The sequence below is a fragment of the Melospiza georgiana genome, chromosome 6 (genome assembly GCF_028018845.1).
Source record: "Melospiza georgiana isolate bMelGeo1 chromosome 6, bMelGeo1.pri, whole genome shotgun sequence".
Lineage (NCBI taxonomy): Eukaryota > Metazoa > Chordata > Aves > Passeriformes > Passerellidae > Melospiza > Melospiza georgiana.
The window spans coordinates 8141991-8401949 of NC_080435.1; the positions used below are offsets into that span (position 1 = coordinate 8141991).

General features: G+C 41.2%; 3 protein-coding genes across 9 annotated transcripts; 1 reads left to right on the forward strand and 2 right to left on the reverse strand.

The window, feature by feature from the left end:
- Positions 1 to 143005: 143005 nt before the first annotated feature.
- Positions 143006 to 152982, reverse strand: LOC131084348 (astacin-like metalloendopeptidase). Its single transcript, XM_058025733.1, has 13 exons — positions 152914 to 152982; positions 152686 to 152710; positions 150435 to 150451; positions 150033 to 150057; positions 149111 to 149182; positions 148185 to 148319; positions 147442 to 147559; positions 146523 to 146701; positions 146311 to 146395; positions 145793 to 145920; positions 144703 to 144818; positions 144061 to 144286; positions 143006 to 143040 (listed from the first exon to the last, which is right to left on the reverse strand). The coding sequence occupies exons 1-13, from the start codon at positions 152980 to 152982 to the stop codon at positions 143006 to 143008; spliced, it is 1230 nt and encodes a 409-aa protein (XP_057881716.1).
- A 17526-nt stretch (positions 152983 to 170508) lies between these two features.
- Positions 170509 to 186698, forward strand: SYT13 (synaptotagmin 13). 2 transcript variants are annotated; one of them, XM_058026594.1, is made up of 6 exons: positions 170509 to 171045; positions 176043 to 176265; positions 178181 to 178321; positions 179850 to 180163; positions 184373 to 184502; positions 185227 to 186698. In XM_058026594.1, exons 1-6 carry the CDS (start codon positions 170863 to 170865, stop codon positions 185529 to 185531), a joined length of 1296 nt encoding a protein of 431 aa, XP_057882577.1. In that variant the 5' UTR covers positions 170509 to 170862; the 3' UTR covers positions 185532 to 186698. The 2 variants fall into 2 exon arrangements, with proteins under 2 accessions (XP_057882577.1, XP_057882578.1); XM_058026595.1 differs by having other exon boundaries at positions 178187 to 178321.
- An 8397-nt stretch (positions 186699 to 195095) lies between these two features.
- Positions 195096 to 243429, reverse strand: PRDM11 (PR/SET domain 11). 6 transcript variants are annotated; one of them, XM_058025486.1, is made up of 9 exons: positions 243354 to 243429; positions 225988 to 226106; positions 225510 to 225613; positions 224373 to 224635; positions 223508 to 223575; positions 212910 to 213029; positions 208908 to 209095; positions 205160 to 205810; positions 195096 to 204323 (listed from the first exon to the last, which is right to left on the reverse strand). In XM_058025486.1, exons 2-9 carry the CDS (start codon positions 226101 to 226103, stop codon positions 202159 to 202161), a joined length of 3675 nt encoding a protein of 1224 aa, XP_057881469.1. In that variant the 5' UTR covers positions 226104 to 226106; positions 243354 to 243429; the 3' UTR covers positions 195096 to 202158. The 6 variants fall into 6 exon arrangements, with proteins under 6 accessions (XP_057881469.1, XP_057881470.1, XP_057881471.1 ...); XM_058025487.1 differs by lacking the exon at positions 212910 to 213029; XM_058025488.1 differs by lacking the exon at positions 205160 to 205810.
- Between the last annotated feature and the right edge of the window lie 16530 nt (positions 243430 to 259959).

The following is a 259959-nucleotide window of genomic DNA, read 5'->3' on the forward strand; positions in this document are numbered from 1 at the left end:
GAACTCTGTTCTCCATCATTTAAATTCCATTGAGGTGGGCAGTTAAATTAGTATAAAATTATTGAAAAGAAGAAGGGAGTTTAGCTCATGCTATACATGAATTACCTCATCCACCATGGTGAATTTATAAGGCTACCTGCAGTTGAATAGTGAAGAGGAAAACAACTACACAGTTTATAAAGAGGGAATTAGAGGAACCAGAACAGTTGCCTAAGCTGAAATTTAGCTGCAAACACTACAAATAAATTTTCCCTTGCTCTTGGGAAAACAACATTATAGTCTTCTGTTCAGGACATTGGCACTGTCAAGGTAGCTCAGTCAATTCTATTGGATGACATTTTCTTTATAATATTAATAAAAGAAAAAGTTATATATAAATAATTTCACCCAAATTTCATCTAGGAATAACTTTTTTTTTTTTTTTTTTTTTTTTTTTTTAAAAAAAGCTTTCCTTGTTGCTTAAAAAACAGTGATAAAAGTGCAAGAGGAGGAGAGAAAAGTAAAAAGACTTCTAGGGACAAAAAGAATAATGTAACCTTTGAAAATTTGCTAAAGCTTAAGATTTGTCTGCTCAGACACTGCTTCCTACCTCCATGTAATTAGATTTTAATTTTCTTTTTACATCCTTTCCCTCCACAGGTTCTGAGAAGTAATTATTTCAATATCAATTGATTTGAAGGAACAGTCCCAAGTCTGAATTAAGCAGCTTATGGAAGTTTGTCTTGTTCCTGGTTAAACATTCCTGCTATGCAGCTGGGTAAGCTGCTTGCAGTAATAAAATCCAGATGAAATAATGGAATTGTGCTTGTGAGCCCAGGCTTGGTCTGGCTAGGGGGAACTTCTCAAATGTCTGTTATCAATGTCAGGGATTTAGAGAAAGCCTTCCCAAACAATCAAGCAGAGACAGAAACAAGGTATAAACTCAATTTCTTCCCTCCAGTGGGCCTTTCATCAAAACAATATCAAATTTTAGACATTTACAAACAGTATGTAATATAAACAGTTCACCCGCCTATATTGTAATAGACAGTTAACTTCACAAACACGAGGTCTTCACCTTCCACATACAAATGCCAGTCTAAAGAGACCTTCAAATTGGCAGGTTTTTCTGTCAGCTATAAGTTCAGGGACCTTAGCAAAACAGAAATAAAAATACTTTAAAATAATTTTTAAAAAAATCAAAAATTCACACCAAAGATACCCATAGGACAAAACAGTGAATATTTTTGAAGTGTTTGTTACAAACTTACCTTTTGCTTTGACTTTTCTTCTATTTTACCTTTTTACATACAGCCAGGAAAGTAGGCTAGGGAAAAAAAGAATAAGTGCATAAATTTTGATAACATTAGTTATCAAAGTAAGTATAAGTAGGGGCTGGTCAAGAGCAGAAAAAAAAAAAAAAACCCAAACACAGAAAAAAACCGCCTACCACACGTGTGAATTCCTATGTTCTCCTTTTGTGATTCCTGCAAGTCAGTTTGCACCAGCCCCACAGCAGCAGGTTCCTATCAGCCTCTCCTTTCTAGCAAGTGGAAATGGCTGCTCAGATTGGGAAATGCACAGCACATGGGGCAGCACCCCTGCTCTGAGCAACCTGCTCCAGTGTCTCACTAGCCCCACAGGGAAGAGCTTCTCCTCTGCTGAAAGATGGAGAGGGACTTTTTACAAGGGCATTTAATGATGGGACATGAAATATACATAATGTGCACTCATGGAGACAGGATATTTTATTATTGAGGAGGGGAATAAAATCTTTGCTCCATGGAGAGCAAAATTAGAAAACAGCATTGCACCAACAAAACCCAGAAGCATTTTCTCTATGGCCCTGGTGGACACTCCACTAAGATGCTCACCAGACTTCAGCAAGAATCTTCATTCTCTGGATAGTCCATGCCCTTAAATTGAAACAGCTATTGAGATTCCAAGGGTATTTCACAAACTCAGCTCTTCTAATCAGGCTTTTTGGGATTCAGATATTCTCACTTTTGCTCTTTCCTGAAAATTAGCCCTCTACAGTCTGACAACTCATGTCCACTTAACAGTGTAATTCTTCCAGAGCTTTTTCATAAGAAAATGAACAATTCTTAAAATTCTGGACTTGGGGGCTTAGCTTCTCATTGGTTAAAAATGATGCAACAGCTAAGGAAGGTCTTGGACAGTACTCTCAGTGGGGCTTCTGAAATAATCATGCTTCACATTTGAACACCACACAAAATATAATTAGTTGTGGAAAGACACAGTTAAATGGAAGTGTCTTTCAAATCTTTGCCCCTTTCAGTCAGTCTGTTCATTCCTGCAGGTCCTCCCTCATTTTCCTGTGCAAGCCTCCTCATTCCTCATTAATGCCTATTATTAAAGTTACTGTTATGTGAAGTTTCAGCCCATTTAGTTACCTTTTCTCCTACCCCTAGCACAAGCCACTTGATGCCTTTGGTTGGTTGCAGCCCACCCAAAATCCTAACTACTCCACACAGGCTGCAGCTAACTTGCTAGCCAAGGACAGGGAAGCAGACTCTGCATTTCCAGCCAGCACCATGCCACTCAGCAGGGAGAAATCAGACAGAATCCAGGATACAGTGTCATTTGTAAATCAAATCAACATTCACAAATGGAGTTTGCAGGCTGATAATATGGCCATCCAGTGTTTCAGCCTAATTTCTTAACCAGCCATCTGAGACGTACAAACTGACCATTAAACAAGTCCAAAAATAGGAGAGGATAAATCCCATATCTGTCACATTAAAGCACTGTGCAATGAAAGCCATTTATGAAACACAAGAGGCTATTTTCCTGATCTTTTTAAAACCTCACCTATTCCCCACACTTTATACTTTCTTCTGGGATGATTTGAAAATTGACAGTTCTAAGCACAAACACTGATTATTTAAACACTGTTCCTACTGTTGCTGTACTTGACTTTCCTCAGGGAAGGGCCTGGGAAGGTGCCAAAATATCTGCCAGGAAAGTCACAATCACACTACAAAAGGACTTTCAGACAGATTCTTCCTGAGCCAAATTTCTCTTCAATTTCAGCCGTACCTTCACCTTCCTCTGGAATTGTAGACTTCTGCCACTAACTTGGAAAAAACTTCTGCTCAAAAGACCTTGAATAATCAGGTCATCACAACTGCTCACTGAGGACTTTACGTATTTTTAAATTATCATGTATTTGGGTTAGATAGCAACAGCTAGATGAAAAATCCCAGTATCCCTAAATGGTTTGGGTTGGGAGGGACCTTTAAAAGGTCATCTAGTCCAAACCTTCTGCTAAAGGCAGGAACACCGTAGGTAAAGCTTGAGATGATCACACTACAACATTCACAGTGTCCCATGGGTGAGCTCTGAGGCTGACACACCTGCAGTTTGTCCCCAAGATTCAGCAATTCTCACTGTCAGTGAGGTGGAGGGGTGCACACAGCGTTTGTAGCCACACACGTGCTAGCATACAAAAGTTACACCCTGGGTGTTTGAGGTAAAGATAGGCTTGAAGTTACGTATTTTTTCTAGAACAGCAGGAGTCAAACTTAAGATTAGATATCTTAAACTATACAAGAACTGGAAACTATCTTAGAAATTAACCATGAAGCATCACATTTCTGTGTCTTGCTCCTAGCTTGAACCAAAACCTTTCTAGGTCAGTACAAGGTAAGAACAGGGGTCACGCTGATAACTCCTCTGCACGTGCTGTCATTGACCCTGCTTTGGGTGCTCACTGAAAACAGGACAAGAACAGCCTTAACAGAACAGGTGATGAAATATGATGATGATGATGATGATGATGATGATGATGATAAACACAAAGTGAAGAACTTGACTCTGAGTGCCGTGTCCTCTGACACCAGCCAAACAGCAAGGCATTTAAACACCAGCACAGGAATTTTACTCTGTTATCTCTCAACTTCTGAAGATCCCCACATATTTTTGACTCTGCACTCTGGATTTTTGTTGGTTCCCCATAAATTGGGAGTCCTGTAAATACTGGGCTCCAACTGGCTTTCATGTTCTGGATCTGCAGGCCCTGGAAGGTTCTTGCAGCACTTTTAGACTTCACATGTCAGATCTGTACTTGGAGTTGCAGTGCCTACAGCTTGTGTGCAACAGGATCTCAGCAGCCGGATGGGAGTCAAGGTGTATTTCCACACCACAGACATCACTCAAAATGTTCTACTTGAAACATTTTATATCCAATAAAGATTCCAACAAAGTGCTGCTGAAGATTTGTCAGTCAGTTGTACTCATGAACTCCCCTTCCAGGCTGTTAAAATAAAAAGCAAAAAACACAACAGTCTGCCTACCTCTTGATTCTCATGCTGCCACATAAATCATAAAAATGTTTAAGTATTGCATCTTCTGAGCACTTCTCTATGGCACAAAATGTCCCATTCTGTGGATAAAGTAGTTCAGATACAGAATAAATAACTTATCCAAAGTGGTGCCATTTCTTCAGAAAATCAAGAAAAAAAATCATACACAGCTATGGTTTGTGGTCTATTCTGCTATCAGAGATGAAAAAAATATTGGGGTTGAAAATTTATCTGTATCTTTAAAAATAAAATGGACTAACAAGGCTAGAATTAGCTGGTAGTTCTATTTCAGAATCTACAGTAATGTCTAATGAACATAAAAAGATCATTAAGCAGTAAAAGTGCCTTAACTGATATGTTCCTAGATTTATCCATCCAAACTAGAAAAAAGCAGTGGCGGATTAATGCTTTTAGTGTGCACCTATCATCTGTAGGATTCGACTTACAGATGGAGGCATCCAGAATGAGGAATCTGCACTACAGTCTTCAGAGATGATGTACCAGAAGGAAATGTAACCAAAAAGATGAAACTTGATTTACTGTACTCAGGTATTTTAACAAATTCCTTTCAGACCTAAAATCCTTGATTAAAACACTGAAATTACATCTCAGAGCTCCCTCTGGTAACCCTGAAGACGTATCAAAGGAGTGTGCTATTAGTTAGCACTGCATTACCTGAAGTAAAGGTAGACTTGTAATATATACAAATAAAGGTAAGCTTAAAACATATACTGTCTGACGACTTGAAGTAGCCTTGTGAAATATATTGAGACTTTTTATTGTTTTATCAAGATACAAGTGTAGTTGATTGCCAAAATCAACAATAAAATTGAATAAAAAAATAATGCATTTGTTTATACTTCACAGATTCAACACTTCCGTGCATTTGTCTTTTTTAAAGTCTTTTTTAAAAGTAACAATACTTCATTTTAAACCATAGTGGCAGGTTTCATGAGTGGCAAATATTTTAGTGTCTTGCAACCATTTTAAGAAGTTCCCTTCTTCATCCATGTAACTTCATGTATGGCAATTAATTAACATTTGTAAAAGTGAGTGGGAGGACCCTCTATGGAGAAGGCAAGAAGTGGCTTTGGGGAGGAGGAGAGCAGATGATGAATGTGCAGGGTTGATGCAATAGTTAACTGAACAGAAATTTTCTCTGTTGGGGCAGTATCTTGCTAAGAGACTCTCTTCTATTTGTTTCCACTTCCTTACCAAAATTTCCACCCCCTTACTTGTGATGGATTCCAATCTTACCCTTATAAGGCTGGTTTTTATAAGGAGAATAACTACATGTATATTTGTGTGTCTCTTCTGGTTTCACATCTCCATCAATGGCTCACCAGCCAAGACAAAATAATTTTTAAAAAGCACTTCTAAATTAAAGGGACCATGAGTCAGAATGTACCAACATAAACATATTTTTTCTTTAACTTTCTTAATTTTTGATGCTGAGAAATAAATATCAATTCTGTAGGTTTCCAGGAATGTAGATACTGGCACATATCCTATGTTACATGTCCACACCACAGTGTAGATCCATTTCTCTCAGAAACATTCCCAGGTGAATTTAGAGTTAATTGAATGGGATAGAACAAAAAAAGCTGAGAAAACACTCTCAGCTTTTTGGTCAAACTAATGAATCCAGGACTGTGAGCTCAAATTTATGCAAATTTTCAAGATGAACTTAATGCTGAGAAACATCAATTCAGCTGAACATGTAAGCAAATGAACTGTTTGAATCATGTGAATGTTCCCACTGGGATCAATAAGCTGCCCTGTGTTACTGCCACAAAGCACACTAGAATAAATGCCCCTGCTGAAAAATGAAAGGTGATGCTGCAAGAAGCCCCATATAACTAATGAAATTCAGAATTAAGGTACAGAAATGAAAAATAAGAAAGAGGAAAAAAAAGAAAACAATAAACAATCTTCAATATTTTACAGACATTCAAACAGTGCTTCTGAATGATGCAAGAAGAGGAACATATGACGATTTTTGTCAGGGCAGACATGATTGTTCTACTCGGTTTTTGGAGGTAAATTCAGAACAGGCTACTGCCAAAATCAGCACCCAGGTCTTAGCTGCCCAAACTAATTTCCAGCTCTAATTGAGGATCAGGGTCATAATTTTGATCAAAATACCTTGCCAGTCCTTTTTAAAATGTCCGATTCTCAATCTGGTTTTTCTTTCATATCCTGAAGTACTCCTAAGTAAAATTGCCTCTATTCTAATTTTCAGAGCATCAGTCTCTCTGGGAACAGAGATCTTCTTTCTTTTGATCTCTACATGTATTGCTAAAGAAGGTACTTTTGTTCCTGGCACTTTCTTGGAGAAGGTTTAAAAACTCTGTCTCTCTCCATAGTTTCACTGCATTGTCCTCTAGTGATCCCAGCAGCTACACATGCTTTTGGTGGGATAAATGCTGCCACACCACCGGCTTTTCCATGAGAAATACGGCTGCAGGTTTGGCTCCTGACCACCCCGGACGGTGGAACACATGTGGGAACTGACAATGCCATCTTATGGTGGACACGCAAACTGCAAAGGCGCTCTGTAAAAGAGACATAGAAATGGCTGTAGCCCCGGCTAGGTAAAAGCATGTGGAATGCATAAGGATGCAGCTTAAAGTGTGGAGATGAATAATTGTTAATCACTAGAATTCTTTAAAGGCTTAAACTCAGCAGGATTAATTTAAATGCCAAAGCTGAAGACTTGGCTTGTGATGGCAAGTGGCTATAGGAAAAGAAAAAGAAAAGTGGCAGAGAAATGATCTCACATCCTCTTCTCATTGACTTTAAGTTTTTCTTCTCACCTGTTATGGTCCCTTAGCACAAAACCAGCACTCACTCAACGTGGATGACATGCCCAAAGCGTTTCGATGCACAACAATAGCAGCACTTTGCCCTGGAAGTTGGGATACCCAGAAGTTAGGACTGCGTCTGTGAGATGTCCAGAGGTCCAGAAGACGACAGAGAGTGGGGCACAAAGGCCACAAAGGGCACCAAAGATGTGTGTCCCTACTGGAGAGGAACTGTGAGTATGCTCTGCAAGTTTCTATAGGAACCACCCAGGTTTTTACCCCAGGACTGTCATCACATTGAAACTCTGACTTTAGTAACTGCTTCTTGGAAGAGGAGGAATACTGAGGCAAAAAAAAAAAAAAAAAAAAAAAAAAAGGATATAATTGCTAGTTAAAATTAACAGAAAAATGTTGGTTTTCAAACAGCAATATGCAGAGCGCAGTTGAGGTTCCCCGGCTCAGTGGGAAGGCAGCTCAGGGACGTGTGTGGAGAAGAGGAGATGGGGTTAACCCTGGTGCAGATGAGGTTTCTGTGCCATGCCATCTTCATCACTTCTGTGCTTGGAGATGAGAAGCTGGATTCCAGCAAGTCCAGATTATTTGTGACAGCTGCCAACAGGGAACCAGCCTTACACGTGGTAGGCTGTGGTTTCACTGTTGGGGTATTCCTAGTGTTCCTTCTGCTCCTTTATATCTGGTTTTTTTTCCTTAAAATGCAGTAAAAGTTCCTACAGTAAAACAGCATCATTAACATTTCAGACAAAGCTTGTCTTGTGACAGCAAAAGTAGTGTGAATTAACCTCTGTGAATAATTCTTCAGTGACTACTCTGAAGCCTTCATCTGGGAAAGTGTGTGAATATACATTTTGGAACAATTTATATAATTTTTACCCTTTTTTGTTTGTTTGTTTGGTTTTTTTTTTTTTTGTTTTACTTTTGCTTTTTACTTTTCTGTTGAGAAATTTAACTCAGGCCAGTGCCCTGAAAGGGAAAGAAAAGTTGCCTGGGAGGAACTGCACACATACTGAATATTTATGTAGAATGACAATGACATTTGACTTCAGGTTTTCTTTAACAAAAACAGTTCCATTCAGCTGTCACCCATATCTCTGTGTCCTGACAAGCTGAAGAAAACATAAAATATTGGACCAAAATTGAATGAGGCTTGTATTTGTCATTTTATTCCCAAAAAATACTGACTTAAATTTGATACATCTTAGTGGATTAACATGTTTTAGAGTGAATTTTAAAATTTTATAACTGTTTTTCTTGCTTCTGTTTTTCCATAGCACAGTTTTTGTCAAGTGCTGTTCAAACACATCCATAAATTTAATTTTTTTTCCAAAAACCTTGTTTTTTAAGGAGCATGACAATAAACTAACAAATAGACAGGATAAGAAGGGTGTGATATAGAGGAAAAGTGGCTGGCATGATTGCCCACTTTTTGGTAAGACTATATGTAATAATAGCGCCTTCCTCTAGTAAAATTTGTCCTACTTTACTAAAATATTCTAGCATATCTCTGAATCCTGCAGCTCTGCCAGAGTCACAGTCCATTAGGATCCGGCTGGATCGTTTATGTGATTCAGAGAGCACTGCCAGGAAACTGGGGTAAATATGGAAAATAATATTGATGTCTTGACACATCAGGATCTGCAGCATCAAAACTTAATGAGTCCCTCTTGAGGCTGCACCCAAAATAACCTCTTCAGAATTAAATGGAAAGCCATGGTTCTGAACACATGAAAAAGTCCACTCTGATCAGCAAGCCTGGGAATATTAAGTGTTGCTTAGTTCCACTATAAAGCCCTTTAGTTTTCTCTGTGAGTTCATAGCCTGATTCCTTCATGTAACTATTTAAATATCACATGATGACAATATTGATGTGGAGTACTGAGGCACTCAAGAAGCCACAGGTGTCAAAATTAAAGTGGCATGTTCAACTTTCACTCACCACTTCATGCATAACTATTGCTTTCAAGTCATAGCACACTAAATCTTGTATTAAAATAGAGTACTTGGAGCAGAAACATTTAAATACAATCATTTTCCTACAACAGTAAACATAAAAGCCACAATTTATTTGTATAAGATAAAATCACATAAATCATTTTATGATAAATCTGCATTAAATGTCTGAGCAAGAATGTCTTTCAGCATCCTGCTCACAGAAGAGTTTCTGGTTTTCATATCAAAGAGTTATTTGCTTAAAAATCCAAATCAAAACCTCACCCCAACTCGGGAATTTGAATCCAGGCTTGCCTTGCTCCTGATTAATACATTCTACCCTCTATGCTGCACAGCTGTACTACATTTTTCTTGCTCTCCCTTTGGTGATGAATCTGAGCAGTCTGTGTGTTAGCTGCAAAGTCACAAGGGTCACATAAATATCTGCAAGATAGGCAGACAATGATGCTTCTGGAATTTTTGAAAAACAAGGGGAAATAACAGAAAATAAAACAACCCATCTGGAATCTAAATCAAGGGTTGTTTACCTTCTAGCACACACAAACAAATCTTCCAAGGAGAACATTCTATTGTTCTTGCTCTTTGCGTAATACCTCTGGGCCCTTTTATAACATGTAACTATCAGATGCCAAAAATCCCAACTCACACAGATTATTATTGCAATGCTTGGAAAGTTATTCCAATGAATCAGGCACACACAAAAAAAAAAGGAAAAAAAAAAGAGAGCTATCTCTGTTCATTCAAAGGCTGTCCCACAGTTGCTTAAGGTTATAGTCTGATTCACTTGGTTTCTCTAGGTTTTTCACAGCTAGCAGAGACCTTGGATGCTCTGAGACTCCTGTATGCCAATCAAAACAAATTCTTAATAAACAAAGAAATCTTGCCTTTGAAATCCAGAGAGAATCATGCTGGCGAGGAGCAGCTATGCAATATTTTCCTTTCTGTCAAAGCAGCAGTAACCTTCTTAAAAGAATTCAGGAAATGCCAAAAAATATCCTTTTCTCATGCTCCAAACCGGATTTTATCCCCTATTGTCTTCACAGGATGAGCTGTTGGAGAATACCAGTGTTATTTGATTTTAGCAATGAGGAGTCAAGCAACTTTATGCATCATGACTATTTCGGCATCTGCCTCAGCAGAAGTTGTAGCATGGCTTCAGAGAGAATTTGCTCCAGTTTTCACTCCTTTTGAGGTCTGAGGACACTCCACTTCTTCTCATAGCAGAGCTTTAGACATCTTGAGTAATGAAGATGCTGAGCTAAGGGCAAGAATAGGTTTAGTTTTCCTTTGGAGAATTTAGTTTTACTACTCAAGCTCAACTTTTGAAACACTCACAGAAGTTAAACTGGAGATTTAGGCCCCTGGAGCGTGAGGGTACTCAAAGTGTTTTAAAAAATTACTGATGGTGAACCCTGCAAGCCCAAATACAGCAGGTTTGGAGGAGTGAGATGGATGATTAGTTTATCTCACCTTCTATTTCCCTATGCTTGCCTATTGCAGCAATGTGTGAGATTGCTGTCAGTGCTTTCCACTTCAGTCCTTAGCAGATTTATATAAAATACACTGATTTCAAATTTCCAATTACCCAAGCCATAAGTCTGTGTTACCCAAACAGCTATTGTGATTCTCTGGGTTGTAGGGATAGAGATGGCTCAGCTAAGAAAGGCAGCATGCTCAATTTACATCTGTCCTTTGGCTGAGATCAATACCAAAGCCTGAGAGGTCTTATTGTGTGTTGATTACAAGGGGTTCCATGTGTCCTGAAAAAAGATGTCAACAGCATCAAGAAACTGATGTTTATGGAAAAGCACAGAGAGAAGGAGAGAGAGAATAGCATTATTCTTGGAGTCCAAGATGATGAGCATCCTTTGAATGGGAATGATAAAATCATGTTAAAGGACAACTGTAGACTGTAAAAAAGGTGCCTGTAGAATGAAATGCATCTGCAGGAAAGGCTTGAAAAGTCAAGAGGCTCAGACAGAGTACAAACATCTTTTCTCCCTCTCATCTCTCTTTTTTCTCTCATAAAATGTGACCTCTCTCCAAGGATATTTCTAGAAAGCAATTATAAGGATTGGAGGGTAAGATAGGAGGGAGGTACAGGGAGCACAGAGCTAACTCCTCCACATGTTGGCCATGAATTTGTAAATAACTGTTTTGATAGTGGAGAAAGGAATCATCTCTTGTCCACACACCCACAGCACCTTGCTCTAAAGGGGATTTGTTCTGATTCATCAATTGACTCCTCTGAAACAACTGGCCTAAAAATGTCCCTCATCCTTTGCTTTTATCTTGTCTGTTTAATCATTGTTTTAAAGAATAAATAATAATAAAAAATCCCAAACAAAAACAAAACAAAACCCAAGAAGGTAAAAAGGAACTTTCATCTTATTTCTGCAGAGCATTTTGGATTCCACAAATGACTACTAAGGCATTTCCGAAGCAGGAATGAACACATGTCAATTTTTCTAGTTACTTCTTTCCCTAGCTTTGCCCACTGCTTAGTTTTTCCATCAGTACTGCCTGGGGGTTACCAGCAAACTCCAAAGGGATCTGTGAGGACTCTGCTGAGTTGTTAAACCTCCACTACAGCTGCTGAGGAAAACACTGCTTGGATTTGGTGTGATGCTGGCCAGAAAACTGAAAGTAAAGGTTTTTTGTCCACATAAGCAAATTAACAATTAATACACTAGAACCTCTCACTAAGGAAAATACAGACAAATTTATACAATGCTGTTCTGTGAAGTAACTAGTAGAGTTTTTCCTGAAAATGTTGATTCTACTTGATAGCACATGCTAACACATTGGCACAGCCTCAAACACCTCTCCCATCTCTGTCCATGCTGCTCAGAGAGTAATGGGGAGCCACAGAAGGGAATGCAGATGTGCTGACTCAGCAAGCACACACCAGGAATCCTTCCATTGCAAAAAGGTATTCCAGGATTTGACAATGATCAGCTGTGGTTAAATTGGAGCCCTGCATTCACTCTGCTGCTATTGCTGAGCCCTGGGGCCAGGATCCAAGGGTGCTGCCATATGATTATTTTATTGCTGAGAATAAAGAAATATGCATTTAACTTCTGGCACCTGCAACATGCCTGCAGGTAGTTCTTGTTCAGTAACAGAACCAACTAAATCCTTATGTGTGACTTCTCTGTGGCTCGTTTATTTCACTTAACTTCTGCCTTAGCATGAAATACAAAGTATAAACAACCACATTTCAGCATATAGATATATAAATGCTCAGCCCACTAGATTCACATGCACAGAATTGTGAATTGTGCTCATCTATAGCACTGAAACAGATGAACATACACACTTGACCCTTAGCTGTCTCTTGTAAATTTGTAATATAGGCACTGGAGTCAAAACAAGTCATTAATTTCTTCCACAGTTCCTCTCTTCCTCATGTGAAATTTCCATTTAAATGGCTGGTCATCTGTGCTGTCTCCAGCATACCTACTGATTTAAATCACCTTGGGCCACTTTTCCATAGCCTTGTTTTGGAGCCAAAGGGCTCCAAATGTACATGGGTGAAACCTGTCTGCAAAGTGTAAATAAGCAGATCTAAGAGTTTGACCATCCATAATTGCAATTTCTCCTTTGAGCAAGCAATCAGTGGAGTCCTCCAAAGTGCTGTTGTCCTTTGTTGTCAGCACATGTTTAACCTCATATCCCTATTCAAGGACAAAAATGGACATGATCTGACAGTGAGACTCATACTTTTCAAATCTAGAAAGTGGCCATAGGGGAGATGAATAATATTGGTGCTGTAGCCCCGAATCCTGCCTTTTTGGTAGACAAAATTTAGTACCCACTGTATGTGCATGCATGGGAACACCCTTAGGTTCAGTTTCATAAGAAAAACCTAACTTAGAGTTTTTATGCATAACCTCCAGTGTGCCAACTCACTGCTCTTCTCTGTATGCTACAGAAAAAGGGAGGACAGGGCCCAGGGGGAGACAGCCCAAATGAGGGCAAGGGAAGTGAAAAACAGCATGAGAATAGATGAATTTGGACAGCAATCAAGCCAGCCTTGTGACCACTCCTTCCCCCCTCTGTATTTTAATTGCATGGTTCCAAATAATCTCTTCAACTTTGGGAGGAAATCTGCTTGTCTGTGAGTATTTGATCTGGCATTAAGTCTGTCAGTATCTGCAACCCCGCTACCATGGGGAGATCCTGGGGTTCTTTAGGAAGAGAAGAGGAGATGAGATGGGATGTAACACACTGGAGCCTGGCAAAAATACTGACTAGAATTGGCCAATAGCCAAATGCTTTCATTCCTAGCAGAAAGGCATTAAATGAGACTGCCTGCATTTAATTGAGCATCTTTCTGATTAAATAAATGCGTAAAGAAACCTCTGTGTAAGTACATTTGCATTATATATTTACACATAAATTTTGCCATTCTTAAATACTTTCCTCATTTCCAGCCTATTGTAAATTGCTTTAATGATTACAGCAAGGTTGGGAACACACAAAGAATGAAAGAGGAGAATGTTCATGTCAGGATTATGTTTCTTTGCTTATTCTGTGCCATACAGGGCCGAATCCAACACCTCTATGCACAGTAGGAATGAACTTGACCCGTGCATTTTTCGGGTGACAGGTAAAAACTCCAATTAAAAAAACAGAAAAAAAATTTCAGTGTGCAGAAAGGTCTTAATCTTCTTCTGTGGATATTTTGCAGCCATTCCTTCATTCATTGATCATTCTTCTAGATGACTCTCATAAATTAAACTTTAGTAAATAAGGTGATAGAAATAGAACCTCAGTGCTGTCATGTGTAAAGGTTGTCTGACATTCTCTACTGTAACCCTCCTTCTTCAGCTGCCTGGAACGAAGGACATGTCACCTATGTGGCCTTGTGGTTTCTGTGTTTTATCTCTTTCCAAGCTGATTTATGCATGCATCAAAAGATGGCTCTGTGGCAGCTCACTTGCCTCAGACAGGTCTGCTGAGGAATCGAGCAGTAACTTATTACTGAAACTGTTCTTTAGGAAAGCCAAAGAAAAACTTTTGGTGTTTCAATGGCAAACTCCTCTCAAAGGCACAGAATATCTGAACATCAATATTGTTCTGCCACTTTAGAATGAGGTTTCAACTTTGGCTACCATGTATTCCTTTGCTGAAAATGCTGATCATCCAGGGACATGTTATCATTTTCTGAGTAACATGATAACCTTTGAAATCATAAACAGTTACAAAAAAGTTGTTGAAAAGGTTTGATCTCTAATGTATGTCCCTTTCTCTAGAATTCTAAGATCCACATGTATTTTACAGAAGTATCACTAGATGTTTTTTGCTGCAGATCTTGCAGTCCAGTTATCTCTTAGTTTTGAGGTTTGTTGTTTTGTTTTTTGATACTCTTTTTTGGGGAGTGGGTTGTATTTTGGGGGTTTTTTGTTTTTTTTTTGGTTTGGTTTTTTTGGTTGTTTTTATTTTATTTGGTTTTGGTTTTGTGTGCTTTTCTAATTTGGTGCAATCTGTGTACTTTTTACTACCACCATTTTCTAGGTATTTAATTTGGGATTCTTTGTCTGTATTCTCTGGTGACACAATACCTGTGGACTCATTTCCAGCTCTGCAAAATTCATGTAAAGAGGGCATAAAAGGCTGTCAAATTAGAATTATGGCATTCACATCGATTTTTCCACTTAGTTAGAAGTGACAGCCTAAGCTGCAGAACAGTGAATAATCAAATCCTAGGATTCTCAAGTCAGTGTGTTCAGTGTGACCCATGACTGCACTGCGCTTCCTAGTGCTTCCACTGTTTTTTGGCATTAGAGTCATGTCTGCAAAACTCCTAATACCCTAATCTCACAGTATTCTCCAGGGCTGGTTTAACCCCCATTGACTACAGGAGACACGCATCAATACTGATCTGCAGAGAAATTTATCATATGTAAGTTCATCAGATGTTACCAATTCAGGCTGTGTACTGTGTGGGTATGTGATTTAAGTTTAAATCCTACTTGCTTCACTAGGAAGGTTAGTATTTAGGAAAATGGTAGTATTTTAGTTTTATCCAATGCTATAAAAAGCTTGAGTTTAAAACCAGCAGGTTTCTAGAGATAAAATAATGCTAATAGAGGAAGTTTGCTAAGATCAGAAGTGAATTATCTGACTGCACCTAACTGGGCACAGTGTCTGGCTTCAGAGAGCTGAGTGAAATGGAGATCATGAGGCATGAGACTGATGGAAAGTAGTGGCTTAGTTCTGTGGGACAAACTGATTTCAGAACAACTAAAATTCTATCCTAGCATTTTTTATTCTCTTATCAAAGACTTGAGAGTTAGGGTACTTTTAGATGATTCATGGTGAGGTGTAACAGTTTTCATTCCCTGATTATTCATATGTCTGTAAATTAGTTTCTGTCTTGGATTTACTCTCAGAAGAGGTAAATATTCCCTGAATTGGGAACTTTTATCTTGGGTAGGAGATATTTCCTACTTAGCATATCTGGCACTTGGGAATCAAACTTCTCAGTTATGGCTTGCCAATATTTGCTGAGGAAGCAAAGGGCAGCATCCCTTTGGGGACAGACCTGCCTTTCCACGGAGTACAGTTTGTTTGGGAGGTATATCTATGCTCCTAAAGGCTATCCTGTAGCAGACCAATCTGCAGGATGTGTTATTTCATGAAGTGCCGTTCTGTAGTGTGATCTGTCACCTGTGTCACTAACAGCAGCTGTAGTCACATCAAGCAAGTTAGGCATTGTGCAGGAGAGCAATGAGCATGTCTGGGACCTTACAGAGACCCACTGGAGCAGGTAATGCCCATGTGTGAGGTGGGCAGCCCACAGAAGTGTGTGTTATTGGGGTGCAAAGCGTTACTGATGGCACTGCTGCTGTGGTGTGCTCGTGCTGGTGCATAACATGGATGCACCCTTCCCATCCTGACAGGTCAGGAGACTCCAACAGCAGGGACACAGACCTAGACCCTGGCTGGGATACTCACTGACATTTATTCTTTCTTGCTTATTTTTTCATTTTCCAATAGCTCCAGTGGAGTAAAATATACTCCTATATATGGAATGGGAGCTTACCAAGAGAAACATTATCAGAGCAATAAAAGGAAGCAACAGTTACAACTTCACCAATGTCCATTCCCAGTGTGAGACATTTCTTTTGAAGCACACTTTTTTTTTTTACATTATATTTTACCTAGACTGTTTCCAAAAGGGTTTCATTTTCTCATAAAATAACCCTTTCCCATTCTCCATTGCTGAATTACATGCTGTTATTATGAAAGATAATCTTTAGGCTTTTCTTTTGTAAATCCTATGCATCTGAGCAGACTTACATTTGTAGATGGTAGGTTATCCTACCTTCCTCTTGGTATAAGGGATTGGAAATGCTTGCCTTTGCATTTGTAATACCACTAGCATTCCCACAAAACTTGGAAATTTGTTTTGGTCAGGTTTGACTACAAGAGTGAGCTGGTGTTTAAAATATTTAGAATACAGGTACTTCCATCTTAGCCAGGTTCACTCATTTCATTTTGTACTTTTCCTGAAATGCCTGCACAAAACCTTTCATCTCTAGCTTTCCAATGAATATTTAAAGATGATCATATCCTTTATGGCAAGGAATTGATCCTGAATTACTCTAGCCATGCAGCAAATAAGTATTGATCTTCTCAACAGAAACAGAGTGAAATTACAGAGTTATTAAATACTTTTGGGTTTATTTATGCGCTTTCTGTTCTACTTAATACAAACACTAGATTATGTCAGGTGTTACAAGATTATAATCCTACCAATTATAAACCTTTTGGGCTTTGAAACTGTAAAACTACAACTAAAAAAGATAAATATTGTATAGACTAAAATTGACAAGTTTCATCTGACAAAAAATTTAAGAAATAATAAAAAAGCCATGGGTAGTAAAATAGCCCAGAACAGTCTTCATTTTCCATTTTTGATGCAAAGTGGCATCCTGAAATGACTATAGAACCTAGAAGTGGATAAATAACAGCAGAGGGAGAGGCACAGGCACAGAACACAGGGAAAAAAATTGTTTGAGCCAGTGTGCTCACAAAGCCACAATAAGAGACTCAAGAAAACCAACTACAGCACTACTGAATTTTTCTTACATTGTTAAATCCATCCATGGTCCTCAGATTATTTTTCAGAATATGAGGCAGCTCTTGCCAAATTCCACTAACCAGAGTACCTGCATTTAGCATAGGTGGCATTTTTAATTGTATTAAATGAATTTCTTAGGGTGTGGAGTATTGTTCTCCACAGTGCTTCACATTCTGTAGCCATTAAGAAAGATGATTTGACTGTTAAAATTGTTTAGCCATAATGAACAAAGAAGGGCTATTCTACAGGTAACAGAGGAAAGCTTTAGAAGTTTCCAGTTTCTCTAACTATGTAGAATGTCACCAAGACTTTTTAAACTCCAGCACCAGTAATTGCCTGTGCCCTTTTCAAACAGAACTGCTTACTTTTGATTTCAGCATTTGCTGTGCCTCTCTCACATAGCTGTGCACCATGCTAATACTGTTGCTTTATCAGCTTCTCTCCAGCCTGTTCACCTCACCAGAGAAGCATTGTTCTTTGCAGAATATCCCCTGATGCTTTGCCAAAGCCTAAATTTGAACAGCTTGAGTGAAGAGATTTCTAATGCTTCCCCTAAGAGGTTGATAACACTGTAATTAGTCTTTCTGTTTAGCAAATAATTCTAGCTTTTCCCCTTTCTTTGTTTCATAGATACTTTCTTTCCTATATTCACAAGCAATACTTTTGATTTCTTTAATATTGTCCCTTCAGTATTTTCAGGCAGATTTCCTACTTCTGCCTCCTCAGTTTGTACTTATTTTATGCATACTTAATTCTTTTAACCTTTTCCTTATGAGCTTCCTTAGCTTTTGGTATGCCTTTAGGGTAGCTGAAAACATTAGCTTTTCAGACAGGGTGCACGTGCAACACTGATCATGGTGACTTTATTAAGATTACATAAAGGGCATTACACGGAGGACATATTTTGCTAAATAATTAAATGTTACTGGAAAAGCAGCTCCTTTCAAGAAAATCTTCTGCAACATCACCAGGCAATTCATTGTATCCTTAGAATTCTCCAAGGATACTCACAAGAGGAAAACTGCATTGAATTAGGGATTAAAAGCCCTATAGTGTCCTCATGAATCTAGTAGAAAACAAAAAAAAAAAAGCAGTAATATGCCATTTTTGACCCATATGGTATTTATGTAGACATTTCTTGAAGTATACAAGTGTTGAGTTACATGGATGAAGGAATAAACCACAGTTTTTGATTTAAAAAGTTAATATATGAGACTGGGGCCAGGGAGGGGGGAACCAGTTAAGCCACTTTGGGGCACCTACTATTACAAGACTTAAAATGGTTTTAGTTATAGAAATTTTTCATTTAAAATACTACCTGGATAGTTCAAATGTCTACAGGAGAATCATTGTGCCTATTTCAAGATCTAATTAATTTTTAGTCAATTTTCTGAAAATATTAAACAGAATTATTTTAATCTTGTGGAAATCTCAGTACAGCCTTAACCATAAAGTTATTGCTCACATTTTCATCCTTAAAAATCTCCAAAGTTTTCATATTATTTAATTAGATAGGTGAAGTATTTAGATTTATTTTTTCCTTGGAGCAGTTGTGCATATGTATGCTGACTGTGTGAGTTCCTAAATAACAAAGGTGCAGTCAGAACTTTGCTTTGTTAAACCTGTACAAGAAATCCTAACTTATTTTATCAGTCACCAGTACCCAAAGATTAAAAGTACCCAAAACAAAAGGAGACAGTTTTAAACACCAAACAGACACAAAGGGACACTTCTCAAACCAGCATCTGCTCCTGGCTAATGATTGTCCATGACTTGCTACAAAAGTGGTCCCTTTGTCCCCCTTACCTCAACTCAAAATTATGTTTTGTGTCCTAAGAATAAATTCCAGCCACTTAAAAAACACGTGGCTGCAGATGATGGCATTGAACAACAGTGTCCAAACTCCATTTATTTATGAGTCTGTGCTTCATGATTCCAAGTTTTAGGAGATGGGTGGAAGTGCTGCAAGGGACCCTGTTTTTCCTGAAGAGGGTGAGGGTGAAATAAGGAGATCATTCTACCATGCCCATAGACAGAGAAGGGTTCAGACAGAGCATGCTTTTGTAGTGTGCCATCACCCTTGCCCTGCATAAGGGCCTGGAATAAAACTCCATATCTGCTACAGGAGGAGCTGGAGGCTCAAGGAAGCAGTGAGTGGTGCTGCTTTCAGACACAGCCCAGGCACCAGCAAATGGAGAGGCACCTCATCAGCTCCTGTCCACACACTGCAGATGCTTTGCTTTGCAACACGTTGTTCCTCCTTGCAAAGCTTCCTATTGTCAAGTCCCAGCTTCCTAGGAATAGACAAAACAACAAACATTCTCTCATACCATACTTTTTTTTCATTTTCAAAGAAATTAGGTGGGAAAAATCTTGCAACTCAATGAACATCAGCATCCTGATCACAGAGTCATGGATCAATTTCCAATCTTGTCTTTCTGACAATTTCCATGCTTTAAGAAGCTCTGTTTCTCTTTTGCTGCTAAGAATTAGACTCACAGCTATTTCTCCTCCTTGCCATCTTACTTTTATCTCTCCTCCTGACCCAGCATATCAAATAACCTCCTTATTCTGTGATAGGAAGATACCCTGGCCAAGTTGCTTCACTTTTGGCCACACGTGACTCTTGCTGAAGCTGTTAGTATTTATACTTGTCTCCCTCTAAAAGGAAGTGTAATTGCTTTTAATGAAACTAAGGCACTTAAAATCCATTAGCTTTTCACAGATCTAAGACAGCCTGTGGATCAAAGCTTGCCCCAATGGCAGCATGAGAAGTTGAATGTGCTCTGTGACATCTCCAGCCAGGCACGGCTAAACCAGCTCAGTTTCTGAGCAGTGACAGCATGTTGACAGTGAACAGCCAAATAAACAAGGCAATAAAATATAAAATTAAAATTTGCCCCTAAAGGAGGCATAGCTGTAGAAGCTGAAGATTCTAAATGCTATTTCACATGGATGGTTACTCTTCTAATGAATCATTCCAGTGGATTTCCTATGTTGGCTACTTTCTGTTGAAAATAAATACAACATACAAGAAGAAAAAAATAACCCTATTAACACTGCTTTTGAGACCTTTCTGTATTTTCTTATTTTTTCATTATCACTGTATAAAAGTAATAACACACATTATTATCAGCTTTTTTTACTTGACTGAACAAAATCTATTACTTCAGTCAAAGCGAGCTTCTATAAAACAGCAGAAGTCTTACTTTGGAAAAGTCCAGTCTTTGGCAGTGTTTTACAATGGCAATATAAATTCTTCATCAAGAGATGAATCACCTCTAACAAAGCACTGGGACATTTATTCCTTTCTGCCATTATTCATATAGGACCTCTAAGCCAAGAGGTAAATGACATGCTATATCATTTGAAATATCACTTCCTTTATTCCTAATTCATCTTTCCCCCTTTTTGACAAAATGCCAGTGATAATTGGAATTGTCTCCTTAAATACTATAAATACTGTTTGTTCTTACAAGAGTGTTGGATTTTTGTGTCAGAAAAAGAGAAATTCATATCTTTATGCCCAAAATGATGATTGCCTGGAAATATAATGTGGCATTTTCAATAAATATATCATTTGCATAAAAATAATAAACAAAAGGAAAGCCCTGAGCAGACTCAGGTGCTTTCCTTCTACTGAATTAACTGGTGTGTTTTCAGAACCTTTATTGATGCAAAAACATTCTCTCCGAATATCTAAAAATTATTCTGGGGCAAATATGAGTAAATACAATGAGTCGTAAATTCTTTGGCTCAGGGCTGTCAGCACTTTTGGGGCTGAAAGGGAAGAAAAGTAAGTATTCTTACCAAACTCAGAAACCAGGCTCACCAGTGGGCTGGTTTGGGCTGGAATAGAGTTGTTTTTCCTCACAGTGGCTAGTACAGGGCTATGGTTTGGATTTGTGCTGGAAACAGTGTTGATTATAAAGGAATGTTTTAGCAGATGCTGAGCAGTGCTTGCACAGATTGAAGGCCTTTTGTGCTTCTCACACAGCCCTGCTGCACGGGGCCTGGCTGGGCCTTGATCGGGTGGTGGGGAGTGATTGTTTATATTTGCATTGCTTGTCTTTCCTGGCTTTTATTATCTCTGCTGGGGTTGTTTTTTACCTTTACTTACAATATTATTGTTGTTGTTGATGCTGCTGCTGCTAATGCTAATAATAATAATAATGATACACTGGTTTTGTCTCAACCCATGCATTTCCTCACTCTTACACTTTCATTTCTCCCCCCCATGCTCCCTGAGTGAGCAGCTGAGCTGCTACTAATTCACAACAACCATAAAGGGCAAAAAGGCTTTGTTTGATATTTTTTGTCTTCCATTGGGCAGCTCAGAAGTGAGAACTGGGCTGGAGCACATCCCAGAGCAACACGAATGTGCAGGGCCAACACTGGAAAGAGAGTGTGCAGTGATTCTCGCCAGGTGGATTGCACAGCCAGCCCGTCCTGGGGCCAGGGGAGGATTCTTGCTGCCTGTGCTCCCCACCAAGGACAACACCTCCTGCTCAGGGGCAGTGCACTCAGCTCCTTCTGGCTGCAGCAGCCAGTCCCTCAGGGTCCTGCAGCTCTAGCATTAGCACAGCTAACCTGAGCTATGGGCCAAAGTAATTTTTCTGGTGGGTCATGAATCGGACATTACCGTTCTACGTGCCTAATTCATACTGATTATATAGCAGAGTCTCTATGCATAGATGGTATTGGAATTTTCATTAAAGCCTGAAAAAATAGGCTTTTCCCTTGCAGTCATTGCAGACTTCACCAGACCATTTTGCCAGTGTCAAAGCAAGTTTGGAAAATGGAGAATGATTGTGCTGTGTGGGTGTAAGAGTGGGAGAAAGATAGGAGAAAGAGGAAGGGAAATAAACCTTGAGAAAAAAAGATCAAAATAAACCCCAACAAAAAATAATTTCACCCAAAACTCCACACCAAAGCAAAAACACTCTTAAACTGCCTATTTTATTGAAAGTAAAAATATGTACTTGAACTTCTATGTACTTCTAGCATTCTTCTTCAATATGTCCCACCATAGGGTTACACAATCATTGATGACAAATTTGATCTCCGATGGCCAGTTTCTGATTAACTCAATGGATATCCAACCCACAAAATGATTAAATCTGGAAACAATCTCATGCCCAGGTGTGCGCTGTTGTGGTGGAGCACATTAAGTCACTAACAGCTTGTTATTGCACCTGTTTTGGAAAAAACAGTTCACATCAACCTTGCAAGAACCCTCAGCTTGAAGAGACAGAGCCCTTCTACAAGTAATCTTGCTTTGACTTAGCTTTTAATAACAATTCATGTACTATTAACATTAATTAGTTCATCTGTTAATCATTCAGCTCAACATATAACATAAACTAAATTAGTAGTGTATGAAATTAAGACCAAATACCTAATCTAATAAGTATTTAATGTAAAAAGGCTGTGCTTTTCCAAACTGCCAGTCATATCTGGATTTTGTATTCTCCAAACAACCATTAAAGGGCTAGAATTTAAAAATATTTTGAATTGTTCTTGTAAATCAGGAGCCTAAGTTCTACTTGCTAACTTGAAGCCTTTTAGTTTCCCATGGTATTTTGGAATCTAAGTGTCCAGGTCTCATTTTAAAATGGGATTTGGGTACTTTTGGATATTTAATTTCTTGTCTAATAGTCTATGACATTTTTGGTACTGTCAAGTTTGCAAGTCTTCTAATCCTACTATATCACAGAATCATAGAACCCTTAGAGTTGGAAGGGATCCCTGGAGGTATTCGGTCCAACCCCCCTGCCAAAGCAGGGCCATCCAAAGCAGGTAAGACAGAACCTGGTCCAGGTGGGTGATTATTGCCTCCAGAGAGGGACACTCCATCCCTTCCCTGGGCAGCCTGTTCCAATTCTCTGCCACCCTCAGTGTAAAGAAGTTCTTCCTCATGTTTAGTGTTGTAGATTTCTTCTTCTCCAGCCTCTCTTTCATATCACAAGCTTTGAGGGATGCCTGGAAATATTTTTCATCTTCCTTTAGGTCTTCTCAAAACTCTTGAAGTGGAAGGGATTCAGAATGCATTTTTATGAATATTTAAATTTTCCTTGTATGCCAGGTAGCAAATGTGTAAAACAAAGAACTGCTATCAATAAGCAGATACATTATATGCTGAGCCCATGTCATGAATCAGAGTTTTAAGACAAATAATCAGCCACATGACAAAGCCAGAATCAACTGACTCCAGTGGTTCCTGATATACTACCAGCCAGAAGCCAGAGGGCATTATATTTCTTTGTTAGACAACATTTCACTTCCAGTAAATATTCATTGACTGTTAATTTCCTGAGTAGCTGGGGTACTATTATAAATTTTGCCAGTTCACGTAAGTCAGCAAAAAGCAATGAAAGCCAGCGCTTAATATCACACATGGACAGCCTAAGTCAGCACTAGAGTTACAGGAAACCAAAGACACAGAATAAGCTTTGCTAAAGTCTTAAGGAAAATTAGGAACAAGAAAGAAAGGAAATAAAACTTTCCCTACACATGTTTGTCCTATTATTTTATTATGCCTTCTTCTCTGGGCCCTACAGCTCTTCTCCATCTGGCCTGCAGGCATAAAACTCTGATTTAAATAGAAGAAAGACACTAACTACTTTTGAGAATTTAGCCTGAAATATTTTCGATTAGGCACAGTCATTTAAATTGTAAAAACTCCAAACACAATTTTTAATGTCTAGACCATCTAGATGACTGAGTCCTCTAGATAGTAACATAATTTTAAATTCTAAATAAGCTGTTATAGTTAATGACAAGAAGACACAAATCAAGACAAAAGTAGCAGAATTTTTAAAATGAATAATTTTGTGCAGATGCTGATGATATAACTGCTTTAGAAGTCCTCCACTTCGTTGTGCATGCCCTCTCTAATTTGTCATTTCCCTCATCTGCTTTAGGCACTTATTTCTAACAAGGCATACTGCAGAATACATTATGAGCAGGGTATTAAGAATCATGAGTATCATGTTTTAATAAGACTTCTCCCTCTGACTTCCTGAGTGAAAAGTGTAAATCACTTCACTCTGTATACTCAGGTTGCCCGTTTATATAATGGATTGTAGCTCTACCTGGACCAGAATGTCATCACCTGCAAGCACCACTTTGGGAGCTTGGTACCCCTTTAACAAACACTTGAGTGCTGCAGCTGTGATTCTGATCTAATCTTCATGGCAGAAATTTTCTTCTACATCTTATTACTTCTAAAAATCTTGAGGAGGGTGAAATATGTGGACCATAAATTTAATATTGATGACAGAGAAAACCATAATAAGACAATGTTCTAGGAATTATTTGGTTTATAGTTGGGCATTTTGCTGTTTAAGAAGTCCAAAGAGCAACGTGCCAAAGCACATTGATCAGGGCATTTGGCAGTCACCAGCTGTTGCAATTTGGTGTGCTCTGCAATTTATTGTTTGGGATCATTTGGTGTCCCTGTGGACACCATGACCCAGGTCAGAGCATGATAGATCCAACTGGAGCAATGATCAATTCAAGTCTACTCTTCCACTTTCTATTCAGCATAATATTACACTTTCAGAATTTTCCATTCAGTGACCTCAGTAATTGGAAGGCACTAATTAAGTAATTTCTCACAAGGGTACAATATTACTGTCACAACTTTTTAAAGAAGATAAAACTCATACTGACAGTCACTGAAGTTCAGCCATAGGGCAAGGTGAAACTTTTAGACCAAATATTTTTTATATCCAACAAAAGGAGATTTGGGTCAATGGACATGTTTAATTAATTAATGTCGACTTTGTGAAGTGGTTTAAAATTAGTGGAATGGAGACAAATTTTTTTAAAAGTGAAATAATTGAAATTCCAGGCAATTTAAAAATTATTTTAAAATTGTTTTTTTATTTTGAAATTAATTTCAATTAATTTTTTTAAAGTATATAAACATATATTTAAAGTTGAATTAAATTCAATTGTGATTTTTTAAACAAAATTTGTACTAACATTATTTGTAATGTTGCTGTAATGAACTGAGACCAAGGACGTCAAGTTTTCTAGCTTGGACACTTTCTTGTGCCAATAACACAGGAAATAACATGGAGCTGACAAAGACTGGAATGCCAATGCCAATGCCAATAACAACAACAACAACAACAATAATAATAATATTTGAAAATGCAAAAGATAACTAAATGCCCACAAAAATGTTATGCTTCTTTCATAAGTGGAAAAATGTAGGAACCAAGTATTTAAACAAGGTCTTTGAATTTTAATTAGAAGATCAATTGGAAGGTGATAGCCTTCAGGTATCAACATTGAACTTTCTGGAGAGAAAATTCTGCAGGTTTCAGGCTGTATCTGGTGAGCAAAGGTCTGACCTTCTCCCATCTGCTTTTTGATTCATGATTATCTTGGAAATCAGACTTATTACCAGAGCCTCCATTGGTTAACATAAGAGAGTATCATCCTAAGGAACCATCCTCCAATATAACCTTAATAATAAACAAAAATAATCCAGTGACACTTCTAGTGAAAAAATGAAGCACTCTAAACCTGTGGAATACTAAATTCTCAATGAACTTTTATAACTAGGAGATTCGCTGTCATTTCACAGAATGAGTCACTGCTGACCATCAAGTGAGAAGGATAATGGAGGATCAGATTGTATCAACTCTAAAATTTACATCACTTGTTAGTACTCAGGGAGAATGGCAGACATGGGCTGTAGCAGAATGGAACAGAATTTTTAAATTTTTTTTTATTTTTTTGGTGGTATGGAGCTCCTGCTTTAGGACTCATTTACTTGATCTAGGATTTATAGATTATAAGAATTACTAAGACCCCTCAAAAATATTTTCTGTTCCATTCGGAGGAGCACATACAATTACAATTTTTTTTAAAATCATAGATTTAGGCCAACCTTTTAGATAGTTATAGGAACCTTAAAGCTAGGTTGCAATGAAACCTGTAGCCTAGGAAACAATCAAACACTGTCTTGGAAGGAAATCTCAGGGATGACCAAAGCTTTAATGTCCACACTGCCATGAGACTATCACATGAGATTTTACTGGCAAAAAGAATAAATTTAAATTTAAAACAGAAAGAACACAAAGTTGACTTTTAAAAGGTTTGGGATGATTGTATTAATTCCTAATCTGAGAGAGGCTCTTTGCTTTGTGGAAGGGAACATCCCCTTTCTGAAATAGGTACCTTTCTTACATGAGGATTCCTACCGCAGTGTCGTTTGTGTCTAACTTCTCTCCATTGTGAAGTCAAGAAAATAAATAACAGTTGTTGTATAATAGAAACCAAATTAAATGATTTGCCACGTGGTGTCTGATAATTAACTAAATAAGATTCCCTCAAACAAGCAAATCTCACTTGTTTTTATGGATACATTAAAATGTGAATCTTAGGCAAAACAAGAACATAAATCTCACTAGAAGATGTTATAATAAAATCAAACAGGGTTCTGAGTAGAGTGAAGGCTTTATTGAAAGCCATAAAACTTCTTCAGATGCCAGTGGAAAAAATTATGATAATAAAAGCAGCTCCAGTTTAATGGCTTGGTAAATGAAGAGAACATTAAATGGAGTCCTGCAGGGTGCTTACAGTCCACCCCATTATTATCACCCCCCTACAATCAGAATGCTTCCTCTGAACACCTCACTATGAGTTGTTTACCTTGGGGGCCGCGTCTCTCCCCACAGACAGATGTTTTGCTGGGCAGGGCCTCCCCTCAGAGCAGGGAAGCTCTGGAGAGCCAGTCCCTGGTGCAGTCAAACGCTGCAGCCCTCACCCAGGAGAGCTGCCATCACTCCAGGGAGAGCACACACAGCAGGCTCAGTCTGTCAGCAAAATGCACTGTAGGATGGTCCTTTGCATATGTGAAAAAGGCCCATTAACAGCAATAATATCCTAACCCAGAATTAAATTCTGTGCTCTAGAGTGCCGTTGTTTCCCTTAGAGGGAAAGGAAAAAATCAGCATATAACCATCTGCAGATCTCTTAGCATGAAGAGAGGGAAAACCCCTGATTAAAAATAAAAAAACACCAAAAACAATATGGTGTCTTTTCTGATATACAGTCTGTTATGGTGCCCCAACTTCTAGTCTTATAGTTCTGAGCTTTATTTTGGGGAGAAAGTCCAGCAAGGAAGATTTCAGTCAGGATGCAAATGCACCCTACGATTATGCAGTTTGTAAATTAGTAATTCAGAGTACCTAAAATCAATGCAGTTACAGAAGAGCACACTGAAACCAGTCCCAGATTTCCTCTTGCTTTATTTTATGGAAATCTCAGCCCTACATGTTCCTTGTTTACAAACACCTTCCATTGGAGATATTGTAAAATATAAGGGAGTCACTAGAACCTGGAATGAGTTTTATCCTTTCTGGAAAGGGCTTTTCCAATCTCAATTCCAACTGTCCATTTAATATTCCCAATTAAACAGCAGCTTTCAGCTCTCATGGAATTTTTTTTCACATATAACTATGTGTTTCCCATATGCAGTGAAATTCAGCAAGACAGATGCTTGAAAAAGACCTTTACAGAATGAGAGAATGGTGCATGAAAAGGAGGTGAAAATTTCTAAGCCTAGACCTAGCTGTTCAGGACACAAAAAGAGAACAAAATTAGAACATACCATAAGATTATGATTACTGAATCAAAGAATGGTTTGGTTTGGAAGGGACCTTCAAAGATCTTTTAGTCCACCCCACCTGCCGTGGGCAGGGACACCTTCCACTCGAGCAGGTTGCACTACGGCCCACCCAACCTGGCCTTGTGGGATGGGGCATCTATCACCTCTCTGGGCAACCTGTTCCAGTGTCTCACCACCCTCAGTAAAGAATTTCTTCAAAATATCTGATCTAAAGCTGTCCACCTTCAGTTTAAAATCATTACTCTTTTTTCTGTCACTACAGGCCCTTGTAGGGAGTTTTCCCTTCCTGTTATTTATGGGATCTGCAAGGAATTGAAAACCAATTTGAACATCACTGTCCTCAGTTTATCTGTGAGCCTGTATTAGTAGACTAGGAAACTGGAGGTTTCCTATAGCTCTCCCTCATTTAAATGAGTTGATAGGAGATGTGAAACACATAGGCACAACTACATTGCTAAAAAAAAAATCACAGAGGAATATAGCCTAAAATGAACTAGATAGAGCAAGTCAACCCTTTAAAAAATCTTAAACATCCTTGTGTGGGCAAAGCTGTGGGTCATGTTCATTGGAGGCACTGATGCATTAAATGAAGTGTTGCCCTTATGTGCTGTCAGCACCATCCCTCTATATTGTGTGAATTCCACATGAAGCTGGCAAATAGCTTTATGCCCACTATTTTCTCATCTCTTTGCTTACACTATTTTCTCACTGAGAAATTAATGATGTTGTTGTTTGTTCAGCAGCACAGGATGAGAGCTAATCTGACAGCTTGTGTCACAACTGCAGTTTGTAATGGAATTATTAAAGAGAGGGACAGGTCTAAAGGCTAAGCTTCAAATATTGTGGGTTGGGGGAGAGAGAGAGGGAAGAACACAGATCACTATGCACTGCAACAATGTGAGAAGCGGGGAGCTAAAAAATTCCTTGAAACAAGAGGAAAGAGCAGAATCAGGTTCTGATTTTGCAAAGGTTTATGTGAAGTACTGGGAAATGGTCATTCTGGCTATCTCACACTTTCTCACCACACACTTGCCCATGCCAAACCCTATGCTGCTCTGCACACATATTGTATTGATTATATTATGATACAATTCTATTATATTATTATATATTTTGCATTTTCCAGGATTTGTTGCTAGCTATTCAGCCTTGGCAGCCCCACAGGGCTGGAAGTAGGGTTAGATATGTCTGAATGAGGAGTCAGCTGGGGTGACTGGAAAGAGATATGGGTTGCCTGAGTAGCCTGTAGGGCGAGCTTGCAGTGCCATGGATTGCTGGCAGGTTGCACAGGCTCAGCCTGGCTGACTAAAAATGAGCGTGTTACTGATGCCTGTATTACTTTGTGTATGTGGGTGGGGATGTAGTGGTGGTTGTGTGTGTGTGTCTGTCCCCTGCCTCCTCTCACTTTTCTTCTCTAATTGGAAAAAAACAAATTAGAACCAGAATTTTTGATGCAGCATCAAGCGTGTTTAGACAGCACTGCCAACAACATCATCCAGAGTCCTTTGAACCTGCAGTTTCTGAATTGCAGCAGCAGAAAAATGGAAGACAATCTTTATATTTCATTTTAGAGAAGGCAACATCTCAGGCTGACGGGGAAGCACCTACAGAAGTAAAATTTAAGTTTGGTTTTACTTTAAGTGTTCACAAAGTTTGAATAAATCCTAATTAAACAATAACCTGTAAATCAGTCAATTTCCACAATGGAATGGAATTATGCCAGTAGGAGATCTGGAGATGGGCAGCACCATATGACATTTGAAACAAATTTAAGGTATGTTACTAAAAGACAAACAGTTTTCAATTTCCTCCAATTTATTAAAAAAGCCATAATTCATCACAAAGATTGAACAAAATGAAAATCAGAGTATCTCATGGATATAGCTGTCATTCCTACTATAAATCAGAAAGAGGACATTTGAACTCAGATTTTCTGTGTCTTAAGGTGAACTAAGGCATCATTGTGATTTATGCAAGTTTTCTGGTTGATTTATTCTTTCCTGCGGTAGTGGGTGAATAGAGCAAACAAGAACTTAAAAGCAGTGATTTCAATAGCATATAGCTACCAAATAGCCTTTGTTTCCCTCTTAATCAAAATGAAAAACTTAAAAAACAGTTTTGGAAGCATTCAAATATTTTGTTTTGAATTTTCTGGAATTTGGGATTTGTTTTTTGGATGCCTTTTCCCCCTTTCTGCCTAAACTGTTTATTTTATATGACCTTTTCCTAGGGGTATGTCAAATTTTATGCTCTGGAAAAATTCCAGGCTTGTTAGTTAGCATGTCTGAATGAATAACTGGTTTACACAATATTACTTCATTTTGGCTTCTTGTCCCATAATGAGTCTTTCATAAAAAGTAAAGTGGAGTCTACTTAAAACTAAGAACAGCAAATTATAGTGCAGTGTAATTTCAGCCTGTAGCACTGTCTTCCACTTAGGAAAATGTATTTAAATACCTGACTGAGACAATGTTACATTTCTATTTCTTAAATAGAAATGAATCCAGAATTTGTGTTCCACAAAACAGATGTGAAAGTCTCAGAGAGCACTGGCAGTTCAGAATAACTATAAAGAAAAACTCAGTGCAGGAGAGGCAGGGAAGGGAGGGCACTTGTTAAACCCTGGGAAATCCTAGAAAGTGTTTTCTATCTAATTTATTATATTGCATATATATTTACATATTATGGAAGAAGAATTAAATCCATGGAAGAGAATAGACAAGAGTGACACACTATGAACATGCAAAGTTTATTTGCTGTTCAATGTACTGATAATAAACTGATTACCACAGAAGCTGAAAAGATCCAAATTCATCCCAAGCAGTCTTTCTTCCATGCACAACCCTGCAAATTAAGCAAGGATATTTTCAGTGGGAACTGGCTGTCTGACACACCAGGAATTGGCCACTGCTAGAGTCAGGAATTGAAGTAAGATTGAACTGTGGCTCAATCTGATGTGACTGCACAAAATCAGCAGTGAGAACACTCATCAGGTAACTGTTGGCAGCACTGATAAGCAGGATGGTGTGAAAATCCTTGGCAAGGTATGGGCAGGAAGGAGACTTCCATGGAGGGAGTCTTTAGACCATAGAAATTGAGAAGGAATGAACTGAGGAAAGAGAGGTTTTCAAATTGTCAAACCCTTCTCCAAATATATAATCAACAATACTGCCCTTCCAGGGAACTGTTTCTGATTTATATGGGAACCAGTATACAGTTGTGACTGGAAACACAGAAATTGTTGGCCAGAGTATATTTAATGAAGTATTTGCTTCACATTGTTTCATTTTTAACATCTCTCTTGTTCTACCATCACTATGGACATATCAGATAATGACATTTTATTCCAACTTTTAGTCATCTTTAAAGTTAAACAGACATGAAAATGTAGATCCTTTGTAGCTGCCAGGAGAGAACATAATAGAAAGTATGAAAGTTGGCTTTACTGAAAAACCCTTGCCTGAAAATGTTAATGAATTAAAATAAACATTTCAATGCTTCACGAGTTTTAACGACATCTTCAATAAAAGCCTTTCAACTTGAGGTTGGGATTTGGAGTCTGAGAGACAGAGAGATCCAGCACAATTCTCAGAATTATTTCTTACATAATTCAGAATTTTCACATCACTAGAGACTGGTCTAATCAATCCATCCTGGGCTGTCATGGAAAATGCCATTTCTGCTTATGATTAATTCAAGATATGATTAAATCAACCTAATTTTTTTGAGTGAAAGTACAGTGTGAAAAGCTCAAGATTTCTATTTCACATGAAGAGGGACAAACTTTTCACAGATCTTGTCTATCAATACTTTAGCTAAGTAGAAAATCTGAGGGCCCCAGGATAAGGGCAGGGAGGACACTGAGACAGAGGCCAGTGCCTCTTTATGAGGGGGCTGGATTATGTTTTACTCCAGGATAATCCCCAAAAAAAGAAGTTCCTTTGGCAACTAAGTCCTAGAGGACTTTATGTACAATCCTCCTGAATTTAAGCTATGGTTATGCTTATATTTCTGTCATTGTTTCATAAAATATGGGACCTGTAGACTATCACCAAACTTTTTTTCTCTGTCTGTCATGTTTCCAGAAGAAACACATGCCATGGGAAAACACTGCTTCCAAAGAAGGGTCACAGTCCAGTGAGAGCTGACTCAAACAAAAACATACTAAGGCAATAGAATCAACTTTCTTTCATGTTTCCAAACTTTAAAACATGCTGTTCCATACACAAATATTGAATAATACTCAGTACTATAGTCTGGCTAGAAACACATTTTGTGCCAAAAATCTGATTTTTGTGCCAAAAATCTGGCAGACCATTCCTTCATATTGGAAGAGTATGAAATTATACAACAAGGGGAGAAAATAACCCTTTACATATTGGCACCAAAATCTGATATCCAGGACTTTTTCTGGCAAAATTACACAACATGATTCTAGTTTGAAAAAAAAAATTAGAACATTTTATCTGGATAATTTAGAATACTATATTTTTATCATTTTAATATAATAATTTCAAGAGTGAATTTTGATAAATATGCTCTTTTACAAGAAGTTTTTCTGTAAAATGTTTACCATCAGGTTTTCTGTATGGCAATCAGTATAGCTACAAATTACCCTGCATGCTCTACAAGTGTCTTGGACTTCAGAGCTTTTCTGGGCAGATTTCATGACTAAGGTCAGCACATGTGAAAACACAGTTGGAGGAATGTTTTCCAGTTCCCTTTCTTTTCTGAAGAGCAGGATTCACTTTCTGTTGCTAGAAGAGAAAAGAGATCTTGAAATAAAGGGTCCACTTATTTCTTGATTTTTGCCAATATATTTGGAATGGGAAAGTCTTGCAGCTAATGCCAATTTTGATGGATACTGATGAGCTTGTATTAATATCTCATAAAAACAGGTACTTGAAGGGATGAAAATTTAAGTGTAACCTCTAATTAGATTTTATTCTTTTTTTTTTATATTGAACAAGCAGGGTTCTGGTATTACGCACTTAGAGGATAGAGGATGCTGACACAATTAGTAAATTTTTTTATGTCCACAAGGATCCCTGAAGAGGATGATGAAGAATTCAGTGACTGACATATGTTTGACACTTAAGGATTATTCAACACTTGCATTTTATGTTGAATTTTTTCCATTTAGTAGTTAATACAAAAACACTGATTCCTGAAAATTCATTGGAATGCTACCTGTTTTCTGAAAGCTACCTAGCAGACTTGCTAAAAATTATAAAAATGAAATGGACTCTTTTCAGAGGTACCAAGAGTCCAGTGAAAATAGTCAGGCTCCTTTTTGCTTATGTTACTTCAGTATGTGTGGTACTGTCTTATTGAGTTCTACATGAAGCCTCAAGACACCCAATACAAGTGACCAGTGACATATTGAACTCAGAATATTCTTCAGTGGATATTTTAAGATAATTTTCTCGTCCAGGTAATTATTAATTCTATTATAAAAGAAGGAGCTATTAAGAAAACCTCAGGACTGACACAAAAGTCAGGATTGTGGAAATACAACAGTATTCATATTCCTCACTTTCCTTAAAAAGAGTGATTTGAAGACAGAAAACAGTGAATGGTGAATTTATTTATGGGGAATGACTTATGGAGTTCAGACTTATCATTATAAGAAACAAAAAGGTGATCCAGAGTAGATGAATAAGAAATTTGTCCAATAATTAGAACTCATTGTAAAATTCTTCATCACACAGAGAAATACTTCATGGCTAAAATTCAGGCACTGGCAATGAAACTCAAATAAAGATTGGCTGGAAATAAAGTCTCACTCTGTCAGTGCACAATTTTAATGGCAACTGTGCACTGACACGGTTCAGTTCAGGTTGTGTCCATTTCCTGTACCTCAATTTGATTGTATTTCCCAGAGAAATTCACTAGCTCCAAGCAGAAGTTTCAGATTTTTAATTCAGGAAATAAACAGCAGGATTTTATGGCTGAAAGTCAGGCTATTTATATAATGGTGCTATCTCACTTCAAAAATCTGACTCATTTCCTGAGAAGTTGGATGGATATTGGTTGTATCCCATTCCACAGGTAAAGTTTCATTAACTTGATTAAAGAAAAACTAAACTAATGTTTGAAAAATCTTTGCTTAGTGCCCACAGTGCAGCACAAAGCAAATTTAGAATCATGATAGTTTTCACTTTTTTTTTTTCCCGCTAAACCCACATTCCCTGTACTCCATTATCCCTGACACAAATCTCAAAACCTTGTCTAATCATAATCTTCATCACTGCTTTCAGTAAAAGCTAAGTTAGGTTTTGAAATTTTGCTTTTAAGCTGGGAAGGAAACAACTCCAGATGTTTTTAAGATGATAAGTTGTTTAGTCTTTGGAGTAAGTTTGGTTAAGCATCCAATAAAACAGTTAAAGACACACAGATGATCAGTTTATCAAGTAGAGAAAGGATAATAAACTGAAATGAATCTCATTTGCTATTTCAATATGCTTCAAATTACATGAAGATATCTGACTTTGTTTCCTCAGACCTAAAGTTATTTTAAGATGAAAAGTACCTGAAGTGGTTAGAGAGACTCCTTATCTTCTGTTTGCAAATTTTTAGTGAACCTGGGCCATGCTTTTGCATAAATCTGAAGCTGACTCTTGCTGAATTTATGAATTTGAATGAAAACTGTTTGAAACCCATTGGAGTCTAATGGCTTAAACTGCAAACCAGAAAATGCATATCAGTAGAGACCAATTTCCTTCAAAATTCACTGAGATTGAAATACCACTCCTTGTACTCAATTCCTTCCTCAGATTCCTGCTATGATAATATTTATTGACTGCTACCTACTTTACCATGCCTGTTTTCTTGAATGTGAATTGAAATCTGCAAAACAAGAAGTGGGAAGTGATTCTCTTGCCAGTGGTAGCTCCTTCCCATGAGAGAACCTGCTGCAACAGCACCACCGGGCTTGCAGGTGCCAGGCCATGAGAAAAGGAGGATGCGAGCAAGAGAACAGAGCAATAAAGGACAAATATTCCCACAGAGGCCTTGGGAAACTGAGCCTCTTTTGGAAAAAAAATTGCTGCTACAGCAGCCTGAGTGAAAGGTTACAGAGCTGCAAATAGTATAACTAATGCCAAGAAACCAGGGTAAATAAGGTGCTTGTGGAATGCAAGGTAACTACATAGTCAGTGGAAGAATGGAGTTTTGAGGTGTATACCAGCAATATGGTTTCTTGGGCAGTCTTGCTTCCCTCATGGAGGCGTACTGACTCTTGGACTGACATGGCACATAAACACCCCATCACAGATCCAAATCTCAAATGCTTAAACAGACTTTTCATCTCAGGACACTTCTCCCTGTGTCACCACTGTTGGTTAATGACAGCAAGTAGAATGTAGTCATACAAAACTTAGAAAATAAGCTGAAATAGGGGTGTTGAAATGCCTTTCATTGTATTACTCTAGGTGCAGAGTTTGTGTGTATGCAAGGTGTTTTTCCTGCCAGTTTTAACAAATATGATCGTTACACACAGAAGCAGATATGATTTTGTTCTGCAGAGAATCTAATAGCTCTTATGTCCATGGAAGACAAGATGAAGGCTTTGCATACAGTTAGGAGGAAAGGATTAAAACTGGAAGATCTGGGGAGGAGGGAATAGTTTTTGCTCAAAGTGACCTTGAAGCTGGGAATGGTAAGATTGTTGGTATGGGAAAATTCCCTTTATTATACCTAGTGTTGCTCATCCTCTGCCTACTTTGAGAAGTAAAATTCCTGTATAGAGACTACCAACTATCACAGACACTCTTGAGCCTCTTACTGAGAGGGAGAGAGAGATCATAAAAGCACAGCCTTGTGAAAACCTGCGCATGTGTGAAGCCCTTGGGTGTATTGAGGCAGGCAGCGAGCTTCTCTGTGCTCACTAGGATGAACTAAGCCTCGTGTGTCCCTGCCACCCAGCATTCTTAGTGAGGGAATGAAATGAATCTGCTCTTTGCTTTTCAGCTGTGGTTTGGTTGTTGGTTACCTGTATGTACCGATTCACAAGTCCCCCCCACCTGTCAAGTATATAAAACCGAGTATTTCAGTCCAGGAGAAAGGCAATTTTTTGTGCAAATCACCATCAACTACATCCAAAAGATCGCACATTATAGTGATGGAGTAAAGAGATTCACAGTGCCTGTGCAAAAAGTGTTAAGAGTACAATGATAGAATTCTGCAGAAACAAATAGTTCAGATTTTCCTCAGTCTGTGAAAACATCCCTGAGGCAAGAATACTGTTTGTATTTTTTTTATGACTCAAGGCAGCTGCCTCTTCTGCTTCTGTTATCTTTGCTTACGCTATACACCTTCAAGCTGCTTTTGGAATGAATGTGCTCTGCTCAGGTCTTTTTATTTTATTACCCCTGGGACACTTGTGAAGCACAGAGTGCGAACAGACTCTCTTACTTGTAATTTAGTCACTCATTTGCATTTCCATTAATTAGTGAGAAGGAAGGAAGTTCACAGAAAGGGACCCGCTCTAAACCAGTTAATTGTGTTTGTGCCAACATGCAGTGCATCAAAACAGGGAGCTACAAACCTGTGCTACAGTTTTCTCCTAAATGTCTAAATCTTGTGGAAGCCAAAGGGCACCAGTGAATCAGATCCACTGTACCTGAGACACACTGTCTGAACACATGAATGTCCTGTGCAAGGACATTCTGGTTACAGGACAAAAGATCATTGTCATCCATGGTCTATGAACAAACAATAGCTTAGGCAAAGAAAAAGCAAGAGTTCTGAATAGATCATTCATCTACAGAAAATCTGCCTTTTCCAGAAAGCCTAAATCTTGCTTGCACTGTAGCTGCCTGTGCAATATAGTTATTTCTGCATTTTCTGTCTTCTCAATTTGTCTGTGGTGGAAAATATAGAAACTATAGCCAGCTCTTGCTTTCTCATCTCTATTTACATCTGAGCTGAGTAGCAGCTATTTGCCCAAAAGACAGCAGGGACTGCAATTCTTGCTGGTCATTGCACAAACAAGTACAAGGGGGGTGTGACAACTCCTTTGCCTTGCCAGCTTTATACACCTGGGTATGGCCAGGCATGAGATCCAGGAACCAACAGCTGCCTTCAGCTGGAAAGCCCTGAGGAGGACCTTGGATTTGCTAGCTTGCCCTGAGGTTACTGCAACAAGAATTCATTTCCACGTGTTAAAAACCATCACAGATGATCAAAGAGAATGGCATGAGTTTTCCCAAAGCTGCTTGTGGCAGGTTGTCTGTCCGTTTCACACACCCTGTGTGTGCCCAGTCAGGTAAAACAGCGTCACAAAGAACAAATGACTGATGCTCCCAGATCACCCATTTTACTGTACCTATTGTTTATTCAGTAGGTATCTGCCACATGCACCAGTACTGCAACTTCACCCTCGGGTTTGCTGAAGTGTGTGTACACTGCAGATTTTAATGCACATATTAATAGTAATTAACAATTAATAATATTAATAGTAATACATTTGTATTGAATCACAGCGCAAAAGCAGAAACTGATAGGAAAGTTTTTACTTTTTATAGAGTTTTGGCTAGTTAGTGTTAGATCCTGCCACATATGATAGAGAAAACACTGGACCAAAAAAAAGCCACAGAGGCTAGATTGTGGCTAAATTGATTTAGAGGCTAAATTGAGGGCCAAGGACTCTGTGTATTTCACTACATTCAGATCTTACTCTTAAGGAGTAGTGAAGACTCCTCAGTACATACTACCATGCTAATATAAATTAATTAACTAATTAATTAATTTTTAAAAGGTTGCCTGAAACCCCACTTGCATTTCCAAGTCAGTTATCTTGGTAGCTGTGGGTACCTCAAACACAACTTCTGCCCAGAAAAATAAGCCTGAACTTATATTTTGTATGCAAGTCATGGGATGGCTGTGGGCAGTGCTGCCATGCCTAAATAATTTATGCCATCCTCATTTTCAAAGAACTTGTACACTAGAAGCACACCATCCAGACAAGAGCTCCTGCAGGGAAACCAGTCTGGAGAGGTCTTGCAGCCACACTTCCATTCTCCTTAGTCCATACCCTTATCTCTTCATCAGCAGCTTGTGGGGACCTGTAACCTCTGACCCAGGGAGCCTTTACTGGTGCTCGGGCTTTAACATCTGGAGAATTCCAGCAGTGAAATCACCATCTGTGTGTGCAACCCTGCAAGATCTGTAGGGCTCTAGTGCTGCTTTTCCTCCCACAGCACAGCCATGCCAAAGCTCTGCAGAATGTCCACAAGTGCCTTCAGACACTGCTGCTTTCTTCACTCACAGCACCGGGCTGTTTATTTGCAGATTTCTGCTATTTACAAAGTAGGAACTTCATTGTTTTTATTGCTGGCTTTGATGGGATGATAGATGAATGGATACCTCTGACAATTGTGCAATGTAATATTTTTTGTTCGGCCCGCCTTCCTAAGAAAGTGTACTTCACATGCTTGTGCTTTCTGCACAACTGGCCAAACTGCATTTTCCACAGTTCACTAATTTAGCCCAAATTTGCCTCAGCGTAACTGAATACAGGAGAAAGACTCAAACTGTGTCCTGTAGTGGGCAATAGATGCTGCCACTCTCTCAGACAAAGAGGTAGGGGATGTTGGAAGGAACACAAAAGGAATTGAGCACATTTTTATGTTGTCTTTAAGGATTGCTACTCTGCACTTTACACTGTCTTGACCTTACAGGTGAAAGTCTAACCTACTTTTTTCCTCACCTGGCCCCAGAGGGTGACTTTTCACCCAGAACTCTCTCTCTAAACTCTGTAATTTAGTTAGACACTGTTCCCTGCACCTTACCCTTTTGGAAGTGTTAAGAGAATAGAGCAGATGCATTCACCACTTTTCCAATATTTGTTGACATAGGGTATTAATGACTGGCTTGAAAGAGCTGATGGCCTGAGGCACAGCTCCAGTAATCAATAATCCTTGGAACATCCTGAGCCAAGGTTATTTCTGCCCAGAAAAAGGAAATAAGAGACAGGGAGGTAACTTATTTAGCTCATTCATAAAAAATTTTGATTCTAAGCACAAAACAATAACAAGTAAGCTTGTGATGTTAAAAGCAAAGATAACAAGTTGGAATATCTAAATATGAAAATAAGTGCAAATCTTGCCAAAAATATAGCCCCTTGCTGTCAGCTAATGAACTACAAATAATGAATGCATAGTGCAACCAAGAGCAGATAAACACAGAGTGTAAGAGCCCTAACAATTATGAGTAAAATTTGTCTGTTCCTGAAGCAACTTGCTGTATACTCTGAAATGAGCCAGCAACAGACAGTTATGAAGTCCATTTTGGAGGTAATTTCACACCTGAAGGTTTGCAGCTGAGGAAGATGCTTGTCAAGCAAAGTAGATGAGTATCAGGTATCCTAAGGTAACCTTCAAAACCACAGCAGATCCAACTTGGCCTAATCCAAAGCAGGGCAGGTACTCAATTCAAAATAATTAAATCCTATGAGCTACTCATTCAACCCTTTTTGCTTCTTATGGTGTAGCAGAATGTGTGGAGAGATGAAGCTACTTCAGTGTCATGCTAATGCATCCTTCCTGGTGCTGTGCATTTCTGAAGGAAAGTGAATTGCAGCATAATGTAACTGGAAGCTATTTTCTGTCCACCTAAAAGTTCAGAAAATTTCACACATTATGTATATAGGAGATAAGCTAAAGTCTGATGTCAGCACTGGCCACTGCAGACATCTACAATAGCACAGCCAGATTCTTGCTCACTCTGTTTGATCTTTCAGTTTCTCCTGGACTTTCAAAGGCATCTCTGCAGGGTGGGCGTAGGAGGCTGGAAGCCTTAGACATTATGCATCCATGCTCAGTTCTATGCATGTGCAGATAACTATAGAGCTGTGGCAACTGTAAGAAACCTGGCTGAATTGTTAGGATTTAGATCTGCTGTGTTTTGGCTATAGGGCCCTGTTCAAACAGAGTCTGGAGCCTGGAACTGCAGTCCTCATTAAAAAGCACCCACACATGCTTTCTGTTTGCCCTACTGACTATGAGGAAGGACATGGTTTCACCAGAGCTGGCCAGCAAGCAGGATGTGGTATTGCAGGAATTTATTTGAGGTTCAGAGACTAAAGTATTTTCACCTCTTTTGGGTGAATTCAGAAAATGCATCCCACAACAGCTCTGTCTCCCTGCATAAACGATGCCCCTCTCGGAAACTGTTCGTTTTGCTGATCATCTTGATCATGAACTCCCTGTGCATTCCTTCATGGTTTGGAGGGTTCAGTGGAAGAGCTACAGGAATTAATCCGAGCTCCTATGATTCCAGCAGTATCTTACCAGTGTACCCTTTTCAAAAACAGACGCACTCTGCAGGTCCCAGGCCCTCTATCACCACTGCTCTCCAATGGCCCAAAGGACAACTTGTGCTTTCCAGCTCCAGCTGGCACAAGAGCAGCACTGCAGAAAGAGCCATCCTAGGTCAAAAGGGTGTAGCAGTAATTAAATTGCAGTTCTGTGCTGAAAAGTGACAGTATAAAAAATGCTGCTGTAGGCATCTCTGTTTATTGTGCTTCCTTGACTCCAAATGTACCCAGTGTGCAGCTGAGAAGATCTTCTTTCTTAACCTGCTTCTTTTCCAAAGAGAATGTGAATCAGAGTTAGATCAAAGTCCTTTTTCATTCCCTGCATTACTACTAACAGCAAAGGGCAAAACTGGCCAAAATAGGCCAGTAGAAAGACAGGTATCATCCTATTACACCAGAATTAGCTCTTAGGTCTGTCTGCCCAGCCTGGACCCAGTGGTTCCAGCACTGTTTACTGCAGAAGGTTCTACTAACTCTCACAGGTGATGGCTCTGCAGGTATAATATAAAGTAACATATACTTACAGCTAACATCAACACAGGAAACTGATAGAGGAAGGAAGCAGTTTTGCTAGCAAGAAGAGACCATTTCAACACAGCCATTTTTTCTGCCTGGAATGGCACTTTTTGTGAGCTCAGGCCCGAGGGCAAATCACTTCATGATGATGGTAAATGAGCTGAAAGCCAATCTCAGTCAGCAATAAAATGACAGGATAGGATTAAGAAAGAAGTAAGTGGTGATCTATCAAAAATATGGAGTATTTTTGACAAAAGATGTGATGAGGAAGCCAGAGGCTAGAGAGAAGGAAGTAATGAGGATGAAAAACTGGAAAGCCACAAGATGGACAGAGAAAGATGAGGGAATCTAAAAGGGTTCGGTGAAGGACAGCAAAAATAAGGAAATCATCTGCAGAAAAAAAAGAATAGGAAGTTACCCATATAAATGGAAGACAGACATTAGAAATTAAAAGAATGAACGAGTTAATTGTGTTAAGAATCAGAGTAGAAGAAGAGAGGGGAAAAAACACTGAACAGGAACGAATTTTAGGGGAAACAGATTAGAAATAGGAGAGTTTTGCATCCCTCAAACATGGAAGCATCCCTCAATATTAATGAAATCTATCCCCGATTATGTAAGAAAAAAGAAAAGAGATGAAAAAATAGGCTACTTCTTTATTTAAAGGGTGGGGTGTTTATGTGTGTATTTTTCTTTAAGTTGCTGCTTCAAAAGCAGGAATAGCTTCATTTTAGGGCATCCTCAGAGCTTTTGTACTGCACCATTTAACAATGGTTATCCCACTGGCTGTTCTCCGGGGCACTTGATAGTTAAGGTTTCTGCAAAGCAGAGTCATGTGAAGGCATTGCTATTTTGAGTATGTTCTTTTCCTAGAAGAGTTTTCTGGGGCAGTATGTCATTTCTTTTTGACTGCCTACCATGCTTATTTCACTGACCCCTCTCTCTAAGAAAGACTGTCTGATAATGTTTATTTTGTGCTGTGAAAAGTCACTTCATCGCTTCAGTTCTTTCCCTTTATATTAATCATCTTCTGCTTTTAAAATAGTATCTATACAAATGAAGAGCTGGTATACATTAGTCTTTGACACTAATCTTTTCATCCCAAATAATAATTTTCTTATTCTATTTCATGCTCACAATCCATCTTTCTATTCATCTAAGATCAGCCCTCTCTCACTTTACACTTCAGTCATCTCATCTGAAAGAATTAAAACAAGATCTGACCTTATATATAATCTCCCAAAGGTGTATTTGCATTGCCAGGAAAGATGTAACTGTCTGGCTGCTGCTGTCACTACTGTATTTATATCATGGTGATAACTTCCTAAAGATCAGATGCAGAATTTTTCTGCCTGGGTTTACAAAAAAAAAAAAAAAAAATTACAAGTAGAGTTCCACTCTATCTGGAAACAGTTTTAATCTAAATGCATCTAAAGCTCCTCTATGGTTGATGGATAATAATCTAAATTACTGGGAGAGGGAAGTAAAGCCATAGGGAATGTAATACTGGGGTGGGAGTGAGTGAGTGAGGTAATCAATCAAAGTAAAAGCTCTAAACTCAATGGTTCTCAAACACTAGCACCCAGATCTGCTACTGGCTGTGGTTTACTGTGTCTGCCTTGTGACCCTGAATAAGAAAGATGTTTTTCGTAATTGATCATATTTTATCATTCTTTAAAAACTCAATTTCCTGCTAATTCTCAGACTTTGGGCAAACTTCCCGTGCAGTACTAATTTTTAATATTACATAAATCATGCATCCTGGACATAAAAATTAACACAATAGCCTAAATTATTCACCATAGTAGAATTTATGGTCCTTTAAAGAGGACACAAATGACCACTACAAAATAATTTTATTACAGGTTTAAGTACAGTTTCATCTCCTTTTACCATCCCCTTTACATAACATTATAAGCTGTTACACCAAAGGACGCTCAGAAATTCTATTCAACTAAGTAATGTTCTTGTATCTTTGCAAAAGAGATTCAACTATCAGTAAATTTAATGTTATGTGCAAAATTACTCAATTTTCTCCACATCCTTGTACTTTTTCTAAAAGATACTGTAGATAATGATTTGCAGATAAGGAGCTGGATTTCCTTTGTAGAATACAACAGAATAGAAAAACAGTGTGGCTCATGTATATGCTCTTGAAAAGCTCAAGCTGAAAACATACTGTGCGTAATAGATGCTCTAACTTTAGATACAATTTCAGATGCATGTGAAGCAGAAAAAAAAGAATCAACCTTACACTACTAAATGAAAATCCCTGTAATAAATCTACAAAGATCATGAAGGACCCAAAAAATCCTTCTTTTTGGATCTGAGATAGCTGGAAAACTCTGTTGATGGTGGAAATATACAACAAGTTGGTGTATGTAAACTGAGTCCATAGAAATATATCCACCCCTTTAACAAATGCAAGAATTATGGGTGTGAGGTGAATAAAAGAAAATATTTGTACTGTAAAGGAGGTTGCTAGGATATCCTTCTGAGAACTTATGTATCATAAAATAATGGGTTTGGATAAACTGCTAGGCCACATTCTGATATTTATATTTATATTTATATTTATATTTATATTTATATTTATATTTATATTTATATTTATATTTATATTTATATTTATATTTATATGGCTATTTAAACCCAGCAATTTTTGTACACAATCTCTTATTCCAAGAGAAGACAAAAGGACATCATTCTTTATCAGTATAGCTGCAACACGATACAAAACAGGCCATGGTTTCTGAATTCTTAGTCCCAGCCCAACCATGACCAAAAAGGTCAGAGAGAGGGTAAATAAAATCACTGGAGTTTCTCCAGCTTGTAAAAGAAAAAACATGCTTCTTTTGCTAAGGAAAAATGTTGTTTGGATTAGAGGTAAGAAAAGAAGAAATTTCCTTCTACTACTGCCATTCTCCACAATTAGGAGAATGATCATATTTTAGAAATCTACCTGTCTTTCACTGTAGTCAGGATCTAATGTCTGCGCAACATGTTAAGACAATTCTACTACTGATTTGTTCAATAGGAGCTGAGCTGGAAAAAAGGAGACTGGAACACTTTTCATTACAGTTACAGGTTAGGGAAAAGCACCTGCTATTCCCTATTCTCTTCCCCAATTAAGCATGCTCCTCTCCATCAGTATTTCTTAGGTTCTGCTGCAGTTCTGTTGAATTGTATTTCTATCTATCTGACTCCCTTTTCTTTTGTTTCCATTGTACTGCAGGGCTGTGGCATCCTTTTTGCAGTTTTCACACACTATCTTATATAATCTCATCAGAATTTCATTGGTGACACGAATGTCTCCCCAGAACACTCCTCAGGCTTGCAGATCCTTTGCCAGGAAAGGCCATAAGATCACCCTGAAGCAGTGTTTCAAGTCCCAAGTGGAAAAAAAAAAATCACATGCTACTGGAGAGGGAAAAAACAACAAGAGAAAGTCAACACACATTAAAGGAGGAAACAGAGAGGGGTAAGAAAAGAAACTGAAAGAAGAGTGAGTGTGTGAGACTGATACAAAATTTTGATTTCAGAAGTTAAATATTTTAAAGCCTTATCTGTCTGAACAGCAGTCTACAGAAGTACAGTTATGCTCCTAGATATCCTGGAATGTGCAAGACTGAGGCTTTAGTCCCCCTTCTCTCCCAAAGGTTTCTAGTAGATGTAGTGCTAATGAAATCAGTCGTTACTCCTCTCCAGACATTATGCATTTCCAAAGTAAAAAAGCTAAACTAAGTGAGAACATTGTGAAGTCTTTGAGGCAGTTTTAGGCAGCTTATACAAGGGTAAATATATCAGATTTTTAATATACACTGCCCTTTTTACAGTACCTCATCACAATGAATTTGGTATGGTTTATGAAGAGTCATTACCACAAATGTCATAATCTCAGAAAATCAAATAAGAAGTAGATAATGACTATCTCCATTACACAGGTGGCTAAGAAAAAAAATAATAACCTGGTGGAGACTTTACAGTGAGTTAGAGAGATCAAGAAACATAACTTGGCAGACTGACTTTCTTCCCCTTGGCACCAGGGAACCAGTAAACAGAGATGAAGAACTGTTCAGCATTCAAATTAAAAAATGTCATACAAGACTTATTACATTCCTAGTGTTCTGCTGATATTCCATGCTTAGGGGTAATGAGGAAGGTTTCAAAACTTTCATGTGTTTGTCTTAATTTTATAGTAATGCCCTTTGCTGAGAGTACAACAGTGGCAGTACATGTAAACTCATAATTTACCTTTAGGCTTTCTAATATTTTGTTGGAAATATTTTGGAATCTTTAAAATGTCTTATTTTCACTGGGCTATTCACTCAGAAGGCTGCTTTGGAAAATCCTTCTATTTACATTATTTTACAGTTTAGGATTTCTTGCAACATGTAGATAAACATGCCAAATTCACTTACAGTGAGATGTTCAGGGAACTTTAAGCGTGACAAGTCAGCTCCAAGACAGAGATGGCAAACATCTTTTTAGTGACAGAATGATCAGGAATAAAGTCCTAGCCCAGAAAATAACTAGCCAAGAAAATACCTATGTGCTAACGAAGCCTTTCAATTCCTATATTCCCGATTTAAATTTGACTTAATTTTAATTGCTGCACAATTTAAACTTATTTAATAATGAATGGTAACTCATAGAAAATATGCAAAAATTAAATATAAACCTTTAGTAAATATGAGCATTTATTATTTAATATATTTTGGGTTTTAAAATGCAAGGAAAAGGTATTTTTTGTTACTCAGTCCTGTCCCTAAATCAGGAAAAAATAATGCAAGAAAAGTGGCACATTTAATACTTAAAGAAATATCCATTCAGACTTGCTTTTGGAGAGCAAGACATCAAAGCCCTTGATTTTCTACATTTTAGAAAATAGGCTGGCCACAGTGAAGGTGCTTAATCACTTGCAGTAATAATGCCCATTTAGAACTTATGACAGTGGGTAAGGAGTTTCTGTCCTTTGGCCATCTTAAGTGATCTTTCACTAGGACATGACCTCCCAAACCTGGATAAAATAACCCAGAAGCCAGGAACTGAGCAGCCTTTAACATGTCCTTCCTCCTCCTCAGGACCAGATGTGACCTCCTCTGAACAAAACTGAGGCGTACTGGCACGGGCTGAAACTGTCAAGCTGTCAAGCCAAGTAATTCCCGTTCAGGAGATAAACACAGAGCTTTTCTATCCAAGCCTGGCAGGGTACCACCAGATTTATTTTCAAATACAAGATTAGGAACAATAAAAAATAAACCCTCGTCGCAGAAATGTTTTGAGTGTAAAGTTCAGGATTCCCCACTGCTTGCACTTCGAGACAAACTGAATTTCACCTCATTTCAAGGTATACACATGGGACAGCTAATATCTGTTGCTTCAGCTGATACATGGATGAACTCAGATCTCATTAAAGAGGTTTCAGAAATAGCACAGACATAAAAGTCATTCTAGAACTGATTATTTCTAATTGACAAATTATCTTGCTACCTCTGTAGAGTAGTCAATCTATTTCCTGTAATACTGTAATTTTAAATAAGGGAACCAGGAAACATCTTGCTTAGGTGTAAGATCAATAATTCTGAGCAAGGAAAAGACAGTGACAAACAAGAGGACAACTTCTTTTATGCATCACTTCCTGTTTTAATTAAGACCAACTGGCCACTACCATTCCACAAATATGTTGGAGGTGTGGAAAATCACAAAACAGATCTGTTTGGCAGGAGTCATCTGGAGCGTGGTCAAAGACACCAACTACACCATACACTGCTGGGTGTAGTTGTGCCCCTCTCTTGGCTTCCTCTAAAGCCTACCACTTGGTAATTCCCAGTCATAACCTCTTGGTGTGAACTTTTATTTAGAACTGACCTAAGACTCAGTTATTTGCTGTGTATTGATTGAGACAGCTGCCTGCACCTTCACTTTGCCATCTGCCCTTAATCCCATGACAAGTATGAGAAGACAAGATGGTTCACCTCTGTATGCCCCAAGGACAGATGAAATTATTGTGCACATGGAAGTGAGCTCTCCTGAGTTTTCTGCAGTTCAAATGTTTGTACAAATCACTAGAATGTCTCATCACAATATAAAAAGCATATAAATAGAAAGCAACAACAACAGATTCAACAACTCATCAACACACATAGGGAATCTCTTGCTGTGTACATTGAAACTACCAACTGGTATCTATGTTTCTGATTGCTCTACCTTCAAAACTCACAGTAGCTGGAGGTTCTGCCTAGTTTAATGGCAGCATAGTGTGGGAAGCAGAAGGCATTGTTACTGTCTCATCACACTGCACCATAACACACTTTAGGATAAGGTCAGGAAGCCTTATTTTGCCCAAGTTTGGAAACTGACTCTTTAGAGGTGTCTTCTCCACAGTTTCTAAGGAGTCACTCCAGTCCCTTGTACCCTGCATAGACAGCTCTGTCCTCCTCTTCTAGATGAGCATTGTTATGTTTGCCCAATTAACTCATCACAAAAAAACCCAAAAAATATTAAAAGTAGTAGCAATTTTAATTGAATAGTGAAAATAAAAAATATAAAACTGGATACAATATAATTTGATTAAAATAAGGGATAATTTGGTTCCAATAATAGCGCATAAGCAAAAGATAACAGCGGGGTACGGAGTGCAGGGTTCTTGACCCTTGCCACTTCATGTACAAGCTTGCCAAGTGAAAATCACCCCTTTTATGCCATGTGTCAATACCATCTCCTCCCATTTTTGGTTCGTCATATCTCTATCTCCGCCTTCATTTCCACCTTTACCACGCACGCACCACCACTCGGTTTGGTGGTCACACAAGTCTTTGGGGGTCGTCACTGATGAAGGCCCTGTAGTCTTCTTTGTCCTTTAATTCACCTTTGGGTTACACATGCACATCAAGCCAGCACAATGTAAGCCAAGACTAACATATCACTATATCTACATATCAAGGCAATAAATCCCTTATAATTAGCATTTTCTGGGACCCTACCCGGTTTTTGCTCATTTTTAGCAACTGCATCTTCAGCTTCTTTCCTGTGGTCCTTGAGAACATCTGCTGGGAAGGATGAAGGGGGGGGAGTGGAGCCCCTCCTCTCCCTTTCTTCTTTGACATTACAACTTTTAACTATTTTATTATTCCCAAATATTGATTACTGTATCAATATTGATTACTCTTTCAATTTTTATCAGCACGAATCATACCTATTTATCACATCATGGACAGAAGAATATAACACTGACATTCAGTCCCACCTCACAGCCACCAACCTAAAGGCCAAGTTAGAGAATCTTTAAAGAACACTCTAGGCCCATACTCTGGCCCTGAACTGGAGAAGAGTGCCTTGGCTCAGTCCAGCTGCACATGACTAGGTTCCCCTGTGCTCCAAAACCAGGTTGCATTATCCAACTGCTGATAGGAAATGTTCCCTGGCTGCTTTAGCTCTGGTCCTATATCTAAACCTTATTTGGGTAGTGTGGGACAGTAATCCCAAAGTCTTAATACTAACCTGAGAGCAGTTTGAGTTCTCAGATGTAACGAGGCAGTGCCTGGAGAGCCTGTGTGGTAACACAAGCGTAACACAGGTATCAAAGCTGGGTCTTTCTGATCTGACCTAAGTGAGCATTGCCTGCTGGTTGGGCTGTATGGGACTTCAGTTGTTCAAGGAGCAGTGAATAAAATGTTTGCCATGTTATTGGGTTGCTGTATTCCCTCTTTTTCCCCAAATGATTTTAACTCAGAGGGTCATAACAAGGCTGTAAAGGCACAGAAACAAACCTGTTTAATTGGTCTGGGGAAAGAAAAACAATTTCATTTTGAAATGGGAGGATTTTTTTTATCCCGTGACTAGAACTAAAGACTGCTTGACTGTAAAATTCATCACACCATTATTGTATTAATGATGAAGGAATGACAATTACATAACACCATTAATCTAAGGTCCCAAAGTAAAGGGCAAAAAATTAGCAATGTGCCCTGGGGATGCTTCCAGTGGAATACCGCAAAGAGCAGGAAAGATCAATGAAAATTGCTTCTGGCTGTTAACTTACAGCTGCTCCATCCCTACTGTTCAGGCAAGAGCCAAAGCAATAAAAGGCTGAGGATGGGACCTGAAATGTAAGCCAAAAGAAGGGTTCTCTGGGAAGTCTGTGTTATGGTCAGCCTAAGGAATATTTTATAGTCCTGTATGGTATCCTTTGAGTAAAACCTGCTTTGTAGCTCTGACAAGACAGCTATCCCCACAGTCATTAAGCGCAGTCCTTTAATATCATCCAGAAAATTTAATGTTTGTTTAGCTTAGAGATATGGGTGAGAACAGGTTGTCTGGAGAGGGTGCTGCCTCCCTACCCTTCCCCAGCGTGCAACAAGCTATGCTTGCCTAGTTGTCCATCTGCTTATCTCTTTGGCTTCTGACTATAGCTTAAAGCCTGAGCATGTTTTCGTGCCTTGGCTTAAAATTTGTCACTTATGCATCAGGTAGTGATAAATAGTTGGGCAGGGTAGTTCTTTTTAAGCTTTTTGTCAAAAGTACCACATCCAGTACCAGGAAACTGGAGTAAGATAAATTCTTTCAATGAGATACAATTTTTTAGCAATGAGAGTAATTAAAAGCTGAAGTAATTTATCTGAGAATGGGGTTGCAAACACAACTGCACAAAATGCACAAGATTCAATACACTTCTAAAATCTGGTTTAATTCCCAGTTTTGGAAACGTTTTATGGCTTATCCTGAAAATCTAGCCAGAAAAAAATGCCCATGGCCTTCTAGCCTTAGAATCTACATGTTTATATGGACTTCCGGACAGCTAAAAGTGGAACTTTTAGTTGTGATCATCTGAGCCAACTTCCTTTTATGCCTTGGCACTGATTCTCAGTGTGCCTGCCTCAACTTCCCCACCCTCCTGTCCATCCATGGGGCCTTATCTTGGCAAAATGTGGCTATCATATTCTACTCCTTACTCCATGGTGAAGGCTGTTGTTAGAGCTGTGAGCTTGTTGAAGTGTGTTTTAAATGTCAAAGGCTTGTTAACTGACACTTGAGAAGTTTGTGGATTGGGAGTTTGGGGAAGTGTGTTGTAAAAGTTAAGGGCTTGTTATCCAACACTTCTGAGAGTAAATGGTGGGCTAGTTGCTGGAGTTAAGGTGATTATACAATAGAAGTATGAGCTCCCTGACATGTGGACTGGTGTCTTTGTTCAGCCTGAACGGCATTTGTAGCAAATGTTCTGCCCGGTACCCAGAGGGTCATGACAACACATTGAAAACTTCTGACAAAAAAAATTGAATTAGATATCTAGTAAGATGAATCTTCAGCAAGGCTGTCCATGATTTTAGGAATGGATATTTTGGTATTCTAGAATGCAATAACATGTTTACATTAAGAAGGCAAGAAGTTGTTTGCCTTAGTCAATATTCTTAGTCAATAGTCAGATAAAAGTATTTCTGTGTAAGAAGACCCTTTATTTCAATGGAATACTCCTGTAGCAGAGGTATGGTGATAAAAAGTCAGGAGCTGATAAAAGAAGGGTGACAGGGATGATCAAAATATTTTAAATATTTCCCTACTACAGAGATGACAAGCCTCAAGTGGCTACAGTTTAGCCTGTCAAATTTCTCTCTGACATGAAAGATATTTGGTGAATCTACTTTGAAATCTCCTGCATCCAGGAGATGGTGCATCCTCTAAGAAATCTATTCTCAGAGATAAGAAGCCAAGTGCACATCAGAGGTGATTAACGGGAAATGTATAATCTCTTCTAGTGATGCAGGGGACAGGTGGTGGACAGTGCAGCAAAAGTGCATGGAAAAATAGTCGTGGCATCTCTGTGCATGGTATCCAGAACACACCAGTGCCACAGCCTGTGCTGTTGCAATGCCTGTCATTGCTAACATCCTCCATGAAATTGCCATCATCATGCATCCATCAGTCCAGATCTCCCAGTGTGGTACCAGTCCAACCAGCACATCTTGACTTTGAAACCTCCTCCAAAGCTTCCATGTTTCACAGCATCCTTGTGCAATCTTTTTTAGAGCACACACAAACACTATCTCTGTTCTAACTGCAATCACAAGTGATTTTCCTTTACTTCTAAATTCTAAACTATTAACAGGAACACTTCCAGGATCATCCTGGCACACAGCGTTGCCATTAATACCACTTTCCTTCATATCCACCAACACTCACAGAATTTAGAGCTGCATTGCTCATTCCATAGATATTTTGCTTTCTGTGATCTATTACTTTCAATTGTAATTCTTTTTCCTGCATTTGCAGTTAGACTGCAGTCTAACCACATGAGACAGTGTTATGCATTGGTTGATTTACTGAGTTCTGATGCACTGCACAGTTTGGTACCAATATCTAGGGTAGCTCATTAAAGACAGATTTGGGTATCTCTGTACTATAGTGCAGTGTGCAATATGGACAGCTTAAATAAAAATTAAATCAAACACTGCAAAATGACAGAAACACACAACTACTGAATTTCCTGCAGCCCTACTAAAAATTATAGTATTAAGCCACCAAAAAAACAAAATTCCTAACTATGAAGTTTTATGTCTTTACTTGGAATTTAAAAATTAAATCATTCCTATCAGTGTCAAGGTATTATTTTCTCTGATTCTAGAAAGTAAATTCCACAGGCATATATGACTTACCAAGCAGTATATACACTTGAGAGCATGTTCTGTTAGCCAGCCATCAAATGGCATTGAAAAAGCTGAAGCGTAAAAGAAAATCAACATTTTCCTTAGCAGTGTTAAACTTCCAGATAATTAACAAGTTCTTTTTTGGTATACAAGCTGATAGCAAAATGAAACTTCATTTTCTGAAGGCTGCTGTGGAAAGGAGTAAAACCAATCCCCCAAGAATTCATACCAGTCAACCTACATTCACCTAAGACAACTTGGATTATTACTTCCTAGGTTTGTATTACTTTTTATGTTCTCCAAAAGCATAGTCTGAGAAGTTATCAAAGACTGTATAAAAATGGTTTGGAGTTGTTTTGGCTTTTTCCTGTAGGGAAATCTATTTTTAACTAGTAGACATTTTTTATATTAAAAACAGATTATTGTTTTCAAAACATTTTTTCTTCCAAAGCTAAGAATCAAATTGAAAAATAAAATCAAGAAGTTTTGCCAGAAAAAGTATGAGTACCTTAATTTATTTCCCTTGGGTTATAAGAAGGAAGCAACAAAAAACCAAAACCAGCAGCAACTCTTTCAAGTTAATACTTTTATGAAAAGATGTGCTTTAGGTATGGAATTGCTTTCACATTAGAAATTATGTTGAAAATTTCCAGTAATCAATAACGTATTCACACAATCTGTATAATCCTCCACTTCTCTTTTCTTTATTTCTGCTCCATTGTTCTGTTACAAAATAGAAAAGTTCTACAAAATAGAAAAGTTCTACAATAAATTATTTAGCAGCAAGACCAAGCCTCAACTGTCTGCAAGCTTACACATGTAACATCACTTATCTTTCATTAAAAACAACAGCTTGGAAGTCATAATTTTCTGTACACCATTTTCCTATGAAACATCCTTTTGTTCTTCATTTTCCTAATAAATTCTTTCCACTGAAGTGCCCAAAGTGTAGGCATACTACTGTTTTCTGCTGGACAGGACATTAGTTACTAATTTAGTATAGACCATAAACCCTTAATCCTACAGTGGCTTTCTTCCCAATACAGCAAAAATTAATCAATTAAGATTTTCTGCGAGCTGAACTCCTCTTGTTAGGAGATCAGTTTACTGTGACATTTTCAAATGTGCAATTGTTTTCATTCTAGAAATGCATATTTGTATCAGGAGGCTGCCTCCTGCAGTGTCAGCTTGCAGAGGCATTGCAGAAACACCTTCCATGGAAAGCCTTACATTCCACAACATCTGCCACTACCCTGTGTCAGACTTTGGGCATGCGAGGGTGAAGCCAGATCAGAGATGCAGCAGAAGGGTTTTACTGACTTGTGAAGGAAAAAAAAGAACAAAATCAATAACCCACGTAAGTCATAGAAAGTTTTCACAGTTTCTTTTCCTGCCTTGCCATCCAAACTTTGAAAGAGAGCACAACCCCTTTCTGTCCCAAGCTCTCCAATCCCAAGCAAAATGTTTCTGCCAATTACTGCTTTCAAACTAGACTGCACAAGGTGGTTGGCTTCTCATCACCTTGACCAACCTGAAAATTCCCTGCTCATTCTAATACTTTATTTAAAGCTTGAGGAATCACTTGGAATTCCCTTTTTTGATTAAACAAAACATGCTTTTAATGTTAAAGTTGCAAAACCTAGACATCATCAATTATCTCCTTCCCTGAAAGAAGCTTGATTACAAAGCTGGAGCCTCTAGTTTGTTAGGAAGTATAATAACATCATGCTGTTTGGTGAATTTTATGTATCAGGTAACAAATGTTTCATTGACAAATTGACTGCAGCTCTAAGTAAACGGGGGATTGCCTGTAATCTACAGCCAAGGCTCATCTATTGACAGTACATTAATTTCTCAAAGTTTCCTCTTCTGCAGGCAATGAGGGAAGTCCTAGATGCTTGCTGTCATTGCAAAATTTCTTCCAAGTCTGAAGAAGGAAAAACCTGCAATATGCATATCTTGACACAGCCAGTTGCACAGATTGCCAGAGAGCTTTCCTTCACCACCCTATTTCATATCTTTTTTTAAGGAGGTAAACCCACGAATAAATCCTGGAAGACTATTTCATAATTCCACAGTTGAAGTATTTCTCACTACAATTTTTGGGCTCAAAACCGTATCCAAAGTTAAAGCAGACAGCTGCTAATTTTCTAATATTATATCTATTCCCAGTATTGCCATTGATTTCTCTGGGACACTGAGTAGGTCACTTTACTTTGCCTCTTTTCCCTTATTTCTAAATGTAATTATAAAGATAAATGAAAAACTCCTTTTGACGTCAATATCAGAGGTATTGACCTTGATATACTGACCTGTTGGTAAAAAACCCACCAAATACAGTTCTCATTTCCAGGACTCCCAATGGGGGAAACTGTCACAGGGCTTTTCTTGAGCTACTGAACTCCAAACATCTTTGGAAGGAATCTGTTCTGCAAACAGCTTGTCTGACACCACAGCACTGTTTCTTTCCTGCTTTTAATTGTCTAACTATGTTTTTTGAAGGACACCCACAGATGCTGTTGAACTGGAGGAACAATTCCACAGAGTAGCATTTCAACTGTTACACTCCAAGTGATAAGCCTTCCAACTCTTTATTTTTTAATTCTTATAACATTCCTATTTTCATGCTCCCCCCTCTAACTTCTGCATTGCCATCAAGGCCAGAATTGCTCTAATAATTCACACTGACATTACAGATACTATTAAGTCTACATACTTCAATGAAATTGCCTCTTTGCTGTCTCCTTTATGGCTTATAAAGATTCCTCATGGCTCACAAAATCCTATTTTGTTGTGGAATCTGTTGCATTGTCCTCCACAAACCATATCCAAGGCTAAAGATATTTTTTCCATGAATCTTCATGTTGATACTAGATAAGTATTACACAGGACAATGAATGGTTTTTATTTCCTAAATGGTGGCCTCTCTTGTAATTCAGTCCTGGATGTCACTGTAATTCGGTAGTGAGCATAAACACAAGTAAACAGTAATCGTGCAATGTAGCCATATGGAATATTCATGAAAACTGATTCTGGAAGAACAAACATTCATGACCATCTGTATGAATTCTTTGTAATGCAGAGGCACTCTCCATGGAAAATACAGCCTCTTCAGTGTTCATCATGATAATGCAGGTTTTTTTCTTCATTCTTTATCCACTCCTGCAGGATCTGGATGACCTTGTAAAGTATTCACCCAAAATGAGCACTAATCAGTCGGACGTAGTGCAGGTCTCCATAGCCACTAGTGCAAAACAGATGAGAGTGAAGGTACAGGAGATGCCCTTTCCTGAATGCAGCACAAAGTGGCTGCATATTGTGACTCATGAAAGGTATTTCCTACTCTGCTGCTAAATAATAGAGGTCACTTCAGAAACACTGGGTAGAGGGAATGCAGAACCATAATTCCTAGAGAACTGGAGCTGGGTCTGCCCTGAGTACCTCAGAACCTAGACATTATAATACTAACATGAATTTGGGAGTGTGATGTAACCAATATACATCAAAAAATTAATGCATTAAGGATATTTCTCCTTTGTATAATCAAAATTGTTGGGGAAACATCACTACCATACATTTTGATAAGGTGAATATTCTACTGACTGCTTAAAATTTGTTTCTTTTACCCTTTTATCAAGGCTAGATACAGTAAATAATTATTTTTCACATATCCTGTAAGGAAGCTTATTTTACTTGGGCCTCTCCCTCTCCCTCTCCTCCCCTCGCCTCCCTGCTCTACTGTTCCAGAAATAACTTGAAGTATTCCATTCTTATATCACTTAATGGGTTGATTTTCCATTTTCCATTCATAGGGCAGAGACCTGAAAAGATGGCTGTTTAAATCAGCTTGTACACCAAGTTTATAACAAAACCTATATTTGGAGGCATGCTCACTATAGGTTCCAATGCTCACTTGAAGTTCAATCATTAAATGCTTTAAAGCATCATAGAAGAAATTTTTTCTTTTAAATTTAGAAAGTTCAAATTTAAATAGCTATTAAAAACCTATTTACATAGTCTCCTGTTCCCAAAATGAAATCGAGGAGAACACTGTTATCTGAAAAGCAGAGAGCGAAAGGATAAATTAGATTTCTGAGAGACCTTGCATTTTAATAGTCCTGTATGTTTTTAGTAACACAGGTATATATTTTTTACGATGTCATTTTTATCCTAACAATTCTTCTTTAATCTTTTCAGTTCTGTCTCTCCAGCCTTGGCCTTTTTCCTCCCACTCTGAGGTTTCATAATGCTTTTTCAGCCATTATCTTTTCACCTAAATAATCCCTCATTTTCTGATTCTCAGTAGCAATGTCTCAGCTGAAAGCCTAATCCTGGCTACTGCCTATAATGGCTCCCCAGGATAAGTAATCATCTGAGCTATTTGACATCCACTTATGTTGGCCTTACTAGGACAGTAGAAGGATAGCATTTTGTGCTTCCTAACTTTACCAGCAGCGCCTTCCTACACAAAATCCTGCAGGCTTGTATGGCATAAGCAGCTCCCAGATCAGTCTTTAAAGAGTCTTTAGGTTCATAAACCAAAAATGTCATTAAACAGGAAAGAATAATTCATCTCTCTCTTCCCACTCAGGACACGTGAACTGGACATTTTATTAATCAATGTGTGTTGTCTTCCACTAGTGTGTGATCAGGCATGGTACCTACTTCAGCCTCCTCTCAAAGCAGCATCCATACAGGTTGGCATACAGAACAGGTTGGCAAAGATCCAGTATCCTTTTATCCTTTAATGCTGAACTCCACATGAGTGGTTCAGTAACGACAATAACTTTTACAAATTAAATTTATCCTTCTCCAAAATCCTTCTACAATTTTTTTCTCCACTGTCCTTTATGGATACCTTCATGAATATGATTTTTTCCCTGTGTTTTCCATGCAGATATCCAAGAATTCCAGCACTTCATCTATAGCCTCTGCAGTATGTGCTTTCTATACCCTGACAGCCATCCTATGATTACTTGTTGCCACAATACCAGCTCTATGATTTCTATGTACTCCAAAATATCTCTGCTCAGAATCACAGAGAGGGAACAAAACCAGTCTGTGTGGGGTTCTACCTGCAACATGTCAGAGCACAGCTATGTTTTCTTATGCTACAAAATGTGAGGGTAGAAAAATTTTATTAATATGATTCTTTGGTGAATGTCTGTTTGCAGAAGAGGGAAGGAACTACCAACTTAGAAATATGGGGATTCTTTATATCTGTAACTCATTTTAATCCTCTTCCTTTTCCTGGTTAAGAAGGTTCAGCTTTTCAACAAGGCCTTTTTTCTTAGAAAAGAAACACCATTCTAGTTTATTTAAGTGATGTGTTGTATGCCATTGGCAGCTGAAACAAGTACCCTGAAGATATTTGTTGGATGCAGAGACTGTGTAGATTTCTGAACACGCAAATTTGAAAACTAAAATATTCCAGCAAAATCAGACGGAACTAATGAGCAGCCATGACTGAGAGAAACATGTTATTAAATGTAAAGTATCAAGTAGTTTCAAGTCTTACTACATGTTTTGAAATATATTGTAGAAGGAAATCTACATGAATCTATATATCAAACCATCACCTATATATCAGAAATATTCTGCTTAGCTGAAGATTTGAAACTGTTCATTAGTATTTACTAACATACTTTAGATAGTCAAAGCAGCAGTTAAAATCTGGGCTTTTTAATCTCAGTTGATTTTATATGCCTGATAAGAAGCCTGGAAAGCTTTTTCAAGGGGCAGCTTTGACACTAAAACTTAGATATGCTTAGATTATTTCCTAGGACCTGACACCAGCCAGTTGCAGAAAAAGCAGAAATAAAAATGGTAAAAAGAAAGGGAAACCAGCTGTCTCTGCATCCAAGGGACAAGACTTGCTTATAGAAAGTGCTACAGGAGATATGGCCCTGACACTTGCCAAATTCTCTGCATCACCCGGACAAGAGCAGGGGCGCTCTGACAGGATTGCTGCATCCTTGTCCCAAAAATGCTGAGAGCCAAGTGTGTCCAGTGGGGAGTTTGTCTCCAGAATGCCGTGATTACTGGGCAGATTTAAGTGTAGGTCCATGCACTACTCTGTAATGTTGTATACTCAACCCTGCTCATGGCAGGTTGCTTAGGCAGTTAGACTGTGCCTGGGAAATGCTCACAGCTGGAGCCAAACTCACAGCTTGAGAGCCACAACTGGAGGATGCAGAGATTGCTGATGCTGTCAGCTGTCAGAAAAGGTTTGTATGGGAGCAAGGGATCACGAGGGCACTGCAGGAGAGCTCTTCTGTTCCTACTGTAGAACATTCAAGTCTTCTTTCCTCTGCTAAAGATAGCAGAGATGCCAGTTTAATTCTCTTTTCCCTCTTTTGATTTATTCCATTTAGTAAATAGATGGGCTGTTCTCTTTTCTCAGTGAAGATTATGTCAGCTTTGACATATTATGTATTTTATGAGATAGTATCTATCTTTAATGGGTACAATGAATTTGATTCTGGCTTGGTCTGATTTACCCAGGTGACTTACGTCGTTATGATACAATATCTAATTGATGGATCTGGCAGGAAATCTATCCCATTGGGATAAACATGGGCCAACTGATAGACACAGGTGAAAATCTATGTTAGGACCAGGTGAACTTTGAGGCAGTAAAGCCCCCAAAACTCTCTGATCTATTAGTATTCCCTTAGCTCAACACCAGTATATTTACTGTAAAGCACTGAGCAGAATGGATGTTTTTCACAATCTTATCCATAATAAAACTGAAAGGCAAGACCAATAAAGGGAGTTAATTCCTAACAAATTAATATAACCCAACTTTACAAAATAAGGCTTGAAATCTCATCTAAATAACCTTCCCAAGTACTTTCAGTCATACAGTCTACTCAAAGTTACCATTAAACAATAATTATTCCTCAGCTTTTTCAACTCTCCACAGTTTGATGCTACCAAGAAATAATGAAAAGAATTTCGGCTGATAGTGATACTGGTTTCAGCAAAGACAAAATAATTTTTACAACACCTTTACAGCTTCCTTATTACTACAATCTTCCAAACTCGAAATGCAAAATTCAGGTTTTTGATTATGAAGTTCTATGCATAGGGGATGGGTTTTAAAACTCTTACTTTTAAGACAATTTTTAAGCAGGGTTGCTCATGTTTTTAAACATAAGTGTCTTTTCATCTAAAACTCTCTTTTCTGGTCTGCTTTCTCTTAAGGTTTGCTGAACTATTTGAAGCTATTTATCTCACCCCTATGTTCAGAAAATTAAAGAGCTTGCAACCAGGTTTTAGATTTCAAAATTCATTCAGTGGGGAAAAGGCTGCATTCTACAAAGAACAGAGAAGTTATACATGATCCATTTTCTCCTGTTGGCCATGATATCTGCATCAGCAGCACTCCACTTTCCATCTTTACATGACACTGTGTAGTTTTATTCTGTCACAAATAGCTTTCAGGTTACTAGTTTCTAGTGATTTGTGGAAAATACAATGTCCTGGTCTAGAAAATAACATGGGATTTGCTGAGAATATAAATTTTTTTGTTATTTCCATTTCACTACATACATTTTATTGCTGAAGGTAGGCTAATGACCAATAATTACTGAATACTGTCTCGTGTCCTCCAATTCAGTTTGGAGAAAGTTTCTGGAGGCCATCTGGTACTAACAGTACTTCTCTGCATAACCTGTTCTGTGTCTCATCACCCTCATGAAAAAAAATTCTTCCTTGTGTCCAATCTAAATCTATCTCTATCAGCTTTAAATTGTTGCCTTTTGTCCTCCTACTACAAGGCTTGAGAAAAAGTGTCTGTCTTCCTTATAACCCATTTTATGTTTTGAAAAGCCACAAAGTCACCTCTGAGCCTTCTGCTCTTCAGGTTGAATGCAATTATATAGCACAATTTTCAAGACAACTGGAAGCAGTAGGATCCAAATAGAAGAGGAAATTCCAGTTAAATTTCAGGTATACAGTTTTGAAATAATGCTTTACAGGGCAAATTTTGAGTATGGATACACTTTAAACAAGACTGGATAACAATGCTTTCTAAAGACATTAAGAGGGTGTAACCACCAGTAACCTTCACCACAGTCCAAATTGTGTAAATTAGCAAAGAATGCATTATTTAAGGAAAAGGAAATTTTTCTCAAGCAACTGAACTAAAATTAAAAAAAATATAGCTTCTCATTCAAAGAAACCAAAAAACTTTTCAAAACAAGCTTTAAAATAACTTTTAAAATAAACCCTTAAGCAAAGCGATGATCCAAAACAGAGTGGGAACATTATTTCTGACTATAGAGAACAGAAAAATCAGTCTAGAATCTAAATTACAGGTCAATGAGGAACTGCCATGCCCAATATCATCCCAGTTTCTTTAAGTGAATTTTAACAACATGCCTGCATAGACAGAGAGGCTGGCTGTTGCCAGTTCATTATGCTTTAATATGATAGGAGAGAAGAAGAAAAAACCTGGAGTGCATCAGTATTCACATGAACACTCTAGTAGAGAGAGATAAGGGTCTCCCACACTCCCAGCATATTTGGAGAACTGACCCTAGAGAAAAGCATTACTTCTTCTCAACTGGCCAATAGGGACTGATACACCAGATAGAGAATACTGAAACTCAATGAAAGCAACTGAGTAAATTGAAATCCTTACGTCTCCATCAAGATCTTTTTAAAATCAGTTTTGCTTTATCTTCACACACCTTAGCTACTAGAAGGTATTATTAAAATACTGAGAAATTAGAGATTTCCCACTGGAGGAAAAATTGATGAATAAATACAGAACCTATATTTCCCTATTTTTTTTTTCCAAAATGTCCATAGGTGACTGAGGAATATAAAGAATTACTTTTCTAATTAAAGAAAAGCAATAGTACATTCAGTAGAATTGAAACGCAGCAAGTGCCAAATAAAACAAACAATAATATATTGTAATTTTTATCACACTCTACAGTTAAGCTATGGTTATAAGTACCACCAGAAATCACTGATGCCAACAGCTTAGGACTCTAAGGTGGATTTCATGTTTATATGAAAATTTACAACAATTATAATAGGTAGGAAAGAAAAAACAAACCAACTATAATATTGTATAAGCCTTCATGCATCAGTAAACAAGCAAATCTTTAACTGCTGAGAATTAGGAAGAAGCCTTCCATGTGGACTAGTTATTCTGTAATTGCCCACCTTGGGGTTTCTTGCACTGCTCTCTGAAGCATCTGGTGCTGGCTTAAAGAAAATGCATGGATGACAGGCCTGACTCATAATGGCCATTCTTACTCTAGAACGTGGTGTAACTCTTTTTGAAGACATCACAAACTTACAACACTGTGGAATGCCCCTGCTCCAAAGAGACAGGAATTTGATTTTACCCTTCTTGTGTTGCTAATAACTCCTCCCTTGACCCGAACACTAACTCAGCCCCTGTGATATCCTATAAAAACCCCATGGCCCTGCCTTTGCCCGATCTTTAGTCCCCATCCTGCCCCTCTTCCCCAGGGGTAATAAATGGATCCTTGAGCTTTCTGGAACAAGGACCTGTCTTGTTTGTTCCCATGCCCGGCGCCGGCAGCTGCACCCTCCCTGGACAGCATGAACCCAGCTGCAATGCACTGCAACACAGCACAGAAATCTCTACCACAGATGTTTTACCTGTGAAAGTTAAGGGCTGTTGGTTAATCTCAGCACTTCAGGGCAGCAATTAGTTGTGTGTAGATGAGCTCTACCTTTGGTCAGGTTGAATTACCTTACCAGTACCACCCAGTACCGACAATCTCAGCAACCTAATGTTGCTTTGTAGCCCAGCACTGTGACATTGCCACAGCTAACAGGCCTTTTTTTGAAAGACCACAGGTTTTAAAAGTTTGGAAGCCTTGAGGGTTACGTCTTGTTGGGCTGGCTTTGAGCTCTTCCTGTCCTTCCTGTGCTTTGCCTAACTTGATTTTGCTGTAGCAGCAACAGGCTTGGCACTGGAGACCACATGGCTGTAAACAACTCACCAATACTTAAAGAAGTTAAAGAATGCAGATCTAGAAGCTGAAAAAACTGGTGCTAGGGCTTACAGAGAGAAGAAATTTTATGTACATCATATAAAGTATCATATATAGTAAATTCAGGTATATTGTGAAGCTGCAAAACAATGAGGAGCAAGAAAAAAAGTGTGTCAACAAACAAAAATGACCCCTAACAGATCCTGAGCAGTGTAAGAAGAAGACATGAACATCAGCTGTCTCCAGTAAAGGGCACCACATAATGCTGACTCACCACAGCCTTGCCCACCACAAATCAGAATGAAACCACTGAGGCTGGAACTCAAATGAGAAGGAGAAGGGTGAGCACAACAGAGGAAAAAGGAGCAGAAAATAAGCGTGTATAACAACTATAACTGTGTTCTTCCTCCTGGGTTTCTCTTTCTGTAGGAATGAACTATGACTCTCTGATTAGATGGTCAAGATTTCTTTAAATAAGTAAGAAGTTTTATATATAAAACATTAACAATTTATTATACATTTATGTGAGGAAATAACAGGAAACATTTACAGATTTTTACTCTAGCTGTTCTCTGGAGGCATAAAAATAAACCTCCCTTGTGGCATTTCCTGGATGTTTATGAGTTGAACTGACAAGACATTGGCATAATTGACAACTCTCACTGTAGGTATCTGTCTCACCTAATGGTATTTCCTTTTACTTTAGAATTCAAAAACTGGGATTATTAGCAATGCTTTCCACTTAGTTGCATTTATAATTTCTTGCAGCTTTTTCCCCCAAAAGTATTACTTCTATACTTTTCTTAGTCTTAAAAATGTCAGCCTCTTGCCCTACCTCAACATTAAGGAATCTTAGCAATAATTCACTTATTTACTCACAGTCTCAAAAATAGTGAAAGTAACATTTTACTAAATGTGATGAATCCTGAAAAGAAGGCTCTTTGCTTAAATATAGGAATGTTTAATGGAAAAGGAAAGTATTGGAAGGAAAAACATGGAAAGCATAAAGTTCAATTAAAAAAAGTGGTTGCAGGAGGAGAAAGAGCAGTTTCTAATTTAAGCCAAGCAAATACTTTTCTATGAAACCAGAATCTTCCCCTCTTTGATCCAGAATATTTGGGCACAATCAGGCAAGTCACTCAAATCAAGCATCTACTACATCCTCTTTCCCTCAGTTCTTGAATGCCTGCCTTACTTCTCCAGGACTGCTCAGGACAACACTTGAGCATTTCCAGTTGGAACTGAATTGTGCTTTGAACACATAATAGGCAATACAATGCAGAGAGCTCTTAAAAACGATGCCACAGACACATGATGGTGAACAACCACAAGCACATGATGCTCTTCAGCTCAACCTCTGTGAATAAGCTCTCCCTCAGTCAACTGGAAGTAATAATGAAAACTCTTCGCATTATGATACTAAATGCATTACCATTTATAATGCATTTAGATATGTTTGCAATGCTTACAAAGAGAGGGGTAAAAGTCTCAATTCATCATAGCTTGGGGTTGCTTATAAGCCCTGTGGCGCATGCTGAAGAGCAGAATGAAAATCAGGTATTGAGTATTTTTCCAGCAAGTGATCATGATTCATGCTAAAATATATGGAGATCTTATGGCAGGGATGAGGTAACCAAGTTGCAGCAGCAATGTTTCATTAGTGGAAAATTAGGTTTTAATTATAAACTACATAAACTTCTTTAACTCTGGATTATCTTTAATATCTTGCATTTTTAAAGTAAGTTGAAAACTAGAAAATGCTGTTTGTAAAGTGAGCTGACATCTCTGGGGTTGGACTTTTCAGTCACCACACATACCTCAAGCATTTCAGCTTGTGGATAAAGCAGTGTCAGCATCTTCCTGTCCTCTTTGCAGGCCTGCTAATTGCTTCTGCTCAAGTGCTTTACATGTATTTCACAGGTGTCTCTCTGCTGCTTTTATTCTGGTTTGTTTGGTTTTTAATAAACCAGAACAACAACCACAAACCACCGAACATCTCTTTAGACACGTGGCCAATGTCCCATTAGAATCAGACTTTGTATTCCTCTCACAGCTCTTTTTTAACTTCTGTCAGATGGTTTCTTACCAAACATGAGCTCCTATTTTGTCCCCTCATCCTACCAGTTTGTTCATGGTAGTCCATTTAGGTTTTTGTCCTGATTTTCCTTGCCCTGTCATCACTAATTGAATGACGAGACCTTCCATTTCTTTCCTATGGCAATAGGGACATGGCATCATTTTTTCCCGGACAGCCACTTTTCACTTGCCACTTTTCTCTCAAGGATGTTAAGCGACAGCATCCCCCCTTCCAGCCAGGCACAGCCTCCCTCCTGTACATACCTATTTCAGCTGTCAGCTTCTAATATTTTCACTCTCCTTCCTCTAGTCTAACAAATCCTTTTCTGCACAAAGATAAAAATCCTTGCAGACTTTTTTCTAGTTTTCAGTGCTTCACTGTACTTCACTCTAAGTAGAAGGTGACTGTGTAGCTCTGCATGCACACTCCACCACTGTAACAGAGATGTCAGGGAATAAGTCATACACATTCAGGGAATAAGTCACATTCCTTCTGTTCAGCAATGAGAAGAAAGCTCATGTCTTTACAAACAATTTGATGGATGAAGGTGTGGGTGTTAACATCTCTGAAATGGGTCCCAGTGTCTCTGCTAACTTTAGGCAGCAGGTTTGTTGCGGAGCCCGGGCAGCTTGGCTCCTGAAACAGACAAGGGTGTGTACAAACCTGAGTTTCTGAACTTCGCTGTAGAATGGTAGGTTCAAGGGAGGGATATATGGAAGGCAGTTCAGGAAGGCTGTACCTTCCAGGTACCTCAGCCAGTGGGGAAAGGAAGAGGGCAACATGCAGCCAGTTTGGGATAAAAGGAGGCTGTGCCCTCCAAAACCCTCAGTGGACTCTCTCCCTTTACTGGAATAGAGTTGCAGGACTCTGTCCCCTTTCTGGACATAAACCTTTAGCGTTTGTGGATTTTCCTGACCATAGGAACTATAAAAGGATTAAGCATGCTGTAGATCATAGCTTTTAAACTCTTAGAAGTTTATATTCTGCAATTTGACCAAGTTTGGACTCTTTTTAATATGAATTTCACAGCAGATACACCCTGCTGTAAAGGCTTCCCTACTTCCAAATTGTATATCTTTACCCCAAGCATGGATCCAGAAGAGGCTCTGAAAGAAATGGGCTTTTGAATTACTGAATTTTCCACAATAGGTTATTTATGCAAAACTTTCTTCTAGAAATTGACAAAGCTTTCTGATGATAAATCCAACCTCTGGGTCCAGAATTGCCTTATGAGTATTGCATCTTGTCACAGTATTTAATACTGCAACTATGGTTCTGAGACAAAATTAGTAAAAGTAACAGAAACTAGTTTACCAGATATCTTAGGTTCTAAGCCTTAAATTCATATTCTGCAATCTCTACTCATTAAAGGAGTATTTCTGCACACAAGGAAAGCAATTGCACAAGTATTTTATAATATGACCGGGTGACAATGTGACACTCTTGTAGAGGGTTAAAAATACCAATATGCACAGATTCATCCTTAATGGTAAGAAAGAGCTTTTCAGTTGACATTTACATAATTTTGCTGCCAGAGTTAGAGGGATATATTTACATATATAGTTTTCATTTCATATATATCATATACCTATGCCATCGTAGAGACACACGATAAGCCACAGTTATCTAAATTGATGTGAAGCAAAACTGACACAATGCCAACCAAATTCCCAGAATGACAATTCAGTCTGTCATTGCATCACCCCTCAGGCAAGGCCTGAGTAAGAGAGATATTGCTGTGTCCCTTGAAGGTCAATAAGCACAGGTTCAGCTAGAGCTTGGAAAGAAAAGAAAACACAAGGAGTATTTTTCAGTAACTGTTGAGCTCTGGGGCTGTGCATGTAAATTTTGACTTGAACTTGAGACTGAATCCTTGATCTAATGTGTAACTGTTCAAGCCTTAAAGTTTTGTTTGAAAGTTTCCTCTTTTCAGTATTTTTTCAGACATATTGATGAGTATGTTAGAATAATTATTGAAACATCCTTTCATAAATTTACAAGCATCTTATCTTATAATGGGAAAAAATGTGGTTAAACTTAAAAAGAATGTTTAACTCACTCATCATCATCATCATCTTTGCCTCATCTGTGTACTACATCTGACATCTCCTCAACCTGAAGAGAGATCCTTATGGAGAGCATTCTACAAGAGGATCAGTTACCTGGTATCTAAGACTTATATTCCTGGTTACCAAGAAAGTGGGTTTAGATGGCCATCATATTGTCATATATGTAAGAGCTAGGACATAGCTGGAAAGAACAGAGTGAGAGCATCTCATTCCTACTGTAAGCTGAACATCCAACATGCACTAAGCACTATCTGCATCCTTATATGATGTATCTCAGTCTCTGGTTGCCTCTGAAGTCACTCAGTTCTGTGCAGGTGTATTACTGGGTGTATTGTGGCATGGGGTAGCACAAGCCTGACAATTAGCATGAAGAGACACACCAGTGGTACTAACTGCTGAAATACAAGCAGAAAGAGAAGGAAAATATGGTCCCACTTTTAAGCGGGAAAGGTGAACTAGTCACCAGCACTCAAAAAGGCAGACTTTCCCTACACTTTCTTTGCCTCTGTCTTTACCAGCATTGTTGGGTCTCAAGACTTGTGAACAAAAATCCAGCTTGGTGAAAACACAGATCCATCATCAGTGAAGGGAGAGTTGATTTGTGAACTATTACAGGATTTTGACCCCTACAAATCCATGACCCCTGACAATATCCACCTATAGGTGTTAGACAGCTGGCTGAAATAATTGTGAGGCCAGGTAGATCCCACATCCCAATCTGGGCTGCCATCACACAAGAGACTGAGGTACAAGACAGTGACCAAAAGAGTAGGTCACACTAACTCTGAGGGTGAAGGACTGCCTGAGTTCCCTGCACGCTCTACATTCCCTTTACCCCAACTGTTTACATAAATACTGGTTATTACCTTTGTCTTTGTTCTTTTATTTTTTAACTGTGAGAAAAATTATTTAGGATTTGACAAAAATTTGTAATTCTGAAGAGGAGGAGATATGAAAGATGCTATTATGCTTGGAATTGCTTATGGCCACAGTCAACCAGTACTCCAGCCTGCTGACAACTGTAGATCTGATAAATAGGGACGGCTTTCCTGAGTGGAAATCTGATGGACTTTATACCATCTTTTCAATTTCTCTGATTTTCACCAGAAACAGTTCGCTAAAAAGCAAAGATAAAGTCTTCACAGGCAGACTAGAAAAGCAATCACTCAGATGATCATGAGATGCCATAGACTACCAGAAGCTGAAATCTCAAGTACCTATTGAGAATAATAATTTGGAGGAAGACACATGCTGGCTGCCAGAAAAAAATTGTTTGATCTTTGCTACTGGAAGCCTGGTTCAAATCCAGTCTTGGTTCACATGAGTGTAATGATGTGCAAATAGCTGGAAAAAAATCTGGTTTGGTTTTTTTAAGTTTTAATATTTTCTTAAAAAGGATATGAAGACAGCCACAGAAGAGAGCAGTAAGAGACAAACTGGTCCAGGTGAGGAGTTATTAATTACTTGGAGATGGTGGCTTCCAGCACCAGGTATGACAAAGGAAATGAGCTATACAGAATAGAGTACACAAGAGAACCAGTTATAAAATAAGGAATTTACAGTGGGAGATGAAACCATAGATCACTGCAGTACTGCTCCACTTTTGCCTAAAACCTCACAGCTCCGTGACAGTGGGCAGTCAGAACAGATGAAGATTTCTTCCAAGAGAAAACTGTCTACTTAAAGAGATATAGTAATAATATAAATCTTAAAACACATTTACTTTGTTCTGCAAAAATGAAAGACAGTATGTTTTTACAAATTGGCTGTAAGACATAGAGTGTAATCAATTAATAATACATTGTATTAGAGCTCTAAATAAAATAGTTACTGTAAAAGCATTCAGAGAGTTAAAAGAAATAAAACATAATTGAATTTAAATTATGGAAATTGGTGATATAAAAACATCAGCAAATCCCATAAAGATATCCATTCATGAAGCTCATTAACACCAAAGAGAAAGAAATAAAACTCTGTTTGGATATTAAAATTTGAAATAAGGGAGTCCAAGTGGAAGGCTGTGAAAAGTGGGATGGAATATTCTGTGATACACAGCTGGAAAACACCTGGATTAGAGAAGTATGAACCATCAGAGAAAAGGCAAGCATCAGAAGGGGACAAAGAGAGAAAAATTCTGTGAAATCATCTACAGCAATTCTATAAAGACTCATTCTGAATTAAATCTTGACATAAGTGATAAACTAGCAAAGTACTTAGGGAAGTAGTAGTGAGATTAAGTCTTCTGGTGTCTGTTAAAAGACTCTGAAGTTTAAAATGTTAGAAATCGGCGAAATCTTGAGTGTTCACGGAATGATGTTATAGATGACAGACAGAATTTAAGTAGACTACTGTAAAGAAGAAATCTAACATGGTTCATTGTTCTCTTGAGCAGATTGCATGACAAATTCATATGAGCAAAGACCACTGACATCCACTATTTAAGACAACACTGGTAGCAGGAAAAATATCAGACAAATAATTTGAAATGCAAGTTAGAAAGAGAAATCTGAGACTTCTAAGTGACAAGAAATGACAGAAAGTCATATTAGAGAGTGTACAGAAAAGAATATGAAAGCCTATATAAAGGCACAGTGTAAGAATTGTGAAAATTAAAATGAGAGTATGAGTTTCAACCTGATGAACTCAGTCTTGTAGTATGACAGTTGAGTACCTCATGTAAAGTGCTGAATATATCGTGTAAATATACTGGGTATATCATTGTGTGATTTTTTGCCACATAACTTTCTTTTCATGAATATATTTAGTCTAATTACTTCATCTTAATTTAAACACAAAATTGTATTTCATTGTACTGACATCACTGTGATAAATAATCAAATTTTTCTCTGTACTTGTGAAGAAACACCAAACTTTACCAGCAGGTCCCAGGGTTTACCATCCATTGTACTAGATAATCCATCCTGGATTAGATAACTCCAGGCAGCCTGGAGTTATCTAACTGTTTTACCTAATTTTTTAAGCCTTTATGAACAGGAGCACAGCCTCTTCATAGCCATAGCATGCTCCCCTGATTCTGGGGACATTCACAGACATTCCCCCAGAGAATCAGATGTGAAGTCCATACCAAATCAGCACCATTTGTTAAGTTTGTTAAGAAAAGCACTAACTGATGTCTCAATGTTGTCAATTTGTCTTCTGAGAGAAGATTCTTTTATTAAATCTTCTTGAAGGTGGACTGGCATTTTAAGGGGTTTGGGCTTTGAGCGTTATTTAGTTTGATTTGTGTTTGTTTTTGGTTTAGGGGTGAGGGATGCTAGGTAATGAAGATGGGAACAATGAAGAATTTTTGGGAAGCACAGCCTGCCTTTTAACTGAATAAGTATTACAGATTCTCTTTTACCAGTTTCTGAACCACTTCACATGGGCCACATCAAAGATAAGACCCCAGACCCTGTGGACTCCTGATATGTTAATTCTGCCATAAATATCTCTAACACAAGTGCCCCCCCCCATTTATCAGAAGCACTGAACTGTTAAACTTTTGTCAGGCAAATCTGATGAGGGAGTTTGGTTCTATTTTAAGAGTTCCAAGAACTTCCCACTGACTACTTGCTAGGACACCTTGAACCTTATTTTAACCCAATCAGCTGTAGATAGAAGAGCAGCCACATTAACTGCACAAATCATGCATCTGCTTCTTTTCTAATCTATTGACTGATATACCAGAACTGCAGGTGAAGTATGGCAAAAAAATACCATAGATTTTGATAAATCTCAATTTTGCTATACAAAAAACATTTGCCAAGCAATTTTCCTCCTGCAGTTTAATCACCAACATCTGGCCTTGTAACAAGTTTTTCTCCATTGTATGTTACCTAAAAAAGAGTTCTGTATCTGCAAGAGAAGGGGATTTTCTCTTCAATCCCAGTTCCCAGCAAGGAGTCCTTCAATTTAGCCTGAGGCGGTTACTACAGTCAAGAAGCCAGACAGTGAAATTGCATTTATACTCCATGCTGGAACAGGAAATTGCCTTTTTTTTTTGTCTTTTTTTTTTCTTTCACATGGGCTTGTTCTCCAACTGTTCCATGATTATTGAGAAGACAATAAGGGCAGTGGGATACCTGTAATAAGGGCGGAAAGGGTTTTAAAAATTTTTGATATGCTGAAAACATGGTCCAAATTCCTACCAAAAGTATATCCACCTTGCATTTTCACAGGGCTAATGTGATTTGGGCATTACATATAATAAAAACTATTCTGTGTACCTGAATTCTCACAAACTCTTTGCTCTGGGGATGAACTTCAAAGACTCTATTCCTTCTCCTCATTCTTGGATGAATACATGTATTATCAGGTAGAATAATATTATTCATCCCTTTTCCTACATGCAGAAGATAAATCAAGAGAGGCAGTAGATCTGCAGTCCTTCACAGAAGATACATGGAAGAATTGTGTTTCTCAGACAGTCAAAGCTGGTAAGCAAATATAAGGAAATATAGACTTTAGTTAAGACAAGTGACAGCTGTAAAAAAATCAGAATTCAGAGAAGTGTTTAAAAACAAAGACACATTTCTGTAGGTTTTAAAATTAAAGAATTGTGAGGTAAGGTGAAATAAGCAGAAAGAAAAATGACAACAAATGAATGAGATGCAGGGGGTCACAGTGCAAGACTGAAGAAGGGCTGGAAGGGGTCAATGCAGAGGATTTTTCTAGGCGGCAAAAATACTGTTCTTTGTAAAGAAATAACTTCACTTAAAAATTCTGAAAAGGAGCAGGAGAAGATGATATCTCCTCCCACTCTCCTTACTTCTCCAGCAAAATTCTTCCTTCCAGCAAATGTTGCCCTTTATTTCACTTAAAAAATTAATAATTTTTCCAACAGAATGGCTGGATATGTCAGTTATTACTCACCATGTTACCATTCATGTTCCTGTCTTGGCAGTAATAAAATTGCTGTTTTCCCTCATGTTTAAGAAACTTGATGTGAAGAGTAGCTAAATGAATAAGATATTAAACTCAAAATAAAAATCAGTGACTATGGAAAAATACCTGATGGCCACAGTGCAGATCCCATCCGATAGGCTACATCAAGTGCAGTCATTATCTAATGTTTTTACTTTTACATTATCTAATGTTTTTAACATTATCTAATGTTTTTACTTGATTTCCAGTCCCAAGTCAGGCACTGAACAGGGCTGACACCATGTATGAAACTGCTCACTGTAAGTACACAGTACTCTTCTAGGGCAGGGTCTCTTGCTCCTTTTAAAGAGAGTCAGACCTCATTAGCATGACCCACTTTCTTAAACAAGGGAAGTCTATTTAGGTTAATCTGTAATTGAGTTACCCAGAAATTATTGAGTTACCCAGAAATGTTCCTTAAAGCATAACTGACACAGAAAACAGAATAGGAAATGTCAAAACTCACTTCGATATGATAGGTTGTATATGACAGTGGTGGGACCACCATTACCAGCAACACCAAGAAGTAGAAATAATGGGAAGAAAAAAGAATGCTTTAAGCCTAACAATGTAATAATGAGCATTTTTTCACATTAAAATACTAAGTGTTCACGTGCTGAGGGTTAACAGAGTGAGACAATTGCCAGGTTAAGAAGGATAGATAGGAATTCTCCAAATAACCTCCAAATAAGAATGACCATCTACACTTTTATTTAATCCCTCTTGTTAATTAATATTGATCATTGCTTCAGTGGAAGATTTTAACCTTAGCCTGAAACATACAGTATTTTCATAAGAAAATTAGAAGACAACATTTTCTATCAGAAGCAAGGAAATTTCCATGTGTAGCTACTTTTTGCCTTTAACAAAGGAACTATGATGACAAACTCTTAGAAAAACTTCCCTAGTGTACTTCAATTTTGTCTAGAACAGAGTGTAAAATCTACTGGGTTTATCTCTTGGCTTCAGGAAAACGAACAATTCTAAGTCACACCTGCACTGCTCTGCTGACTTGTTTTTAAGCGTGACCACATTGAGATCACTCTCCAGAAGCAGGTGCTGGCGACATGCACCGAGTATGAAGAGTGCTCAGCCAGGACATTCCTGGGTTTATTTTTGACATGCTGACACTCCACCTGCATATGACTCTTAAGTGAAGACTCTAAGTTCTGCAAGCACACCAGGGGATGAGGAAAGAGAGCCTTCACAGATTCTGAGGGGACCAGGGCAGGATAGGGTGGAGTTATATCACAGCATGCTCCAACAGAACAGTGGGAGTCCTGCAGGCATTTAAACACAAACAAGTTTTAAACTAAATTCTTCAAATCTCAATCTTGATTTTATAGAAGAACTGTCCCAAGTTAAGTGAAATGGTACAATGGGTTTTGAATAAATAACATCATTAGCACTTGCTGTATATTCTGTCCGTAAACAGACTTCTGAGCTGTCAAGAACAGAATTTCAAAAAGACCTTCAGTGAGAACCATAGACTAATAAACATTGGTAAATTATTCTAGAGGTCGTCTACTCTATCCTACCCTTCAAAGCAGGGCTTACTAGAGCAGGCTGCTCAAAACATTTGTGTAGCAGAGTTTGGAATTTCTGCAAAGATGGAAATAGGGAAGTTCATACCAGAAATAATGGGAATACTTCAAGCTCATAATTAAAATGAGAAATGAGTAAACTGATTTAAGTAAAAGCATTTCTCTCTAATATTCACTGAAAGCATAAAATAAAATAATGAATTCTCTGCAGTTCTTCAGAATGTGTGAAGCTTTGAAAATAAATTCACAATGGTGTACTCTTTCCAGGCAGCCTCAAAGGCCAAAAATTCCCAGAGGATATAAGAACATCTGATATCCCAGTGCTAGTGCCAACTAAATGTTCAAACTTGCCCTGTAATTCTCACACTGAATAGTTATACTGTGGTCAGAAGGCATTTAAAAATTAAAAGAAGAAATACTGGAAAAAAGAACTCTTTACAGAAGTTTCTACACAGATTTCTGATTGGGTTATAAATGGTTGAATGCTGAAAAGCATGCCAAAATTTAAAGAGGTATTCAACCTTCCTCTCCCGTGTCTCTACACCCAACACCCAACAGAATATGCATTAAAAATGGTAAGTTCTAGCAGAGAACAATTTGGAAGATTACTGTGTTTTACATAAGAATGTTCCATTTTTTCAGCTCTTTGCCTCCAGTTCTATTCAAAACCTGAAGGTATATAAACAGCTGCAAAAAAATAATGAAAACAGGCTTAATTAAAAAAATACTCAAAGAACATTTGGGCCCTATATTTTTGTCTTCGTTAATTTGATTTTAACTTGATTGCCTGGATTAAAATGAGGACACATTGTAGTTTTTAATTCAAATTAATTCCATAGGGTATTTCCTGTTTTTTGAATTGTTTAGGGGATTTTTTTCAGAGATGAGAGAAGAGGGAGTAAGCCTAGGTCTTCTTAAATCCGCTCTTCTCTATGTTCCTATCTATTAATAAGTAGACTGTAGAAATTTCATAGCTTTGATGCTACAAAATAGCAAATTGTTCTGCACAAATATCTATTTAATGCACACAAAATATTTTACGGGTAAGCCAGTGAGAGTGTTAGCCATACTGTTTGGCTAACATGAACTCTGTGTATTACTGCCAGAGGATTCCACTGTGACGTTGTAATTGCTTGCTTCTTAAAGGGACGATTAAGGCAGTGACTGAAAGGGGACATAATTATAATTTCCTAAACTCTAATCAATTTGGATTTAGGCAGGAAAAGCACAAACTTCAAGGGATTTCTTTAGTTCCTCAACCAATTATATGAAGTAACATTTCTCCATTATACAACACTCATATACATAAACAAGATAATCCTGCGCAGAAATAAGCCTGCATGTAATTTGTTTAGCCTCTTCAGCTCAGCAGGAGAGTTCTGTAGATGGACTGTACATGTATAGGACATGATAGGATTGAGGATCTGAACACTTGTTTTTACCGAGAACATGAAAGCCAATGACAAGAGGTCATTGCTCAGTGTCATTGCTTTCTTGAACAGAACTGCTGAGGTACAACAGACACTTGTCATCAGAGTTCCAGGTGAATATTACAGACAGTCAAAAACTATGCCAGTCACAAGGTTTCATAATCCAACTCTGTCTAATGACCAAACCAAAATTTTTCACTCCCACTAAAATGTGACTATTTTGATCAGGCTAAATTTAAATGCTTTCCACAATGACATTCCCATTATTTTCCTTAAGGGATTCTTTTATTATATGATGGGGAAGCCACAAGTTCTAGATTCTTTTTCCTGGGAAAGGCAAAGTTCCTGGAGCCACAGAACTTACTGATGATTACTGAAATAGAGAGAAGCCTGGATTAAGGATTATGTGTCTTGTGACTTCTTTCCTTTCTGAGAAACAGGAGGGTGTGTGGATGGACAAAGAAAAGGGGGAAACAGCTGTTTTGATCTAGACATGATGAAAAGTGTTCCTATATTTCTGTGTATTTCTGGTTCCTTATCATGTTTCTGATGAATCAGAAGCTTTGTTTTCATTTAAAAAAAAAAGAAACATTTACAAATAAATAAATAGATTATTAAAAGCTTTACAAAACAAAGTAAATATAACTATCCTCTCTACAGAAACTAAGCAGAAAAGAGTGATTCGGATCAGTCAGACAATGACCTATGAAACAAGACCTAAGTTTTTACTCCTAATTGTGTGCCCTCCTTCATTCCTTTCCTGCTACTCTGCCTTTATTTCTGTTTGGTTTTTTTTCCTCTTCTGCACTTGGAGCATCTCTCTATTGCTAGTACTTTTCCCCTGGAACAGCTGCTCCTTGTGTATAAACAAATAACACCCATGGCTGCTATCCCACCATTATGAATTTTCTTTCTGATGATACTCAGGAAAACAAAATTAAATGATTGGTTCAGGAAAGCACTAATAAAACTGTTGGGAATCTCTGAGGCAAGACAGAATTTTAAGGATCTTCTTTTGATCAGAACTGGAGAGCTGACATCTGCTGCCTATTTGTGGAATTTATTGCAACATATTCGCCGGGAGAGGCTCCGTGTAACAGCTCCCCCTTGTGCAGACGTTTCACACAGTAACAGGTAATTAGGCTGCCTTGCTTACACAAAGTTTTAAGAAAACGCTAGTGAAATTAAGTAAGAGAACAGTGGCTGGAAAAGAGAAAAGCACATTAAAACGCATGTTTGCTTTCATTTTCAAGGTTGTGGTGCTTTTCATTGGATATATCCCCTTGAGTCAAATCACCCTAACAAAAAACTAACTGGCGAATGTCCTTCGTTCAGTTGAAAACTGTGTTCAATTTTTACTTGAGGAGGAGCAAGAGAAATGTGTCTATTTGAAGCCAAAACCACAGGTGTGTAAGACAATCTAAGTAGCACCTGATTCAATGTCACAGCACCTTAACATGGAAACTCCTGAAAGGCAAAATTTAAACAAAGACAGACTAAGACAAGCAAATATCATTTTAAGATGCAAATGAAATGCAATCAGTAGGAATTCAGCTTTAGTGCATAGCCCTGAAGTCAGAGGTCCCTGCAATGTCCAGGTACAACCACTTAGTCTGCTGCAGTGTTCATCAGCTGGAGAGTGAACATTGTTTCTCTGCTTTCAGATTTTTAGAATTGGTACTGCAACGCAACATTCTTCTCGTCTTCATTTGTGAGCTACAAATGCAGTACCCAGTTATTTCCCTTCCATTGGAACGGAGTTAAGTAATTAGCCACATCTTTGCTTCACTTTTAAAAAGCTGTGAAACCCATCATATGCTTAAATTGCAATACTTAACTCACTGATTTCAGGTGCTTATGTTCAAAAATCCACTGGGGAAAACTTCCAATCAGCTGTCACTTCAGTCTGGAGACACCTAAACTCCCTAAGGCTTCTCAGATGTGTGTGGGTGGCTGCTACTTAACCTAGTTCTGGCAAAGCAAATGGGCCCGTGGTAAACCTTTACTATGGGAAGTGTATAAATTAATCAGAGTTATTTTCACAGAACTAGGCTGAGAAGAAAATAGGTCATTGGCAACTAAGTTGAGTAAATAATTGTCATGAGCAAGAGGAGTGGATGGTGATGAGCACAGTTAATAGCACAGTCTTTGTCTGGCTCAGCTTTAGCCTTGCTGGTATTTTGCACACAGAAATTATCAGCTTGCTGTCTATGACAGAACTATGGCCAATTAGGAAAAAGGAAACTAGGTGTTTCTCTGCCTAATTAGAGTAAATGTTCCCAGTACAGCTGTTGTACATTGATAAGATCAGACTCATGGCAACTACATTCTGTAACCATGGCTTGCTCTCTTCTAAAATCTGTCAAATGAAGGAGATGGCAGCTGCACTTCATGTAATAGCCTGGCACTCAGCAGGACCTGGCAGGTGCAGATTTTTTTTTCTTTTGAGGAGGTTAATATCCACATGTCCTATCTCCTAAGGCAATAATTGATCATCAGACTCATAGCTGCTCGTGGTGGTGGTGCGTGCTGCGCTCCTTTGGGAAGCTGTCACAAAGTATAAGAGAATTCAAGCTTGCTAGATCAGGAATTCATCACATTGGATACCAGTAGCTGGGATACATTCCAGGAAAGCAAATGTTCAGATTCACCGCTCAAGCACTATTTACACATTTATGCACTGACTGGCTAATAATAAAATACATAAATAAATTTGGTGGTGAGAACCCTGCAGTCCTACCCATCTAGGTGAGTGAGCCTGCTACAGACTAGGCTGGGTACACACCCTCTGATTCTCTCTTCTGCTGCCCATAATCTTAAAATGAGCCTGTGCACCAAGTCATGACTTGAGGAGGAGGAGAGCAGCTTGCCTTCAGCCCCACAAATAGCTTTTAATACACCAGGCAGGGCACTTTCTGAAGCCCTAAGTTTTAGACTACCTGAGGCCAAGGGAGTAAATCACCCCTATTTTGTTGGGTCCACTGCATATACATTCCTTCTTTGCCTCATTTTTTGGCTCTCAGCAGAACTCACAGAAAAATAGGTGCTCAGGCTATGGACAATCTTCATATGCACAAAAGCACAGCTGCAAATCTTAATGAGAAGGCTCCTAAAGGACTGTAGGTTTCACAGGGTTAGGCAACAACTAAAGTGGAACTTCTGGATTAAAAACAAATAGACTTAGGAGCAGTTCCAAAAATTATTGAAATAAGCTTCAAGTATTTATTATTCACCCTTTAAATTATTCTCTACATATTGATTTGCCTATCAAATACAGTAATGCTGATCCACTTGTAGGCTGGGCTATAATTAGGACCTGCCACCTGAAACAGATTGACATACACTGGTGAATCCTTTAAAGGTTTCATGTGCTATTTCCCCACTCTAGTAGCAGACAGTGTTACTAAATTATTTTTAATTGACCTTATCGAATGGAGTAATTACTTCGATAGTGGTAATTAAAGCAAACACTTATCTCTTACCCAGAATATATATGGGAGGAAATGTGGTGAGATCTGCTTTAATTATTATTTTTTAAAATCTATTTGTTCTTAGACTAATATTTCACCTTTTCTCTCTTGGGAAAGACTGAAGTGAAACTTAAAAGCATCCAAATTCTGTTAGAACAAGCAAGTAATTCCTCACACTCCTACTTTCAATAACTTCTTTTTGATTTTCAGTGATCAGAATATTGCTTTTATGCTTTTTTGTATGAATCAGCAGCAGAAAATATTCCCTGTTGATTATGATTACACAATAAGCTTATTACTAACTCAACTCTTGTTTCAGGAAAAAGATAAATTTGCTGGCTTTACAATGCAGGTATTTAGGGTAGAAATATCATATTCTGCTAGAAAATGATACTGATTCTTACTAGAACCACAACAGAACACTGGAGTTCTGGGAGAGACCCTTTTTTGAACAATTCCACTGAGGGTCAGATTTAGTAGACTGTTATCTTCTATAAACCAACCATGCAAAATGGACAGCAAAACAGTGCATAAATAGGCAGTCCTGGAGAGAGCACAGAAAGCCACACTAATTTAAGCAACTCTTTCAGAAAACCTTTCCCTCATTTAAACTGGATTCTCTCAACAAGTCTTGCTTTTTAAAATCAATTGCAATGTTCCCCACTCAAACTTTATAAAACACACATCAGTATGAGATAAAGACTAACATAAAATCTTTCCATCTGAGCCACAGTGATAATTAATTTAAATTTCACGTTCTGGTGGAAAGTGTTCAACAACGCTAACCCTGGTGATACAACCATAACATCGGATAACAAATATTGGTACCTTGTCTCTGAGACAAACCTGTATTCATCCCAACAGCAAATTGGCACCAGTGAAATACAGCATAGAGGCACAGACAGGGGAAATAGAACTTCAGGATGACTAAATGCATGCACTCAGTAACCCATCTGGAATGAGTGCTGTCCTCTTCATGTTCTCACAGTACATACTTTGTGTGAGAATTCAGTGTACCTATTTTTCCCTTTGGCCTTTGATGTCCTACTGCTCCTGCTGCAAATTTTTAAATCAGATAGCCCAATCTCTTTTCTTTGGCAGGTACTGCAATTCCTAGCTGCCTGTCCTCTGCAGAGTATAAAAGTAGGAATTGTGTACTCTTCACTGTTAATATATTATTTTAAGGTTTTGTAATAAATTATAACAAAAGGCTCATTTGTCATGCCCAAACATAATTTAATTCCTGAAATCTGTGAGACAGGCAGACTTATTCCCTTTATAGCTTTACTCTTGGATATGTATCAGTCCCAGAACTCCAGAATCTCAGATTTGGCCAAACCTCTAATTACAGGGCTGAATAATCCACCTTCAGAAGTGCCATACACAGTAGAGTTCCTGTGAAGCCTTGCCCCACAAGACACACACCTCCCATGTCACTGTGCAAACCACAAATCATGAGACAACCAGATCACCATGCCAGCAGAACTCCAGCACCCATGCTCTCCCTGGAGCTTGGTGGCTTGCATCTGATGCCATTTTTTCCTCAGGCTGTCTGCACATTTGGCTTCCCTTTTTCACCAGCTGGGAAAGGTTACCAGCCAGCTGCATGCTTCAGAACAGACAGCAGAAGATCTGCACAGACATACAGGCAGAAGAAAATACAAACAGGAGCCAGCGTTTGGCTGGGAATCATTGCTTTTGACACATGGCTGTTCCTCCATAGTGCTCAATCCCATCCATCCTCCGCCCATCTGCTTCCCCCTCTGTGCTCTCACCCCGTGACATTCGCAAGGTCGACGTCTTGCTGAGTGGCAAGATGGAGCACAGATTCGTATAGAGGAAATTTTATGTTCAGGATGGAGTCTGGTACATGCACAAATACAAATCAAAACAGATTGAATCACCCGAGGATGACATGGAAATATTTCAGAAGGAAAACCTGGCTGGGCTCCTACCTGTGATTCAATTAGTCATATACTCCAGTCTTCCACAGCAAAAGATGGCTTGTTAGACTAGGACCCAAAGTATATCTAGAAAACTGGACGTGTCAGAAATAGGTGGAAATACCTTGGAAACAGACCTCTATCCATATCTTATTCTGACTGAGATGCTTGCATCTCTGAGAGCATCCACAACTTCATTTTCTGACCAGTCTGGAAGAACATAGAGATAATTATTTTCTTTTTCTTTTTTTTTTTCCATCATGTAGAGTTTTCTGACCAAATGCTATTGGCACATTTCTAGTGTTAAACCAGGGTTCTTTAAAGGGTTGTAACTGGATATTTTATATTTCTTCCTTTGTATAGAGCCCTGCTAGTGAATGACTGCATCCCCTCCAAATGTGTTGGCTTGGAGTATATTCATGAAGGAAAAAAATCACACAATGAATTCCCTTTCCTTGTGTCCTGTGCAGCCAAGGAAGTGTTCTCTGGAAACTGTAAGGATCTGTTCAGTGCCCATGGACTGTAGGAATCTGAGCCTGAGGAAAGATGATTTTACAACAGCATCAAATGCGAGCTCTTTCCTTGATCAAATTTTATAATATATTTTGTTTCTCAGCTAAATGTATGTCCAGAAGGACAAGAGCAGTAATTGTCACCCTGTACTCAGCCCTTGTGTGACCAGATCTCAAATCCTGTGTTCAGTTCTCAGCCCCTCACTGCAAGAAATGACATTGAGGAACTGGAGTGTATCCAGAGAAAGGCAGTGGAGCTGGGGAAGAATCTGGAGCACAAGTCCTTTGAGAAGTTGAGAGAGCTGCAGGTGTTTAGCCTCAAAGAGAGGAGGCTCAGAGGAGACCTTATTTGTCTCTACAACTCCCTGAAAGGAGGATGTAGCCATCTGGCTGTGAATCTCTTCTCCCAGCTAAGAAGTGGCAGAATCAGAGGTAGTGTCCTCAGGTTCTGCTAGGGGAGGTTTAGGTTGGATATTAGCAAAAATTCCTTCACCTAAAGGGTTGTCAAGCATTGAAGCACGCTGCACAGGGAAAGCAGTTGAATAATATCACCATCCCTGGGGATATTTTAAAAATGTGTAGATGTGGCACTTAGGGACAGTTTTAGTGGTGAGCACAGCAATGCTAATTGTTGGGCTGGATAACCCTGAAGGTCTTTTCCAAACCAAATTATTCTATTATTTTAAACTCTGTTTCACCTACAGGCAGACACAAGACCCTAACCAGTGGCCTGTGCCATGCCTTGATGTGCCGTGATCTCTGAAAGGAAATAGCATCTGGGTGTCATGGCAAAAAGCACGTCCATAGAGCCAGGCCTTTGCATGTGAAAAGCCCTCCTGCATGATGAAGGCATCCAAGCAGGCCAAAGTCTGTCAGGATGGATACTGGCAAGAGATCCTTGTGGGATTCAGGCCCAGACAGAGCCTGAGGGAGCAGCACAGAAGGCTGCCCTGGTGCAGTCCTCAGTAACAGTGTTCTGATGTCGCAGAACACACGCAGTAATTGAGACAATACAGCTGGTAATGGGATAAAGCAGCACCTGCTGATTGCTTTGCAAACAAGACTGGTCCAAGAGAAAAAGAAATTCAAGCAATTTTACAGACACAATGTGAGTTGGGGTGAAATCACTGGAAATAATGTGAGAAGGCATCATGAAAAAGTATTAAACAGGGACTTGAAGAATTTGTATAGGAACAGAGCTAATATAAAATTGTCTCGTCTAATAGATGCTATGGAAGAAAAAAATAGAACATTAAGAATGGAGGAGAGAAGCTATGGAGGCACAGAAAGAAAAAAAATGCTACCATGGGAGAATATGTAGGTGGAAATATGATCAGTGTTGTACACAGGAGCAGAGAAATGTTTAAATAAAACATGTCCAGCTGGTTTGTTCTGCTACTGTTCTTAAGTGAAGTGAAACCATTGAGACAGAAGCCCTGTTCTGTGGATTTAATAATTTTTCAGAGAGTGGGATATTAGAAGCTTTGGGAAAATACATCAGAAAAAGATGCAAAAAAGACTCAAGGAAACAGCATGGGACTGAAGCACATTTAAAACATTTTTCAGGGCAATAGGAGGCTGAATATATGGAGTGTGCTGTTGTGTTCAGAAATGGATGTCTCTTTAGTATGCTGTTACTCAGCTGCATCTTTCAAGCTTGATTAATGCTTAATGCGATTGTCTTTAAAATCTGTCAGCATTTGGCATAGATCAGATAAGTGGCTGTGACAGAAGTGCAAATATTTGTACTGCAGTTTGTACCCTGATGTGGTTATGATTAATAAGTTTTGCTTATGCACCTCTAGAGATTGTTTTGTAAATTATCCTGCTTGGATATATTAAATTTATATTAAATTAAAGTGCTCAAATATATTTTCCTATGGGTTTACTATTTTAAATAAATAGGCAGCAACATTGCTTAGAGCACCTAGCTGGCACATTTTAAAAATCATGCCAAAGTTGAACAGATTAAATTGATCAGAAAGAGATCGAATCGCAGGATATGGTCCTGGATATAGGCAGGAAATGGGACTAAAACAATACTTTAAAAAATAGTTTTCAGGAAAACAGAAGAAGAGACAGCTTAGTTTTTTCAATAAAGATATCAAAATATTCCAGATGCTGTAAAATGTAAAATTCACAGAAATCCAGCAGTAAAAGTAAGTTAATATTTTTAGGTAGAGCACAAAGAGAGAAAGAGTTGTTGGCTAAAGGATCAATGACACATTAGAGAAGTTTTTTGCTATCCTCTCTTTATCTGAAGGACATGAAACAATGCGGTCTTCCAAAATGATATGCTGTGCAAAGAGAGAAGAAAGCAAAGCTTTTGTTTTGTCTGGTGTTCAAGCAACCTCCTGTTACCATGGGTGTGTAATGGGTCTTGGTGACCTCAATAAAGACATAGTCACCAACTACACTGTGCTAGGAGAAGCTAGGAGTTTCTCAAATTCATACAAAAATTGAGTAAATGTGATTGAGGAGAGTAGCTGGGGAGGAAGGCTGGTGAAAATACTCATTGATATTATTGATATTTACCAGGTTATAGATTCTAATTAGACGCTAGATTATTAGGGCAGCCAAAGGGTCAGAGAAAGGAAAAATACCCATTGCCTTTGACAGTGTGATTTTTTGGGATTCATTCTCCATAAGGAAATAATTACCACTTCTTGACCAGAAATTACATTTGATCCCATGGAAGTCTGAACTTAGGCAAAGGAGACAGGGCAGGTAATGCTGCTGTCCTTACTTAAGTTTCAGTCCAACTGTCACAATTCCAACACTGATTGCGACCTGTTCCCTATTCCTCTCCTACACAGGGTTTCACAATTTTCTCTCCTCTTCACTTTGATCCACCAAAAGACCGATTTCTTGTAAGGATCCTGTCTACGAATTTATATCCTACTCTTTAGAACTTAGTTTCCTACTCATGTTTTCCTTCCATAAGCTCTCCTAGCAAGTTGGGTTTTTTTGCTTTTTTTTTCCATATGCAATTCAAATTTAGCAAAAGGTTCAGGAACAGTGTGAGAGAATGAAAATGACAAAATGAGATGAGACACTTGGCAATGATAAGGAAGGTTGAAATAAACTGTATTCTAAATCTGAAAATAAGGTCCTTATTAAAACAAAGATTAATAAATTATTCCTAAGTTGCTATTTTTTTTTTTTTTTTTTTTGCTTTGAAGTGCAACCAGCCCAGAAACTTCCCAACTCCCACATCTGGCTTGACATCAACTGTAAATAGACTAACAGTTTTACATAAATATTTTTAACAGAATTCCTGTCTACATCTAATTTTCTCCTGTAAGTCTGGAAAATTTCTCCAAGTAAGACATTCAGATGTTGACATCCTCAAAATAAACATGTATGTTATTGCAGAACTCTTCAAAGGGCAACTTTTCTTTATCAAACAAGTAACAATTTTGATAGATATGATTGTGTGGCAATTCTGATTCTTTTGGACCCTGAAAACAAGTTCTCTTGTTTCTTCAAGATGAGAACCACAAATACTTGCATACAAATACAGCTTTGGGACATAGCTACGTTCTGTTGTATATGCTGATTGCAAAGAGTGTGATGCTTGAAACTGTATTTCAAAAGTTCTGAATTCATAAGCTGCAAACAGACTGTCACTAGTGATTATTTCTCCCCAGACAACAGAATGACAGCAAAGTTATTGCCTACATTTTAGTGATCTGAACACTAATGGATTAATTGAGAAGCAAAATATCTATAGAACCCAGATAGCCCCATTCTGTCCTTCTAAATCTTCGGGCAACACATTATGGGCTGTGAATGATCAAATCTTTGTCTTCTTTTGGTGACTGAATCCTTAGAAGTGCAGCGTTCAGTTTCTGAATCGGCTGCTGTTTGTGTAGGTTTCAGCACATGTTCTATTAAGAAGTGTCAAAGTAATGCCCCCCTGTGAGGGACCCCTCCTCCCAAAGGGAAATTCATCAGGACATGTTCTCAATTGCAAATTTAATAGAGGATCTCTGAGCCACTGCTTTTGTTGTTGTTGTTGTTGTTGTTGGTTTTAAAATTAAAACTACTTGAAAGAAACATTTAGTGGTTGTAAACTTGGAAACCAACAAGTTCTCAGCCATTTAAGCTGTTAGGTATGGTCTGTGGATTCAGGATCTTGAACTTAGATGTCTAAATCTCATCCAAATTCTATTTTGAGTTGAACACTTTCATGTATCATGTTTAATTTAAGAAGTGACTTAAGGCATATCTTGTCTGCTGATCTTACTTTCAACCATTCCTGGATTTCAGCCCAAGCCATCCCAATATTCAGGTTTGAAAGTACTTCAGTCTCTAGATGGCTTGTCAGATATGCAGGAGGATTAGAAAGTGGGTCTTTGTTGTGTTTATTTTTAACTTTAGCTGTTATCTATCTGCTCTGGAATAAAAGAACATGCAAAATACCCTTGAAATTCTGATAGACATTCAATGTCTTTCTGAGTCTTTTCCCTACTGAAAAACCAGCTCACAACAGCTGAACAAAAAAAAAGTACTCAAAGAATCTCAGATAACTATGGAATATGCACTCAGGAAATAACAATAAGGACAGAAGGAGTAATTGGAATGCCTTGTCCTTAAATGCTGATCAGTCAAGCATATTTTGGCTGCTCTGGCAGAGGCAGTAAGCAGTCACAGTAAAGAGATAATCTTAAAACATAAAATTTACCTTTGTTCACAGTGCCTGAGATGTCTCAGCTTTTAAAATGGTAAAGGTCACTTATCTGCAGTTCTGTATTTTGCCTCTCACTTACAGCTTTGAAGCCTTTCACTTCAGCTGCTGGGGCAGTGTTTTCCCAGAGATGCTTTGGCTGTGTTCCCTGTCATTCTCATCCTGCTATTCTCAGGGCCTGGCACCTGCAAACCCAATAAGGCTTTCCTGCTGAAGTCCCACTGGTACTAGATTTCACCCCCTTCCTACCTCATGGCTGCAGTATTTGGTTTCTGTTAGGGGACCTGGTATTATGCACACACAAAGTTTTAACAATGAGTTTTAACCAGCGCCTGGTCAATTTGAAGTTTGTCACCCTGAAATGAGCACGTGAAAAGGGCAAAGGAAAGAGGCAGAAATTGGTCCTTGGCAAGAGGGTACTCACTGCTTTTTCTCACTGCCAAGAGTAAAGAGGTTGCTTAGGGTGAGTGGTTTTTGTTGGGTTTTTTGTTTTGCTTTTGAGGAAGATGATACCCTTCCATTCCCTGCCAGTTAATGTCTCTCCATCCATCCTGACTCCTTCTCCTTATACAATCAGCAGGAAGCCTGTCATTGCTTGACAGAGGCCTCCACAAAGTACACAGCTGTGCAATGCCTACTTTTCTGCCCTTTTGACCTGTGTTCTTCTATCCAGCTCTGTACTCAGGCTTATTAGCCAGTATTTTGCACAAGCACAGTGACACACACTGGCAGTTGATCAGCGTATGGCAACAACCGCCTATCACTGAAACACACCTCAGAATGTTTCCAAAAGCCAATCATTTGTGAAAGCAATTATGGACCACAAATCAGCAACAAGTCATGGATAAATCATCCTTGATTGCCACCACAAATTAATTGCTGTTTGTTATTTGTTATTAATTACTGACACCAATTGTTCGCAAATCACTAGAAGTCATGAACCAGTATATAGCACCAAAAACCATTTGCTTTGCCACTCTATTTAATTGCAAAAGCTATGAGCTATTTTTTATATAGAAAAGTTCAACAAGTTTAGCTTATTGTACCTGTTGCTTATTCCCAGCACATAGGGACAGAATACTGCTGTAACCAAAGGATGCCCAAGGCATTCTATGCTTTTCCACTCAATCCAGAATTCCAGGTGCTTAGGTTTCTTCAGAAACATGCATGTTTGGTGTCCATTTCCAAGTTTCAGAACAAGGCTCTTTAAGCCTTTATTTATTTATAATCTTGTAAATCATTGGTGTGCAAGGTAGTAACCAAAGGCTTTGGAAATAGTCAACATACATAAGACCATTCTAAACATTAATGAGAATTCTCTGTAAACACTGGAGAAATTTATCAGGACAAATTACAAAAAATATTGGTACAGAAAAAGAGATGACAGTTATAAATATTGCATGGGATTTTTGAGCTCTAGGAGAATGTTGCCTTCTAATTAACAGTAAATCAGATTCTTTAGAGCACTTGAAATATACCTGAACTCTTGGATGGATAGGCATAAGAATTTTTCACCTAAATATTTTTGCAATATCCTTCGCCCTCCCAAATAAAGAAAATCTAACAAAAAATTAAATACCCTAACCTGTTATATCTGACATTTATGGATGTAATCAGATATCATTCTTCTCTACATGGGGACACCATTGCCCTTAATTAGATAGACAAAATTAGTCCTCATTTTGCAATGCAGATTCTATTCCTGTTTTGTGTCACTTGACATAATCTTTTATGATGACTGACATACATTATGTGCATGTGTATTAGAGCACAACTCCTTGCTAATTACATATATTTATTACAGATATAATGAAAAAAATCAAGATACTGGCAACCATCAATATTTTGTCTCCATGGAGATATCACCCTGAAGCTTAACAAAATAAAAAAATCAAAAAATGGTCATGAGGATGCAACAGACACTTCCCCCTTCCTATTCTTCTCTTCAAATCATTGGAAAAATTTCTCTCATCTCTATTTGGAGTCTGTCAACATATGGAGCTAGAAAGTGGTCTGCAAGTGTATTTCATAAGAAGGAGAAAACATACTCATGCCAACTGACCCTCACAGGGAACGCATCACCCAAGAGAGGGAATCTGGTAACTCCAAATCAACACTAATTTCTTGCCTGTAGAAATTCTCAAAAACTGCTTTTATGTGGTAAGGAGTGAAGAACCAAAATCACAGATACAAGTCCAGCAGTACGGCAGGATTCAATTAAGATCAGCAACTGAAAAGTGAATTGCTATGCTTTTAATCCTATACTCTAATACATCTCAGGCTTAGACAATTCAGTTTAGGTTTCTCAAAATATCAGAACTATTGGCAGCACCATAAAGATGATAAGATGAAGTCAGGGTTCCTGAGTCACTGGGAACACATAATCTCCAAAGTCCAAAGAACAATAAGCAAGAATTTTTGACTCCACAAACTTCTACCTAGTACATAAGATTGTAATATATTGTAACTAAAACTGGAGCATAAGCCTGCAGAAAAATTGAGAAGCACTGATCAGAAATCTTCTTTTAAATAAAGTGCTAGAAAGTAATAAAAACATCACCTTCATTTTTGGTTTTTAACACATCACCAAAATTTGCTGTCCCATTCTTTGGTTTGGAAAAATACATAGTAAAATACCACAACAGTGCTTTCAACTGACTGCAGCAGAAACACTCATGCTTCATGGTACAGGGCTCTGAAGTGGCTCTGCAGACATGGCACACAGTTAACTTCATCTGCTTCAAATTAAAAATATGCTTTTTTTAAATGCCAGATTCCCAGTTGGTAAATCAGACATTTCAAGATCTGTGCAAACATTTATGTGAGGCACTGCTGGAATGATGTTCTTTATACCAAATGCTAAAAAATGTGTGGCATCCATCTCAGCGATGACTGAAACAGAAGCTCAGCAGCTGGGCAGAGTGTGATGGAGCTGCAGAGACAAAATAAAACACACCAAATAACAGCAGTGAAGCTACCAGTTTCCAATTCCTCCTCTTCCCTTTCCTCCCAAGAGAGCACAGTTAGACCCTTTGTAAGCTTTACCTTGAATATATTTGACTAATTAAGCCATTTCAGCCATGTGCTGCCTCTGTAGTGCAAACAGAACTTTGGAAGGCAAATGTGGTTGGCAGCACCACAAGGACTCAGTAATACGTGCAAAGAGGAAAATATGATAAACTGTTGATTCATTCTCAGTAAAATTCATGTACTTCCCACAATTTACCACTGAGCACTGTATTACCTATGCACAAGTAAAGACACAAATGGTGGATGAAACTGAAAACAAACAAGCAGTCTCCTTAAAGGTTACCCCAATTAGCAAATGATGGAATCAAGCTGCTAGTGTAAGTTGCTTTTCTCCAGATTAGAAGTGTTTGCAAAAATGACTTCATTAGGTAGAGAAAAACTGAGATTAAATATCCAAAGAATACTTCCTGACAATGAAATCTTTTGGATGTGAAGCAATCTCCCTAGAGAAAAGACATCAGCTAACCACTAGAATTATTTAGAAAAAGTACTGGACGATACATTAAACAATATAAGTAATTTAAAGAATAATTTTCCCATTTTTTTATTTCATTTATATTCTAATTACTAGACAGCATAAGCAAGTAGGATTTGCTTTTATAATGCTGCTAATGATTTCCTAGGGTTTTTTCAGGTTCAATACTACAACAGATTATTGCTAATTGGTGGTGTGTTTAGCTAAGTTCATGCAGTGAAAAATAATTTAACTCTCTTCTGTATCATAAGTATTTCAAGTAAATTTTGAAGTTTTTAAAAAAATTTTTAGGACTTTTTCAGGGTCCTAAAAAAAAGTGCTACTAGGTCTTTAGTAAATGTTTCTTTGATGTAAAATATTTGCTAGAAATATTAAAAGAACTTGCTTTCAAGAACAACCAACTAAACAGCAAACCCCAAAAACTTCAACTACACAGTGACATACAAATATTCCCTTTAAAACTTCTGTTCTCATGATGCCAAACAAGCTGGATATCAGGAAAAGGTTCTTCACCCAGAGGGTGGTTGGGCACTGGAACAGGCTCCCAGGTGAGCAGGCACAGCACCAGCCTGACAGAGCTCACGAGGTGTTTGTTCACCACCCTCAGACACACGGTGTCCTGTACAGGGCCAAACTCCATTATCTTAATGTGCCCTTTCCGACTCAGCAGGTTCTGTGATTCCATGAAACATTTGAAAGGGTGGAGTGCTTGGGAAGTAGATTGGTTGTGAATAAAACACTGACAAAGAAATTAAGCAGGCTGTACACAGTAATATAGTATCATGGAAAGTTTAATACACTTTTGCCATTGCTTAAGCAAAATGGGAGATTCCAGCCTGCTCACAGAAGCAAAATTTTTCTGGCCCTAAATTATGGCAGTCTGTAACTATCTACAATCTCAGGTGTTTACACCTGTAATGACTATTTCATAATCTGGCTATATGGAACAAACAGCCAGAGTGAAAACTCAACAGATAACATACTTTGGAAAACCTAGGAGAGGGAGTCCTTCCCATCAGAGCACACAGAGGATCAACCAATGTAAACATAAGTTTCAAACACAACCCTGTGCCCCAAACCAAAACAGTATTTCCCCACACTTCACAGCAACTACTGAAATGTTTCACAGAAGAGCTGAACTTGAGGGCTGCTGCTACCTGATGACCCCTGCTCTGTGAGCATAAGAACACAGACCCAGACCCTCTATTACTGCCACTGCTATTTCCTGAACCTTCCTCAGTCCCACCCTATAATCTCTTACCCATTACAACTGGCTACTACAAGTGGGAAGTGAAATATAAAGAGAAAGGAAACTGGAAATCTGGATAGTGGGAGATCTTCTAGTCTTCAGACAGAGAATGAGTAGTGTCTCCACGATTAATTTGATATGAAGTATATTGACTGAAGAACAAAATTACGGAGAAATTCAAAGTAAAGAGTTCAACTTGTAGTGTGGTTAGGGTTTAATTGCATTTTCGTCTTTCTAATTTTACTTTTATCAGGAAAGCTGTAATAATTGAAGGACAGTCAGCCTTGGGGCTCTTTCTTTTCTGCTGCTTCTTATTAGTTTATGCAGGTTAATGAGGTGTGCCTCTCCTAACCTTGATTGCAAAAGCATTAGGGAATGAACTAACTTACCAGATACACACCTAGAACTCCTTAGCAGAATCTGGTGATGTTTTAGGAACATACTAATAATTTATTTTTGCCTGCCTAAAAAACCCTGATCAACAGGGTTTTTCAATACTAAAATGTGTCTTGTTAAGATAAGTTTTCTTATGTGCCCATGAACACACAACTCCAAAGGTTTTTAATTCTGAAGGACTCTTCAGCTTCAACTGGATAGAGCAGTTTTGTCTGTTTGTCTACCTGTCCTAGTTAGCTTTCAGATCCTACTCCAGAGAAAGTTGTCTTTTAGTTTGTTGAAGTACTTAATGAATGTAAAAGACTTTTTGACCCTAGGGAAAGAAAACAACTTGCAAAATTCAGTGTATTTTATGTTGCACTACATTAAAAAAGGTGTATGAATAAACATGCTGTACACTAGCTCTGTAGTGATCCTATTACAGCTGATTGTGGCCTTCTTCATGCCCGGCTCTGCTGTTTCAGTTTGCAGAGAAAATCAGCACATTTTGAATGTCTAGCCAATCTGTCACTTCATCTTTGGTTTCTGCACACGAAAGAGAACAAAAACTGACATATATTTGTAAAGACACTCTTTACCCTGAAGTACATGTTTGCTCATTGGCTTTATCTGAGCCGCTGGAAAACTGTGCATGTCGGAGAAGGCATTCCTCTCACTTCACTGAGCTGCAGCCACAAAACAAGAAAAGCCTCGAAGCAGAGAAGGAAAGGCATCTGCCAGTGCAATTGCAATCAGCCGTTCCTCTGGTGCCCTGAGGAAACAAAAACACGGTGTCTTGTCTAAAGCAGCACGGAGGCTGCTGTTTCTTGCAGGTTTTGTATTCAGTGCTAACAGCACCTAAGCAAGCTACGGTGAGGAGAGGGAATTCTGCAGACTTCAAGAAGGAGCATTTGCATCATGCACAATGATGAAAGTGGGATCAAGCAGCTAGAATTCCAGCTGGAGATCTGCAACTCATCTGTAGTGATGGAGTTAACAGGGCAAAGCAACCTCTCAAGCATTAGTCCATGAAAACCAGTAAAAATTGAACCTGACATGCAGCAATCCTGCCAGAGAAGAATTCACTTGTTCCTGCATAGACAAGCTGTAGGAAATGAGGAGCTTCCTAGTCTATCTTTCTATGATTAACAGCCTTACTATTTGCCACCATGTAGGGACATTTTTACTATGTGAAGACATTTAAGAACATTCTTATTTAATTGGTTAAAACCATTCACATTATTATTAATTCTCTTGTCTGTAATGACTGATATGTAATGTCATGTCTATTGGTTCTCTTTCTTGTTCTGTAATTTTGAGGGAAGTGGCCTCACTTCTTTTTATTTCCCTTTTTTCCTTTTGTTTTTGAGAGTCTAGAATTCTGGAAGGGTTTTAGAAATAGGCTTCTCCTCTTCCTATCTGTTCTCTTTAGAAAGCCTCCCTAAATCCTGGAACATGTTTTGGATATTGTTTCTTTTGTTTCTTGAGTCCCCAGCCTTCCAAAAAGTTGCATATTTTAATGAATAATACATTTTATTCTATGCAGTCTTAGCAGCTACTACTTCAAACATTTGTTATTTACCCATGCATTTGTCTCATATGCCTCCTCAGTGTGGCCAACTGTAATAAGCCTGCATGGAAGCAAAATATTCAGTTTTTCCCGCTTACCTAACCCTATCAGTGTTTCTTCTACTGTACTAATATTTTTTGGGATCATGGTGACTCGAATACTGATCTCCTACTTTGTCCAAAACTGTCCATTACTCCCCTGAGTTTCCTTATCTGCAGCAATACTGCCGCCATTCTTTGCTCATGCTGTGAGCATTAATTGTCATTAACTGTAAGCTGTTAATGCATTTGCTTCACTTTTTCAAGCACAAAGTCTCTCTTCAGCTTGTGGCATTTGTCACAAGAAGCAGAATTTACTGGGCTGTTTTCTGTCTTCAGCTTTTCTTTCCTGTTAGCTTAGGATCTTGCAATTTCTTATCTGAGCTGTGCCTGTTACCTCTCTAAAATGACCAGAATGACTCACCAGCTTTAGTAATTTGCATATTCATGCATGTTTTCAACTTCTTTTTATATTCTTTCATACACATCATTATACACCTTTGTAAAGCACGCAGTACTTTGTGTGGTTCAATAATACAAACTCATAAAGGCATATTTTATCAGAATTAATGGAAAACTAATGGAAAAAACAGGTACTTCGAAAACAACTCTTATCAAAATTATTTTCAGACAGCCCAATAATTCTTTTTTTCAAGAAAACCATGCTCAAATATTTTTTAGCTATTCTCTGTGGGTTTGCAGGTTTTAGGTGCAATGGTGATTATGCCTACTCTCCTCTTTTGTGCAGAAACTTTTTTTCATCAGTGATCACCAGAGAGCTGAGTTTAAAAACATGCACCTCATTCATAGCCTATGTTGTATCAATGTGCTTTGCACTGCATCAGCTGAACCTCTATACAACAACCCACTCATCTGTCTCATGCGAGAGGCTCTATCAAGTTTCAAATCCCATGGCTCCTGCACTGCTATCTACCGGGGAAAAAATAAAGAAAAGAACAAAAAAAGAAAAGAAAAAAAAGAGGATTGTACTATAAATCTTCGTGCTTTGAATATGAGTTCAATCAGAGGAAGCCAAAATTCTTAATTCTACTTTTGATGTTCATAATTGCATCTTCCAAGATGGGAATTTTCATGGGAACGAGTGTGATTATATTTCCTGTGCTAGCCGGTAACAGGTCTTGATGAGAATCTCTTTCAGCCCAACATCTGAAGCCTTGCTAATTTCTCACATCACAATAGGATATGAGAATCATCTCCTATCTTCAGCTTGCTCTCAATTCTCTTGCTCTCAGTTCCAGTTCAGTAAAAGTAATGTTGTGACTTTGTGAAGAGCCTGTGTTTTGAATTTTGCCAGCTGTGATGGTTTACTGTAACAACAGTTTTGCTGTGCAAAGTAGTTACTTTTCTTGAAAATGCATTTTCCCAACATTCATAACAAAACCATAATTCCATAGCTTTAACAATGAAGCTTATTTTCTTCTACATAATAGAACAACAAGACTATTATAATAGAGTACTGTGTTATCAAAAAAACCCATCCAAACCAACCAACCAAACAAGGAGATTAACCATTACCTCACTTGACTATCATAACCTCTGGCACTAATTTCTGTAAATGAAAAGAACTTGGAAAAATTCATTGATGGCTGTCCCCATCACAAGAGTGGCACTGTCAGGCTCACAGATTTGTTCCCCTTTTAGTTAGTAGCAAACCAGTTCGGTCAGCAAGTAAGATGAGCTTTCTCAGAGAGAACCTTCCTCCCTCACACAGTTGTTCTAGTCGCATTATGAACTCAGTTTAGACTTACCCCTCAAAACAGGCTGCACCTTTTTGCTTGTGCTCAGAATTGTAGACCAAAAATGCATATTTGATTACAATTATTTCATATGTAAGTATCATTTTGAGGTTAACTCCTGGTCCACAAGAAGTGGTCAAGGTCTGAGTGACTTAGGCAGAGCCAAAGTTCCACATGCAGGTATGCTGCAACAACAGATTTGGTTTTTTTCTGAAACCCCCTCATCTGAGGCTTTGCATGGGCAATGTCTGACATTAGGGAGATTTTAACTGGTCTAAAAATACTGATGTATCTTGTATTATGTTCTTGAATCTTGGGTTTGTCATAAAAAATATGAAAATTAATGATGCTTGAAGTACAACATTTGGTAAAAGTTTATGAACAAAAGGCTGCATGGACAATTGTATCAAATCTAGGTGAACTCTCCTTGGGTGAATATTGAAAAAAATTTTTAGGTTTGTTAGAGAAATTTTTCTTAACACTAAACATTTTCTTAACACTTAACATTTTCTTAACACTAAAATAGAAAAGCATCACAAATGTACGATAAGACAGACTCTTATCAATACATAAACACTGCACCCTCATTAGTTTTCATTTGCAAAGGTAATGAAGTAGAAAACACCAGCAGTTTGGAATTTACAGCCCTAAGAAGATCAGTAAATAAAGGCAACAGACTAGCCCAATATTCCTGACTCCTTCCATTTAAAGTCTCTTCTGGAGGACTTAACAGGCAACATATATCAGATATAGAAAAGTGGCATCTAAATCAGGAAGAATGCACAGAATCAAGTAGGCTGGTGGAAATCTATCTTTTAACTTGATGGCAGTAATGCCTGCAGAATTTGGAGAGATTTATGCCAGGGCTCAAGGAATATAATATTCCTCTTGAATTAACTAATTTTTGCAATCACTGTACTGTGAGTGGTACACAGCTGCCAGGAAAGATTTGTAGCCTGCCTGAAGTACCAATTATCTTCCATTTTCTACAGTAAAAGTGTCTGGAAATGTGAGTGATAGCAGCAAATTTTACACATCAGTAATGATGGAATTAAATATAAGCTCCATCATGTCTAGTAACAATTTTTGTAAATAACATAAAATAAAATACAGAAATTAAATAATTGGAATATGTGCAAGAAAAGTTAATTTTGTATTTTTTTTTCTTCTAATGATATTTCCCATCACAACTGATTTATCAACCTTAGATCCTGCTAAAAAATAGTATCATTAGGAGAGGCTAATTTTGTACAAGTAAATGGTAGTCCAAGAAAGGGCAATCTAAAACCAGTCCAACATAGATTAAAAATCTATCTGAACCACTTTAAAGCTAATCAGGTCTCATTATTGGCATGTACCACAGAAAGTCTTTTGGATTTCCTGTGATTAGTCTTGTGTTCCAGAACTTGCCAAGTCCCAGCTGATGACTGTGGGACACTCCCATATGATTCTGACTCATTCACTAATCACAGTACAGAAAAATAATGGTTTCCAAATACAGTATTGGCATCTTTCCTGACAGGTACCACTCACCAAACTGTTCTAATAACTCTGTCTAAAACACTGATTTTATTGGTAGTTTGGAAATACTTTTTCCTAACTAAACAAAAGGTAAGGTATTTGAATAAAAAGATGATAAATAAAATCACATTTTTCCCATTTGAAGAAAAACTGCTCTATGCCTAAAAAATGAAGGTTGAAAGGTTGAAGCCAAAATGTAGGTCAGACTTAAAAATGGATTTAATCATCACTGAGGCACAGAGAATGAGTTCAGATTACTTAGAGTATTTGAGAAGCTGGGAGCATTTGAGAACTGCCTCTGGGGCATACCCAAAAGAGAAATTTATTAAGGTCTTTAAATATGCTCTTGAGAATCAATGGGCCAGGGGGAATGCATCAGAAATGCCCAGAGGTCCCAAGAAGGAATTTTCAAGGGCTAACACATAAACACAGTCACAGAGGGGAAGCTTGTTTTAGAACGTGATTCCACGAGTCAGTTTTGTGTATTTGTCAGCAGAGAAATGGTTCTAGCTTTGCCTATGACCATTGGAATCTTTATGTACACAGGGGAATTTTTTTCTTTTTTAAATCTGCAAATGCAGAATCTCTATTGGAGTTTTAGTCTGATTATTGTCATCAAATATCAAAGATGTTCATGTACAACACAGCTCGCTGCACTACATGCCCCCTAGTTTCTAATTTTCAATATTTCTGTCTTTTGTTACACATCTTTTGGCTCAGCTGCTTGTAAATTGCTACAAGGTGTCCCAGCCAGACATGAAGCTGTAGGGAAACATCTGGGGTGAGAAGAGAGCAGAACCACAGCTGTGATGTCTTGTTCATAGGCAAGATCCCTATGCACACTATTGAGTGTTACACAAATAATTTTATTTTTCTTAGTTTCAAATAAAACGCAATGTTTACAATTAACACAGTGCAGCAATACAACTTTTATCTTGATAATTGCCCTGTGCCCTCCTACTATGCTCAGGCAAGCAGATTCCATGCTTCAGCAGTCAGAGGAATCCTGCGCTCAGAGGAAGCCCTGGAAGGGGCAGAGGTTTGTAGTCAGAATCACATGAGGATTGTGATCTCACTTGCATCTCACTTCTGTGCCACTTGTGATGTCCTTGGAGGTTATTGAGACACAGAAGAAGGTTGAGCAGCTTGGAGGGAGAACTTGGTATCTGAATGCTCTAGGAGAGGAAAGTGCCTTTCTCTGGACTATGTTACTGGAAGTATGTTCATAAGCCAGCTTGACAAAAGAAACCATGATCTGAAAATCCACACACTAGATCAGTGGTCCAATTACTGTAAGATGAAGTGAAAATGATAGAAAAGCCTACACCTGATGTTTACTGGATACCCTGTCCAGCTGGCATAAACTGAGTGTTAAAGGGAGACTGCTTGGACAGCAGCTTTTCCTTCAACACTGGCAATGATAGAATGGAAGTAATAACCTTCTGGAAAGGAAATTATTTGAAGAGGCAGGGCTTAACTTAATAAGACCCTAGCCACAGTTTCAGCTGAACCTTGCTTAAAGAAAAGAGGATATAAATGCCTCAGAAAACAGGTTAAATGTGTTTTCAATCCTGATGGCATTACTTACAGGCTGAAAGTGACATAACCAAATGATAAGTTAGTAAAATACCTTTCTCAGCTTCTCAGTGGGTGGCTGCACATCTTGGGGTCGGTTTAAAGGATAGCATGGAGCCAGCACCCATGCTAGATAACATTTAGCAGTTTCTTAAGTAGCTCTTCTATTGTAGCTGTGACCTGATTCAACCTTTCCAAATGAAAAAACAATAAAAGAAAACAAAAAGGAAAACACCTCTTCAGGAAGGTGTTGCAAAAGTTTTATTTGTTGTGACAACCTGACACTATTGAGATTGTGGGGAGTAAAAATATTGTATAAAGTGTGGCCTAACAAGCTATCACATGCTTTAAGCAGCGAGGGAGGAAAACTCTGTAGCTGACAATATCAAACATTTAACAAAAAAAATAATGAAGAATTAAATTTGATGGAACACACAGTTCCATCCAGGAAAGAAGGTCAGCAGAAGCACTCACAAAAATCAAGTGTCAGGAGGTGATTGAGTGTGTTCAGCAGGGGACAGTATTTTCCACTCTGGTGATAATACAATCAAGTTGTTTGTGCTGACATTGGTAGAAGAAAGATTAGATCTTTCTCTCCCCTGAATGTTGCGAAGTCACTCATGGCAGAGCTGATTCTCCAGCAATTATAGCCACACTGAGCTAATGTGACTTGCAGGCAGCAAAGAGCCCTGAACAGAGACTGTACACACACTGCACACCTGGAGAGCACACTGCAGTGAGCTCTCACCCACTCACCTTCAGCATCTCAACATCACACAGGTATGGGCCACAGCCAGGCTGGGGAGGCCAAGCAACATCACAAAGGGAACACCTCTCTTTCTTATATTATGACCCTGAATGTGCCAGGTCAGGTGATAGACCTTCTGGTTTTACATGTCTCAAGACAGAATGTCACAGTCCAGCTTCAGCCCTTCCTTCCTCTGTGTCTGGGGTGAATGGGGTTGGAGCTTGAGAAAAAACTAGACTGGGCTTGAGACACAGCCAGACTGGGCAATATTGGGTAAAGCCAGAGATGTCCTGGACAAGACTTCACACAAAAGACTCGAGACTAATATAATTCATGGTGCAGTAGCTCTGGTGCCTATTAAAGTGGATTGTACTTGATATCACACACTTCTCCAATTATTACACTGTATTCCTGGTTTCCACTCTTTGCTTCTGAAGTGGCAGAAAATTTCTTAGAATACGAAATATGTAACCAACAGTATTGCATATGTAGATCTTATAAGGATATAGTGGTTTAAGTTATTTTGAGTTAAAGAAACTATTTCAAGTCCCCTTCCTGTTGCATAGGCAGTCTGTGACCTATTCTCTTGCCAAGATGTTCTATGGTTGTTCTTAACCCAAGAGTGCCTTTTGAAAGGATTTTATTCACCTTGAGCCTGAGTTATTGATGTAAAACTCGTGTTGCTGCAATTACATAATTGCCACCAGAAGTGCAGCAAACCTGTAAGAGTCTTATGGCCCAGTTCTGAGCCCACAAGCACACACAGCTCTGGAGACAAGTCAAGCCATGGATACAGACAAGCTTTCAAACAAGAGAGGAATCACAGGAAAAGAGAATAAAGTTGCAGTAGCTTACAAAACACTTAGGGAGAAGACAGGGAAGTGAGAAAACAGATCCTGTGTAGTCCACAAGGTTTTGCAAGGCTTTTGCTCATTCTTGCCTTTGTTACTTTGTATTAACCTCAACACCTTTTAAAGACTTTAAGTCAGAAGATGGTGTCACAGTTTCTGTGTGTCAGGCTGGAGGCAGACATACACTGTAAAGCTGGGCTAATTTAATGACAAATCTCCTAAGGACTAGGACTTTCTCAGTCCTGTAATAATACTCAAAGTGCATCCATGCACGTTTAATTCAATCCTCATTCCGCAATTTCACTTTTTCTGTAGTCATATTAGCTAAAGTAATCTAGAGATGCAGGTTACCCAAAATACTGTTTCTGGTACAAAAACCTAAAATTTATTTTCTGCCTTGAGAAGCACTTTGTCATCTCATACTGCATTTGTACATAAAGCTACAGGATGCACCTGAACAGAAAAAATATTGATTACATGAGTTGGTTCCATGCTTTAGAGCACTGGTGTTGTTCCAAATTTCCTTGCAAGACAATGGCCCAGGGATTTATGGATCAGCTCTGTGATGATCTAGCTCAAGTGCCATGTCATTGTTTCACATCTCTAGCAGCACTGGGATCAGAAGGGTCTTTTCCAAGGAACTAGTTGAGTTTTAATTCTCTTCAACTCTAAGTCACACTCCGACAATGTGAGAACTCCACAGCCTGTTCCTATGTGGAGGAATTGAAGGATTGAATGAGTTTATAGTGCAAAACAACTAATTATGTCAAAAGGCTGGGCTCCCTGAAGAAAGTCAGTGAAATAAAAGTCCTAATCACCTCCTATTTGTTCTGTTCTTGGGGAAAGAGAACAAAATATATCATACTATGTCTCTAACTAACCAATATGGAATGAATTTGAAATTAAGTCTGTCCAAAGCAAGAAGGAAATTATCATATATTGAAAGCAAGGGAAAAAAGTTGAAATTATTTCAAATACCTTTTACTGGAATATTTTACCATCAGTTAAGGATTTTCCTACTGGAAAGGGAGGAGGATATTCAATCAAACTGCAGGAAAGCATCCATGTGAAGTATTGAGGGTGTAATTGTTTAAGATCTGATTTGTTGGGGAAACAGAATTGCATTCAGTGGTCAGAACACATTAATTTGGATACTTGAGGCAGTGAACAACTGTGGGTTTTTTCAGATAATAATCCATGAACACAGTCTGACAGGGAAGTGTTAGCTTTTTTCCCCATCCTTGTTATCCAGAAAACATTACCTGGGTTCAGTCTTTTACTTCTCCTGGTAGTAGTTAGTAATGAACAAGTCACAGTTTCACCTCCACACTTTGAAAAATAGAACATGCATATCCAGACTACATGGAGGAAAACACAGATTATGTAATCTGCTATGTAATCTGGGTTTCCTTTTCAATATTTTATAGGTTCTGCATGTTAATGTCATAGCTATCAACTGTAAATGAAATTACTTATTTTCCCACCTACCGAGGGCTGCCAGACTCACCAGAGACAGAGTTTTAACAAGACCACTAATAGTTCATTACCAGCTGCAGGTAAACAACTGTTAACCTGCCATCCTTTTTTCTCATAGATGTAATGTGTTGCTTTCAAGTGACTCTTACCTGCTTATTGACCAAGATCCTATTAATTCAAATTATAAGCCTTCAGAGAGAGCCACATACTACAGCACCACTTCCAGTTTGATTTTCATCTATAGTCTCACCAAAGTTTTGGTGAAGACTTAACCACTGTTACTAAGAAAAAACCAAAACAAACAAACAAACAAACACCAAAACAAAAATAAACCCCAAACAAAAAACTCAAACATGCCCAAATTTGCCTGTGGGAAAGAAGTATAGAAATAACACTTGAATAATAACACTCTAGAGTTTCTTCTTTGCTTCTGTTTTGCTCTAAAACAGGCATCTATCAGCTCCATATTTGTATGTTTTTTTAGATCTGGTCTTGTTTTTTCTATTTTCTTGACAAATGGGAAAAGGGGAGAAAAGGTGGAAGTAAAACTATTTCTGAAATGCCACTTTCCCTATTCTGAAGAAAGCTTATCTTCCAACTTGCACCAACTGTTGCTTTTGGCAGAGAGATCAAGTGCATGATTTAGCTCCTTCACAGTTATCCTTGGTTATGAAAAGCCAATTGTTTGATTATGCTCTTTTCTTTTTCAAACAGAGCTTCAATAACTGTGAAGGTAACATTTTTATTTTTTTATAAGAGAATTCCTCTTTTCTGCCCTCTGCCCTGTCTGAACGCATGTGCAGATAATCAAATCTTGGTTTACACAGTATCTGAAATAGATCATCATTGTATGAATATTTGAAAACTGAATCAAATCTGCATCAAAATGAGGCTGTAGCAGTGCATAGAAAATTTTATCTCAAGTAGATTATCACTTCCCCTTCTACAAGTTAATTTATGGTCACACATTAAATGCTACAATGCATACCTTTTCATATGGACCATACAACCATACAATCCATACTTTTTCATATGGATTTTAAAAACTAAGTGAACTCCTTAATTTCTGCTTGTCAGTATGGACAAACGAGATCTACTCCAGGACTCACAGTGCACAGAGTGAGTCTGGGCATTTTTGACCTTGGGTGGTTGAAGGCACCTTTCAGCCTTGTGTCTGACTCTAATTAAAGGCTTCAGATCAAGTGGAATGCCAGAACCTTTGCAATTTCCCCTGGAAAACCACTTGGAAAGGAGCAAAAACTTCAGTTTCCGAAACGGAGCAGAGGATGCCCATTATTGATGTGAAACTCAGCCAACACAGAATACCAAATTTCAAATATTTCAATTATTTTCTGCCGGTTTTGGTACAAAACTAGGTCAAGAGACTTCAACAGGCTGCACAAAGGTAAATTACTCTCATTCTCACAGAACTGTGTGATTTCATTCTATTTCTAATGTTTAATTGTGAAAGTTCATTTTATTTCTAATGTCTTAATTTTCTCACAACAGCATTCAGGATGAAAATGAGATGGCCTTTTGGACCATTAACAGTGCTACACTTTCCCCTTCCCCTCTTCCCTTCTCCCTGACCACTGCTGCTTTTTACCCCTTTCGTTTTCCTCCCTGGAGCAATTTCCTGTCTGGGTTTCAAACACAATATTTTTTCCTATTCATCTCTTCAACAATTAGCCATTAAATGTTCAAGTTAAAATTTTAATTAGCATTACTTCCAAAAGAGACAAATAGAGAACCACTGCATTCATATTTCAGGATTGTTTCACACTGGAAGCTTGCTGCAGAAACCACAATAATGTCAAAAGCTGCTGTCAGTTCTGTTCAGGAAAGCTATCTGTCGAACTAGATGAACTAAAACCTACTTAAAGGTGGGGAGGAGGGAAGAGCAGAAACAAAACCTTTGATACAGCAAGATTCAAACTTCTATCAGGGCACCTGACACAGCTGTTTCAGACTTTACTAAGCACCTTTAAAGTGAACAGAACCACTGATACTGCTGAAGTGTTCTGTCCTTTCATTTTAATATTTCTTAATTTTTTACCCCCCTGAAGTTCTTATATTTATACTAATTCTGAAAGAATCACCAATATCACCATTGGAGCTCTTTAATCACCTTTTAAAGTACAAAATTAAATAATAAAAAAAATCCTTCCCACTTTGTTATTACGTCAAGCCTGCTCTTCAGCTCACTTAATCTCTCTCCTTCTCTAATGCTTTCCCACCTAAGTACTTATGAACAGTAAATGATTCTCCCTACAGTGTCTCCCTACAGGTAGGCTGTGCCAGCCAAGCTCTTTCAGCATCTCAGCTGTGCAGCAGGGGTAGCCTGAAGCAGAGCAGTGCCTTCACGTGGCTCAGCTCACCCATCCTTGCTCAGTCCTGCACATTTGCATTAGCACAGCAGTGTTCCTGTGCTAATTAGTGCTGCCACTCAGCACAGCTAAGTTGGCTGCAAGAAGATGCTGACACCATCCTATTGCTTTTAAATTTAGAACTATAGCACAGCTACTCAGCTCTCTGTGGAGTGCTGCACAGTGCACACATCCTCCTCCCATCCCCCTGTGCTGCATGGTCATCTCCTGACCATACCACAATTCCTTCCTCACACTTCTTCCAGTTTGGAGCACCCCTTTTCAACATGGGGGACCATTGCTATACTCTAGTGAGCAGAGCCTTGCAAAGTGATATTAGTTCTTTCCTAACTCTGCTGGAAATACCCAACCTAACACATAGGAAAAATCAGGTCTCCTCCTTCTCAGTTGCCTAGTAGCCATCCTTCAGTAAACTGAGCAATATTCCTCAAATCTGAGTCTGTCAAAATGGAAGAAAGCAGAGAAAAAAAAAAAAAATAATCCATCGCTATCTCTTCCTCTTCTCTTTCCTTCCCTTCTCACTACTTATAGAAGCTGTCTCCTTTCTTTTGGTCACTAGACCACTAGGTCCAGCACAGCCTTGAGGAGGAGCCACTGGGAATAAAAGAAGAAAAAACCAGTGGGATTAAAAAAGGCAGTACAGCCATGGACATGGTGGCAGCAATCCTGTGACAGGATAGGTGTGTGGTTTTTTCCCCATTCCTGTTTCTGCTCGTTTTCAGGGATGACAAGACAAGGGGTAAATTGATAATATGGCTGCGTCACCACCACAATAGCAAGACTAGACTCATCTTCTTAGGAGAGAAGGAACACTTGCTGGTGATGGGAAGGCTGCAGGTAAAGGGACAGCTCCACTGAAGTTATGCTGTTGAGATACTCAGGTGCAGAATTTGCCAACAGTGAGAGAAGAGCCACATGAGTGCAAGGAATGCCATGGTGTAGAGATGGCATAAATCAGATTCACAAGAATACCTCAGATGGGAGCAAGGATGGAGGATTTGGGGATAGGTTTCAGCCTGGTGAGACCATTGCGGTGTTTACTGCAGCTTAGGGCGCAGGGAGTTTGGGATATGAAGACCCAGGGTACACAAATTGTCACAGAGCCTGTAGAAAGCATGAAAGACCAGTGTCTTTCTTCTCCTTGGTCATTTAACATGCTGTAGTTAACAGCAGTAAATTCTGTCCTAAAACTCATACCATTGTACTTCACTTAAGCACAGCCATTACCCTTCTGCTATTCCAGTTTCACCCAAGTACCTCAGATGGAATGCCTTCCCCATTCTGTTTCACTGGGCACACAATACCAACCTAAGGTCAGAAACTGGCACTGCAAAACCAGAGGGTAAGGGTTCAGAAGAACTTCCTCTTGATGGGAAGAATCACTACCAGCAGAATGAGGTCATAAAAACCTTTTACTGAAAGCTACCAGAAGAATAAGATTTCAGAAAATGTGGTGGGTATGGTACCTACATGGAACATAAGTCACATCAATTACTACAGAAGATTTGAAGCTGTGGTCTTCATCTCCCTTGTAATTAACCTAGCCTCTATATTCTAGCAGGAGGCTATTAGATTACCCTGAGTTAGAGAATATTTAATGGCATATATAAACTGAAAGAGTTCTAAGATAAATACTTGATAAAAGGAAATTGATTTTTTTAACTAACTCTTTTTTCCAGCAGAAAAAAAAAATGCACATAAAAATGCACCACCTGATATTCTTTAACTATCATTTGAATTCCAGAATAAGACTGAGCATTTTACAGAGCACATTTACTCACTGCTGATGTCTTCCAAACTAAATATGATCCATAACAACAGTTCCATTTAGCATTAACAAGAATTATTATGCATATGTGGCATAAGAATTTCTAGTGTACCATGGTATTTGGCTGAAAGCCCTATAATATTTTTTTGTATTTATAGAGTAGAATGTGAACATTTTTTCCTATCTTTCACACTTTAAATAATTTAAGCTTTATTTCTTGGCCCTGGAAAATAGTGCTATCGTGGGCTGTCGTCCAAGAAGGGCTTCTTAAAGGACTAACAAGTTTGGATTGACTCAGTAAGATACGAAGTCACTTGATGTTATTCCAGAAAGAGAAATAAACCAGCATTCATATGACTTTAATTTCTCAATAAACATTTATGAGGGTGGAAGTGCTTGGTGGTCAGCCCAGGAGAATTGAACTCTCCCAGCAAGTGCATCACATGCACCTGAACAAATGCATGTCCCTGCCTTAGGTCAAATTCTTTCAGGAGGAATAGGAAGTGTAAGAGGCACAAAGAACCTTTCCTTATTATACTGCTCCATTCCTTTTGATCCATTCTGACCCTTTGTTATAGCTGCTGCTACCACAAGCTCATGATTCCTGCGCTAAACTCATTCCAGGTACAGGAATAGAAAAGTAAATATAAAAAGCCAAGATAAGAAGGATGGACAAAAGAGTTACTATGGGTAAAAATTGTTTGTTAGAATTGGAGCCTATAACACTTTTTAGAAACTATATTGAGATAAATTACAAAAATCAAAGACATAAAAACCACGCTCTTTTATTTCAGATGTTAGCTGGTTTAGCGTCATAAACCCAGAACATCTGGGTTTGAAGGGGCCTGAAAGGTGATCCAGATCTAACCCCCCTGCTACAGGCAGGGTCACCTTCCACTAGACCAGCTTGCTCAGAGCTTCATCCAGCCTGACCTTGAACAATACCAGAAATGTGATATCCACAACTTCTCTGGGCAACCTGTTCCAGTGCCTCACCACCCTCACTGTAAAAAATTTCCTCCTTATGTCTAGTGTAAATTTACACTCTTTTTTCTTTGAAAAACAAAACTCTTGTCCTATTAAAACAGGCCCTGCTAAAAAGTGTTTCTTAAAATCCCTCTAAATCCTGGAGGGATGCAATAAATGTCTCCCCAGAGCCTTCTCTTTTTTGGACTGAACAGTCCCAGCTCTCTCAGCCTGACTTTAAAGGAGAGGTATTCCACCTCTCTGATTATCTTTATGGTCCTCTTCTGCATCTGCTCCAAGGTGTCCATGTCTCTCTTATGTTGGGGGCTGCAGGGCAGGACAGAGCACTGCAGGTGGGATCTCATAAGAGCAGAGTGTAGGGGAGCAGAACCATCTCCCTCAACAAGACTGCATCAAAAGCCATGCTGCTTTTGATGCAGGTTGGCTTTTGGGGTGTAAGTGCACATTTGAGTGCACTTAGGAAAGAATCCCTATCTAAATCCTATGTAGATGTCACCATAAACACTACTTTGTCTTCAGCATCTTCTTCATCTGCTTGTTCTAGAGCAGCTCATTTCAACAGTGAGCAAATTGATTTCTGCCTGCAGGCAGTGGGATCATGTGCTGTGAGTATAGCTGATCTCTCCTGATGTGTACCAGCTGGGCTTCTGGGGACAGCTCCAGCTAAGGACCTCACTGCCTGGGGCAAGGCTTGACACAGAATCGAGGCTCTAAATCTAAAGCCACAATCCAGAACACACACAAATAGCTGCATTTCAAGCTTAGAGGCATTAAACTAACCAGCTATCTCCTTGTTTAACCTTAAAGTTTCCAAAGTACTTAGAAATCTGTCCTGGAGTGCCCCAGCAAGGGCAGCTGGTCGAGCATTTTTCATTCCTCCATCCTTCAGTATCTTACTGTGGTAGCAGATCCTGAGCATATCAACACAAGGGAACTCTTCCTTTCACAAAACACAGTAGTAACTTCTTTTTTAAAATACAAACAAAAGAGCTCATTCCTGCCTTCTATATAGCATAAATGTAGTCAAAGTGCTTGTGTAGGTATTGGGAGATTTCAATTGACTTCCCAATGCAGGGGAGGGTTTGCCAGTTACTTTGCTGAGCAAGAGCCCTCTCTGCTATTCCTCTCAGAGCTGTGATAGTACAAATGGTAACGCAGGGTTCATGCAGTCAAAAGAGAAAACAAAGTTAAGCATTTTGATTTGTCTTTATGATCTGGGTTTCTTTTTTTTATTTTTTGTGCAAGAGACATACCTTTGATTATGTCTTTCCTTGTGTCAAGCCACTGCCCCACCTCTACTAACATAACAAAGGCTCCTCTAGGATGATAAGTACTATGCAAGTGTAAGTATCCTAAAAACTAAATTATTCTAAAACTAAAGAGCCAATTAAGTCCCAGACTGGTAACCATTAGAAATCTCTCTTTGAACCCTGGTAAGAGAATTATTCAAACAGGCAATGTAACTGCTGAACAGGAGCAAGATCTTTGAACTGAATTATTGAAGAACACAGAGTAAACATGGTGCTCCCTTGCTGAGAAAAGCAGATATTGAAGAAAAAGCTCTGTGCAAAATAAACCAACCCGGATTAAAAGAACGACAGACTCAGTTTTGCAGACTAGACACAACCAAATACAGTCAGCAACAGCAAGTTAATACTTTGTCTCTCCCAGTGATGTGCTCAATTACTGAGATGAGGTTCATGCAAAATGAACAGCACAGTAAGTAATTAATTGTAGTGCAGATACTTTGAACTCCAAGAGATGCGTTATGTTCTGGCTGTCAGCACTTGTTCTGCAAAAATCAGAAGATTTCACATGTCAACTTTTGTTGAAGACAGTTTGTTTCTACTTTCCAAATGAAACTCAGAAAGAGGCAAGATGTGCTACAAATCTCAGAAGTTATTTACTCAACATTTCATACTAACTTATAAGTGCTTTAGACAACTCAGTACAAACATTAAGTAATTCATCAGCTGCGTTTTGGTGGCAGCTGTACCTAGGCTGTCTCTCAGGGGTAGATAGCATAAAGGCACAGTGGATGGGGAAGGAATCACACACAGCAAGAAGTTTCCCAAGCAAAGTGGAATGATAGTGCTTGACAAGAGCTTACTGAGAATAAAACTGAGGTCAGACATGCCTTTCTGAATCTTTGTTTCAAGGCTATGAACTTCACCTCCTGATCAGTGCCTCCCTGAGAGAGCCTTCTGCTGTACAAATCGTCATTAACTGGCCCTTATCACTGCCTCTTTTCCCAAATCATCTCAGTTGACAATTAGCTCAGAGCTACTGTTTGACTGCACATAGTCATAAATATCTCATTGCACACTTTCCATATACCCTCTATGTAAGCAAACGAAGTACACAGAAGACACTAAATATCAACAAATACAAACTAAAGTTTTTGCTGAGTCCCATTGCAAATTTTACTTAAAAGCCCTTTCCTTAGTCATGTCTTTGGAACATGAAAGTCCTGTTCAGCTTATGTTCATGTTTGTCTCTGTGTTTTTTCTTTTTTCACATATATTCTTTTCCTCCTTTTCCAGCAGCACCTATATAAAACTTTTGACCACAGCAGTGGAGTTTTAAGCAGGTTTTCACTTGTCTTTATTTGGAGCGAAAGATGTATATATAAAATTAAGTAATAAGATGAATAATCTATAATTACAGGATAACTCAGATTGAAAGGGAATTCAGGAGGTGAATACTGTTTCACTGAGACATCCTGCAAAGAATATCTCCAAGAAAATGTCAAAAAAATTCATAACCATACTTTGAATTGGGTTTAATCAGTTTCTCTCAGAAATAGCCCAAACTGTAGCCCAGCACCTATATGACCCAAACATAGATTGTAAGTTTCTAATCAGTTCTCATAAGAGAAATATCTATCTTTCAACAGAATAAAAAGTTCTATTTTAAAGTAATTCAAAACTTCATATTTTTTTTACAAAGATGCAGACACTGAGAAGTTTTCTCTTGGTATCCAGAAATAAGAGAAGTTCTTAGTGTAATTTGATGGAAACTAATGGAGCACATGGATGAGTTATTTTTGTTGAATCACTTGAGCACCAGAAAGCAGAATTATTAGCACTCCCTTTAAGCATGAAGGAGAAAGGGCTAATCAATCACACTAAGTTCTTTGTTCTCCATCCCCGATGTTTGTATTGCTCTGTGCAGCATGGAGGGCCTGGATCATGTGCTCATGGAAATTGGCCATTTTGAAAACTTTCTATCACATTTCAGCTTCCCCTATTGTTACAAATAACAAGACTGCTGGCAAATACCATGGTTATAGATAAGTTCTTTGTGAGGTCTTAACTAAAAATCTTCAATTTTTGTTCCTTTATTTGTAGCTTTTGACATTTCAACACTTTTTCTGTAGTTCTAGTTTTTACTTTATTTATAATTTCAAAAAAATCTTTGTCCAGACAAATAACTGTATTTTTCTGTCTTAGTTCTGTAAACTGTTAGGAATTAGCAATCTGTTATGTGGTTCTAAGTTGCCTGTCTGGGGTCAACTCATCATAACAATTCCACATGCTGAAGCTTTTATACCTTACTCAGAGCCCTAGATTCTGAAGGTAAATCAATATTTTAGGATCCAAATTTTGATGTTAAAAGAAGAAACATAAAAGATAACCTGCCTGCCCATGATGTTGCAGGGGAAAAAAGGTCTTGAAAATTTGTTCTGTTTTTAAGAAACAAGGAATGATGGTCTACTAAAGTTATTTTAATGTTTGGAGACAGCAGCATTACCCACTTCATGTGAACATCTGTGTCCATTTGCAGCCTTCACACCTGAAACACAGTTCTGAAGTCCCACACATGCTGACATATGTTCATACAGCAATTAAAGGGAGAAGCTGCTCTGCCTGCAATGTATGACTCTACCCTTGGAGATCCCTGGAATCTTTACAGAAGCAGCACTGGAGGTGGCTGGAAGCAGTTCTAATCCTTTTCCTTGAACTGCTACTGCTGCTAATGGCTCCTGGCTGCTGCTGTAAGGAACTGTGCCTCCTTCAGGAGATTCTTCAAGATGGGCGAGGACTCCACTGGAGTTTGTGGGAGAGTCTGGAAATGGGAAATAGGCCTCTGACCTTTTAACTACAGCACACAGATGTTCCTGAGGTAGCCCATACTGCTATTCTATAGCTTGCCCATCTGTAACACATAGGGGACACAGGTAAGTTGATCTGCTGAAACCTTGTTTAGCTTCTGTCAGACAGATGAGAAAACAAAGAAATCTGAAACCCATTTTAGGGAAGTACACTGCTGTCTGGTCTCCAGACAGAAATTGCTTCCAATCACACCATTTCAGACCTATACAGGGAAAAGGCAGATGGGTGCAGATTTGCCTAGGTGCCTTCTGTGCTGGATTTGGCTGGGGTAGAGTTAACTTTATTCCCAGTATCTGACATAGGTTTCTATGTGCTAGAAACATTGGTGAGAACAGAGGGATGTGTTTTGTTTCTGCTGAGCATTGCTGACACAGAGTACAGGGCTTTTCTGCTTCTCACCCTGCTCACCAGCGAGCAGGCTGGAGGTGCACAAGGAGTTGGAGGGGCAACAGCTGGGACTTGTGATCCCAACTGACCAAAGGGATCGTGACCACAGACCATGTGGTGACATGCTCAGCACATAAGGATGGGAGAAGAAGAGGGAAAGGTGGGTTGGCTGGAGTGATGGTGCTTGCTTTTCCCAGTAACCACTGCACCTGATGGAGCCCTGCTCTCCTGGGCATGGCTGAACCCGCCTGCCCACAGGAAACAGTGCATTAACTCATCAATTTCCTTCGTTTGCACGTGCAGCTCTTACTTTATCTCTTAAACTGTCTTTAGTTCAACCCACCAGTTTCCTCACTTCTACTTTTCTGGTTCTCTCTCCCACCCCATTTGGAGGGAGGGACTGAGTGGCTGCATAGGTCTTATGGGTTAAACCATGACACGAAAATTTAAATCATGTAGTCCAGACTGGTGAGGTTTGGGATTACAAAGATTATTGAAGATATTACACTTGTCTTTACCAAGACATTGTTCCACCATGGTCTTCTATTTCTAGCAGAGAAATTATCTGCTCAAAGTGCTGCACATGACATGTAAAAACTTTGACTACTCATAATAATTAAAAATCAGGCAACACATCATGTCAGCTTCAATTGTTTCCTATGCTTTGCAAACCAGAAATACTGATTTTAAGTGTTTACACTGCTGTCAACACTATACTTTACTAAGAACAGCAATTTAGGGATACTCTCTTACCAATCTTTCCTAGTTTAGTACGAATGTGTTCATTTTAATTACTGATACAGAAATATCTGCAGTGTCATGCAGTTCCAAAGCTCTTTAGTCCTTTTGGATGAATATTTATGGGGTCCAAGTACTGCTTCTAACAATCTCAAATTACATAGATCCCACGGAAAAGAAAGAGAAATTGTACAGCATTTTGTAAGCTCACACTCTCCCAATTTTTCATCTAATTACCTAATTATTCTCTCATTGATATAAGCTTTTCACAAAGAGTACTGAACGGGGCTACAGAAAGGTGATACCAATTAATTACTAACAGTAATTGTCATTTCATAATCACATTAAGTTTTAATTTGCTGCTGCCAGCTTGTTAAACTGCCAATTACACATTTCTTTCCTTTATGTATTAAGAAAAATAGTAATCATGGACTTACTGCTTTTATAATTCCTAATTTTGCAGCAGCTTGAGGTATGTCTTCAGTACTCTACAGCCATGCTGAGCTCTTTGAAGAGTCCAGTGAATGGGAAATTAACATTCTGAAGCAGCCTCATTTGGTTCATTAGAACCAAATAAAATGCTCATTTGGAACACTTTAATCTCCACCATCGAGCAATATTCACTGAAAGGAGACACTAAATGACACCGCAGCTTGAGTGCACACCAGTAATCATCATGATGTGATTTTTTGCTGTGTCTCTTCCCTCTGTGGAAAGGGAGAGGAGACAGACAGCTTTGTATTCTCCCTATTTGGTTGTGACAAGAAGGTTCCTCCACAGGCACCGAGCTGGGGATGGCAGTGCCTGCAGAGGGGTGTGCAGACAATGTACAAGCTTCAAACCGCAGCTTCATCCTGCAAAACTCCAGGTAGAAGCCCTTGTCCTGAACACTTCACCTGCAATGGACAACACCACAAGCAAGCACTACAAATTGGATGTCAGTCCAATTTCCTGTACCATAACTCTAGGATTAGTCATAGTTCTTCGTGGCTGAAGTCCTCAAAAAAAAGTCATACAATTCCAAGAGAAAGAATTGGAACTCTCTCATATAAACTAGAACAGACTTCTAATACTGAATATCAGGACTCTTTATTTCCACTGTTCCTTAATATGACTGCAAAGATTACATACCAACACATATGAACATTTTCAGATTTTGGTTTACTAACCCCATATCTCAGCAATTTCCAGGTCAGATGGATCTAGCTTTTCTAAATGAAAGGCAAGGTATGGGAAGGGAGGGGAAAAGATAAATATTTCCCTTCAGTCTTTCTAGACCCCAGCAGCCTGGCAGAAACTTGATTTCAATACAATACTGCAAAAAGTAAAAGCCACAGGCAAAACCCTTGAAAAAGACTATAAGATCAGTTAAGGTTTAGTGAAGGCAGGAGAAGAGCTCAAAGGAAAATTTTGTTATGAAGAAAAATGAGTAAGATTTTATTGCATAAAAAAGACATTGGGGAAAGAAACCCACTAAGATACTTAGCAATTGTGACATAGCTGCAAATCTCTCTGATCTCTTTATTTTACTTCTTTCTTTTTCACAATGCAGTGAAGAAGAAAATGACAACCTGAAGCTTAGCAAATTGCTCCATGTGTCTCACCTTATATTCAATGATTCTTTTATTTTCTCTCTTATTCTGCTGAGGTTTTGTAAATTCTATTATTTTTGTACGCAGTCCAAAATAACAAGTTGTATCACAACTAGCCAAAAGAAACACATCTCTGCATATTTCACTTTCTTTTTTATTTTCCTCCTTTATTTTCGGTTTGGTTTTGTTTGGTTTTTTTTTTTTTTTGGTTTTTTTTTTGTTTTGTTTTTGTTGTTGTTGTTTTGGGGTTTTATTTTTTTTTTTTTTGCATTTTCATCCTTTTCTATTTTCAACTATTTCATGCAGGTAAAGCCAAAATAACAGACTATTTAGGTTCAATATTTAAAAAGAATTTTGGCAGTGGTATTTACTGACTTGTGAAATATTGCCCCATGAAACTGTCAGAGCCTTCACTTTAAACCATTCTTACAGCACTCTAGGGAACAAGGCAGCACCAGCCTCCAGAAGGCAAGTTCACAATATACTCAGTCTTTCCTGCTCACAGTCCAGATAAAAAACACTGTCAGATCTTGCCCTGCTTTAGAATTTTGGTAAATTCAGTTCTTCCTCATTTTGGAATTACAGAACTAACCACACAAAACAACTTAGAATATTTTTACCAGAATTTCTCTAGGTGTGTGCAAATTTCAGGGGTTTAGTTCTGATTTGAGTAGAAAGAAATATTCAGATCTGTTCTATTTAGTGTAAGAATATTCGCTCATTCTCAATAAAAATTTTTCCTACATTTAAAATTACAGAAATTATTACAGAATTACAGTAATTTCCAAAGTATGCTTTATCTCTGTGACTAAAGTTACTGGTGACTACTGACTGATATCACCGTGTCTAAACATTGTGGGCCATATATTTTACACAAAGTAAAGCAATATTTCATTGAAACATACTGAAAAACAAGATGGGACCTTTAAGAAGTATATCACAAATTCTACTTTTTAAAAATGAGTTTATGTTTAAAAAAAAACAAGATAAAAAAAAACCTTTTACAATTACTGCTTTCTGTACACACTTCAGTTTCAAAAACCTTCAGGAAGCATATTCAGTATAGCCCATTCCATTTGGAAAGTTTATGCTTATATTCAAGAATTTTAAACTGTATCATTATTATTGCTATTAGTTGTTAGTATCATAAAGATAATATTTAGATCACCAAGAAGTGGAACTTTATGAAGACACAGCAATGTATTCACGAGGTGCTACAAAAACATTCTACCTGATTCCTTGGACTCATCATGGAAAATGGTGATAACAGACCCTGTCCTGATAATTTACACCACCAAAAGTTTTCTGTCTCTGTGGCAAAATATATAGCTGATTATTTCTTCAACAATCCTTCTCAACAATTTTCCTGGGATTTTCACTAAGAATAATTTTCCAACAATGAATAATTTTAACAGTGACACCTACAAAGATAAATAAAACAGTAAAATATTAGGGGGGTCTTACCTGCAGTCAACGCTGCAGTGAAGATGCTCTCTCCCTTTGATCTTAAGCAAGTTGTCTGGAGCAAGTCTAGTTCTGATATTCAACATCTAAGAGGGGACTATAAAAAAAACAAAAAAGATGCTTGGAAATATATTCTAGCATTTAGAACCAATTTGGACCCTGTGTTGACACAAGCACTTTGGCATCAGAGCTGTAGCTACTAAAACTGCACACACATATCTACTACAGTAGATGCAAATTTAGGAGAGAGCAGATTCAAAATTAAACACTTCCAGTGTAGCTAACAGGGTCACAACTTGGTCTGTTAAGGTATTTTTAGGTTATGCAGCCCACTAACATTATTTTTTAAAAAATTTCACCAAGTGGCAATAAAAATATATTGGATAAAATCACACCAGATATTCAAGCCAGCCATCAATTCAATAAATGTACAATATGCTTTATTCAGTGCCAAACTTGAATGAAATAAGCAATGAGGTGTGTTTTATTACTGTTGATATTTGTGTCTTGAGACTCTCTAGTCCAATTTTACAAAACAAAATATTTAGGCTTTAATTTTGCTGCGGCCTCTGTTTGATTAGAATACATTATAGAAACTGTTTCTTCTAAGCATCTAGCACCCAGTGCTTTTGTAATTTTCCTTTAGTGAAAGAACAATTTCTTGGCTTCATCTGTTCAAAGATCTGTTATTATTTTAATCATTAGCATTTTATCCTCTCATGCCAGGCCATGCAGATATTTGTGTTTTAATACCACTTCTGTTGACAACAATAGGAGCTGCAGTTTTTCAATGAAAGAGGATCATACACTATAACATGCAGAAGTAAAATTTAGGCAGCCAATCAGTCTATTTGTAAGCCCATTTAAAATAAGAATAATGGTGAGCAGAGGGATTCTACTCTATCTCCTTGTAGATGTGATAATAAACCTTCATAGCTCTAGGGGTCAGTTAACCACTTTTTGCTAATGATCTCAGCATAGGGGTTTAATCCAGAGAGTAATGATGTTAATTAGAAAAGTTCTGATTTTCAGCAGCAACTTTCTGTTTGTTGATTTCACTCAGAATCAAGTAAAAATTAAACTAACTTTACTAATAAAACTTTCCAGTAATTTTTAACATATTGTTATTTCATATTTTCCAGAAGAAAAACAAGTTTAGCTTTATCATTGGCTGCATTTTTCCATTTCTTTTCAATCTGCATATTCCTTTCTGTGTTCCTCCTTCTACCACCAGGCCTCAGTCCCATTATCTCTCTTTTTCCCTGCATTTTATTTTTTTTTTTTTCCCATCACTGGAATAATGAAAGGACTCTGCGAAAAAAATCAAATCCAAAACCCTTATTATATTATCACTAAATTCTATGTTTGGCAGTGTACAGTAAGCCATCTATATTATAACATATGCACTCATGATAAATCAAGATTTCCTATAAAACTTGGCCTAACAAGCTTCCTAACATTTGTGGACTTGACTTTGAAATTTTAGGTTAGTTTAACATTATTTTCTTAAAAATTAGTCAGAAACATAGATGTATATAAAAATAGAGAGAGACAAGTAATTCATCAAAATAAGGAATAACAGAGTCAAAGTTTTCAATCGCTCTTGAAGCCATAATTCAGGCTCAGAAAGAAAAACATGTGCCACTTCACAATAAATTTACACCCAAAATGTTACCCCTTTCAATGACCAGAGCTCAAAATCTCTCATTTAGTGAGCAGGCACATACTCAATATGCCCTGTGAGCTACTTAAACACTCCAAGTACACAATATCCAACTAAGAACGCAAGCATCTGACACACTGGATTTGGATCTTAAGTTTTGGGACCATGCACGAGCATCTATAATGTTGTTGCTCTGCTTTCAACTGTGGTTTCTTTGAGCTATTGCTCTCAAAACATCTAGAAACAAAGAGGAGTTTCCTGTCTGTGCAGTTTGCCCTACATCCTTAGGTGTCTATGCTTAGTTCTTTAAGAAAATTTTTGTAAGGACTGCTCACCTGCCTTCTGAATCTGAAAAACAACATTTTGGATTCTGTTCCCTGTATATAATTTCCTTCAAAGGCAGAGCTTTTGTCCAGAGAGCTGCTCTGGATGATCCTTTCATTGCTGACACAAAGGCATTTCAGGTTTCTCAGCCAGCACTCTGAATGGTCACTTAGAAAGAGGCCTTTGCTTTGCTACAATACAAGTCATCCTATGCTCAGATCAAAGAAGGCTCTCAAAAGCCAGTTCCTCTTTAACAGACAATAGCTGAAATAAGGTCACTGACTTAGAAACATAAGGTGTTTCTTGTTACATCCAAGAACCTGAATGATGCCTTCCCTGCCAGTCAGTGGCATCATTAAATCTCTTGACAGTTTTAATGATTAGTCCAAGAGTTTCTTACCTCCTTTGCAAGCAAAATGCCAGAGGAGACAATTTCAGCCATTAGGACAGTTACACTGCCATACAGTTTTCCCCAGTGATGCAGTCACAGTCCCGAGTCTCCATACATTTTCATTGCAAAAGGTATCTCATAACCCAGCAATAGTGATGCCATGGTAATCTCTACATGAGGTCTTTTAAGTTCCATTATAATATTTCATTATTATCTCAAACTTAGTATTAGATCCCCAACTACAGGAACAGATACACCAGCTTACAAAGGCACAGCAAGACAGAAACTAGATCAAAACATCTTACTAGATAAAACAAACCTTTGGAAGTGTTATATTTCTGAGTTCTTAGAAGATTTTCTGAATGGTTTCAAATGATGTAGGATGGAAGTGTAATTTCCCTAGGGAGAATCACTGAAACAGTGTGATACAACATTCCTTTAGCAATACAGTAATCACAATTCCAAGGACTAAAGTTGTACCAGGTAATAAAATCTATAAAATCTGGCATCCAATAGATTCTCATGTTTCCTGCTCATCGTACAACTCATACAGAACGATTAGCGATGCTGGCAGAACACAAGAGGATGTGAGCTCAGTAGTGTAAACAATATCAGTAGAAGACAAAAGTGGATAAATCTGAGCTCTTTCCATAAAGTCTAGCCAGCAGGGAATGAATCAATTTTAAAAGGAATTCAAATTTTCTAAACTAATTATTATGCCACAGCATATCCCATTTAACACTGCTGAAGAACAGCTCCCTCAAAGGCAGCTGCTGCTCACACCATGATTCCAAGCAGTGAGCAAAGACAGGTCGGGCTACAAACTGCAGTTAATTCCACCCTGATTACCAAGGGACACACAGCATGCTTCAAGTGAAGATTTCAAAGAGCTGCAACATTTTAGTTAAGAAGAGCCCTTGGTTATTAAAGTCTTAACAAGAAAAATCAACACACAACAGTGTAAAATATTCTCATTTCTTTTGCAGCAGTCGATTTTCTTTGAACCGCAAATAAGTTAAGACTAAACAGATGAAACAGGTCATAAGTCAGTCTGTTCATTCCACACCACACCATCAACAAATAGATACTGTACATGCATCAACATGCCTTTTTTTTTGGTGTACACAGATGGCTTTTGAAAAATCCAGAGAATCAGATAAAATATAGGCGACAAGCAACCCATCTTTTTCTCACATCACAGAACTAAAGAGCATGCATATGGAGACCAGCTTTTTTCTTCGTGCTATTTTGTGTTTGTTGCAGACTGTCACCCAGACCAGAGATAACTGTATGTGTAAAACATTCACTGGTAGAAAAAAAAAAAATCATCAATTTCCATCCTTCAAATTTTGCATTAATTTCTTAACCTCCTCATCCTTGAAGTTTGGCTCAGCAAAGGCATCCAACAGAAAATAAGGATTTTATGGCGATATCTCAAAACACTTGTCACAGCTAAGCAGTTGAAAATAAGACCTCAGGCTGGTGATTGCTAGATTTCCTGGGTCAGGCATTGTGCTGGAACGTGCCACTTTCAGGCCTCCATGGCAGGACTGGTGCATGGCTCTCCCAGGGCCCTGAGTGAGCACATCTCGTGGGCTTGGGAGCTGAGTCTGAGCTCTGACAGGAACAAATGGGAGCATTTTCCCCTTTTGGTGCTCAGTCTCTTTCCTGAAAGATGCTTATTTCACGCTAATGTCTGACTTCAAATGGATGAATTTAATATTGTACAAAGAGGAAAAAAAAACATTGGCATTTAAGTCTCAGTGATTCCTAAGAGCAGGGAAAAAAGGGATGCTAAAAAAGACAGAACACAATGACACACATAAAAAAAACATTTTCAATCCAAAATGAAGTGGAGAAAGAAGGTGTCTTACATCTGTGCCTAGGGAAGGTGGGGGTTATGAAGAGTATCTGGAACCAAGGAACATTTAATGGTGTCTGGGAGCCACATATGTTCTGCTTTATCTGTCACTACACAGGAAACAAAATGAATTGCAACAATTTTACAAATATATACCTAACAATATTAGGTTGTAACCTGACACTCTTAGGTTACAAAAAGCATTTTTATTTTAAACTCTCATGAAGCCAGAAAATTGACATGTAAAGATATATCTTACCATTCCCCTGATAAAATTGGGTCACTCATCTAGAGCTAAAAGCCTCTTTTTTTTTTGTTGTTTTGTTTTTCTTATTTATTCAGTTGTTTTCATTTTATGATGGTTTCTGCTTATGGGAATAACAAAGAAAAAGAATTGCCTTTTCTTAAACCTATTCAGCAGAATCTAACCTTTCAACCTTTGTTTTATTACTGTATTTCTTATTCCTCCACTGATACTACAAGCACTTTTCATTTTTCAAACAATGGTTGGTTAATTCAAAATTAGAAAGCATCACATATTCACTGAAATATATACACAAAACTAAAATTCAGATACAGTTTTGTTGTTTTACTAATACGCAGCAAGAAAACTGGCATAAGATTTTCAGTCCTAATGATTCATTTTTAAAACACTGAACACAATCCAGCACTCAACAGACTTTTGTCTGATGCTATTGAATTCCAGTTCAATAACCTTTCTCCATTTACATATTTCCTACATATGCATGAAGTTAAATATCAACAGGAAGCAATACTGCTGCTTGTTTCAATCTTACTTGATCTGAAGCTTACTACTGTTTTTCCACTTTTGAGAAACAAGTTGTCTTCTATTGGAATAAAAAGTACATGCTCTTTACAAAAGAAGAAATCTGAAATCTCTGTCAAAATGGAATGAATGAAGCTATATTGCAAATTATTTTTCTTAGTAAGTTTTCTCTACTGGGGTAATGTGATAAATATATATAACATATTGCTGTAAGAAAAAAAATAGTACTCATATTCAGATAACTTTCTCCAGTGCTAAAGTATCCTGTATGTATCTTGTATATACTTCCCCTAAGCAATTTGTGTTAGAAGTCAGGCTACAATAAAGACACATCTTTTCTTGACTGAAAGCGAGCATTGTGTAAACACAAATTCAATCAGCATATTTGGGTTTGCTGCTGAGACAATTGTGAATAACTTGTGTTACGCACTGCATCACAGCACATAAAATCCATATAACTGTCATTCAGAATTCTCACATAAACATGGATTTACTGTGGCCCTGTAGATAAAAATCTCCCAAGAAGTGCTGTAGCTTTTCAGGCCAGAAGACTCTTCGCCTCTCATAAACCACTAAATTTTATCAACTAAATCCTTAAAAAAAAAAGATATGTCCTCCAGCAGAGCTATGTTAAGATCTTGTCTATATTTTAAGGCCTCAGGGAGACGAATTTAGCACATTCATAAAGAAGTTTTTCTAGCAGTTAATGAACTTTTTTAGTAAAAGTTTTAGTCTAATTACTGTCTGCAGTATAGCTCACTCTGTTAGATTGCAGAGCTCTCTTATTCTAAGATCATACATTTATAAGGCAGACAAGCCACCCAAAAAGTATTCATTTTGTTTCTTTTTGTCACACTAACAACACTCTATTTATGCTGGTTATTCCGCTGTAGATATGTTACAAATTGGATTTTTGCCTTCTTTGAGTTACACTGCATAGTTCTGAATCATGTTCTTCACTGCTTTCCAAAGCAGAGATTCTCATTCTAGTAGTCTGTCCTGCATTCTTGAGTCCACAATTCACTGTCTGCTATTCTGGTGTATTAAATTCTGAGCTCAAGGGGACTCTGTTTATCAGGACATTCAGAAAACTGTAGAACTGCCTTGTGTCTAGAATTTAGTACGTCACAATATATTTTTGTCATGGAAAGCTTTCTGAAGCTTTCTCACTTGTACTTTTATTTTAGGACCTTCAGAGCTAAGAATGAATTAGCTAATCAGCAATGAATTTTGTGGTTATCCAGTATTATGTTCTAGAATTTTTGTCTAATATTTCTGTATACTGAGAGGTATTGAAATAGAACTTACAGCAGAAAAAAATAGGCTCTTTGGAGAAATGTCTTTTGGTTTTACTTAGCAAAAATGGAATTCAGAAATAGAGAGGAATTTTGAAATAATTCAAAATGTACAATGAAAAAAAATGGTAATTATGACAGTAATAAGTAATAATCCTTCATTAATCAGAGGCATATCTAAGTAATTGGCTTGGTCTCACTTTTCCCTAATTTGTTTGATAAAGATTTCACTTTCTATTGAACTTTTGACATACCCTGGAGCAGAATATCACAACAAATATCACATCTGAGGAGCTTGCCTAGAGACTGGACTTAGAGACTTTGCATTCTCCATCTCCTGGAGTTTAGAGATTTTGCTTCTTCTCCTCTAGCTGTCCCTGGGATATCTCTCAGTAAGATTTCCAGTGGTAGAGAACAGACTGTTTTACAGTGATTGTCTTTCTCCTTGAACATGGGATAGGGACCATCAAGCTCTTTCCCTAGCTTGTTCTTTGCTTTTCATCATCTTTTGTCTCCCTCTCCCTTTCTCTCTCATACTCCATGTTAGCCCATAGAATTAGGAGATCTGAAAAACACTGAGTGTTTCACTGATACACTCTGGACTAGTTACTGAGCAAAGAACAGCATAGTGGACTCCTGCAGCAGTTCCTCCAACAGCTGTTTCTGCATCCCATTTGTCTGCAGAAACATGACAAACCCCAATAATTAAATGGATAATTGTCTTATGGAGAAAGGCAAATAAAAAATGTCAGAGAAAAACCCGCATGGGGATTAATTACTTCCAGTCATACAAGTCTCTCATCAAATCAGATTGTCCAACTATGCACTGGATGTTTCTAAATAGTAAAATGTTTGTACAAGTTGCTAAAAAAGGTTTTTCTCCTGACAGCCTTGAGTGGGATGGAAATGTGAGATAGATGTCTGAGCAAGCAATTAGCATCCTTATTGCTTCTGTCTTCCTCAATAACCTTAGCATCATTAAAGGGCAATAACGAAGCAGATGAGTGTTATCCTTTGAAGAGGCTTAAAATACAGGAAGAATAAAACAGAGTGGTAGAGTGACTACTTTAGTTTGCTTTGCACAGAAATTTGTTTACACTGAATAATTCACATTTGGTGCCGTCACAACCTTTTCATCTCTCTGAAAGCCTGCACAGCCTGCAAACAAGCCCATTACATTAGAAATTCTTGACGCCTTGAAACTGAGAGGAAATCAATGCACTTGGGCAACTCATTGCATTACAAGGTACAAGTCATATATTTTATAAGCTCATTATTGGCACAAGACCCATTAAAACATTTAGTAAACTTATCATGAGTGCAGAATTTGCAGCTGACATTATTTCAAGTAACAGGCTATTTTTTATGCAAGGCCTAATTTCTCTTGACAAATTTGTCCTATTGCTACCTAGCAGTGAAGGATTTAGGGGAGTAAGCTTCACCATGAAGGTCTTTATGTATAAAAAGTGCCACAGTCAGTTTCTCTTATTTCTTAGGGCTTTTAATGGCTTTCCTGCTGTATCAGAATGCAATTCAGAAATGCTTCCACAGGACAAATTCTTCTGGGCAGTCCTCAAGTTTGCCAAGTGGACCTCTCAAGAATGACAACTTCCCATCCTATTCCCAAGTTTTTACTATGTTCCCACCCTTATGAATATTAAAAAATGCTCCTCTTTTAGTCCTATTCTCTGAAGTTTACTTAAAGCAATCTATGCCATGCCTAACTGAAATTCAGAGGTTTAGCAATTAACTGCTTGTTCATTCTAATTTTGATCTAGGTAGATTTGTTGGACTGTGGTCTGGACAGGAATCATTCTCTGCAGTGCACATCATCACAGCGCAGTATTAGCTGGGACAATCCTGTGGGGAATGCTGAGCCATGTCCAGTATGAGGACCAGAGCTTAGCTAGGCATGAAAAGACAGAGTTCATCTGGACTGCAACATCATCTGTGAATGGAGAAAATTATGGGATTCTCAGTGGTCACTTCCTGATTGTCGAAACCCTTTAAAATGCCATATATCATAACTTGCTCCATTGGCAAGTGACATAAATAGCTCAGGCAGCTTAAGGGGCTCAGTGACAAACTGTAGTCCCTTGAGTCTATATTTGATGAACTGAAGAGTTCAGGGAGATGGGAGGGTAAAGTGACAAGGTTTCAAGGAAATCACAGAATTTCATCTTCAGGCTAAGATGCACACTCCTAAGGAGGCTGAAAATCTCTTGGCAGAAAGCAATCAGGCTAGAAAGAGGGCAAACCTGACAGAAATGCCCAGTGAAGATGTCCTCTCACATTAACTACAGCCCCCCAAATGCTGAGATCTCTCAGAATGCTCTGTTGGAGTCTGTGTCCCTTGGAGGCATTGCACTCAAGGAAAACAGACAAATAGCACGTTTGTGATGGCAGAAACAAACATGAGGCACTGCCCCTGCCAAATTCTACACAGCAGTCTGGGGGTAGATTCAGCTTTTAAGGAATATGGGAATCTATATAAAAGAGAGAAGGCACATCCTGTTCTAGACTCAGAATGAAAGCTGTTAGGAAGGCTCTAAAGACCAAGAGACATTCAGATTGAAGATGAGTACTCAGTGTTTATTTTTCTCAGAAGTGAGAATGGAAGAGACCTTCTGTGCTTTCCTAATCAAGCTGGGTAAGCTACAGCAAGTTGCCCAAGACTGCATCCACTTTGAATATTTGACTGCATTGAGTTTTGAATATTTCCAAGGATGGAGACTTCACAGCTTCCCTGGGAAACATGTTCCAATGTTCAGCTACAGCAGAAAAGTGTCATATTTTACTGTCTCAAGGTTTGTGCTCATTGCTTCTTGTCACTAGGCACTAAGAAGAGTCTGGATACATCCTTTTAACATCCTCCCTTCAGATATTTATACATTCTGATAAGAAGCTCCTTGAGTCTTCCCTTCTCCAGGCTAAACGTTCCTAGTTCCCCCTCCTCACATATAATGCCCTTGGTCATTCTTGTGGCCCTGCATGGATAGCCCCAGGACGGCCATTTTCTGGCTGGTTGGATAATTCTGCTCATCACACCAGTGTCTTTTTACCTTTCCTGAAGCACTGACAATTATAAGCTGATGCCCCTACTAGTAGTAATTTCTTGGATGTTTAGCTCATGAACTTGAGATTTAACTCCTCCTCATGCTGATGGTTAGAAAGAAATTTTACCACTGGTCTGAGTGACCAGAAGATATTTATGGGGATATCTGTTGAACCAAGTATTTATATTGAAAATATCACATACACAGACAGGACTCAGAGAATTGTTCTCTTTCCTTTTAAAGAGAAGTTCAGGTTACATGGTAACACTAAATTTTAATCCTTGTTACTCTGCGGAAACTTGACAGTCAAATTATTCTATTTTCACAGAAGTAGGAGGTATTACTGTAATTCCTTTAAACTGTTTTTCTTCTGTAGCTAATGATAATTTTAAAGTAAAATTTATATAAATTTAAATAAAATTTATGCTAACAGCAGTTAATCTCAAAGAAGAGAGCAAGACCATGAGCACTGCTGCAGGCAGTAAATCACATTTAAAGCTAAGTAATTGAAAGCAGGGCTAAGTGACCCCCCATGTAAAACATCAGCAACTGTCAGAACTCTGTTTATTCTAACTTTTTCTTCTCTGATGTTTCTAGCTGAGTTCCTATATTGGCTTGCCTATACTTAAAATTATTAAAGTGGAAATGAATAACAATTGTTAATAATAATTGTTAGTATAAGCCAAGAGCTATCACAAGCCCAGATTCACACCAGGAATTATTCCAGAATGTCTGTGTGGTGAGCTGAAGCTTGGAGACAAGACATGGCTAGGAAATTTAAACAAACAATTCTTAAAACACTCTCTCCAGTGTTTTCATTTCCTGGAATCTTGCTGAGGAAGATTTTGTTAAATAAGAAAAATGAACACTGACAATTTACCTGCGAAGAAAGTAAAATAAAATAAACCCAAGAACCATTGCATATGTATTGACCACATATTTTATATATACTGCTGTAACACAGAGCTGCAACAGGATGCAAAGCTATGTCCAGTTTTCAGCAAATGACTCATTCCTGCACTACTGGAAAAGAGGAGTTAACTAAAATTAAAAAAAAATTAGCTTAGCATCTCAGAAGCTTAATTATTAAGATACCCCAGAAACTGGTAGGTAGAGGAAAAAAATCTCAAGTGGAAGCATGGCTTGGAACTTAATATTTAGAGGCTGAACTGTAAGAAACTGAATGGTTAATATAGTTTTGCGGGTTTTTTACATTTTCACCTTTCTGGTTAGAACCTGCCAAGGTAAAAAAAATCACAAAACCAAAAGCTCAGTTTTAGAAATGTTCCTTTTCAGTTGCATAACTGCTTGTCTTATCTTGTCAGTTTTCTTGTCAGATTCAATCTCTTGGCACTAACAAGTCCCCATCTGAAAGCTGCAATGAAAAAAGCATCAAGTAACTGAGATGTGGATAGGAAATGGAGAATAGTGTAAACTTGGACAGCAATTCCACAAAATCTATCTAGTGTTTCTTAGAAATATCTGAAGGACCAAAGAAAGACAAATTTACTTGAGAAAAAAAACCAAAAATACAACTAGAACAAATGAAGGACTGGTCTAATGCATCTGGGCAGTAAAATCCTTGCCATCTGGTAATGAAGAAGACAACAAAGGATAGTGGAAATCAAGAGGAACAGCTTAGTTTTGAGACAGATAATCTCAAAAACTGACCAACAAAATAAAAACAAACAACCCCCCCAAATATCAAAGGAAATAAGGAAACCATTCTATAATAAGGAAACTGTTCCATAGCACCTGCATGAATCAGTATTTGGTGCCAGTTTGTCTGGCACACCCTTCAATAAGATTAATCACTAAGGTTCAGTATTAAGTTAAATCTGGTAAATTCAGCCATTTTGGAAACTTTTCTAGACTGACTAAAATCCTGAACATTTTGTCTAGGTTTGCACCACATGCATTGTAAGACCTGGAATCAATTCTTCAAGAGTCTGCCTGCTGCAATTGTTCTAAAGCAGGGTTTAACAAAGGGGGGGGAGCAGGGAAAGTACGTGTTCCTAAGGATAGCTAAATCCCTGAAAATTATGTAAAAGGATGAGATGTGTGAGAGGGAGGGAAGCATGCAATTAGCTGTTCTCTGAATGACCCTAGGCAGAACGATTGGAGCAAGAAGACCATCGTGCAGCACTTTATAGTTACCCTCAGCAGGCACAGGGCTGTGTTGTGCTACATTCCACTTACAGCTTGGCCCTCAGGACAGTGTCATGCTGTGCATGTCCCTGTGCCACAGAAAAACTCATCCAGCTAATGGTAACAGGGGCCTGCAGGCAGACCCAGCTCAGCAGCAGCCAGTGCACCACCTGCCTGTCCCTGCCTTTATCTGAAAAGTGCAGCAACAAGTTCTCATGAGAACTTTCTGTTTGACAGTAAAAATGATGAATGGAGTTGTTTTCTTTTGAGAAAATCCAGCAAGAGCTCAAAGGCCAAAATGCTGTGTGCTCTTGCCATGGATGGGATCTGCACAGTGTGCCACGTTCTGATCAGAGCTCTGTTGATGCTGTGCAGCTCAGCATCCCCAGCATCTAAGGGGATGTAAAATGATCTGTACCATCCTCTCTTTCCATGTTAGTGTAAATGAAAAGTGTTTTAAGAGGTATTTGGCAGAGTCTGAGTCCTTTTACTACTGGGATCACACTGAAAACCAGCACCTCCTGGAGAAAAACCGTAAGAATACATCAGTGAGAAGGTGATAGGTCAGCTGGGTAACAGGTTTGTCTAAGGATTCAATGTAATATTTGTTATAATGCCACATTACATTTTAATTAAAATTATCTGCCTTCAGGATAACTAAAATCACTTCAGAGAGGTGACAAGATGTCAACATTTCCAAGTTCCACATGGAAGCACTCATGCTTTTGCCAAACCTAAACCTCAAGTCTTGCTTTGCTTTAAAAAACTTTATGAGAAACTTTTTACTAAAGTATCATTCACTGGAAGATTGATATTATCTCCATCAGGAAAACCACAATGCATACTCTCAAGAGAGAAGGAAGGAGGCAGCCAGCCTTTGTCTCTGCTGCTTGTGAACGACCAGCCCACTGTACTAGACTCCAGTGAGGATGGCACGTTAGGAATTAAAAAATACCACGTTTTACAACTGGCTTACAGGGCCCTGTTCCATGCTTCTTTCTCAGTGGCTCTGTAACTTCCTGCCTGTGCCTTTTCTGCCCCAGGCCATATTATCCATTTTTCTTTTTTTGCAAAGTGATGATGTAAGACTCAGTCTTTTGATACTTGGAAACATTCTGTACATGCCTGCAGCAGCAAACCTGAATGTGTCTGCCAGAATATGCAAGGCAGAAATGCATCTGTTCCCCAGTTATGAAGTGGCTTCTTTCTGAAGGTATTCCCAGTACCAGCTCATTTCTGTGTCGGGTTTCACATTCCAAAACCTGAAGCACTTTTCTTCCCACCAGATATATTTTAAATAATTTTCAATTTCAACTGGCGTCACTTTGGCATGATGAATACTTTTTTCTGCTCAGAGTCATTAATTTCATTTTAAATGTTTTTCAGCCTGTCCACTTTTCCTTTTATACCAACACATTTTTTCATCAAAAGGCCCCATTAAATATTTAAGTGTCCTAATGATGCAAATGCAAGTCTAGGAAGATGTAGGCAATGCATTTGCTCAGAGCTGTACCAGAGCAGCATTTTAACTACGTGGTTCAGATGAAATTTGCAGCCTTCCACTCAACAGTGCGCAGCTTTCAGAACAGAAGTCTGGGTCTACATCAGTTTTCTAAGCGGGAACATTACCAAACTTGGCCAGCATTTGGATACAGCAGTTTCTATTTCAGTATTGAATTCAGCAAAACTCTGGAAACACTAACTCATGAGCTTTGAGAAGTGCACATCAGGCCAACAGCCCAGTAATTTGTAATTCTGTATTTAGTGAGAGGTGATATGCCCTTAGTGAGTAACTTTATGCCCTTTCAGAAAGTGGAATCATCCACTGGATACAGCATTCCTCTTAACAATATTTACATTACAGTTTTGTAGCATTCCATAAGGTCACTGTCAGGGTCACCTGTGTCCCTTGGGTTGGAAATGTACACCCAAAACTGCTTCCTCAATGGATTTTCCTATCTCCTGTCTGTGAAATCAGTTAATCAGTTCCTTGACTACCTCACCAAAAAAAAAAAAAAAAAAAAAAAAAAAAAGCAATTCACACACTTCCCCCCCAAAAAGCTTCTAAATATTCCCAGTCATTTAAAAGAATTACCAAATCACTCATCTATCAACAGTGTTGTTTCCTTGCCCAGCAATAATTTCCACAATATCTGTTGCTGTGCGCACTAAATTGTGCTTCTGAGCTGGGGCACCTCTCAGATGTCACCAGTGTAATCTGGGAGGCTCTTCCCATAATTTTCAAAGTCCCAGATAAAGATATAGACCTTGATATTAAACTCTTGTTCTTCATTTCTTGATCTCAGCTTTGACTGTGATGCCCTTTGAGGCTGCTCCCAGCTATTCTACAAAATACCCAGTGGCAACAAAATCTCTCTATATTTGTGTGTAAGTATACACAAAACCACATATACACACCTATATATACACACTATGTGAATATTTAAAATATATAAAAATATATTTTCATATATATAAGCAAACCTCTGTACACCAACGCCTAGCTGCAAAATTTGACGGCAAAAGCTTTTCAAAGGCTGTTTCAGATCCTTCTCTGTTTAAATACTCTTTCCCACACTGACAGGTGGTTTCAAATTAACATCTGCAGGCCTTGCATTACTACTGGTTACACTTGCAAAGTGTTTCATTTCCTCAGGATTAGATTAAACACTTGGTCCAGAGACAGTGCAAGCAAATTCTGCATCCTGTTGAAAGAATTCTGCTGTTGCCTTGATGCATCATGAATTTTTTGTTGCTCTGTACTTGTTTACTCAACTCCCCAGTGTAAAACTAACCAATCTATCTAGACTCCTTGTCTGCTCCTTCCACCTTTTCACATGAAATGGGTTTTTACTTCTGCTATAAACCGCAACCAGTTCCCAGTTCAGGCACCCGCTGTATGATTTCTTGATCACAGCATGTTTTTATTTGCAGGGGCCTCAAATTCTACAGTTTATCTAGTTTTGTATTAATTGACTGATTAACGGGTGAGTATTCAGTTTTTCCCAAAGGTGAGCTGTTGCTCAGAGGTGGTACTGATGCCTTCTTTTGGGTCACAATGATGGTCCTTTGCAGATTTTTAACCACAATGAGCTTTTGTTTGTTTCTCCCTGCTAGATTCTGAGCAAAGTGGCTATGATATAGTAGTACAATGTTATATTCTCTGTCCTTTACTGTCTCTCACTGAACAGAAACAAGCTGGAAGCCATTTTTCTGTGTGTTTGAATTACAGGATTCCAGAAAAAATAAGCTGTGCTACTTTTAAAATAATTATTAGTATTAATAGTAGTAGCATCCTACTTAGTCAGTAGTTTTGTCATATAACGGTATATTTCTTTTAGCAGCTTCTCCCTTCCTCTTATATTGCTCCTGCAGTAAAAAAAAAAAAAAAAAAAAAAAAAAAAAAAAAAAAAAAACAGCTGGGAATGCCCAAGAGAGTCATGGCACCAATCCACCACTATGGGAGAAGATATTTGCTGTAGGGCAAACAGACCTGTGGCAGGAATGAACCCACTCGCTCCAGTGATGATAACTGAAGTTATTTTCAGCACAGCTGTTTCTCACATTGCTTCTTTGCTGTTTTGCCATTGGGGGTAGGCAGCCATTCAGAGACATGGCATCTTCTTTGGGTTGTTATGAAAACAGCAGATGCCACCACTGGTTCTCCACTGGGACTGAATGAAGTGTTCAGTAAACAGAATGGTCCTATCTAAGGCAAGTTATATATTGTATTGAGAGGTAAGTGCCACTCCTTTCCTGTCTTTCATCAGTTCACACTGTATGAAATAGTAAAACTGCCAACAATTTACATAACACTTTCCATCTACAAGCATCCCAAAGCCTTTACAGAGATCAGTTTTCCCTGATCTGTTAAAACTGTTAAAACACAAGCATCTTTAGCATCCGGTAACATTATACAAAATTCCAGGATAGGAAATGGAGCACTAAAAAATATCCCACACTCAGACTAGGCAAATATTTACTGGTTTTGGAGAGAAAAACCTTCTGAACAACCCAACAGTCCCATACATGTGCTTTAAAACTGCTCTTGAGAGATCTACATTTTGAAAACAAAAGCATATTCAAGCTTCATAGCCCTTAAATTACAATACAAGCACAGACATAAAGCAATGCCAGTGGAAACAGAGGAGGAATAGCCAAAATATTTAAATGCAGCAAAAATATAATGGGTACCAAACTATTCCTTAAAATTAGAGGGACTACCACAAAATAGAGACATCATAAACATTTACCTGCACTAGGCTCTATTTGATCATTATTCTTGTGGATTGTTTCTATCTTATTAATATTGAAGGGTAGAAATTGAAAGGAGATGAGGATGTAAAGATTATCAATACAAACTACAAGAAGGATTAGCATCGGTGAGAAAAGGGGGAAAAAAGAGGAGATAAAGACATTTGAGCAAGGAAGAAATAGCCTATGCAGCATGACAGACTGAAGAAATCACCTTAGGACCACAGAGCTAGTAAAAGTAAGGGAAACAGTATTTCATATCCAGGAAGGGATACTTTTTCATGTGTTTGAACTAATCTGTTTATTCTGTTTCTGAGGCTGTGTCTTTAGAAATAGGTATTTGCCACGTGAAAGGTTTTTTTAACAGTCACTTAAATTTTGCTATGACTAAACTGGCTATTGTAGAGAGATATTAGTGGGCTATGCTATTCCAATTCAGCTAGGTCACATTCTTGCTCTAAACCTAAAGGATGAAAAATACTAAAGAAAAAACCCCACCTGCAACACATGAAACAGAGTGGTAGGGAATGTCTGCATTGGGAAATTGGAGTGATTCCAAAAGGCACAAAAAAACATCCTCCTAATATTTGATAATTATAAAAACTGTTGTTTTTTTTTTTTTCTTAAAAGGCATCAGTAACACGCGGCTGGCTACCAGCAAAACGTCTCGCTGTAATAGTCTATGGAAATGGGAGTTTTCTTTGGGGGTTGTGTCTCGGGCTGAAATTTAAAGCTCTGCTGCCATCTGCAGGGTCTGTCCTTCCCGTCACTGCGAGCGTTCTCTGGAACCTTCCCCATCAGAATCACGCTGCAATCAGAATGTCAGACTCCATCACGACTGCTCTTTTGTTTATATGACCCCCACTTAAACCCAAGAAGGCCAAATAAATTCAAGGTTAAACCATAAAGATGTCAAAGATAAATTTGGTCTACACTTAGCAATTTATTACAATTGCCTTTTTCTAGATTATGTCATTTCTGTAATCTTATTTCTAGCATGGCAAAATATATCATTACCAATTATGAAAATTCTGCAAACTGATCAAAAAATTAATTTATTTGAACTTCTGCTCTATAAAGAGAGCGGTGATTGCTTCTTAACATGGAACAATCCTGCTCTCAGCCAGGTGACCACCTTCAACAAGTATCAGTCCAATGTAGTCTTTAGACCTCCCTCTTGCTATTAGCATACTTCAGAAAGCCCTTCATATCTGACACAAAACTGACCAGTTTCAACTCTTATTGAGCTTTGGTTTTTTATATCTTCTCCCTGTATATGCAAACCACAGCTCTGAACCTCATATTCCACAGATTTGTTGCTGGAAAGAAAAATAAAGATTTCAAATATAAAGATGAAACTGATTTTCAGACTTGATTCCTCTACATGGCAGTCCTAAGAGCAAAATAAATGAGATAGAGGGAGCACACTCTTGCATTTGCAGAGACTAGGAAAATTTCTTCCTTTCTTTTCACCCGAAAATGCTGGCTCTTGAGGTACCCTTTTACCAAAGAAGACAAATAGATTCAGTGCTGATTCCATCAAACTTCTGACTTACCTTTGGCATCTAAGAGATTGATTTGTTTCTAATTTGGAGAGTTCAGTTTCAGGTCATTTTCTGATTCCTCCTAATTTTTTTTTTTAGCAGGGTTCTCTGTACTACATTCAGCATGAGATCACTTTGATAACAGAAATAATTAAATATTTAGGATAGCCAGACAAGATTTTTCCTTTAAAGGTAAGATTAAGTAGTCCTCACCTTCAAATTTGTTTTGTTTGGAAACTGCTTTGATTCTAAAATGACCGATTTCACGAACAGCAGCTTGCAGCTGATAAATGTCAGTCTTGAAAGCATTTGAGGTTTAAAAGAGCTAGAAACTAGCACTGATATTTTATTTCCAGATTTGGGTTTTTTTGTGATACAATCATTAGACACTGCAGCCTTGAACCTGCTGTCAAAAAAAGAGACTGGAATCATAGTAAACCTCATAATGTCTCCACTGTACTGGTAACATGGGCTACAGAGCTCCTGAGTGACTGAGTTGAGTCTCAAGGTGTCATTGCTTGGCTCTGAAGCCCTCAACCCTAAGAATGCACAAGTTTCTCTGTAAACTGTTACCTGGTACTCTGGTTAAAAGTGAGCATGTGTTCTGACATGTGATCACCACAACCTGCAGTTCCTTCAGGAACATCCAGCTGTTCTGCTGTGGGTCTTCCAAGCACAGCAGTGACTATTCTTCATAGAGCATCTCCTCTGATCTTGGTGTCCCGTCTTGTTCCTCACTCTTGTTGTTTCCTTCTCATCTCTCCCTTTAACATCTTATACTCTTTCTAAAATACATTTCCACAGAGGTGCCACCAGCTTGGCTGCTGGCTCAGCTACACACAGCCCCCACCAGGACACCATTTTCTCCATCTGGCTGTGCCCAGCGTGGGGCAGCTCCACCAGGGCCACCGCTGCAGCCTCTCTCTGCACTGCTACCAAAACCTTGCCACCCACACACAGCTTAAAGTGACATTATAAATGACATAAAATTCGCTCATGTACTTTTTTGTTCCTGGTCCCTTCTCTCTAGAGACAGGCTAAGGTTATGCAGTGGAGGAACGACGGCAAGAGGGGCATTGTGTGACACTTGCTACAGAAAATGGCAAGCAGATAGTGCTGGAAATAGGCTGAAGAAAAAGTCTCATTATTTGTGCAATTGACATAAATGAGTGGTTTAGGTTGTTCCAAGAATCACCAGCAAAGTGTCACCAAAAGCAGGCTTCATGTTAAAATGAAAGTACAACAAGGTTCATTGTGGCAAGGCCCACTCTACTAGTCAGTAGGTAGTTAAAGGACACAGAGGAAAATTGGACTGAAATCTTAAAAAAAAACCCCAATCAATCTAAAGCTAAAATCAACCAAAAGTTGTCTATGAGGAGTCGGCACATGGAAAAGTGTAAGGATAGAAATGCTGAAGGATGAAAAGGAACAAGGAGACCCTCCCATTGAGTCACAATGTTCAGGATAGACTCCTTGCTAAACCTCACCCTGAACTTGGCCAGTGGTTTAGGCCTAAAGGTTTTAACAGCACTCTCTCAATAGCTCAATTGAGACAATTTAAGAAAATATTAATATAAAAAATTACTATAGCACAACAGTAACTCTCTTACAGTTACTTACAGATCTAAAGATGTAAAGAAGCTGAGAAAGCAACATTCACAGTACATTTGCTACAGCATATTCACACCTGCACACAGGCAGAGACCAAGGTATATACCGGTGAAACTTCCCCTCAAATTCAGCACAATACTCCCATCAGATGCCTTTGCACCTTCTCCATGGACAAAGGGTTGAGCCTCTGGGAGTGGGGGGTTTCAGCTCAGGCTCCATCACAGGTGCTCAGTGGCAGCACTATAAGTAGAGCAAATTTGAGAGTTTGCTAGCTCTAAGAGCTGTCCCAGTGAGGGGAGGATTGCTGAGGAGAGCCCAAAGGGTCTTACTCTCAAGACCACTGCTTATAGGTCCCATTATAAATGGCTTTAGAAACAGTGATGTTCCATCCTGACCGCAATTCATGCTGGAAATATTCTTTGAAGGTTTGACAACAAAAATGTTATTCCACTTAGGTTGTTATTCAGGCAGGAAAACTAAGTTCCCAAGGCTGTTTTGTTAAGACCAAGCTCTGTAGCTCCCAAGTTCCTGGGAGCAGGTGGTGTTTCTGATAAGCACAGATGAGTTGAGCACAGGTGCTGCTCATTAAGGCTAAGGAGCATTTCTGAGCTCATGGTGTGGCCTGAGGAGAAGGGTGGGGTGTGTTACACCACCACAGCAGTAAAACTGCACTCTGGAGAAAGATTTCATCCCAATGTTTTCCATAAAATTACAAAACAGTACTTAGCAGTTCTTTAAAACAACAATGACCAAGTTCTCTAAGGCAGAGATTTTTTTCCTCCAACACTGACTTGCAGCTAACAAATTAACTGAATGAGTACACAACAGATCTTCAGCCACAGAGGCAGATACCTAGAATAAGCCAGGTATTCTAGATGTAACAAGACAGAATGAGGAGCATCGCATAATCCTGAGAGGAGTTAAAGAGGGTGAAATCAGACAATTGCTAGCTGAGGTCCAGCTGGAGTTTTAACCACGGACTAAAAATGTACACACTGCCAAGCTGGCCCCTCCACAGCTCTGCACCACACTGCATCAAAGATGACAGACTCCATACCTGAGCTGACCCTTCACAACCTCTGAACTAGTGTCTCTGCTTCCTCAGCATCATTAATTTGCAACCCAGATAAATCATCCATACATCATTAACAACTGCACATCCAAGGAGGCTCAATTTGTTTCCATATCCAGGTCCCTTTTCCCTGATTTTTCATTTTTCTACACTCTCTCTGCTGCACAAAATATATACACACTCTCCCCTCCATGCCCCAACTTGAGACTATTTTCTACTACCATATACAAATTGGCAACTAAAAGGTACTTGTCCAACCTTATGCACATCTTCTCTTGGACAAGACTGAGCATTTAAAATTCAAGATTTAGTAGGTGAGATTTTTCTCACTCTTACTCTGGAGAATTTGCTTAAGTTTTCCATTGTGTTCTTTAAAAGCTGTAATGCTATTAAGGTATTTTCCATTTTGCAAGTCAGTAGCCAGGACATCTTCAAAATGTTAAATGATTTGTTTAAATTAAAGCACTTGTTCTATGCTTGAGTTTAATGCCTTATACCAAAATCAATAGGAGCACAATGCAAATCAGGTCAGAGAACTTAAACAACTGAAGAATTTAGTTCTGCTTTTCAAGAGTTCAGACTATTTAATAATAATTTTCTTCTAAAGAGTAAATAATATTTTTACTATCCATATATTTTACACTAGCTATCCAACGAAAAATAGATCACTCACCAATCTCTGCAACTGGAACAAGCCCTGTCTATTTTAAGCAGGAGTACCTTAAGAATGTTAGACAGATGTTGCAGTAAGGTAGAAAAATCATAAAGAAAGGCTTCAGAAAATCAAGACTGCTCTCCTGGAATCAGTGACTGGCCTTGACAAGCTAGCACTTTGCAAGTTCCCATTTGAAAGCAATCCTGGCATGAGCAGTTGGTTAACATAACAATCTATTCCTGGGTGAAAAACAACTAGCACCTATATAAACTGTTTTTACACCGTTGGATAGAAAAATGACAACTATCTCTCACAAAGAACTTTTCCTGCACATACACATTGGGGGTTTGAGTGACCAATATAGGGTGGCAACTTGCTACTAGCCAATAAAGTAGTTGGCAAGAAGCCTCTAACCAATTGGAGTTACACATGAGGTCTGTAAAACCCTATAAAAAGGAGTTACATGAATAAAGAATGGGCTTTTTCCACCCAAGAAAATGGAGTCCAGTGTGATTTATTCCCATAGGCCAATTTCCCAAATTTTCAATTTCTGAAATAATATCACCTATTGGCTCAATAGGTGATAAAAAGTGCAGTGTTATTTAAGTTACTTTCAAACACAAATGACAAGGCCTCTTGCTGAAATTGATTCCAAATCTGAAATCACTTACCACTTTCAAAAAACTAAAACAAGCATGCTTTTCAGGAAACTCAGTTGCTCATTGAAATCTAGGTCTGGATTAATGATTTCAGGACAGTTTCCCATTCCCAGATACTAACATTCAGATACTCATACATGTTGCCATTATAGTGCAAGGGTTCTATATTGCTAGTTTCCTACCTCCTTCATGTTTCTTGTAGGCAGCTCCTCTCAGCACAGGCTCTGACTCATCCTCACAGCAGCCAACTAACCCCAGTTCCCCTCAACAAATCAATCCACTCTTTTATAACACTCTTCTTATTGGCTACAGGTGTGGCCTGTTAAAATCAGGCCTGCTCCTAATCCTTAATAGTTGGCTCAGCTGCAACTCTTTAGAGGGTAAGATTAATTTCTATTATACCTTTATTTACTTATGTTCTATCCTCCTTACACATACATGCTACAAGCCATAATTTTTCAGCAAGTGTCAAGCTAATTTCACCGGCCACATTCACAACAAAACCCAAATGAACACATGGCAGCACTTTACTAATCCCTCCCTGCTGCCTGTTTTTTCCATCAGGGTGGTCCTGCTTCGACGCTTCTTGTCACTGTGTGGCTTAACTTGCTGTACATGAAGAATGTCCATTATTTGTTCTACATGCCAAGATTACTGTAAATGTACTGCAGTAAATTCATTAAGAAACTCAATTTGTACTCCTTTTTGTGTAGCAGGTGTGGTGTCTCAGCAACAGTCATGCCTACTTTTCCCTCTGCAGATGCTTTGCTGACTCACCTCCTCATTGATACAGCAGCTTTCCTTGGCTGTGCAGCACCAGTGCATACCTAAATATAGTATTTACTTCTCCTTCTGTGGAGCACTGAGCTATGCAACTTCCAGAGGATGAAATATGATGGGTGGGTTTGCCTTTTGCTGGGTATGTGCTGCTACGGGCCCTGGAGGTAGAATTAAGGTACAGCAAGAAAATGCATGCCAGCTGTCAAGTCAATAACCTATGAAGAAATTTTTGGTTTTGTTTCACTTCTGTCAGTTGATGTTCTATACTTTTCTCCATAAACAAGCAAAATTCCCATGAATTCTTTAAAGATCATGCCATGCCAAGCACCCATAACCGTATAAGCTGTTATTTGAAAAAGAGTTATGGACAGTAAAACACTGTAAAATAACCTACATGGATTTTAGTAAAAATGTATAGATTTTAAGCTGTAAGTTGAGAAAAAAAGTGCTGTCTCAAGCTTTTAAAAATACTACTTTTTTTGGAGTGCCTTTTTAAAGGCACATAACATCAGTCACTAAAAGAGAAATAGCTCTGCCAGACAGACCACATGAAAATGCAAGAACAGTGAAAGTTATACAATACAAATGCAAAACAGTAAGTAGAATGCATATCCTATTCTAATTTTCACTTTTTTTTTAGGTTACTTCCACTTTTACTGTATGTATTGCTTCTGCTACTTCCAATCCTTCATTGCCTCTGGTAATATCAATAATCCTTATCTTGACTTAATAATCAGTTCAGTCAATAGAAAAATCAAAACAAAACAAAACAATTGATTGGATCAACTGCAGAACATTTTTCAGACTGCAGTGAACTGAAACAAGATATAGCAGATTTAAGAGGTTAAATATAACTAATTAAATACCTCCTTATCTTTTAGTTCTGTTCACTTGTATATTTGACTTGTTAGGTATATTGTCTTTATTCATCAGATGGCACTTACCAATTCCAATAGTATAACCATTAATAAAAAAAATGGCACACTCTAATACAGCTGTCAGCTTCTCTCTCTCTGACCTCAGTTTTTCTCTCAATATAAAGGGTGATGAAAATGTCTGGAATATTTTCTCATCCCCTGAAGAAATGTAAGAACTGCTCTCCCAAATGGCAAACTAAACTGCCCAGTGACATCACTATTTGGATGGAATTGCTCTGGACAACAAGACCCAGGAAACCACATTTGAGCCAGTGCTGGAGAACACTAACCTGGGGCCAATATTGCACCAGCTGTGGTATAAAGAGGTATATCCAATGCTGAATAAATGAGTAACAGATGTAGTGAATGTACTGGATTTATCTCTAGAACCAGGAGAATCAGTCCTTGTACGTCAGTTCTTCATACACTGTTGTTTCAATTTCATTATAATACTCCTATAAAGAGCATGAGACTTAGGGATTTCAACAAATATCTGAGAAGAAGTTGTGTGTAAATGATTGTTACAGAATGGCTCGTAATTAAAATCCTAACTCCTAAAAATGGCATTAAAAAATTGAGTCATATCATTCTGTAAATACAGCTAAATAGTTTCCTAAAAGGGCTATGGAGATCATCACCAAAAAACCCCCTTCTCTCTACGAGCACATAATTTTCTGTAGTGGCTTACCTGTTTACTATTCTGGATACAGATGGCAAACCTATGATGAATTTTGGAATTCAGTCAATGTCCCAGTATTCTGCCCATTAGAGTTGGCTGTGAAAAAATTCTCAGAGTCTAGGTTTTTAGATTAAGAGAAAAAGAAAGTGCTCCCTCGAGAAAATGGGTATTGGATAGTGTCACTTTGGTTTTGCCCAACGGGAGTGTGAGATACTTGTTCTTCCTCAAAAATTTGATCCTTTTCAGACATTGTAGAACCTCTGCAGTAAGATTAGCTCTGTCTCTGGAAAAAGAGGGTGGATCTCATCAACAAAAAAACAGTGTATTTCTACGTGTTCAGGAGAAGAATACACAACTTCTGTACTTATAGATAATGTTACAGAGAGAAATTGCTCCCACAGTAATGGAATAAATAATAAGCCAATTAAAATAAGTGAAATTATGTATTTGTGTGGAGCTTGGCAACATGCCCATCTCTGCTGTATAGATGTGAGATTCATAAACAGCTCTTTCATCAAACTGACATTATCCCCCCAAATTACAAGAAGAGACAGTTAATATGTCAATTGAGATGTCACAAGAAGAGATTTTGATCAAGGATTAAAAAACCCCATTCATCTACTCTACAACAGTGCCGGTAGGACTCTCAGATGATTTTGTTGCCAAAATTTCCAAAGTGAAGTAATCAATAACTAAATCAAGTAATCAATCTCTCCAAATCATATTATACAGAAAGAAAACTTATTTTCAGTTACTGGACACCATAGAAGTCTAGAAAATGAAGTGAAGGGAAAAGGCTCTACTCAACTGAAACTGCTGAAACTACAGGGGAAATCTAGGTCAGCAAAATTCAATTACAAGAGTTGTGTAAGCAATTGTAAAAAATCACACTAATATTCATTAGAAGAAAATAGGGCTTACTTAAACTTTCAAAAATAAATTTAAATTTGAAAGCTTAAATAGTCACAAAATATATGTTTGGATGTGATTATTCACACTTTAAATTCTAAATGGGAAATGTGTGGGTAAGCTGCACAAGTGACAATTACAATGCAGAAACCATACTACTTAGGCACTGAATTAATGTTATAATTTGAATCATGAATATCCACAACAAACTGTTCATAAAATATTCACGGAAAAACGTTTACCAAATAAATTTACAAACTCAGGCAAAATTGTGAGGATTTTTCTGAGCATTTTGTCAACAGAAGAAAGAAATTAATGTATTGAATAAATTATCCTCCAGAAATAGCCTCTTATTTTGTGATTACTGTGTAGATTGGCAAAAGTAACAAAAACTTTAATGAAACTGAGTATTTACATTATTGTACAATTTATTTAAATGGGAGAATTTAAGGATTTTTAAATTGCTATAACTTGCAAGCCTATCTCATTTTACACAGTTGATTTGGTCATATTATTACTACACTGGGATAGCCTTGTCACAAATAATGTTCTAGGGAGAGAAGAACTGTATATCCTCTAAAGAAGGGGGTGTTTTTTATGTTTCAAAAACTACTTGAATGCTCTTATCAATATTGCAATAGATTTTCTCACATGTCAGTTGAGGTAATATATTGTGTGAAATCTAAATGTAGGTCACCCTATCAGAAACTGGTAGAAACAGAACCAGATAGCAGAGTTCAGACAAAAGCGGACTAACGCATTTCATTTTGCAAAGATATTTACTGGCAGCTCCATTTTATTATGCAAAGCATAACTTAAAAAGTTTTGGGGTAATACCAAAAGATTTGAGGGCTGAGTATAAGTAGACTGTTACTTTTCTTTCATTTACATTATTTTATAAATATTTATTCTCAAACCAAACAATGCTAGAAATCTGTTTCCTATATATCTGGTGTAACACGCACATATCCAGCACATACAAATGGTAAAAATAAATATTACTAGCTGATAGGCTCTGGAACACTTTAAACTGGAGTGCTGTCCATCAGCTGAGATATTAGTATTCCTTAGGTACAAAAAACAACTCTAGACTGCTGTTAGAAATTGTATATATTTGGTTAAAAACAATGTCTTCTTGAACCAATGCAAAGAGGAGTCTGAATCCTATTGTATCAAACACACTTTGAGTTATAGCTGTTATAGAGTTATAAAAATATCTTGCTAAATACCATGGAAAGAGGCAGGATCAAAACTAGAGCAGATTTAATGGACTATTTATTCTGTTTGTAAAAAGACCAGTGACTTTACTGTCTATAGAAATTACAACTAGGTTTCATTCAGAAATGAATATTTTAAGCTCTGTTGCACAGCTTCATTCCTGTGAACAGCTGTTTTAATTCCAGGAGATTAAAAGGAGTACATTTGGGAGTTTAAGTGGAACTGCAGCATCCATTTGTTTCTCCCTTTGGGGCATTCAGTGCTGCCCTCCTGTGAGTGAGTCATGCTTCAGGTTCTAATAGTAGATCTCCAGTCTAACTAGTAGCACCTTACTTGAGTCAGGTTTTGGGGTTTCATACAGCTTTTCATGTTCCTGTAAGCCGCTTCTCTCATCTTTTACTCCTCTCATGTGATATAACCCTGAGATTGCAGTTTAATGTGGAGTTGATGGTGGGTTTCCACAAGCCAGGTCCATCAGTTACCCCTAACTCAATACTACCCTAACTTCTACTCCACAGTACTATGTCCTCACGCCATTTCACTTCGAGTGGTAGTTTAAAAATGTGGTAAATTACATCTAAATATATTAGGAAATCTAATTACCAACACTTATACGTGGATTTGAGAGGTGGATCTATACAAGTTAGTGAAGGCAAAGTTTAAGACAATGAAGAACCATTGATGTTTAGAAGCTGAGGTCTTTCTGCCAGTTTTGGACTGCTTACTGATAAAAATCAAATTACTTTTGAATCTTTATGTTAAAGTGATCATGCATCTTCCTAAAACCCAGAAGATTCTTAATTCCCTGTGGCTAAATCCAATAGAAATTTTTCTCCAAGTTTGCCATGGACAAGAACAACAATAAAATATATAGCTAGTGAAAGCTTAAAAGTAAACCAAAAATAATTATAAACATATATCTCCTTGTGTGAATATTCTCTCTGAGTTTCTTTCAATTTAAATTGATTATGCACAGACAATAAAACTGAATTCAATCATTACAATCTCGTAACACTGTGAAGTAAAAGGTAATAGCTATATATTAAAAACATCCACAAAGATGTTCTACAAGACAACTATGTAATGGAAGTACATATCCTGCACCAAGACAAAGGACTGGAAAGAAAAGCAAAAGATTCTTCCATCAAGTGCCTTGAGATAAAAGTCAAAACAGATAAGATTGATTGGGACACAAACTGCCAGCAGGACAAGGCAGCAGCAAGATCATGGAAGAAATCCTTTGACCTTGGATCTCCTTTGTCACTGTGAACTTCTTCCCCTGATGATCACTGGGCTGTATCTGCCTATTCCTTCTGATACTGGCTTTACAATTTTCCTGAAAGAGATATGAAACAGGAAAACTCAGGCAACACCTATTTTGCCCATTAATGACAAATAAAAATGCTTTCTTTTAATTTCCATTGTTTGGTCTCTCACTCTTATATCCATCACTTCGTGTAAAAGGACAAGCATTCACTGAAGATGGAGAATGATATTACTGTTTAATGAACTTCTGATTCTGCTTTGAGTTGTAACTATTTTCTTGGATTCTCCTGGTGAAGGATGATGCCAATAGCTTTGAACCTTGAATGAGATTCAGAAGAGTTGTTATGAATGACTGTATGTGCTACAATTGAAGGGGAAAAGGGAATGTTGGGGGGTTTGGTACTTTTTTTTAACAAGTAAAAGTAGTTGAAAAGTCAGACTACAAGTTACTACTTTTCTTTAAAACAAACAAAAAAATTGTTATCCCTCATATAATTGCCTGAGTCTGTGCAGTGCCTAGTGATAAAGAATTCAGACCATGAGGGAGAGACATACTAAAATATGCATGGGAATTAGAGCCTTCTGCCTCCTCATAGAAAAACCTCTCAGGTTCAAACAACCTGTTTGTCATTGCTGAAAGGATACATCTCTTTTCCTGCTGTGGTTATGGGAAAAAGGGAAGGCACACGCAGTAGCTGCAAACTTGCTGGCACGTGAGGGTGGGATTTTCCACTGACAGGTCTTCTGTGCTGCTGCTGAATGGGGTATAGACCCTGTGGTCGTGCCATAAACACTACATTCCTCCATGATCCTCCTGAGTGCTGTGTCATGGGAATTATGTCCTTTGTTATCAATACAGGCTGTTCTTGTAACCCTTGTTTGGCTGCTTCTTCCAGTGATTTCCCACACGAACACATGTCCATCCCTGCGGCATTCCTGGAAATCTTTGTATTTCATTCCACAAAGACTGGCCCGGCAGGATTGCTATGGATGTAGTTTGGGGGGAAAGACAGAGTCCTAAAAGAGATGTTCTGCTGCATCCCTGGGAGGCTTTGCATACATGAAGTTTTCCACATTCCCAAAGTGGTTTTGGTTCAGAAGTCTCAGCTTCACATCTCCTGGGTAGCAGCTCAGAAGTATAAACTTGTAGAGGAGCCTCAAAATGTGCCTAGGGCTCTGTCCTGCCACTGTAGCTTCCAGACCAGGACTGCCTGAGGGAGATGCCCACTTCTGTCCCAGAGCAAACTGAGCACATATCTGCATATGGCTCCAGGACAATTCTGATCATGATTTGTGATGCTGCTCTCCCTGCTGAAACATTCTCTTGCTCAGCAGGTGTTTTCTTCAGCAAGATGGTGTCTCTGAAGATGTTGGTGCTGCACTACCTGGTATTTCTTCTGGAGATAGCCAAGGATGAGGAAGAGCATGCAGGTATAACTGTATGTTTGTGAGTGTGTGACAACGAGTGTTTGGAGTGAACTGGGCCAGTTCAGTGGTGGCCTTGTGAAACCACGCCTAGGCTGACACTCAGGTGTCCTGCAGCCCTGTCTGTGGGGTTCTGCATGTCCCTAGAGCTGGAGAGAGACCCCCACTTGTATGAGGGAAATGCTACACTTTGCTATAGGGCAGTAAGTAGAGATGTGATCCTACTGAACAGGGCGGCTTCTACCCTCGAGCTGGAATCGGGACAAGGGGCATTTATGGTCACAGCAAGGGGATGTTAAAGTCCTCAGGACAGAAATGGCTTTCAGACACAAACAGTGTCTGAAAAGTGACTGCCTCGGCTGCTCACCACACCCTGAGCTAATGGGATTTCAGGAGTTGTCCTGGGACAACTGGGTGGCCACATCCTTGGGTTGAACCTCGCTCTGTCCCTGTGACCACCTTTAGCCTTTTTCAGCCTGTACAATAAGGATCAGACCAACTTCACACAGACCTGCACTTTGCATCTTGGCAGGGAAGTGCCTCCTCTTCCCCTGGAATTAAAAGAAGAAACTGCAGGCTCTTAACATCAGCTGGGTCTAATATTTTCTTGGCACAGATTGCTTGGTTTTCCTAAAAAAAAAAGCTTCTTAACTATTGTAGCAATTTCAGCAATACACAGATGATCACAACTTTAATAATTTCTCAGCCATTGCCAACAATATTTCCAAACTCTTATCAAAATCATTATTCCCCCTTCAAGGGTAAGTACCTGAATCACCTGAGCCTGCCTTTTCACCGTTGTGTAGAACACATTATTCACAACCGAAATTCCTCTCAAAAGTAATGCTAGGATGTTAGTCCTCACTCTCTGGCTTTGCAGTATTATTTCCTCTGTTTTGTTTTGCAGGAACTTAGGAATCAAAACTGGCAAAAAATTTTTCTAGACCTGCATTTTTAACAGCATTTTAGAAGGACTACTCCTTTAATGATGTGTTGATAGCAGCACTCGATTGCTCAGAGTAACTCAAACAACACATCAGAAGCTGAACCCATCTTGCAGTGTCTGAAGAGCTGAAGAAATGCCTCTTCTAAGGCAGCTTCGGGATTGCTGTGTTCAGAGGCATTTGCACAGCCACTGTGGGTAAGGAAACAATCTTCAATGGAATTAAAGCTTCTCTCAAGAGCTGACTCTTACAGCTTCATCTTACAGTTTCTTCATCTTACAGTATAAACACAGACAGGCCTTTGAGCAAATTCTTTCAGATTAAGTCTTTTTGGTGCCTTCTTTAACAAAATAAAAGAATTTTTTAAAAATTCATTTTCCATGTAAATTTCACTCTGAAATTCAAATTATTTTCCCATTTGTTTTTCTAGAAATGTATTTCTCTGAGAAGAATTTCAAGTTTTCTAGTGTTACAAAGTAGGAATAGGAAAAGTGTTTCCTTTTTTTCAGCCTTAAAAATACAAGTATTAAATACTCAGGTTAGTAATATATTTAACACTATCTGTCAATACTACAAATTGAAATAGCAGTCTATTTTTTTCTCAGATCTCTTACAGGCTTGTCTTGGTCAAGAGAATATAATTTTAAAAGTGTGATTGCAGGCAAGGCTATAAAATGAACACTCCAGGAGTTGTGACACTCTTGCAGATCGCTTATGAGATCAGAAGAGAAGAGCTTGGATACTTTCTTGACAAAAAAGATTTCTTCTCTGAACATGTGCATGAACTCTGGCAGCATTATCTTGGCCTGTGATAGGCTTAATCATCTCTGCGGGATCAAAAATGGCTTGTGGCTAAACAAGCACCCTTAGCTGTCCCCTGCCTGCCAGAACTGCACAAGGAAAACTGCAGTAGGAAGTACCAGTCCTTTCCTGGAAGTAGATTTGTCTTGTCCACCTTTCTTGTGATTTACGGATATAAGAGAATTTTGAAGAGAGAAGTCATTTTGAGAAGTGGAAATATTAGGCTGGTGTGGGACTCTGTCTGTCCAAGACCTTTTCATGCTCAAGACTGTGAATACCATAAAATGATTTTTTAAAGTTTGGAGCTGGTCTCTTCAGCCAACTAACTAAACCCATGATGATGTCAGTGGTATAATTAAGAGACATCCCTATGACTGAACAAAGGGGCTAAGAAGTCAGACCACATTGATGGTGTGTTTGGCTGGAAGTGACTACTGGAAAAGAGAAGCGGAAACTTCTTTTTTAATGAAGCTTTTTATTCAATTGTTAAATAGAAAGAGGTAATAACTTAACTGTGCAGACAAAAGGAGAAGTACACCAGATGTATAGAATTTGTACATTTGTATGGCTTGGTGAATAAACGTTTTCATGAAGATGTGAACTTTGATTCTTAATAGAATTAAATTTCATACTGAACCAAGCCAAGATAGGAATGAAGTAGGAAACACATAATTTCAATATTCACAGAATAGGTTCTTCTTCATTAAGTCAGTTGTGGATGCTAGATCTTCTTTGGGTCCTCACTGTAAAAGAAATGAGGGAACACTTAGAAGAGAAGTCTCTGGACAAACTGTAGCAACACTTTCAGAAGTCTCTGGACAAACTGTAGCATCTCTGAAATACGTATATGCTAAATCACATATTATCTGGCAGCTAAGATTGCTTTATATTTGTGGACACAGCAAAGTGGCACACGCAGTTTCTTAATTTTTCTTTCCTTCCATAGCAACAGTGGACAGATATAGATATTACAAAGAGACAATGCAAAATTTCTGGTTTGGTTTGGCTATATGGTCAAGTTAGTGCATTTCAGTGGATTCGTGCAAACTCTGCATGCTTGTTCTTATCCCATGGCAGATACAAGGCTGCACGACACAGCTGAGCTTCCTTTCCCCCCAACACAAGCTGCACTGCTGTGCAGTTGCCATAGGCTGCAGTCACACACACAGGAATTCCTTTATTCCAGCTGGTACACGCTAAGTAGAAAGCCTGTGGTCACATAATTGTTTAGTTGCGCCCTTAGTTCTTAATTAAATGGGACTGAAGAAAATGTGTTCTAGCTGGAAAGGTTCCAGGAATCCTGACCATGGAAATGCTGCCTCTCTTCTTGTCAAGGGCCTGGGTGACTTCATTCACTGTAGATCTGTCTCACCACCTGAACTGTGTGATTGAAAACTGCACCTTTTCCAGGTGAATGATATATTCAAGTGCTGCATTACGATTTCTTCTCTTTCTACTGTGCTAGTAACACTTGTAGTGTCATTAAATTGATTGCCCTTATTGACACATGCTTTGGAATGGCACATATCTGAGAGGGAAGGGGAACAGTGAATCACCTGGCTAACACCACTTAACCTGAGTGTGGCCCCATCTGCCTGAATGAATGAATGGGGTCAGTGTAGAACTAATCTCTTATGTCAAAAGCAAGGAAGGAAGTGATGACCCTCATGGAGAGCAGTTCTTCAATGTTTTTCCTGAGTGAATGGAAAGGTTGATTTGGCATTGACTATTTTCCTTGCCATTCTCCTTGCTCTCAGACTTACCAGCAGTAAAGGTGGCTTGGAAACCAGAAGCTGTCTGGGCACCATCTGTGATGAACTCTACGAGCATAAGATTACTGGAAGCAACTATGCCACTGGGGATCTTTGATCCACAGGTCTTGTCCATTAGAACTGGAGAAGACTTGCTGGATCCATCATAAACCTTAACATAATCACCCTGACAGCCTTTAGTTATTTGCAGCTGAAAGGCTTGAAAGTGCAGGGAAACCTGGAAGGGAAGAGAAAATTAATTTTTAATATATAAGTATACTTCTTTCATGGAATGTCCTTTAAAACAGACAGAACCTAAACTGTAGTCAAGCACAGACTCAGAGACCAGAGCTGCTTATCCAGCTTTGTCTCTCTTCCCCTGAAGTTGCAGGGTTCAGATCTAATCACTGAATGTTCCCATGCTCAAGGAGCTTTGTCCTGACTTTTCAAACCTGAAGCCCAATTTGTGGAGATTTTTCAAAATCACAACTCTTTGAATTGTCTTTGTCTATACCTGGCTTTAGCACGTACCTCTCTAGAAGTAGAAACTATTCTGAAATTTTTCTCATCTGGTAACTGCTGTACAGAGCACAAGATGCTTAACGTTGAAAGAAGCTCAGCCATCTTTCCAGACCACTATTAACCTGTGTTTACCTTTCTGGATCGGGTTCGGATGAGCCAGACACAGTTGGTGTTATCTGAGTAATTCCTTGGGTAGTTGGCTGATCTCAGTGACCCAGAAGGTCCATCAAGAATAGTGCTGCAGCGACCTGAGGGAAAAATGCTTGCTTTAGGATTGCAGAAGGTTTCATAATAGTAGTTCATTCACAACTACAATCTCTTCAGAATGGACTGATCTCTGTTTTCTGGTCTATCACCCTTCATTTCAGAGTACTGGTACATCTTGATTAAAAGGAGCATTCATGTTGTCCTAATTTCACATAATGCATCAAAGAGGAAAGTAAAGTAGTGCTCTGAAAATCATTCCATTTATTGATTAGCTCTGTCGTTTAGCAAGAGATCTCCTTCTGCAACTCTGTAAAGAGAAGTTTCAATTCACTGCAGATGGTGCCACTGTTTTCCATTGAGAAGGGGAAGTTAAGTGATGTCAGAAGAGTCAAGCACAAATACGATGCTTCTACAATGCTTAAATTCTAAGCCTAGGAGGAGCACTTGGGGTGCAAGAGGTAATACTTTCATAATTTTTTTTCCTTTGATTGAATAAATTTCTGTGATTGTATATAAAAAATTCTTCTAGCAGAGGGTACACATAAAGAGTTTAAACATATAAACTTAGAATAACAGACTTTTGAAAACTGGACAAGGTAACATGAAACTGTTCAAGTTAAAAGGAGCATAAAACTGTTTTGTTTTGGATCAGGTCTTAAATACTAGCTGACATGAGGAGTGGTGTTATCTGGCTCTTTTGGGATTTATAGTTGTCTGCTGAACTGTAAGAAATCAAATTATTCTATTTAAGTTTAAGATGTGGTATGCAGTTAGTCTAGTTGCCCAGCAGCCACTCATGCTAATAGCAAATGTGTTTGATTTAATTTAGAGGCAGTTTCCATTTTCTCACTAATCACAACGTGCCTCCAGCTTTACCTTTGCATTCCCTCCCAGAGTAACCCTAGTGGGTACCAGGAATTCATGAGAATAGTCTCACAGTCTGATGAAAAACTGCTGTCTCTGCCACGTGCCCAGATCTGAGTTGAAGATAACAGGGAAGTCTGGAGATACTTACTGCAGTTGTAAAGTTTGTTGATTTTGGCCACATCCAAGTTGCTCATCCCTTGTCTCTGTCCAATATGTACTGATCTATCAGGAATTGGTACAATAGTTGCTTTCCCAGTGGTATTGCTAAATGTGTATCTGAAAAAAACCCATGAGAAACAATGCTCTCTAAGCACCATAACTTCTTTCAGGATTCAGTAGGATGCTTTGGAGGGAGAACAAGAATTGTACATAAGCTATTGCTGTGACTAATAGTGCTGTTTAAACAGGCCTCATTGAGATGTCCACCAGTAAGCAGAGTCAATGTCCAGACGGCCTCCTTTGCTCCCAAGCCCAGCAGTGGAGGGCTCCCCAATGGAAAGCCAAGGGACAGTGTATCCCAGCCCTAGTGAGCAGCTGGTCTGAACTGACTCACACTGTTTTTCTCAGAAGGGGAATTGGGGAAACTGATAGGAAAGAGTTATGATAGAAACTAATTCTGATACAAGATTTGAGTTCCTGAAATAGTAATGCCATGCTGCTACTTACGGGCCGTAGTGCATTACTGAGGAATAGTCATACGGAAGATCCAGGTTATTGGAGTTTTCAAATTTCTTGAAGTCTGGTCTGTCAGCTGCAATATATGATAATGTATTTAGAGTGTGCTTCCTCCCTTCTCCCTTCAGGGGAAGAGGGAGAGCAGGGAGCAGTAGGATGTGTCTACACCACTTCCTACACTGAGGAGTCCAAAGTGTACTTACGAGGACTGATGTACTCCCACATGATCTTTACGTGTTCATCTCTGTCACTTCGAGAGTGCTCGTGCAAAAAGCCCAAAGCATGCTCCAGTTCATGCTGAATTACTCCTTTCCACATGCAGCCTCCTTTCATCACAGAGACAGTCTGTCCACCTCCTACTCTCCCATAGTTGGACCAGCAGCTGAGAGAGGCATTGAACAATAATACTTATGGGATTTTTATTGGCAAGCAGGCAAAGAAGCAGAACAGAGAACCTCACTTCACACACCTCTCGTGGGAGTGGAATGATTCCTCTCTCCACTGTGATAGCCAGAGTGCAAAAGTGACTATGGCATATAAAGGAACAAAGTGTATGATCATTGCTAAATGGAAGACTTTTGTTAGCACAGAGGCTCCTAAATTCTGACTTCACCGTGACTTTAACTCTCTTGAAATAACAATTCTTTTTTTTTTTTTTCAAAATACTAAAGACAGTATCAGAGCTGGAGATAAGATGGAGATAAGATGGAGATAACACTTCCAAGCTAAGTTTTGAACAACTTTCTCACAAGCTCTAATTCTGAGCTTGATGATCAATAGTGCGATTCAAAGAACTGTTTATTTCATATGTTGGTCTACTTTTGTAGATAGGACCTACAGTATTCAATATACGTTGTGCTGAAGTGTGCACTGTGCCACAGAGAAAACATGAGCTTAGACATTCTTTCCCCCTTAATGGTGCTTTTCCATGGTTTGTATTATTTCAGTGTCTGTAGTGACTTCCTGATGTGCCTGATGAGCCCTTGCCCTAGTAAGGTACCCAAGGATGATACCCTGGCACTGCGATAAAACAAAAGCTTTTTCTGAGGTCACACAGAATCAGTGTAGGGAAGGACTGAAAAATAGAGTAGAAGTAACTTGCTAATTTATCATTCAACTCACCCATCAACAGATCTAATACTGAGGTAGTCACGTTCTGCCTTGCGCTCCACAAAATTAATACAAGTCAGTGCTTCAAATTCTGCCATGGCATCATGAATCCCTTTTACATGGCTCTCCTCTGGGGAAGAAAGGGTTAATTTAGGGGTCACAAGCACAGATTAGCAGATGCCATTAAAATCTCACATAGTCTCAAAAACAGGATAAATGAGGGACAGAAACATTAGCCTAGGTTCTTAGGTTCTTTTTTGCTCAGTACTGAATTTTGTTTAAGATTTTAACAGCCTGCCACAAGACCCTCTTTATCTGGATATTTGTCCAAATGTATTCAGGTGCCTCTTTTTTCAATGACTTGTTCTTAATTATAGTGGCCATTTTGATGTATCTCATTGGACACTTGGAGACAATTAAAGGAAGCTGTTTTGCTTTTGAAAAGCATATCATTGAAGCTCTACTGTAATAGCCATGAACCTTATAAAGGAAGGCATTCTGGAAGACAACATTAGAGGGAATGGTTATTGTTGTCTCCAAGAGATCAGTCCCAAAACATGATGCAGGCAAAATGCCTCAATGAATATTTCTGGTTCAGGCCCTTGTAACTTAAAATTTATCTGTGCTTGCACAGCACAAGTAAATCCTTAGAACTGATCTATTCAGCTGGTTTTTTCGTGCTCACTCAATGTAAGTTTCTCTCAGAAGAACATTGGACAAAACCCATTTAAAAAATAATTTCTATTCAAACCCACCGTAAGCAGGATCCAGTTCATAGGGAATACGAACAATCCCGTCACTGGACTGGGGCCAGTGGCAATGGCGACAGTTGATGGCACTGCGACTCCTCCGTGGAACTATGTCACCTTCCTGCAGAAACTGGGAGCTGTCTGGGGACAGAGAAAGGGTGGAAACATTTCAGCCATAAATTGCTGGACACCTGCTAAGCACACTTGAAAAAACAAGCAGTCTCAATAGTAAGAATGATGTTTTATTCTGGTACTATTTAATTATCCATCATGTGACACTGAGTGAATGGCATCAAATATCTCCCCAGGAAGGTGCTGGGCAAAATCAGAAGGTGCCAATAAGGAAACCCAATAAGGTGGGCAAACGAAGAAGAGGAGAGTTGTCAGGAGAAAACTGTAAGAATATTTGGTGTCTCTCTCTACAGACTACTTAAAGTCACTTGAATGACTCTTGGAGGAGAAAATGTGAGGAAAACAAGCTGATATATCAGGGAATGTTTGGAAGGATCAGGGAAGAGGAAGTTGGGAGCAGTGAGAATGGAACTGACTGCAGTTTATCTAGGAGACTGCACTGCAAAGCCATATGATGGCTGAGTGCCATTCTTCATTCCAAAAAAAGGCTGTTAAATAAGCATACAAATACCCACATTTTCTCTTTATGTCAAAGATGACAAAGATGTTGAAAGCTAAAGCTGAAGAAACTGAAGTTTTCAGTTGCCTCCACACCTGGGAGCATCAGTACTGACTCAATAGTTTGAGATACTATAGGGCTTCAGCAGACTACACCATAATCCCAGTGGTATCTCTTACATGGTTGTGTGTAAGATGGGAAAAACATTTGCACAGATTGTGTTAAGACATGGTACCTCCTACATCACCCTAAAAAAGCAAAAAGGACAGCTCCCTTATAGACAGGAATTTGGTGGCATTACCTTTGTTAACATTCAGAATTTTGTTAAAAATATCTTCGTCCTCCTCATCAGTCTCTGTAGGTGAAGGAGATTCTGTGCAGAAACACAAGAGTATCACTTTCTCATTCCCAGAGGAAATATGAATCCTGATTTTTTACCCTGATGATGCATGATATTTCCAGTGACGCATGTAAAGCTTACAGAGTCTATTTAGGGACTGGAGGGATGTTCACTCATGTAGATGTTTGTTCACTGACAACCTTGAGAACTTCCTAGCTGTGGTTATTTTGGCATTAATCTAGTCCCAAGAGCCATTCTCCTTCAATTATTTCATTCTCTCCTTTTTTCTTTTCCTAGCCATCATATTTTTAGGTCTGAGATGGCACAGTTTTACTTCTTTATGAACAACTCACACTCAGATCCCCAACAGAAGATACCAGAAACAAAAATGGATGGAGAGCAGTCCTGCTACTTCTTGCTGGACATGATGACCTCCTGAAAAACCCTCAAAATCAATGACACTGGAACTGCATTCCTGTTCCACGGGTCGGACTGATGTACCCATCTAAGCCCAGCACTGGGGACTCAGAGGCCTTGCTAGCAAAATCAGCCAACTCTGTGCATTATGCAGCAAGTCTTGACATCAGTAAAAAGCAGAAACACGTGACCTCTGTGCTTCTAACCTTTAGAAGTGGCTTAATTCAGGACACGAATTAAGCAGAGCTATTTTAGCAATATAACAGCTGAGGTTTTTAGCAAGGCCAAGCAATTGGCCAAAACCAAGTGACTTTGCTTTGCATGAAACATTGTGGCGACTGCATTTATTTGAAATTCCTCATAAAGGTTAATTTGTATCAAGCCTATGTTATTTTCTGAAGTAACTGAGTAGATAACAATCAGCACATCCCCTCAAATATGTATTTGTAGATGGAGTAGTACATACCATATGTATTCTCCTGTGTAGTAACCTGCAAAGACAATACATTAATATTATCTCATAATTTATAATGTAACATTAAATTAAATAATAAAACATATAAATTATCAACAGCATCATGCTACTATTGTCATCTTTCATCAATGCAACTTTCATGTACTTTGCCATGTGCAAAGAAGTACCATGGGGTGGTAGATACTCTTCTTTGGTAACTGGCAACTAGGGGTATCATAAAGGCAAGTGCAATATGAAGTGTGGAATAAGGTTCAGAGACACTCTGATGCACGGTTGAGCAGAGAAAACTTTGCTACACAGATGTAGATGAAAGGGGAGTCCAAGAGTCCTGGCCTTACTTTCCGCAATATTGAAGCCCAAAACGATCAGAAGGGCTGAGTTAGCTTTCCTTACCTCAGTAGGCTCTGTTGCTGCAAAAAGACAAAAAGACAAGCATCAGACTCTGAATGCAACTTCTCGGTGTGTAACAGCATGGATGCACCTCCTCAGCCATGGGAATGCCTTTGGCAGATCCCTTGGAGGAGTGCAGGAGAATGGAGAGCACCAGCTAATGCATAGGCACAGAAATTAAAAAGATACTTAATCAAACAACTATGAAAATTCCTAGTAGATTGTGCTGAGGAACAGAATCCTAAGAATTTACCATCTAAGAATCAGCAAAGCATTTTATCAGTTTCAGTGTAGAAAATTGCAAAAGAAATCAGTGACAAAAAAAATGCTTTGTCCCAAGCTTTCTCTGCAACAGGTGCAGGCAAATCAGCTCAACAATATCCCCTGGTTCCAAAGTGTCAAACAATAAGGTTATAACATGTGATGGGGGCTATAATTTAGCATGGGGAAAATAATCTCAGCTTTAGTATGCATCTGACAGCAGCTTGGTACCATTCTGAGTTCTAAGGTGCCTTTCTACTGTGATGTCTTCTGATTTTTACCAAATATGAGATTCTAGATACAAACCAGAAGTGAAAATCTGACCTGATGTATACATTTTTATCTTCATTTTTATAATATCAAAAAAGTTTAAAAGTTGGAAGGGTCTTCAAAGGTCATCAGTTTGTCTGCTTTCCCTAAGGCAGAAACAGTGTTATCTGTATTATTCCTGACCACATTTGTTTGACCTGTTCTTAAGTATGATGGATATGTTGCAAGCCTATCAGGCAATCTCTTCCAGTTTCCTAATAATTGCAATCTTCCTTGTCAAAGTATGAAACAATTTTGTTTTTTCTAGTTAACACTGAAACAGAGAACACTCATGTAAACAGTCATTATTTGTAAGCCCATCTGTGCCCCAAATTTTACTATAATTTTTCTCAGTAAAAGATATACCAAGCTCTATCACCCCTTGCAGCACCATTCCTTTTTCATAATTATTGCTCAAAGGTAATGAGGAGATGTCTTCCTTTTCAGACTCCATCTAGCACCCGCAACAGAATCGCTTTTATTGAGCCAAAAAGACTTCAAGTCTGTGTTTTCAGGCTGTTACTTCTGTTATATGGCAATGGAAGTCCACGGCAATGATGGTGGTTTATTATAGAAAAATTTGGTCAGTTCCCACCAGCTGCATCAGAGAGATCCATGGCATCTAAAAATATTCTGCAGGGAGGAACGTTTTTGAGATGGGTTGACCAGATCCAGAATTTATGTATCCAAGAGGTACTAGATTAATTGAGTAGTCAAAATCAGTGGAAATTAGGCTCCAGTTTCCTAGGCACATAAAGCCTGCAACTTCTTTTTAAAACCCAAATGAGACACCACAGAAGGCGTCTGCCATCTCCTTGATGAAATGAACATCTGGTGTGATAGGGCTCTCAAAATTATACAGATCACATTTTCCCTACACTCTAAATACTGAAAGATGTCTCAAAAGGCACAAAAAGCAGTAACAATGATACATTAAAATTCATTGCATGCATTTGTCCCAATAAACCTGCAACTTTGAGTCTGAGCAACTGACTGCCTTGAACTTGAGCAAGAGTGTCCCTTGGTCCCTTCTAAATATACTGAGCAGTAATTTTACAACATCCCTTTTTCCCCATGCCATTAATGACAGTTCAAAAGCAGAAATTGTCAATGTTCTTTTGTCACTGACTTGCTCTATGTCAAGCAAATTTTTCCAAGGTGTCTTCTTTTTGTACACATTACGGTCAGCCTGTTCTTGCTGTAGTTAGTCTGCCTACAGTTTTCTTTCCACTGACCTCTGAAGGCCTGCAATTATCTCCTTGTATTTTGCAAGTTAACTGTTCAGCTAAGCCTGTTCCAAACCAGAACAAAGCAAATCTTTCTTTGATGCCTGACATCTTTGTCATACAGCTGAACCCAGGTAGAAAAGGAGGGAAATGATTAGCAGTCTTATTATAACATTCAACTTAATGAAAAGGTATCAGGATGTCTAATTAAAATTTTATTTTCAAGCCTGTGAAAGCACATCCAAATTAACCTAATAAACCATGCCCCAAAGTCTGTGTAAAGCACATCTTTGTAAAAACACATCTGTATTCAGCTCAATAACAAGTTATGAAACATAGCCTTATTCAAAAGGCCTGTCAGTGCTTTCACATGCTCTAAAAACAAGTCAAAACCAAGAATGTAATAAACAGTCAAGAAATAACAGGTGCTTTTAAAACACAGTATAAATCCTACTTACTTGTTGTGCTGTTTTCATAGTTGTCCTGCAAAACCAACAGGTAAAAGGCATTATTCTTCCATAGCTGACAAACACAGCGACAAAACCAGGATGAATGGAGGAGCCAAATCATTATGTTGCCTTTATTTATTATGATATTACTAATATTTTCTGGCAGAAAAATTTATCAAAGTGGGCCTCCACAGCTTCACTCCAGGAAGACCATCCCAGCTGGAGAGCTGCTCTCACCTGAATGGGGAAGGCCCGGGCGGCGGGCAGCAGGAGCGCGGCGAGGAGCAGGCAGCCCTGTGGCCCCATGGCGCAGCGTGCGGGCCCTGCGCCCTGCCCGGCAGATATAGCGGCCGGGAGCCCTGCCCCAGCCAATGGGAACCCCAGCAGGAAGCAAACTAGCAAGCTTCTTTTTCTGCCTCAACAGCAGGTTTAGCCCCTGGGCATCTCCCGGTGCTGCGCTATCGCCGCCGCCGTGAGCATCCCTGGGCCGCCCAGGGCCATTCGTGCCGCTCTCCAGAGCTGGCTCGGCCTCATGCTTGGGCTGCCACGCATTTCCTCTGCTTCTTAGAGGATCTTTCCTGAAATGTTCGGCTTGACTGTTACTACCCTTGTTCCTGGGTAACTCTCCAGAGAACTGGATTGTTAGGATTTCAGAGGGTAGGTGACTCTTTTCTTTATGTGGCTGAGATTACAGAAGGCCATGACACTATTGTGTTGCTTTGAAACATAGAACATGTCTACCCAGTGAGCTTATCAATGTGTCTTCCCTGAGACAGCTTATGGTTCTATACGTACAGATTTTTGTTTTTTCCTGTGCGTTTCTTGATGTTTCATCACACCAGGAGCATTTCCTGTGCCCCATTGTTTCTGCAGTCTGACAATTACAGGTGCGCTTATGAGTTTTGTGACCAGCAATCAGAGAAGGGGAAAAGAGAACAGCAGCATAAGCAGCACTTACTCATTTTGAGAATGATTAACAGAATTTGCTTTGCTGGAGTGCACTAGTCCAGAAGCAGAGTGCCGTTGTCTAGAGGAAGCAGTGAGCAGATGTAGCAAGAAATGCTTGTAGGAGGAAAACCAGCAACCACTGAGCTTCTTATCACAGCAACCTCTTCTCACAGCAAAGCTCTCTTACTGAACCATTTGCTGAAGCTGCTGTAGCTGGGAAAGCGTCTGGTCTCTGACACACTTTTGGTTTGTGTCAGAGCACATTTTCCATGCATGGAAAAGGAAACTGAATTATAAAACGCACTGATTCTGTCTCTAGACCATGTTGGTGCTCAGATTCCCTCAGAGTAAGTTTTAAACCCACTTATTCCTTATTTCTGTGCTGAATAAGAGGTTCTAGATATTCTCCATATTGGTCAATCAAGAACCAGCAGAAGGCTTTCCATCTATTTTTCTCCAAATCATACCCAGTCAAGAGTAGGAATTAGATATAAATGAAATCTGAATTGTGTTTGAGGTGTCCATTACTCTTTAATTTAGTGATGTAAAGTTGTGGTGCACACTGCTGACTATTTTAAGAAAGTCTGGATTGGCAAAGTCCAGGGATAAACTTTGAGCACCCCCACAGGAAGGCAGCACAGGGGGATATTACTTTTCCTTTTCTGTGTCTGCACACCGGCTGAAGGAAGGGCTGCCCCAGGCACCGGTTAATAAACAGCAGGGTGGCACACGGCCCTTGTGACCATGAAAGAGCATCAACATCAGCCATTGTCAGCACGTTAATCCTGTTGAATGTCCTTTGTGCACATAATTGCTCTCAATGTGCAATGCTTAGTGTCTTTTTTTAATATTTGTCTTTCAGAGGGATGAAAATCTTCCTTTTGCTAAAGCAAAGCTGTGCAGCTCTGGTCTGCAGTGGGAGAATGTTTCTCCATGTTTCTCACTCAATGTAAGGACAAAACAAAGGTCCGTGATTCCAAATACTTTGGCATGCAAAACCATACTAAAACCACACTGCAACATGGAACTTGAATATAATCTGCTTTCATTAGAATTTAGGAGGAAAAAAAGGAAAATCAGACCACTCTCAGGTGGGAAAACCAGTCCAGGAGAAAAAGGAAGGATCAGAGGTAGTGAGGGGATTAAACAAACTTAAAAAGCAAGATAGGAAGGTTGGTAACCTCAGCATCTTTGTAGCATGTTATTGGGAAGATACTACTCCTGAATGTGTGATTACCTGCCTGTGCTCAGGAAAGAGTGAGGCAAAAAGGATGCAGCATGTTTTATCTTGGGTGTGTTACTATGCTGACAAACTAAACAGCTCATGAAATAGATTGCTGCATGCCATGCTTTCCATAACCTAACAAATAGTGCTGAGGGAGGAGGTGGCTTTTTGGGTTTAAGAATGTGGCTGTAAATGCTGCAGCTGGCAAAAAAAAAACCCAAAAAAACCACGTAAGAGAGCGAGAGGGACGAGAGGGAGCACTGGTACTCATGGTTCCTACCAGTTCTGAAGATCTTATCACCTCATGCCTCTTATTTAGATTCAATATTTGGTTATTTTCCAATACTCATGGGGGAGGCATTGTCAGCAGACCTGTTTTCACTAATCAAAATACACACTAATTTATTGAGATATTGCATTAACAGGACACAGTTTTACTAGATTCAATGAAGCTGATATCTCTAGTAAAGAAAATGCCACAGAAATTGTTTCCAACCCTTAGGAGCCAAACAAGGACTTTCCAAAGAGAATCTGTCTTTGAATTTATACAAGAAAAGCCTGTGGGAAGTTTTGTCAGACCCAAGTTCTCTTCTTAGGATATCCTAGTTTCTGGTGGACAGTAGGGATTCCACAGATTTTGAACATGTGAATAATTATTAGCAGACGTCCAAAACCAACATCAGAATCTCAAGAAGTACTCGAACAGTGTCATAGTCCGCAAGAAGTCTCTCAGCAAAAAATAGCACTGCTCCTAAATGAACACCACAAAACCTGGAGTTATGCCTGTTAGACTTGTTTGCAGAAATCTGTAGGCATAACTAAGAAAATAATATACAGACACACCAATTAAAAAAAAAAAATTTTCTCTTTTGATATGGGAATTCACTGCAAGTATATATAGTCAAAATCAAAACAGCAGATGCATGAAAGATACAACAACTCTGCAAAAATCTTTCAGATTTTGCTCAGTCATATGTCATTTAGTCATATGTGTTATTCTCTTTGGAGTCTTTCACTGTAAACAGCTCCCAAAGTATAACGTAAACCATCACAATTTAATTATGGAAAGAAATTGCACTAATTGCTACTAATTGCTGTGCCATGAAATGCAGGGAAAAAATAATTCCAGGAACTAATAGAAACCTTTAGGTCAAACAGCATGAGAAGTTATGTGATAGCTACCATTCGTGGTAATATACTAACTAATCTTGAAAGTTTAAAATCATCTGGCTTTACTAAAACCAACCATTGAAGCAATGGTATAGACCACAACACATAACTGAAATTGCTGTGGATTGGCATCACATGAATGAACACCACACAATTACATCTGCAATCTGGGGTTAATGACAAATCTGAAGCAGGAATATATTATTTTAGGTACAATTGCTCAGTATCATTTTCCAAGAATGTCTGCTTTGTGCAACATTTCAATATTTTGGCTCACTTTCATTTGGAAAAGGAATTCTGGTTTCCACTGAGCTCTTGGTTCATGGATTCTGAACTCCCATCCTCTGGCCAGTAAACCTGCTCCTGTGCAGTGCTTTCAGCTCAGTGCTTTTTGTCTTCCTCTCACTAATTCCAAGTTCCCTAATCACACAGAAATCACTTCCTTTTCTGTGCTGTCTTTATGATCTGACACTTTTCAGATATAAATCGGTCCCCACACAAGCTTTCTCTGTGCTGGCTTAAAGGACTTTCAGCCCTTTAGTCTAATGATTCCACTCTTCTTGATTCTGCAGTTATATTTTCATTCCTTCCAAGTTGCCTGTGCCTTTTTGGAGTGCAGTGATTAGGAGTGGGCAATTTCAGAGGATTTAATGCCAGCCAGTACTGCACTTTGCTGGTTGAGAGTATTACTGAAGTGCTGGCAGCTCCTGAGGGTTTCACAAGTAACCAGCACAGACTTCAATTCCCTGTGTTGGAGACTGACGTGTGTTACAAAGGACAGCTCTAGACAAGTCAAAGTGGAGTTAGAAGCTGTTTCCCAGTGCCCACAGCCATACTTGCTGCATTCATAGATTTACTTGTCCTTCGTGTCCCTCTCCACATTTCTACTTTGGATCCTACCTCCCAGAGGAGACCTGGAGTTGCTTGGGTTCCCGTTCCACTTTCTGTTTTGCTTTCCATTTTTGGGGGGTTTCCACGTCATTGCCAACACCATCTGGAGCAATGAATCCACATGATTTGCAGGTTCTTTAGCAGAACACTGACACATCCTCCATGATATTAATGACTAGCTCCAGCTGCAGTCCTAGCCCTGACTGTTTATTGAAAGAATTCAAACCTAAAATGTTGAACATTGGCTTGATATTGGTTAGTCACTTCTCTATTCAAAGAGCCAAACCTAGAAAATTTGAACTTTAGTTTGTGGTCAGAAGGACAATGAAGAAAAAGATTTTTTTTTGACGGGTTCCTCTTTTCAAAAGAAAAATATGGAGATAGAAAAAAAATAGTAAAGAAACAAGTTGGAATAGTAAAAACATTGTAACTTCTAAAATGAAAGTTGAAAACATGTTGATTTTAATTTCAAAATCAGATTTCATTTTTAATGATATGTAATCCAATGGCTATTTGGGCTGAGGGAAGGAGAATGGAAACTGGAACTTTAATTTGGACAATTCTAATAATGAACTTCTGATTGCCTTGAAAAAAAACAAATTCCTTTCTTTTATCAGGAGAAGCCATCTGATTTGTCTGCTGCCCTTAGGTGAAGAAAGGATGGATCAAAGGGTTTACCCTGTGTTTCCAGCCTGCAGAGCAATGTTATGCTGATTACAAAGGAATCCATGTGATGGGGTAAGGTGCAAGCTGTTTGAGCAGAGCCTGGGGTCATTTTTGGTCCCTCTGCCCTCTGAAGGGAGACACCCAGTGCTGCCCCAGCTGGGGAGATCTCCTTGTGACAGATTATGCAATGCCAGACAGCTTCCCTGCTTGGTTTGATCTCCTGGGAGCAGAAGTGTCCTTTTGCCTACCGGGAAAATTTTGCTTATGGTAACCATGCCATGAAAGTTATCCTTGTGAGTGCTTGTTTGGCAGTTTAACTAAGGCAGAGGAAATGTCTCATGTCTGCCTCTCAGATGAGTGCATGGGAGCTGCCTGTGTGTGCTGCAAGTGGAAAGCACATCTCTGCCTCTACAGTACACAGATCTGCCCGATAAAGAATCCATTAGGGAATGGGCATTGTCCCTCACTCAAATATCACTGCACTGACTTCTGTTTCCTTTGTCCCTCATCAGAAAGGCTGGGCTCTCTGACTTTCCTGCTTGTCTCAGTACCTGTGTCAATACCTTTGTTTGTTATCCACATATTTCCTTCCCAACTGTCTCTAAGCAGGATTTTTTAATATTTCAGTGGGAGTATTGAGAAGGCTGTTTCACTCTTGCTGTTCTTTTCTGATGCACCAGGTTAGCTGATGGATTTGCTTCCTCTTCTGGGAGGATAATTTGTAGCTCCTCTCATGTCTCCTGAACAGGTGAGTTTGGACACTGCTACTTCTGACTTTATCTGGATCCACAGAGAAGTACTTCAGGAAAAGTTAAAGCTCAGCTCTTCCAGCCTGTCTTCTTTTAAGCGAGCTGCTATCCAGGCAGATACTAGTGGCTAAATATTAACATTGGAAAGATTAATAATAAACCTTAAAGTTACTGAAACAAAGAATCCACTTGCATGTTCCAGGAGTCTTTTGCCAAAGAGAGCATTTGCCTCCAAAGAAGCAGCCAATGATCTCTGAAGCTCTGACCAGAACAATTGATGCAGCGTGGAGGATTCCTGGGCATGCAGGGCAGCCAGCAGTGTGTTTTGTCCCGTGTCTGCTGTGAGCATGTAACCAAAGCCTGGTGGGCTTCAGAGAGCCACACTGAGGGGCATGGTCTGGCCTGGGGGCCGAGGGTCCAGACTGGACCAGCAGGGTCTGCCACCCCACCAGGTGGGACAGCAGCAGAGCTGGGGACAGCAGGGAGAGTGACTGGACAAGCAGGTTTGATGCAGGGGATGCTGGACCAGCCCCAGCAGAGCTGCAGCGGGCAGGGAGGAAGGGAGGAAGGGTGGGAGGCCAAAGGCTTTCCTGCTTTGTGCTGTCAAACACTCACTGGGTGGTTTGCACAGCAGAGCCTCGGCCAGGGCTAACCATCCTGCCACCTCTCATTGCTGGGCTTTAGTTTTTACAAGGAAAACAATCTACCATTGCCACTCATGATTCAACCATTTAATCTGAAAACCACCCTTAATCCCCTCTCAGTTTCTGAGGGATACCCATTTCTGCCTCTTTCTCTGTGCCATGCTAGGGCTCCTGTTAAAAGCACATCCAAAAAAAAAAAATGTGCCATCATGGATTTACCCTTCCACCAATTCCATCTGGAAAGGAAATAACTTTTTTCCCTATTTTGCAGCAGGAGGAGCTGAATGTGTACATTTATGTCTACATCTCTCTCCCCCTTCCACCTAGTGATTTTATTTGGGTCTCCAGGAATTTCAGGATTTTTACCATAGGGTCTGAAAGGATCCTGGAGCATGAGTGTGCCAGTCTGTTGCTTTCACCATTCCTTCAGGGAAGAGCGGAGCTAACAGGGAACAGAGGGGGCTGCTACCCAGCCCATGAATTACCTATCCGTGATGCTTCCCAAGGGAGCTGTGGCTACATTAACCTTGGCTCACAGCTGCCATTACATTAAAGAAAAAGCTTCCACAGGGGCCTTTCTTTTCCACTCATCTGCAGCAACTATCCCATTAGTTACTGAACACATTAAAGGCACATTGACACATTACCTACAATTACAATTTCTGAAGTCCTTATCAGGGTTCCCTTTGTTGCTCAGTGAACACATCCCTCTCCTCAGAGCAAGTGCAGTTGAAACAAATTAGAGAGGCTGCCTTGAGATCTTCAACTAAAGAGAAAAGCCTAACTATGTTTTCATATATCATTTATTTTAAATTTATCTAACTAGCTGATAGAAACATGCATGGCCAAACTTGAATGTTAGGGCCTTCGAGCCTAGCCTTTTTGCTTTAGAGTAATCTTTTTAATTCTCCTCAGTGAACTCAGATTTGGCTCTCAGTTCACTGGTTTGTATGCAGGAAAACCATTTATTTGTACTGTAAGATTTGAACTGCAGCTTTTTTCTTACAGGGATAGTTCTGTTGTAAATCTGCACATGATGCAGTATGAGTTCACCAACAAATCAAGGTCAGGGCATTCTGAGAAATCTTCTACTTAGAGGTCTGCTTCCATCCTTTGCACATGTATTTGCCTTCTATCTCTGATAAGAATGTCATAAACAGGTTCTGTGTGGATATTTGTATTTCTCCTTTAAATAAATAAATTCTTTTTGTAGGAAATTGAAGTAGTGAATGATGTGAAATATTCAAAGTGGTTGGCTGGGGTATTTATTACTTTCTTTATTCTGATAATCTCTTTTGATCTTCAAGAGAGAGAGGCCCATGTAATACTTGTTTTGGACCATCATAAAAAGGAGAAGAGAATGTAGAGCTCGTCTCTCCAAGAATTTATGAGGGCCATAGAGGCAGTCTCTGTGGCCTGCCATTAAATGAATTATGGCTATAGCCTCGTACCATTGCAATTCTGATATCTTAAGATCTGTTGAAAGAAAAAGGACTAAGGGGCTGGTTTGTGCAATGACATAACTGAAAAGAACAGTAAAATGCAAATAGAAAAAGAAATACATATATCGAATAGTCAAGTCAACCTTTTAACCCAATAAATGAGAAAAACTCTCATTCTTTGCCCAGTCATTAAACTAAGTGGGCAGCTGACCTACTGGTCCTCACAGGAACAGGACCACATGTGTCTCTCCTCATGGGTGTGTTTGATTAAAGCACCCAGAAACTGAAATGAATGGGGATGTTCTTTGCTGTCACTGAAGACACTTGTCCTAAATTACAAGCCCTTAGGAGACAATGATATTTTTTCCATACTCCAGTGTATGGTTACTGCAGCCCATGGTTATCCTAGGGTGATTTAAAGAAGCCTTTCATTAAGCAGTATTTCCTGAATTGCAATGCGTGTGTTTGTGGCACCACATTTGGCAGGGACTGGGGTCATGTGCCTTGTCTTTTCTCTGGCTGTGACATGACACAAAGCGGGTTTGGGAGCTTCCTCATGGGGCCATTAGTATGACCCAGTAGGCCCTGTGCATTCCACTGTGTCTGGAACAAAGTTACCTAGATTTTCAGGATGTTTATACCATCTACATCGTTGTTATAAAAAAAAAAGGTTAGATATGACTCATAGTGTGATTTCCATGCCCTCATCATTTCCTGATCTGTGCAGAGAAAGCCAGACTGGGTAAGATGTTGTAGGCAGCCATCTCTCCTACACACCTGCTATGCAACTGCTGAAGATTACACAACTGTCCCTGTTCCACAGACAGGGGCCGACCTTTCCCTCCTACGGTCTGGTACCAAGTGTGTCACAACTTTGAACAGAAATTTTGACACTAGATTCATGTATTTTGCCACAATTTAGGTGAAATGCAAAATTTAAACTTTATTGGAACAAAACCTCTTTCTCTTCTAAAGCCTCTAAAGCACAGCTTCAGCATGATTTAAGCTTAATCAACTTTATTTTTGCCTGATATTGCCATGAAACTCCTTCAGTGGAACTTCAGAGGTACTTCAGAGGAGTTAGGCTGTACAGACAAGAGCCTGACAGTGATGAAGAAAGTGCAAACTGCTGCTGATGCGACAAGTGTGTGCCGTGTTGGGGACATCCAAGATGTACGGGCTTGAGTGATGAGGGCTTTTGATACATAGTGGTGTGAGACAAGATGTTGGATGGTAAAGGCAACTTGCGTGGGAATATCGTGATTTTTAATATGACCATGTTAGGCTTAAGCTCATTTGAAGTCTCTTGGGAAAAGACATCAGCATCAGCCTGAGATTTCAGATTGTAAGAAAATAGATCAACTAAATGTTGGTATGGGATCTGTAATCTATTTATGAAACATGACAGTGGGAATGGATCAGGAAAAGACTAAGTGGAGATAAGGTAGAGAGAAAGAAGAATCATCTATCTTCTCAATAGATAGTGGATTCTCACATGGTGAAGAAAAGGGAAGACCTACAAAATGAATAGATAAAAGGGAAAAGAGAAGGAGGGGGGAAAGGTTTATAAAAGCAGAGGGAGGATGAAACTGAGTTTTGAATGCCATAGTTGTGCTCAGGAAAAAAAGACAGTGAGCTGGCCAGTGTAAGCACGGCAGTGAAGTAGAGACTGTGGAAACCAGCATGGAAACAACTGAGTCAAGTAAGGGAATTTGCACTAAGAGTTTTACTCTTCATTGCTGTGTCAGGTTTCCTCCTACCGGACCCAGGGAAGAGCCTCTGACCCACTTTGCAGATTTGCAGCTTGCAGATTATTTACTCCAGAGTTTTGACAGCAGCTAGGGAACAGCTGAAGACACAGGGCTTCAAGTCAGTGAGCCCACTGGGGAGAGGACAGTCTTCTGAAGTATAATTTGGGCAGTTGAGAAAATTAAGGAAGCAATTTCGTAGAGCTACTGAAAGGAGCATATACGGAAGGGCTCCTTTCAAATTTGGATGTAACTTTTTCAGTCTTATGTTAGGGGAAGGTTTTGCCCCAATGTCTTTGAAGATTGTGTGTACTAAGCAAGTACAGCCCTCTGGGGCAATCACAGGCAATGCCCCTGTGATTTCCACCACGGAAGTGTCTAAATCCTGAAGGTGGTGGCTATCTCAAGATCATTTAGATTAGGCCTGACTGCAAAGCTGTCAATAAATGTGCTGGCAGTAGTGTGAAATGTGAGAGACCTATGGCTCTGCTCCTCTCTGGACAACATCAATTATGAGCAGCAAACACCTATCAAACTTGTCCAGGATGAAGTCAGATCTCATTGTGATCTCAATCTGAAAAGCTAAACATAGCATATATTTCTGCAAAAACCAAAACCAACTCCCTACCTAAACTCTTTCAAAGGAAGAAGGCATGGAGGCCAGAGGGATCAGAGCAGTAGAGGAGTAAGGATACTGTAAGCACAGATCCATGCCACTCCTGCAGTTTACTGGGTGAAAGGCATCTATCCTGATAGCTGGAGGCTGTTTTCTGAAAAGGCTGTTTTTGTAGAGGGTGTTTTTCTCTGACTGGAAAGTCTGGCTTCATGATCTTTTGTGCCAACTCATTTTATCAGAGTACTGGCTGAAATTTGTATAATAGCAGTGTCATGGAAAATATTTCAAAGCCTGACAAAATCTTATGGGTCACAAGGAATGGCTAGAGGTGAACATGAACAGAATATAATTTCTCAAGTTCAGAACTAGAAGATGTGATTCTTTCTTATCTTCACTTATTTCCTCCTCTTTGTTCTCTGTCTCTTATGTCAAGGAACAGGATCAAACAACGTCATCTTAGGGAAAAACACTCCTGTACTGTTCTTGATATTATAAGCACTAAAAGTGATTCGCCATTAGATGTTAAGAATTACCACTGCTGAGGTACTTGCTGCTTCTACTGATTGAGGTAGCCAGCCAAAGACCCCAGTAAACATATGGAGTGACTACGTGGAGCAGCTCAGTTCCCAGTCTGCTCGCTGTGCCTTCCTCCCTGTGCCTCTTTGGCAGATGGAGGGGATACATGAAAACTTTCACCGAGACTCAAAGGAAACAGGGAAAGAAACAATAAGAGACCAACTTTACATGAGTCAGTGAGTCAAAATGCTTCCAAAAACCAAGCTGATTCTCAGAGTTTTTCCTAAAAGATGTAGGAAATAAAATTTATATGGCATGTAACATCTGCTAGAATAACCACAGGTCTCTCTGACCCTGTGGCCTCTGTCTGGCATGGGCCAAAAGTGGCTGCCTAGAAAAGCACATAAGAAAAGGGCAAACAAGTAGGATACTTCCCCCTCGTTTTGAATGTGAGTCCTACTTTAATTTTCCCTGTAGTTCTTATACTGGAATTGGGAAGCTGATCCCCAGCCAGTTTCTCCCCTACACTCAGGATTTGAGAGACCTCTGTCCTCTTCCCTTGCAGTATCTCTTTTCCAGGCTGAGGAGCTGTAATTTGCTCTTTCATTCCTTTACACAACCAGTTCCACACCTTGAGTCATCTGTTCTGATCCATCTATAAGCTTGATTTTGTTTGATGACACTCTATTTTAGACTGGAAAGGCAAGAGCTGTATGTAACTCTTAAAGGAAAAGCAATCTGCTCTAGAACGGGAATTAACTGACACAAAAGCAGATGTTGCTTTGACCATTTTGCTGCTAGTTTGATTCTTGAAGTGCAGTGAAAGATAAGACAGCATTTTTTGATGGGTCTTCCCTATCTTTCTCTGGAAGTATTTCTGCAGTGACAGTGGAATCTGCAGTCAGAGAGGCAGTGGGATGAGGAGCCAGATGTGGAAGGCAGAGCCTCCAGGCTCTGCTGCCAGTCCTGAAGGGCTGCTTGCCTGCTTGGGCTTTCTCACACAGTGGTACCTCCTAAAGAACAGTTGTAGGTGACTTTTTTTTTCAGCTTAATGCCACACAGTGCTGCTCATGTTCCAATGCAACTTCCATAGAATTTTGCCATGGAAATGAGCACACAGATCTTGCCACAAGTGCCAGGTTGGGTGTAAATTAAATGAGAAAACCCCCATGTAATTATGGTCCATATTGCTAGCTGCTTAAGCTGTAATATCAGCCAGTAATTTGGAATAATATTTTTCTTTATCTACTCCTTCTTTGGGAGACACATATAAAACCCAGATGCGTTCAGTATATAACCCTGATTCATTATCAGAGTGCATCTTATCAGCAAACTATTCTCAGTTCATTTTCAAATAAAATGGTGTTATCTTGTACTTAAAGGTTTAAAGACAAGGCTGAGATTAAAGTGGATAGAGCTAAGGCTTTACAGGTAACCATAATTCTTGAACTTTTTGGCTTTGCAGCCTTAACACAGCTGGAGATATAATTACAGCTGGAGATATAATTTTAACTAAAGGTACAAGATCCAAAGACTTTCTCTGCAAAGTATCCTTTACAGCATTGGTGCTGCAAAAGGTTGAAACTCTGGCACGTTATAAACGCTAAACAGAAACTGTAAGAAAAATATTGTCACCTCTAGGAGGCAGCCGTATATTGCAAATACACAATGTGCACTCTGCTGTCTGGCACTTCGGAAGGCTTTGAAGTTTCTCAAATCTCCTGTGGTTATAAAAAAAAAATCTAGGGGAAATAAACATTTGCAGTGGAAATATCTGCCCAGAAATAAGCTCTGCCTCTCCAGTCAATCAAGAGCCAGTTCTCACATTAAAATGAGTTAGACACAAAACAAGTTCTATTTTCCTGCATTTTCAATAGCAAATTAGCAGAGTTCAATGGAGAAACAGGAAATCTATCTGTGTGTTATCTGCTCTCAGCAAGATACCCTCCCCATATAGGAAAGCATTTACTCATTTGCTTAACTTCACCTGCTAACTGGGCTCACACTTAACCTTTTGTCTGCCACTTTACCAAACAACACTCCTTTCAGTTGCATTTCCAGTGATACATTTTTCTGTCTTTCTTTCTTTCACTTGGGTCTGTCCTGAGCTGGAGCTGACATTTTCTTTCTGAATCTGCATTACTGAGGTGCTGAGACCTCACCTAAAGCAATTCACATGGTAAGGCAGAGATATTGTTTTTTTGCTGGACTATGTGGTATGATGTGACCTTCTAAAGCCACTTTTCTCTTTGCAGCTGGCCCCTTGATGCTCTCAGAGGAATTGTGATTTTTTTGAAAACTTGCCTTATACAATAATATTCTCTTCACATCCCACATGCCCCCCATATACATATGGAACAACACAGGATAGCACATCGGTGTATAACTGGTGGCTCAACTTCAGTGTAGACAACAGCTGAACAAAAATAGTCCAATAAAAACAACCTGCACAACTCTAATCTTGATTTCAAAACCACCTGTGATGGACAACCCTGCGCAATCCCCTAGAGACTGCTCCCACAGAAATTATGCTGGCTGTTGGAAATCTGCAACGTTTCCACTCTGAGTTTATCTGCATCAGCTTCTGGCCATTAGCTCCTGGAAACACAGTGTTTGCTCAGCAGGAGAGAACCTCTATCATCAAAGGTTTATTTCACAACTGGGTGCTTAAGGATTTTGACCAAGACACCCCTTAGCCTTTTCATCAATAAAGAGACTCTCCTTCTTGAGGCACACTTTGATCCACTGTCTCACACCCCTTAATTCATTCATGTGGTGCTTTCCTGAACTCTCTCTAATTTTCCTACTTTTCTTATAGTGTAGCATCTCTAATAGCATCCTGCTACAGCAGTCACAGCAATGCCCAATTCTCATACTACAGACCTTTCCTATTCCTCCCCAGTTTTTGCTTTTTGGCCCTTTCTCTCTACTTTCTAGTACTGAGTCTTCCACCCTCTGGCAGTATTCATCCAATGTTGCTGCAAGGGATGGAAGAGACGTACAACAGTCAGGTTTACAGTGGTTGCTGGTGACAGGAGGTACATGGCAGCCTCCTGAAACAGGTAGACAGCCATATTTTTCCCACAGATCTCCTGATTCCACAGATTTTAATCTCAGGACAGTGTGGTGTCCCAGTACAGAATCATTAACCACAAACTCTACACTGCACTAGCTGGACCCTCCACAGTGCTAAATCCTTATCATCATCCTGAGGGTAGAACTGTGGCAAAAGACTACACAGACAGCAGGCAGGTGCTCCTGTAAGTCTGGAGGTTCCAGGAGTTCTACATCTCTTAACATCAGATGAAGCACCACACCCTGAAGCTCATTTTGTTGAGGCTGATTGTCTTATAGCTTCCTTTTAGAAACTGAGTCTTTGTTCTTCCCTTATTTACTTAATTTACTTGATTTATATCTATAGGTCTGCTTCAGTGACAGTGATGGAGGGACCAAGCCCACATTCCTCTCACAGATCTTCCTTCTTTATTTTCTTTTTGCATATGAATATGCAGAGACAGCTGCTTTGTCTTAATAGTGCTGCAAAGGATTATTTCAGCGGTTTGTTAATACTTAACCATCTGGGGGAGGAACACTTCACCACTTGGAGGAAGACAGAATCTCTTTCTTAAAGATTTTACAACCTGGGGTAACAGCACACAATGGCATAAGGAGTCAGATGCAGTCATTGCAAGCACAAGCACTTTTGTTTTCACAATATTTCATTTCCTTATACAAAACGCATGGCAGCCTTATGTGGTCTTCTCTTACTAACTGACTATTTCAGTGCCCAAAATGGATGATGTAAACACCTTGCTATGATCTGGAAAGTTATTTTAGAGCACCGTTCTGTTCAAACTGTTCCATTTCTGAAGCACAGAATCGCATAACAAGTCAATACAAGTGAAAACATGAGCTTACACCTTCAGGCTAAATCTGGCTGTCACAAGGGTTTCCCCCCACCAAAAAAAAAAGCTTGAACAACTTTCCCATTTCCATCTGTTAACTCACACTTCTGCTTGGTGAAATGCCTCAGTGAGAAACAGAGTATCTCTGATACCAGCCCCTGATGGAGTGGAGTAGGCTGAGTCAGGGAAAGTAGTGTGCAAACATCTTTCATTCAGATGTATATCAGCTTTTCCTTCGGGATTCTGGCACTTTAATTTGTGTCTTCAGTTGTCAAAATAAAGGTTGAAAATCCCACCTGCTTATTCAAGTGGTTGGCAGTTATATTAAAGGGCTTCTTTTTTTTCCTTTTTTTTTTTCTGTTAAAGCATGAACTACAGCTAGGCAATGCAAAAGCTCTTGTAATTCTCCATGTGATCTGTACTACCAAGTCTTCATTCAGAGTAAGCCAATGAACAGAAAGGCCCAAAATGTCAGCAGAAGAGCTCACAGCAGGAACAAAGATTCTATAGGCACCAAAGGTTTACTGATACCTTCTGTTTTGCCATCGCAGAGTATTCCTGTCTGAAATACCAGAAGCTGAAAACCATGTATGTGCTTTTGTCATTCTTATACATACCTTACATCAGAATCTAGAGAAAATATGTGGATAGGATGACTGTGAAATATGTTGTCAGGCCTGAACCTGTCCCTAAAACCTGGATTCCAGAAACAAGCTTTCATCTTTCTGCCTTGGCAAGTCTCTTTCTTATGGCAGATGTGACAGATAAAAAAGCTATGTGATTCTGGACAGTATCAGTGTGAATGGCCAGTGAGAAAGTTCCAATTTTATTCTACTACTGCTTTAAAGAAAAATAAGCAATTTAATTATTAGCTGTTGAAACAAGCAAAGATGACTTTGAAACACTCTTCTGGCCCATTTTTTTTAGAACAGAATGTGCTAAAAATAAGCAACCATGCAGTGGCAGTACATGCCAAAGCTACAGTTAAATTATGTATCTGTACATGCATCAGTGCACACACAAAAATCTGAAATCTTTGGCCTGTCACTTGTAGAAGCTGATAATACTGATAATATTCAATGTCTGGGGAGAGCTTCTTTGTTTTCCTAGCAATAGCAGCAAAAGGCTGTTGGCTGTCTGTTAAAATATTTGACAATGATTCTGTATCTATTACATTTCACATCAAATACAATTTCTGGGAAGGAAAACTTAATCTGCCTATATAAGCAGGCAGAAAATATCTCAGAGATTTTGCTATTAAATTATTGTCTTGCAGAGATACTTTGCTGTGACCTTACTTCTGCAACATGTTGTAAGCAGTCTTTGCATAATTCTCAGAACAGCTTGTGGGAAACACATCAAGATTGCATTTCATGAATGGACTGAATGCCTTCTTCACTCCAAATCTCTCTCACTGTATTCTACCCTTAACAGAACCTTCTTCCTTTCCATGTGGCTTCCAAATCTCTGGGGTCTCTGACCTAGCTGTGTGAGATTTCATTGGCATTTCTAGGAAGAACCCGTCCTGTGGAGGAAATCAAAGGCATCTGAAGAGTGTGTCCATCTTTTTTGTCATCTTTCAGACTCTTCTCACTTTTGCTTCTGTTGAGTGGTGGTAGAAGTCCATAACAGCTTGGTTCAATCTCTAAACTCTAGATGAGACCTCATGGCACCATGATTACAATGTCAACTGTTCACTGCGGGCTGAATGAAACAGCTGTTAGATAAGTCAGCAAATTGTTGGAACAGTCTTCTTGTGGCAGAGAAAACACACATCAGAAGAGGTAAGCACAAGGATGCTACTCAAGGCTATGGAATCTCCTGAGATACAAAAAACAAGAAGCAAGGGGATTGTTTAGTCAGATTTCTCAGCCTCCTCTGTGTGATGTTCTTCCCACTGCTGAGCACAGGGAGAGGTGTGCCACTGGCCCAGCCTGGTGCACACAACTTTTGTTCTTGTAGACAGAGGACAAAGCTCAAGGTTTTCCCTCTGTGGGCTGAGCTGAGAGACCAGTTTCCACAGGCTCAGCAGTTTGTCAGGGAACTGCCTCTGCCTAAGGAGTCCATTGGGATTTGATTCTTGATGGGGGGTCAGGGGGCTTGGAAGCGAGGGGTGAGACATGTCTGACAAGCCAGGTAGGGTGAGGAGAAGGGGAATGTTCACTGCAGCCATCAGCATGCTGCAGTGCTACAGAGGAATCTAACAATTAAAGTGAGGGAAGATGTGCGAGGGAAGTTTTGTTCCAGGGAGGTGAACATGTCATCAAGGAACAAAGGCTGCGTGAGTTGTCATGAATAAGATGAGAAGCATCAAAGAAAGAAAAAAATTAAGAACAATCTATGCAAAACCTGAGCTACAGAAGGATCAAAACACCTGAATTTCTAGACAATTCTCTGTACATAGGTAATTTGTTTTCCTGATCCATGGGCATCAGCTATATTCCAAAATAGAATTACAAACTCCTAGTAGAATCAGTAGAACTGGGTATTTTTGGAATATTTTGCATTTTGCTGACTATTTTCACTCTGGCTGAGAGATATAGTGACCAGAATTATAATCACCTTCTGGCCACTAGATCCTCCCTGTGAAGTACCCAGAAAAGGGTAGTACATGTCATGAGAAATACATCAAATGGTGGCATGTATTATCCTCCTCCCCAAGCTGGGCATTCTGAGAAATAAGGCAAAAATAAATGAGTCAGAGGAAGATAATCACTCCATCACCTCAAGAGAAAACTGGGACGGACATCTAGCTCTTTAAGTCTATTCATGCAGGTTCTTCTGTGCTCAGCAGCCCACTGCCTGACACCAGTGTGGTAAGCACTATGACTAATATCTAGCATATGTTGTTTGCTTTCTCATTTTCTCCAGAGGAAGCAGCATATGCACTAGTGCATCTTGTTTGGTAGGATTTTCTGCTCTCTTTCTAAACAGAGGTGCTGCTCTGCATTTATCCTGCAGAAGCAGCTCCAAAAGGTTCAGACCCTGTGCTTTGAGGTGGTGAGGCATGGGACAGTGCTTAATTCTTGCCTGTGTTTGTTCTGCAGCCTCTGAAGGATGAGAAAGTTTTGCCTGACTTGTACAGAGGCTTTACTGTGACTACAGAGTTATCGTGCAGTGCTATCATAACACAGCTTCTCAGGCCAGCAGCTTTTGGCAGTCACTATCTTTGCCTTAAGACAGAAAAATGCAACCTCTTGAGCATATCAGCAAGCCAGCCCCGAGAAATATTGCTAGAGAGATGATCAAACACTTGGATGCACTTTCTGTGAGTTAGCTAGCAAGGCCAGCCCCTTCTGCTGACGTCTTTCCTTTCTATCACACATCAGACTTTTCCCAGTGGAGCTGGAGAACAGGCTTCAATGAAAACTGCCTGTTTGCAGCTATATGGAGATTGCAGGCACCACAATTACTATTTCCTCTCCCTGACCTGGAGCAGCAACTCCATCAGCAGGATAGAAAGGTAGCCTTGTTGCCTAGCAAAGGTGGGGTGATTTATCTGTGTGTCTAGATTGGTCCCTTTGCTGCAAAGAGAATTGCTTTCAGACTTCCAAGGAGAATGAAGCCAGGCTAGAATTCGGAGTGGATGTGAGAGAGCTCCTCTCCCAGGGAGTAGAAAGAGCCACAGGGGTCTCTGTGCTTTCTGTTCCTGTGCAGCACAGGACAATGGTTTTGTCTGCTCCAGTTATAGCCCTGGGGGCTACCTTAGGGACTGCAACTAGCATCCTTGCCCTCTGCGGCCTCACCTGCTTCTGCAAATGCAAGCAACCTGGGAAAGGACTCTCAGAAAAGGACCAAGAGGACGAGACGGAAAATACTAAGCCCAGTGTGCTTCAGCCAGTCCAGCAAGTAAGACACAGTCTCTAATTTACTCTGTGATTTTTCTTTAAAGGCAGAGGGTGGGAGTGCAACTTCCCTGTTAGGCTACTCAGCATGTGATTTATGCTGCCTGTTTATCTGCTTACTGTGTTTGGGATATAACAACATGCCAGTGGGAGGAGGAGTGAAGGAAAAACAGAGATGAGCTGGGTACCAGAGAATTACTGGAGCAGCTGCCACGGAGCCAGAGAGAAAGCTGCTAATGGCAGAAACAGGGGATGAGGACTGGAAATGCTGCTTAGTTGTTAAAATAGATCAAAAGAGAAATAATTTCCTAAGAACAGAAGACTGGACTGTACCAGGTGGCACGCAGCATTGTGAAGAGGAGGTGGCTTCTGCTGAGATCTCATGTAGCAGCTATTTAATTCTATTCACAATATCTCATAGTTCCCTGTCAACAGCTGGTTTCTCGTGAAAACCTTCCCTCCTCCTCCTTCTGCCCTTCCAACTGAGGGGATTAATTATGTGTGAAGTTAAAACAAGGCATTGAAATCATAATAAAAAGCAAATGAGAATCTAGATTGTGATGACTGGACAGTCTCATCACATTGTGAATTTCTTTTTCAGTTATTGTAAAAGCAATGTGGAGTATGGATAGTGTCAGGGATCCCTGTGTGCTCTTTCATTTTTGTTAGAATCCAAACAGACTGATTTACTCCTGAGCCCAGGGCAAGAGGGAGTTAGGGGAATTATAGAACACTTTTAATACACTTATTAATGGGAATCTCTTCTTCAAAGGGAAGTGTTTGATGATTTCCTCGGTTCAATGTGGTCTTTAGAATAAGCTATAGCACTGGTCAGTGTCTCTGAAAGTATTGCCTGTTTGCTGTTGCTCCTGATATTTGTTTATGCCTGTGTCCTTTCCACTTTGACCTAGCCATTCAACCAAGCGTTGTGCCATAGTAGCCCATTCCAAAGACCCATGCTCCATTGTATAACAGTCTTTGTTTGCCTTTTAATTATTTGAGCTGACTGTTATTTTTGGATTCTTAAAGAGTGTAGCTGGAGTCCTAATTGAACTCCTCTGTAATGTTTGTAATTAAATATTCAGTCTTTCTCTGGCTTCCACTCTTACCCTCAAAGCACAAAAGAACCTTGGCACCCTCGTGTTCTTGTTGCAGTTTATGCTGAGGAAAGACGACCAAATCTGTAAACAATATTGTGAGAACTGGTGCAGATTCAGAGAATGGCATTAGCAGACCTTGTGGTTGCTGGAGAGGGGAGGAGAGCTGTGAGACGATGGCTCCATTGACCATGGATTAACTTCTGCATGGAGCTTAGGACAAGAGATTGCTGCTAATTCCGAGCCTCCCTCCATGAGCATGGTGAATAACTCCTAGTACCTGTTTGAATTTTCCTAGGATGAATTTCATCTGCTATTCTGTTTGATAGCTTAGTCATGTCCCTTTCATGCTCCTTTCTTGTCTTTTCTACCCCATACAGGGCATTTGCTAACACCTGTATACAAGAATGTACAATGATGCAGAGATTTTTCCAAGTTTAATGTTAATGTGAATGAAAAATGTGTAACTTTGACAGCCACATCACTTTCCAAAGCAATTTTCCTAGCTGTTGTCTGCAGCAACACAACCCACAGATAACTTTACCATCAGGCTCTTTCTATGAGAGTTTGATGTTGTAATCTCCAAGCCCAGAAACATCTCAAATCCTCCTTTTAACTCAATTCTTAAACTGGGCTTTTTTCTTTTATACAGCTTTTTGGGAAACATCTTGGGAAAGTGTTAATCCATCCTGAATCTTGTCCATGGGGGTGCTATCCTGTTTGCAGGACTGAAATAAGCACTGTGTCTCCATATTGTTCAGTTAAGCTTCCACTACTCAGCAGCTTACAGTTATGGTCCTCAAAATATGTCTACATTCATAAGTTTTGCCATGACTTAATCCAGTATTTGACCAACAGGGGATAAAATTATTCAATCTGCCCTACTATTACCTGAGTGATTGCATTCTTTCAGCATTGTAGACTGTTTAATTTGAAGTATTATTTCCAATGTTGCTGGCTTTATGTTTTTTTTTAAAGAAATCTGGACATATTATAGCAGCCGAGTGAACATTCTCTCACAGAAAGTGCAAAATGTTCTTAGTTTGCATATTCCATATGTTTAGCAATTCTTTCCAATTAAAATAATTTTCTTGCCAGGAACATGAATTCTCCTATGCTGTCACTGAATCAGAATCAGTCTCTATATCTCCAAGAAATGAATTTCAATTTGAGTTCTGAGCTTGTGAAATTTTATTATCTCTGTGTTTATAAATTGTTCTGTAGGGACTTTTTTTTCTGACTGCATTAGTACACAGTATGTCCTAGTCAGTGTTGGACACATTTAATTATTGAAACCTGTCAGGGCCACTGATTCTGATAAACACAGATGACAAAAGAAAGATGTAGCAAGTCTGCATTTTATTCACTTGGCATGTCTCCCATGACAGTGATGCTTGTATTTGCTATAGACAGAGGCTCCCCATGGACATGCCCTGCATACATAAGGAGGAGAAGTTCAAACACAAACATACATCTGCAAAAATCTGCAAAACAATGAGAAATTGCTCTAAATTTGCAAAGTCTCAGCAAAGCCTGCATAATGAAGATTCCTAAACACATCTAACAATGGCAACAGTCTGGTGCTTTGAGTGACACTGGGCAGGGACACAGAAGGATCATTTGCAGCCGCCTTGCTCCTTTTGGTTCACTTGCTTTCATGCATTTTTGCAGAACTCTCTGAACTCCTCTGCACTTGTCTTTATTTAAGACACAACTGCTGAGTTGCAAAGGAAGCTTCCATAGGGCACTGCTATGTAACTGGATTAGCACACAGCACTTGGGAAAAGAGCTGGCAGCAACATAATAAACAGAGGCAGATGCAGTTGGAAGAGGGGGTGGGCTAGTCCCACTGTGCTTGCATATGTCTCTCGTCTCTAATTCTGCAGAGCAGACAGACAAGAGGAATATTTAGACCCAACAGAGTTCTTAGATGCTGTGTGCTGACGGATTTACCTGGCAAGGTATTTAGCAAGAGGAAGAAGAGATTGTACTAACAATAGCTCAAATTTGTGTGGTGCTTGTCATCCCAAAGGATCTGGAAGTGCTTTGTGTGCTGTCAGCACAGAGCAATACAGACAGGAAGCTCCAGTGTGTGGCCAGGGAGTGGTAGGACAGCAACTCCACACACTGTGTGTGTGCTGGCTGTAATGCTTCTGCACAACAAAAGCAACCTGCCTTTTCTAGCTGCTGTCAGTGATTCCTCATGTGTTCTGCTTGGTTGGTTTGCTTTAATTTTAGAAGAATGGAAAACTGTATTTAAAGTTTGCATGAGTAACTTCACATTTCCTAGGTATTTTAGGACTGATGAGGCTCACATCTCTATAAGAGGGTTCTCACTTACAGCCCCACACCGTGTAATTTACATAATAGCTAAACTCAACTGCATGCTAGGTGAGGATGGCACACAATGACGTCTTTCTTTCTCAGCCCACTTCTCTTTCAAAGCCCTTAAAATTAGACAAGGCAAGATGCTATGTTGCACAGTAGACTTCCTAAACACTGGTGCACTGGCTGCCTTGAGAAGATGGAGTCACTGACCTAATTAGTTCCCCACCACTGCCGAGTGTATGCAACCAGGATCTCCATAAGCAGGATACGACTAGGCTAACATGCCAGACAGCCCTCTTTCTTCAGCTCTGTTTCTTGAGAGGTAGGTGTGCTTCCTCTGGACATACAAGCTGGGACCAGGAAATCCCAACACAGACAAGAGATTCAGGGCACCATCTACTTTCATTATTAATAGGAAACAATAAGACTAATTAAAAACTTTAATTACAGTTATGCACCTTTTCTGTCTTGCCCTCAATCTTTACCAAAAATAGGTTAGCAGGCAGTAGGTTAGAGATAATCCCACTGCACAATAATCAACCTAAATGGCTATTTTATTTGTGGTTTTTGTCTTCCATGTTTTGGAAACATTAATAACATCTGTTGCAAGGGCTGGGGTCACTTGCTAGTCAGCTTTTGTTCTTCCCCATCAATGAATCCAACTATAAATGAATCATGAATTATTTAAATTTTAAGAAAGGCGGGATCCTTTCTTGGGACATAAGCAGAAGAGAACTGTTCTATTTCACTAACATTTTTTTGTTGTTTTGGGAGAACAGTAATGCCTTTTCTGCCAGCCTTTGCTTGGACTACCCGAGCATCTTGCAGGTTCTTCTGCTCATCCCATGTTCACGATTCAGCAGGGAATTGAAGTGTTAAAAACAAAATCAGACATCAATCCAAATTTCAGTGCTGGTATAATAAAGGGGGAATGTGTGTCTGATGGTCAGATGGAGCTCTGGTCCACAGAACCAAGAGCCTGAGATGACCACTGAATCAACTTCTCTTGGTTTGCCTGTCCAGGGCTCATTTGTTCAACAGCTCTCCTTAGTCTTGTTGCATCATGGTCATACTTGCTCCATGTTTGATTTATATCTTTCCACTCCTAATGCTTACTATATACTCACATAAAATATTCTGGATTCTGGGAGATGTCTGTAGCCTCTTGCTCTTGGATTTGAATTCAAACATCAAGTAAAAACTGCCATATCTTAATCAAAGCAAAATTAACTTTGTGGTCAATTTCTTTACTAAAATGAAAGGATTAACTTACGAAAATATTAACTGATACCAGAACAGAGGAAAAATCAAATTATAAGAAACATATCTTTTTCTTATAGTAATCAAACATCTGTAGAGGAATAAATCTGAAAAGAAACACACCAAGTACAAGGTATGAGTGTTGGCAAGAAAGTCTCCAGACATACAGGCAGTGGTTTCTACAAGCCAAGAAAAAAATGATGGTAGGACTGACCAGAGGCCCTGCTTTTTTCCTGTCTCAGCTCATCTAACGTTAAGAGAATTGGAGGAGTTAATATAATTTGTGCAAAGTAATAAACAAAGTTTAAATTTTCAGTTCAACATTAAGAAAACTGCAGAGCCAGTCCAGCCTCGAGCACTTCTGAAGTTTCCCAACATTTATGGCCCCAAACCAGAAGTAACTTCACCTGAAATTGTTAACTACACACAGTACTCTCTGAAGACAACTGAAGAACCAGCTCCTGGGAAACATACTGCTTTGGATGAGAATAGGATGAAGATACAAGTCAATGAAGAGCTGTTTGTTCTCCCTCAAAACGGTAGGAGCTTTTGGTCTTCAAACTAACAATTGCTTTAGTGGGTATGGATCTGTAATACTTCTAAGCATAATGTGATTATTGTCAGATAAATAATGTGGAATTTATCAGATGCTTTTCACTTTCTTATCATGAGCATTCTGAGTTTTGCTTTCAACACATTTATTTAGTAGAAGGTAGTAATGGAGCTCATAAGGACATTCTGATAACAAAGCTGTAGCTGTATCTTGTTGCAATTTTCGATTCTTTTTTTTTTCTTTTTTACCTAAACATTTTTTGGTTTGAAAAATCTGTCTCCCTGGTAGCAGACATTTTGTAGAAAAGCACATTTAGTGCAGTTGTGCTGCGAGCAGCAGCCAGAGTATGTGTGAAATATCTGGACAAAATTAGGCAGAGTATCTCCTCCAGGTCAAACGCTAGCTGTCCAACAACTGTCCTTGTCAGGGATAGTGGAGATCAAAGCTTCTGATTTTCTCTCCTCCTTTATTTCCTTGGTTTGGTAAGATGTTCTTGGCTTATTGTAATGTGCAGTGAAACTGAAGGCTGGCACCTCAAAGGCTTTTGCCAAACAGGGTTCCTGTTTCCCAGCCAGCCCAAAGGGTAACACTCCCAATCCTGAAACATAAAATTTCTAGAGCCTGAGAGAAAATGCAATCTTAATTATTTGCATCTGGCAACATGTTTGGGTTTCTTCCATACTGATTTTTAACTTCACAGCCATATTTTAACAGGGTAATTTACTCTTATGGTTACCACTTTAATAAAACCTTCCTGAAGATTTGCCAGAGAGACAATGCCATCTGCCATTATTTTTGCAGAGTATTATTTTTAGTTGTTTGTAATTTTTTGAGATTACATTTTTGCCCTTCAGGAAGGACAATTGCTAGCTTCAACCCTCCAACCTGAGGCTTGTGAGTACAGAAAAGAAAGTGCCATGGCAAGCAGATGCATTGGAGGAAGAGACTGTCTGAGCCACATCCTTAGGTGTCAGGGAAAAGATTATAAGGGTGGAAAGGATGAAAGATGATGGCTGCATTTAGGCTAAAGCTTTATATAAGTGTTGGTGTAAGAGCCTCTCTGCACTGCTAATGGCACAAGCAAGTTTCCTTCCTGCTCTGCCTGATTATATAGCTCAAGTGTTGCTAAAATTAAACAAGAATTGTTGCGTTCTCCTTTTGATGCCACAGTGACCTGGTCTGAACTGTGGCTGAGATTTTTAGGAGGAAGTGTGCTGGTCCCACTATTGTTTTCTGTGTGAATTGGAACTGACCTTGCAGATAACAGCTTTGGATGACAAAAATCTCTGGCTTTCTTTTAGTCTTGCAACTTGCTTTATTTCAGTATGAAATACATACTCAGCTCCAAATTTATGCATGGAGAAACTGCCTTATGGATTCCAAAGTTCATTGCCTTTAACCTGGTCAGGTGCTATGGAAATGGATGTTTTTTGCATGACAAAGACTTCATTGTTAAAAGAGGAACAAAACGAAATGTTTAGAGAATGTCTGACCTAATGCAGAGTTGCACAGCAGTTCAAGAGCAGACTCACAGTCTCACTGCAGAGAACATAAGATTTAATTTAATAATGCCAGTTGACAAAATATAAAACAATATAACAAGTAATGGGTGTTGTTCAGACACTTTGGCCTAGTCATAAGGTAAAAGAGCAAGTGTATGAACCATCATAGAGCACAAGGTGGTGGAGGGCAGAAGTCTTGTCCAAATGCTGTAGAAAGAGCTGAAAGTGCAAGAAAACAGAACAAAAAGGATGCATTATGATGGACGAAGAAGGAAAATAAATTATAGTCCTGCATGCAAAGTGCAGAAAAAGTGTGACATTTCGAAAAGTCAAGTCAAGAGAAAGTGGATTTGCTGAGTTGGGAAGGGGAAGAGCTGCTCGCTAAAGGGTTTATTTCAGTTCCAGGTGTGGTGAAGGACGTGTGCGTCACGGAGCCCCTGAGGCCCGAGCGGGCAGGCGGCGCGCAGCAGGCCCCCGAGCTGCACTACTCCCTGCTCTACGAGCCCCAGCGCGCACAGCTGCGCGTGGCCCTCCTCCAAGGTAAGGGCCGTGGCCCAACACACACGGTGACTACGCTTAGAGACACTTAGAGACACTTCCCCTCCTGTCTGAAGGCCAACTGGTGCCCTCAGGACCACTGGAGGTTTCACTGGTGCTGGGCTTGCAGAACAGGAATAGCTGTCAATGTCACTGCTTGAAGAGAGGGTGTAGCTTGGGGAGAGTTGTTCGCACAGCTTTGTCAGGAAACAGGATGGGCTCCTCCAGTCCAAGACATGGTACAAAGCAACCTCCTCTTTTTATTTTTTCCTTTTGGGGGAAGAGGAACGGGGTTACTATCTCCTTCCTCTCCATACCTTTCATTCTTCAACCTGGTCCACTCCCTACTGCCCTTTCCTCAAGTCAACTCAAAGCCTGAGCTGGAGATACCAGACTTATTTTAAGTCCCTGTGGCAGCGCCTGGTCAGGCAGCCTGGCTCTGTGTCTCTCTCTGACAACTGCAACAGCTTCTCCACTCAGGGCTGGAGCATCATCAGTTCCTCTGGGAGGGTAAAATAAGCTGACTGAATAATTCATGCACAGTGTAGATCTCTGTGGAAACCTAATCAAATCACACCCTCTGAGGCGAGAATTGAAAGGGTGCTGAACGGCAGCCGCTGCCGCAGGCCTCCTGCCAGCAGCAAGCCCACAGCTGCCCCTCAGGATGGACACCCACGCTGGCTGGCTGCCACCCTGGCTGCCCCCTGTGCACAGGACCTGCTTGCCAGTGCTGCTCCCCTGAGAAGCCAGGAGAGCCCTGTGACCCACAGGTCCTGGCAGCTCAGGAGCAGCTGTCCTTGGACTGTCTGCAGCAGGGACAACAGTTTTTCCCTCAAAGCTGTGATATTCAATGACCCCTTGGAGGAGGGCGTGTTCCTCTTGCTGCTGGAGAAGGCAGTGCAGCTCTGTTGCTGCAACTGAAGAGGAGTGTGAAATGCCATTCTCACTCTAGACTTTTCAAAATAAAGGGGATATAAAATTAGGGATGAATGTCTCTTGATGCAGGTCTTTTGGGCTGTGGAGTAGCTTCTGATGGATTCATTTACCAGAGGTTGGACCAACAGAATGCAATAACCCTTAGACATTGGCCTGGAGGGATGGATGTGTGCCAAGGGAAGCTCTATCCCATCTCTGATGTCTGTGACTGACCTTCCTGCTTTTAAAGTCATTGTAAGAAGCTTTTTTTGTGTGCCAAGGTAAAAGTAAATGCGAACTGCCAACCCCTGTTTCACGCTGCCTCGCTTCAGTGCAGTTCTGCATCTTTCAACAAATGTGTTTCCTTGAACTCAGCTGTTGCTGTCCCAAACACTGGCAGCATCCTTCTGCACTGGCACTAGGACAGGGACATTGTGCAGCCTGAGGAAAACGCCACAGCATGGACTCACAGCTTAATCTGCCCCCACGCAGGCAGGAACAGGGGTCAATGTCTATGCAGCTGTTTTATTTTATGGCTGTCACAAAACAAGCAATTTAGCCACAGATATTTCAGGACTGTCTTTTGTGAGACGTCCTTACTATCCATCTTTTCCAGCTATGCATGACGGAATGAGCGGGGACCAAGACACTGGCTGCCATTGCTACATACTGGGCACCCTGGAGAGCAAGTCTGGCATTGCTGAGGCCCAGACGGAGCTGAAGAAGAAGGTACTTCACACCCTTTGGGAGGAGGTGCTGCAATTCCCATTAACAGAGGAGGAGATGCCAGGAGGAACACTGACTCTCACCCTGAGAAACTGTGACAAGTTCTCCAGGCACAGCATTGTGGGGGAACTGAAACTGAACCTTGCTGAAATGGAGGAATCCTTTGGGAAGGCCCAGTGGGAAAGGCTGAAGAGCCCAGAGAAGGTATGGACTCCATCTGTCGGTAGCTCAGAAACCCTAATGATTAAGAGTTTGGACAAGAGAAACCCTTTTTCTAGAGAGCTGCATGCGAGTGGGTGGCTTTATTTGTTTGGAGCAGGTTTAGAGGGGTGATGTGTGACTGCAGAGATCACTCAGCACAGCTCTGTGCTGGTCTGTAGCTCATCATATCAGAAACCCTTCTCTCTAATGCTCCCAGCTGTTAGTGTGTCACAACTCCCTCAACTCCTCCCCAAGTACATGACAATCTGACATTGGCATTTGTAATGCTCTGTCTAGGAAAAAGTGTGTGAGCTGCTGAGAATTACTGGTACAGGACCAGAGTGGCAAGAGCTGAAGTATCAGAGTGCCTGCACAGGAACTCTGCAAAGCTGGGTGTGGTAGGGCACCTGGTGGCACCCTACAGAGCCTTAATCTAGGAGTGAAATACATTGTTGGGACTGGAATGCTGGATTGAAGGACACTTACCAGAATCAATCCAGTGCTATTTGTTCTGGGAGATATCAAAATATCATTCATTGTATTGTGTTGGTTTCCTTAAACATTAAAACCTTCCTTTCTTCCCTTACCCACATTTTGCCAGTTGCACAGATGGGAAAAAATGGAGGGAAGAATTCCAACAGTTCTTGAAGCGGGTACAGGGGATGCTTCATGAGCACATTATAATTTCTTGCACGTTTCCTCAGGAGCCTTTTCCCAGCCATGAGCTAGGTTGTTCTTCTAGCAGCAGCAATTCACTTGACATGGCAGCAGGATGCTGCTACTGCTGCTGCTCACTCATCACAAGTGGTTCCTCTTGTAGTCTGCTGTGGTGCGGCTGAGCAATGCAAAACAACACCAGCACCACCACTAAGCACGATGAAACAAATTATTGCCTGTCACCATCAGGGGTGAGTGCTCTCCACTGTGAGCCGGCCACAGACACAGAGTACACTGTTAGCATTCCTGATTTCCAATAGGGCTGATTTATCTGATAACCACTTGAAAACTAACAGGACTGTCCACTCTAAAAAAACATCTGTCAGGGACAGAGGCAGCAGAAACAAACGGGTGGTCTGAATGAGTTTAATAAACTTCAAGCACAGGACTCACTATTTGTCTAATAGCTGTAACCCTCCCCCTCTCCCCCCACACTGAAGTATTTGCTTATTTAGCAATACACAAGGAACAGCCTGTTCACAGCAATGATAAGTTGTTACTCCAGTGCACCTGATGGAGTCCTGGTATACAGGGAATTCTGCCTTGGTCCAGCTTCACAACCACACACAGAAACAGTGCAGCATTCATTTCTTCTCCAGGCTGACAGCAGAAGGTTAACACCAGCAGTACTGCTGAACAGTGCCCCAGTTTGAGCTGAGGATGTGCAGTGAAAGCTGAATTTGCGTCATCTGGGACCTGAGAGAGCCAACCATTGCACAGATAGCTTATGTATACAGATCCTGAATCATTCGTTGAGAACCAGAGAGGGAGGGAGGGAGGAAGAGCTGATCAAAAAAGAGGAGCTATTTTTGACAGCATTCATCCAGGAACAAAGTTACTGAGCTTTGTCAAAAGTGTGACATTTCCTTGAAATGCCGGGAAGGGCAGAAATTTTGTTCTTACCTTCCCAGTAATTCTCCCACACACAAGGGAAGGAGCCCAGAGTGGAGCTTACAGCTAACCAGGTAATGCAATTAGCATTCAGGAATTCATTGAGTCCTGTGAGCAATGCAAAGAGTAGATACTGTAGACTGATATCCTTATCTTGTCTTCCTTCCCTCCCACTGTTTTGCTAATGACAGTAATGATAGTGGCTTGATGATAGTGTGTCCTTGCATAGCAACTTCCCTTTTGTGATTTCGTGGTGCCCTGCACGTAAATCATTGATGACCCCTTGTTGCTTTTTATTCATTTTGTATAGAAAGAAAGACTGAAGCTCTGATGGTTGTATGAATTTTCAGGATTTCAGCACAAAATGTAGGTTATGGATTTAATAGGAAAAAAGAAACAAAGAAAACAAAGCCCAGAAGGGGAAGTACCTCTGTTTTGGTCTGTTCAAACAAAACTCCAGCAGAGACCAACCATTGCAGGTTTTGTTTTCATGTGGATACAGGCTGGCCAAAAACTTGATCAGCACACTAGGAGCTAGAAAGTCATAGGTACAAGATGTGATCCGAGTACAATGCGTGTGTTTGTGTGTGTGTGCACGTCTACAGAGCCCCACCCCCTGCCAATCTCCACTGCATCTATCTGTGCCTGCAGCTACAGGAACCAAATTCTAGCCAACAGCTACAGAATGGGACCTGCTGAGATGTCGTGGGGGTAAATAAACAAAAGCAGCTTGTGACAAGCCTAAACGCTGGGTTTGCATTGAGCTGGTGTTTGGGTTTGTCCCTGAGTGTACAATTCTTTTGTAGTGGGCATACAGGCATTTGAAACTGCTTTTTTTTTATGTGTGGGCTTTTCTAAGTTCCACTTCAGTTTAAGACAGGATTCATATAAGTGAAATGCATACAAGCCCTTCATTGCTACCTGAGTGCATGAAAAACATATTTACTTGGGCTGACTTGGGATTGAATTTCAGGCTTCCTTGCTAATGCCCTTCCACCTGATTTGTGCAGGACAAATTAGTCATTCGAAGCAGACAGTGATGACAGCCATGTTTTCTGGAGAGTCAATCAGCTCATGGAGAGCACACAGGGGCCTGTCCTTGCCTGTTTTGAGAAACTGGTTGAAAACTTAATTTGAAATATTTATGGCTCACTTAGTAGCGACACTGCAGAGCACAGAAATAGCCTGGAGAGAAGGGCTGTCTATCCTCGAGGATGTAGAACACGCTAAGGAGCCCAGAATGAGTCTGTTGAATTGGCATTGGCTTTCTGGGACTCTTCTGGGTCATTAACCTCACACTAAACCAGATTTCTGTCACAAGCTCCCACTCACTGAGAGAATAACTACTCCCTTTTTGTTCCTTGCCATGGGCTGTCAGCTCTGCACACAATGGTGTGGGATTTTTCTCCTTCCCTGCTGGCTCCTGAGAAGGAAATGGCATTACTCTCTTATAGGAGAGCAGAGGTGGTGTGACTGTGTCCCTAGGCTTTTCCCCCAAGGGCTGCTTATCCAGGGCAAATGGAAGTAAGGTGAAAGGAAAGGGAAAGGGAAAAAGGGAGAGTCTCCCACAGGGGAAGCAGGGAGAGCTGCTCACAGTCCTGATGGAAGGCAGGTGGGAAGGAAGAGTGTGGGAATTCATAGAATCAGAGGGTTTTGGGAAAGCTGCAAAAGGCAGGCCTCAGAGACAGTAGAACTGTGATTAGAGCTAAGCAATAGCCATGAGATAGGTCAGCAGAAAAATTATGTGAAACATAGAAAAGTAAGGACAAATAGAACAATGGTCTGTGTATTAACGCTTGTCTAGAACAACTCCCTAAGCTACAGAAAAGTTTATCTAGCAAGATATTAGGAAGTTTTAAGCTTAATAATGGAGCTCTGTGCATTGTGTTTTAAGGCTTACAAGCAGGTATTGTATTTAAAATAAGCAAGCAGTGTTGTAACTGAAGGTATGTGTGGTTATTGGTTGGATAGAACTACTGTCAATGTGCTTTTGCTTTGTGTGATTGGTCAAAAAACTTTTAAAGTAAGTTGTAGCATTAAGTTCTTGGTCTGCTGCCTGGGATGTGAGCTGATGGTATCTTTCCATTGTCATAACCATGTAATGAGACTGATGCTGAAAAATAAAACAGCTCAAGGCACGTTCTGAGCAGTTCTGTCCTGTTTGTGATTTGTACTGTGCCCAGCTTGTGGAGGATTTCAGCTGGGCTAGGTTTTTTCTCATACAAAATAGGGTGTCAGGTAAGGTGTAGTCCAGCTCCAGGTCAGACATAAATACAGAGCAGTTAGGGGGTCTCTCAAATAGGAATTTCTGACTATTTGCACTGCATGTCAGCCCCAGATCTTCTTCTGATTAAATATTGCACTAAAAGTTGATGTCCAGAAGCAGCTACTTCCGGTGCCATAAGGATTCAGTAACTCACATTATGGGAGCCTTATGAGCCTCAGGCATCTTTGCCAGGTTTATTCTCATCCAGGGTAACTGGAAAGATCTCCTGTACAGAGAGAAAACTTGGTTGGTCCATGACCTTCCACCCATCAGTTGCTTTCCTAATGTTCTGGCCAAGATTATATAAAAATTAACCCTTTCTGTGTCTCCATTTCCAGGAGCCATCCACAGGCCATGGGGAGGTTCTGCTCTCTATTAGCTACCTGCCAGCAGCTAACCGCCTGCTAGTGGTGATTATTAAGGCTAAAAACCTCCATTCCAAGCAGCTGAAAGATCTCCTCGGAAGTGGTGAGTGTTATAGCAAGGAAACAGGTACTGTTCATTCTGCTATTAGGTAAATCTAGAAAGAAAGTGGGAAGGGTGAAGTCTAGCAGGAAAAAAAAGAAGTCTGGCTTAGAAAGCCAAAGAGATCTGAATAATTTCTAAAAAGTGAAAACCAAATGCCCCCTGACCAATATTTCTACTGTGCTGTCTCAGTCTGATGTCACCAGTGTAAATTCTCTTGCAATGTTTTTTATTTTTGGGTGCAGATTCAGGCATCACAATATAAAAAAATATTAAGATATTAGAGTGTCCAAAGGGGGGCCATAAGGATGGTGAAGGGCCTGGAGTGGAAGCCTTAGGAAGAGTGGCTGAGGTCACTTGCTCTGTTCAGCTGGGAGAAGAGGGAGGGAAGCCCCTCTTCATGGTCTTCAACATCCACAAAAGGGGAAGTGAAAGGGGAGGCACTGATCTCCTCTCTTGTGGACAGGGACAGGGCCTGAGGACATAGCATGGAGCTGAGTCAAGGGAGACTTAGCTTGGTCACAGCACCAGCCTGACTGATTGAGTTCAAAAAGCATTTGGACAACACTCTTGGGCACACGACATGATTTTTGGGGTGTTCTGTGCAGGGTCCGGAGTTGAACTCCATGATCCTGATGGGTCCCTTCCAACTCAGCCTCTTCTAGTCTAGTCTAGTCTATTTGTTGCATGCTCATTAACATGATGTCTCTCTCCCCTCCTTATACAGATGTTTCTGTCAAAGTGACACTGAGGCATCAGTCACTGAAGCTGAAGAAGAAGCAGACCAAACGTGCAAAACACAAGATCAACCCTGTGTGGAATGAGATGATCATGTTTGAGGTGCCTCATGAGCTCCTGCGTGCCTCCAGCGTGGAGCTGGAAATGCTGAGCCAGGATGGAGCTGGCCAGAGCCATGTGCTTGGCAAGTGCAGTCTGGGCTTACATGTCACAGGCACAGAGAGGAGCCACTGGGAAGAAATGCTGAGGAACCCCAGGAAACAGATAGCCATGTGGCACCAGCTCCACATGTAGGCTCATCATGATTCTGACAAGATTCCCACCAGGCCACAGAGCCTGGGAGAATAAGCTGGGTTTCCTCTTCCACCTTCACCGCCATGAAATTGCTCAGCACAGCATTCTTACTATTCCACCCTTTGCTGATCTTCCTGACCATTCTAGCCCAGGAAACTGTCTGGAAATGTATTTAAAGGACAGTCTCTCACCTAATCAAGTGGTTGTCTCAAACAATGGGTTGGCTGCCTGGATGATTTGAATTCGTTTTATTTACCTGCCCACTTTCTCTTCTGAGAGGTCGCTGTTTCTGTAGAGGAGCAGAGGGAAGGAAAGAAGAGCAAAGTTATCATGGAAATGTAAGCCCTTCATGGCATCTAGTGCTGTCACCCAAGAATCTTGATGAGTGTTGTGGCTCCATAATCACAAACACACAACTGTTTTATCAATCACTGCTTATCATAATGCTCCACAAGACTGAGAAATGAAGATCAGAGAACTGACTGTCGTGGCAGGCACAAAGAATGAGTATGAAAAAGAGAGTGAAGCCAAAGTGCAGTAAATGTATTCCTAGAAAAATACACAGAATGAAGGGAGAGAACAGAGGAAGAAGAAAGGGAGAGACAGTCAACACCCTCATCCTGTGCAGCCTTTGAAGCAAACACTGCCGAGCAAGAAGTCAAATACCTTCCTTTACTTTAGTTTCCTGGAGAGTTTGATACCTTGTATTTAAGATTCATGAAAACTGCTGAAAATATGAGTGTTTCAGGGACCCCTTATCAGAATACCTGCACCATTTATCTTTCTATGGTGTCATCCAGGAAGATCCTAAATACAGACAAAAAGTTATTGTTGATGTTACCTCCTAAAACTTGGACCAAAACTTTCTGTTTACTGCCATATTTTCTGTCTGGGTTTATCCCAAATTTCAAATATGCTATTTATATTCCAGGCAACATCTAAAATTGGGCAAAAGAAGTGGGATCATTCCATACCTTAGCAACTGATAGATGGTTTTGGTTTGACAGTTAACTATTGCACTCAAATCCTCATACCAGCATTACTCAAAGACAACCCTTATTAACTGCCATGTATTTCATCACTTCCAGACAGAAGGAATTCACCAACCAGACAGACTCTCCAGGGCTTGTTTTTTGTGTGCAGTTTAAAAATTTGATGTGGCTTAAATGTTACTTCTGACTGTCCTTTTTTTTGTGTTTCCAGATGGACTGAAAGTCTGGCATTGGCAGTGATAATGTCATGACCCTATAAGCACACTGCTTGTCTTACTACTTTTTTTCAAGTAGTAGACACAACTATAGGGGACTTCCATGGGGACAAGGCATCCAAAAATCTGGAAACAGAACCATATAATTTGTAGCCCTGAAAATCTCAGAGAGCTTCATATTTGCAGGGTCAGATTGCTTCTTGTTTAAATCAAAATATTAAGCTAACCTTTAACTAGTATCCATCCCATTCTGATGGTGCAGTCTAGCAGCTTGTCAAGGGAAGGCTGCCATCCTGTTGGCAAAGAGAAAACAACAGAACCAGTGTCTGAAAACTGGCTGAAGCCCAGGCACAATGGGTTATGAACTGGGAAATGAAGTTCAGCTGGAAGTCAGTAACTAGGGGTGACTGGGACTGGTCGGGAGACTGACAGAGTTTAGCACCTTCAAAAATGACCTAGACAATGGTGCAGAGCATGGCCTCGGCAGGTTTGTACGTGATGCAAAACTTGAGTAGTGATTGATACACAAGGCAGTTGTGCTGACATTCAGCGGGATGCTGAGAGAAATGCTGGAGAAATGCTGGGCTAACAGGAACCTCCTGAAATTCAACAAGGAGAAGTGGCACCTGAGGAAGAACAACATTACAGTGCAGGGGTGAAGGCTGACAATCTGCAAAGGAGCTTTCCAAAAAAGGACCTGGGTGTCCTGGTGGCACCAAGTTGAACATGAGCCAGCAGTGTGGTCTTGCAGCAGAGAAGGACAACAGTGCCTTGTGCTGCATTAAGCAATGCCAGCAGGTCAAAGGAGGGTGAGCACCATTGAGGGCACTTCTGGAATGCTGTGTCTGTTGCTGGACTCCCCCGGGCAAAAAGATACGGAGATTCTGGGAAGAGTGCAGCAAATGGTCATGAAGATGTTTAAGAGACTGGATCATCTTCTATACAACAAGAGTCTGAGAGAGCTGAAACTGTTTAGATCAATGAGTACAGATACCTGATCTGGGAGAGGACAAAAGAAGACGGAGAGAGACTCTTCACTGGTGGCCAGTGACAGGACAAGAGTCAAGATCACAAGTTGCAATGTAGGTAATTCCATTTGAACACATGAAAAATACCAAAAATAAACCTGCTTTTTTACTGTGAGTATAATCAAATACTGGAACAAGAAGAGGTTGTTGGGGGTCCCCATGCTTGGAGACAGTGAAATTTTGATGAGATACAGCGTGAACAACCTGCTTTAGTTTATCCCACTTTGAGCAGGGGTGAGTTTGGACAATATGATCTCCAGAGGCCATTTATATCCTCAGCAATGCTATGATTCTGTGAAGAAACTGACAAGGTTGATGCACACTGAAAACTGTTGTCTTTACACCACTATTTCTTTTGTGGGTGGTGTAGCCAGGAGTTACACGATCATTTTGAAGAGAGCAATAAAATCTTCTTTGAGCAACCAGACAGACAGAAAAGCTAAGTATGCCCATGAGTCTTGCACCCAATATTTTAATCTCTGATATTGATCTGTTGGCTAGAGGGCATGCAAATGAAAAGAAAATTGGTTTCTTGTTTTCTTGTTTTGCTCTTCTTGTATAGGGTTTTGTTTACGAACAAAAAGCTGTAGGACACTGTGAGTAAACTGGACTGTGAGTAAACAGGGGTCTAGTTGATAGTGAATTCTTAATGCTTACTGTGATCCTGATTTGTCTGTAGATGTACCTATAGGTATGGAGTAATCATTTCCATATAAGTGCAGAAATTATTGGAACGTTGGCCTAATTCACGTATAGGTTCCAGGCAGCACTGTTATTTTTGAAGGCTAATGATAAGAAGGATAACTTCACACAATGATGCTATTTGGCTGGCAAGGGAAAGCCTGAAGGGCCAAATATTTGCCTTGCTGCCAACTCCTCTAGTTCTGCATCCTGCTTGTTTCACTGAGCCTTTTATAACATCTTGATGACTGATTGTAAACAGCATTATCTGCCTGTGCCCTGGTGATTCTGGCGCACCCTGTAATAGATATCAATCAATCCTATGGCATTTAAAAGAATAGCTCCTCAGAATCTGACTTAGCTGTTCAAAACAATGTCCTCTTTTACAGCAAATACTGTGTATACACACTACTTAACCACGAATCTGTCTTAGGAGGCAAGCGGTGCCATCAGTGTTAATGAACGGCATTGTTTCCTCCTTTGCTGCAGTGGGATTTAATGGGAAAGAGAGAAAGAGTGAAAATGCATACATCTGCCCCGGATGGATCATTCTTCTTGTCTGGCATCTTAGCCTGCAAAGAATGCTCCTGGCCATCAGCACAGCCCGAACAAAGGCTGCCAGGAGCCCCTGGGAGGAGGCGGCCGCTCGCCGGGGCTGACAGCGGGCACGTAACGGGACGCGGAATGCTGCGGACGTGTGGTACCCGAGGGGCAGGGGCGCCCAGCCCGGCCCTTTGAACTCTGCTGACGGGGGCTGTGTGTCACCCATCGCATTCCAGCGTCTGCCCGCGCCCTGCCCTCGTCCCTCACAACAGCCTGAGCAGCAGTACCTGGCTGTGCCTGAGCCTCAGCACCCCAAGGGCCGAGGCGCGACACTGTCCCAGCAGACGAAGGGCTGGAATGCTTGTGGTAGCTGACAAAGTCATGAAGATAAATCCGAAGTATTTGGAAATGCCATTGTATCAAGCAGCTTCAGCAACTTGAGCTGCCAAAGTATCACTGAAGTGCACTAAGGACAGAGCCAGACAGACCCTCTGTTTTCAGCTCCTGAAGCTGAAAATGCAGGAGCATCAGCAAGCACCACTGTGTATTAAATTAAAGGATGCTGCTTATAAATTGTGTCATAAGAGAAGAAGCAAAAAACCCCAGTTATGGCAATTAATGTTCCTAAGACATATGTGTGACCAAAAGCAGCCACAAGAGTCCCCAGTGGCTAGTTAGTGGCTGGACTGATTATTTTGCCTGTTATAAGAATTAACATGAAGCTGGAAGCCAAGAGACTATAGGGAATAGGGAAGGAGAAAACAAACAAACAAACAAACAAAAAAACCATGGTGGGAGGCAGTCTACCTGGTTAGAATGAATTATCCTTTTCACTAAAGGTCAGAATTGTGAGTTTAAGGACAGGGATTCACAGTCCCTCATCCAGTGACAAAGCACAAACAACCAGATTACTGTAAAAAAGCCTGAGAAATGCAGCTCCCAGTATATTACCCAGCTTTGCCTGGGAAAGGTGACCTCTGCTCAGAGGAGGGGGCTAAGAGGCCAGAGGAAATGACTTGTGGCTACGTTGAGTTCCTTTGTTACAATATAGACTGTAGTCATCTGTTGTTTTGCCTCAACCTGCCCTCAGAGCTAGATCTTCCTCCCTAAAAACGATCTAGTTTGATTTTAAGCAATTTTTCCTACAGTAGAAGGATTAATAAGCACAAATCATCAATAATCACTAAAATATCTGGGATGTTTTAGACTCATTACTACCCTCAGCACCCTTCCCCAGTTGTAAGGGGAGTGGTTACAGCTGGTGCCCTGTAAGGGTAATATTTTTTCCGTGCAGGGTTTTCTCCTCAATTGTTGTCCCAAATATCCTTGCATGCTAATAAGAAACATGTTTGCTTTGCAAAGAGGTAATACATCAGAAAGCAATGGAAAATTCCTTTCAGCAGGACTGGGAAAATTTTCAGGCTCAATTATTTTCTGCCAGGTACTGATGGGCTTTCAATACCTTGAACGGCGGTAACTTGTATTTTGCTAGTGTCTGTCTTCATTATTATCTGGCAGTAGCATTCAAAACCACTTTTTTTTTTTTTTTTCCCAGAATGAAGTAGGTTGTCATTTGGGCCCTAGAATTATAGCACAAGGTTTGCCCAAATTTTCCTAATGTCTAAGGTGAGTCGACTACAATGAGATTTATTAAGAACTGGAAGCTAAAGTGGCTTGGACCGTGCTTCTTGAACTCTTTTGAAGGTCAGTTTGAAGTCTGATTGAATTAAAGGACACAGCTTTGACAGCATTTTTATGTGTTTCAGAATTTAACTAGGTATTAAAATGTATTTGGTTAATTTGTTGAAAGATAAGCATGATGAGTAAATAGTAACACTCAACACATAATATTATTTCTTCTGTTTTCAATATGCACAAGAAAAGTAGCAAAGTGAAATAGTGATTTGTGGCCTTCCAGCATGAGGGGGCTTTTCTGCTTACTTGTTCCTTTGGTGTCCCAGTGCGTTTATTGTACAAGGCCAGATATTGTTTGTCAGGACTTTATATTATTCTCACAGTCCAATGCACAAAATCGGAGCATGATGCTCAGCCATTGTGTCTTATATTACAGCACAACATGTAAAACACTGCAAGTAAATAATTCCAAGCTGTACCAGTGCTGTGTCTGCATTGTTTACTCTACAGTAAGTCCCCTCTGCTTGCAGCTCATGTCAGGGTCACGGAGTGCTGGCATGAGCCTACAGAAGATGCTCTGAAGGGTGTCATCAAAGGATGGGTGTACGAAGAGAAGAGGAGGAGTCAGCAATAGAGTCCTGTCCAAGGGCAAGCACAAGAAATCTATTGGCCTTTTCAGCAAGGTGGCAGCAAAACAAAGCTCTAAAGGAGCTACAAGAAGATTAGAGAATGGGATCTGGGAACCAGTTTCTTCCCAGACACTGGCTCCATCTCTGAAACAAAACTAAGAAGTGAATTTAGAGGGGTTTTTTTTAAGTTATTATTTTGTTTTTTGCCAGTCTCAGTACTTTCAAGTTGGTGTTGATGATACTCTGTAAACCATGCATTCATTAGGAGGAAATCATGCTTGGCTGACCTAATACAATCACCAGAATTAGCTGGTTCCTAACAAGACACACAGATCAAAAACCTGCACATAAAAGTAAAAGAAAAGAGATTTTTTGAGCAGGAGCAGGAAGTATTTACCTCACTGACAGTTTGGGGGCACTCTCACCCATCACAGTCAGCGTTAAAGCACAAGGAGAGAAAACAAAGCCAGTCTGCAGAGCCCCAGGCTGTTGCTAGCTTTGCAAAGAGGGGTGCCTGTCAGCTGCACAGCGAGGCAGATGGCACTGAAGAATTTACTGTAGAGACGAAGGCAAAAGCTGTATTTTTGCTGCACAGTGAGCTGAATACGGGTGGTGCATCTGCCAGGGACAATCCTTCCCACCTGGGGGATTTGCACAGGGTTTCTCAGTAATTCCCAGCTCAGCATATTGAACAGCAGCAATAACTGCCACAGAACCATTCTTCTCTTAACCCTGCTGTTCATTGTCACTTCATATTTATTAGAAGCTTTTTTCCCCCTACAGTATTTAAAATTAAACTGGGATTGTCCTGTAATCCTCTGTCTGCCAATAGAGTGTAGCACCTAATCCAGCATTTATATCACAGTATTGCCAGTGCTAGTGAAGGTCTGCAGTTGGCTCCTCCACTTCCCTGAACCCTTAGTGATCACTGAATGTGGAATGAACCCAGAGAGGACAGAGCTCCGAGACGCCCCTGAGAAAACAAGTCGCACCTAAATCCAACACACTAGCCAGTTCTCCAGACAGCTCTCCTGGACACCAACAAAGTGCAGTGGTGGCCTGGAGGGCAGCTCTGCCACTCCTGACACTCTGCTGCACGTGGCTCCCCATCCCAGCCCTGGCACCTCTGCCAGGCACTCCCCCCCGTGTGTCTGCAGAGGTACCACCAGTGTCCCCAGAAACAGGGTGTCTGGCAGCCGTGCAGACAGCACACTTGTTTTTCTCCTTGATCAAAACAACTTCAAATAGAGGACTTCAGAGAACCAAAAAGTCTAGCTAGCACATACGCTGTGCTGTGGGAGCCTTTGATTATCCAGCAGATATTTTTAGAGCCCTTTGTAAATGAGCTGTGGCTCCATTTGTGTGGTGTATGGCAACAGCTCTGCCAGAAACAGCCCCTGGTCCTCTGTGCCACTGCAGAGCTGGACCTGGCACTGCCCAGATATCTGCCCTATGATTTAAACATCTTGGGGGCCACCTGTTTAAACCCACCCATGTGCTCCGCTGCCTGTGCTTTTCCCTCTGCCTCAGGAGAGTAAGATAGGGAAGATGGACCCCTGGAAGTGCTGCAAACCTGCTCTTGGCATCATAGGCCCCACACCTCCTGCTTCCAGGAAGAAACATGTCCAGTTTTTTTTGCTAAATGATGTTTCTAGCACCAGCTGCTAACAACAGTCAGCTCCATGGAGCATATCCAGGACACCAACAGAGCTGGGGAAGTGCGTGGCAGGCTTTAGTGCTATGACAACCATCACTGAGGAATTTTTCAATTTCCTTTTCACTCATATTGACATGAGAATCACTGCTCCTAAAAGTGAAGGGCACCTTTAGGCCTAGATCAGATGAATTTTGTGCAAGCTTCCATTCCTGATAAAAGCTCAGATAGTGCACTTTGCTTGCAGGGATCTTGCTTTTAAGTCATTGGTTTGAAGTTACCAGCAAGGAGGCCGATCACTGCCAAGGTTGACTAACTAGAGTCCATAGCACAAAATTGCCTGTAGGAAATGAATTACAATGCAGCAATGCATTTCACAAGCAGTTCTGATTCTTTACACATGGTTGAGCTGCTGAAAGTGAAGTATTGTCCTGCCTTCATGCTGTCAATTGACTAGCAAAAGCAAAAGCCCCAGAGATGAGGCTTTCACTGCTGACTGACAGGTGCCCAGGTTCCCAACTGAAGCTAAGCCCCACCAACCACCAGGATTTTGCTGGGCTTGCTTACTGCTCAAAAATAAGCAATTTCAAATCACTACAGTGAAAGCTACCAGAAAATTACAAACTGTGTGTAATTACACTGTGTGTAACATGTGGTATGTTCAATGAAGTGGACTTTGAGGAAGTCACTAAAACAGCAAACAGCCTTTCCTATCAGACCTATTGGATTACTAATTTGGGGCTATTTTCACTTCTCAGATGAGAAACTGCCACTCACTTCCAGCCCCAGGGTCTACTCTCCATTAAAATTTGGAGGCATTCACTCTGAACTCAAAATTTCTGCACAGCCCTTCACTTGTGGGAATTGATGGGTCTACATGCACGGTTCCCCTGCGCTAATTGGAAAATCAGAATTGCTTCAGACAGGATTAAAGAGCCAGTCCTGTTGATGCTTCCATCCCTACACACTGAAGCTCAGCAATACTATCAGTATCAACACTCAACAGTATGCAGTGCCACACCCAGGATCTACACCCTCAGCTGCACAGCTTGCTCCTTGTTTTCTGCTTCCCTCCACTGCCACATGGACACATTTACAGCTGAGCCAGCAACTGTTTGTGCTGGAATGGCTTTGTTTTCTGCCTGTGTTTCTCTCTAGCTATACCTGTCGCCCAGGGATGGACTAAACCTTTGCAAGGTTGTCCCTGCTTGTACTGCCGTGCAAATCTGAACCATAGTCCCTGTGGTGCCTTTGCTGCAAGGTGTATCCTTTGCTGTGAGGTGTATCCACAGCAGCAGCCAGACTCAGCCCATGGAAGCAATGTTTTCAGCTGTTTGGACAGCAAACACAATCCACAGCCCAGGACTAACCCATGGACCCATGTACTCATTTCAGATATTGGCTCTCTTCCCATTTTGTACATGGAAGATCTTGGGTTCAGATCTTCCATGTACAAAAATACTCTTAATACATCGAACTGTTTTAAAAGTTGCACTTTTAAAAGCCCAGTGTCCAAAAATTCAAAGTCAGCCCTCTCTTTTAAGGATAGAAAAAGCCTAGCTTCCCCTGGATTTAGAGCATTTAGAGATCAAGAAAAGTCTCCCCGTCCTTCAATCCAAACCAGGCACATACGTACAGCTTTGTCAATCCACTTGACAAGCCCAGCCCACCACAGCAAAGCTAAAGGTAATACCACTGCACCTGACTAGAAAGGGTGTGAGAAGCCTCAAGGGCACCCACTCTGCATCCCTACCCAAAAAGAGCATGTGCTGATGTAGCTGCCAGGGCTGACCCAGAGCAGCCCTGAGCTGCTGGGAGGTGCCAGCTCCTGGTCTGCCTGCTGCAGCCCTGGCACAGCACTGGGATAACCCAGCCCATGGGGAAACAAGGCAGCTCCATCACAGGACACGCTGGACCCGCTCCCCAAGGTGAGGACTTCAAAGGGCCGCAGTGGCACTCAGCATGTCAGGAGCCAGTCACTCAGGAGGGAGAACTACCAGCAGCACCCCAGGGGGCTGCAGCTCACCCTTCTGGATTAATCAGCACTGGATCTGCTCTTTATAGCCCTGGGCTGAGGGAAATGGGAGTGCATCAGCTTAGATGCCCTTCATCTGTCAAAATGACATTAACCTCCAAGAACAATTCAAATAACTGGCAACCCAACTTGATAAATTTAAATGCTTTTTTTCTTTTTATTAACAATCATTTTACATTACAAGGATAATATGACAAAAGGAAAGTTCTTGTGTACATACCATGATATATCAACATAGCTCTATTCGTATCCAGTGTCCTAGGTCCTTTCACACAGGTACTATAAAGCATAGTCTGTAAAGTAATAACATTTTAATATCTCCAAAAGAGTGATATTAACATATTAATACATATATAGTAATAGACGTCTAGATATTTTTCTCTCATTTCATATGTGTGTGTGGTGGGTGAGTGGGTGGGTGAGAGATCGCTTGAAACAGTTCAGCAGGGCTGTGCTTGGACGTGGATACGGAGAGGTTTGAGACAAAACCTCATTTTCTGGAAGTAGAAATGCATTTTTGCTAACTGTCGGGTGAGTCTATGAGGATGCCATGACTGGCAGAAAACTCCGTACCCCTCCCGTAGCATTTGGGACATTACAGCATATGAGACGTGGTTCCCCGCGTAGCCCAGCGAGCTTATTCGACATGAGGTGCAGTGCATGGGAGCCCCTCGCCGGGCGGCAGCACCACCAGCAGGGCGGCTGGGAGGCGAGGCCGCGGGCCGGGCTGGCGCGGGTGTCAGTGGCTTCGGAAGGAGGGGGCTGGAGCGAGAAAACTGTCTCTGAGGTTTGTGAGGAACAGGTGCTGAGAGCTCCCCGCCGCTGAGGGGCTGCGGCAGAGCGGGGAGCCGCCGCCGGGCAGGGGCGGCTGAGGTGGATTACCAGTTGTGTGGAGGAGAGAGGCCTGGGAGAGGGCACTGAGGTGTGTGACAGGGCCTGGGGACAGCTTGCACAGCATCTGCTCATGCAAAACCAGTGTAATGATCCATTCGGATGTCGGAATTACAACTCACCCTCCTCCCAACCAAAGTCAACAAATAAAACAAACGGCAAGGAGTGCAGTGGTTGCCAGGCCTGGTGTGGAGCTGCAAAGGCAAACCTCCATGCTTTCCCTCCAACCCTTGTGGGGAAGCAGCTCGCTGACTGACCACCTGCTGTTGGACCGGCCAGAGGCACCTCTCAGATCCTCTCAGGTGTCAGCCAAAGGCTTCAGGATGCAGCAGGGCCAGAGTCCTACGTGTGGCTGAGTGAAGGGAGGGATGGAGGGATGAGAGAGCTGCCCATCCCACAGGCATCAGCAGATACTCAGGGAGGGCTGATCCACCCCCACCCCAGCACAGAAATGCTGGTCATGGGAAAGCAGGTGTCTCTTTGCAGAGGCAGGGTAAGAGGGCTGCGCCCTTTGGTGCTTCAGCCTGGCAAGGTCCGAACGCTGTGTCCTGGGGCCCAAAGGCACACGTGTGACACTGACCATGTCTTCCATACAATCACATCATTCCCCTTCCTCCAGAAAGCCTCCCTGGGCCCCTGGCCAGGCAGACTGCTCACAGGCTGAGGAGCAGCTGTGAGACCTGAGGGAGCAGAGTGGCTCCAGCAGCAGAACAGCAGCCAGCCTGACCCAACAGAGCTGGGTGTGCCTTCCCAACTGGGATCGGGCACTCTTATCCCTATTCTGCTCCGACTTCACGATTCCTTCTCGTTTGCACTGTTCCAGCTCCGTACACTATCCCTGCCAGCACCACCTGCGTGGCCGTAACCTTTCCTCTGCTCAAATCCGCCTTGGCTCTCCTGCTGCCTTTATCCCAGCGCCACGGCTGTGTCGCTGACCGTCGCCTGCAAGTGCACCCACACTCTCGCTGGGGCCGCATGAGTGCTGGCCAGCGCAGGGTCTCCCTGGCAGAGTGCTGGCAACTGCTGAAGAATGCCAGGAGGAACTGCAAAAAGCCACGTTTCCTCAGCACCAGTGCCCGCAGTTGCCAACCGTGTCCATGCAGAGAGACAAAAGTGCATGTGAGGGTGGATATGTGTCCAAGAGTGAACACACAGGCTCCCAGCAAGAGGCTTTCTTGGGAGGACACTCAAGCATTTTCCCCTACCAAGACATTCCATTATTAAACAAACCTTATTTATCACTTGGTTAACATGCCAGCAAGGAAACCCCCTGGCCTAAACACAGCCAAGCCCCTCTCCACAGAGTACTATACATGTAAATGTAGGCCTCAGTGTATGGCTAAAACCATCCCATAGTCCAAAGTCTTCAGTGTTACGTGCCTTGTGCTAGAACACAGGGCCAGCCTTACACAAGGGTGGTTGAGTCTATCTCTATATTATATTTTTATATCTATTGAAAACATAGAAATATATAAATATATAGGATTTCATTTATAGATATATAAGCATGTGATTTTAATCTTTTGTACTGTGTGTATATGTACTGGGATGTGCGTATATACAATATATAGACCATATGCATATGTACTGTATACATACACTAGCTTACATGCACACACATCATACGTGTCTCCAAGGGAGACAGGAATTGCATAGGCATTACTGCATTGGATACAATGGCTGGGGGATTAACGTACCATTTCTCTGCTTTTAAGACCTCTTTTAACAGGGGTGAAAGGGGAATCTGCAAAAGCAGAGGCTGTTGCTGCTTATTTGCAAGCCAGCTGTCTAGGCACTGGTCAAAACAAACAGCAATTCTCATGACATAAGAAAGGAGGGGAACTCCAAAGACCCTGCGGGCCATCTGGTTGAGTTTGTGCTGTGAGAAAGAGATGGACTGAGCCTGAATCATGTCTGAACAATCATACCAGCAAGAGCGTCACCAGTACAGGGGACATGGGTGCAGTTGGCTCAAGACCCAAGGCAAACACCACACGAGGACCCTGCCCACTGTGTCCCCTCACAGCCCCTGTAACTTCTGTGTGCTTTTGCTGGCATGGGAAGAGCTTTGGTTTCCTGTGAGGATTATCCCTGCTGAGGTCGGTCTCGTGGCTGGAGGGCCTGGATCCCTGTGGACACAAGGTGAGCCCTGCAGAAGGACACGTCTAAATGTGCTTCACAGATTTCTGCTTCACAGCAGGGTAAAAGAGGCAAGGAGCCTGAGCAAAAAGTGGGGAAGGGAAATTGGCAACCAAAAATCCCATGGGCTAGAAATACACACCTGAGGGTTTGGAGAAGTGTGCATTATTCACAGTCAGATGCCATAGCTAAGATGCAGGGAAAGGAGACAAAAAAGAGCTCATTCAAGAAAAACTGAATCCTCTGTCCTTGTAGCCTAACCAGTTCAAGACACTGTGAGCAACACATTCAAAACAGCTTCTCTCGCTCTCTCAGCACAGCAGGAAAGGCATTGATTAAACTCAAGGCATGGCAAACTTGGAGCCACGGAGGCCTCCCTCAGCACCCTGTTAAGCCCTCCCCATTCCTGCTGCTGCCTCCTGGCCTCACTGCCACCAGGCTGGGCCCAGAAATACAGGCACAGAGTTGCACCTGGGAAAGGCTTGGGAGCCCTAGGAAGCCAGGGGTGCTCTGCACTGATATTCCTCCCTCCTCCCTATCTTGTCTATGCTGGTAGTCATGTTTCCATCCACAGACTATCCATGAAAGTAAGACCTACAGATATGAGATAGGCAGGTTAACCTGGAGAAAAAGCTTGCAAAGCACCTGCATTACCCTAGGAAAAAGGCCAGGTTTATTTTCTGATGTGTGGGTAACAGGGAATTGTGTTGGAGGAGCTGGGCTGGGCTGGGCTGGGTTGGGCCAGCTGCTCTACCAAGCTCTTGTCTATCCTCATTACCAAGGTAAAGGGTCTCTGACCTTTCCTATCACCGTAACCACAACATCCAGTGGCAGGAAATCACTGTTTGCAAGCAGTTATTTGCTAAAGGAACAAGTGCTCTGCCTGTGTCAGCTGGATGCCAGAGAATATCACCACATGCTGCACATTTCACTGCACCATTAGAAATAAAAGCTGCCAGTGAAAGGTGTCACTGATGAAAGCAGGATTTGCAAGTGAACCAAAGGGAAGGAGTGACAAATAGGAAGAATAATTTCTGAACAGGCCACTGGCAACTTTCACCTTGCCATTTCCTCCCCAGTAGCAAACGTTAGGAGGCTTGGATGGAGAGTTGTAAACAGGCCTCTTGAGCTGCTCAACACAAGCCCTGGGGGAGCATTCCTCTCTCCAAAGGTGTCTGGAGACTGGAGACTGTCCCCAAATGTTCCTTCCCTCCATGTAGGCCAGGCACTTTGATGGGCCTCTATGCCAAGGAGCTTTTGCTGCTGCAAACAGAAAGGCAGGTAATTTTTCCTCTCTACCCACGAAGAGCTATGGAGTTCTATGGATTCTGTGACCTATGCTCACCTTGCCCATCTCCAGTCAGAAACTAAAGGAGCAGCAGTTTTTCTATCTTTTTACATCTCCTCAAGTTTAAAAAGGAAGGGAACCTGCCACCTCCCTAGTAGGTAGCAGCTCCAGAGCTTTGTGGCAGCACCCTGAGCAGAGCCAATTCAAACCATGCCTGGAGAGCTACAAGCCCCTTGTGTGGAGAGATCCCTACTTCATGGTCAGGCCAACAACCACCCAAGGCTGTACAGCTAGCAGGGGGTTTCCAGTTTAATTTTCACTGCTCTGGATGAATGGATCAACTTGATCATAAAATTTGTAAGAAAATACAGGAAAGCATGAAAACAAAGCCATTTTTCATGCTTCCTGGGTGTGTCATATCAACGCCCCTCTGTTGCAACTGTGGGACGCCCTGACCTAGCTTGTGCCATTTCCATGAGGACCACAAGGAAGAGCACCCAGCGCCTGCACCCCTGGCGGCAGTTTGGCAGCAGCTGGGTGGCCCTGGTGCAGCTGCCCTCTCCTGCCCGAGCCAGCCTCAGGCTGCACGTGCTGTCAGAGGTAAGGCAAGGGGTAAGTGCTACAGAGGGTGCTGACCAGCCCTCACAGGGCTACATTCACAGGGTCCACTCTGCTCCACTCGGACCATCTGACTGGAAGGCCCTGTTTTACAGCGAAGGGGCAGTGTCAGGACACAAGGACAGGGCACCACTCATGTTTTGGGTGGGCTCAGTCCCTCCTCAGTCCGACAGGGACAGAGGCAAACACTTCCAAAACCCTGACCAACACCAGCCTGGCTGTTCCTGTGTGGTCTGAAAGTTGAACCAGTCCATAGTGGCTTGGCTGCACACCTCTGCCAGTGCTGGCTGTGAAGTTCTGCTGAAGGCAAAGGGGTTAGCAGGAGGTGAGTGAGACCTAGGTAGAAGTGTGTGTTTTCCTGGGGAAGACAGTGCGTGAACCCTGGCAGTGAAAGTGACTCAGAGAGAGATCAGTTCCAAACATGCTACATCTCCATTGAAAACAAACAAAAAAGTTTAAAAAATAAAATAATATTATATATATATATATATATATATTTATATAAATGAAAAGCTATTAACTAGCAGCAACGGTTCTAGAGATATCTTAGCACCAAGACCAAGGGCAGGGGGGTAACAGGAGAAAGGAAAGGTTCAGTGTTGCTGATACCACCATCATGTTTCCAAACAACACAGCTTGGCACAAAGCTCATCCCTCTGGGAAGTGAGAACATGTTGGCTTGGACACCTTTTGGACAACACGTCTCACTCCCACAATGGTCTGGTCAGGTTGGTGCTGTCCATGCCACATCAGCAGGGCAAGGCACTAGCATCTGTGGAGTTTTTGCACCTTTTTTGTTTGTGTGGGGTTTTTTTTGGTAGGTTGGGGTTTTTTTTTTGTGTTTTTTGTGGTTTTTTTTTCTCTTTTCTAACCTGAAGTGATATTGTGTGGATGGAGCTTGTTTACTTCAAAAAAATAAAACAAAGAAGAGCCCCAAGCCCACAGAACAATCTCTTTGTGATGGAAGGTGCAAGTCCCCCAATTCACATTTCAGCTGGACTCTGCATTCCTTCAAGAAAGGAAGAAATATTTTGCAGGAAGAAGCAGAGCATTCCTTCCTCCTGCTGTCATCAGTCTGCTGTGCTGTGGAACATGTTACCTTGGTCACAAGAGAGTAAGTGAACCTTTGTAGGACATCACACATGATTATAATCCAAGATAATCTTGCATTGATAGCTCCTGCCACCAAACTGCAGCAGATTTTTCTTTCAGTCATTCCAAACAAAACAAAACAAAACAAAACAAAACAAAAACCCCACAACAATCTAGGATTATAAAGACATGGTATAAATAATGTAAATTAGAATATAATTTTTCAGCCTTTGAATCTCCGCCCAGAGATGGCTCTCGACTCATTGGCTGTCTAGCTTCCACAGCAGCCCTGGTTTTGAATGAATAGTTGTATATATATATATATATTTATCTCATACAATATAAAAATATAAATGCAAAAATTTCCCCCTGCCTTCTCTATTTTGCTATTTTATAGTCTGCACATGACATCATGTTATAACATATGTATGATAGACTGGTACTACGGTTATCATAAAAGGAGCTGAAAGCCAAGTATTACTCTACAGCCCAAAGGTAGGGAGAACTGAGAAAGGGGCATCACAGTTTAGTGGAGGCATTTGTTTCTAAATCAGAATAAAAACCCAAAATAATGCCCCCAGCCCTCCTCTCCTGTCGGTAATTTTTTGAGTGAAAAAAGCTTCCACTCAGCTGAAGAGAACTGGGGGCAACAAAACACACGGGTTGCTCTGTCAGAAATTAGAAATCTGATGGTTGCCAACAAAAGGCTCAAATGGCTCAATAACTGGGCTGAACAATGGAAAGAGAGGCAGAGATTGAAACCGAGGGAAAAACAAACAAACAAACAAACAAACAAACAACCCCAAAATGAAACAAAACAAAACAAAAAACAACCCAGCAAACTGGCAACACACATACAAAGGAAACTGCTGGGAGGATGAGGCTGACAAAGACCCGTTGTCTAGCTTATAGGTTGTTAGGTTTGAACATGTAGAGTATGGCCCCAGCACATGCTTCTAAAGAATGAAATGTTGCCACCTACATTGCAGCTGCCATGGTTGGAGACACCAGTAAATGTCTAAACATTGTCTCAATCTTTAAAATTCTGCTTAGCTTCTATCAGACGCACATCGTCTTAAATTTTCAGTGTGGGTTTTTCCTTAATATAGATAATATATATATTTTATATAATATATCAAAGTTTAGAGTATAGATTAAAAAAATTATCTGATCTGAGGCATTCCTTCCTAAATATCAGGGTAAAACTCAGAGCCGTGGTCCATGCTCTGCAACATCGGCTTCTGGTCAAGAGATGACATCCTGCTCAGCATTTCGGCCGAGAGCGCGTAACTGTTGCCTGACTTCTCCTCGAACCAGCTATCGAGAGCCCTTTTGCAATCGAAGTTGGCAATGGGCGGCCCGTTAACAGCAACTGTCAACAGGTCACTGAGCTGCTCCAGCGTCAGCCGGGAGCGGTTGTTCTTGCGCACTCTCTGCAGGGCGGTGCGCCCCTTCTCACAGCAGGCTGAAGAGGTGGGAAGGACTTTGAGGATCTGGACTATTTTATTTAGGAGGGGAAATCTCTGTTTGTATTTACAAATGTGACTGAGCAAATCTTTAAAACCATTTTTGGTATAATAATCCACCTTGAGTTCCCGCCACTCCATCAGCAGACTCCCTCGAGTGTCCATCCCTTCTCGGCAAACTTCTCTGGAAAATGATGGGACTGTCTCCAGGTGTTCAAATATTTGTACCATATCCTCCTTCCCATAGCTCATGAGCTCATCAGTGCTTCTGGGCCAAGCTGCAAGGTCAAATACCTGACAGGCCTTCACAAATGTCCGGCTGCGGGAATCAAACCTTTGGGCTAGGATCACCTGGGTCTTCTGGCAGATCTTTTCTCTGATCGACTGGAATTTGGCTTCAGCCACCCGTAGATTTTTCACAGCAATGCCATTAAAGCTTTCACGGAAGTTTTCCTCAAACTCCTGCAAGTACTCCCCAGGGGAGTCTGCTAGCCGGCTGATCTCCTGGATGGCCTCCTCTATTTTATCATCCACCTGTGACACAAGAAGGTACTCCCCTTGGAAGACGTAGGCAAGGCGTGAAAGCACAGCGATCACATCCAGCAGGAAGTAGATGAGCTTAATCGACTGGTAGTCCATCAGGAACTGCAGGAGGGCCAAGGCAATGGCAGAAGCATCTGCCCTTTGGGTTTGGCCACTGACATCTTTGAGATGGGCTACAACCTCAAGGTAATCCTTGATGAGAGCGTTGAGCACGTTCTGCTCCCCAATGATCCACTTCACTGCTCGAATGTCCCCCAGGAACTCAGTCTCCTCACACAGAGTGGCAGCAGTGACCCTTAACTCACACATGAGTCGGGGAGAATAACGATAGAAACTGAGCAGTTGCTTCAAATTGTTTTCTAGCTCCTCCAGACATGGTAGTTCCTTCCCACTAATGGCATCCAAAATTTCCAAGTGGGGCCTATGCACCATAAAGGGAAGACAGAGAAGCCAGGGCAAGGTCTTTCTGATTGTCATGAACAAGTTGGCTCTCAGGCTGGCGGTAATGTTAGCACCATCAACTCCCAAGCCGATAGTTGGCTTCTCATCCTGCAATCGTATTCCCAGGCTGGAAAAAGCCCGATCTAATGCTTGAAGGTAACTGTCTGTTGTAGAAAAGCCGAGCTCCTGAAGAGACAGGAATTCAGTTGCTGGAGGCCCATCACTGCTGGTGTACTGCACGTAGACTGCAACTGTATCTGCAAGCAAGTCGTCGCTCTGCCCATCCAGAATGATGCTGAGGAAGGGAGACTGCCGGATGCGCTCCACCAGGTCCTCTCGGAGAGCGCGGGCAATATGGTGAATTAAGATTTGGCAGTCTCCCTCATTCATGTACTGATCCACCACCTTCAGTTCACACTTTCTCAGTAGTTCTGCCAGAGGCCGAAAGTCGTAGTAGGGCCTGCCCTCCAGGGCCAGGTGGTAGGCTGTGTTGAAGAGCAGGGTCATATTTCGGCACATCTCTTCTGTCTTCTCTGGGTGCATCCTGAGCTTGTAAAGCTGCAGGCACTTCTTGTGGAGGTTGCTCTGGCTGTGAAGCTTTATCGTGTGTATCTTGAACTGCTTAGAGCCAATGATGAAGGCTGAAGTCCGAGAAGATTGCACTGTGTACTGCCTACAGACATGGCACCACATCTCATTCAGTGTCGGGGAGTACCGCAGAAACCAAAACTTTTTAAGCCACTCTTGCTTGAACCGCCGTATCCTCCGTCCTGTTGCAGAAGACATCTTAGAAGGCTCATCTGTAGCAGCAATCATATCATTGGAAACTGATTCATCAGCAGAATCCACCTCTTGGTCATCATCCTCCATGATGGTGGGAACTGAGATGATACTTTCTGAAGCTGTAACAAAAAAAGGAAAAAAAGGAAAAAATATGGTATTTACAAAGTTGCTGAGCTAGAGAAGCATCCTATTGGTGACAGTAAGAGCACTGCCCAAAGAGCTGGCCACAACGTCTCTTCTCCTTCCCACAATACATTATAGATATAATTTTAATAATGACTTTGAAAGGAAAAGAAATCAATATCTCTGCATAAGAACTTTGTCTCCAACATGCCACAATGAACAGCAAAAAAGGACACTAGATCCTGGCCACTTGAACAATACACTGTGTGACCCAAATATTCCTTTTACTGAAGGCTCCTGGCTGCTTGACAGCATGTTCCTGGAGGAAATTAAATGTATCTTCAAAAAGGCAAACGTGGTTGTGTTAAGGCAGTGGAGGAAACAAAGAGTGATTTCCAACAAGGGACACAGCAGGACATAATTTCATACACAAAGAGAGCACATTTCAGCAATACAACAGAGTCATTCATACTTTCTTGGTAGCATATGAGGCATTGTGGAAGGTCTTCCGCTGAAAGAGAATGCATCAAAAATACAGCAAACAAACTGTCTGCAATGGAATGTCTTTTTTATTGGCAGTGCATTATCAATTACAATGGCAACAAATAGAGCAAATTGTCATACAGAGTCTTTCCCAAACAGTTTTCCACTGTACCCACAGCATCAGCTCCTGGCCCACCCAGTCACAAAACCTGACAAAGAACCTTCCATGGAACCACAGGTTCACCTGAATACTCAGAGCAAAATGCTTTAGATGGGTACACAGCACACAGGCATCTCACTACTCTCCTTAGGCAGGGTTTGGAGAATGCTCTAACTCGGCAAGGCTTACCTGTGGGGTCTGAGAACTCTTGGAGCTCGGGTACCTGGGGCGGTAACACGGGTGCCTCGGGTAACTTCCCAGATCTCAGCATGTCTAACTCAGCCTGCAGCTCCCGGATTTTCTTCTTCAGCCGGATGCAGTTGGGGCAGAAGGACGTGGTGGGGATTTCATGGGAATTGCCTTGTGCAGAGGCCAGTGACAGCTCAGTGGGGCTGTCTGCTTTAAGTGACAGGGGCTCTTCTTCCTCATCTTCAAGGATGCTCATCTCCTTGGCTGAGATAAAAGAGGAACTGTGAGGGACCCTCCATTCGCTCTCCCTCTGGTTTCTGCTGAGGCTCAGAGAGCCATGCTGCATGGCACTGCCACACTGCTCAAAGATGTCTTCAGCCTGGTATTTAGATGCTCTTCTGAGGGGAAGTGGTGTACTTGTTGTTAACTGGTTGTCTTCAAACTTGGCAGACTCCAAAGAAGCCTCCAAGACATCTTTGAAGATGAGGTCAATTTTTTTTTTCTTTGTTTGGGAGTGGGATTCCCCTTCGTCACAGCTGCGCTTGTAGGGGCTCTTCCCCTGCTTTAAGGTAGTGAACTGGAGTGCTCCTCTTGCATCCTCTTGGTTTTCTACATTCTTTTCTGAGTTTTCATTCTGTAACATTTTTTCTCCTAGAATGGAAAATGAGGGGTGGGGATTATCACTGGGAACAGAGCAACAACCCTCAATCTAAAACTCAAACAAAAAAGAACAAAAAGGCAGACTGAATCCCTGCAGGTCTGCATATTATGTTACAAGCCAGGGAACTGACACAACTCAGTGGAAATTGAGGCTTGCAAGAGGAGAAGCCCCGCTAATGGGCATGTCTGCAAAAACAGAGACAGTCCTGGGTAACCACAGCAGAGTAGAACCCACACACTTCAGAGAAGAGAAACTACAGGCAGCTTGTTTAACCTAAAGGTATAACCAACCTGCGTTGGAAGAGGACTATGAGGTGAATGACTGATCATAGTGGAAACTATACCCAGAGCCTAAGTGCTATTTTGGCTGGCTGGAAGTCCTGTGCCTGTTTTGACTTGGTAAAAGGTATCAAGCGTACAGCAGTGCAGCGAGAGATTTACACCATTTCATGACAACCCCAGTGTCTGTGCACGCCATGGCACAAAGTTTGCAAGCCCCTTTACTCTTGTTCAGTTTGGAGGCTGCTCCAGAAATGCAAAGGTAAAGGAGTAAAAACAACTTGCACACTTAAAACCTAAGGTACACATTGCCAACTGAGCTACAACAGGTGAATGCCCTCCAAGGATGGGACATCTAGCTTGTCCTGGTGGAGTCTGAGAGCATGACCATTCAGTAATTGAAAAAAAAATATCAAAAGTAACCTCATATAAATTATTAATTGCTTATAATAAAGGGAATAGCCAGATTTCCTTACCTGGAAATTCAAAAGACGATACGTTTGGCTCAATTTCCATCACTCTTCTATCTTGTAAATAACTTCAAGCATTGATGGCTTCCCAAACAAGACGCTGCTTTATGCTGATTTTTGATTTTGTTTGCTTAAAGTGTATTCATGCTTTCATAAGAGTTATGGAGCAAAAGCTACCATTCCCTCTCTAAGGAGAGCAATGCTAAGAATGCAGAAAAGATGCAAGACTCGAAACAGAGTAAGGCACTGTAAAAAGGGCTGGCCTGAATGGATGGGATTTTGCACTGGGTTTGGATGCTGGCTGGGAAACCCAGACACTTCTTTAGGGAATCCATAACAACAGATCTCATTTTCAACACATTGATGAGAATTTCTATGGACAAAGCTTTTACTCTCTCTCTTAGTATTTCCCCTGTTATGGACCACAGCAACTATTGTGAGAGGTAGTGATTTAGAGAACCGGTTCTTCTTTCTTGGTGATTTTGTCCCCCAGCCAGGTGAGTGCTCCAGCCCTATTGAAAAGCTAGAAATCACAAGATGATCCCTCATATTACTGGTCTCAACTCCAATGATGAGGCGGCTCAGAAACAATCAGCAGAAGCAAAACCCAGGAACCATGTTATTTTTCTGTGAGTTCGTAAAGTGTGCCACTTCCTTTGACAGACTCATCTGCAGGGATTTGAAATCTTTTAAATAGAAAGTGACTCAGCAGATTTTTGTGCTGCTTTCTGACCACTTCCCAGTGCCCTCCCAGTGGAGGCTTTGATGTCTCTTGCAAGTCTAGCAATGGCCCAGGTGATGCTCCATTTTAACATCTCTGTGCCCCTTCTGTGAATGCAGGCTGAGCCCAGCTTGCAGCAGGATGAGCTCACCAAGATGTCAGGGGGTTTCTGGAATGGTCTCTGTAGCCACATGAGTCTCTACCTGAAGGTGCATTAGGCTGTGGCAGGTTCTGGAGAGTCCTGAGGCAGATCTTCACCACACTTGTAGCACAGAGCAGGCTGTGAGTTACCGTTTCAGCTCCCACAAACCATGACACCATGACAATCCAGGACTAAAGGCATGTCTGCATGACAGGGCAATAGCTCGTAGCCTTGGTGGCCCTGTAGAGCAGCTGCTTCAAGGGCACAGATTGTCTCTTGCTGTACTTTCAGAAAGCACTAGGCCATCTGGATGACTAATGTGTGCATGTTACAGCAGCAAAATCACTGCAGCCTGTACCTAATCACTCACTGGCGTTCATTAACATAAAAAAGCAAATTCATACCAATGTTAATTCAGAAGTGGGAATTACCCAAGTACAGCCACCACGATGTAACACTGCAAGTGCATAACAACCCTAAGGTGATAGAGATAACCAGCTTTTTCAGGACAACTTGTCCACCCCATGACTGAAGAGGAGACACCTTTTACCAAGTCAAGGCAGCAACAGCAGCTGTGTAATAATATACTCAGGAATGATAATTACAAATTATATTTAGTGTGGCTGCCCCTCTGAGGCCCTGCCATTCTGCATCTAGCCTGGAAAGAAATGTTCCTAATTAACTTCAGGTATCAGCACTGTACAGATGAACAGATGCATTAAGAATTTTTGCTTTCCTCTAAAGCTTCCTGTATTGCTGACAATACGTGGGCCCAAAGAACTGCTGGGTTTGATTCAACATTGCTACTTTTTAGACAAGATAACAATTTTTATCCAAGGAAGAATCAGTCTGACAAGTACAAAGCCTCCTGTACGTTGTACACACATTCTAAGGTTGTGAGACTAAGGAGCTGATGTCGCGCTGATCCCAAATTATCTTTCTGAAGAAAGAGGAGATAAATTAAACGAGGAAAATGGACATACAAACACACCAAGGAAATCTCATTCATATGGACAGAAAACCAGCCACAGCTCCCTCAAACAGGGGCTGCTCACAGGAGCCAGAGAGAGCAGCATGTTCAGAGGAAAAACCTAACTCTGTCTTGTAGGATCATCAGCTTGGCAATCTTCGGGCCAAAAAGTCTTGTGACAGGGGTGCTCTGTGATCCCTGGGCATTGCATCAGGCCCTTCCAGCACACACACACACAGCATGGCACAACACAACACACGACGTGACACATCACAGCACAAATCTTTCTTTCATGATCTCCATGACTGTGGGTATCTTACTCTTCTTGTACACCCATCCATCTGTGCCAGACAGAGCTGGGGGCTCTCACCCGGAGGTGCTCTGCTTCTAGAAATGCAGTTCTCCTCACACAGCCTCTGCAAAACCTACTTCACCCACCACACTTGGCCCAGCTGTGGGGCAGCCTGAGGGGATCAGGAGAGAGGATGGAAAGGGAAGGGACTCACCACTTGTGCAATTTCTGTTCATGGTTTCCTGGGACATACTGTGCAACCGCTTCATGTAATCCTCACTGTACCAGACCCGCAGCTTCTCCCCAGGGTGGATGTCACGGCAGGCACGGAAGTAAATCCTCTCGCTGTGCTGGAAGGCCATCAGGTTCTGCTCCCTCTCCTCCCGGGAGATGATGACGTACCTGAGGGCAAGGGGACAAGGCAGGTGTGAAGCACAAACTTCTCTCCTGTGCCCCCCCTTGCATCAGAATGACAACCATGAAGAAGCCAGAATGACCTCTGGAGAGAGAACATCAACACAGCCAGGCTGGAAAGCATGGAGTTATAAGCAATGGTGTGCAAACGAGCATGGACACCCAGGGAACACTAAGCCAGTGGGGCTGTTTTTTGCTGGGGAAGGGATGACACAAATGCACATCCAGTCTGAAGGGATGTCTGCCAGCAAGGGTGACAGACTCTACCAGTCAGAAATATCTTTGCCTAGTGATGGAAACAAGGACTTCTGGACTCCTACCATCACTTCACGTCCCAGGGCTCCCTCCCTCGTTCTCAGGAATACCTGGAATACAGAAGGGTTCCCCTGCCTGCCTGCTTCCCAAAAACACTGCCTTCCTTTTTTGGCTGGTAACAGATTTGCTTGCTTCTGTCCTTTCAGGCAAGCAGAATTAAGATTCTAAGGACAGAAACATGGATACCTAATGGGCATGGGAGTATGTGCTGGTTGTCCAAGGACATACCAGTATTGGAAGGTTTTGCACTTCAGAGTTCAGCAGGGTGCGACAAAAAATACCAATTCAGCTCTGCAAGTGGAAACCCCAACACCACATTGTGGGGATCTCCTGGCAGTGCTAACAAAAAGATCACTTCCAGAGCATGGGATTTATTTTCCTGATTTAAAACAGCTTCATGTCAGCTCTGCAGAAATGTATTTATTCCTACTGCAAGCAACTGGCCCTCTGTGCAATTTGCTAAGACAACGATCTATCACTAAGGTCATATTACTTGCTCTCACACTCCTCATATTCCTGCTAGAGGACATGAAAAAGGCTTGGTAATACTAGTTCCAGTTGCCACCAGCATGAGCTCACAACAGCTACCCAGGAAAGAGGCCCCATCACAGCATGTGTAGACCCCAAATCAGACATGAACAGCTCATAGCTAAAACTTATTTTTCTCTTATACTATTTGCCTCTGTTGCTCAGCACACCCTGCTGCAGCAACCTCAGCAAAGGCAAGGAGCCTGCAGGGGAGCATATGGCTCCTCTGACATCTGCTGCAATTAGTCCTTGCCTAAGTTCCCTAATGTATATACAGGTATTTCTTTGGCTTAAGAAATCTGTCAAATGTTTTGAATTTTCTACCTTCTCTAGCCATGTGAATGCATAGATAAAGACACAAGTCCACCTGCACGTGATCCCACTAACCCACACATATAAGGTCACAAACTTGGTGAAACTTCCCACAAAACACAGAAAAGAAGTCTGCAGTGGCAGTGTCTCAGACTGCCTGAGGCTCTGGTTTTAATGTTAAGCAACTGTGCATGTGCCTGCAAGCAGTTGTATTTTTCCTAATGTCTGCTACCCAGGATTCTCTGCCATCTTCAGTAATTATTTAAACAGCAGACTGGTACTGCCAACATTGGCTTTTCTTAACCTTTATTTACTTCTGATCACAAAACAAAGGAACTTGTTTGTGTATTTGAGAAGGAAGAGAGACCTGGACCAGTGGGGTGGGAAGGAGGTCCTGCAACAGCACACAGCTGTCAGGCTATTGCTTTTGTGTGTTAGCTATCACTATTCAAAAGGTGAATGCATGCCTTCAGCCAGCCATGAGATCCACAACCCTTGAGACTGACCAGTGTGCTGATGCCTTGCAGCACAGGAGATCCTAGAGGATGCTCTCTCCAGTCCAAGCAAAATGTTAGGATGCTTCCTAGCACCAGCTAAGGAGAGACCCTGCTTTGCATCCCACCATCCACAACACATCAGGCTGCCCCTGTGAAGATTTACTAACCTGAAGTCACTCAGAGATCCTTAATATAACATACATGACCTTTACATCCACAGCCAGTGGCACCAAGGAATTCAAGCAGCAGTGGCAGTATGGTATAGTGCATTTTCAGTAAATTGTGTTTGACAGTGAGATGTAGAAAATACTTTGAATGGGAAGTTAACTATTCCCACCAGGGCTCACTTTTATTATGAAGTATTTTGTTAAGCATGAGCTTTTCTGTTCACTGTTCTCCTTCTGCTTCTACAGCCCTCCATGTTTCTGCCGGAGTATCCTTCAGTTCTGCTGCCCGCATCCTGTGGCTCTGGCCACCTGCTGGAGCAACAAGGGGCTGGGAGGAGAGTGCAGGCAGGAGGGCATGAGCTGCAGCACTGCTGCAACACTGCAGCAAATGCTGCCTGGCTGCTCATCCAGCCTCCTGCAGCCACGGGCACAGCCACTCCCATCAGAAGCCTCCAACTCAGCTGCACCCAGCTAGCAAGTGGTTTACACTCCTAGTGAGGAAGCTTTCCATCTGTGATACTTCCCTGAGGTAAGGTAAATGGGATGAGATCATCCACACAGAAGACACAGTTTTGAATCAGTGCTGCCCAGCCCCAGGCTCCAGTTTCTCCAGAGGCACAAAAGACACAGGTTACAAAGGACTGCATAAACCCTACATTCCAGCTGTTGGTCTGAGACAGTGCCACCATCGCACACCACAGCTAAGAGGCAGATACTTTCCAAGGATGGAGAAAATCATTCCACAAAAGTGCAGCCAGCTTGGTGACCCAGGGGCACAAACCACCTGCTGAGGAGAGACTGCATGATCAGCCTTCACTGACATACATCCCAAGGCCAAAGTGCTCACAGCCTGAAAAACCCAGCCCTTCCTGCAAAGGCTGCGCAGTGTCCAGTCCCCTTCCCAATGCCAAATACTCCATTTGGATTGAAGCAAGGAGGCTACCTTGGTTTGGACACCCAGGACAGGCATGGTTAGGCTGACCCAAGCACTGCATACTGATGGGCAAGGCCCTGCTTGCAGAGCAGGTTTCCCAAGGGAGGATCCTGTGATCCTGAGAGGAGGAGCAGTCATACTGCTCCTTCAGCAGACCCAGACATCCTCAGCTGCACCTGGTCCTGCAGAGAGGCATTGCCACCAGTCACAAATCCATAATTTCATGTCCTGGCTAGTCCTTGGGACAGGCCAGCCTCCAGAATACCACAGTTCCTGACCAGGCTACTCAGGACCAAACATAGCACCAATGGAGACTACTTCTGACCCACCTGCAGCTATTGGGGCTGGCATCACCCCCACAGCTGTCAGAGGCACAGCTCCTTGCTCTGCAGGACCACCTTTCCCACAGGCTCTCTAGATAGCAGCAAATAAAAATCATTGTTTCATTTTAATAAGGCCCAGACACCAAATTCCCAAGTTCTGGGATGGGAAGTAAGCACACCCAGAAAAAAAGTCAAGTTATTTTTCTGCAGCTGGGATCATTCCTCCCCAGGAGGGAACAGAGCCTCTGGTGAGGATCCAAAGAGACGGTGAGGATGGAGGAGACCTCTGCAGCTGGAGGAAGGCTCAGGCTTCTCCCCTTTTCCTCACCACTATTGCCCTGGACTTGCCTCATGGCTTTCTGCTGCCACTCCATAGCCACTGGCCTTTCCCAAACCGACTCTGGGCACAGAGCCGGGGCAGGAGATCCCATGCAAGACAGCAGCCACCAGCCCAGCTGATGCCATGGGATGCCATACCTGTAAACCCTGCCTCCGTGCTCTGATGCCAAGTGCCTCCAGGAGAGCCACACCTGTGACAGGCTAGTTACCAGCTCAGGCAAAAATTGTGGAGAGAAACAAACGACTCAACAGCAGCTGTGTTAAAAGTGTTATATATTTATTGCATTCTTAAAAAAAATACTTTTAAAGAGAGAATTTTTTCAGCATGTACAAGACATGGAGATACGAGGGTTGAGCACAGTAGTTTGCTTTGACACAGACACTTACTTCAACAGCCAGTTAACATGACAGGTGCAGGAAGAAGTGTCCTTTGCGAGCCAGTACAGAAAAGCCACTCCACCGAGGGGTCTACACAGGGCAGGAGACATGTCCCCAGATCTGGCCAATCTGTAATAGTCCACAGAGGAAACTAGGGGAGACATCAGGCAGTTTATAGCAAAAAGTCCTTTCTCCTGACCAGTACCCAGCCTTTGGGGATTTGCATTAAGGGCTGTGCATCCTGCACCAGGATGCTCTCTGTAAATACATCTGTGTGGTCAAACTGATGGCAGTAATAATGTTAACTCCCTCCAGTGCCCAGCACCTGCAGAAGTCTCCTCCTTTGCAGACCTGAGGGTTCCCACAAGGGATCCCCCTGGACAACATCAAAGGAGCTAATCTTACCCTATACCCAAGGGAGAGCATCAGTAGGGATCAAATATTATAAAAATATAAAATACTAATATTAATATACAGCAGCAGCACTATATTGACTCAGAAAGCCTTTAAAACATATCACCCTTTCAGCTCTCACTGATTCATAAATTAGATCCACTTCTGTCAGATTTCCAAACCTGCCCTTCATCTGAAGAGAGGCCGTGACTTTTGCAAAATACGAATGTTTCAAAAGAAGTAAAAGTACATCCTCAGTGGAAGGTGAGCAAGTTCTGCCCTGGTCTGGCACCAGCACTAAAGGGAATGTCATCTGCATGAAACCAGTTGGGTCATTCCTCAGGAATGAGGTTTTTTTCCTTGCCAGACCACTACTTCCTTGAGCAATCTTTTATTGCACCACTAAAAAATAAATTACTTGAATTAGAATTACGGAACATCTTAAAAAACCCCAAAAAACAAAAAAGGAAAAGCATGTAATGAATGCCTGACACAGCAGATATACAATGGACGTTTCAGGAAAGAAGCTAGTGCACTATACTTTGAAAAGAGGCCAGACAGGCTAAAGATGGCCCTTGAAGATCACACAAAACGAGCCATCCTTTTGCTACACCGCGCTGCCTATGTTGAATTCCACAGAAGTTTCTGTAACTTTTTTGCCAAGTCTGTAGCCCACCCATGGCATGATGATGCACACTCATTTTAACTGGAATAGTGTCCTGCAACCAACCTCCAAATACAGTAGAAGAGCCTGGAGAGCACGGTGTGCTGTGTGTTTAACACCTTGACCCTTTTCCCTGCTGAAGCTTATCAGGATAATGGTCTGGGTTTTTCCAGACATTGGGGCAGCATGCTAGACGCAGAGGTGAAAATTAAGGAGAAAACAGACATATTATAAAAGAGCTGCCACATACATGATCACCACCTGAAGTGACACTATTAAAGCCTAGCTCCAGAATCAGTGTTTTACATGGGAACCTCACACAGCTCTAGAGCAATTCAAATAACATAGTTCTTTCTTGCATGCATATGGGAAAAAAAGCAGTATAAAATCAAGATGTTTAAGATTTTAACCTATGTAGCTGTGAATTTAGACTGTAAACTCTTCATGACTGGAAAACACAGTACAGACTCCACCCTAAATAAAACTAATTGCGAAGTAACTGTACTGAATCTGACAGAATTACAGTAAAACAAAATCATACTGCATTGATGTAAGTAGCAGGCCCTACATCTTTTCTGGTTTCTGTTCAGTCTCCCACGTTTTGAAGAGGTGAGGTCATTCAAAACTGAAGATTTGACAACATTCAAGAAAATAATATGATACAATTATATTTAAATGTTGTCATATGATGAAATAATTGTATTTTAACTGCAATTGTGAAAGGTAGGGGTTTCAGACTGGAGCAAACAAAAGTTGAACTCTTTAACACAAGTGCATGTGGCACTGCAGGATCCTTGCAAAGGCCTACGCCTTTGCAACCCTTTTCAGCAGTCTAAAACCCCATGGTGCTCAGATCTGTCCTCAGAATCATGCCTTCTTCCCTTCCCTGCACAAGCTCTGCTTTTACACTCCTCTTCCCAAAGCTGTGTATTAGTCACAGTAAGCCCCAGACAGCCCACTATTGCTGAATGAAAGATAAAAGCAATGATCAGTAAGAGCTTTTATCGCCACAAGTCTGTATTTCTGCACATACTGCATATATTAATATTGAGGAAGATAATGGAAATGCAGTAGTAGGATAAATTTGTGAGTTGATTACAAAGGGATCTCTGTAGCATGCTGTTTCAGTAAAAAATATTTCACAGGCATGGGAAGATATCCAGATAATGACTTCTATTGCATCTCTTAGTTTATACAGCATTTAAAGCATGGGGAAGACAGTGAAAACTCTTAATCTCTATGAACCCAAAGATGTCCTACATTCCAAGCTCTATAGTATCTGAGATTCCTCTTTGCCATTGCAGAGGGCCAGTCCTACAATTAGCTGCCATATTCATACTGCTCTGTTAGCCAACAGGGGGGATGGATGGGTTGGGTCAGCCGTTGACCCTCTCCACAGAATACTGATACACATGGGAAGCCATGTGAACATGCGGCAGCTCAGGAAGGGGCATCCTTCTTTACTTTATGTGAAACCGACTAAAAATGATGTTTTCTTTTTCGTGACCTGGTGGCCCGTGCAGGAGTGAGTTTTAGAGAGTTTTGGTTAGACTCTGCACTGGGCCTGGGGGGCTGTTTAGAGGAAGCTGCTTGCAGACAGGACCCTGGCATGGCACTAGGATCTCGTATCCTCTGGAAAGCACGGACCCCATCACGTATTTCTGTCAGTGTCTGACACATCTGGCCGACCTGGCTGGTGAGGTCAGCCACGCTCTGGCTGACAGCATGCATGCTATGTGCCATGTCCCTGTGAATGGCCACCAGCTCCTGGCAGAACTGCCTGAACAGGTCTGTTTGCTGTGCATGGGAATGGAGAAGCTGGCGGTCGAAGCTGGCGAGGGGCGGGCTCCTTGTGCGGGGGTGTGGGGGTCTGCAGGCCGAGGTGGCGCGTGGGGATGGACAGCGCAGCTCCTGCCTTTGGCTGGCAGCTTCCGAGGGCTCTGATGAGGAAGAGGAGCGAAGGAAGGAGGGCCTGGAGAACAGATTGACACCTGCACCAGCCCTCGGCAGCGAAGAGAAGCGGTGTTCCTGAGAAGTGCCTGGCATCCCTTCATCTTCATCAGCTTAAACAGAAGAGGAAGCATGAATTATTAATGTGAAATCCCTCTCAACACTGGCTTCTGTTTCAAGATATCTCAATGAACATGGAAAAAGGGTTTTCCCCTCCCCCCAGCCTGCCAGTTCAGACAAGCCTGTAGCTTCTGATGCATAACTCAACATGCAATGTTAGCATCTGACAAGCTTAGCCATGAGAAACCTGAGAGCGGGTGAACCCAAGCTATTGTGGTATTCTGTACAGCACACTGTTCATTACTAGAATATGAATCCATTTCAGACAGTAGCAATGATTTCTTTTCCCCAAACCCATAGGTAGCTAGCACAAATATTCTGGAGGGACACAGACTTCACATGTAAAAATCTTGCTCCCCCATCACTTCTTACATCCTATGCACTAAGAAGACTGTAGATGTTGTATTTGCTTCTCTCAAAGCGTGTTCTGCAAAGCCACTACGTGGCTTGGCATCACTAAGACAATGAGGCAACCAGACAAAGCAGCAAAAGACTTTCTATGTTCATCAGGCAAATACAATTGATGCAAAATCAAAACTAAAGCAAAATGCCACAGGAAAACTATAATCAGTCTGATAAATATCTAGTGATGTGCCAGTTCATAGGTACAAGCATGTGAAGAGTAAGAAGAGACAAGGTTTCACCTGGTGCAGCTGCCCACTATTTCCTTGTATAACCTGTATTCTTTTTACCCCTGAAATAGTGCAACTGGCTTCCAAGATAGATGCAAAGAATGACCAAGTCCCACCTTGTCAAGTTCTGGAAGATTTTGTTCTTGCTTTCCCACTAACAATTTCAGATATAGGATCAGACCTAGTGTGGTAGGACAGTGCCACCCATGATGTGTCAGTGGACTCACTTCCAAAGAAGCTATCATCTCCTTCTCTTCTTTGTATCCCTAAAAGCTCACAAAGAAGAAGCTGCACCGCCACAAAAGCAAACTGTGTACAAAACTATGGAAAGGACCTGCACAAAGCAGCTCGTGGTTTAGCACTGGAAGGTGTCTGAGAATTGTGGTGTAAGAAGATTCACTTCAAAAGCAGGGCCAGCAGTTTCTTTAGAACCAGTGAAGAAGGAGTCATTATTGTCTACCTTTTTCACAGTGTTCATGCTGATCCTTCAGACCACTACTGAGAAATCATTAGTGGCCCAGCCTCAGCAATGAACACCAGTGATCACTGAGACCCCAAAGCTCTCTTGGAAGCGATCCATCGGGAACAGGCAGATGCCTTTCAGTTTGGTAGCATTGCTGTTTTATGAGGGTGAAGATATTCCAATCCTTTACAAGTACTTTTTCCGCAGACTGGAGGCAGTCATACTCCAACTACAGATTCTCCCTCACTCGCAGGATTAATTAATACTTATAATCTATTATGTACTCTCAGATGACAGTATGGAAAAGAACTAGACAAACACATAAAGATGACTTTAACTTGGAAACAATCCATCTCAACACTCCACAATCACCAGAGCAGAAAACAACCACAGCAGAAGGACAGGCAACCCAGCCATCTCACACAACACACAGTGCTCTTCTGGTGTCAAACTGAGATATGCAAGCATGAGACAAAGAGGTGTTAAGGCAGTGATACTTACAGCTCGTTGTCAGGCTGTCAACCACATCCAGATCCACTCTCCTGCGGCCGTGCCTCTGGTGGGAGGAATGCAGCGCCGACTGGATGGCTCTGTCATGCGCGGTCAGGACGATGGCTGAGGGCTGCCCCGCACTGCTGGGGCTGGAGAGGGACCTCTGCATGAGTGCCAGTTTGTCCTTGGTCCTTCTCTTCATGTCGTCCCATCTGTGTTTAATGTCCTTTACAGACCTGGGGACCTGGCTGACTGATGTGATCTGCCTGGCTATGCCTTCCCAGATCTTGTCCCTGTCAGCATGGGATAGACGCATTGTCTCCCTCCCAAACAGCATGGCTTCATTTCGGGTCACCTCAGTGACCAGAATGTCCAGTTCTTCCTTGGAAAACTTGGGCTTCCTCTTTCGCTCAGCCATGTTCCTTGGGTTGAACATCCCGCAAAGCATAATTGGGTAAAAGGAAATCAGCGCAAAGCATCCCCCTGCATCCAACCACTTGGCCAGTGCAGTACTGGGGCAGAGCAGTTTGGTGGGATCCAGCTCCCCCAACCCACAACAACCTCTCACCAGGAAAAGGAAGCTGTTTTGTTTTTAGAAGGCAATTTTCAAGCTTAAGAAAAAAAATACCAAGCAACACTAGTGTAAAGGAGCCTTCTCAGCTTTAAAGGTAAAATCAAATTTTATACATCATCTGATGCCCTGACTTATGCATAAGATTTTCAGTTCAGCCTCACATCACTTGCCACATTTTGTGCACAGAAAAAAAAATGTGAGAACTTGCAATCAGAGCGGTGAATTAGCTTCTAATGTGACACTGCTTGAAACTTAGAGAAAATTTAGAGGCCTGAAACATATCTTATTGTTCTATCTGGCATAACATGCAATAGAAATTTTTACACCATCTTCTCTGTTACAACTTGCAGGATATCATGAAAAGGCTATATCAAATTTGGATTTTTTTTACAGTACATAGAACTTTTGACTAGACTGGTAGGCAATTTCTGCAACTTGCTTTCCCTAAGGAGAAACCTGTTTTTTCAGCACTGGGGTACTCTACATCCAGCATTTATCTGCTTCACAGCAAGCTCTTGTTTCACCCAGAAATGACTGCCATTTCCCATTGTTCTCAAAAGGAATGAGGCCTCCCACTTAATTTTCCTGGCTAGGCTTTCTGTCACTGCCACCAACATGAGCCTGCATCCAGTTTCTGATGCTTCAGATGAACAACTTGTAGCCTCAGCCCATTGAGAAAAAGAGGTAGCTATCCTGAGAACAAGCAGTTTTGTCCAAAGGAGATTTGTGTTAATTTCTCCAGCCACAGTCAAAGAAAACTACAAAATAAACAAAACATTAGTGCTAACTATGTTTTGTTATTGGAAAAAAAAAAAAAAAAAAGAAGGCAGTAGATCTAGTCAATAAGGAAATAGACTGTCTGAACCTACAGAAAGGTGCTGACCCACGGCATTCTAGTTCCTTCCTAGTGTCGTTAATTCCCGTAATTGTTGTTTAATCAATCTCACTGACACTGCAGCCTGCCATCAGGGCAAGTGTCAGTTTGGTTTAAGCTGGAAAACCAGTGGGAGAAGCTGCTCAAATCCAGGCCACATCAGGGAGAGAGTTAGGACCTAAGTGCACAGAGGCATTTCACAGGAACAAACATAAATGAATGCATGAGATACTCTCTTGGTGAAGTTTCGTTTATAGAAAGAAAGAAAGAGCGTTTAGAGAAGATGGTAATGAAACGATGGAGAGCCAGCAAAGCACTTGTTACCCTGAATCTCAAAAAACCCCAACAGAAATCTTGCCAAACTTAAAAGGAAAAAGGAGTTCTCCCAGCTGAACACAAGAAAAAGGGAAAAGGCTACATGAAACATTGAATAAGGGGATATTTACAGTTTGACTTTAATGGCATTCAGCAAAACTGGGCTTGGTGTATGCCCTCATCAGGTAAGCATGACTGCACAATATCATCAGTGCCTCCATGAGATGGCAACAAACCTCCACTGACAAGTAGCTCTGGTGAAAAAGTGTAACAGCATTCTGCAAAGTGCTCTGGGTAGGGGTGAGCTTGCAGAACAGAACAGCACACTTTGGAGACTGAGGGTCACAAAACCTGGAGCCTCTCTTCTCTGCCAAACTCACAGCTGCTGTCACCAGCAAAGCTGCCTCAATGGGGAATTAGAGCCCTGTCTGCTCTCCCCAGACAGGATATCTCACCAAGTGCACTTAGCACAGCTTATGGTAGGCCTGGATATTCAGATTTTAGTGTTTCCACTCATATGCTCTGGCACAACTTGGGTCAAAACAATCTTACTTACATATTCCAATAGCAAACTTGCCACACATCGAGTAATGAGCTCTGGCCAGTTTTAATCACAAATTCAATTAACCTTAGGTTCCTAAGAGGCACATCAACTTCCTCCTAATAAAAATGCAGACAGTGTTACTGTCAGAGGGATCCTTTTCTCCTCTAGCATGCCCTATGTCCCTAGAGGCAGTCACTGATATCTACAAGTACCTCTCTGGTGATGCCATGAGGGTTTCAGCAAGCTCCAGAGCAGCCCCAGCTGCGAGGTTGTGAATTCACACCTCAGCCCAGGTTAATCTGAATGTGCAAGACACACTGAACAGTAGGCACTTAATGATAACCCCACAAATATATCAATCAACTCCACTTTTCTTGGCCTCTAAGAAACAAGCACGTAATTTTTCCCAGGGCTTTGTGAAGATCACAGCCCCACAGTAATTTAGGATTCCTTCACTCTGCATAAATTTGACTCTGTAATAGATAAGAATATTTGCTCCACTTGCTGCAAGGTAGCAGAAATCAGTTTATGATGTTCAACAAAATGATGTTCATAGGCTGGTGGCTTTTATCCACCCTGAACACAAGGGCAGTCACAGTAACCCTGCCTGTTTTTTAAATGCTTATGTTTAAAAGGTCCTGCAAAGTTGAAACAGGAGCTCCGTACTAAATAGATCTACTAGTCAAAGCTGGTCCTGCTTTGGGCAGGTTACTGGAACACATGACCAGAGCTCCCTTCCAAGCTATATTATTATATGAAAATCAAATCAGAGATGCCTCCATTATAAGGAGATACAGGAAGATTTACAGGACAGTCTGGCTCTCCATGATCTCTGTCACTATGTTTGGAGAGGAAAGGGGGCAGAAAGGAAGGCAAAGGAGAAATCAGCGAGAAAGTCTTGCTTCAGCCTTTTCACATTGGCTAAGGCAAACGATGAATTTATATTGTGTCAAAAGCCAAAGACCTCACAAACTCACATGCAAGAAGGGTTATAGACTATAAATATTCGAAATATCCTGGAAACCTCAAACATGAGGTCCTACACTTCAACAGTTCAGTCAGGCACTGCCAGTTTCTATCCTACATCTGGCTCTGGGCCAAGTGATACATACACTGAATTACTTCTGTTTTTTTGTCAGATCCATTATTTTTAGAGGACACTGGCAACTAAGAGAATTTCCTCAAAAGCTACCAGGAAAATGGATGGTCCACTGGAGAGGACCTTCAGAATCCCCAAGAACTGCCATCAGCAGCAATTTACAGTTTGTGTCCAAGACAGCATTTATTTTGTTTGCTGCAATCCACAGTCAACAGCCACCAGAAAAAAAAAAAGGAGGAAGATGTTTGCATATGTTGGAGGTTCCTGAAGTATTGCAAACAGCAGGGATTTACTCTGGACAGAGATGAAGGGTGCATTAGCCATGTGCCAGCAGCCAGCTTAGGAGAACACACTCCCAGCATCAGGAGTTTCTCTTGACTAACTAACTGATGAGGGAAAGGGCAAGAGGATGTTACCATTGCCATGCCATCTGCTGCACTTGTTACTCCTTCCTACCTGTCATCCATTGCCTTGGGTAAACAGGCACTTGAAATTAAACCAGCAAGTGCTGCAGTGTATATATTGTCCTCAGGCAACACGAAAATGGACTCAGGTGTGGTATTCAAACAACAGAAGCAATAGCCAGATCTACAAGGAGATAGAGGAGTCAGCCCAAGCTGCCCTCCCAATGCCATACCCACCTACCCAGCAGGTGAGTAGATCAGCTTTGCAAAGCACTCCATCTGTGAGTGATAGCAAAGAGCACCATCTGAAAAACAAAAAGAGCGCTGTCTACAGCGTCCTGGAAGTCAAGTGTGGTTTCTGTATGTGATCTCAGTGTCAGGTGATGTTCTAGCACAGAATATTGAGCACACCTTAGTCTAAAAGGTGCTAACAAACAAAATCAAGGCTTTTTGAGGACTTCCATTGCCACTTGAACTGTCAGACACTATATAATACTACTGGTTATATGCACTTTTCAAGAGTAAAATTAGAAGGTCAGTAAGACTGGTATAGCCTGCAGAGACCCTTTGATACACTCTTCCCATGAGGGGTCACAAACATCCCCTTTCCACAAAGCCATAACCTCCATGTCTTTCAAGGCTGTACACAATGGCCCAGACCACACTCATACTGAGACTGAACCATAGCAAATACAAGTTAAGGCAAGAATAATCTGCTCTTTGGTGTTAGCATCACGAGTAATGCCTATTTAAATCCAGACATGAAACTTATGTTCATGGCAGTAGGAAGAAGAGCTCATCATAGAATTTTTGCTTTCCAAGACTGTTTTTCCCCAGCTTCACCCTCATGCAGATCACAAAGATCCAAATCTTTTTTTGATTTTTGAACTTTGCATACTTTACTTCGAGATATATGTCTGCATACCTGTATCTCTTCAGTGTATCACTGCTTCTTTTTGAAGTGATGACTCCACCCTCAGCCCTGGTCTAGTATTTTATCTCATCCAGCAGTGAACAACTGTAACAGCTAGAATCCTTACAGCAAAATGAAATCCTTTGCTGAACTTTATGAAGATAAATGTCAGAAAAGCTGCTATCCATGTGAAGACTGAAATGGCCAAAAGCTGTGCAACCAGATAGGACCAGATAGGTCAATCTTGCATTTACCTGTACTTCACACTTTTTATTCCCAAAACGAGGGACAACCGAACATCCTAGACACCCAGGCCAACAAACCAGGTAATCCCACGCTGCCTTACTCTTGCAGGAAATGCCTTCCTGATAATAACCACTTCCAAAGCTCCCCACAGAAGCAGCACTGCTCTGACGGGCCTCACCGCGCAGCAATGCCCCGTTCTGGCGACTCGCCACACGTACGAGGCCCCAGTGACCGACGCTGTGCGGATTTCTGCCGACCCCAGAGACGCTGCCCCACGGCCACGCACGGTCCCTCCCTGCCGCAGCTGCCGGCTGCTCTGCCGAGGCGCGGGGCCAGCAGAGGGAGCGCAAGCACACGCCTCAGCTCTGCCTCCATCGCCCGGCTCGCCCTCCTCCTCGCACAGGACAGCTGGCACTGCCAACCCACAGCCAGCGCCGACAGCTGCTGCAAATGAGGCCCAGAAAGAAAGCAAAAAAAAAAAAAGCACCTCTTTTAGTATCTGTCAAATGAGTAGGGACAAAAAGAAAAAAAAAAACCAAACAGAATAAAATGTTACCTCGGGGGCAATGCAAAGCATTTTGCAAATACTTGAACGTAACAGAAAAAAATGAGTAAAAAAAATGGAGTGAGACCTATCAGTGCTTGTAAGAGTGGATAAATAGGATCATCTTTAACATTTATTCTCATTCCAGAAAATAGCAATCCTCCATATACACATTCTTGTCTTTTTTCACACCCTTTCTTTGAATCTGATGTCAAAGATACTAATTACAATAAATACTGAAACAGTACAAGCATACCATTTGCAAAATGAGGTGACATTTTGGTTTGGTATTCCAACACACAAAACAGTAAGGAGCATTTGATGACCTCTCTCTGGAAGACAGAGTCCCAAAAGGGAACGCAGAAGAGAACTGGACTCACCTCATCCAGTTTGCTTTGGTTTCATCTGTCCCATCAATGGATTTGTAGCGGTTGTTCTTATCAACGATCTGTGGAACAAGAGAATGGATGCAGCACATCAATGAGCTGGTCCAGGCAGGAGAAGGTCTATGAATCTCAAATCACTGCTTCAGTTCCAGCCTTGCGTCATGGTGTGAAACTCTATTATGTGAATCTCCACTATCCCAGTACTACAGGCTGCTGACCTGAGTGCACAGAGGCTACTCTGAACTGACTGAGAGCCATTTTTCTATGTACAAATATCTGTAACTATGGATGCGGCTGACAAAATCATTAACAATCCTGGGATAAAAAATACTAACTTCCCTTTTGGGACAGGGCTGAGACACACATTTATTTTACAGACAGAAAATTGTGAGGAGCATTTCACATCAGCAGGTCTCAATTTTTCCCATTAATAACTTAAGTCCTACATTGCAAGTCTCGTATTTAACATGAGTTGATCCAGTGATCTCCCTATCTCATATGCTAATCAAGTCATGTAGTATGAGGGGAAAAGAGTTTTGGTGCTCGAATCTGCATGTAGATCAGTTCCTGATGGACTGGATCTTTTTTCTGGCTTCTTGGACACCTCCTCAGCTCAGGCAGGCTGGGAGGGAGTCCTAGGGGCCCATGAGAGAACTCTGCAATCTCTAGATCATCTATCTATACCCTTAAGCTGCTAATATTTATGGCAGGCCGATGCTGATGTAGTGCCCATGTGGCCAGCGAAAGACCTTCAGAGAAGGGGGAAGATGGCTAAGGTTTGGCTCCACAAGCCCGTGACTCTCCCAGCTCTGAACTGCATGGCTGAGGTGTCACTTAGTTGGGGAAACTTGTCACTCACCAGCCACGAGAAGAATCCTGCAGACCTGTCCTGGCTAGAGATCTGTCCCTCATAGGGCCCAAAGATGTGACCTTTGGGGATCACCTCGTTCATACAGCGCACGTCGTTCTCCCCACTGGGCTCTTTAACCACCTCCATTCCAGGCGGGATGGTCAGTGCTGCCCGGTCCGGAATGCCAACGGGCACTGGCGTGTCGGACACGAACACCGGGGGGCCATGGTTTGGACACTCATCCACAAAGTACTCCTGGCAGGACTCACAGACTGCAGATGTGAAGGAAACAGGGGTTAGGTATGGCAGACATGATGCACAGCACTCAGGACAGCTCCCTGTCCTCTCCTGGGCCCAGCTGAGCCCCCTCCCCAGACTGCAGCCTTCACACACACAGATGTTTCACTGCTGCTCCCTTGTTCTGCCACACCTCTCAACATGGGCTCTGCCCCAACCCACACCTCCCGTACCAACACCTGCACCTGCCTGAGCCCTGGTGCCCTGCATGCATTTGCCACTGATGGCTGAACACATGTGGAAAGGCCCATCACCACCTGCAGAGACAGAGGCTGAGGGCTCCCTGCACATCCCTGCTTAGCAGCAAGTCCTCTAGCCAAAAGGTTTGATTCCCCACACACCAGAGGGCAGCTAAAACAAGCATCCCTGAAAACAAATACCCTCATCATATAGCGTTCATTCTGTGCTTGGGAGAGAGACAGCATCCCAGGCACTGTCCCGTCCCCAGACAGAACGCAGGTCTGCCAGTTGATAATCTGTAGGTATGCCAACATAAATGGTACCGGTTTTCTTTCCAGAATAGGAGGGAAACAGTTGTCATCTGCCCAATGCTCCCTCTGAAGTTTCTGAATTCAAGTCGTTGTGTTTTCCAGACTCTCAGGGTTTTCCAATGTGCATTTTCATTTGCAACTTTCACGTTTCCTCCTACCTCCCTACTTCTGCCTAGCCCCTTCAGGGACAAGCTGCTTCTGTGCAACAATTTCCCTACCAACCATGCCAGTCTTTTCAGATAAGAATGCAAATTTGCCCTTGGCTTTTTCCCCCCCTGCTTCCTGCCCCTAACTGACGGGAAGACCAAAGTCTACACAAGCAGCAGTGGTTCTTTTCCCTCACTCATAAGACACTTACACCAGAAATCCACTTGCTGAAAGCTCTTGGTCATGATTACATCCCGTTTCCCTTTCAGTTTCTTGGGTTCCATCTCCATGGACTGTGGGTCAGGCCTTCCAGAGCTGAGGAGGGAATGACAGATGATGTTAACCTAGCAAGATACTGGGACTGCAAACAGAGAGAAGCTGAAGCAATGGGGCCTGACCAACTCCTTCAGTCCCACCACTGTAGCAGAGAAATAACTAAACTTGCCACCCAACCTGCCAAAAGCTGCTGTATCAGATCCTTAAGGCTAAAGCCCACGGCAGGAAATGGCTTCAGCTACAGTAGGTGCACATGAGTAGGCAACCACCCCTGTCAAACACCCAAAGGCAGACGTCATAAGGAAGAGCTTTAATAACTTCAAGCAGCTCAAGTATATTCCTCAAAACCACCTTTAAGCTGGAAGGTGGAGAGAAGGGGTTAGAGCACATCAGACCAAAGCGCGGCCACATACCAAGGCTGTCCATACTCCTGGTCCCGGTGTGGAGAGCAGGCCTCTGTTTTTATCGTCACCATCTCCCCTAAGGAAGCCTGGGTCTGGATCAAACAGTCCTTCAAGTTCTCACTCATGTTCTGAAAAGGAATGAAGGAAGGGAGTAGAAATATGAGCAGCTGAGAAATGACAGCCTTGCTCCCCCAGGAACCACGGCCCTCTCCCCCAGGCCGGGATGCAGCCAGTAGATCAGGCTCCCTCCTGGCACCAAGAGTTGCCATCACACACCACAGAACCCACACGTGCATGTGGAAACCTCTTCCTGCACTAGGGAGGGAAGAGCAGTTCACCTGCAGGTCAGGTGAAGAGCATGAGCCATGGAGAATCTGAAGTATGCTTCACAGAGCCCATTAAAAACACACATGGGATTTCCAATACACATGGAATTTATGAGTGATGGGTGTGATATGTTATGGGAACACGGAGCACCACTACCTCAGAGCAAGTCTTTGGGGGCAGAAGGACAAGAAAGGGGAATGCAGATTGGGGCATTTAACCAGGATCTGCCTACAGACCTGACATATGCTAGTCTCCATCTGAGAACAGAATATACTGTACTACACACCTGCAGACAGAGCTTTCTATGTGCTCGGGACACCTCTGAGGAACAGCTAGAGTGCCTACAGCACCCTTCAGGACTCCACCAAGACTAGACAAATCATGGTTGTGATGTTCCTTTACAGCAGCCAGAGCTGAGCCACCACCACCCTTCTGGCATGCAAGGCTGCCATAGTGAAAATGCCTCTCCCTCTGCTCAACACAAGAGCCAGGAGACACTTCACAGAATCATCAATCACTTAACAATGTTTAAGGACAGCAAGCTCCAAAACAATAACACTTCCCTCCCCCTCTCATTGTGGGGTGGTGCTGAAGAGAAAATATACATATGCCAAGTGATAATAATTTGGAATAGATTTAGATTTTTGGAAGAGCCACTAAGCATAAGAGCATCTCAGTTTGAGAAAAGGAATAAATTAGCGTGCTGCTCATCTCTTCATTTGCATTCATCTTAAGACTTCCTCTAAGGCACACAAACTGTCTGCTCTCAGGTACCACTCCAGATTGGACAGATTTCACAGTTGCTCCTCAAAAATGCCCTGCGATGGCCCCTTCCATGTCCACTGCCCAATGACATGCTCTGTTATGCTGCATACTTGCAGTGCTGACAGAGGGGCCTCCACAGCTCATCAGATCACTTCCGTCAGGGAATCTGGTGGAAGAGCCCACCCCCATCATGGCTTGGTTCAGGGCATTTCTAAATTCATGTTCACAAACCCCTGAAGACAGGAATTTTTCTTATTCCACACATGCTTGTATGGGCCTGAACACCATAGAAGTCTGGTCTGCATTTCTGCCCTATTTACCACAAGAAGGAATGCCATTCCCAACCTCTCTGGCTCTGCTTTGCGCCAAGGGACAAATGATTCATTTTTCCAATCTAACTTCTCACATGCCAATGTGCAGCCTGAAAGACGTTTATCAAGCCTTTATCAAGGAGTGTTACTTAATACTCATGCAGTGGTCTGAAAGCAAAGCCCCAGCATAAGTACAACTAGACACAGGCAAACACATGCACTTTTAAGCCTTTACAGGACATCCAAAACAAGACAGATTTTCTTTCAGAATTACCACAGCCATTCAGAAGGAAAGCGATAGTAACGCCAAAGAAGGGCTCATTATTTTGGCAGGCTGAGTCCCTTGTCTGCGCTCTCTGGAGCAAGAGGAAAGCTCTGCAATCCTGTACCCATTTACCAGCAAGTGCTGCAATCAGGGCCTACCTGGCCTTCTCAGAGAAGAAAAAGTCTTTTCTGCAAAGTCTGCAGTACAGCAGCTGAAGAGGAAGAAATCTTGGGGAGCAGGAAAACGTTAAAAGACAAGAAGAGATAGGTGTTGCCTCAGAGCTGGTTAGCTGTGGGGCTGGCACTGTCACAGGAAAGGTGGATGCTGCCTGTGGGGCAGATGCTCTCAGTCAGAACAACCACCTGTGTTGGAAGCCTGGCAGACAGGACACCTCAAGTTGAAACACCCGTATCCCCCAATCATTCCGTAGGAAGAGGTGTGTGTATTTGTTCCTGAAGATAAAATGACTTTTCCTTTCCCACTCTTGCCCCATGGAGTCTTATAGAGTGAGAAAAACCCTGTGATGATACAGTCTGACCTCCTGCCAAGAAGGTCACCTTGCTTCCTTCAGCTCTGGTTAAACTACTGCATAGCTCCAAATAAAGGGGAAAAAAGAAGAAAGAAACACTGTGTTTACTTCACACATGAAGCTCTGTGTTTTACTGTATAGCACATTATGCAGCCTGCCCCTCTCCTGGTCCTCCCTGGACTCCCTCCTACTTATCAGCAACATTCCTGTGCAGCACACTGGCAGGAGCAGCACCTTGCACTGAGATAACGCCCTCCCTGCCCCTGCTCAGGATTGCCGTGTTCGTGTCCAAGTGCTGCATTTACTTTCTGGTCACCGTGCCCAGCTGGGGTTCTGTTTTCAGCAGAACCACCATGCTGCTGCAAGAGCCCTTGCTCCTGCAGGAGCTCCCAGGCCACCATGCATCCTGCCAGCCCCCCCACATGCTCTGAGTGTAGGTGACTGCTTTAAGAACATCACACCACACCTTGCTGTCCCACCCAGCACATACGCACAACCCAAGTTCACCACGAACTCACCTCTTTTCATTACTTGTAACTTGCTCAGAATTTATGTTGCCCACAAACACAATCCAAATTAACTTTGTGCTTTTTTTCCCAGGACACCAACGATCTTAGAACCAAGAGAATCATTTAGGCTGCAAGTGACCTTTAAGATCATCATGTCCAACATAAATCTAGCTCTGCCAAGTCCACCACTAAATCACAGAATCATTTGGGCTGAAAACGACCTTTAAAATCATAAAGTCCAACCATAAACTTAGCACTGCCAAGTCCACCACTAAACCATATCCCTAAGTGCCTACATGTCTTTTAAATAACTCCAAGAGCTGGGGACTCAACTACTTCTCTGGGTAATTTGTTTTAACACTTGATAACTCTTTTGTAATTTCCAATCTAAACTTACCCTGGTGCAACCTGGAGGCATCTCCTCTCATCCTATCACTTGTTAATAGGGAGAAGAGACCAATTTCTGCCTCTTGATTAGCATTGAGCCAAAAACCCAAAAATTCCCAGCTGAGACTACCACACTACAGCAATGGGGCTCCTTTTGTTATCACACTGTGACCCTTTATTTAGTCAGGTTTCCTTTTACGTATTGAATCACAGAATGGCTTGGGTTGAAGGGGACCTTAAAGATCATCTAGTTCCAATACCACTGCAGAGGCAGCTTCCATTAGACCAAGCTGCTCAAAGTATCATCCAATTTGGCCTTGAACATTTCCAGGGATGGGCCAGCCACAGCTCCTCTGCGTTCCTGACAGTAAATAAATTTTTTCTAATATCTAATCTAAATCTACCCTCTTTCAGTTTAAAGCCATTCCATTCCTTCTTGTACTACTGCCACAAGCCCAGTTAGTCTGTCCCTAGCTTTCTTAAAAATTCCCTTCAGGTACTGAAAGGCAGCAATCAGGCCTCCCTGGAGCCTTCTCTTCTCCAGGCTGAACAATCCCACGTCTCTAAGCCTGTCTCTAAGCACCACAGGAGAGGTGCTCCAGCCCTCTGATCATCTTCATGGCCCTCCCTCCTCTGGACTCACTCCAGTGCGTGTGTGACACAATGAATCATCCCACCTATTTATTCCCGTGACTTGTTGCACAATTCAGTGCATTAAACATGCCAGACTTACCAACAGTTTTACCTTTAGTAAAATTATAGCAACACCAGAAGATCATATTACATTAGAAAAGAACTACTAAAAAAAAAAAACCTGTACAGACCGACTATTACAATTAATGCCCCTTAACTCACGACCAATCTAATCCCTATCAGCTGTTATGTTATTTTCTGGAAGCAAACATCAGACTGCAGGTAGCTGAGTTTAATTTGCCCAGTTAAACTTAACATTGGCCTACTTGCTTATGAGTAACACACAACATTTTTTTTTAAGTCTAACTCATTATACATGCTTTTATTTATTTTTTAAATTTATTTTTAAATTAGCATTCATGGCTCAGAGAGCACTGCTCAGCCAGGCCTTTTAAAACCCCTGGACGCAAGCAAGCCAGAATAGCAAACTTTAAAATGTACTGCTGTAGTAGCTGCTACTTTTTGCTAATTTCCCAAGCTACTGCTACAACACAGAGCATTACACTGCTGCTGTAACTGGTAACACCTTCTAGCTTTTCTTCCAGGAAAAAAAAAATGACATTTCTCCAGTTCCAGACCTCAGCAAATGACCGTGCTTTTAGGACTCTTAGCTTCTGATGTATTCAAAGTGGTGTTTAATTTTTCTCAATTTCACTGCTCATTAGTTTCTCTTTATTGTCATTTCTCCACCTCCTTTAGCTTTCTACAGCTATAAGAGTCTAGTACACATTCTGCAGTTTTCACTCCCTCCACTTCATTGTTTTGGGGTTTTCTTGGCATTTTTTACAACTGTGTTTGTTCTAGCACCTAAATATGAAGAGCCTCTGAAGATTTCAGATGATGAGGAGAAGCGCCATGTAAGCACAAGAACAGCAGCTCCTTGGTTACTGCTGAGGGTATTCCCAGGGTGTACTTGGCCTCACCTGTGCATGTCTCTGTGCCTACCAGGACATTTAGCCTTCCCAATGTTCAGTGGGCACACAGCCTACTGCAACGTCCTAGCAGTATGTCAGCAAGGCCAATCCCTGGGCAGAGAGATGCTGTGATGATCCAGGTGCTGTCTGCACACAACATCAAGTGCTTTGGATAGCAAAGGCAGTTGTGCACAGTGGTCCTTGGCAAATCCAGGACACCACTGTGACTGCTACAAATCCCAAGAGGCATCCCTGGATCATCCCTGGGTTCACAGGCAGTGCCACATAACCCCTCCTGTTTTCTTTACAAAGCAGGCACGTTTCTGGATGACACACATTAAGATCTCCAGTGGCTCTGCCATATTGCTCAAAATCAGGGAAGTAGAAAACACAAGAACATCTGAGCTATTAATCTCCAATGCAGGACAAAACCTCCAAATGGGATTAAGCATGAACAAACCTGTGAATTCCTGTCCTCAAGTATGCTGCCTTTATCACTGCCACTCTTGTAGTTATTAGTTAACAGTCACAGGCTCTTATCTGCATGGATCAGCCTCCAAAACAGAGCTTTAATTTTACATTTTACTGGCAGGTTTCCCAGACTGGGACATTCTTTCATGTGAAACAGCCATATAGGAATCCATCCCCTCCTCAGCACACAGCTCCTTCACTCAACTTCTCACTGCTGACCTTCTGGAGGTCATCCCCTCTTCTTTTAAGGCAGATCTTGCCTAGCTCGTACCACATTTTAAAGGCCCACGGTGAAAAATGGACATGAGTTCGTATGCTTTTTCTACAGCTGCATATTATTACCAGAAATAGTAAACCAGAACAGTCAGCTACTGACAAGCTGAGAAATAAAGCACAGCATTCAAGGCTCTGAGCTGCCCCCCACACAGCCACGGAAGACCCAGGCTGACCATTCTCGTGGAGGTGAAAGCCCTTACCAAGGTCCTCGGCCATGCCAACCACTTCAGGTCACTTTATGAAGTACCAGCTGGCCATGCAGTTCATGCTTACAGCCAGCACAAACTGAAAGATCAAAGATCCCACAAAGCAAGAGGGACAACCAGCTTGCTCAGAGGATGACCACTGTCCACAGACAGATAAAAGCCAATGCTCTACTGGGAAAATTGGTTTTGCCTAGATGGTTGCCACAGCACTTTCCCCACAAAAGTACAACATTTTTGTGGGTGAGGCTGTCCTCCACCCGGGGGTGCAGGGGAGCAGTGCCCTGGCACAGCAAAGGTTGGTGGCAGCACGGCAAGACCCCATGACCTGTCTGCCAGCCTGCTGCAAGGCCAGGGCTCCTCTCTGATGGCCACGGAGCAAGGCTGAATGCAGCCAGCACATCTGACAACAAGCTGAAGCAGTCACAAATTCACACCTAATTAGTGAAAGTTATAGGTCACGCATGATGTAGGATTTGAGCAGCCATGGGCTGTGACCAGGACTTGTTTAACTCATTGTCAATTACTCCACTACACTCAGAAGCCATAAATTTACCAGAAGTATGAAATATTTCGTTTGAGTTTCAGATTCTGAAAACACTTGAAGGAGGTCAGGACTACAAGATAGATACCTGCGAACGCCACCAGTTTTTCTGCAGCTTTCTGAAGAAGGTTGGAGAGTAAGCTTCAAAACAACGAAACCTAAACCTGTTATACAGCAGGGAAGACTGAGAGTTTCCACTGGTTCTAACTTGCCCAAGATCAGTAACTGACATGACAAACAGAATGGGGTGCCACAACACCAAATTCCCACTGCCCTCCTCGCTGCAGATAAGTTGGGAAGAGGGAAATTCTGGTTTGCCAACCTGGAACTCCTCCTGTAATCTCTAATGGATGTGAGATGAGTTCGCACTGTCACTCTTACATGATTCATTGGCAAAACGTTATCAAAACCTTCCATGATCTGCTTCATGACAGATGTATTTCAGAGGGGGAAGAAGACAGAAAAGCTCTGAAATAACCCCTGAACCAATCTTAAGTTTGTTTTATGATGGCTTCAAGTGAAGATGGAACATACTGATAAATACTTTACAAGATTTGTCACAAAATTCTGTGTTGTGGTCTCAGAGCATTTGCCCTTTGTTGATCTCAGAGAGAGTAAGAAAAGGATCCACGTGCTGGTCCATGCACTGTCATGGATCAGCACAGCCTATGCAAAGCAGGTATAACTTGATGCAACTTCTCCATGTTAAGTATTGAGTAAGGACTCAAACAAGCAGGATGCTGACAATGTAAAGCCCCCATGCAGCCTAAAAGCCTCTGAAACAGTGCAACATGCCGCAGAACCAAGGCAGGTAGTTACTGCAGTTGAAATAATACAAAAGTGACTTGCATTTTTAAAATACATGGAAACACCTCATTTTTCCTGTACTCAGGATCTCACAGAATCACAGTTTCAGGATAGAAATGAGAATTAGGACAATCTGACTGACACCCCTTATGTCCCACTCCTTTCCTTTTAGCCCTCAAAAAGGACAAAATCTCCATCTGAGACTAGCAAGAGGAAGAGAAGCCAACGTTCTATGAGTTTATCTCAGTTGTTAATCCTCATCACAGACAAGTCATATGTGATTCTTTTTAGTTCTGGGCACCAGGAAAGAGTTCTTTTAAAGGGCCCTGGAACCTGATGGGAAAGGGTGAAATACCCAGCATGCTGGGACACTGCTTTGAGCAACTGGAAAGAATTGCTTCCCAGGTTAATGGCTGTAATAAACTTCACCATCTTTGGTCAGAACCACCAGTTGCACTTCTTTGCCTCTGGCTTCAACATAAATATATACCTACATTTATAAAGTTAAAACAAACAGACACAAAGCCCCAGTACTAAAACTAGATGTTATTTTACCATTTTTCTCCCTAAGGACAGAATAAGAGTACAACTAAGTGGCAGCTGTGAGCCTTCTTCCTTAAGGCACTACTGAAAGGTGTTTGGATAGCAATAGTGATAAGGACTGAATAAAACCACATACAGAGCTGAGCCCTAGATATGTAGCCATGCAGTATCTTCTCAGCTTTCCAACAATTTGTATCATTCCTCTGTGTAACTCTTCCAATTTTCTCTGTATTACTTCAAGATGCTGGCACTAGAAAGCCACACTGATGTAATACTGATTCTGAAGTAAATATAAAGTTTACAGATGTAAAACTACCTCCTTACCCTAATTCATTTCCACCCTGCTTGTGTCTGAAATCATGGCTGTCCTCTCCCGCTAGGACCTGGCACAGAAAGCTCCCCAGGGCTGCCTGCCCATTCTGGTCCCCACGCTCTCACATGGGGACTGCTCAGGACACAGCCTCCTTTCACAGATCACGTTCAGGACATGCCTTTCCAGGTTCATAAATCTCCACTTGTCTGCGTGAAAATGACTTGGTTTCAATAATCTCATTTACCAAACAAACTGTGTTACACTGTCCTGCCCCTATCAACAGCTACAATTCACCAAACATGTTTCATCTACCCAGTTTGCCAGTGATGAGTCATGTCTTCTGCATCACTGAGTAAGTGTCAGGCAGAACTGGCTTCTCCCTTCCCCTTATCTGAAGAGAAGGGTCATCAACTCTACTTCTTTGAAAACACAGCCTCCTCATATCATATTGCAGAGACTCTTCTGTAAAATGATCAAGCTCTAGCTTAAAATAGCTGGATTATTTGCTCCCCTCATCTAAGCTGGCAATGCCAGAACCACGATCTTTTGATGTTGAGAAGGTATTTTCTACATTCATCTTAAAGTCAATTCTCAAACAGTTGATTTATTAGTGTGCTAGTACTGTCCTTCAGCTTATACTATCCTTCATCCCCCTTACTCTTTATACTGCCACTTCAGCTTATTTATTGTATGCTGGTTCTCTGTCAGTCACTAACTTCACTTCCTAAGCCACATATATTTTATTGATATTCTCTGGCATTGGATATTAATTGGGTTCTCACACACTGAATTAGCTGCCTTTTACATGTAATTATATATATCACATATAGAGACATGTCTTTAAACCAACAGTAAACTTCTCCAAGAACAAAATCAAACCGTTTTAAGAAGTACAAAACACTTTCCCCGACACCAATTTTCAGGCATGAATAACTTTATATTTTCCCAGGATTGGTGTCATGCTACCCAGCTTTTATTTTCCCAGGCCATCCACTTGGCAATTTTCAAAACTGTCCCAACACAATCACTCATTCAGTCTCCTGTATTTGCTGCGATCCACCAAGACTGATTAGAAGTGAACATGAGCAAGCTAGAGACCTCCTCTCACTCATCTAGTACTCACTATACTTCAAGGGAATGTGCTTTTATCCTTAGCACAGCTGCCAGCAAAACTGCTCACCAACAGGACCCCATGCTACGCAACTCCCATGTGGGTCCCTGGATTCTGACTTGTAGCCCTCAACTTCTGAATAATGAACTTATCCTTCCCTTGCTGCTGGCCCAGCTGTCACTCAAGGGCACACAGTTCAACAAAGGGAAGCAGAGATGTGAATTTACTGCCCAAATGACCTTTTACTCTCATTCATGGACAGACAGAAAAGCTGGAGAGAGGAAGTGTTTGGTAGGGACATAACAGGCTGGGCCACTCTCACACTCCTGCTCTTCTGTTGTGCTGGGAGAGGGAAAAGACACTGGAGTGTCTTTAATGTTTTATAAAGCACATGTAGGAAATTCAAAATGCCCTGGTGAGGTCCAGCCAGCATCACTGTGCACCTGGGACCCTGCCACATAGCACTGAGCCTGCCACCCCATCGCCCACAGGGAGGTCACATGCACCCAGAAGACCCCTGCACCTGTGCAGGCTGGTCAGCCTAAAAATTGTTGTAGACGAGCAACAGTAGTGATTCATGTATTTCAACAATGATGGAGGTAAAAAGGGAAAGGGAAGGTGTGGGGGTGGGCAGGAAACAAACCCCAGACATTAGTTTCTAAATAGCAGACGTGGCTATTCTGGCTAGCAAACTTCCACTTTAATTTCTAACCCACAGAGATGGGAAATGATTCATGAAAAATCAACAGGATAAAATTAGCTGGAAGGCAGAGGGATAATTCATGCAACCCAACCGTCATGGGCTGAAGTGCCAGCACTACCTGGCATTTCAGCCTCTGTTGCCCTTCAGTCACTGGCACCTGGCCAGCAATCAGCTCTACATCTATTTCCTTAGTGTCAAAATTAGCCCCTCTGAAAGCACATCCATCTTCTAACAAGATGGCCTTTCACTCAACACTTTTCCAGAAGTTCCAGCTTTTCCTTTCTTTTAGAAAGAAAGATTGCCTGCAGTATGCTGTCTCTTTCTTCCACTGGTGAATGTTTAGTGGTGTCAGAAGACCAAATGGATGAACAGGCTTGTGCACACGTCTATGAGCCATGGCCAAGCTATCCACTAAAATCAAACTGCCCCAGCAACTCAGAAAATTCAGCGCATTTTGCCAGAGCTCCTTTTTCCTGCACAAAACCAATAATCCAGTCAGCAACAACAACCACGTGCTGGTCTGCCTTTACATATACCAGTGTTTTTTTATAAGACTGCTGCTAAACTCTGTCAGGAATCACAAAACACGATTTCACTCTTGATACAGTCACATGACAGAAAGTTTCTTGAGCATACTGTTACTTACAAATCACAACCCAAAGCTCTTTACCCCAAAGGCTGAGGAGAAACTTCCACTCCTACAAGAGACATCTGGACTTCCAGAAGGCAGCTGGTTATTGGACAATGCCCCCTCTCACCACCCAACTCAAAAGCTTCAGGAATCAAAGGTGAAATCGTAAAGCTTCTGGAGCACCAATACCTCTAGGCAGGCAGTTTCAGGTGCAGGGGAATCTCCATTCCATCGGGACCTATGAGTACAGATGTAAAATAAAGCTAAAATCCTGCTTTGGCACCATTTATCTAGTTGGTGCCTGTTTCTGTGAAAGGATGTTACAGGACAGTTCCTCTCTGCTTGTTACAGTGGTTTCACTCTATTTAGACTTCAGGACACAACAGGCAGCTCCTTTCTTTTTACTTGTTCAGCAAACAGGGAAAGAGTATGTGGGAGAAAATGAAAAGGTAGGGGGAGATCTTACTTTCACTCATTCCCAAAATTCTGACCAACTAGCTCAGTCCTTTAAAAGCACTAACAAACACAGCAGGCAAAATGAGAACACATCAACTGTTCCACAAAATGCAGAGGAAGCAAAAGCAAGAGCACTATTTATTTCTCCTCATTTGTACCCTCTTGCAGGCCATTAGGAAGATAAGATCTCACAGCACAACAGACATTATTCAGAGCTGGTAAATCTGTCTACAGGTTAGGGACTCATGTTACATGGCTTGGATGAGCAGTGGTTGAGCATGGGTCACACCGACCCCCTTTTCCTTGGGGCAGGCAGCAGGCCAGATACTCCCAGTGTCAGATCTGCCAAGAAACCAGATATCCGTGTGCTGAATTCACCACCACCACGATTTGATCTGCACATTCCCTTCCATACAGAGAGAGGGGTGTTCAGACCGTGTATATCCTAACACAGCTAACCAGAAAAACATTTCAGCAGGGGACAAGCACTTCTGGTCTATACGTGCAGTCTTCTACGTAAAGGTACTGGGATGCACAAAAATACCTGGTCCTTTACACTACAGACATTTTTAAAACACTGATTAGCAGAAGCACAGAAAGAGCCCAAGAACTCATTCAAATCCAGTCCAAAAAGCAGAGGGAGCATGTCAGAATGACTTCACATGTGCAAGTCACTAAGGGACTACAAACATTCACCAACTATCCTAGAAGAATTCAAAAACAACATCTCAACACCTGACTAGTAATGAGAGCTGGATAATAAAAACACCCAGCCAATCACTAGTTAACTCCACCACAGCTAGAGAGGACACATTGGCATCTGTCTCAGCACATCCAGGAGATGCAGTAAGTGGATCTGCTGTTCTGGAGCTACCACCTTTAGAAAGCAATGCAGCATTAGCTGCTGGGACTTTGCGGTGAGGGTCAGGCACCTCTACACCCACACAGCGGCCGGCCCCGCTGGTGACATGTGGTAGAATTTTCTAGGGAAAAAGCAACTTACAAACATACCATTCATAATAATGTTGTCTTTACAATCACAAAGGGAAGAGAAAAGTAGTAATTTAAAAGCTTCTAGTCTTCAAAAGCTGATTGAACTAATTTGATCTTGGAAAAGATAATCGGCAAGCCTAGGTGTGAAACATGACAACTACAGAATATATTTTATTGCTCATAAAAGCATGCTTCTGTGTCATCAGTATGGATTTTTTCCTCAGTCAGTTTTCCAAGTGTTTTCAATAATTTCCCCTGAATTGATAAGAGGACTGTACTCTGCAAACTGTGGTGTATTTAGCATTCTCATTAGCATTTCCAAACAAGGAATCTCCAAGTCAAAGAAAGAGCAGACCACATGAAGTACTCCAGCAGCATCAGAAGAAAACAAATTAAAAAAACCCAAACAGCAAATCCCCTTGATATACATAGACATGAGGAAATCAAGTTTTATACAAATGAAAGGTGTAAAGAGGAACATACTGGGTCAAACTTAGGATGTCTTTCAAGGAAGATGCTGTGAACACTTAGTTTCAAGTCTGCAGTTGAAGGTACACATTTAACTCCACCCAGAATATTATGATACAGTTTATATGATACATTTTCAAAATAAAGCTTCATTGTACTAAAAGAGAAAAGCACTAGAAAATATTTCATATTGATTATCAGCCTGCAAATGACTGATCGTCCTGACCAATACCAGCTCCAATTAGCAGCCTTCAACACTCTGAAACACTCTGAAAGGGTGTTAGTGGAGGACCACTGGAGTTGTGTGTCCTAGACGCTCTGATCCATAGCCAGGAGCCTGGAACCAGTGCCTGTAGCCCACAGAGATGACCTGGCTGGGGGACCAGCACAAGATGCTCAGTGCTTCAGCTCCCACTGCGCAAGGCAGGAGCACTGCTGGCTCTCAGGGAAGCTAATTACAGCAACCCTAGAGCTGCTCCGTGAGTTAATCCCCCACATCACCTCCCATGAACTTTTACCACTCTGTCCTTATACATCTCGCCCACTACCCACAGCCAGGTTTCCACGGGCAGAAACCAGCCCCAGCTGACAGCAGCACAGGCAGCAAGGCAAGTGCTGGGAGTGGCAGCCCCAGCAGGGCTTGATGCCAAGGCTTTGGAACAGCAGCCGCTCCTCTGGGACAAGTCACTACAGGCGAAGGAAAACCAGCCTTGCTGAAAAGCCAAAGCCTGAGGAAGGGAGAAGAAAGGGGCTAGAGAAAGAAATCCATTTATCAGAGCATGCTCAAATTGGACAACGTGGCTTATGACAGACCCTTCTGGTGGGCCCCTTACTGACGGCTGTCCATGAGCGAGGGACTGCATTGAAACAGTTCTGCAGTACACATTACTGATTGACTGCTGGAGGCTGCCAGTTTCTGCAGCTTAAACTTTAAATTATATCTATAATGCTTTTACCTTCTGACTGCAGAGGAACTGTCCTGAGCCTGAGTACTGCCTCCCAGTCTTGCAGAGAGAAGTGCCCTTTCAGCAACAGCTCTGAAGGATACAATTATCCTGCCCCCACAAATGGAGCCATGACCAAAAAACAAAACAGCAAAGCTTTAAGTGTCAATATTTTGAATTGTTTGACTGTCTCTGCAAAAACACATGTTCTTGCAATTATGTGAAGAGCTTGGGATGGAAGTTGGAAAAATGCCTGTGCTAGTACCACCACCTTCAATTCTAGCTGAACTTCAAAGCCTAGGTGCAGAGGACAGTGACCAGATATCTAAAAAACCAAATGGAAAATGTCTTTCTAGTTGCCAAGTCAAAATGTTCCCCTTCATCTCTGCTTTTTTACTCTCAATTCTCCCCGACTTTTCCATCAGTATTGTCCCTCATGTGGTGGGCATTAAAAAGAAAAACTTCTCCAGCATGGGATACTTGTCCTGTTCCCCTCACCAGGTTTCCTTTCCATCCACCTTGGTTACCTCTACTTTTCAAATATGCCACATGATTGTTCTATTTTCCATTGCTCTTTGGCCTCCTGTACCTGCAAAAGTCTTCCCCTTCCAAAGCACTTTTTCCTCATCTTCTTTCCTAAGATGCCATACAGGACTGCATGAACCTCTCACCTTGTCCTCTGCTTTTCTTAGGGTGGTTGGACTTGCTACTGGAATCCACTTGCACAGACAAGTTTAACTAGCAGGAATTCCTGAAAAGCCACATTTTACTGTGTAGCTTTAGAAGGAACATTTCTCTAGAGACTTTATTTAAAAACACCTTTGGCAGCAGAGAAGAGGTCATAGGGAGAAGAGAAAACCCTGTGAAATTAAAGCCGGATGATGCAGAGGCATCAGTGCAAGAGGAGGCACTAGAATTGTCTGCAGCTGCACAAGAGCTCAGCTCCAAGAAACTTCACCCGCTACGAGCAAGCCTCAGGCAGGAGCACTGTACAGCCACACTTACAATGGGAAACGCCACGAGCATGACAAGGGGTGAACGTGAAGCACTAAAGCCAGCATCCCACAGCAGGGCTGCCCACTTGCAGGCCAGCAGGAAATCAATGCCAGAGGATACTGCATGTGCTGACTGCCCTTCACTGGCTATGCCTGTGCCTCAAGCTCCCAGTCCCGGGGTCTGAAGGCTCGGTGCTCAGGTGAGAGAACAGATCAGACAACTCAGCACTGATGCAATCAAGCAAACCCTGATGCGTATCCAGCTGACTCCAGATTTCTTAAAATGCCAGAAAGCTGCAATGCAAACTGAAGAATAAAAGTGGTATTTTCTTGTTTTTGCTTTACTTAGGAAAATCACAGATCTCAGGTACACATATTCCCAGTTCAGAGGAAGCTCCCACCTGCACTCACTCTACTAGAAACAACAGTCACTACTTCTCACTGGTCCAGTCTTCAGATCAAGTTTTAGCACCTTATCTCTTTGTTCTGAAAGTCCCCAAGTTAACCTATACCATTACTATTTCGTTATCAAATAAAAAAACAAACGCAAACCATTCTTTTTTGGGATGTTCTCCATGCAAATCTTCACACCCAACACCACTGGATTGGCAGTAATGATTTTAAATATGCTACCCCAAAATGTCACAAATATTAGGCAGCATTTTAAAAATGGGAATGGTTTAGTAGCACCAAGGGACAAGCCCTGCTAACAGCAACTTTAAAAATAGAGAGTTAGGTAAAAGCATATACTTCTCTCGCATAAATGGACATGGGAAAAAAAAAACAACCTTAAAACCCCACACTCCATTTGGGAATTAACCAGCATGAGAAACAAAAAAGAATATTTAAAAAAAACACTTAAAGATAAAGTGTACATGGCGCTATCCATAAAACAACCAAACACCTCTCTTGCCTGGGCTTGTTGTATTTCTCATTGATTTAGACACTTTGATTCCTGACTCAGAGTGGCAACTTCACTCCCCACAATGCCTGTATCGCAAAGCCAGCCAGCTGCAGAGCAGGAGCCCTCCTGCTTCAGGCTCCTCATGCAGTGTTCACAACCTTTACATCGCTCCTACCAATTTCAAGCAGTTCCACCACTTTCCAGCAAGCAATACGAGAAACAAGCTGCCCCCAGCCCATCCCAGTACGATGGACCTTTCATCAGTTCATAAAATACCAGGTTTTAAAGAAGTCCTTGCTTTTGCCCTCATTATTTAAAATCAGGTACTATCCTCACAATAACCTTTACTTGTTAAAAAAATGGAAGTAATTGCTATCAGTGAGCAATAAGGCTCACAATAAGAATCCCCCACAAACTGCACTAGAATGCACCATGTTTCATGCATGGTCCACAAAGATGCCAGAGGAACAACAGCCCAGTATCCCAAGACCCAAGTCTGCACCAAAGCCAGCACTGAGTCAGGAGCCTCAGGACCTCCTTCATGCTCCACAAACAGCTGGAAGGGGCAGCAGCCTTTGACATGACTCCTGGGCAGGAGAGAAAAACAACGTGTCCTAGTACTGCTGCTCCACGCCACAGTGAGATCAGCATCAATCCAGCATCTAGCCAAGAGCCAAACTTTGGCATCTCCCATGGCTACCTCAAATCCCCCCTCATGAGTGGTTCCAGCAGCCAACCCCTCCTTTGCCAAGGCAGTCCTTGGCCATATCAACATTTGAGCTCTTTGCAGGCTGCATGTATTTCAAGAGCTCCATGCCACTCAGCTCTGTGCTAAACTATTCCTTCCTTGGTCCAAAAGCACCCCTTGCAAGAAGCAAACACCCATCATCTCAATACTTTTGTTTCTGACTGCAGCTTGCACTTGAAAAGCAAAAGCAGTTTATACACAATTCATTAGAAAGTCAGGAGACTCATTTCCCTTTCCACTTTCACTGCTTATAATCTGGGTCATTAGACAAACGGAAATTTAGGGGGTGTGAAGCCCAACCCAGGCAGTGACCCTGTGCTCTGCCAGTCTCACAGGGAGTTAAACCTTGCTGGCAGGACTGGATCCAAGGGGCTGCTGGATATTTCAGGCTGGGGCTCCTCTGCTGCTCAACAAACCGCTGCACACACCTGCAGAGCTGGAAAACAATCCTATCTTACAGTTAGGGTGGTGTTTTTTTAAGCTGGTTCTGCCAGTTCTCCTCCCACTAATGAGAGGCATTAATCACAGGAAAAAGAGGAAGCAACAGTGAGCCAACAGCTTTGCCCACAGGCCAGATTTTCTTTTTTTTTAAATGATCCGAAAAAGGGACTCTGGAGGCATCTTCCATTTCCCTCTGAAATATAAGCGCTATAGCACCATTTGCAAAGAAACTTGAGAAATTCTGTAACTTTAAAAAAAACCCAAACCCACAGAGGGAAGAAGGCCCAAGAAGGTGCATCTGGAGTTTTTCAGCGCGAGTTAAGAGAGCATCCCGGCTGAGAGGTGCAAGGGCAGCTCTGCCCGAGCTCTGCGCAAGGGGCGCGAGCAACGCCTCAAGGGCCGTGCCAGTGTCCCACGGGGTGTGCCCGCATCTCGCAGCCGGGGTGCCCGTGTCCCCGGGGATGTGCCCGTGTCCCGCGGGTGGGTGTGCCCGTGTCCCCGGTGGTGGAGGTGCCCGCGTCCCCGGGGCTGTACCCGTGTCCCCGGGGGTTGGGGTGCCCGTGTCCCCGGGGCTGTGCCCGTGTCCCGCGGGTGGAGGTGCCCGTTTCCCCGGGGGTGGAGGTGCCCGTGTCCCCGGGGGTTGGGGTACCCGTGTCCCCGGGGCTGTGGGTGCCCGTGTCCCCGGGGGTTGGGGTGCCCGTGTCCCCGGGGCTGTGCCCGTGTCCCGCCGCCGCCGCCCGGGAGCGCCCCGCCCCCGCGTTCCAATGTGGCGCGCGCCCGCCCGCCCCCGCCGCCCATTGGCCGCCGGCCGCGTCAGTCGCGGCCCCGCTGGCGGCCGCGGGCGGGGCGGGGGGGCCGGGCGGGCGCAGCCGCGGCGCGGGCGGGAGCGGCGCGGCGGGAGCGGCGGGGACGGGCCGGGCCCCGCGCAGCCCGCCCCGAGGGGGGAAAAGCGGGGCGGGCGGGGAAGGGGGGGGGCGATACCTGTGCCCGCGGGTCTTCGCCGCCGCCCCACCCGCTGCGGGCACCCCTCGGCCGGACCTCCCCCCCCGGGGCTGGGACGGGTTTCCCCCCGCGCTCCGCAGCCATTTTCGTGGCCACCTTGGCTACCAGCGAGGCTGACTCACCTCGGCACTGCGGGCGCGGGGAGCCCGCCTCGGCGTCGGGGGGCCCGCTCCGCCCGGGAGGGGCGGGGGGAGCCCGGCTGGCTGCGCCCTCCCACCCCGCCGGCCCCGCTGGCTAGTCCCAGGCGAGGACGGGTCCCGGGGCCGGGCCGGGCTCGGCGGAGGCGGCAGCGGCGGCTCCCTCCCTCCCGGCCGTGACCACCATCTTATTAGCACAGGAAATGACATGGAGAACGGAAGAGAGGGGCGTTCGGGGGCCGAGCCCGGGGACCCCCCGAACCGGGGGGAGGCGCCGCCGGCCCGCCCGGCCCGGCCCGGCCCGGCCCGCTGAGGCTCTCCCGGGGCCGCGGCATTCCCGCTTTCCTTCCAAATACCCGCGGTGGGAAAAGAGGAGGGGAAAAAATAACAAAAAACAAACCCCAAAAGCCGCATACAGCTGGGGGGGGGGGGGGGAAAGCACCAAAAAACAAACGCAGAAGAAGCCGAGCAAGCCCAAACCGCCCGCGGTTCCCACCTCCTGCCCTGGAGCCTGCGAGTTCCGCGCGGAGCCGCCGGCGATCAGCGCCCGCGGCCGGCCGGGGGCTCGGGGGGGCTCTGGAGGACAAAACCCGCCCGGACGGCCCGCGGGCACCGCGCGGGGGGAGTCGCCGACCGAGGGGGCCCGTCCCGGCGGAGCCGCCGGGCTACCCCCGGGCGCTGCCGCGGCCACCACCTGCCGCCGCCCGAGAGCCGCCGCGGCGCCCCGCGGAGGGGGACCCGGCCGCCCGCCCGCGCCCTCGGGGCCGCCCGCCTCCGGGGCACGGCGGCCAGACGTGACCCCCGCCCGCGGCCGTGCCCCGGGGCTCCCTCGCCGGCCGCGGCCGGAGGCGGAGTTGCCCCGGGGCGGGCGCCCGTTCCCCCGGCAGCACCCCGCGCCCCTGCCCGCCCGGCGGGAGCCTCATGCTCCTCCGCGGGAAAAAGTGAATGAGAAGACGCGCTGTTTCCCCGGCGCTCGGAGCTCGATCATATTTCAGATTACCCCCCCCCCCCCAAAAAGTAACCCACCCAACAGCAGCAGTAACAACAAACCCTACCCTCGAGCTCTGCGCAGAAATTGCGGGCAACATGACGGATGACAAAAAGTAGGCACAATTTAATAAACAGAGGAAGCGTGTCTCACCAATAAAACAAAATCTAAATAAAAACCATCTGCAAGCATTAAATTTGAAACAATGCAAACTCTTCAGCTGCTTTGCCAAAAGAGGCACAACGGGGGGTAAAAAGAGGAATGGATAAATAGCCATAATTTTCCAGTTCCTTCAGTTGACAATGGACTCGTATGCAAACAGGGTTGTGGTGACAATGTGCCCGATTGGATTCTTGGAACTACTTCCCATTTTCTGTAGCCCTGAGAAACACCGTTTTCTGCGGTCCTGAGAAATAAATTCTCTCTTGATACTCTCCACTCTGAAGTGCCTACTATACTAAGTTGCTGTAAAGAAGAGAAAAATTGAGTGAGGACAAAACCCAAAAACGTTTATAGCCCAAGCAAAATAGAGGCCTGCTTCTGCCATCCTGGAGCTGCTTCCACTGCTCTCACTGGGCGTCGCGGGGTGGCAGAGCTTCAGGGGTAGGTCTTGACGTACCACTAAATTTAAATTGGCAAAACAACAAGGAAGGTAATCAACTCAGCTTCAAAATAAGCTCTTTGCAAAAGGAGCCAGTGTGGCACAGATGATTATTCGGGAGTTCAAATGAGTATCAGTCCTCAGATGTCCAACTCTAGTTTGCTTTTTGTTCCCCATTTCTAACCTCTGGGAGAGGATTTGTTCTCAGAGGAAAAGCGTGCGGTGTCATTTTACCCCTTCCAGTAACTGCAGATAGATGGACTTTGAGGCACTTGCACTTGCCTTGGAAAGACCATAAGCTGTCAGCACCTTCAGACTCCTCAGAAATATTAGAGATCCTAATAGAGCTGCCCTAGTTTGCAGTTTCTGTCTGTGTGCTGAAATGTGTGAGAACACTCAACTGGCATTAAGTGCAACAATGGGTTTGTAAATATGATTGATGAATGAACCAAGAGGAAAAATAATTACTAAAAAAACCAATAAAAATCATGCGAGTAATACAAATGCACGCTGAATGCCAGGCTAATTTGGAGTAATAGTTTAGTTATAGCTATTGTAGTGAAAGGCTGAAGGGGAGGCTCAAAGGGAGGCATAAAGCTTTTATTTGTAAAGAAAATTAAATATGCAAGTGCAATATAAATAACAGCTATTATGTCTTCCTGTTAACACAGGCATGCTAATTTATTGAGAAGGAGTTGCCTTGTTTTAATGTGTGCAGTCGCCTTTATATGTTTAATAGTCAGGTGTGTTGGGTTTGTGTGGCAAGGTGTGGGTAGTGGGGAGGCTACAGGGGTGTCTTCTGTGAGAGGCTGCCAGAAATGTCCCCTGTGTCTGACAGGGCCAACTCCAGCCAGATCCAAGCTAAACTCTCTGCTGGCCAAGGCCAAGCCCATCAGAGACTGTGGAAGCACCACTGTGATAACACATTTAAAAGGGAAGGAGAAACAGCTCTCCAGACACCATAGTCAGTGGAAGAAGGAGGGGAGGAGGTGCTCCAGGTGCCAGAGCAGAGATTCCCTGGCAGCCTGAGGAGAACACTATGGTGAGATAAAGGTGTGTCCCTTCAGCCCATGGTGGTCCATGGTGTAGCAGATGTCTACTTTTGCCCTCTGAAGGACCCCACACCAGAGTGGGTGGATGCTCAAATCAGGCTGTGACCCTTTGGGAAGCCCATGCTGGAAACAGGCTCCTGGCAAGACCTGTGGACCTGTGGAGAGAAGAATCCACACTGAAGCAGGCATGCTGGCAGGACTTGAGACCCTGCAGGAGACCTGCACAACAGCAGTTTGTGAAGAACTGGAGCCTGTGGGAGGGACCCCACACAGCAGCAGGAGAAAGTGGGGAGTACTCCCCCTAAGAAGGAGGAGCAGAAGAGAAAATGTGTGATGAACTGACTGCAGCCCCCCTTCCCTGTCCCCCTGAACTGCTGGAGGGGAGAAGTTAGAGAACTCAGGAGTAAAATTCAGCCCAGAAGAAGGGAGGGGTGAGGCAAGGTGTTTTAATATTTAGTTTTAATTTCCCATTATCCTTCTCTGATTTGATTGGTAATAAGCTCATTTTATCAAGTTGGGTCAGTTTTTCCCAGGATGGTAATTGGTGAGTCATCCTTCCTTGTCTTATTTCAACCCATGAGCTTTTAGTTGTTTTATTTTCTTTCCATTTTGTGGTTGAGGAGGGGAGTGATGGGACCGCTCTGGTGGACAACTGGTGTCCGGCCAAGGTCAGCCCATCCCATCAGGAGATAAAATCCCCATAAAGAAGATTTTGTATCTTTTCTATATAACAACAAATTATGGAAGGAAGAGAGTGCAATTTGTGCTCTCTGCAAAAATATTACCTTTGGGGCTTAAAAAGGCTTCCCTTCTTCAACAAGCTGCCTCCTCACTTATTAAGAAGACGTAGGATTAATTTTTTTTCTAATAAGTACATTCAGCCCCCACTCCACCACCCACAGCAATTCTCCTCGGTCTAACAGGCTCTCATAATAAAACTTTACAAATGGCAATATCAGTTCAGAAGACTGTCTGATTAGGTGTTGACAGAATGACTGTCTAATTAGGTGTTGACTTTCCAGTATTATACTGTCAAATCCATTCCTCCATGAAATGCTGGATATTCTCCTGCAGAGACAAAAAGTTTCTTCTGCTGACACTGAACTTTTAGCCAGTGGTATAAAAAATAATGCTTGCAAAAGTGGGTAAAACTGAATCAAGCTTCAGTTAAATGGTCTTCAAAGCTCCAGGTGCTGGGGGTTGGCAGGTACATCTGTCAGCTGCAAAATCTGATCCCTGCACCAGAGAGTCTGGATGTATTTTGTGGAATGAGCTTACCTAAAAACACCCAGTGTCTTAGGCACAACACTGCAAAGAGGGTGGAAGTCAGGACCTGTGCTGGAGGTGGAGTGCTGGGTGATGCCTGGCTGTCTTCAACAGGGTGCCTAAGGAAAGGTAGAAAAGTGTTCGGGTTCTTCTGCAAGCTGTAGCACACAGCAGCCTTGACATTACTGTGTTCTCTCATTGTCAACATCATGTGTAACCACATCAGTACCAAGAGGCAACTGCTTCCCAAGCTCTGAGAAACTAGTTGCTTGGGGCCAAACTTCATCTTCCTCCAGGAAAGGCCGCTCAGTTGCCAGCAGAAAGGAAAATCCTACTGCTATTACCCAGGACACATTTCTCCAGCACACAGAAAAGATTCAAATTTACAGGACCACAGTGCTGATGCTCTCAGTCAGCGTGTCGCTAGCTGATAAACATCTTTTAGCATTAAAAATTCTGTTAATAAGCCACACCAAAATCAGGGACATTTCCACATTCCTAGGTTATTGGATAGTGAAGCAGAACACAAACTTTTCCCTTTGGAAATCTGAGAATGGCCCACAAAAGAAAAGGAAATTACATGACTGAGAAGGAAACTCGGCCAGAAGCCCATAGTTACAAATGACTGTAGCAGGGTGGGACAGGCCCTGAATGAGGGGCGGGGGAAGAGCTCTTTGAAGAGCATATAACTGTGCAGAGCTGCAGCTTGTGTTTTTATTTCTGCTGTACAACAGAAGTGGTGATGACCTTCACCCAGTAGTGCTGGGTGTTTTTCCTCATCATGCTATATGGGTCTTCCACTGTTATTGGCAGAAGAATATGAATCCTTTAGCAATGCAGTGCTCTCCTTGAAGTTATGGGTTTCACTGAGTTAAGCCTAATGAACAACTCTCCAGGGAGGCTGATGAATAGTGCTGAGTTCAACTGGTAAGCAAGAAACTTCTGAGTGCAGCCTTCTACCCTTTACTCTCTTCTCCAGGCTTGGCAGTTGTGCCACTGCCTGGAGGGCTGAGCCTGCCCATCTGTGTCCACAGCAGCTCTGGTGCTAACAAGAGAGCAGGCAAAAACACTGTCAGGGACAGTGAGAAGGGAGGGATGATCCTGTCTGGGGTTTAGAATAGTGTATGGAGCCCTTCCTAGGAATGCTGTAGAGCTGTACAGGCAATTAAGGGTGTGGTCTGATGGTAGAGATGCCATGATTCTGCAGGGAGCTAGAGCCGCTCCAGCAGTCGCAGTCCCTTGCGCTGACCTAACCCTGCAATTGCCAACATCAGCAAAAGGAGGTGGTGGTGGGACCATGCTGTCAGAGGAGAGGAGGAAAGCCAGGCCTTTCCCTTGGCAGCAATGAGCCAGGGAATCAGCCTTGGCAATCTCCACCTCCAAGGCAGTGGTGTCTTTAGGATTTCCTGTTCTGTGGTGAGTGGGTGCTGCCATGGCCACCCAGTCCTAGCTGTGCTGACAAGGCTGTTCATAGGCCATGAGCTGAAGAAGAAAGCTGAACTGGGTTAAAAATAATCCACCAAAAAAAAGAAGAAAGATGCTTAGTTATTGTAGTATTAGTCCATGCATGTGGATAGCCTTCTACCCAGATTGGTGCCCATGCCTCGGGCTGCAGGGATGGCAGCAGGAATGAGCAGTCAAACTGCAGCCAGAAACACAGAAATTAAATCACTTGCCCAAGACCAATCCTGAAATATTTTGGACTATAGGAGGCACATACAAAGCCTTTTTCAAACACTAGGGTCTGAGAATTTGCACTGGTATGTTTTTAATGAATAACCAGAACTGCTTTTCCATATGAAATGGTCTCTCTGTAGTTGGCCCAAAGACTGGAAAGCGAGGAATGTCTCTGCTCACAAGCACTTCAAAACTCAGTGGTTTGTTTCTAGGCACCCGTCACATGTTTTGGCAGTCCATAGGAATGTGCACTTCTATATATCACAAGCAGCTACCCTGGCTTGAGCCAAATAACTTTTACTTAACTCTAAAGTTGTCTTTAAGAAAGACACTGAGTTCTGATCTTCAGAAATCAAGAGATAAAGAATTTATCTTTCCCTTTGTCCTCTCCACATTATAAACATGGGCTTGAATCCTCTGTAGCATCCACCTTCTAGCCACGGGTTCTTTTTATGCTTTTCTTTTTGTTTAGATACATTCTTCATATTTTCTTCCTGGGAAGATAATATCTATGCTGTTATCTAGTCAATTCAAAATATTTCCTTCTGAGTTAGTTAATGAAATTTCTCTTTAAGTCTCTGAATAAAATATATTTTTTCAGTTCCTATATTATTTTCCTGTTTTTCCTGTGAACTCCATTTTTCAATGCAGTTGTCTGAACTGCCCCTGGCAATATAGGATTCACTTAACCAAAAAATACATGTACGTATTTATACACAACTGTCTTTACAGCTGTGCTTTCAGGACCACCATGGTATGTCATTGTGTCAGGACACTACAGGTTGCCCATGAAACTGTCCTTTTACCCTTTCCAGAGCTGCTGTTACCCAGAGGGCGTTCCATCCCTCCTTGGGAATGGCCTGTGCCCGCAGTGCATGCATGGCACAGCCTGCAAAATCCCTTTCTGGGAATGGACCCATGTTTCTGACATCAAGCACTCTCAGATCAGATAGAATAACACCTTCTCTTCCCTCATTTTCTAGTCTTGATGTCACCTGTGAATTTTATCATCGGTAGTTTTATATTTAACCTTCTGGTTTAATACTGCATTGGTGAGATGTAAATACTTAGAAAGCCCATTTATTGCCAGTTGTTTATCTACTGCAGTACCCGGAGGCTGAGTTCCTGAGCAGGGGACATTATTTGAGAGAGGTTGTTGTCACTTCAGCCCAAGCCTTGCAGCTGGCTCTGACTCTACATTGTCTCTCCACCCACTCTTCTTACCAGGGAGCTGCTCCCTGCTGCTCTTGGCAAGGCCGAGGTGGGCTCTCACAATGCTTGCTGCATTGCAAGAGGGTGGCCCTTGTCAGGCAGCTCTTCCCGTTCGGCTTTAGGACAGCCATATGGAATGCCTCCTGCGCACATCATTTGTTACTATTCCATTTCATTGGAAGGGCAAGAGTGTTGCTCTTCCAGAAACACTAACACGGTATGCTACAGACAATCTGTGCAACAGTTCCCCACTAGCTGATGTTATCCTTAGCAGGCTATTTTGTAAAATAAGTCAACACAAATGCTCAGCCAGAGCAGAGAAGCTCCAAAGCACGTAGTTCCAGCAGATTTTCGCAGGCAGAGCCTCCGCCATTCACTGCTGCACTGGCATATTTTGTTACGGGCTCTGCATCATGAGGACATGATCTATAAATCTCAGGATTCTCTCTTCCAAATTAGAGACATGTAGATCAAATTTAACTCTGAATCAAAATTTTAATTAAAGTAACTGATTAATCTACCTCAAATAAATGCTTCCATGTGGTTTTGAAGTCTTGAAGGGCAAAAAAAGAGATTTTTATACCAAGTAACTTGTTGCTTGTTCTGTTGCAGTCCAAATCATTTCATGTTGTTCTAACACATCAGAGTCTAAAAATTATCATGAATGGGAGCTAATAATAAACAAAAAGTAAAATCACTATCCAGACTTTCTGGTCTGTTAGGAGAAGAAAACTGGATATAATTGTATATCTTTGATTTTTTTTCCTTAATCTCAGCTGTTGATAACAGCATAATTGAAGATAATCAAATGGCTTTATAAAAAGACCATTCACTTAAAGGGCAACATACTGCACTTAACCATAGCATTGAAGAATGTAAAGGGGAAAGAGCCTTAAGTTTTACATCAAAAACAGATTCAGAAGGAAAACTGTGGTAGGAAACTACAGTGTTGCCTACTCTCATGACATTTAGTATTTTCTTTAAAGCTTCTGATTACATGGGTTTCTCGACTTTCATTTTAAAAATAGTGCTTTCTTGTCCTCTGGCTAAGAGGCTGCAGAAAGCCTGGGCTTCTGGACAAAATATTTGAAGATACCTAAGAGAGAAGTAAATAAAAGGCAGCCACATTTTTATTATTGCTTTGAATGTCATGATTGTAAAGCTAATTCTGGCTGTTTAGTGGCTAGCTATCTTTTTTTTTTTTTTTTTTTTTTTTTTTTTTTTTTTTTTTTTTTTTTTTTTTATGTTGTTGTTGTTGTTCCTGAACTTTGCAGTCTGCCAGATCTCCTGCCTAATCACGGTGTTTTTCAGTCAACCACTTTTTTTTTTTTTTTTTAAAGTTCTGCATTTGATTAGCACTTGGGTAATCTAACAGTCTCTACATCTTCCATTAATACCAAGGACTAATACAAGCGACAACAATGACTATGATGCAGGGTAGTTTCAAAGCAGACAAATTACTTTATGAAAAGCATGAACACCAAAAGTGTTTAAGGTGAAGAAAAGCATCAAAAAAGCCCCACTGTGCTGAAAACAATGTTTTTGTGGGTATAACTTGCACTGGTAAGAGATTTTAAAACTACTTTTTTTTTTTTGTTTGTTAATGAGAAAAGTTTATTTTCTCATTTTCTTTGCCTTTTCCTTTTTATGATGAAAGCTTTATCTTTTAGGCAGAGGTAAAATATCATGTGTTTGCCCAGTGGAAGCTTTAGTTTCCCCCAAAGGTTGTTTGTGATTTTGCTTTAGTAACATCATTAATGACTTAAGCTAATCGAAGAAAAGGCTGTTTGGTTAATACAAAGTGTCAAAATTGTTTTAGAGAATAATTTCAATAAAATACATACAAGCTGAAAAGGAAACCGTAAAAGCTCTGGATTTTTCTTTTCTACTGTCTGAAGAATAAAACAGATCCAACACTTACAAAAGTTTTACCAGAATGGATTTTCCCATCTTGATCAGTTGTAAGAACTTTTGGGGCAAAGGAATACCTTAAAACATGGAATAGATTCCATGGATTTTCCTACTGAGAATGTTTTATTTTAAACTTTCACTAACAGTTTCCTCCAGACTTGTCCGAATATCATTTGTGTCATGATCTCTTCCAGTAGGAGGAAAAAGTAAATTGGAGGATGTTTTTTCCCCTCAATTTCCTTTGTGAATGAGTTGGTGTATTGTATATATTCCCTTTGCTTGGGTGGCTTTTATGGGCACCTTCACCTGTTGGTGCGGGGCTTTAGAGGCGAACTGAGAGAATGCCCAAGCCGCCCCTCAAACCCAGCAGGTCTGAAGTCTCTGTTGGCATCAGATCAGGTTTTCCCGCTGTCCGGTGGGAAGGAATGGGAGCACTCTCCTCGGGCCGTGCGGCGTCGCAGGAGCCGCTTTGGGCCGGCCCCGCCCGGGCCGCTCTCTCGGCGGGGCAGCCCCGGTGCGGCTCCGGCTCCGGCTCCGGCTCCGGCTCCGGCTCCGGCTCCGGCTCCGGCTCCGGCTCCGGCTCCAGCTCTAGCTCCAGCTCCGGCTCCAGCTCCAGCTCCAGCTCCGGCTCCGGCTCCAGCTCTAGCTCCAGCTCCGACTCCGGCTCCAGCTCCGGCTCCAGCTCCAGCTCCGGCTCCAGCTCCAGCTCCAGCTCCGGCTCCAGCTCCGGCTCCGGCTCTGGCTCCGGCTCCAGCTCCGGCTCCAGCTCCAGCTCCAGCTCCAGCTCCGGCTCCAGCTCCAGGTCCGCCGCAGCCCGCCCCGGCTGCCCAGGCCCTTGCCCCTGGTGCCTGTTCCCCAGCCCAGCCTGCCTTTCCCGGTGGGATGGATGTCCTGCCGCCCCCCGCCCCCTGCCGGGCGGCCCCGCGCTGTGCGGGGACACCGCCACCCGGCCGCCCTCGGGCCGCGAGAGACGCTCCCCGCCCCATCGCCACCTCCGGATGTCTGGGAGTAAGGACATGGACTGCTCAGAAGGACCCGCAGTGGCAGAGGGAGGGGGCATGACTTTAAACTGAAAAGAGAGCAGCTTTAGGAAGAAATTCTTAGGAAGAAATTCTTCATGGTGAGGTAGATGAGACACTGGAACAGGTTGCTCGGACATGCTGTGGATGCCCCATCCCTGGAAGTGTTCAAAGGCAGATTAGATGTAACTCTAAGCAACCTGGTCTAGGGGAAAGTGTCCCACCCATGGCCATGGTATTGGAACTAAATGATCTTTAAGGTCTCTTCCAACCCAAGCCATTCTATGATTCCGTGTTTCTGTGAAAATCAGCAATTCATTTGCACACGACCGAGATTAAAACCAATTTTGTTTTGGGCTGCTACAGAAATTTAAATGCCAATTCCCTCTAGGCCACTCAGTTGCCATCACTACCAATAAACAAAGCATAAAGGAGGTAATGAAGTGTTAGAAGATGAGTCCACTCACTTTATGCTCCATTAGAAACACATTAAATGTTTGCCAAATAATTAAAAAACTCCAATATTTTTTTTAAAAACTATTTTCTTCAGGTTTTCTGAAACTGATCTTCAGCTTTCATGGAAACTATGCAGGCAGAACAGAAGCTTAAGAGAGGGAATGTTACAAGTCTTTCCATGAAGCTCCTTCTTGATCCGTAAGTAAAGCAAGCAAATTGTAGTATTCTGCCCAAAAAGAACAGCATTGTTTCTTTTACCTTTGATGAATCAGTAAGTGCAAATTGATTTCTGAATAAAGCTGTGCCTCTAAATGTGAAATTTTCCATATTTTTCATACCGAAGATAATTTTTAAGAAAGACAGCTCCCTGAGGATCAAAACCAAGCCAGAGCGACATGGAATTGTTGGGAAGGTATTTTGGGATGGCACAGCCTGTATCAGAGAGAGAGCAATGTGGAGTGAAGGGGCGGGGAAAGCAAAGCCCGGACAGGAAGCTGTGGGGTGAGGAAATACCGATACCACATCTCACAGTAATGGTGAATGCTGTGAAACCCCTGTGCACCCAGCACTGCCAATCTCTCAAACAACCTCAAAGTCTTCTGGGTGGCAGTCTCAGGGCTTTAACTGCCTAGATGGGCATACAGCTCTTGTTAATACAGCATTAACCTTTTCTACATAATTGAAGCAATTCAAAATCACTTCTCTTTTTAAGTCCAGAGGATCATAGAATCATACAAGATAATCTGGCAAAAGCATGACCTAGACAAGACAGTCCAGAATCCTGCTCTACCAGAATTTAAGTTGTTCAATATTGGGGAATGCAACACTTCCCTGGGGAGATTATTCCAATGGCTGACTGTTTTCATTGTTAAAAATTTGTCCTCTTGTGTCCAGTCAGAACTTTCTCAGGAGTTACTTGTGCACATTACCCCTCATCTTTGCAATGTGACTCCTCATAAAAAGCAGTCTCCATCCTTTTTGTACCCACCCTTTAAATATTGGAATGTGGTGATAAACTCTCCCCTAAGCCTTATATTCTCAGGGCTGACCAAACCCAATTCTCTCAGCCTTTCCTCTCATGGCAGGCTTCCCAGTCCTTTGATCATCCTCATGGCCCTTTTCTGGACCTTCTCCAGCATCTCCACATCTTTTTTTATTGTAGCGGGGACCAAAACTGAAGCCATTTTTCCAGGTGTGGCCTCGCAAGGACTGAGTAGAGTGGGATGATTTCTTTATCTCTGCTTGCGATGCCCTTGTTGATGCAGCCCAGCATCCCGTTGGATCCTGTGTTACATCATCACACTGTTCACCCATACTGAGCTTGTCCACCAGGACCCAGGTCCCTTCCCACAGACCTCAGGCGGACGTCAGTCTGTGCTGCCCTTCAGAATGATCTCTTCCCAGGTGCAAGACCTTACACTTGTCTTTGTTCCATTTGATTTGTTCTCTGCTCTTTGTCTGCTTTTAATTGGATGTGTGCAAGAACTGCCCAGAAGGTTTGGGGCTCTCCACAATGCAGTCACAGCACTACAGATGCTGCCAAGTGGAGGCTCCTGAGCTGTTCTGAAGCTGGTTAACTTGAGCAATGGAAACAGCCCATGGCAATGCTGATCCCAGAGTGGAACACTACATGGCGGTCCACCCCTATCAGGACTAACACTCGCTAACTATTTTAGTTATTTCCAGTACCTTTGTACTACAACATAGTCACTTCTATGCCATCTTCCTCTATGCCGTGTGAAAATTTGTTATGTTTTCTCACATACCACAGCCTCTGAAATGGTCATTCTGGTTTTAAAAACATGCACTGTACTACATCAGACAAATAGTGCCAGTATATGCCAGGCCTGTGCTATTTTGCAGTTTGAGTTGCATGGTTTATTTGTTAACTTTTTACTACTGGAAATGAGTTTTAGGAAACTTCTTTATCCATGGAAATACAGATTCATGATGTACTTGGCTTTAATTCTCCACTTTACCAGTTTCAATCTTTGTTGTCCCAAGATCTGTTATGGCACTGTTTCTCCAGCAAGGGGCATGGAAGATCTTTAGCTGAAGCCTGAAGCTACTTCAATGGGGCTTGCTAGGTTCTTGGCAAAACTATTTCTTCAAGTCCAGAGATGGCATGTTTCTGTGTATCCCTGAGCCACCTAGAAAGACTGAATGAAATGAATACTCAAGGTCTGCTGGCAGGCTGCTCTCTGATGCTATCCCCATGATTCTTGGGTCAAAGAACATCAGATTTGGAGGATGTGTGAAAATAAAGTATTCCTCTTTCATGTTTGTTGATGCATTTAGAGGCTTCCTCAGTACTTGTGGGGATACAACACATTCCATTTTGTGAGTGTGTACCTGAAAGCACAATTTCACAGACGGTGGAACTGAAAGATGGCATCTTTCCTCTCACATTCGAGCAGCAAACTTGTAGCCTCAAAGCAGCCTCAGTCTTTCTCAGGGTGATGTCAGTGAATACAGCAAAAGCCCTGAATGTTTCTGCTCTGATCAACATGTCATGGGAGGTTTGTTTCAGATTTTCCTTTCTTTGTGTCCTTCCAGTGCTCCAGTGACACACATGTGCTGGGAAAAATCATCACCAAATCCAAGGATGCAGGCATGCTTACTGGAGGCACCATCAATAACAGATTTTATGGTGTATAGTTCAAACCTGGATGCTGGTGCAGTGGTGATGGGTGACAAGGGGACTGTGAAATGGTGAGGCATGTTTCTATTGAGCAGTTAGAAGCACCAGGATGTGTGGCAGGGAAGGTACAGCCTCAAGCCATATAGTGAGTTGCTGGTGCAGTGTTGCTGAGTGAGGGCTGACCCAGAACCTGATGAGTAAGGCAGAACCAGGCTGTTAAACTTCTGCATTTCTACTCCCAGCTATGGTATCCAAATCATGTTTGTAAACATGTAAACAAATTCTGATCCACGCTACCCTGTAAGTCTGCGCAGTGGAAAGCAGAAGGATTGAGCCAATGGCAGAGCTGATATGTCTGTGGTTGTTACTGTGTTATCACTTCACACCAGCCCTTTTCCAGTATGGGGAGAAATTTTCTGTTATGATGCTTTTTCATCAAAACTATTCAAACTTGGATGGAGAAGCTGAACCTGCCCTTTGCAAGATGTAAATCTGTGGAGGGATAGAATGTAAGAAAATAGTGCAAAAGGCAGTCTCACACCTGAGGAGCTGCAGCTGTACCAATCACCAAAGATTAGGAACAGGCCTGCCCTTAATAGGCCACAGCTGTGTCCAATAAGAAGACGAGTGCTACAAAAGAGTGGGTTAGCAGGGTGAGGGGAGAGATGGAGTTTGTTGGTTATGCGGAAGAAGGAGTCAGTGCTGTGAGGAGTTGCCATAAGAAATCACTGAGAAGGTATGGAACTTTAGTAATAACAGCATAAATCCTCTCTGAATTCATACTGCTCTTCCCCATGGGGTGAGATAGCTTTGACCAACTGTTTGCTTTTCTGTAGCCCCAAAAAGGGGGAGGTGCTGCTCAACTGCTGAGAGAGGAGGAACTGTGCAAGCAGTACTGCTGGCAATAGTAAGAAGTGCTGGACTGACTGAGTTTTGGGATCACACCGATTGCCACAGCTAAGTGGGACACATTTCTCACGCTGTTGGTGCCTCTGAAATGGAGAGATTTGTGTTGTTTACTGAGATTCATATGTTGGGCAATGGCACCATCTTTAGTTCAGCAACATCTTGCAATTAATCTTTCTGTCAAAAGCTGACAAAGCTTTTTCCCTAGGCTCATGTTTATGTCTCCACCTGGAGAAGCTGATGTAACAGGTAGATAAGTCATTCCTCTTAGGATGGAGCAGGGAAACTGCATTCAAGGGAAAAAAACTATATTTGGAGCTTGATAAGAGCAAGTATCAAAAGAAACAGTAAGTGTACACATATGTGAAAGAGAGCAATGCATCTTCTTTTTGCAGACACACACATATGATTTGCTTGCACCATTCCCAATGCTTAGGAGATTTAAGGTTTTCTCTTTTCTGTGCAAGTGTTTTAATGTACCTCTATATGTAGCCATTCCTGTTATCATGGAAAAATGAGGAGAGGACTATCTTCTTTTTCATGTCTAAGTCTACAACTCTGCCTTTTCTGTGGCATATGCTACCTCAGAAACTTTGAGCAAGAAGAGGAGGTGGTCGGTGCAGATTCAACTCAAGCAGTGGAGTAGAGGTAGGCAAGGGTTAATCTCACCTGTCTGAAGCTGCAGGCTAGGCAGTGAAACTGAAGGTGATGAGTTTAGCTGTATTTATCTTCGGTTTAATCACTTGACCCAGGTCCAGACATTCCATTTTATGAAGGAATCTGCTAAGTCAGATACCTGTGATAAAGGTAACTGGAAGTAAAAGATCATAGGGAAGCACGAGGATCTCTAAGTGGCTTGAGAGACTGCCAGCCTCAATAACCAGAGCAAGTTATAATACTTCATCTTCCTTAATAGTGAAGGAAGATGAGACACCAAATTTCTGGCGGATCCCAGAGGTCCTTGTGCACAAACTGCTCTCCCAGCAGGGACTGTGCACATTGACATGGACCACTTAGGCTTTACTTGGTAATGGAAACCCAAAATCCCAAGCTGCCACCATGCCTATATCCTTGCATGGGCACAGACTGCTTCTTCTGCTGGCTCATATCATAAAATGCTTAAAGAAATCTGCCTTCTTCAAATTCACTTCAGCAACATCTCGAAACAGTGAGAGCCTTTTGAAGAGTGGCTCAGGCACAAAAAATTCCATCTTTTCAGCAGCCCACATCTTCCAGTAATTGCAGGTCTGGCTGTTATCTTGCACAAACACGTGCAGGATGACCCAGCAAGGGCACCCCCTTGGCAGGATCATTCCTGTATATCAAAGCCTGTGCCTTTCTGCTGGTCATAGCAGTGCTCTGGCAGCCCATCGCTGTGTCTGTTCATGCTCTCACCATGGTGTCCACAAATGCTGTTTTCCAGAGTAGAGTCTTTTCTCTGCCAATTTAACCAGAACTTATGTGTGTAAATCATTATTTACCAGCCTTTCAGGCAGTGAGAGCTGAGAACTTTGTAGATGCTAAATTCCTTTCTGGATTGCTGCTGGGGTATGGGAGAGCAGCAGGTCAGGGATGTCATATTGGTCATTCCTGGTTGGTGAAAAGGCTTTGAAGTCTATCAGTTAGTTGGGTTGCAATGCGAGAAGTGATGGGTATAATTTAGCCAGTTTAGTGACAGGCACTGTCCCAGGAAAAAAGCACATTTGTGATTCTCCTTTATCCAAGTGTCTCCAGACACAAAGTATCCTGCTCTGTGCAATAACAACCCAGCCTCACATGCCTCTTCCTTGCACCCCTCTCCCCAACAGTGGGCTAGGGGCCATGGGGCTCAGCTGGAGACAGCTTTCCTCTGCCTCTCTCTCCTCCATCTCCCTCTCTTCTTTGCGTCCCTTTTATAATTTAAAACTGCTAATGGAATGATGCCTCCCTTACATTTTGCAGACAAATCTCAGTTTTCCCAAAATTTATTAAAAATTGACATTAACTGTTTAGAGAGGTCTTCAGAGAGTGTTTGTTTTTTTTTTAAAAACCCTTTTGAATACTATTTAGGTGTCTTGATATAAAAATATTTCTCTTTAGTAAAGCATATTCAATAATTATTGTTGTTCATGTAGAACAGAGTAGAGTAATGCATTAATCAGATGGAATACTGCTTTTACTGCTCTTTGCAGGTGGGGGAATGAGTCACACACAGACAAAGTGATGTGGCCAAAACCACAGAGGAAATCTGAAGCAAGATTTTTCCCCATCAAACTGAGTCCCCAGCCTTGGGCTGCACAAACATCCTTCCTAATGGGTGAGCACATATCTGCACGTGTGGGCACCTGCCACTGCCCATCCTCCAAGGCAGCCAGAAATGCACAACTGCATCACAAGCCTCAGGTTCCAGCAATTAAATAAAATTCTCTTTTCACTCCAATGGCAAGAGGATCTGTGCTTTTTCCTCCTGTCAGTACCAAGCCTAGAGAATACAATAAAGTCCTGGGTGGCTGACTTTGTTGTAAGGCAAAAATGTCAGATGATTATTACCTTGGGAAGAGATGAGGAGGCCTAAAGAAGATGTTGGAATAATTCAGCTTTCTCTAATGTAAAGCAAGTCATTCTGTTCTGCTCCACAGTTTTCTACTGGAAATATTCTGGGATTAAAATGGACACAAATTTTTGTCTTTACAGTTCCCTGTAAAGGGAAGCTTGGATATACTGTGAGAAGGAGCTTGCTAATATACGACACAAAAGAGCATTTTTTATGCCCTGGAATGACTTCTGTCTGCAGGCATATGGAAAACCATGGTCTGCTCCTGTAGGACTCTTGGAAGAAAGCAAAGGTAAAATCTGCCAAGGAAGTGCCTAAATTCTCTATGT

Bases quoted from the DNA above. Each gene is read 5' to 3' on its own strand.
- LOC131084348 (XM_058025733.1), bottom strand. From the start codon at position 152,982: ATGGGGCCACAGGGCTGCCTGCTCCTCGCCGCGCTCCTGCTGCCCGCC. The intron at 148,320-149,110 runs GTAATGCCACCA...CTCTGTCCCCAG, and splicing joins AATTCTGAATGTTAACAAAG to ACAGCTCCCAGTTTCTGCAG. The intron at 147,560-148,184 runs GTGGGTTTGAAT...TTTCTTCCCCAG, and splicing joins TGAACTGGATCCTGCTTACG to AGGAGAGCCATGTAAAAGGG.
- PRDM11 (XM_058025486.1), bottom strand. From the start codon at position 226,103: ATGAGTGAGAACTTGAAGGACTGTTTGATCCAGACCCAGGCTTCCTTA. The intron at 225,614-225,987 runs GTATGTGGCCGC...TTCCCTCCTCAG, and splicing joins CAGGAGTATGGACAGCCTTG to CTCTGGAAGGCCTGACCCAC. The intron at 224,636-225,509 runs GTAAGTGTCTTA...TCACATCTGCAG, and splicing joins TCAGCAAGTGGATTTCTGGT to TCTGTGAGTCCTGCCAGGAG.
- SYT13 (XM_058026594.1), top strand. From the start codon at position 170,863: ATGGTTTTGTCTGCTCCAGTTATAGCCCTGGGGGCTACCTTAGGGACT. The intron at 171,046-176,042 runs GTAAGACACAGT...TTAAATTTTCAG, and splicing joins TGCTTCAGCCAGTCCAGCAA to TTCAACATTAAGAAAACTGC. The intron at 184,503-185,226 runs GTGAGTGTTATA...CTCCTTATACAG, and splicing joins GAAAGATCTCCTCGGAAGTG to ATGTTTCTGTCAAAGTGACA.